The sequence below is a fragment of the Tripterygium wilfordii genome, chromosome 15 (genome assembly GCF_013401445.1).
Source record: "Tripterygium wilfordii isolate XIE 37 chromosome 15, ASM1340144v1, whole genome shotgun sequence".
Lineage (NCBI taxonomy): Eukaryota > Viridiplantae > Streptophyta > Magnoliopsida > Celastrales > Celastraceae > Tripterygium > Tripterygium wilfordii.
Window position 1 is genome coordinate 11,949,088 of NC_052246.1, and position 236,263 is coordinate 12,185,350.

The 236,263-nt window shown below is 37.0% G+C and overlaps 40 protein-coding genes, 2 long non-coding RNA genes, 3 other non-coding genes and 2 pseudogenes across 54 annotated transcripts; 30 read left to right on the forward strand and 17 right to left on the reverse strand.

Annotated features, from left to right (window-relative positions):
• The first annotated feature begins 1,342 nt into the window (after nucleotides 1-1,342).
• LOC120016537 (LRR receptor-like serine/threonine-protein kinase RPK2) lies at nucleotides 1,343-5,233 on the forward strand. The gene has a single exon (XM_038869361.1). The coding sequence runs from the start codon at nucleotides 1,545-1,547 to the stop codon at nucleotides 4,932-4,934; it is 3,390 nt and encodes a 1,129-aa protein (XP_038725289.1). The 5' UTR covers nucleotides 1,343-1,544; the 3' UTR covers nucleotides 4,935-5,233.
• Nucleotides 5,234-5,388: 155 nt separating this feature from the next.
• On the reverse strand, nucleotides 5,389-9,169 carry LOC120016538 (ninja-family protein AFP3-like). Its single transcript, XM_038869362.1, has 2 exons — nucleotides 8,220-9,169; nucleotides 5,389-6,173 (listed from the first exon to the last, which is right to left on the reverse strand). The coding sequence occupies exons 1-2, from the start codon at nucleotides 8,872-8,874 to the stop codon at nucleotides 5,761-5,763; spliced, it is 1,068 nt and encodes a 355-aa protein (XP_038725290.1). The 5' UTR covers nucleotides 8,875-9,169; the 3' UTR covers nucleotides 5,389-5,760.
• Nucleotides 9,170-12,373: 3,204 nt separating this feature from the next.
• On the reverse strand, nucleotides 12,374-20,563 carry LOC120015903 (nuclear transport factor 2-like). Of its 2 annotated transcripts, none has more exons than XM_038868402.1 (9): nucleotides 20,371-20,563; nucleotides 19,013-19,199; nucleotides 17,982-18,276; nucleotides 17,508-17,740; nucleotides 17,239-17,419; nucleotides 16,890-17,011; nucleotides 16,723-16,788; nucleotides 13,203-13,266; nucleotides 12,374-12,980 (listed from the first exon to the last, which is right to left on the reverse strand). In XM_038868402.1, exons 2-9 carry the CDS (start codon nucleotides 19,196-19,198, stop codon nucleotides 12,745-12,747), a joined length of 1,383 nt encoding a protein of 460 aa, XP_038724330.1. In that variant the 5' UTR covers nucleotide 19,199; nucleotides 20,371-20,563; the 3' UTR covers nucleotides 12,374-12,744. The 2 variants fall into 2 exon arrangements, with proteins under 2 accessions (XP_038724330.1, XP_038724331.1); XM_038868403.1 differs by having other exon boundaries at nucleotides 17,988-18,276; nucleotides 20,371-20,562.
• A 2,112-nt stretch (nucleotides 20,564-22,675) lies between these two features.
• On the forward strand, nucleotides 22,676-24,580 carry LOC120016217 (phenolic glucoside malonyltransferase 1-like). Its single transcript, XM_038868876.1, has one exon. The coding sequence runs from the start codon at nucleotides 22,863-22,865 to the stop codon at nucleotides 24,258-24,260; it is 1,398 nt and encodes a 465-aa protein (XP_038724804.1). The 5' UTR covers nucleotides 22,676-22,862; the 3' UTR covers nucleotides 24,261-24,580.
• Nucleotides 24,581-25,156: 576 nt separating this feature from the next.
• Nucleotides 25,157-27,369, forward strand: LOC120016584 (transcription initiation factor TFIID subunit 8-like). The gene is made up of 2 exons (XM_038869420.1): nucleotides 25,157-25,402; nucleotides 25,844-27,369. Exon 2 carries the CDS (start codon nucleotides 25,965-25,967, stop codon nucleotides 27,111-27,113), a length of 1,149 nt encoding a protein of 382 aa, XP_038725348.1. The 5' UTR covers nucleotides 25,157-25,402; nucleotides 25,844-25,964; the 3' UTR covers nucleotides 27,114-27,369.
• A 2,590-nt stretch (nucleotides 27,370-29,959) lies between these two features.
• On the reverse strand, nucleotides 29,960-34,961 carry LOC120016582 (protein LONGIFOLIA 1-like). The gene is made up of 5 exons (XM_038869419.1): nucleotides 34,139-34,961; nucleotides 33,673-33,725; nucleotides 31,626-33,581; nucleotides 31,399-31,546; nucleotides 29,960-30,926 (listed from the first exon to the last, which is right to left on the reverse strand). The coding sequence occupies exons 1-5, from the start codon at nucleotides 34,293-34,295 to the stop codon at nucleotides 30,148-30,150; spliced, it is 3,093 nt and encodes a 1,030-aa protein (XP_038725347.1). The 5' UTR covers nucleotides 34,296-34,961; the 3' UTR covers nucleotides 29,960-30,147.
• A 5,673-nt stretch (nucleotides 34,962-40,634) lies between these two features.
• On the forward strand, nucleotides 40,635-41,290 carry LOC119979907 (receptor-like protein kinase FERONIA). The gene is made up of 2 exons (XM_038822529.1): nucleotides 40,635-40,891; nucleotides 40,954-41,290. Exons 1-2 carry the CDS (start codon nucleotides 40,635-40,637, stop codon nucleotides 41,288-41,290), a joined length of 594 nt encoding a protein of 197 aa, XP_038678457.1.
• A 327-nt stretch (nucleotides 41,291-41,617) lies between these two features.
• Nucleotides 41,618-48,751, reverse strand: LOC119979900 (solute carrier family 25 member 44-like). Its single transcript, XM_038822522.1, has 6 exons — nucleotides 48,421-48,751; nucleotides 46,783-47,164; nucleotides 46,061-46,257; nucleotides 45,230-45,374; nucleotides 43,286-43,439; nucleotides 41,618-42,188 (listed from the first exon to the last, which is right to left on the reverse strand). The coding sequence occupies exons 1-6, from the start codon at nucleotides 48,477-48,479 to the stop codon at nucleotides 42,157-42,159; spliced, it is 969 nt and encodes a 322-aa protein (XP_038678450.1). The 5' UTR covers nucleotides 48,480-48,751; the 3' UTR covers nucleotides 41,618-42,156.
• A 744-nt stretch (nucleotides 48,752-49,495) lies between these two features.
• LOC119979898 (COBRA-like protein 2) lies at nucleotides 49,496-52,869 on the forward strand. Its single transcript, XM_038822520.1, has 6 exons — nucleotides 49,496-49,762; nucleotides 50,682-50,761; nucleotides 50,920-51,376; nucleotides 51,687-51,843; nucleotides 51,956-52,233; nucleotides 52,374-52,869. Exons 1-6 carry the CDS (start codon nucleotides 49,660-49,662, stop codon nucleotides 52,661-52,663), a joined length of 1,365 nt encoding a protein of 454 aa, XP_038678448.1. The 5' UTR covers nucleotides 49,496-49,659; the 3' UTR covers nucleotides 52,664-52,869.
• Nucleotides 52,870-53,069: 200 nt separating this feature from the next.
• On the reverse strand, nucleotides 53,070-55,811 carry LOC119979899 (COBRA-like protein 4). Its single transcript, XM_038822521.1, has 6 exons — nucleotides 54,975-55,811; nucleotides 54,804-54,883; nucleotides 54,246-54,702; nucleotides 53,992-54,139; nucleotides 53,613-53,890; nucleotides 53,070-53,524 (listed from the first exon to the last, which is right to left on the reverse strand). Exons 1-6 carry the CDS (start codon nucleotides 55,033-55,035, stop codon nucleotides 53,241-53,243), a joined length of 1,308 nt encoding a protein of 435 aa, XP_038678449.1. The 5' UTR covers nucleotides 55,036-55,811; the 3' UTR covers nucleotides 53,070-53,240.
• A 6-nt stretch (nucleotides 55,812-55,817) lies between these two features.
• On the forward strand, nucleotides 55,818-56,665 carry LOC119979901. Its single transcript, XM_038822523.1, has 3 exons — nucleotides 55,818-55,963; nucleotides 56,046-56,134; nucleotides 56,358-56,665. Exons 1-3 carry the CDS (start codon nucleotides 55,940-55,942, stop codon nucleotides 56,503-56,505), a joined length of 261 nt encoding a protein of 86 aa, XP_038678451.1. The 5' UTR covers nucleotides 55,818-55,939; the 3' UTR covers nucleotides 56,506-56,665.
• An 858-nt stretch (nucleotides 56,666-57,523) lies between these two features.
• Nucleotides 57,524-60,600, reverse strand: LOC120017232 (cytochrome P450 85A-like). The gene is made up of 9 exons (XM_038870391.1): nucleotides 60,295-60,600; nucleotides 59,867-60,188; nucleotides 59,629-59,778; nucleotides 59,295-59,540; nucleotides 59,104-59,190; nucleotides 58,922-59,000; nucleotides 58,352-58,458; nucleotides 58,136-58,260; nucleotides 57,524-58,033 (listed from the first exon to the last, which is right to left on the reverse strand). Exons 1-9 carry the CDS (start codon nucleotides 60,489-60,491, stop codon nucleotides 57,946-57,948), a joined length of 1,401 nt encoding a protein of 466 aa, XP_038726319.1. The 5' UTR covers nucleotides 60,492-60,600; the 3' UTR covers nucleotides 57,524-57,945.
• A 10,218-nt stretch (nucleotides 60,601-70,818) lies between these two features.
• On the reverse strand, nucleotides 70,819-72,784 carry LOC119979908 (PI-PLC X domain-containing protein At5g67130-like). The gene is made up of 8 exons (XM_038822530.1): nucleotides 72,707-72,784; nucleotides 72,503-72,625; nucleotides 72,252-72,371; nucleotides 72,056-72,154; nucleotides 71,652-71,955; nucleotides 71,335-71,558; nucleotides 71,145-71,231; nucleotides 70,819-70,942 (listed from the first exon to the last, which is right to left on the reverse strand). Exons 1-8 carry the CDS (start codon nucleotides 72,782-72,784, stop codon nucleotides 70,907-70,909), a joined length of 1,071 nt encoding a protein of 356 aa, XP_038678458.1. The 3' UTR covers nucleotides 70,819-70,906.
• A 1,544-nt stretch (nucleotides 72,785-74,328) lies between these two features.
• On the reverse strand, nucleotides 74,329-76,890 carry LOC120017136 (PI-PLC X domain-containing protein At5g67130-like). The gene is made up of 8 exons (XM_038870237.1): nucleotides 76,612-76,890; nucleotides 76,379-76,501; nucleotides 75,830-75,949; nucleotides 75,637-75,735; nucleotides 75,237-75,540; nucleotides 74,933-75,147; nucleotides 74,728-74,817; nucleotides 74,329-74,533 (listed from the first exon to the last, which is right to left on the reverse strand). Exons 1-8 carry the CDS (start codon nucleotides 76,687-76,689, stop codon nucleotides 74,498-74,500), a joined length of 1,065 nt encoding a protein of 354 aa, XP_038726165.1. The 5' UTR covers nucleotides 76,690-76,890; the 3' UTR covers nucleotides 74,329-74,497.
• Nucleotides 76,891-78,089: 1,199 nt separating this feature from the next.
• Nucleotides 78,090-81,574, reverse strand: LOC120017263 (PI-PLC X domain-containing protein At5g67130-like). Its single transcript, XM_038870428.1, has 8 exons — nucleotides 80,438-81,574; nucleotides 80,181-80,303; nucleotides 79,523-79,660; nucleotides 79,332-79,430; nucleotides 78,948-79,251; nucleotides 78,629-78,852; nucleotides 78,457-78,543; nucleotides 78,090-78,316 (listed from the first exon to the last, which is right to left on the reverse strand). The coding sequence occupies exons 1-8, from the start codon at nucleotides 80,513-80,515 to the stop codon at nucleotides 78,236-78,238; spliced, it is 1,134 nt and encodes a 377-aa protein (XP_038726356.1). The 5' UTR covers nucleotides 80,516-81,574; the 3' UTR covers nucleotides 78,090-78,235.
• Nucleotides 81,575-87,756: 6,182 nt separating this feature from the next.
• Nucleotides 87,757-90,756, forward strand: LOC120015866 (UDP-arabinopyranose mutase 1). The gene is made up of 4 exons (XM_038868354.1): nucleotides 87,757-88,182; nucleotides 89,603-89,853; nucleotides 89,945-90,113; nucleotides 90,234-90,756. Exons 1-4 carry the CDS (start codon nucleotides 87,838-87,840, stop codon nucleotides 90,567-90,569), a joined length of 1,101 nt encoding a protein of 366 aa, XP_038724282.1. The 5' UTR covers nucleotides 87,757-87,837; the 3' UTR covers nucleotides 90,570-90,756.
• Nucleotides 90,757-91,027: 271 nt separating this feature from the next.
• On the reverse strand, nucleotides 91,028-97,628 carry LOC119980105 (probable tRNA (guanine(26)-N(2))-dimethyltransferase 2). Its single transcript, XM_038822765.1, has 12 exons — nucleotides 97,391-97,628; nucleotides 96,508-96,810; nucleotides 96,286-96,373; nucleotides 95,998-96,119; nucleotides 95,559-95,698; nucleotides 95,405-95,477; nucleotides 94,206-94,294; nucleotides 93,962-94,067; nucleotides 93,131-93,343; nucleotides 92,281-92,475; nucleotides 91,915-91,992; nucleotides 91,028-91,791 (listed from the first exon to the last, which is right to left on the reverse strand). The coding sequence occupies exons 1-12, from the start codon at nucleotides 97,484-97,486 to the stop codon at nucleotides 91,555-91,557; spliced, it is 1,740 nt and encodes a 579-aa protein (XP_038678693.1). The 5' UTR covers nucleotides 97,487-97,628; the 3' UTR covers nucleotides 91,028-91,554.
• On the reverse strand, nucleotides 92,572-92,701 carry LOC119980178. Its single transcript, XR_005463815.1, has one exon. It is a non-coding gene; the product is annotated as a small nucleolar RNA snoR77 (small nucleolar RNA).
• An 822-nt stretch (nucleotides 97,629-98,450) lies between the features above and the next one.
• On the forward strand, nucleotides 98,451-101,895 carry LOC120016983 (protein LTV1 homolog). Of its 2 annotated transcripts, none has more exons than XM_038870006.1 (2): nucleotides 98,451-98,635; nucleotides 99,837-101,895. In XM_038870006.1, exon 2 carries the CDS (start codon nucleotides 99,995-99,997, stop codon nucleotides 101,627-101,629), a length of 1,635 nt encoding a protein of 544 aa, XP_038725934.1. In that variant the 5' UTR covers nucleotides 98,451-98,635; nucleotides 99,837-99,994; the 3' UTR covers nucleotides 101,630-101,895. The 2 variants fall into 2 exon arrangements, with proteins under 2 accessions (XP_038725934.1, XP_038725935.1); XM_038870007.1 differs by lacking the exon at nucleotides 98,451-98,635 and adding an exon at nucleotides 98,968-99,106.
• A 1,988-nt stretch (nucleotides 101,896-103,883) lies between these two features.
• LOC119980039 (scarecrow-like protein 3) lies at nucleotides 103,884-105,343 on the forward strand. The gene has a single exon (XM_038822686.1). The coding sequence runs from the start codon at nucleotides 104,016-104,018 to the stop codon at nucleotides 105,261-105,263; it is 1,248 nt and encodes a 415-aa protein (XP_038678614.1). The 5' UTR covers nucleotides 103,884-104,015; the 3' UTR covers nucleotides 105,264-105,343.
• Nucleotides 105,344-113,526: 8,183 nt separating this feature from the next.
• Nucleotides 113,527-118,144, forward strand: LOC119979910 (probable inactive protein kinase At3g63330). Its single transcript, XM_038822532.1, has 10 exons — nucleotides 113,527-113,690; nucleotides 115,990-116,064; nucleotides 116,299-116,366; nucleotides 116,479-116,530; nucleotides 116,702-116,785; nucleotides 116,955-117,098; nucleotides 117,486-117,552; nucleotides 117,653-117,735; nucleotides 117,820-117,873; nucleotides 117,960-118,144. Exons 1-10 carry the CDS (start codon nucleotides 113,527-113,529, stop codon nucleotides 118,024-118,026), a joined length of 858 nt encoding a protein of 285 aa, XP_038678460.1. The 3' UTR covers nucleotides 118,027-118,144.
• A 1,680-nt stretch (nucleotides 118,145-119,824) lies between these two features.
• LOC119979911 (probable protein phosphatase 2C 51) lies at nucleotides 119,825-123,751 on the forward strand. Its single transcript, XM_038822533.1, has 7 exons — nucleotides 119,825-120,124; nucleotides 121,257-121,554; nucleotides 122,022-122,190; nucleotides 122,349-122,430; nucleotides 122,519-122,654; nucleotides 122,746-122,992; nucleotides 123,196-123,751. The coding sequence occupies exons 2-7, from the start codon at nucleotides 121,263-121,265 to the stop codon at nucleotides 123,446-123,448; spliced, it is 1,179 nt and encodes a 392-aa protein (XP_038678461.1). The 5' UTR covers nucleotides 119,825-120,124; nucleotides 121,257-121,262; the 3' UTR covers nucleotides 123,449-123,751.
• A 650-nt stretch (nucleotides 123,752-124,401) lies between these two features.
• Nucleotides 124,402-128,331, forward strand: LOC120016059 (probable protein phosphatase 2C 51). 2 transcript variants are annotated; one of them, XM_038868640.1, is made up of 7 exons: nucleotides 124,414-124,595; nucleotides 125,003-125,247; nucleotides 126,035-126,331; nucleotides 126,824-127,074; nucleotides 127,174-127,315; nucleotides 127,430-127,676; nucleotides 127,949-128,331. In XM_038868640.1, exons 3-7 carry the CDS (start codon nucleotides 126,055-126,057, stop codon nucleotides 128,217-128,219), a joined length of 1,188 nt encoding a protein of 395 aa, XP_038724568.1. In that variant the 5' UTR covers nucleotides 124,414-124,595; nucleotides 125,003-125,247; nucleotides 126,035-126,054; the 3' UTR covers nucleotides 128,220-128,331. The 2 variants fall into 2 exon arrangements, with proteins under 2 accessions (XP_038724567.1, XP_038724568.1); XM_038868639.1 differs by lacking the exon at nucleotides 125,003-125,247 and having other exon boundaries at nucleotides 124,402-124,595.
• Nucleotides 128,332-129,542: 1,211 nt separating this feature from the next.
• LOC119979912 (MYB-like transcription factor EOBII) lies at nucleotides 129,543-130,683 on the forward strand. Its single transcript, XM_038822534.1, has 3 exons — nucleotides 129,543-129,681; nucleotides 129,979-130,108; nucleotides 130,219-130,683. Exons 1-3 carry the CDS (start codon nucleotides 129,543-129,545, stop codon nucleotides 130,667-130,669), a joined length of 720 nt encoding a protein of 239 aa, XP_038678462.1. The 3' UTR covers nucleotides 130,670-130,683.
• A 4,127-nt stretch (nucleotides 130,684-134,810) lies between these two features.
• LOC120016964 (agamous-like MADS-box protein MADS2) lies at nucleotides 134,811-138,739 on the forward strand. Its single transcript, XM_038869982.1, has 8 exons — nucleotides 134,811-135,260; nucleotides 136,332-136,410; nucleotides 136,729-136,790; nucleotides 136,897-136,996; nucleotides 137,603-137,644; nucleotides 137,759-137,800; nucleotides 138,031-138,170; nucleotides 138,386-138,739. The coding sequence occupies exons 1-8, from the start codon at nucleotides 135,076-135,078 to the stop codon at nucleotides 138,474-138,476; spliced, it is 741 nt and encodes a 246-aa protein (XP_038725910.1). The 5' UTR covers nucleotides 134,811-135,075; the 3' UTR covers nucleotides 138,477-138,739.
• Nucleotides 138,740-144,019: 5,280 nt separating this feature from the next.
• LOC120016962 (agamous-like MADS-box protein FUL-L) lies at nucleotides 144,020-148,490 on the forward strand. Of its 2 annotated transcripts, none has more exons than XM_038869977.1 (7): nucleotides 144,020-144,410; nucleotides 146,986-147,067; nucleotides 147,172-147,336; nucleotides 147,440-147,481; nucleotides 147,693-147,734; nucleotides 147,854-147,987; nucleotides 148,186-148,490. In XM_038869977.1, the coding sequence occupies exons 1-7, from the start codon at nucleotides 144,226-144,228 to the stop codon at nucleotides 148,304-148,306; spliced, it is 771 nt and encodes a 256-aa protein (XP_038725905.1). In that variant the 5' UTR covers nucleotides 144,020-144,225; the 3' UTR covers nucleotides 148,307-148,490. The 2 variants fall into 2 exon arrangements, with proteins under 2 accessions (XP_038725905.1, XP_038725906.1); XM_038869978.1 differs by having other exon boundaries at nucleotides 147,854-148,062; nucleotides 148,186-148,320.
• Nucleotides 148,474-152,985, reverse strand: LOC120016965 (annotated as a pseudogene).
• A 15-nt stretch (nucleotides 152,986-153,000) lies between these two features.
• LOC120016963 (uncharacterized protein YwbO) lies at nucleotides 153,001-156,060 on the forward strand. 2 transcript variants are annotated; one of them, XM_038869979.1, is made up of 8 exons: nucleotides 153,001-153,127; nucleotides 153,971-154,127; nucleotides 154,201-154,320; nucleotides 154,419-154,462; nucleotides 154,587-154,712; nucleotides 155,264-155,348; nucleotides 155,642-155,698; nucleotides 155,793-156,060. In XM_038869979.1, exons 1-8 carry the CDS (start codon nucleotides 153,048-153,050, stop codon nucleotides 155,868-155,870), a joined length of 747 nt encoding a protein of 248 aa, XP_038725907.1. In that variant the 5' UTR covers nucleotides 153,001-153,047; the 3' UTR covers nucleotides 155,871-156,060. The 2 variants fall into 2 exon arrangements, with proteins under 2 accessions (XP_038725907.1, XP_038725908.1); XM_038869980.1 differs by having other exon boundaries at nucleotides 153,002-153,127; nucleotides 153,964-154,127.
• Nucleotides 156,061-156,312: 252 nt separating this feature from the next.
• LOC120015943 (E3 ubiquitin-protein ligase At3g02290-like) lies at nucleotides 156,313-160,936 on the reverse strand. 2 transcript variants are annotated; one of them, XM_038868466.1, is made up of 5 exons: nucleotides 160,874-160,936; nucleotides 159,632-159,980; nucleotides 158,277-158,703; nucleotides 157,584-157,693; nucleotides 156,313-156,606 (listed from the first exon to the last, which is right to left on the reverse strand). In XM_038868466.1, the coding sequence occupies exons 2-5, from the start codon at nucleotides 159,749-159,751 to the stop codon at nucleotides 156,580-156,582; spliced, it is 684 nt and encodes a 227-aa protein (XP_038724394.1). In that variant the 5' UTR covers nucleotides 159,752-159,980; nucleotides 160,874-160,936; the 3' UTR covers nucleotides 156,313-156,579. The 2 variants fall into 2 exon arrangements, with proteins under 2 accessions (XP_038724394.1, XP_038724393.1); XM_038868465.1 differs by having other exon boundaries at nucleotides 160,691-160,920.
• Nucleotides 160,937-163,330: 2,394 nt separating this feature from the next.
• On the forward strand, nucleotides 163,331-168,268 carry LOC120016230. Of its 3 annotated transcripts, none has more exons than XR_005471934.1 (3): nucleotides 163,331-164,220; nucleotides 164,795-164,935; nucleotides 166,635-168,268. It is a non-coding gene; the product is annotated as an uncharacterized LOC120016230 (long non-coding RNA). The 3 variants fall into 3 exon arrangements; XR_005471933.1 differs by having other exon boundaries at nucleotides 164,855-164,935; XR_005471932.1 differs by lacking the exon at nucleotides 164,795-164,935.
• Nucleotides 168,269-171,051: 2,783 nt separating this feature from the next.
• On the forward strand, nucleotides 171,052-172,392 carry LOC120016478 (cytosolic sulfotransferase 5-like). The gene has a single exon (XM_038869270.1). It carries the CDS (start codon nucleotides 171,107-171,109, stop codon nucleotides 172,067-172,069), a length of 963 nt encoding a protein of 320 aa, XP_038725198.1. The 5' UTR covers nucleotides 171,052-171,106; the 3' UTR covers nucleotides 172,070-172,392.
• Nucleotides 172,393-174,782: 2,390 nt separating this feature from the next.
• Nucleotides 174,783-176,164, forward strand: LOC120017192 (cytosolic sulfotransferase 5-like). The gene has a single exon (XM_038870327.1). The coding sequence runs from the start codon at nucleotides 174,997-174,999 to the stop codon at nucleotides 175,948-175,950; it is 954 nt and encodes a 317-aa protein (XP_038726255.1). The 5' UTR covers nucleotides 174,783-174,996; the 3' UTR covers nucleotides 175,951-176,164.
• Nucleotides 175,231-179,629, forward strand: LOC120017190 (cytosolic sulfotransferase 5-like). The gene is made up of 3 exons (XM_038870324.1): nucleotides 175,231-175,360; nucleotides 177,851-177,994; nucleotides 178,171-179,629. Exon 3 carries the CDS (start codon nucleotides 178,344-178,346, stop codon nucleotides 179,304-179,306), a length of 963 nt encoding a protein of 320 aa, XP_038726252.1. The 5' UTR covers nucleotides 175,231-175,360; nucleotides 177,851-177,994; nucleotides 178,171-178,343; the 3' UTR covers nucleotides 179,307-179,629.
• Nucleotides 179,630-180,007: 378 nt separating this feature from the next.
• Nucleotides 180,008-181,309, forward strand: LOC120017191 (cytosolic sulfotransferase 5-like). The gene has a single exon (XM_038870325.1). It carries the CDS (start codon nucleotides 180,086-180,088, stop codon nucleotides 181,046-181,048), a length of 963 nt encoding a protein of 320 aa, XP_038726253.1. The 5' UTR covers nucleotides 180,008-180,085; the 3' UTR covers nucleotides 181,049-181,309.
• Nucleotides 181,310-186,280: 4,971 nt separating this feature from the next.
• Nucleotides 186,281-188,782, forward strand: LOC120016531 (cytosolic sulfotransferase 5-like). The gene is made up of 3 exons (XM_038869355.1): nucleotides 186,281-186,432; nucleotides 186,526-186,630; nucleotides 187,314-188,782. Exons 2-3 carry the CDS (start codon nucleotides 186,599-186,601, stop codon nucleotides 188,236-188,238), a joined length of 957 nt encoding a protein of 318 aa, XP_038725283.1. The 5' UTR covers nucleotides 186,281-186,432; nucleotides 186,526-186,598; the 3' UTR covers nucleotides 188,239-188,782.
• Nucleotides 188,783-189,364: 582 nt separating this feature from the next.
• LOC119980137 lies at nucleotides 189,365-191,059 on the reverse strand (annotated as a pseudogene).
• Nucleotides 191,060-191,531: 472 nt separating this feature from the next.
• Nucleotides 191,532-192,490, reverse strand: LOC120016374. The gene is made up of 2 exons (XR_005471968.1): nucleotides 192,330-192,490; nucleotides 191,532-192,242 (listed from the first exon to the last, which is right to left on the reverse strand). It is a non-coding gene; the product is annotated as an uncharacterized LOC120016374 (long non-coding RNA).
• On the forward strand, nucleotides 191,818-193,385 carry LOC120016373 (vegetative cell wall protein gp1-like). The gene is made up of 2 exons (XM_038869112.1): nucleotides 191,818-192,013; nucleotides 192,231-193,385. The coding sequence occupies exons 1-2, from the start codon at nucleotides 191,836-191,838 to the stop codon at nucleotides 193,178-193,180; spliced, it is 1,128 nt and encodes a 375-aa protein (XP_038725040.1). The 5' UTR covers nucleotides 191,818-191,835; the 3' UTR covers nucleotides 193,181-193,385.
• Nucleotides 193,386-193,902: 517 nt separating this feature from the next.
• LOC119980186 lies at nucleotides 193,903-193,988 on the forward strand. Its single transcript, XR_005463822.1, has one exon. It is a non-coding gene; the product is annotated as a small nucleolar RNA snoR114 (small nucleolar RNA).
• Nucleotides 193,989-194,186: 198 nt separating this feature from the next.
• LOC119980185 lies at nucleotides 194,187-194,269 on the forward strand. The gene has a single exon (XR_005463821.1). It is a non-coding gene; the product is annotated as a small nucleolar RNA snoR114 (small nucleolar RNA).
• Nucleotides 194,270-195,455: 1,186 nt separating this feature from the next.
• Nucleotides 195,456-199,077, forward strand: LOC120016114 (60S ribosomal protein L7a-2-like). The gene is made up of 7 exons (XM_038868726.1): nucleotides 195,456-195,565; nucleotides 196,631-196,678; nucleotides 197,116-197,317; nucleotides 197,494-197,663; nucleotides 198,032-198,160; nucleotides 198,308-198,400; nucleotides 198,732-199,077. Exons 1-7 carry the CDS (start codon nucleotides 195,563-195,565, stop codon nucleotides 198,861-198,863), a joined length of 777 nt encoding a protein of 258 aa, XP_038724654.1. The 5' UTR covers nucleotides 195,456-195,562; the 3' UTR covers nucleotides 198,864-199,077.
• A 232-nt stretch (nucleotides 199,078-199,309) lies between these two features.
• On the forward strand, nucleotides 199,310-202,204 carry LOC120016259. The gene is made up of 7 exons (XM_038868941.1): nucleotides 199,310-199,483; nucleotides 199,683-199,763; nucleotides 200,248-200,367; nucleotides 200,443-200,521; nucleotides 200,844-200,930; nucleotides 201,220-201,282; nucleotides 201,638-202,204. Exons 2-7 carry the CDS (start codon nucleotides 199,708-199,710, stop codon nucleotides 201,713-201,715), a joined length of 483 nt encoding a protein of 160 aa, XP_038724869.1. The 5' UTR covers nucleotides 199,310-199,483; nucleotides 199,683-199,707; the 3' UTR covers nucleotides 201,716-202,204.
• Nucleotides 202,205-202,538: 334 nt separating this feature from the next.
• Nucleotides 202,539-207,884, reverse strand: LOC119979965 (beta-galactosidase 3-like). The gene is made up of 19 exons (XM_038822594.1): nucleotides 207,714-207,884; nucleotides 207,525-207,620; nucleotides 207,313-207,425; nucleotides 207,157-207,223; nucleotides 206,900-206,992; nucleotides 206,556-206,699; nucleotides 206,263-206,351; nucleotides 206,053-206,158; nucleotides 205,856-205,943; nucleotides 205,433-205,551; nucleotides 205,182-205,346; nucleotides 204,853-205,031; nucleotides 204,580-204,689; nucleotides 204,395-204,504; nucleotides 204,169-204,279; nucleotides 203,968-204,081; nucleotides 203,681-203,883; nucleotides 203,259-203,595; nucleotides 202,539-203,164 (listed from the first exon to the last, which is right to left on the reverse strand). The coding sequence occupies exons 1-19, from the start codon at nucleotides 207,882-207,884 to the stop codon at nucleotides 203,015-203,017; spliced, it is 2,565 nt and encodes an 854-aa protein (XP_038678522.1). The 3' UTR covers nucleotides 202,539-203,014.
• Nucleotides 207,885-212,007: 4,123 nt separating this feature from the next.
• LOC120017033 lies at nucleotides 212,008-214,572 on the forward strand. Its single transcript, XM_038870074.1, has 3 exons — nucleotides 212,008-212,372; nucleotides 212,553-212,674; nucleotides 214,212-214,572. The coding sequence occupies exons 1-3, from the start codon at nucleotides 212,090-212,092 to the stop codon at nucleotides 214,374-214,376; spliced, it is 570 nt and encodes a 189-aa protein (XP_038726002.1). The 5' UTR covers nucleotides 212,008-212,089; the 3' UTR covers nucleotides 214,377-214,572.
• Nucleotides 214,573-215,570: 998 nt separating this feature from the next.
• On the forward strand, nucleotides 215,571-224,846 carry LOC120016795 (D-2-hydroxyglutarate dehydrogenase, mitochondrial). Of its 2 annotated transcripts, none has more exons than XM_038869714.1 (16): nucleotides 215,571-215,700; nucleotides 215,783-216,362; nucleotides 216,467-216,813; nucleotides 216,956-217,057; nucleotides 218,157-218,204; nucleotides 218,547-218,617; nucleotides 219,075-219,193; nucleotides 219,829-219,924; nucleotides 220,004-220,113; nucleotides 220,939-221,019; nucleotides 221,599-221,699; nucleotides 222,230-222,338; nucleotides 223,513-223,618; nucleotides 224,145-224,230; nucleotides 224,303-224,428; nucleotides 224,532-224,846. In XM_038869714.1, exons 2-16 carry the CDS (start codon nucleotides 216,254-216,256, stop codon nucleotides 224,616-224,618), a joined length of 1,698 nt encoding a protein of 565 aa, XP_038725642.1. In that variant the 5' UTR covers nucleotides 215,571-215,700; nucleotides 215,783-216,253; the 3' UTR covers nucleotides 224,619-224,846. The 2 variants fall into 2 exon arrangements, with proteins under 2 accessions (XP_038725642.1, XP_038725643.1); XM_038869715.1 differs by having other exon boundaries at nucleotides 215,575-215,700; nucleotides 216,470-216,813.
• A 1,556-nt stretch (nucleotides 224,847-226,402) lies between these two features.
• LOC120016796 (probable ubiquitin-conjugating enzyme E2 16) lies at nucleotides 226,403-229,634 on the forward strand. The gene is made up of 6 exons (XM_038869716.1): nucleotides 226,403-226,591; nucleotides 226,696-226,799; nucleotides 227,258-227,360; nucleotides 227,477-227,540; nucleotides 228,947-229,035; nucleotides 229,249-229,634. Exons 1-6 carry the CDS (start codon nucleotides 226,562-226,564, stop codon nucleotides 229,342-229,344), a joined length of 486 nt encoding a protein of 161 aa, XP_038725644.1. The 5' UTR covers nucleotides 226,403-226,561; the 3' UTR covers nucleotides 229,345-229,634.
• Nucleotides 229,635-229,754: 120 nt separating this feature from the next.
• On the reverse strand, nucleotides 229,755-233,412 carry LOC120016794 (alpha-glucosidase 2). Its single transcript, XM_038869712.1, has 2 exons — nucleotides 233,174-233,412; nucleotides 229,755-232,840 (listed from the first exon to the last, which is right to left on the reverse strand). The coding sequence occupies exons 1-2, from the start codon at nucleotides 233,395-233,397 to the stop codon at nucleotides 229,876-229,878; spliced, it is 3,189 nt and encodes a 1,062-aa protein (XP_038725640.1). The 5' UTR covers nucleotides 233,398-233,412; the 3' UTR covers nucleotides 229,755-229,875.
• Nucleotides 233,413-236,263: the final 2,851 nt, after the last annotated feature.

Sequence of the window (236,263 nt, forward strand, 5' to 3'; positions counted from 1 at the left end):
ATCTTGTAATGTTGCATAGATTTATGATTGAGATATTGATATAATTATTTTGTGAATATAAATGAGTCGTATTTGATTAGGTAAAACCGTAAAATAAATTTTTTTTAGGAGACTCTAATACAAGTGCTCTAGTCTAAAGGGAAATATACTTGGATCCCCTAATTCGACAAGCCTAGGAGGTATCACCCAATAGAGAAGATGAAGCAAAGTAAAAATTAGACAAAATGAATTGACCAAGTGTTATTCAAAATCAACAAATATATGAAAATTTTGACCATGAAAATGGTTGAAATCAGTCAACTTTTAACTATTAAACTTGTTCAAACTTGTAAGGCGACTTCTCTTCCAACTTTTTTCTTTGACTTCTCTCTAAAACTATCCGCCCTCTCGTCTTTCAAGTTTGGAGGGAAGAAATCGATACTCTCTTCCACCAACTCCTCTTCTCCCTAGTGTTTTTTTAGTACCTTTCTTTGGTTGTTTGTTTCACTAATATGCACAAATGGTGGGATTTTCCTCTGAATTTTCGTTTGAGAGATCACTTGATTTCAAGAACTGTGTATGATTGAAGATTCATTAGCACGTTCTGAATTTCAATATTCAAATTCAAGTATCGATATACATGATTTTAATGGATTTGGTTATAGATCTAGATCTAGATCCACTTCCAGATTTTCTTTTCTTAGAGGATTGCTCAAATTTCCAGACTACTTTGCTCATTTTTTTTATTTTTTTTTTTTATGTTTGTTTATTTAGTCTACTTAAGTATATCTCGACATCATTTGAAATCTTGTGTTTTGTCGCTGTAGTGAAGTTTCTGTGTGAAATTCTCAGACGTAATTCATCTTTATGGTGACTCTAGTGTCTATGGGCCTAATGAATACAATTAGGTCTTTGGCCTTTTTTAAAAAAAAAAAACTTGTAAAATTAAAAAATTAAAAAACTTGTAAATTGTAATGGACCATGTGGGCCCGCTCTAACTGGACCCCATGGGCCTCTCAAGCCTTTTAACTTTGGAAGAGAAAACACGAAAAAAGAGTTGGGCCCTCCTCGCCTTCTGGAAGGACACCCCATGTGGGCCCCCTTTAATCTTTCAAAACCACGAGTTCATTTTTGAGGAATCTTCCTAAGCTCAACCACCGTGGAGTCTATGTGACGGGGCTGATGGCATTTATTGACCGCACGTGGGACCCACTTTCCACCGGTGGGACCCTCTACCCGACTACGACAGGATTATAAAAATTGAAAAAAAAAACGTAACAAAACAAATGAAAATTAGAAAGGAAAGGAAAACAAAAGGAAAAGAGAAAAGAAAAGAAAAGAATTACGCGTATTCTACAAAATAACATTGTTTGAATCTTTTCCTCTGTTTTTCTCCACCATTTCTTGTTTTCTCTCTCACTACAAGGACCAAGAAATTAGGGTTAGGGTTTACAAACTGACAGTAAAAAACCCCCCTCTTTTTCTCGGTCTAGAAATCCAACGACAAGAGAAGGGGATTACGGCTTAGTTTTTACAGTTTCGGAGACCCTTCACGGGGTTTCGGAATGGGTTCTTCCTCTTCGGTGATCAAGTGGGGCACTTTTGTAAAGCTACTCTCTTTGTTTTGGCTTCTCTCGCTTACTCAAGACGGCATCTTTGTCATGGCCGACTCCGACAAATCCGTGCTGCTTCAGTTCAAGAACTCAGTCACTGACTCAGCTGGCCTGCTTTCGAGTTGGAATCAGATAATCCCAAATCACTGCTCTTGGGTCGGAGTTTCCTGCGACGCCAATTTTCGGGTCGTCTCACTCAACATTACGGGGAGCGGCAGTGGTAGAGGTAATACTGATCACAATGAGTACTCTTGCTCTGATCCTACTTCTTTTCCACTGTATGCACTTGGAATTAGGAGATACTGTTGGGGTAGTAAAGGAATTTTAGTGGGCAAGCTGTTGCCTGTGATCGGGAACTTAACAGAGCTCAGGGTGTTGTCGTTACCGTTTAACGGTTTCCATGGTGAGATTCCACGTGAAATTTGGGGCATGGAAAAGTTAGAAGTTTTTGATTTAGAGGGAAATTTTTTTAGTGGGTCGATACCGGTTTCATTTGTTGGGTTGCAAAAGCTGAGGTTTCTGAATTTGGGGTTCAACAAGATTGAGGGGGAGATACCAGGCTCGCTTTCTAATTTTGTCAATTTAGAGATCTTAAATTTGGCTGGTAATCGCCTCAATGGAACTGTTCCTGGCTTTGTTAATGGTTTCAAAAGGGTTTCTTTGTCATTTAATCATCTTGGTGGGTCACTGCCATCTGAGATCGGAGAGGGTTGTGGGAAGCTTGAGCACTTGGATTTGTCTGAGAATTTGCTGGTTGGTAGAATTCCCCGAAGTTTGGGGAATTGTAGGGACCTCCAGACGCTTTTGTTGTATTCGAATATGTTTGAAGAGGTTATTCCAATGGAACTTGGTATGCTTCAGAGGCTTCAAGTGCTGGATGTATCCAGAAATAGTCTTAGTGGGGCAGTACCCCGGGAGCTTGGAAATTGCTCTGAGTTGTCTATACTTGTGCTGTCGAATGCTCTTGACCTGTTTCTAAATGCTAATAGTTCAAAAGGAGGGGACTCAATGGCATCAAATGGTGATGATTTTAATTTTTTCCTAGGTGAACTTCCTTCTCAAATTACAAGTCTTCCGAAGCTTAGGATGTTGTGGGCACGAAGATCAACTCTTGAGGGAAGGTTACCAAGTGATTGGGGTATGTGTGACAACTTGGAGATGATCAATTTGGCTGATAATTTTTTTAAGGGTGAAATTCCTTATGGACTTAGTAAGTGCAAGAAGCTGCATTTTCTTGATATGAGCTCAAATAGGTTTACAGGGGCGCTGGATCCGCAACTTGCCGTGCCTTGCATGACTATGTTTGATGTTAGTGGAAATGCTTTGTCAGGTTCAATTCCTGGTTTTAACAATAGTCCTTGTCCACCTCTTCCTTCCTGGAACATGGATAGTCCATCATCTGCATATCTATACTTCTTCAACAAGAGAGCTGAGGTTCTAAGCTCTGTGACATTAACTCAAGGAGGTGGTGGCATTGCAGTTTTTCATGATTTTGGGGGCAACAACTTTACTGGTACTCTCCAGTCTGCACCAATTGCACCTGAAAGATTAGGAAAGCAAACTAGTTATGTTTTTCTCGCCGGAGAAAACAATCTGAGCGGACCATTTCCTGGGAGTTTGTTTGAGAAATGCGATGGACTCTATGCCATGATTGTTAATGTCAGTAACAACATAATGTCTGGCCAGATTCCAGTGGATATTGGTACAATGTGCAGGCCTCTCAAACTTTTAGATGCATCCAGGAATCAAATTAGTGGGCCAATTCCTCCAAGTTTTGGGGAGTTGTTATCTCTTACTGGTCTTAACTTGAGTTGGAACCCTTTGACAGGTCACATTCCGACTAGTCTTAGCCAATTAAGTGGTCTGAAGTTTCTTTCTTTGTCTGGTAATAGCCTGACTGGCTCCATCCCTTCCAGCTTGGGGCAGTTGCACTGGCTTGAATTTTTGGATCTCTCTTCAAACTCTCTTTCTGGTGAGATTCCTTTAGATCTTGTGCACTTGAGAAACCTGACTGTTCTTCTACTCAATGATAACAAGCTCTCTGGGCCAATTCCCTCCGGATTGGCAAATGTGACAGCACTTTCAGCCTTCAATGTGTCCTTCAATAACTTGTCTGGGCCGCTACCATCAAGTGATAATTTGATGAAGTGCAGTAGTGTTCTGGGAAATCCTTATCTGCACCCTTGCCACATGTTTTCCCTTGCAGTACCATCTACAGATCAACAGGGTAGGGCTGGTGAGTCACAAAGTTATGCTGCTTCACCACCAAGTCCAACCCGGGGAAGTGGGATTAATGGTTTTACTTCGATTGAGATAGCATCCATCGCCTCAGCATCAGCCATTGTTTCTGTTCTTTTTGCTTTAATTGTTCTGTTCTTCTACACGAGAAAGTGGAATCCCAAGTCCAGAGTTATGGGATCAACCAAAAAGGAAGTGATTATTTTTACAGATATAGGGGTTCCCTTGACCTTTGATGTTGTTGTACGTGCCACGGGGAGTTTTAATGCAAGCAACTGCATAGGAAATGGAGGTTTTGGTTCAACCTACAAGGCAGAGATCTCTCCTGGAGTCCTAGTGGCAATCAAGCGACTTTCAGTCGGAAGATTTCAGGGGGTTCTTCAATTTGATGCCGAAATCAGAACCCTTGGAAGCCTCCACCACTCAAATCTAGTTACTTTAATTGGTTATCATGCAAGTGAAACAGAGATGTTCCTCATATATAACTACCTGCCGGGTGGTAACTTGGAAAAATTCATCCAGGAACGGTCTACAAGGGCTGTGGATTGGAGGATACTTCACAAGATTGCTTTAGACATTGCCCTTGCACTTGCCTACTTGCATGATCAATGTGTGCCTCGTGTCCTCCACCGTGATGTGAAGCCTAGTAATATCCTGTTAGATGATGATTTCAATGCTTATTTATCTGACTTTGGTCTGGCCAGGCTGTTGGGAACTTCAGAAACCCATGCCACTACAGGTGTGGCTGGAACTTTTGGGTATGTTGCTCCTGAGTATGCAATGACTTGTCGTGTCTCTGATAAGGCTGATGTTTATAGTTATGGGGTGGTCCTTCTTGAATTGCTTTCCGACAAGAAAGCCGTAGATCCATCATTCTCGTCTTATGGGAATGGTTTCAACATTGTTCAATGGGCCCACATGCTATTGCGACAAGGGCAGGCCAAGGATTTTTTCAATGCAGGATTATGGGATGCAGGTCCCCATGACGATTTGGTAGAAGTTTTACACTTAGCAGTTGTGTGTACTGTTGACAATCTATCCACAAGGCCAGCAATGAAGCAGGTCATTCGACGGCTGAAGCAACTGCAACCCCCTTCATGTTAGTGACTTGTTAATGCTTTTGTTGATTAACATGTAAATTTAGAAGGTACAGCCCCATTTGTAATCTCTCTCTCTGAGTTGTTATTTTGGGGTAATACCCTTTAGGTAGAGTTCTAATCTGTTGTTACTCCCGCGTGTAAATTGTCATATTACTTTCCCCCCATTTTTCGATGATTTTAACCCGATTAGGAAGTGTATCTCAGAATCTGCAGAAGAATGCAGATATTTATCATTACCCACGTCCTATACTTGTATCTCATATGCATTTGTTGTTTAATAAAGCCTTTTAAGAGTGGAGATAATTCCCTTAGTAGTTAGTAGTGTCAAAAGTGCAGTATTTTATATGTGATGAATACAAGTTATTTCATAATAATATATGTTGGGATTCTGCATCATTCAAATAGAAAGTTCCTCAGTAGAACAGAACGGAGAAAAGTATAGTAGTATGCACAGGAAAGAATGAGAAATCCTGCCAAAATGGTTTATTCAGCCCAACAAGAAAGCAAGTGCAACCACTCTCCAATCCAAAATTAGTTTCCATTTGAAATCAATGGTTGATTACAAAACATCTCCAAGCCATTAACGATATAGCAATGAAAGCTTGGAGAAATATAAATTACTCTGGAAATAAGAAAAAGATGCCCCATTTGGAAGCATCTTGTTTGTTTTGTAAGCATTTCTCACCGTTTGGCAAGAGAGTTCATGCACCGAGTACAACACAAGTTCTTGGTTCACAAAAATTGAAAAAAGAACATCTCATCAACCTAGCCAATTTTCTTCCTTCTCTGGCCGGCAAGCGGGTTTTGAAGGCTTAACAAGAGAGTTCATATCACAAAAGGGAAGTGGGGTTGACAACTATGTGCTTGAGGGGGTTAGCGACATCACCACCACCAGCATGCTTTATGAACTCGGCCGGGGTGAGGAAGCTGCCATGGCAGACGCATACTATTCTCACCTCTTCACCTTTCCTATATCTGTAGAGAAACCCTTCGATCCTTTTTCCGTCGGGCCCATCTCCCTTTGTAGTCACACAGGGCATATCTTCCAACACATTCCTCGTCATGTCGTTAGTTCCCTCGTCACCAACTGTTGGTTTAGTAGGTTTAATCTCCGCCGAAACTGCGGAAAAGTTTCCTGACTTTTGTGTAGTTATTGATCCATTGGTGACTAATGGTTTCTTCTCGCACTCAGGCAAAGACTGGACACTAGCAGGGCTTCTGGCTTCTGTGCACTTATTCATCCCTGCACTTTAGTGGAGGGAGAAAATTGAGAGAAGTAAAGATATCATTATCCGCACACTGGCAATACAGAGGAGAGAAAAACATCTTGATGTAGCAGAACAACATCCCCCAAAAGGTATTAGCACAAGGCCCAGAGAAGTCAAAAACACAACTGAGAGTTTTTCTTTTTACTTTTAACTTGAAAAAGGGAATGTTTTAATGCAAGCATGGAAAGTGTTGGTCAGAACAAGTTGCAATTTCGAAGTATTACCTTCTTGTTAAAAAAAACTCCGAATAATTCTCTATGCATCATCTATCCATGCATGGAAACGACAAATAAAGATACGGAGAGGGGAATGGGAGGAAGAGAAAAATAACATAAATAGCAGATACTGTTTCCCAAAGGCCTAACTCTCCTAAATTCGGTAAACTACTGGCCAAGAGAAATTCAAATATACAAAACCATAACCACCATCTATGTTTCTTCTTCCCCATTTGAATCTTGATTCCAATCCATCAAAAACAAAATGTTGTCAGTCTACACTTCTGTAAACATACCGGTTCAAACATGCGTACTAATTTTGGCCATAATTAATGTGCACGGAAACTTTCAAAGTTTGAGGAATCTGTTTATGTTCTTGATTGACGACAAAATTCTGTTCATTCTATTCGAAGTTTTCAGATTGTGTTCATCTTGATCACAAGAAGATTTTATGTACCCTATGCTATAGAGATAGGTGGTTTGCTCTTTCAAATCAAGGACCGAAGATGTAGCTCACCAAAGAAAAAACATACCATTAGTAAATAGGGTACTTCAAATCCACATTAATCAAACCCAAACCTTGGCTACAAACAACACACAACACATTTTTTGAACAATTAACTCCTACAGAGATGGAGGAGTACAGTAACCTAATTACGGAAACATTTTTCGTAACCACTTCATATTTTGCCAGTTCAAATACAAAAGCTTGTGTTTAGAAAAATAAGGTGTAGCATCTGCAAGACATGAAGCAATAAAAATTTGAACAATTTTTTTCCAATAAAAGAGTTACTTAATTTCTGGACACCTATCTATGTAAAATAAAATGTGAAGTTCAAGTCCGTATACATTTAAGTTGCTCAATTAAGTTTGGGAGGAAGGGCAAAAGAGGAGGCTGTGGGCTTTTAGTTGTCGTCCACATACGAATGAGCAGTGGATGCATCCAGCCAGTACTTTGCTTCCATGACTACTTCTGTTCCACTGGTCAAACTACATTGGTTCATAAACTATATGGCTTTTTGGAGGATAACTATTGCAATGGTCATAAGCTACATTGGTTCATAAACTACATCCTACATGTTTCCGACCCTGCAGTGGATGAGAGGCTTGTGCACAGGTGGTGGTGTTTACTTTTACGTTAAGAAGACTGAAGACCATGTAACAAAGAAAACTCATCTATATTTTAGACCGACTTCACTACTGAAGATAAAGTCAATTACACATCAATTATCTGCAGCTTCTAATTCTATTTACAACGACCAACATGAGAAAATCACTCGTAAATCTCGGCAGTGCAATAGAGGTGAAAAAGACAAAAACAAAAATGGACAATGTATAAGATTTCTACCACTTCCGGACACACGTATGACTGAAGGCAAGCTCATTATAAGAAGGCTAGCATTCATGAAAGGCATGAAGTCCTGCCAGTAAAGCTAAGGAGCATTTACCACAGACCACGAGGTGAAAAGTGTGGTCATTGCAACAAACAGAGGGGGCAAGAGAGACGAAAAACCATCATCATCTTAATTAGGTGTGATTAGTGATTGACCCAAGAGGATGGCATTTCTACTCTTCTAACCTCATTTATTTCAGCGCAAAAAACAAATCTTGAACGAACCATCATCAATACACAAAACTACATTAGACTAGCAAACAGATAGACTAGTTAAAAGTTAAAACATCAACAATCAAGTAGAACTGTAGAAACAGAACATCATCTACTCTTCTAAACCAATCACATAAATAAACCCAGATCAAAAACCATCCTAAAATGAATATAAAAATTCGACTGAAAATGGTAATTACCTTGAGCCGGTAGGCTATCAAAATCTGAGATCCCAGAGGACCCACTCCCTCGTGATCCACCTGACCCCTGTGATAATGGTGCTGCTGGTGGTAAAAGCCCTCCTATGCAGGCACCACTCGAAGAACTATCTTTTTCTCCTTTCAATTCAAAACCATTACGCACTCTGGCACCAGAACCAAAGATTGAAGCACACAAAGCCTTGTCTTTCCAGCTCCTTTGCTTCTCTGATCTCTTCCGCTTAGCCTCCATTCTCCTCAGTGTCTGCATTTCCTTTCTCTTCCTCCAATCCTCCTCTGTCTCTGTAGGCAAAGAACAAGTCCTAACGAGATCACCACGACCCACAACAGGCATCACACGTCCACTACTACTTTCATTGTTAACAACAAAATCTGGGATGGAAGATGACCTGTTCAGCCTTTTTGCTCTTTTTGGGTCAACCCCAAAGCGACCATTTAATGAGAGGCCTAGGCTTAGCTCGATATCTTCATTATCTTCTTCTGCTTCATCTTCCTCCCCTTCCAAGTTCGGTTCTCGGAATTTGCGAGGAAATTGGCTTTCAGATATAAATCTGTGCAAGAGATCTCTGGAAAGATTGGACATTTGGATGGGCAAATGGTGAGAGTCACTTGTTTTTGATTCCTCAGCTTGTGCCATTGACAAAAAACGGAGGAGATTCCACAAAATACAGAAATACCCAGATGAGGGAAACTAATTTTAGGACTAAAGAATTCCAAAAAGGAATTCAAATGAGCGAGACAAAAAAGATATTGGAATCAAATCACGACTATGGATTGAAATCCCAAGAAGAACAAAGCAGAAATGCACTAAAAGTTCCTGCTTTTTCCATTGGTAACACCTTAATACAGCATCCAGAAAATTGAGAACATAATTGAAAGAGAATCATAAGAAAAAAAAAATGATGGACAGTGAGAGGAAAATAAATATAGGAAAAATATGTACTTCTTAGCCGCGAACGGCAAATGGGATTGTTCGGAGAGGACCTTATCGGAATGACGAAAATGCCCTGCAAGTACAGATAATGGGGAAGACGTAAGGGAGAGTTGACACGTGGAGGACATGAAGAGGACCTGGAACGAAGACACGTGGAGAGAAGTAGCAGATTCCAAGGAGACGCCAAACAAGCGTCTCCTTTGCTGTCTCTTTTACATTGGCTTCCAAAAGTACACGTGTCGTCCGATGAAATCGGGATTCTCTAACACAACCACGTGTCCCCTGGATTTCTGCCTCGTTAATCGTTATGCCGCGACGGACTGACTCGCTCTCTTCCAGTCTAATCTTCTCTTTCCATACTTTATTATTTTTGTGGATATGATCCTCTACAACCATTCTCAGTTTCTTCTCTTTCCAAACTTTAAAAATACGTATGATAAAAAATGATAATACTAAAAACTCCTAAAAGTTCCCTAAATCTATGTGACATTAAAATGACCATTAATAAAAAACACATATGTAGGACCCATTTTACATCCAACACTCCACATTAAATTGGAAACTTTTAAGGGTCATTTTTTGGGGGTCTCAAACATTAATCTATGATAAAATTATCAAATATAAACTAACGTTAGCTTCAAAAATATCAACGAAATAACGAGATTCAATAAGAATCCAACTCACGAACTTTTACAAAGAAATGCTCCATCCTAATCAAGTTGATTTCTATGCCATTGGGGATCTTAAATTATTGATTGCATGTATCTTAAACTTACTCTTAATTGCACTTATGAAATTCCTGCCTCCTCAGCTCCTATTTGGACTGTTAAGAATACATACAAAGGTTGTGTGTGTGTATTACTTGTAATATATGCAACATGCAAGTTGTTGAGAAAGAAATGAAAAACAAGTAATCTAGTTGTAACATAAATGGAGGGGGTCAGGGGTGGCACAAGTGGGCATGAGCTTATGCCGTCTAGGGAGACAGGATGGTGACAATGCAACACCAATACTATAGAATATATATATATATACCTCACATCAATTGTAACGTAATTTCCACAAATGTCTACGTGTCTTGCTCTTATTGGAACCAATTTGGATGAGATAATCGAAGGGGGATGGGGGCTTCAATTCCTATTTCCAATTTTATATGGATTTGAGGGCTCCGTAATTCCTGGAGTCTACAATTTATATCTAATGGTGAAGAAAAAGTTATACAAATTTTAAAAATAAAAAAATAAAAATGCGATATGATGTGATACATGTCTCAAACCATTGGATTTCAATTGTAGACTCTATAATTTGAAACTAATTGCGGAGCCCCCTAATCCATTTTATATCCAATTATCTCCAAATTATATTAAATCACAAATTAAAATGTGTGATCTAAAATTTTGGTGTTCATAATATGTTAGAATATAGTAGATTTTCAAAAAAAAAAATTAAACTATAAATCTCAAACCCTAAACACTAAAAATTAAGTCATAAAATTTTAATTTTAATCACTAATTTATAATTCTTAAACTCTAATTAGAGTTGTTCTCCCATTCTATGGAAAGGTGGCGAAAACACGTGGCGAGATTACCTAGGGATTCGGTTGAATGTTGAGATACTAATCAAAACGCATAATTGTGCCACTAGCACGCTTTGAATAAGGGCCCATTCTAGGCCCAACTTGCCTTTCATAATTGTTTTTATAATAAAAATATGATAATTGAATAAGAAACTTCTTCAAAGAAGAAACCTTTTTTTTTTGTGTATTTTTCACTCAACTGAAAGAGAGAGAATTGAAGAATCAATATCTGAGTATATATATATATATATAATTATTTATGATAAAATTTTATTCGTAAGAGTGTAATTTTAAATTGTATTTTTTAAAAAATAAGCATAAAATCTTCGATATCTGGATTTTCTTATTCTTTACGACTACATTAACATATTTTAAAATGTAAATGTGAAGACTCAAATTTGGGAACGGTATTATTTTAAAAAGGAACTCTAATAAATTAAACGACCTTTAACATGTCACAACAAAGAGCTAATGGAACTTATTATGTAAAAAAAGATTAAAAATAAAATAAATCTAGACTTAAATTATCAAATTCCAATTGTATTTACCTTTTTATAATAGAATTAATAACCAACCAAACCGAACCGAATCTTTTGACTTGAAATAAAGCAATACGATTATTTTCCTATCGCCAGGTCAACAGCCTACAAAAAAGTGCACTTTTTTAATCACATCGAACGGTTGAGAACGCATCAAGTCAAACTGGATCTCAAAGAGATATGGTGATAACGATGGGTGGAAGGAATCTCCGTGGAACACGCAAAAAAAAAAAAAATCAAAGCAGAGTGGGACCCATACCAGTGCCTTTTCGGAGTACTATTCTGTTCAATGATCCAGTTAACGCCACGTATATACGTACACGTGTCAGGTCCTTGTTCAGAGACACAGCTCATCAGCAAAGCAAAAGGCTATCAAGTGGGGATTTTAGACGTAGACGTGTCGTCAAATAAAGTTATACAAGACTGTCCTACGCATGCGTCGTGTCAGAATATTTATTATTCAATTATTTTAATCTATTTATATATATTTTTTAAAATCATCAAGTTGTTTTTTTTTAAACGTGATAAAATGTATTCAATAACCCAATAAAATAAGTAAGATAATTTGAGATCCAATAACACTCTCAACCTTCATAAAGACGAATTACATCTCACAATATAAAAATTACATCAAAAGAAAAGGACAAACATAGGACATCACCTGATGAGACCGTGCAAACTATACAAATTATTATCTGGATAAACCCGATTAAAACAGGGCAGCGCGTTTTGAATTGCTATGGATGTAAAAGAAAAAAGAAATCTTGTAAGCGCTCGAGTAGTTGGTCTGGCTCTGAACCTATGTCTAGCTCTAAACCCACGTGCTACTGGGACAGCTGCTCAGATCAGCTCATGAAACATACATATTATATTCGACGAGGAGATTCTATCCTTGAAAACGCTCTTAAATGGAACGTTAGCTTTAGCTGGTCGGGACGAAGAAGAAAGCACCGGGCATGAGTTTGTGATGTGATAATCAATAGACAGAGGTAGCATATTGTTCAAGAGAGTGAAATTGCAATCAAAATCTACCCAATATTTCAAAAAATTAAAGCACAAGTCTTCAAGGAAACATACAAAAAAATCATTAGGAGGTCGAAGATCACCTAAACAATCAATTAAGATCCCATTTGCATGCTAAAGGGCTGGCCTAATTAAATATATCATCCATCCTATTACTACTTTCAATGACACACTGTGCAATAACACCGAATGATTCCTAATAAGTTGGAGAGACCAGAAAAATCAGCAAACTTGAATGTACCCAAGTGAAAAATCCAGCCTACCAAAAATTCTATTAAAGATTTTTTTTTCTTTGTAAAAAAATACCCCCATCAAATATTGTTCCTGGACAGAATCCGAAAGTTTACTTCCTATGAATTTGACGAAGCAATTAATAATGTCAAGTTCTAAGCATTGACAAAAAAAAATGCCGCTGGGCAATCTAAATGCCATGTTTCATGTAGTAGTAGTATTCAGCTTCGGTGCACTCGATCGACCACTTCTTCCTCTCCCCTGATAACCTTCACCGCGACCACCTAAGCCCCTGCCTCGGCCAGAAAATTCGTTGCGGTTTCCAACCTCACTCCAGCCAAAACCGCGGGTAGAACCATAGATTCCACGTGCCCTGAAGCTGTCATTTCGAAACCCACCCCTTCCTGAAGGGAACCTACCTCTTCCACTACCACCACCACCTGCAAGAGTCACCAGCAGAAACAGCTTTGTGACTTTTGTATTAAGAATTCAAAATGAATTGAGACGAAATAATTTGTTGCAAGACGCATCAGTGAACCACTGTGTGCAAGTTGATCACAATCCTCTCTCCATCCAATTAACATTTTACATAGAATTCTTTTCTTTAAATTTAACTAAATGAAGAAGAAACAGGCCAAAATCAATCACAACTTTCAACGCACCTCGAGTGCGTGCTTTCTTTCTCTCCACAAAAGCTTGACGACCGCCGATGTTGATAGGGGAAGCCTGCAAGACAATAATGCTTTCAACACAGACACAAGGAAACCAAGTTCAAATAAGTGGACACCTAATACTTATAAGCATTCCGACAGACCAATTATGCTCATTAGAATAGCATAGCAGCTACAGCTCTAACGACAATCAGACAATGATATCTTGACAAACAAAATCTCTCAGGACTAATCGTAAAACAGCATTGCACAAATTTGCCCAGAACCGAAAATACTGAGAATCAAAATCAAAATTTCAGCAAAAAAACTACATGATTCTCACATTAATTGGGGAAGTGAATTTTTCCTAGACTTCAATTGGTTGGTCAGGTTAAATGAGGTACCTTTAAAAAATCATTAGGAGGTTGAAAAAGATAGAAAAGATAACTTGACCAACCAATCAAAATCCATTTGCATGCAAAAGAAAGAATACTCAACCATATTCCAACTGTAATTACAATATCAGTAGCAAATGATGAAATAAAAATGCAAACAAAAACAAAAGGCCTAAGAGCTGCTACTGACCGTCTCCAAAGCTCAACTGAAGACAATTTTGAGGTATTACTATCATTCAATGTTCACAAATTTTGTAAAGAAAGTACTCCACAATTCCCATAAAAAAAATATAAAAAAAAAAAAACTCACCTAGGAATTCCTTAAAACAAGAACAAAATAAGGAGGAGTACTAAACTACTAATTTAAAAAGGAGCCGATTCCTAACACTAATAGGTATAGGATTTTCAGCAAAGTGCACAATCTAAAGTATATAAGCAAACAAGAACGAAATAAAGAAGTAAACAAGTATTTCTGAAACCATAACTCTAAAAGCACATAATGAGAATAAGTTGTGCAATAACTAGTTACTGACCACAAATTTGGTGACACAGATTGACGAATATCATATAGAAAAAGCCCCTAATGGCAAACCTGTCTGTCCACATCATGTTTGGTTTTGAAGCAGAAACAACCAAAATTTGAAAATAATAGGGTATATCTAGACAAAAGGCAGGCTTACCTAAAGCAGCACACCGGGAATAATAATCCATAGGATTTTCAACACTGCTTTTTTTTATGTATGCATACAGCATATACAATGCAAGAGACTAAATGGCAGTTGGTTCAACAATTAAGGATCTGATGAAGGTTACAGAAGCATTCAAAGAAACAAAAGTGATGGCAACTAACTAAGGCATGTCTAGATTTCTGCAACACTGGAAGGCTTATAAAGCTGTGCCAGTGAAAAGATTATATTAGCTTATTCAATTTCGGCAGATATCCTAAAAGAAGCATCACAATAGAGATAGTATAAGGAGTAGGCTACCACTAGGCCAATAACTTTTTGCTTATCAATATGAGCGGGGACCCACACTAGTGACCTTTGCATTGAGACCCGGGTGCAGCAATAAATGAGCAAGGGCTGGCACAAGCATACCTCAATAGCAATGCGCCAATGCACTGCATCGGATCCCAGCTGTAGTGATAAATGAGCAAGGGCATGATTATAGGATTATGATAGATACTTGGAACATTGAGTCAAGTATAGGCAGATTAACTAAACTAGTTGACACCATGAGTAGACGTAAGGTTAACATAATGTTTCTACATGAGACTAAATGGGTGTGCAAAAAATCTTGAGATTGAAAACACAGGTTACAAATTATGGTACACTGGAACAAATAGAATTAGAAAGAGTTGGTATAGTGATAGATAACGAACTAAAAGATGTAGAGATTAAAAAAAACGGCGACAATATCTTAATGGCTAAATTGGTGCTAAGGAAGGAGATAATTAATGTCATAAGTGCTAACACCATGTATAGGTCAGCTATACGACCCACGACTATGTATGGGAGTGTTTGCTATTAAGAGACAACATATCCAAAAAAACGCAAGTAGGAGTAATGCGAATGTTTCGTTGGATAAGTGGCCATACGAGTGAAGAGAGGATAAGAAATTAGATTATTAGATTTAAGGTAGGAATAACACCAATAGAAGATAAATTGCGAAAAAATCGTTTAAGATGGTATGAGCATGTACAACATTAGAGATAGTGGTGCGGCGGTAACGAGAATCGAAGGAATTTGTATAGGAGATAGTAGGAAATGAAGAGGAAGACCTAAAAAGACATGAGCATTGATGAAAGTATGATCTCAAGAAAAAATGAATGGCGAAAACAAAATACACGTAGTGGATTCCCGTTGATTTTCTTTTAGACTCATCTAGTCCACCCCAAACTTTTGGGATAAAGGCTCATATGATGATGATGATAAGTTATACGGGAAATTCAAAACAATTAATAACAAGTGTAATGTATTAAGTTTCTTATGATACTTTGTTAAGTCAAATATGAATGAACGTTATAATTTTATCAACTTCCTTTCTGGAGTTCAAGTACCATTTAGGAGGAAAATCCTTGTTGGATTAGAAACGGAGTCCATGACTATAAACGTAAACACACATTTTTTTTTAAAATAATCAATTCTTAGTTGTGATGTCTAGAAGCTATGGTTTGATGCCTAAGCATCGGTCTTTCTATTATATTTCCATCTAATTCTTCAACAATGCAGGGCCTGATTTCTGCTATTTCAATTATTGTGTTTCAAAACCTGAGCCATTCAACTAACTTATCTCAACCCTAGCGGCCTAAATCCCCAATTTCCCCACATTCACACTCGGTTACCATATTCACATTCAACTAGCTAGGTTTTTTATTTTTTTTCCTCTCAAAAGAGCAATTGACCACCGCCGCTGACCTAATAGTTCTCAGACGAAAGAATATGATTTTTAGTTGAAGCAAGCTTGAACTAGCTCTACTTAAATGTCTTTCAGCCCAATAAAATTTGAAAAGAACCTAAGAGTGTGTTGACCATCCAACAATAGCATGCTGAACAGCTGCACAATGCAATACAAACTGAAATCTTCCTAACCAATCTATAATCGCTTGTTATCATGTATACCAAATATCTTTCACACATCATCCTGAAGCAAGCATGAAAAAAAAAAAGAAAAAGGAAAACAACTCTAATATGCACTGCAGCAGTATGAATCTGAAGAATAAGCCATGGAGTAGACCTCATCAAAGTACCGATAATCCAAATCATGGCAATGAAAATTCAAATTGGCTTGTAAACTTGCTCGAGACAAGCATAACTGAGTTTTATTTCCCTTATAGACAAGATTGGACCTACAAAATTAGCTGTCCAGACGGTACTCATCACGCGAATAAGCAAAAGTCATTAACTAAAAACAAAAAAGGCATGAATAATACGAAAATTTATCCCCCTCTGGCTTGAGGGCCAAGAAGAAAGAAAATTTGATGGTTTATTCAGTTTATTTGGAGAATGACTAGTAAGTCTGATGGCTGTTGAAGGATCATGGACAAAAATAAAGTGGCACATAAAGTCCTATTGCAAGGCAAAAGAAAATTGAATATGATGACATTGAAATTGTTAAACAAGAAGGCAGGAGCAAACCTGGATTGCATTACTCATGGAACTTAAAGAATGAAATTCAACAAATCCGAAACAGTATCCCTCCGTCTGAGAAAAAGAACATCACATATCAATAAAAACTCAATAGTTTTTTATCCAGTAAAAAAACTACTTGCAAAAATAATAATCACCAAATCTCAGAAGCAAACCTTATTATTTCTGACTTGGACACCTCCATCCTTGATTGGACCAAATTTCTTAAACTCTACCTCCATTTGAGCAACCGTCATATTTAAGGGCAAATTTCTTACATATATGGAGTGATCCTCAACTGTAAGCAGAATGTAACTAGAAAAGTAACCATCTTATACCCAGGTTAAAAAATAAAAACTGAAAAAGGACAGTGCAAATGTGTTGTGCACACAATGACTAGCAGTTCCAGTACATTGCTTTCACACAAGCATTGACGAGAAAAATCTGTAAATATAAAATGCCTTCAACATGTACATATAAGAAAGGAAAACCATAAGTGAATTGTATAAGAAATATGACCCATACCGTCCTCGTGAGCATTGCTACTTTCAGGATTATCAGACTCAATCGGGGCGGAAGGTTCAACTTCTGGAGCAGGTACTACGGGCACCACTGACTGGTTTTCTGCTTTCTTAGGAGCCACTTTAGCAGTATTAGTAGGAACATAAATTTTTGTTGTGCCCAAACCCCCTTTGGCTACTTTCACCTACAAAATTTTTTAAAAAAACTTCAGGAATGCTTCCCTTGAAAGTTAAAAGTACCTGAAACTGAAGAATAATCAGCTATGAACCCACAATTGAAGCATAAGATTTCTTCGGAGCATCCTCTTGAGCTGAAGCAGATTCAACAACCACAACAACGTCACTCCCATTTGAATCAGGTTGGGAGTCCACGACAGCCTCATCTTCAGTAGCTACTTGTATCTCATGCTCAGATGGGTCATAGGATTTCTCAGCAATATGTATATCTTCAAACACAATAGAAGTTGCTGGGTCTGGTGCAGGAGGATCAGGAACAGAGACAGGGTCTGCAAAAGATAAAGAAATGTGTAGTATAGTACTTGACGCAATATCCTGAAAAATAAAGAACATTTAAAGTGAAAGGAGCAGGATAATAATATTGTCTGCCAACAGAAAATAATAGAAAGACAAATACATTCATCATCACCATGATCATTGCCTTTGTTCCCACTTCCCAGCAATTTGGGGATAGCTACATGAATCTATAACAAAAAAACATTTTTGAAAGAATTAATGACTGGAAATTACCCGGACCTGAGATTGGGCGCAATGCATGAAAATTATCAGTGTGATTAACTGGTTGACTCTCCAAAGGTTCACTATCTTCTACATATCTAAAGACATCATTCAGGACAAAGAAACCATTGTCTTGTGGGGCAAGAAAAAAGGACTGCGCAAATTTCCGTCTCAAGTTATCCTTGCCAGTTAAGCATCCAGTTACAAGCACAGTCACACCTTCCATATAAGACTTCTGAGCATCAGCTGTTTTTATCTCTGCCTTGAAGTCCGTGTAATTCAAGGAAAGAATTTTCTCATTGATACCCTGTTGCAAGAATAATAACAGTTATCTCTTCACATCACATAAGAGGATTCCCCTATAAAATCTACAAAATATATGATTGTGTTCACATGTTGTAGGTCAGAGGAAGATATAATAATTCCCCCAAAATTAGAAGAAGAAAGCATTACAAGCATATACAAATTACATCTTTAGACACTACTTCCCCAAATTTCCTTTTGACAATAGATAAAACTGAGAAAAAGATAGACCCAAAGAGCAGAGACTTAAAATTATTGGTGATGGTATGATATTATTCTAAACCTCCATGTCGATTATATTTAAAGAATCATTGCACCGACCCCTGAATAATCCACCATGAAAGATTAGATAGATAAAAAGATGCTACAATCACACTGGATGCCTACATTTGAGATGCAACCTCCTAGGGATTGCTGCATCAGATTAATACAGATATCTTCAGCCCCTTAAGAGTTTTACAGGCAGCAAAAATCTATAGATCAACAGAAGAAGTTGACAATTTCTATGGAATACAGTAAATGACTACGGAAGCACTGTATGAGATTTTCATGGGAAGAATATCCATGCCATTCAAAATTGAGTATTTTGTGAACCAGCAAAAAATCTATAGTTGTTCAACAAGCCATTCTAAGTTCTAAGCAACACTGGATGCAGGGCGTTCTGCTGAAATTTTTAAGCCGAGTCAATGAAAAGAAATAGCATTAATAGCAACACTAAAAAGACTTTCCAAGATTCTTACTTGCATAGTTGTCACTGATGTCATTGCACCATGGGGATCCGGCCGGCTTACCACACTTGAATCCTGATAAAATTTGTAAACCAACCCTGGAGAGTGGTGAAGAATATGATAATACTGCTCAACAAAAGCATTCCCAACAACCTGGGCAGTTGGAGTAGCTTGTCTAGTTTCATTTTGCAAGGCCATTCTGCAAACAAATAAACGCACAAATTATTACTACAGCATAAATTGTCCATCCTTCAAAATGATTTAAAAGTTAAGATAGTTAATCTATGTAATCACTAGGTTATACCAGTAAGCGGGCAGGAATAAACAATCGACATGATCACACAACACATATTGGGTTAACATGTCAAACAAAATGATCAATAACAGCATGATTTCCAAGCACATAGATAAGAACAAGGCAAAGAGGTAGCAGACTATTAGTTCACATTTGCAAATTGTAATTCAAAGAGGACAATAAGCCACAATGCTACTGAGTTGGAAATAAAAATTTACTCTTCTTTAGGTATTACAGAATACCAAAAAAAAAGTGTAAGATTCAAAAAAGAAGCAAGACACCAACATGCCTAAAATACAATAACAAACTGCAATAAAATCAAGCCCAGAAGCTATATGAGACCCTCAAGATATTGGGTTCAAAATCTAGACAAAATTTCCAGCATCATAACCATCCTACTTATCCAGTCTACGAGACACAGACATCAAGAGTAGAAGAATTAGGGAGTGGGAGACACTGGCACAGGAAAGAAAAAATAACCAAAAAAAAGAGCTAAATGTTAAAAATAAACATATTGTCAGAAGAAACGAGAATGACAGCTAGGAGAATAAAATAACTCATACTAGAAAAGCCACAAAAGCACATATGACTTGATAGAAAGTATCAATACAACAGATATCCAAATAATTCACGGCTTCGTGAACTGATATAGCACAAATAAACCCAAATACTTGGCACCAGACATCAATGGAACTTGGATCTCCAAACCGATAGCACTACCTTTCTTGGATCCAAAGCACAAGCACCGAACCCTAAAATCACTTTGAACGCAAAACAATAACTTCCCTTCCAAAAATTAAAAGGAATTAGTGAACCACGCAAAATTCTAAGCAACATTAAAGACGCCAAAAAAATGCACCTAAAATACCCATCATAAACAAACCAAAAACGAAAAACCTACACATCATAATGCCTGATCAAGAAAACTAAAACCAAAAACAATCACTCAACCAACAAGCCTTAAAAAGAAACGAATAAACATTACGAAGGATACGATTACATAATCTGCAGGAATGGTCTTATTTGAAACATTAAAGTCCATATATGATCCAAAAAGACTGGAACTAGAAAGTACCTATGACGGGGAATGTCGCAGCTCGCGAGAGAGAAAGATTTCCTACGGTGAGATGGCACAGTGTGTGAACAGTGAAGGAGCGCTGTGTGAGAGAGGGAAACAGAGCAGGAGGAAGACGACGAAGAGTCAAGAGCACCAAAAGAGAGTCCGAAAGCTACCCGTGAACTGTGAGGGTATTCCGTATTCGTATTCGTTTCCGGGTCGTGTTAGGTACTTAGGTTCCTTTTCTGCAATTCCAAGGCTGGAATAATGTTATCCTATCGCGAGATAATCTTAAAATCCAACCCGGTTTAAAACATTCTCATGTTGCCGCGTCATTTCATATTATATATCTAATATAATATATAATATATTGGCACGTTTCAAAGTTTAATTTTATTATTTGTATAGTATAACAACTTAATTTATCATTCATCTTTATGTATGTCGTTATATAAATGTCAATATAAAAATTAATATATATTAAAAATACATTACATAACATTAATATTTTTAAAAATTTTAAGTGTAAACAAATAACGCGTGAAGCACGGGCATATGACTAGTTACTCCTTAAAAGTGGAAGACTTAACATGTAAACTCTATTATTTTGACATGTGTAGGTTTTAGTACCTAATTGTTTTACATGTATACTAAAATCAATTAAAAAATATAATTAAATATTACATATTACATAAGTTCAAGTTATAAAAAGAGTTATAATCTTAATTTAATTCAAATAAAAATTGCAGTGCACAAATTTTGATGATGATGTCTTTCCTTATTTATCTTACTTTTTCTAGTTTTAAATAATTAGAGTATTAAAATTTAATTTTTACAAATAGTTAGAATAATGTAATTAAAAAATATTTTTCAATATAACATTCACTAATAGAAAAATTATCCCATGCGCACAAAATTTACGCACTTAAAATACGGATAACTTTTTAAATGTGTATATGAGTGAAATAACAAGTGGGGTCCACTGTTTTGGGTTCTACATGTTTCAAATCAATGATGAAAACATATGTGCGTATTTTAAGTGCGCAAGTACCTCTTGCCCTAGTAGTAGATGTCTCTCATGCTAAAAGCAACTTGTAAAAAGAATTGATGTTATTAATAAATGAAAATGAAAGGGGTCCCTTTTTTCCACTCATTTGAAATATTTGGATTCACTTCACGAGCCATGGAAAAATACAAAAAATATATCCAATGGATCTCTTTTGATGATAAAAAAGAAGAAGAAGAGATTAGACGTTTGATTTTGAAGATGAACTAATTTCCTTAAAAAATGTCAAATACTCGTTTAAAATAATCTTAAAATTAGATGACACACATAATTACTCATTTAGAACTTATTTTAAAAAAATAATCTACAAGGTGTGACAAAATAAAATCAAATAAGGTTTCACATCATACCATATTTCAATCAAACAATTAAGATATTCAAACACAAATCTACATTAAGTTTGGAAAAAGATTGGCTTACATATGTTGTAGATACTAGCTAGTAGCTAGAGGTATTATTTGACAAATCTTGCCCTTTTGTTTCGCCTTTGGGACTCTTTTCTTCTCCTATGGACCTTTTTGTTGTGTGAAAAAAGTGATACCCAATAGGCCTATTTATTGAGGAGTCTTTGTTGTAAATCAATACCCCCATTATTGTCAATTATATTGTTTGATTTAGGTTGTTCGGTTACCGTATATACATCAGGCCCGCACGGCTTTGTTTCTCTTAAGCTCAGCTACGACTTTGTTTCTCTTAAGCTCAGCTACTAAGGGTCGAAGCCCAACTCACTTGGGCTTGGAAAAAAACCTAGTTAACAAGTTAAGGGTGAACTTTGTCCTTATAAAGAAGGTTACTTTACCAACATATTTCGATGCGGTGTTTTAACTATCTTCTTCTAGAAATAAGATTCCACAAAAAATACATACTTTGAAATTTTTGAAAGATTGAAGTTTGACTTAAAAACATACATGGGATATAATAGGATTGTTACAAGTAAAATTGGTTGTGATAGTAATAAACTATAGCAATTTTTTTTTTATACTATGCATGGTGATTAGGTATGATCAAAAGATAAGTATGAACAAATATTGATGTAGAAATTGTGTTAATCACTTAATACTATCAACTACATTTCCATATACAAGCCGAAAATTAATATTTACGCCTAATCATAAACACGTGATTACAAAAAACAAAAAACAAAAATGATAGGAATCTCAAATTTTTGAGTGTCCCAAATATGACGTATCCACAATGAATAGATTTATTATTTAAATGAGTCATTTGTATTTATTTAAATTGAAAATAAAATAAGGCATTTGGTATCCATATCATTGTTAATAAATGAACATATCTTCTGTCATTTTCCCTTTATTCTGGCAAAACAACGTGTCTCAGGTGTAAAAAAAAAAAAAAAAACCCCATTGATGCATAACACAACCATCATCCATTGAAGATAAGAAGATATCCCATCTATGAAGTGGTGGAGGTGTGTCCAATTGTAATGGCGTTATCTATGAAGCCAGTAAAAGTGGTGGAGGTGTGTCAAATTGCGCCCTCACGCGAGTCAGCCACCGAGTTAACCCTCCCACTCACTTACTTCGACCTAATTTGGCTCAAATTCCACCCAGGTGAGCGCATCTACTTCTATCAACTCAATGAGTCAACCCCCAATTTCTACCGAGTCATCCTTCCAGGACTCAAACACTCTCTTTCCCTCACTCTCCTCCACTTCCTCCCTCTCGCCGGCCGCCTCACGTGGCCCTCACATGCCCCCAAGCCCACCATCCTCTACAGCCCCGACGACACCGTTTCACTCACTGTAGCCGAATCGAAGGCCGACTTCAACTGTTTATCCAGCAATCAAATCCTTGAAACCGCCGAGCTGAGTCCGTACGTTCCCGAATTGGCCGTTTCGGACTCAACATCACCCGCAATGGCTATCCAAATAACATTGTTCCCTAATTCCGGCTACACTGTCGGCTACTCCATGAACCATGTCATCCTTGACGGCAAGAGCACAACCATGTTCATGAAATCTTGGGCGCTTATCTGCAAACAAAACCAATCACATCTACCCAAAGCACTAACACCGATTTTTGATCGGACGGTGATCGAAGATCCAGAGGGAATTGACATGGCGTACTTGAATCACTGGATAAAGATGACGAATGAGTTGAATCCAGAAGCAGATCCTCGCAGCCTCAAGCCAATTCTGGGCAAGTTATTCACAGAATCGAAACTAGTTCGCGCTACATTTCTGGTTACTCGTGAAGATATAAAGAAGCTCAGGAATCGGGTCTTTAGTGGAATTGACGAACCAAACTCTGTTCGGCTATCAAGTTTTGTGCTCACATATGCGTACACAATTGTTTGTATGGTCAGATCGAGAGTCGACGAGAGTGTTAACAAGGTTCGGATTTATTTAACATCCGATTGGAGGGTTCGATTGGGGGCGATACCAGCAAATTACTTCGGGAATTGTGTTTACAGTTACAATGCAGTGGTGGAAGCAAATGATGTTAAGAGTGAAAATGGGTTGATATTTTTGGTGAAGAAGCTTAGTGAGTTAATCAAGAAGGTTGACAATGGTAATCTTGAAGGAGCAAAAGAGTTGTTTGAAAAATTGGAGGCTGTAGATCCGGGAACATTCGATATCAGTGTTGCTGGGTCGCCGCTGTTTGAGCTCTATAAGGTGGATTTCGGTTGGGGAAGGCCTAAGAAGGTGGAGTTTATATCGATAGACGACAGAATTGGAGGCATGTCGGTGGAGAGGAGCATAGATGGAGGAATTGAGGTTGGGATGGTGTTGGAGAAGCATGAGATGGAGGTCTTTGATTCTCTGTTTGTTAATGGACTCAAAGATCTCTGGTTTGTTAATGGAAGCAAAGATCCTCTATGATGTTAAGCTTGTTTAGTGTTGATCCCGTCTTCTTAAGGGTTCTCTGGTAGTCTTGAAGCTTTTCGTTCCTTCTTCTTTAGTGTTGATGTTTCTTAGGCCTGGATTGTCTTTGACCAGCGTCCATCAACGTATGGGCCTGCTTGCATTGGGTCATCTTAGTTTGGGCCTCACTTATTCATTCATGAAAGTCGTTCTGGACTAACTTTCTCAAGGCCCAATCTTTGGCCTAACAACCCCTATGCATACATTAGATTTTTATGGATTCAAAATCAATTGTATTAATCAGTATTATTAAATACTAACAAGTGATCGTTCGATTGATAATTGATTGGGTTAAATATATATGTGTTAAATATTTGATTCCAATAAAAAATATATTTCTTAATCGTATTTTTTTAAAAAATCAATATTATTTAATTAATTGTTGTCTTTCGACTGCTCCCCGATCCTTACAATATGGACACAAAATTGGGGATTAGAATAAATACTTGGCAGATTAGCTTGTTCATGCTCCGTGAAATGGGACACAATATGGACAGAGAGAAGGAGCTTGAAAAAAGAGGACCGGAAAAGATTTTGAACCGTTAGATTTATTTTTCAAGATCCAACGGATCACATTTGAAACAGGACATTAGTCCGGTATACCGGACCTCCCCTCAATCCTACTTACTTGCACCCCTTATAATTTGGGGAAGTTATTCTTAGAAAAAATTAAATCCAATAATGCTGTCTAAACTAAGTAACCAATCATAATTCCTGGAGCACGTGTCAGTCGCCTGAGAGAGTTTCACGGGATCCTATCAATTAACGAGTAAATCTATCATTTCTTCCCTATTAAATACTCCATGTTTTATCTATAAGTAACGGCCCTTCGTTCTCACTTGTACTCGTCTTCCTCCCTATCTCTGTCTACGCCGCGTGATATCGTCATCCCCCCACTCTCTCTCTAGATTGCGAGGTTTATCTGGGGTTTAATTTATTTTAAAACCCTAATTAAACCCTAAATTGAATACCAGTACAATTAGATAAAGAATTCGCATCTGCTCTTCTTCCGTTTACGGGTTGGTTTGCTGATCGATTCTTACGCCTGGAGTTGAGCCTCGTAAATGCTCGAACTCATCTCGAAGCCCTAGAATTTACTGGTGAGAACTTGGAACACCCTTTTTTCGGTACTCCTCTTCAATTTGTTTGTTGACTGTTGTGCATTCAAATTGCTCCAAGTTAGGGTTCGCTCGGGATTTATTCTGTTTTTTCTTGTGATGTTATTCGATTTAAACTTGTTTTCGAAGCCATTTATGTCCTTCTCTTGAAGCTAATTGTTTTAGGGAACGGTGTTTTTCTCGCTCAACTGAGACTTTTTACACGTGCTACGAATTTGAAATCAATGGTGGATCACTTAGAAATAGAGAAAGGAAGAAAGGGAGATTGTATTATGTCCGGATGAATTGAGCTCATTTTTTCTTTTGCCTTTTGTTTTGAAGCTGCATTACAGTTTATCAGAAAGTCTATAATAATTATTGTCTTGGTTTCTTCTTGATTCATTTTATTTTCTTGTGTGGTTCTTCTACATTGTCCACCTGCAGGAAAGATGGTACTGAAAGAATGATAATTCACGGTTGAAAAATGAAAATTTCGAGGGTTTCTCTGAAGAGAATGGTGCTTTCGGCTAAGATCAATTGGGTGAAGTAATATGAGGTATTGAATATGAGCGATGGAGGTGGGGAGAGTCAAAGAGTTCATAAACAACCGCTTGCTAAGAGAAAATCAAGCAGCGGTGATGAATTTGCCCAAGCTCTTGCAAAAATTGCTGTAGCTCAAATATGCGAGAGTGGAGGTTTTCAAGCTTTTCAACAGTCTGCTCTTGAAACTCTATCTGACGTTGCAATCCGGTACATATATGACATTGGAAAGACTGCCCATTCCTATGCAAATTTAGCTGGTAGAACAGAAGGTAATGTTTTTGATGTTATTCGAGGGTTCGAAGACTCGTGTTTGCTACAAGGGTTTGCTGGTGCTTCAGATATTAATCATTCCCTTGCAAGTTCAGGCGTAGTTCGGGAAATTGTTCAGTATGTTGGTGATGCCGAAGACCTCCCTTTTGCATATTCTATCCCACTGTTCCCCATTATTAAAGAGCGAAAGCCAGCCCCTAGTTTCTTGCAAATTCAAGAGGAGCCCCCAGAGGCTTACATCCCAGATTGGCTTCCTGCATTGCCTGATCCTCAGACTTACCTTCAGTTACCCACAGAGAATGAAGGGGCAACTGATTTTTATGTGGAGAAGGTTGAACCTGTTGGGCATCCCAAAAAGATTGAGCGTCCTTTATTCAATTTCCAGCGGCAGTTTGCTAGCAATGGGGCAGAAGGACCTTCCTCTAATGACCACCCTGTTAATGGCGCTAGGGCCAAGCAAGTAGAAGAAAATAACCCATTTCTTGCTGAGCCTTTGTGGCCCGGGGAGAAGAAAGTTTCTGATGTCATTCCTCCAGCTAAGCTATCAAATGAAGCACCTGTTAAATATAATGTACCAGAAAGCCACCATGTGGATGACCATGTTTCAGTGTTGGGGACATTTGCTCCAGCTATAGAAGCGATGAAGACCAGGTTATCTGATACTGAGGTAGTGCCAGAAAAGCTTATTTTAAATCAGAGGCCAGCAGTGCAATTCAAAATTAAAGTTGGGAGAAAATCGGTAGTGACTGGGTTGGATATGATCCAGCAGAACACAAATGCAGATGATTATGCCCCATGGGCTGGAAAAGAGAACGGGAATGATGAGAAGAAGAAGAGGGTTGAGAAATTTCTGAAGGAATCCATGGAAATTTCCAAAGGAAATGACTCAGTTGTAAATTAGTTTTGTTTGATTAGAATTTGTATACTTCTGTAGGAAACCGGCTGCAGAAGCTGGTCCAAGGTCACTGAAATAGTCAGGGCATGAATTTATCTGCATATTGGTTCTATACAATGGAGACTTCAAATTGCAAGAGTGAAATGTTCCCACCTTGCAGTTCTTGAGGTATGTGATGTACGTCCATGTTGATAGCAGTTATACAACTGTTTGCGAATTCTTTTTAGTTAAATTTTTGTTTCCATTTATGATTTATACTGAATTTGCGTCTGAAGATTATACTGTGGCTCATTCTGAAATTTGCAATCCATACGTCTGTATGCTCTTTGTAACTGAGCTTTGATGCAGAAGGAATTAGCATTTATTTGATAAAGGAGGGGGTCATTTAGCTGTTAAAACTAAGCTCACTTAAAAGTAGAAGCTGAAGCTGAAAAGGCTCACCTAAGGAGAGGGTATTGAAGAAACATATCTTGATGAAGATAATTTGTGCATTTTTCTCGAATGGAAGGGCGAAAGCCATAAAAGCATAAAAAAAAACAGTTGTTTGTAACGTGATTGGATTATGGATTGTAAAGTAATAATCTTGGACAATTATCTGATTAACAAAACAGTTCAACAGGGGAATCCCTTCCATAACTTTTGTAGAAGATTTTGTGAACTAATGCATTAATTACTGAACCCCTTGTTGCAGTGGCTGCAATGAGGTCATAAAAAAGAACGGTTCTGAACAATTTGACAAACTCTCTCCCAATAGAAATAACATTGTCAAAATCAATGGAGATCACAATATGGGCATAACAGTCGAACCAGAATGGGATATGAGCATGATGTAATATGGAAATGGAACAGTAAAGGATGTGGTTCATTGACTGTTTTGCTGATACAAGTAGATTAGGGATGGGGATTTTTTCTGAGAATAAAGTGGTTATTAGAACTGTGGTTGGCTCCCTTCTCTTGTCCCTTTCCTATCGTGTTCGTCTCCCTCTTGGTCTCTCTCTCTAGTATTTACTGGCATCTTTTGTGATACCATCCTTGATGGTTGCATTCTTGCAACAGTTATGTATGTATCATTCTTGGTTGCTCCATTATGATCACTTATTTGATACCTTCCATTCGGAAAAAAGCTTTTTCGATGCCCTTTTCCTATTACTGAAATGGAGCTTTGAAAAGCCTGTGGAACATTGATTAATATAGTTTACATGTCCTAGATTGTTTCTTATTTAATTTTTTCTGCTCTCTTAAGTAATTCCTATAACTTGGGGTAATATGGGTTTAATGTATCAAACATAATTTCTCATGTGGTTTTCTTATCTGAAGATTCTTGTGGTTTTGTGATAGGTAAGCTAGTTTCTAAGTCTCGTCTCTGCCAAGTCCGCAAATTAGAAATTAAAAGAAATTTAAGTATTGCTAGAAGAAGATTTATAGCTTCCAGATTCAGTGATTTTGTCTGTTTTGAAATGGAACATGAACATGTTTTGCTAAGTTTAATAAAACTAACTGCATTTGTAACATTTTTTATGGGGGGGCTACTTTTTGATAACATTTGGTTTTTGCAATGAACTTTCTCATGTTGTATCATCACTCTTTTATTACAAGCTGTAGAAGCTAGAAATTGACCATGGTATCTAATGGTAGATAATTGATGCTGACTCGTGCAGGGTATACAAATATAAACACTGAATTTTTACTGTTAGATTTGAGAATCTATTATGTTATTTCATAAATTCTGAAATTTATGTCCTCATTGTCCTGTTATAGCTTCTTCACTCTTTAGTTATTTTATTTGGTGTACAGGTACAGTTCATACAACTTGAAAATCTGTATAATTATGTTGTCAAATATAACGTACGGAGGATTTTTATAATTATTTTGTATGTATATCTAACTTGTTACATTTAGCATGTATATCCTTTTTCTGATTGGAAGATTTTGCATGTATATCTGTCTACTTGTATTTTCTCTAGATTAGCTTTTTTAAGCACCTGGAACTTTGCAGCTGAGACTGTTGAATATGTTATGAAATCCTTTATCGGGACGAGTACAATTGGATTTGTGTGAAGGATTATTGATTGATTTGATTCTAACCTCTACGGATAATTTGGGTTTCTTTTCTTTAGATCTTTAACAATGTGAATTTTCACTTGAATTTTATTATCAAGATAAGATTTTTGTGTGTATTATATCAGTATTTATAGAGGGATACACACGAATTACTTTTTTTGACTGATTATTGATTCTAACCTTTAGCAGATTGATTTGGATTTGTTCTCTAGATAGTAGATTCTATAAGAACAAGAATTTTTATATAGGGCCAAGACTTTCAGGCATATTGTTTTTTCGGCAATTGTAACCTTGGCAAGTTAGTTTCTTTTGGTGCTACAAAAAAGGTGATGCAATATGAAACACCATTATCAAGCAACTCTGCTTTCATGTGTTAGTTTCGTTTAATTATTTGCATCTATGAAAAGTGTTGCACAGTTAATGGATATGTAAGGCAATGTTTGAGTATCTGCCTTATGTTAATCCGTGCGAAAGGATTCATAAGCAACTCTGCTTTCATGAGTTAGTTTCGTTTAATTATTTGCATGTGTATCTCACTTTGAAGCATAGCTGATGTGAAAAATGTTGCACAGTTAATGGATATGTAAGGCAATGTTTGAGTATCTGCCTTATGTTAATCCGTGCGAAAGGATTCATTGTGTGTATGACTGTGAAGTGAAAGATTTGCGTGTGTTAGGGTTTGTGCTTCTCTCTCCCTGCGTACATAAGGTTTTTTCATAAGTAAAGAACGAGCTGACTAGGTGAATTGCTTGGATGCTTAACTCACTTAGGGTACATGTAATGATAGATCATTCTGTTTATTTCTATGTACATTGATTGTAATGTTAGTATAAGCGTATAAGCACAGCATCTGGTAGAGAGCTACATATGGGGGATAAAGTTTAATCTCTGATCAGAAGTTCTTTCCCTAAAGTAAAATAGGCATAAAAATATACCATCGAGTATACAGCCAGGGATGGAGGTATAATTATCTAGAGCACTAAAAGAGCTGCCTACAATGCCCAGCTGGCCGCCCACATAGACTTGGTACTTCGCCATTAACAACTTCACTTATTAAATCCTTGAAGATCAACCGCTCAACATCCAGTACTAGCTCTGAAATTTCACTATGGCAAGCTGTCCAATTTTCTGGTTGATGCATAAATTCTGCCCATAAGATGCTTCTCAAGCTGTCATCCTCATCATCTAAATTGCAGCTCGATGAATTAGCATTTTGCCTATCTACCTCTAAACACAACTCTATCAGAAGCTGCTGCTGGCCTTGATATCTTTTGTCTCTCAGCTTATAAGGTGAAAGCCATTGCTTTGACGAATTTTCCAGTGCCAACTTGTTCACTAGAGTTTCTTTGACAACATCAAATAAAAGTTTTCTTTGTGCTTTGGCATTAGGAGCTGAATGAAAAATTCTTGTTCTTCTGTGTTCCAAGGCAAGGAACAAGTTGGGATTAATTAGGTTGCCTGATTGGTGGAGCTGCATAGTTGTAAGGGCAGATCCAGGATGATTGAGGAGACCTGATGCTGACAATATTTCCAAAATGTACCTGTGGTCTGGATGTGTGATGTTGTAGAGGGATGCTGTTTCATTGATGTTGGGTTCCTCATCACTGGATGTCAGCTTGAAGTTTCGAATCAAGCCCTTCAAGTTTTTTGCCTTTCGATGATCGAACTCATTGTTGTGACTGGATATTCTGCTGCTGGATGAGTGACTTACATGTATTGGACTCCACTCTATTTCCTCAGAATCTAGAACCTCATCATCTGTGTCAATATCTTCCTTTAGATTATTATACATACAAAAATGGCTGCAGTAATGATAACTGCAAAAACTCTCGCTTTCTCCCGAAGAACATGCTCTCTTAACTTTTTCTCTAAGGATATTAATTTTTTAGTTTAAATATTGTAAATTTATTTCTAGTTTTGAGATAAAATGCCTTAATATGGACTGCAAATAGTTCATATTTTTTTGACTAAAAGCTTGCATATTTTGTTTTCTTCTTTCTTTTTTTTTTGTGACTGGGATTAAACTAGTTCATCAGTTTGATGGTGAACACCAACTATTTTCAGGCAAGAGGAACTATTAATTCAACTACTTATGTATTTGAAAGTTGCTATGCAGTAACTTGGATCTTGATTGTTAGTATGTGCCACTTTTAATCTATGTTTATTTAGATTCAGAAATTCTTCAACACCATGACACTGATTATGCATCTAAAATATGCATGGTGCTTACCTTTAAAAGCATTTGATATCTTCTTAATTGGAGATGGCATATCATCATAGAATGTTGCGTCTAGAACAGAGATGGGACTTGGTTGTTCTGAGGAAGCAGCCGTGCGTTCAACTATTAAACTGTGTTCTACGGATTTTGCTCCTGGACCCTGATATACTTGGAAATGTTAAGAAAATAATCAAAGTAACTACTTGTTTCAATTGAAGAATAATTTGTAAAACACATACCTCTCCCCTCTGGCTATTCTTCTGAAGCATGAGACTATTTATCTTGTCAGATACATCAGTGCTTGAGACTTCTGTTTCAGCTTGTGAGGCAAAGCTATTGTTGCTCTCGGATTGCATTGAATTTGTGTCACTTTGCTGACTCAGGTCTCTAGCACAGCTACTGGTCTCACTCAGTTCACTCTCGCATGGCTGCAAATTGGGAGATCTTGGTCTGCGCTTTCTGTTCTGGGAGCCTGATTCTAGCAGTTGTCTATTGGACTGCGTTCTGCTCTTGTTCGAGTCCGGAGATGGAGTGATGGCATGAGATTGCTTTTCCCACTCAAGCTTCTTCTGTTGCATTCTCAGGCTTGTGGTTCCTGTCATCTTGCTTGAAACACTACTTACCCTAGTTATGGGGTGGGCCTCTTTTCTTACCGTTTTGGCACCACTGTTCTTGTCCATGGGACGTAGGGATCGGATGAACGGGTCCTTGAGATTGGTTCTTGGAGATAGGTCTCCAGCTGCGCGCATCTTAGCTGATTCCTTTCTGCTATCCACGGAGTCTCCTGTCCGAAGATCACAAAGGTTTGCTGAACAATTTTTGGGAGTCACTGAAGTAGTGGGATTACTGGATTTCTCAACTTGTTTTGCTGGTTTCATAATAACAACTGGGGATTTGGATCTCTTTGGTGAATTAGTCCCTCTGATTGTGGTGGAATTCAGGCTGTTGCTCCTCTGGCCTCTTGGATTTGGCGTTGAGCTCTCATCAGAACTGTTATTACTAGTTTGAGATTCAAAGTTCGGAGCCTGAACTTCTTTCCTGGATTCTAGCATCTTTCTATTCTTCTGCATTGCTTCTAGTATTTGTTTAAGAGCTCTAAGATCCTTTCCAGACTTCTTGAACTCAAGGTCTGCCAACTTTTTCGCTATTTCGCCATATACAGAAGGCAAGTTAGGGAATTTAGCTGGTGAGTCGCGACTCTTCAAAGCTGATGTTTGATAATCTCTGTTTCCATCTGGCTGCCTCCATGGCGCTGGTTCAATTGGAAACTTTGAGCTTGCAGGGTGTTTCTTGCTTGATTCAGCATTTCTAAATCTGGGGGAGACAGCTTCCATGTGAGAATTTCTGGGGGATCCAGATATTCGTTGTTGGTTGGTCTCATCATTTCTTCTTGATGATCTTGAAAAGGGATCATCCTCTCTTCGCCCGGTCCCTACTTGCTGATTCCCTGTCGCCATGGAATCTGGTAAAGCTTCTAATCCCATTAACTTGGCCACAACACTAGATGGTCGTTTGCCACTTCCTGGCTCGTACTGTTGGTTTAAGACCACAGTAGAGTAATCATTCACCCTCTGTAGCTCATGCAGAAGTTGATTCGACTTCGTGATGTTGTTGGAACGCCTCATGGAGCCTTCTCGACTGTCCAGTGATAGCCGATGGAGCTCTTGGAGCTTAATGGTTGATTTGAATTTATCTTGTGATTCCCTTTCATCGTAAGAGAATCGAGGAGCGAAATTGAATGAGCCATCCTTCCCTTCATTGGAATTCCATGGTGCTTGTCGAAGCTTGGGTAGAACTCGAAATGACTCATTGAGGCTAGAAGCACGATTAACAGACCCCTGAGTCTGCATAGGTCTTGGGGAATCGATGTATTTCAAGGTATGACCTCCACCTTCCCCTTTGTTTGAAGCTTTAACTGACAATCCACGGGCTTCTCTATAAATGGAGTCCTTGACAACATCTCGGAGATCAGTCAAGTGTGGCGTTGACTTTGAAGAAGCATTTTGTTGGTGCATTGGTGGTGGGGTTTTAGGGGGATTTGTTTCTTTGAAAGAAGATCGTTCTGGATGATGAGATGTTTTGGTGTAGTCTAGCGATGAATAACTTGATGAACAGGAAGATGTAGAGATGGAGGTTCTGGGCGATTCGGTAGAGTTTCTTTGGTTCTCACTCATGGCTTTCTTCTGATTTCTTCCCTGCGATCGTGAGACATATTAGCATTGAAAGGCTCTGCTGAACGCCACTGAATCTATAAGGTAATTAACAATGATAAAGTTTGAGTCTTACTGTAGCTCTTCCTGATGCATTGCCGGGCTCCTTATGGTGGTCGCCATTTTCACCTACAGAAACCTAAATGTTATCCATGGAACAGCGAAGGTATGTTTTTCCATGGTCAAACCTGTGATTCACATTACTCTAATATGCAGAAATATGTCATCGGAATCTTAGTTAATGTTATCCCAAGTTCTGTACAAACTTCACCAAAACTAAGAAATTTTTGGCAGCTAAACGAGTAACAGAGATTTGCAGGCATGTAGGCAAAAGACCATTCACTTCCATTGTCTAGTGTCTATGGTGGTTGCTGAAGCAGGTGAATCATAAGTTCATGCAATGCCCTGATAGGTGGGAAAGACATTCCTATGATAACTAACATTTGGAAGATCAAGGTAGCCTACACTGAGAATTTCTGCAAATGTAGCTCCACAGATTATTATTAGTGTAAAAACACATTAAAGTGATAAAGAAGAAATACCTGGTGGAAGCCTCTTGTGGTTTTGGCCGACAATTCGTCGGCCGCTGCTGAGAAAACTGTGGCGGTCAAAGAGCCGAAGGAATCCATTCATGCATCCAATCTGCTTCTGTAATTCTTTGTTTTCATCTGATAATGTGTATATGAACTTTGCAGACATCTTCACCAACACCAAATCTACTGCCCCAGAATGTGAGAACTTAAGCTTCTCAGTAGTGAGAACTGAAAGAATGTGCCTTTTGTGAAACTCTGTCTTCCTTCTTTCAGAGAGATCTTTTAACCACCCAAAAAGAAGATGAACAGTTGGGTTTCACAGAACAAGGTAGACACAGCAGTTAGCTAGAACCAAGAGAAGATGTTTTTTCTGGGTTTTCTCAAAGAACCAAGAAATGGTTTGTCTTTAGGCTGTGTCTAGGAAAGGCAACTAGCTAGAACCTGGAGATTATGTGTGAAGAGGTACATATATGGTGAAACCTTGCTCTGCCTAGAGACAATGAGAGAAAGCAGTGGCAACCCCATTTTTTTTTTATCATTTAAGTGAGAGAGAAGGCGCAATAATAATAAATAAAGGAAGTGGGGGAGAGATGATGTGAATGTGTGGGTCAGATGTGGGTGGTGGTGACTTTTCTCACACCTCCATGTGGACAAGATAATGTGGGTGGGTCTGTGGGTTTGGACCTCTCCACTCTCCAACCCCATTGAGCATGTGGAGTTTGTCAGAAAAATATACATATTGTAATTAACAAAGTGGATTTGTGTACTGTAAAGCCTGCTTTATTGTCTAAAGAACTAAAGCCCCTCTCTTCCAACCAATTCTTCCCTGTATTTTGTCTCCCATCTATCAGTCATGATAAGTATGTATCTTGACCGTTGAGTTATACATACAGGATTTAATATGTATTATTTGGAGTTCACGAATTCATTTATATTTTATTCGTTCAACTCAACAACCGGATAGCAACGGTTGAGATTTTTCTTATTTTTGCTCATCTGTGCCCGTCTAATCACCCTCCAGCTGATTCCCATATCTCTTTGACCTCACAATACAAGATTGCATATATATGCATACGTATTTTATATGTGTATATCTGTGTATGTATACATTTTCTCACTACAAAAGTTCATTTTGCTTAGCTCATAAAATTCTGTCATATGACAGAGTATTTACAGCTATTTATTTCTCGTACTGCCGATGTAGGAAGAAAAAGATCAGTGGATGACTTGACTTTAAATATTTTATATGAAATATTTATATATATATATATATATATATATATATATATATCTACTTCTAATTCTTTTTGTTTTATTTAATTTGATTTTTCAATTTTTAAATTACATTATGATCTGATTTATCATATTTTATTCACACCATAACCCGGATGGCACGTTCCAAAGACTAAAACTGAACAGACCACGTGCCGTCATGAATGTGGAAGGCAAAGCACGTGATCTGTATCCCTGTCATCCAATCAATTTATTGTATTAATAAATATTAAATGTTATTAGGTTGGATTTGAGTTTTGTGTTTTTAATATTAATTAATGGAACTGCAATTACAGCTAATTCAATTCACTACCATATCAAATTATCAATGCTTTTTGTTAAATCACCAATTCTTTCCATCATAAAAGAAAGTCTCTGCTTTTGCGCCACTAAAGTTTGGTCTGAGTGCGAAAACACCCCTATTCAAGAATTGTTGATTTGATGAAGCCAAAAAAAAAAGACGACGTTTGGAAGCATGAAATTACAGGACCACTCTGTTCTTCCTTTAGAAATTGAATATAACTCATGATTAACTGATCTATGCATTCATGACAGGAAAATCTTTTGGGGACTATAAATATGAACAGAACAGGACCACATCTCTACTTGAGCTACTATTCATTTTTGTCATGGCTTCAATGTTTTTATCTGTTTTTGTTGAGAGTGCTTAATTTTGTGAAAATAACAAATCAAAGTAAGTAAAAGTAAATATAGAAAGTTTGTATGTGATTCTACAAAAGAGATAACTCACTTAAGTGATAATCTAGTTGGTGAATTTCTCTAGGAGTAAATCGTATGGACTCGAGAGGTCTTGCGTTCGATTCCCACTAAGAACAATACCCTTGTGACTACACGTTACGTTTTAGTCCAATTTACCATTTCTTCATACGAGAAAATTTTTTTACGTGCAGACTTGACAGTTCGAGTTAAACAAATAGAATAATATATATATATATATGCTTATTCACTTATTAATTACTAGGTTAAGCTTCCATACAAACACTATAAAACAAGAAATTAAGAAATTCAACTTCTATCTATCTTGCATTTATGAACAAAATTGATTGGAATTTAGGGAGGGAGACCAAACCACGTGAAGAATGTGTAATTTGTAACCTTTATGGGAAACAAGTTTTCATTCCCAACTTAATAGTTGATAGTGTTGCTTCTCTAAATAATTCTACTTGTTCTTTCATTAAAGAAAAGTTTAATTAGCTAATACTATAACCATACATTTATTTCCATTACTCTAAAATGATCAAGTAACACACACACATACAAACACAAAAAATAGTACCTCCTAATCTCCTATTGCAGTCATCATTGAGTAGGCCGAACATGCACTAATTAAACCCAATATGTAATTATCTTCCTTTTACATAAACAATAATACAATGTGTTTGTATTGTATGGCCTATTTTCTTAGATTCCTAGGTTTATATATATGTATGTACGTATTGGTATTGTTAATCTCACATGCTTGTATTTATTATTTTTGGTAAGTATATGCGCAACAAAATTCATTAGCTGAAGATGAATCATTTCAATTAGGGATTTTGAATGTAACTTATCATGTCAACACCCTATAAACCCTTTTTAAGTTATTTAAGGTGACAAATAATTGACGGGTTAGTATGAGTTTATCTATGAGATTATGCACGTTTCGAAAAAAGAATCGATTTTTTTGAAAGTTTCTGGCTTTTGTGGTGGATCTCCACAATCCTTTTGGGAAAGTAAATAAGGTGTTGGAAACAGAAATATATAACAAGATATGACTAGTTAGACATGTAACAAGATATGACTAGCTACTTACATGCAAAGACCAAAATAAGAATGAAATGGATGTTTCACGAAGCTTGTCTAGTCCATGAATATATATATATATATGTCATTTCAAGACATATTTGATTGTGAAAACCACCTTATAGGAGAGAGATCCAGACAGTCACAGGTGCTAAAGTACTAATGTAATAAGTCTTTTTCTCTTACGTTAGAATTTGGTGCCCATACATATCTTATTTGGACCACCTTTCCACTCATATGTAACAATTTCACATTGGTTTTGTAAGGCACGTAGTCCAAAATGTCCTATATATGCAATTGCAATGAATCTTTGCTACAACACAGAACTACTCATGAGCTCAAGGATGTTTAAATCTTGAGTTGCAAGAGAGTTGCAATTTGAGAGAGATATTTTAATTATTGTTAACGCAATTGCTCAATCTGTAATAATTTGAATGGGCTTAAGAGTCAGAGTATATCAGAATGTTTGAGCGGGATGTTTTCGTCAAATGAGCCGCACCCTCGAGACTCTCAAATATCATTCCCAACCATTTGCTTCTAGATTTGCATTGTTGGCTAGATAGCAGCCATGCATGATTCTCCATATTAATGTTTTGGACTATCGTGGTGTGGCTTGTAATCTTCTCTTTTTTTTCGTTGTATTTGTTTGATAAAAAAGTACAATAATTAAGATTTTTCTGAACATAATTGAGTAGTACTATACATTAACTTGTATATATACACATGATAGTGATGATACATGATACCTATATATATATATAAATTGTGAATATTATCTCAAGTAACCATCAATGAGTAATTACATAGACACAAAAGGATATATAAAAAGGGGAGTTGATGGATGATGATAATGGAAATGGAGAGGATATATATGAGAAAAGGAACAAAAAAAAAAAATGATAGAAAGAGCACATGCATAAAGTGAAGGAAGCACATGAGGGATGATCATGCCCTTGGCCTTATGGACCAACTAAGCACCATGCATGCATATCTCCTCCATCAATTCCCTAAGTTAGGTTCCAATTATTGGGCACATGATGTGATGTCCCCCCCAACACCACTTATAATTCTTAATCATTTGACCTTAATTAGGAGTAATTTGAACAATTCATTCTCAAACTTTGCTTCCAATGAGAGATTAATTTATTACAATCAATAATTTAAAAGTTTAGGGCAATTGCTTTGCATATTCTGAGGAGTTTTCACAAAAGGACCTAGGAGATTGTGTGACCATTAAACAAGGGTTATTCCATGCAGACTTTATATTCAATATTGTGGGGGTATATATACATAAAGTCAAGATTCCATCCTATCCCTTTGTTCACATGAGAGGTACCTTTGGAACCTCTTGCAGATCTAGGCTTGGGGGGTAAGAATTCCAATCATTAATACCATAATAACTCTTTTTTTTTGTTTGCTAAATTGAGCAAAAACATTGTGACTTTTCATGTCTCAAGGATGGCTCAACACCCAAGTAACACACCTAGCTAAACAGACTGCATGAACATATATACATATATGATTTGAGAATCTTGATGAAATCAGTTTCACATGCATATGTGAATCAACTTTTGTGAATTTATTTTTAATTCAACCATAGATGCGTTGGGTTTCACACCAAATGTGAGTTCCAATTTTATTGTGTTTTATTATAATCATTGGATTTCGTATTCATAAAGTTAGTTCACATATAATAATTCGTGTATATATATATATTTCATTATATAGTTCATTAAAAAGGTCTATATATACACCCACACCCCTCATGCATTCCTCTTTGTGGGATATGGTTGTTAGATGTCCTTGTAGTGATAATTTGTATACCTAGAGAAGCAAGCAACAGTATTCACACAATATTGTCAATATCCACGATTGCAATGTTGAACTTTTTTTTTTAATAAATAATTTGATGAACGTACCAAGATTTTTGTGTTAGGTATGGTTATGGTATCATGGTATGGGCAAAATAGGGTTTATGATGATGAGTGATTTAGAGTTAAATGCAAAAAATCTCAGTTACAGAGGAGAAAATGATGATGAGAGAACATGGTATTGACGTGCTATAAAGTCATTGGATTGGTAGTGTAGATGCTGTCAGAAACTTTGTCAGCAGTTGCCATTATTGTTCCAAAGCCAAAGTTATGGTGCATGTACTAACAAAAAAGAAAAAGAGTAACTATATATACCGCAACCTTTTTTCCCGATAATGACACCATACGAGTTCGTCTTTTAATCATTCGATATGAGTTTAAACTTATACCGTCAAGTCGTACTCATAAGAATTTTTCACCTAATGACATGATAAGTTGGACCAAAATCCAATATCTAACCACGCGAATATTGCTCACAAAAATCACTTTTGCATCTTAATTACACAAGCAATCAAACTCTCTAGGTATATTTCAAACAATTGGAGCCCACTGGACTGGCCTTCTATCACTCTCATGATCATGTTTTGGTGGTACATTGAGCACTCTCAAGTCAAATCATGTTTGATAGCCTTGTACAAACAACATGCATCCTCTTTCAAATCCTTGATTACAAGGCTTTACCTTACTGTGATTTGGATATATATCAACCAATCAATTAAGGTTCCATGGGGTATGATCCTTCATTTTCACTTAATCGGCAACAATCGTGAGATTTCCTCTGTCATGGGTGTTAATGTCGAAAGTCGAACTTGAATCCCCTATTGATAAAGATTTAATCGCACCATAACCAATTCGGCTCTCCCTGAATGGTTATACCCTCAAATCTCAACAACAATTGTGAGATTTGCCTCTGTGGGAGTGTTAATGTAGAAAGTCGAACTTGAATCCCCAATTGAGAAAGATTTGACCATATCCTAACCAATTCAGCTCTCCCTGAATGGTTATATCCTCAAATCTCAACAACAATAGTAAGAATTGCCTCTATCGTGGGTGTTAATGTAGAAATTCAAACTCGAATTCCCTATTGATAAAGATTTAACCGTACCATAACCAATTCCGCTATCCCTGAATGGTTATATCCTCAAATCTTTAAATAAGGCAACGTTAATAATTTGTGCAATTACAGGAAATGTGGCTAAATATTCCTAAATTAAAATAAATTTGTTAGCAATTTATTTTCATGTGGGGCTGGGTTGTGATTTATGAGTGGTCGAGAGGCAGGCAAGCTGTCAGTGTGAGAGCCTATCATGTACGCAAGAGACACTGGACCCTACATTCAAGAGAAGAACAAGCATCATTGGCCTAGCATATGGGCCCGAAGTTCCTTGATGTCCACTTATTATTAGGCCCAAGGGGTTATAGACAATGAAATTTCAGTGATCGATCCTGGCCCAACCAGAAAATACCAGAAGATTTTTGGCAACAACAAATTCTGCATAACTAGATAACTGCTAAGGCTAAAAGACAACTGAAGTGGTTGATGTCAATGTGACTGTGTAATGAGAAATATCACCCAATTACTTTGCCAAATCCATCACCCAAATCTTGTATCACTCATCGGATTCTGCTATGACGAAAATGAGATGATTCTAGTCTATGAATACATGGACAATGTAACCCTCCTTGACCGTGTCTGCAACGCAAACATGGATCTACTCCAATGGAAGTTGAGGCTCAAAATCTGTATTGGTGTGGCCAGGGGATTGCACTATCTCCACACTGGAGTTAAGCAGGGAATTGTCAACCGTCGCGTGAAGTCATAGAACATTTTCTTTGACAAGAACTGGGAGCCTCATCTTGAAAACTTCGGAATCTCAGAGAAGGAGATTATACAAATGAAATGCGACCGAAGATCATGAAGCATGATCTGGACTATTTTGGTCCAGAGCATTATGTCAAGCATGCAGTTACAGAAAAATCAGATGTCTACTCATTCGGAGTTGTGCTATTTAAAGTATTGTGTTCTAAGAAAGCAATAGATGTCAACTTACAAGGAGGCCTTGGCGATCTAGCGAGATGGGCAGTCGAATGCATTCGAGATGAAACTCTCTTTGACATGATTGATCCATACTTGCTGGGAAAAATAGCTCCAAAGTGTCTGATGAAGTTTGTGGAGATTGCATTGAGTTGTATTCGACCACCGCGATATGAATAGCTTGCAATGGGTGAAGTAGAGGTGGTACTCAAAAACGCACTAGACCTGCAAGAAGAAGCAGAAGCGTCAGGAACAAAAGCCGATTATAACTACGAAGGCATATCATTTTCATGCTTACTTCAACCGTCACAGAGACTTCCCAACCATGCGTGTTTTAGGAGTTCCTGACATGACATTATTGTTTCTGAAATAATCAAATGTGGGATCAATATGCCAACATGTAATCATACGTCAAGAGATTAAGACGATCAATGACACCAAAAAATAATAAATCTACCCAGTCCTGCATCATACAGTAGGCCATCTCAGACACAAAGTACAGTTCTGTATCTAGAAAATATGTTCTTTGCATAGCAATCAGGATAAACTCTCAAGCAGAAAATACTCCAGTACAGATACAATGAACAGTATAGAAAATCAAAAGAAATTTGAATGGAAAATCAGAAAAACATAGAATATGAAAGTATTTACACCACAAACAAAATTTTGCTATTTCAGAGTACAGTTTGGCCAAGTGTAGGGGAAAATAGGTGCACTTGGGGCGCTTCTAACTGATTCAATTTTATCCTAAACAGAAAAAAGAATGTTCCATGCCAATATGCTCTTATTCTTAACCAGGTCCAATTAGCCCTCAATTATTAGTGTAATTCAAATGCAGCAATCAAAGCTTGGCTCCTAACTCCAGCAACGCAAATGATTGGGTAATGTCAATGTTGTCTTGAGTAAGAGATGCTAAAGAATCATTCTAAATTCTAACGCATATCTACTGCAACCACGTCTTCAAGGTAAGCTGAAATCCAGCCGGCTCCAGACCAAAATCTCTGACAATTCATGAAGCAAGAACCAGCATTTGTGGGGGAGTAGCATCACATCAACTCATCTTTAATGGACAAGCGCTCTGAATGGGGAAAACATTGTAGCGTTAGAATGATTGAAGGATTCAACACATCATCAGCTGATAATGCAATCAAGTACTTGGTAGATCATACAAACAATGGCCTCACAACATAATTCTACCATTCCAAGCTTCATATATAGGGATAATCTTTGTATAAAAGGAAAATCATATTCCACAAATGAATTTTGTAGTTTAATAGAATGAAGTGTCTATCTATAAATCCATATTATAGCATTTAGGGCAATTTTGTTGATATGATAGGACGCACTTACACGTCCCCCCATATTTAGGCAGATAAATCTGAAAGCTCCATTAGAGAGGAGATGAGAACTTCAAGGAATGGGAATTTTGAAGCGAGCCCTGATTCAATCTAGGAGCATCCCACTTCACAATTGAGTTCATATGACAACAGAGCACCTGAGTGCATCTAATTTTCCTAAATTCTAATGCCTAAGAACACAAGCTGCAGTTAAATTGAGTCAGTGTGCATGTACGAAATTTTTTGTTTTCAAGTTGACTTCATTCATCAATTGTTTAAAGAGACTGAGCCCATCAAACTTAAATCAGTGTATTAAAGTCCCAGGGGTCCATTTGAACAGAAACAACAAGAAACCATTTACCTTATTCAGTTTATACTGCACATGAATTTCAGGAAAAGCATTAGAAGCACTCTTTTTGAGCAATAATGCAACACAATCCAAAGATTAATGATTATCCAAAAGATGACACCGAAAAACAAAAGGAAAACAGTACATTACATAGGAAGTTGCAAATAAAAGACAGAAATACAGATCTTCCCTGAAGGCCATAATTTCATATTCACATCTCCCAAAGCAAGGATCTCCAAATCTAGATCAACTGAACAGCCATCCATGGCAGCTTAATGGTATTAACACCATAAGGAAATACACACACACACACATATTTGTATATAAAATAACAAATATGGTGAATCGCAATCCATCTTTTGAATGCAAAATGTGAGATCAGATAATAATTTGAAAAAATCCAAAGTACATCAAACTTCGTGTTCCATTTCTAGTAAATATAAATGAGACTCAGAAATGATGGAAAGTAGAGAAAAAAAAATTCCTTACTCAAATATTCATATGCTAGTATCATTGAGGTGCCCCATGCTGACATGCTGAAAAATCTTGGACCCAACCCTTTGTACAAACCTGTCCAACCATCATCTGCAATCAAGTTTTTAACAACTTGTCTTACAGAATGTCTCTTCTCATGTCCCATCACCTATAGCAGAGACGGTCAATTAATTACTACATAAAATACTAGAAAAAAGGGGTCGGTCAAATGAGGTGGTTCAAGCATACTAGCAAAAACTAGTATCTGTAAAAGAGAAACTTTTATACTAAAGACAACTTTCTAACTCTCATTATTGGAAGCAAGAGAAACAAGAAAAGGTCGCAATGAAAGGTAAAGAAACATCAACTATACAATTCATGAACATAAGATGAACGCCAATAAGCACCCCATTCCATAGGAAGGACTTAAAATTCAAGTATAAAGAGCCTAAAGGCACAAGAGAATGAAAATAAACAACAAAAACCTTAAAGATAAGGGAAATTTAATTGGTTAACTAAGGCTCATAGCCTTAAACATTGCATAGCTAATAGATTTCGCATTCTCTTAAAAATTTGTCCTCATAGTGGTCACAGGTTCAATTCTTGAAAACAATCCGTCCACATATTATGTGAGAGTAAGGTCTGCATACATAGTACATATTCCCAACCCCGCCTATTGCGGGAGCCATGTGCACGAGTGTTGTTTACCTATAAAAGGATTCATTAAAGGCTACATAAAAGATCCTAAAAGAATTCAAACATACAAAAAGAGAGAAAAAAATACATGACTAAACATAGAAAGCTAATAAAAGTTTTAGTAAATATCAAACTTCGTGTTCCATTTCTAGTAAATATAAATGAGACTCAGAAATGATGGAATGTAGAGAAAAAAATTCCTTACACAAATATTCATATGATAGTATCATTGAGGTGCCCCATGCTGACATGCTGAAAAATCTTGGATTGCCTATTTCCCCATTTATACACAAAAACAAGAGAGGAATTTGGATTACCTATTTCCCCATTTGTAGAAAAACAATATTCACAGGATATGGTTTACCATGGGATAACATTTTTCAGTTCAACCAACAATTGCTCCATTATTTTAAATATTTGTTGACTTATTCTTGGGCACAACATCAGCAAATTAAGTTATAGACATTGGCTGTCCTTTATCTTGAATTTTGGTACCTAACTACTATATGATATTATCGTTTCATTTGTTTCACTTATCTTCACTCCCCAAGAAAATCATGTTTTTACACCTTAAAATTCTTAGAAGTTATTATATAAAAAATGCAACTTCTAATATCATAGCTAAGAATGTAATTGAGTTCAACTAGCAAGCTCACAAAACAATGATCGATATATTCATATTCGAGCTCAATAATTATCAGCATACTTTCATACTCAAACTCAAATCAAGCTGAATCAGAATCCAACTAAATCGAGCCTTGAGCTCAAGCCTGTACATCTGGAAATCTAAAGCTCCTATAAAGGTAGCATTCTTTTGTTCGATACTGGTTTGGGGCAGAATTTTGACAGTGGATGACTTGCAAAAGAAAATCTTCCAATTGGCAAACAGACGATGTCCTTGTAATTCTTACAAGGAAACTATCAACCACCTACTGCTACGGGGGCTCTAATCTAAAAAAACATATGAATCTGGTTGGTATCAAGCCTTTAAAGCGTGATGAGGGCTCAATTCGACTGCAGCTGTACTCCAGATACAGAGTTACATGATGTACTTTTGTATTGTTACAGTTAATAGAGCAGAATAAAACTAGAATAGTGAATACATGAACTACCATTCCCACTATGAAGTACAGTACAGCAAGACCTTCTAACTAGAATGACTTGAAACCATAACACAGTAATTGAAGGAAAATTTCCAGCACTCGAAACGTTTGAACAGTAAAAGAAGAAGAAGCTACTTAAAGTCAATAACCTTTCAGTTACCTGTAAGCGAGTCTTAATCGTGTCCAAAGGGGTTGTTATGGAGGATGCCGTGGCGCCAGCAATAATTCCTCCAGTTGCTTGAACTAGCACTATTTTCCACTGGCTGGGAGGATGTTGCTCAAGGTCAGTGCCATGGCCCATAAGACTGCCAATAATCAGAGGGTGAGATTTACATCATGCAGAGAAAAAGATATGAGCAGTGTGCCACAGCATTTTTTTTTACCCTCATAACCTGAAACTTTACACCCAACCGCCTTCTATTATATACACAAAAAATAGAACGGCTGAGCCCTTCTTGCCATAGAACCAAGTATATACAAGTCAGGGCTCAATCACAACCTTGCATCAAAACTCCTAGGTCCCCTCTCCAAAACTAAGTTTTTTAAAAATCTGGAGTCTAGTAATATCTTGTGGAAACGATTAATGTTCCATTACAGTTGGCAATTCTCATTAAGGACATAGAACAGTCAGGAGAATATAAGGTTCAGTACCCTAAGGATGTTAATTCCTCAAGTTTTACCTGCAGATAGAAACTTCTCAACAAGGACATGGAACAGTCAAAGTCAAAAAGAGCATAAACTTCAGTAAGCTATGGATGGAATTATCAAATTTACTTCTAGACAGAAATTTGTCATGTAGGACATGGGACAGTCAAAAGAACATCAATTCCAGTATCTTACAGAAGTTAATTCCAATGATTATACCTGTAGACAGAAAGTCCAACTTAAAACGTGAAGTCAACAATTGCCTATCATAGAACAATCATTCACTTGGTAACTAAGAGCTCTAAATACATTGCGGCTTGACAAGAAACAATTAACTGTGTCTTACCGCCAGACAAGGGTTTGGCTTGAACCATAACTTGCCCACCATACAGCACTAGATGGGGAATAAGTCATAACAGATAGACCAAAGCCCCTGTATAATCCCCGGATGCCATCAGCCTTTATAATCTTACGAGCAACATCCAGACCTCCACTATACTTTGCATGGCCCGAGTATCCTTGCACCATTAGTTTTTGGCTAACCTGAGCAGTATTTATCGTAAAGATACATATTAAAATAAATTGGCATTAACAAATATTTGTTTCCAAATTGCATTGTTTGTGGAATTTGAATTCTGGTGAGCACAACTCATTCCAAAATTACTCTAGAGCTATTCACAACTTCACATATTTCAAGTCTAAAAGAATAAAGAACAACAAAACAAAAGCATTAACATAGAACTCTCGCACTTCATATATCATAGTCATCTAAGTTTTATGTATGAGAGCGTGTAGGTAGGAGTGAGTATTTTAAGAGAGAAAAAAAATGAAAAACAGGTTTTCACTAGAGGACAATAGCCGCCCCACATAACAGTAGTTTTTCACATCCTAAACTGCACTACTTTTTTCTCTTCCATTTAGATTTAACTCAGACACAGACATACCACAATCCAAAGCATGCCACACACATTCAAGCCCCAAAGACCCAATTTCTCAAATAGATGAAATACATCTGACCACCAGTTAGAGGAGTAATAGAATGCCTTTATGACAACGCAAGCCACATACCACGTCCACTGGAACAAATGCCGCTTGAGAAGATAATGATGCTACCATGCCAGCAATACCATTTGCTATGGCTGCCTCAGTTGTATCGGATAATTTGAACGGTTCAACCACCTTAAAAGCAGCCACTTTTGTAGTCTCTAAAGTAGTGAGAAAAATAGTTCTGGCAGGAATTACACCAGTAATGACTGTACCAAAGCCTCTATAGAGACCAGAAATCCCATCTGTTCTCAGTATGCCTCTAATAACAGAATATGCAGTTCGTTCAGCAGTGTCCTTTGAAGCAACCTGGAGCCTGGTTTTAACAACAGAGACTGGGTACAAAGCCGTTGTAAGGCCTGTAAAGATTCCGGCGCCCAAAGCATAGAACTTAGTTTTATCAAGCCTGCATATGCATGTTTTAATGAGCAGAAACTGAAAAGATGTTCAAAAAATCTGAGGAAGAAGAGCAAAAACTTGGACAACATTGGAGGATTTTTCTCTCTCTAGTCTCTACACGATAATAGCAGGAAAGACACAGAAATTAAAGAATAAGATGATGTCATATCTATGGAAGAACTAGATAAAGATTCTAGATAGGAAATATCAGAAAGTACCCAATTTAATGAATTTCTTTCCATACTCCATAGTGGTTCGCTTTAATGAATTACAGCCCAATGCCCATCAAAAAAAAAAATCCTTGGACAACTACTCTATTCTTGGATTTCTCTCCGCCCAGGAAAAGATGGGCTTCAAAAATTGCTTGTATCTGGTTTTTTTTGTTTTGAACCCATGGTACCACCACTATTACAATTGCATTATAGCTCACTACTTAAAAACTCAGAAAAATTAGTTTTCAAAATAAAATAAAAAAGGCAGAGAGAGAGAGTTTTTTCCTTCAACAATTAATAACTCAGACAATCACCAAAACCATGGGAGAATAAGAAGTTGTGCAATGAGGAGTCTCTTGAGACCTTTAACTGTGTTAGATATGATGGTAGTTGATACGTAACATAATACTATGTTTGATCCGCTGGAAAGAGTGTTCAAAATTTTGGGCAAGAAAACTTAAACTTACCAATGATATCAAAGCTCCAATTACTATAGTTGCAATGATGTATAGGGATTCTTCAACAACAGCCCAGTGTGAACCTTATCAGGGATTGTATATGTGTAATATAAAGCCTTCTACAGGACCCAATCTACAATGGAAACATTTTCCAATCCTAAAAATTTGTCTACACTCTCCAATCATCCTTATGCCAATCTACATCAAAACGGACCTCTAAAGGAATTCCAACAAATGCTAATCATAATCTCATCCTTTAAGAAACATCAGACGCCTTCATTTCCTCTCATTTTACTAATAAAAGCTAACTCAAACCATCAAACGAAATTGCCTAAAACAGTTTCTTTATACACTAATATTGGAAAATAGTATCACTGAAAATTTCAATTTAAATCCTTGGTTCCTCTTACATTTCTCCATTTTCTCACCAACCAAACAAAAAGCATACAATAAAACAGCACCCAAAAAAAAACCTAATCCACTCGATCAACACAAACAAGAACACCGAAAACAAAATTTCGCAATTTAAATTTCATTGAGAAACGAACTTAAAGAAAATAGAGCAACAAAAAAAAGTTATTTCCGATTGATACCTGTCCCAATCAATCCCGGCCACACCCAGTGATTGAATTCGGGAACTAGGCGCATCCATCACCACGGACTATGCTTTGAAAGACAGGCAGCGAGAAATACCAAAACTTGGAAACGACCGAGTCAAGATTCAAGAACGCATTTCCTTTCAGAAATCGATGAATATTCGAAGAGTTCTACGGACTCAAGCAGAAATGGGGAATGAAAACACTTTTCTTGCCCTCCGACTCTCGCGTTTCAGTTTACTTGGAGCGGAAACAATTCTCTGAAGCAAACAAATTGTCGTTTTATCGTTGCGTTGGAGTCGACGAAACTGGTCTGACCGCCGTTAGGTCATTTTTGGCGGCCAAATGAAATCATATGCAATGCAATTTACCATTTTATTTTATTTTATTTTTCTCAGTCAAACTGCGTGTACCAACTGGCAACTGCCAAGTGCCAAGAATGAGAAAGGTGGAGTATTTCTATTGATGGATTATGTCAAATAAGCGAGTTGGACAACCATGGACTAGGACGGGCCGAGCTTGGCGCAAACTCAACCTGGGTCAGATTGTTTCTATACATTGGACCAGACTTTGATCAGGTCTAGCTACAGTGGCTATTATTTCTCATTTGCTCTGGCTTTATATGTTGTTGGCAATTGCAATTGGATATGTTATAAAAATGTGAATCAAAGATTAAAAATAGTGAGAAATCCCTAGCAGAAACAGACCCAAATATGACAGTCGTGCCACAACCTCCCCCAGATCCAGTTTTAGACCAGGCACATACTGACATACATGATACATCAACTACAATTGTTTTCCTTATCTAGAAAAGAACAAATACCAATTCTCCTGTCATTTTCTAGCATCAACGCAACCAAGTGACCAACTGTCAAGCATCATCAGATGTAAACACATACTCAAGTTGAGCAAAATACACTATTTTTATAATCTTCCTTCTCTAGTGATCAATTGAAACAATTTAGGAAACGTCCCTTCTTTTGTGAGCCAATACGTGTTAATTGAATGGTGACAGTGGGGCTTTACACTCCCCTTTATAGGTTCTTGTGATTTGCATGCGATGAAAGCAAGCAAAGACGAAAGTTAGTTTCACCACTCACCACCACTGCGTCTTTTGCTTCTCTCTCTATGCCTCTCTCGAGTCTCGAGCCTTTTCCGACTGTTACAGACATTGAGGCTTGAACTAGCAAGAAGAAACGAAGGCCCTAAAAGTCGCAGGAAAACCTGCTTCGAGAAATGGGTTCTCTTCTCTTACCCATTATCAGATTCCTCTCCAAGTTCACATCTTTGGCCATTTTGATTCTGTTTCTGCTTTCTTGCACCAGCATTACTTCAACAGGTTTTTAGTCTCTCTTTTTTTCAGCCTATCTTTTCAGCTTTCTTATTTTGGAGATGTTTATTGCTTAATTTTTCTGTTAAGTAGTTCGGATGGTTGCAAGATTATAACTTTTTTTCCATTTACAATGCAGCGATTGAGTAATGTTGATAGTCTTTTCGTTTATTTGATAAATGAGGAGATGGGTACAGATAGATTGTCTTCAATTAGAAGCATTTATGTTGTTTTGGTGCTTACGTTAGTTGCTTTCATCGAATGGCATTAGCTTTAGCCCTCAACCTTGTATGTTTTTTTTTTTCTTGTTGCTAAAATGGGTTTTGGAATGCATTTTTTTTAAAGTTTAAAGTCGCATTCTTTTGTTTTCTGGATATTTACAAGATTAATAGAAGAAAAGCAAATTGGGTCTATTTAGTGGTGCATGATTGTGGGTTTTTCATATTAGATGGGTTGCAGTTATCTGGAAGCTCTTTTGTTAGCAGATTAATGCCTTATTGTCTTGCATTTTCTCTGGAACTTTTGATACTGGGTGAATTTCTGAGTGTGGCAATTGAAATGTACAGTGCAAGCAATCGTTAGGCTTTTTGGCATTCTTCTCTCTTAAGAGTGAATTATTGGGACAGCAAATTTTTTTCTCAATCGTGAGCAATGGACATGGTTGAATTTCTATAGGATGTGTCTTCAGTACAGCCTTTACCATTTGTGAATTCAACTGAATAGGTGAAAGGAATTTGTTCTTTTGAGTGATCTTATTGTTTCACCATCTTGTTAGCATATATCTCATGGATTCTCTGTGTATGAAACCCTTGGCATGGCTTGCTTAAACTTTACTAGTTGAAGGTTGTCAGGGATCACTCAGATCGCAGTTTCTTAGTACGTATTACTTGTTTCATTTTAATGCTGTTTCTGGTTGTTCATTTCTTAGAGGCCTATGATGCACTTGACCCGACTGGAAATATCACAATTAAATGGGATATTATTAGTTGGACTCCCGATGGTTATATGGTAAGTCCGTAAGTACCTGTGAACACTATTTTAATTTTTCAATCTTGATAAATTCGAACGAACTCTCAATGGTTATGTGCTCACAGTTTGTTTGCATTACTTCTTATGTGTTCTGTTTCACTCACTAAACAGTGTTTTTTGGCACTGTGAATTGATAGGCTACTGTTACAATTTACAACTTCCAGCAGTATCGCCATATTGAAGCACCAGGATGGCAGTTGGGATGGTCATGGGCAAAGAAGGAGGTAATATGGTACATGATGGGGGGCCAAACAACTGAGCAAGGAGATTGTTCGAAATTTAAAGGCAGCATTCCACATTGCTGTAAAAAGAACCCAACAGTTGTGGATTTAATGCCAGGAACTCCATACAACATGCAGAGTGCAAATTGCTGTAAAGGGGGAGTAATCAGTTCATGGGTGCAAGATCCAGCCAACGCATTAAGCTCCTTCCAGATCAGTGTTGGTTCAGCTGGAACCACTAACAAAACTGTCAGGTTGCCTGTAAACTTTACCCTGAAGGCACCGGGGCCTGGTTATAGTTGTGGTCCTGCAAAAATTGTCAGACCAAGTACATTCATCACTGCTGACAAAAGGAGAGTCACACAAGCATTGAGTAAGTTGGTTATGTGTTTGTGTTGTGTTGTTCAGTTAAACAGGTCGCATCATTAGTAAATCCCTGTCGTTTTTTATGATGTGTTTCGATATGACATATGCACTTGAAACAGTCACAAAAATGTCTTCCCTTGTTATGGTGTTTTTTTTTTTTTTGAGACCTTAGTTACATCATCATGAAAAGATTTAATTGTTAATTTTAATACGAAAATTATGAAAGGAGATATTGGTACAAGTCATATGAGCCATAGTTTAAATTTTACATTGTAGTGGTGGAGATGGTCTAATTAACCTTCTCTCACTTTTGGTAGTGACTTGGAATGCAACATGCACATATTCACAATTCCTGGCTCAGAAGACTCCTACTTGCTGTGTCTCACTTTCATCCTTCTACAATGACACAATTGTACCCTGCCCAACCTGTGCCTGTGGCTGCCAAAACACTTCTCAGTCAGGGACATGCGTGGAGTATGTGCTGTTGTGAAAACGTCATTACTCGTCTTCTAGTTTTTTGTTCCTTAGACTTAAATGTATATTATGTCAAATCTACAGTTTTCTAAATTGTTACTTTTTTTTTCAGTCCAATGGCACCCCATTTAGCATCAGCTGTTTCAAGTGCCGGGAAGAACAGTTTAGCACCTCTGGTTCAGTGCACAAACCATATGTGTCCTATTAGAGTTCACTGGCATGTTAAACTCAACTACAAGGAGTACTGGAGGGTTAAGGTCACAATCACAAACTTCAACTACAATATGAACTATACTCAGTGGAACTTGGTTGTCCAACACCCCAATTTTGACAATCTTACCCGGATTTTCAGCTTCAACTACATGTCATTAACTCCTTATGCAGTTATAAGTAAGTCGGATCTCTGAGTGTGTACGACTCTTGATTGCATTTATTGCATTTCTCCTTTAACACAAGTTTAATTATTATTATAGTTGGCTTTGAATGCTAGCAAAGGAAATGACATTTCTTCCCTCTGCTGTTTTAAACAGATGATACTGCCATGCTGTGGGGTGTTAAGTTCTACAATGATTTGCTCATGCAAGCTGGCCGTGCTGGTAATGTACAGTCGGAGCTACTTTTCAGAAAGGATCAATCAACTTTCACTTTCGAAAAGGGTTGGGCCTTCCCTAGAAGGATCTATTTCAATGGCGATAATTGTGTCATGCCACCTCCTGATTCCTATCCATGGTTGCCAAATGCCAGTTCCCGCCAGCTTATCTCCTCTCTCACCCACATCACAACTTTCCTTTCTGCACTATTATTGTACGGACTAGCTTAAGTTTAACACATTTTTGACCGGATAATTATGGGGAAACCCAGGAAGGCAAGTGAAAATGCACGTGTTTGCGAAACCATGTTAGTCATAGCGGTCTGAGGTATGCTTTTATGTGTCAAAACACACTAGTTTCCTTCAAACAAGTGGTAGGTTGGGTGACTTCTTTTCTATCTATATCGATATCAAAAATATGAATGCGGTTGTATCTATATTTAGAGGCATTGATAGATGACTTCAGCTTGCATTTAAATGTTTAGTGCTTATGATTTTGTGTTCCTGTTCTGAATTCTGTTTGTTAAATTTTTTTACTGCACTACTTGATTAGATCAAGATACGTGCCTTTAGTATCGTTATTGCTTGTAGGATCCCTGCATATTTTGGCAATAGAAGAAAGAAATACACCAATTCATTACATGACCATACAAGTGACTCTAAGCTCACTTTGGGTTTATCCAATATGTACCAATACAACAGTGTGCAAGGCTATTTTGTTTCTTTCAAAGAATATTGATCTGTCCTTGTGTTTTCCAGTTATCTCCGACAAATCTGTCTACAAAACTTCCAAGGCTCTTGCATTTTATCAGATTGTGAGCAATAGGAATAGCAGGGCACATATCAATGTAGAGAAGCTAAGTAGTGGGTGTCCATGTGCAGAGCTTGGTAGATATGGGTATGTTTCTGGTGGTGGTAGCATGCATTCATCACCATTAAAATAAACTTTCCTTGGAAAAGCCCATCCTTGCTTGAATGTGAAGGTATTCTGGTCCTTCTGTAGAAGCACCTCTGATTGTACACTTCCTAATGGTCCAGCTTCCATTAGCAGGTCATTATAGAATTTCATGCCATAGAACATTCCTGTATCATCTGCACATTCAGAGAAACAATTATGCTGGTGAGAACCAGTAACACCTGCAATCAAAGGAGAACAGTGAACGAATTTATGGGCACTTACTAATGGAACTGTAGGGAACCAGAGGCTTATAATCATAGCTGAAAACTTGTGTTACATTGTTTAGGTTCGGATGCTGGATAGCAAGAGTCCATTGTGAGTAGTTCATCCGGTAATTGAAGTTATTGATTGAAATCTTTGCACGCCAATACTCCTTGTAGTTAACCTTCACATGCCAGTGCACTCGAACGGGGCACATATGGTGTGTGCAGTGCAGTAATGGCGTGCCATCCTTTCGCGGAGTGTTTTTCCCCACCATGTTAAGGATTTTAGAGTCACTCCTGCATCAACACCGTGTATGGTGAGATTAGATTTACCTGTTTAGACTGATTCGGTTTTGTAAATAGTGAGATGTACATGAAAATCAAGTTTACTGGCTTACTGGACACATTTGTTCTTGTTCTCACAACCACAAGCACAGGAGGGACATGGAGTGATTGTCTCATTGTAGAAAGAAGAGAAAGAGACGCAGCAGCTCGGGTGTTTTCTAGCCATGAACTGTGAATAAGTGCAGGTAACATTCCATGTCACTGCATCAAATGTGATCATCAAGGGTTAATTGTCTTTCAATTAAGGATTAGTTTGACGTTGCTTATTTTTGACGTCTTTCTGCTTAATGAAAACAGGAGAACTTACTTAGGGCTTGAGTTTTCCGGCGGCGATCGGTAGTAAGGAAAGTAGTGGGAGGCACAACCTTTGCAGGGCCACAAGTGTACCCGAGTCCCGGACCGAGCAGAGTGACATTCTTGGGAAGTTTGACAGTCTTGTTTGATGTTCCTGCTGACCCAACACTAATCTGAAACTGTGAGACAGCTGCAGAAGGATCTTGACCCCATGATGCTACAACTCCACCTTTGCAGCAGTTTGTGAATTGCTGATTGTATGGGACGCCAGGGAGCAAGTCTACCACTGTTGGTGTTTTCTTGCAACAATGAGGTATGTTTCCTTTGAACTTGGAGCAGTCACCTTGTTCAGTAGCTTGTGCACCCACAATAGACCATATGACTTCTTTCTTAGCCCATGTCCAGCCTAAGGTCCAACCCGGGCTCATGATGTGCCGGTACATTTGGAAATTGTTCATTGTTACAGTAGCCTGGCAAAATAGAAGCGACACACACACACAAAATCATTACATACAAGGAAGAAGTTCTGTTCTGTGATTGTTTGAGATATGCTGATGATAAGAATACTCACTACATAACCATCTGCTGTCCAAGACATTACATCCCATTTGATTGTAATGTTTCCATTTGGATCCAATGGATCATATGCAGCTGCAGAACACAGAACAACAATGTCAAAAGAAGTCGAAAAACGCAGACAATTTAATCGACATATTACAGTTTAAGGTACAAAAATCCATACCTGCATATGAAATCAGTCCCAGAAACAAGAAAAGGATGATATAAACTCTCCTCTCTGCCATTGAATTCTTCCGAGTCGCAATGTCTTGAGCCTTAATGCAGTTGTTCTGCAGCTAAGAAGAAAAAGCCAAAGCTACTGCATATATGTTGTGGAGGATGGCTTACCTACTGGTTGTTAAGTAGTTTTTAGTTATTTCCATGTGTTTCTGTTTTCCAACTTCCCATAACTTGAAGCAATGGTTTGTTGGGAAGTATCTGGAGACTTGAAAGTTGTCTGAGTACAACATCCCACCAGTCTAGATAGTGTAAAAATTCCATCTTTTGAAGAGACAAGCAATAGGTGGCGCTGTCAAGGAAGAGTCAAGGCCAAGTAACACTGAAACAGTTTGTTTGCTTTCGACTTGAATGCTTCATAAACAAAATTTCTAGATTCACAGTGCTGGGCCTACACTATAAGAAGAAGAAGCCCACAATCATTTTGGGTTTGTTGCTTGGATGTGCAGGACTACATGACAACATGGGCTGCACTAGCCTGGCCCAATCCTTGCTATTGAGCTTGTTCTTTGTCTCCACAAAGGCCCAGCTCATCATGACTTAGATAGTTAGATTAGTGTAAAGGCGTGTGTTGGATTATGGATAAGGTATACAGAAATACTTCTTGGAACATTCCAAAGTCAAAATTGACTATCTTCTAGTCAAAGAAAACAAGAGGCTTTAGGCCCATGGTTTTGGCTCAAGTCAGTCAAGTCAAATGTTTTCCCTATTAACAGCCCACAGAAAATTTGTATAGGCCCAAGGATTGCGTTCCAATTTTACTTGAAACTTCCTAGACGACTATTCTAATCCTGTAACACTATATATAAACCATATACAATCAATCTTATACAGAAACCCACATTACATATAACCTTTACCTTCCATCAGAACAACCATCCTCTTCAATTCCAGCAAGTATCAGAACTTGAAATGGGCCGTTGGATTAAACCAGAGGTCAGGATTAGCAGATACGACCACTCCATTTTTATTTATTTATTGAAGAACATTTGAATAATCTCTTCTATGGTCTGTGCAGGTGTACCCATTAATAGCTGCAATGACATTTGTGAGTAGCATGTGTGTATTTCAGCTTACAAGGAACGTATTGCTTAACCCTGATGTCAGGTACATATTTAATATTTCTTTAAGGGTCGTCGACATTGATTCTTATGTCGATGAAAATGCGTCTACAATGTGATAGGAACTGGTCTTTGTTTATAGAACACTCGGTTGGGTTATACCAGACCGATGTGAGATTTTTAGTATCGAAATTAATTTCGCTATATTATATTTTATAAATTTTATGTTTTATGTTTATGTATGTATGTTTTTGCTTTATGGGGGACAGAATCAACAAAGCTCACCGCACCACAGCAGTGCTTGAGAACCATGAAGAAGGACACAAGTATAAAGAGCATAGTCTGCGCAGGTTCCTTCGAACCAGACCTCCTGAAGTCATGCCTTCAATCAATCACTTCTTCTCTCAACAAAAATAGAGACATCCATTCATTCTGTTTGAAAGCAGAACATCATCTTCTTTAATATAAACTGGATTTGTTTATGAACATACACACAAGTACAATTACAACATATGTTTGCTTGTTCTTTCTCTTGTAATTTACCTTTGACTATTAATAAAGCTTCCTTTGTCTTCTATGTTTCTATGGTTTTGGTGATTATATTTTTTTCATAAAAAGAAAATAAAGGAAAAGAGGCAAACGTTGAATATGGGCTAGCACTTTGGGCCGGGCCTGCCTAGACACTCACTAGAGCTGGCCCACTAGCCTCTATTCGGATAAAAAGCCCAAACAAAGATTTTCAAAAAAGCCCACAGAGTGATTATATTTTTTTTCATAAAAAGAAAATAAATGAAGAGAGGCAACCAAAAGATAACCTTGAACATGGGCTAGCACTTTGGGCCCGGCCAGCCTAGAAACCCACTAGAACTGGTCCACTATCCTCTATTCGGATAAAAAGGCCAGACAAAGATTTTCAAAAGCCCAACAGAGTGATTCAATTGTCCTCATAGGACGCTTAGCTTAGCTTAGCTTAGCTTTACAAATTGAAAAATGCTTTGAACTTACTTTTACATATTGAAAAATGCCCTCAATTTATTACCTTCATTTTTATCCTTAATTCTTAAGAACTTTGGAGTCCCTACATGTTTGTTTATAATCAATGGCCATCTCAAATGCCATATGGATTGAGGATAAAATAAGGATCATAAATTAAGGGTTTGTAGTATTGCTCTTACAAATTCATATTTGAAATTCGCATCATCATACTTTAATAATGAAAATAAATATATGAGCGAGGTGGGTGTGACACATATGCTATAGATCTAAATTTAAGTTTTATTTCAGTTAACTTCAAAGGAGCTGACTGGTTGACAAGTCGACGAGATTAACTCTTACAAAAAGCAAACGGTCATAGGTTCAACTCTCACATTCAACAAGTTTCTTTGGAGCCACCCTTAAGGACCAAAAGCTTGTAATTGCCTGGTGCGTATGGGACAAGAAAACTGACGTGCCCAAGGGTGGGTTTGCCTAGTGCATATGGGACAAGAAGACTCACATGCCCAAGGGTTTCTCATGTAAGACGGGATCCAATATAACCATGTCTTGCATGAGTTTCTTGTTAGAAGCGAAAAATAGTGTTCTAGTCTTATTATGTGTTACTCAAGTGGAATATTATGCACAAATGTTGCATACAGCCAGTCATGCTTTGTTGGTTTTGATAAAATTTGGCCCTAATGCTGTCTCATCCTACCAGAAAACCGAATAGTAAAGCCGAAACTGGAAAATTAAGGCTAAAGTACTGTCATTCACTAATCTAATCATATGTTAGAACATTATTGTACACTTCTCTCTTCCTATGACATTATCTCCCTATACTAATTCCCTCTGTACACAATACAAATAATAAATACATCAAAGTCAGTAAGCTGAGACCCTAATGTGCAGTCCATTTGGTGCTTCAACTCTCGGAAACTTCATTAGTTTATCACCCCCAACTTCTTCCCATCTGTGCAGACAAACAAACACACACATTAGCCATTAATTATTCCTCAAAAGAAAACCAAGTAAAGAAAGTGTATTGGGTTTTAGTTTTAAGTTAATAATATACCTGTATTGGGTTACAAAGTAATGAAGAAAAGTAGAGATTTCTGCTATCCCAAGTTCCTTTCCAGGGCACTGCCTTGTGCCCCCACCAAACAAGAAAAAGTAGTTCTGATACTCCAAACTCTTATCCTGCATTAATCAAAAAACTCGGTCCATCAATCAATCATGGACACTTAGTTACTTACAGCTAAAGAGGATTTATGGGTCACTAACTAATTACCATCCATCTCCATGGGTTGAAGGCTAATGGGTCTTGATACAAAAATGGATCATAGTTTATCTCTCTTGTGTAAACGTAGATTCTCCATCCTTTTGGAATCACAAATCCTGCCAAGAAAAAAACAAACAAAAAGAAATTATTTCTACATAATCCCATGATCAAGAAAAGAAAATCATAGATCAAAGTGGGTAAGTGACAACCTAGATTTCATGATTGGCTTCAAAAAAGTAAGAATAAAATCTGTGAAAAATCATTTCTAAGTTTCAACACAAATACCCAGTAAAACCCTTCTTTCTTTCTTTTTTTCCTTTTCTTCAAAAATCTTCCTTTCTTTTCAACAATGATTTTAAACAAAGATATGGGGATTCTGGCCTCTAGCTAAGCTGGCTGGATTGGTAGGTATGCCGTGTAAATCATGACAAGCATAAGGTCCACAGAATAAGATGATCTGTTGTTGCTTCACATTCTCTTTTTCTTAAGAAATAGTTGGCTAGGCAGCAGGCAGCTACAATATATCTTCTTGAGCCCCAAAACTAATCAAAAAAGTTAATATTGTTTATGACAACTCACCATTTATTTCCATATCATGAGTAGTTTTCCTAAAAACCCCATTAACAATTGTTGCTAATCTTGAAGTCTCAAAGATAACCTGCACATTTAAATCATGGTGTCAAAAGTATTGTACTGAACAACAATTACTAACACAAAAAAGTAGAAAAAGATAAGGTTGAAAGTTTGACATTAGTGCATACCGCACGAGTAAACTTCATTGATTTGAGGTCATTCAAGTCAATTGGATCTTCTGGCCTTTTCTTCTCTCTGATTCTCAAATGTTCTTTCTATTGACAAAATTAACATTAATATCAATAACCAATAAGCATCCAACACATTAAGTCCATAAATCCTGTACAAGTTTTTTAACTTTTTTTTTGTTTGTACTTACTCTTAATTCTTGAAGGACTGAGGGATGATCATGGAGATACTTGATTGCCATCATTGATGTAGTTGAAACAGTCTCATAACCAGAGTACAAAATTGTGATTATCTGATCAATAATCTCTTCATCAGTTAGTTTGTATTTGTTATCCTCATCTTTCATTAGCAGACCAAGCATGTCCGGGAGACTCTCTTTAGAGGCTCTTCTCTCTTCTATAAGTTGCCTTAACATATTCACAACATTTTTCCTTGCCTGTACAGCACAGTGAACTTTTGTCAAACACTTGATAAACATACCAGAATAACTCCATGAAAGATACGAAAAAACACTTGCAAATTACATGTAAAGCTCTTCTATAGTTAGACCCAGGAAGGTCAATAGGCAGTGAAAGTGTTCCCAAAACCAGCTTGAAGAATTCTGTCATAAATTCTTGAGCGATTGGCATGGATTCAATGCCAGCAATCTGCTTCAGTGATGAGAGTAAAGCCATCTGTACAAAACCAATGAGAGAACAAATTAGCACAACTTAAAGCATAGAAAAAAGGGAATCAAAACTGGGTTTTGGGTGTTTGACAGACCTCTTTGGTTTTATCTTGAATGTTAATGATTTTGTTATCCCAACTGCTGAGGTGGGTTCTCATGAAGTCATCAATTTTGGGCAAAAGCTGGTCTCTGATCATGGTGGGGCTAATGAGTGCAAGCAATGCCCCTCTCATGTACTTGTGAGTGGAGCCATGAACTGCTGCAATGTTGCATTTCCCCAAAATATCAAGCATGGATTTTGGGTACCCAGGAACCAGACCTTTTGATTCATTCATTAAAATGTATCTATTGAGATCTGGATCCATTGAAACCACTGTTGGACATCCCAATATATGGGTCTTGAAAAAACTCCCATACCTGCTATTTTAAGAAAACAAACATACACAACACAACCCAATTAAACATAACAAAAACAGAGAACCCCCAATATGGACAATGACTGAAATAAATATCAAAATCACACCTTGCTCTCTGGTTTTTAATGAAATTAGGGCCTTGTTTGAGAAACTCAGTAGTCTCTCCAAAGACAGGCCAACCCATAGTACCAGGAGGAAGACTTTTCTTCCTGTATTTGACTTCATTCCATCTCAACAAAGCAGAGCAGATACAGAGCATCATCAACACCAGACCACCAAGAACAACAATGCATACAACAGCCATTGATGATCTGGAAAAAAAGTTCCTTCCTTTCAAGCCCACTTCCACAAAAAAAAATACAGGGTAGTGGTTATGGGCTCACTCCAAAGTGAAGTCAGGCAGAAGTAGCTATATACATATATATAGGCCTCTAAACTACATAGTGAAAGGCACAGTAACAATACCATGCACCCAAGTAGGAAAGGGGACCCTACTCTAATAAACTCCACAAGTAATAAAAGGGTTGTTTTTTTTTCCTCTTTTAACTAAGCCAACCACTTGACCTCAACAAAGATTTGAAGCCTTTCAAATCTTCCTTGTTCAATAATGATTGAATAACACTCAACTACCAACCCCAACCCCAACCATTCAAGATTCTGGACACAAATACTTAACCTAATAACCCTATACACTATTAGGGATTTTCATTTATTATTAAAATTACCAAAGAGCCTTTGTCTTATATAATGGTAAAATATTAGGATTAGAGTAGCTATAGAGGCATGTGATGTGTGAAGTTATGGTGTTGACAAATAATGATGTGAATAGCATTTGGTATAGAAATTGGAATTGGGAAAACCTAATTGAGTTAATAAAAAAGGGTATGTGAGAGAGAGCACATGCAGACCACCCAATTGGATCTAAAAGAAAAGGTAATTCCAAGCCCCAGAGAGTACTTCACACGTTTGTCTAGTGTCAAGTGTCAACAAGTCTGGCTCTCATGGAATTACAATTCCCACTCCAACAGTGTCTCTCTTCTTGGTTACCATGTGAATAAGGAGAGAAAGAGAGAGAGAGAACAGATTTTCTGGTAATCTGGTTCCATCCTAACTATTCAAAAGTGGTTAGGGGGGCTTGAACTGATTTTATCCTGTAGTGTCTTGGAGTGTTTGTTTTTGTCATTGAATTGACACCAATCTCAATAAATTTACAAAATTAGATATATATTGACAAATACAACACCTATGAGAATGAAAATGTGCTTCAAGAGTTCGACTTCCTATTTTCTCTCAAATTATAACATGGTATTGGAGTATATGTTCGATCTCGAAGAAAAAAAAACTTCACCCGTTTAGATCATTTGTTGGGTCTTTCGGACCGACCTCATGTCTCCACCCTATAAAAACTACGACCAATCAATTAATAGCCGACCGTTCTATCACTTACTGAGAAACAACGAGAGCTTAGATCCCATATATTCAACTCCCATTCTCAATGTCTTTATGGACATACCACCTACAAGGTGAGGGCTGCCACAATGACCATAACCCGTGTAGTCTACTTGTTAGACCTTACACAATTGAGTCTTAAAGAACTGAAGAGTGTTAGAATGAAAATATCCTACAATCTCTTAGAAAGCAATGAGTGATATGGCTTATAAGTCAAGCCCAACACCTCAATACTTGAGGGCCCTTTTAATAAGAACAAAATCATGCGAGCCTTAAGCATAAAATGAATAATACCTCAAATTATTTGGGTCAAACTTCTATCCTAGCTCCTTCTTCTGCTTCTCCCTACTTTCTGCGAATTATAACTAACACCATCTCACAAAAAATAACAATTCAGAAACTGAAGTGAATATTTGTCCGGATTTGTGTTGCATGAGATTAAGATGAAAATGCTTGGTTTTATTCAAATCAAATCAAAAGAAAACTCTATATATATTACGTTATTTAATTACATTGAATTTGTTATTTTATTGTCTAATTACATTAACTTTTGTTATTACGTTGTCTTATTATATTGACTTTATTATTACGTTGTCTAATTATATGTTATGACTGGTTATGATTGAATTTGTTAGGGATACGTAACGCCCCCGAAATCAAAAAGTGACTTATGAGATTAAATTACTTTTCAACACACACCCTTTTGGACTAAGTGACTAGACCTTGAAAAATTTACTTGGGTGTATATATATATCTATATATATATATTTTTTTGTGAACACCGACATATACAAATTCTCACTTTATATCTGCGAAATTTACGGAGAATATGCAAAGATTGATAGAAAGATAGACTCATTGATTGATTGATTAAATCCTAATTTGCTCAATTATACTCGCACCAAACCCACCAAGACATGATTAGGACTACATTACATTACATTCCAAAACAAAGCTAGATATTGTTGGCATGATATATTAGACTAGATTGGATTTGCATAGCTAAATGTGAGAGGCGGCGTTGGTTTGGTTCGTACTTTAAATCAAATCCTCAAGATTAAGATTTAAGAGAAGTTGTTATGAGCTTTTATGGCAGCCATTAATGGTGTATATTTTACATAAATTTAGGGTGTAATTGTATAGTAGTACATATATATTGGTTTGTGTGATGATCCTTGGGACATCAAAAGGTGCAACTTGCAAAAAACTGAAACATCAAAGATCAAACTGGTCCTATTAGGGATACTACTTTACCATTAAAGTTTTTGTGGACTAGTTATGAAACTTAAATGTGCTCTTAATGAAAGTTCTGTAGCTACCACCATGTAGAGTCAAAAAGTAGGAACATAGAGCTTGTCTTTGCATTGTTAATTAATAGGAGCAAGTATCTCTTTTTTTGGTTTTCGGGCTTCGACAGTCTTGTAGATCTCAATTTTTTTATCACAACAATAACCTACCCCAAATAATGAGATAGACTCATATGATTTTACATGGATCATTTGGGATCTATAATTTTATATGAATTGTATGCGTTCAATTTATCATTTGCGATAAATGAGATAAAAAAAAGACGTTAGAATACGTAGGGTTTTCGTTTCTCTTTTGGATTCTATTATCCTTTTTTAGATTTTCCAACTACAAAAGGTCCAATTATCCCCATATATGTAAGAAAATATAAAATCAAGCTTAATTAATTAATATAGTTTTAATCAAGCTAAGCATGTCGGCTAGAGTATTGCCCTGCCCTACCCAGCTCACTTCACCCATATTTGAAATACCCTTGCATGGATGGGAGGTTAATGCTTATGGGAATTGATAGAATTCTTGTTTGAGACATTAAACACATAGATAGCTACAGTAATACACGTATTTAAGGTGTGAACTTTATGTCACTCATTGTACTTCCACAGATTTCAGCATTTGGTAGTGAGGGGTTGTTGCCTTGTTGAATCAAACATGTAATATATGTGTGTATATGCATACGCATACGCATAGGCGTAATACCACTTTTACACATCGAAAGATAGTCAGTGTTTAAATTTGTACACCATTGTTTAAAATGTTTCAATTTGATTACTCAACGATAAAAAATTTTCTCGAACAGATTTTCCTACTTTAGGGCTGTCAAACTGCATATGTGACAATCAATATTTGGACAGTCAACGTACCACATGTATAGTTTGATTGTCCCAAAGTGAGAAAATCTACTCGAGAGACCAAGTTGAAACAATTTTATCATTGGATGACCAAATTGAAACATTTTAAACAACAATGTGCAAATTGAAACACTGATTATCTTTCGATGTACAAAAATGATATTAACCCCATATGCATATGTATATATATATATATATGATATATATATATATATATATGCTTTGGGGTCCGTACGGTAGGTGTACAAGCTGATCATTCTCATCAACAATGTTATATATGTATGATGACGATTATGATAATGAGACAGGGCATTGTGTCTTGTAATTTCGATTTTTTTTCTTGCTCTACTCTCAATTTGTTTTTTTGACTTTTTATGTTGAATGTTGATGGGCTTCTTGTCATGACATGGCCATTAAAGTTAGATTGGATGGTGACTACAATAAAAGTGGATCCATTAGAGATCCTTAGAAAATGATTTGACATGCACAAAAAAATATGCAAAATCCCATTTATGTTGTTTTTTTATACTTTATAAATAACAGTACAAGAAATATTGGGTGGTCATCATTTTATATCCAATGCATTTGGGCTAAATATTATAAATCATGACACAATATATATTGTGTGTGTATATGTATATAAATTTGTTCAAAGGGATCTTTGGTTTGATGTGAAACTAATTTCAATATTCAAAAAGAAAGTTTGTCCAAGATGATTAGTAAAAATGTCATTCTTACATCTAACTTGCCCAAAAATTCCCGTGTTGACTTTTGACTATGGAAAAATATTATGGTCATCTGGATTAAATTATATATCCTGTCAATCAAAGTGAAAAGTGCACTAATAAGTTTATTACTTTTTAATTAAAAAGATAAATCAGAGTTAATTAATTAATTAACAAAAATTTAGATGATATTGGATGCAAACTCAAGAGCACTGGACACCCAAAACATCTGAATATTTCTTGTCATTTCATGGGAAAAATGACGTGATTTACACTTTTAAATATCATATATATTCTAAAAAAATAATTGAATTGCCGACAAAGAAGGGTTCCATATAATTCTAGCAAAAGAAAAAAAGAATTAATAATGTTCTAAAAAAAACAAAAACGAGAGATATGGATGTTTGTGATGAAAAGAGAATGAATGACATGATAGCAGTAACACGTTGGGTTCCACTGCAGAGCAAAGAAGATGTGCACGGAACTGCAAGTTTGGACACATATATACGTTTCAAGCTGATATATTATAGATTAATTATACATATATGTTGTGCTATTGTATATATGTATATGTATATCTGTATATATGTATGTATGTATAGAGAGAGTGTGGGAACCACATCGACTTGGAGATCTTAAGTTTGATTTTCATTGGAAACAACACTTTTTGTGGTCACGCATGAAGTTTTGATCCAATTTATCCTATCGTCAAATGAGAAACTTTATGCGTGTATGCCTGATGATGAATCACATGGACTCAGGAGGTTTTGAGTTTGATTTTCACTGCAAATAATATTTTTGTGGTTACACGTTGAACTTTGAAACAACTTATCTTCTTCTCAAATGAAAAAGTTTTACGTGTGTAAACCTGACGGTCAGAGTTAAAGTTGATAATCGAACATTGAAAAGACAAATTTATACGATATCGATCTTTGTGAATATTAAGGTGTGCCCACGCCCACACGAAGGCATGGAGCCACTTCTTTTTGGATTGATTTATAATGAATGAGATAATTAACTGTAAAGTTATGTTGTTGCACGAGGGCTTCTGTCTTGTACTTTTCTGCTGTTATTTTGTCACCATTAATTTTGGTACCTCTTCTTCTTTCTCTCACTATCCCCACCAGGCCACTACTACTATTATGATTATTTCCTTTTGTAATTATTGATCCTCTCTCTCTCTCTCTCTCTCTCCCCCTCCTAAAAACTCCCGTGTGCATGCACGTGCATGTCAGCTGTTCTTAGATAAGGTGGGGTGTTGACATCTGTGTTCTCCCTCAATTATATATCCTACACATAATAATACTTGTGTATGGATATAGAGAGAGGTGAGCAAGTTTCGAATCGGCTGAACAGAATCAAATCGAATTTTTAAGTTTGGCTCGGTCAGTGGCTTTCTTAGAAAAAATAGTTCGGTGGTTAATTAACGAAACATGATCCCTCATACAAAACAATCATCAATCTTTCTACCTCTCGCCTACATTCAATGAAATGTGCCATCATATGAATCTTGAACCAGTATCTATTCTTACTCTTGTCTTATCAATCACGCTAAGCCCTAATTCAAAACCTTAAAAGACATTAAAGTTATAGATCTGTCTGTATATACTATAATCCCACAGAACACATCATCTGCCGATGTGGTTGATCGAAGTGCATGGCATCCCTCCAATCTACCATGATATACATATATATAAGTTGATAATTTACTGAAACTAAGAATACACAATATCATCATCTTGTAAGAATACCAAGTATAAATCATGCATGATAACGCTTATGATTGACTGATTGACTGTCACAATCGACGATGATTAGGCGATGGTGATATATATATATATATATACACAATCCTATCCAAATTGTCAATTTTCTTACGTAAGTATAGGGTCATGTGTGAAAGCCTAATCCCTTGTCAAACATGCACACATGCACGAATGCATGCATGTGTGGTGACATTTGGCTTGGGCTACTAATGATCAATAATTATGGATGCTTGTCCTTTTAGAGATATCAATGCCATCTCTCTTCATCTATATCTATCAAATTACGTACACAAAGTTGATATATAGTTGTAAATATTAAGCCAAATTTCATAAATAGTAGTAGTCTCAATCCATCACCCTTACTCCAATAACTTCAAAACCAATCTAAATAAAGCTGCCGACTCTTCCAGGGTATAAAAAAAATTAAATTTTGAACGAAAATAAAAAGAAATAAATGGAGATATCTGATAATACAGTAATTGGATGGATATGTATATATATATATATATATAGTAAAGGAGGGATAGGAAGGAGTCTTCTTGGAAGACACAAACAGAGTAGCCAACTTCCAAAAGAAATTAAATATAAAAAAGAAAAGAAAAATGAAGAAGATTAAAGAATGTCAGTGTATGGTTTGTCTTGATATGCTTGACGTCTTATTCCCTCGGGGGGTGGGGGTGGTTCTGGGTACATGATTGACTGCACGTGTGGGTACTAGTGTCCACGTGCACACGTCATGATGTTGATTGATTTCTCCTCCTTCTCTTTCTCCATCCCTTCGATTAAATTTCCCAACTTCCCATTCCCCCCTAAGTTATTTATTTTCCAACTACGTGTTGTGGTAGCTCGTTGGATAAAACATCGAGACGACACCGTTTGAATCAATAATACAAAAGTGCGTTTTGTTTCATCTTGATGAATTAATGCAATGCATGCAGTAAAGCTCTGAATTGAAACAAAAATGGGATAAAGAGAGTTTTTGCAGAGGGGGGAATTCACGTGTGTTTGTCCATTGCTGTGCTCGATATCCAATGAACAACAGTAACTTAATCATCTCTTCTTTCTATCACCATTCACCATGACATGACATCACCGAATTAATATTATTTGATCCTCCTTTGTTCAAAGTGGAAAAACTGTGTCTCATTAATCACATCATGATTCCATCAAACCCACAATTGGAAATCGATTAATCACATCATGTTTCATCATGTTCCTTTCCATTATGTCCACAGTGAATGCTATTTGGAGTGTTTGAAATGAAGCTTTCTCCATAAATGGAGGTACTAAACCTCTACAATAGATGGAATTTGACTAATCAGAATTTGGAGAAAGTTTGCAGCTATTTCGTATTTGGAGTAGAGTATTGGTGGTTCAAGAGCCATCACTATCCCTGTGGATGCCTATTTCTGTTTCAAACTATTTAGTTTTCCACAAAATTCATTTTTTCTATATTTATGTTTGTCATGTAGGACTACTTACACCGCTATGTGGGATTGAAAAAACATGGGTTTAAGCATAGGTTTACTCTTAGTCTTACATTTTCGGCTCGTACTATGGTATATTTTGATTTAGTTAATGAAGTTTATATTGTGTATAAATATATTAAATTCATGTTTAATTACGTTCATTATGTCAGTAATTAGTGAATCAAGAGGTTATGAAGAATGTTGATCTTTTCTTTATGGAAAAGTTAATTAATTTAGAGGTTTACATTTCTCATTATGATGATACTAATTAAACATACTTTTCCATCTCCTTAGATGGGTCAACTATTAAAAAATCCCTAAAAGTGCAACCATCACACAAAGGGGGTGGATAAACAACCATTATAGTCTAAACTGTTAGAAAATCAATCTCACACACTATAAATTAATATTATATGTTTTGGAGCTGAGCCCATATGATTTTATTCTCTCGCCTATGGTGTTTAAGCCTATAAAAGGTCTTAGTTGTGTGAGAGGGAATTGATCGTTACTTATAAATCACTCAGTTGAATTATGTTAGTTCCATGTGGGATTTTTCGTCTCTTGACACAAACTCTCCTAGAAATTAATTCTCTCTGTATGAAAACCGACACACACATATCTATATATATGTACATATACACACACGTACATGTATAAATATACATACACACACATATATAAATATATAGGTATAAATATTGATATATATAAGTTGGAGATCGACTATGATGATTCAAGTGAATATATATACAAGACATCGCCACAAGTGAGTGCTTACATTTTGCAAAAAAAGAATCTTCCAACTTTTAGTTAGGCTCCACTGCATCTGCAAAAAACCCACCCCACCATGTGTATTAAGGTCCCATTTCAATTTGTTTTTGATACCTCCCCCCCCCCCCCCCCCCCCCCCCCCCACCCCAAGTGCTTGTCTTTGCTGTTGTTTCTTTCATTCTATCTTTTTTTTTTAAGCAAAATCTTCTTTCTTTCTATTTTTTTTCCCTTCTCACACACTCTAATGTAATGCCCACATCAGGTAGCACCTTACGTTAGAAAAAACAACTTAAGAGAGGATATATACAGTACCCCTCAAAGGCCAAAACCCATGTGATCTGGTGCCTTTGCTTGGCCACAATGACCATGTAATTCATAACCTCTCCCTCTCTTTCCCTTGTGAGTGGGCCTCTACACATTAATATTATTACTAGCAAACAACAACAACAACAATATATAGAAATTGATTGACAGTACTGATCACTCACTCCTCCCCCACCCCCCTCGTGGGTATATCGATCCTAATCGTCCTAATTGGTAGTAATGATTTAGGCCAACTCCATCATCAATGAAGTCTAAATGACAAGCTTTATTTTATGTGTACTATATATGTATATATTTGTATTCATGATATTCTTATGCACCAATAACATGCTGCCCATTATCCCTTGCAGGGATTGAGTAGCATCGAAGAATGCAATATTAGGTTAATCATATATACAGTTGTGATATGATTCATTGATTAAGAATGTGATTGTTAATTGGATGGATTCTATAATTTGTTTGCTTTGAAATACTTTGTGGATATCTTACGATAGCGAGCATGTGTTAGATACCCACCCACATGCCACACACACACCCACACACGCACAACATCACTATATATATATGTTTATGTGAGCAAGAATACTTATTAGTTCTTAATTAATTAGTGATTAATTATTGTTAGGGTTTGTATTTAGTCTTCAACGCTGCAGAGATCTGTGTTTGACTAGCTAGTAATAGATTTTATTAATGAATGCTCTAATTGGCTAGCTAGCTAGCTAGACTGTTGTCATCATTTTGACTATTTGACTTTTGTAATGGTTTTGCATGTGGTCAAAAAGCATTTTAACTCTTTTGTTAATTTCAATAACTATCTATATATGATTTGAAGTCTATGTTCTTCATACATGAATCCTAATTTAAGTAATACAACTACTGGTCAAACAAACCCATGAGAATGTACAGGATGTATAGGCGTTGGATATTTGGTTCCCAAGATTTGAAGAATAATAACCACGTATATGGATGTATACGTATATATATATACTTACATTGTATTTACATGCATGTTCACATATGTAACCCACTTTGTTATTTACGTCAAAAGTAAGTTTTGGTTGCAAATACTGAAGTAGTACGATGCACTATAAGACCACCCCAATAATTGATATTATTGTGCTTATAATATATATGAACCGAGGAATTCATATTAATATACACACACATATATATAATATATATGAACAGAGTTCGTACTTATCACTTATGTATGTATATATGCCCTACAGTTTAGTTTAGGCCCAATATGTCGGTGCATCACAACATAATACGTATATATAGAAAACAAAGTAACCCATTTTCAGGGCTTGATCGCTTTATAATGGAAGCACATTTATAATTATAATTTTAAAGTCTTTCGAATAATGATAATGGTGTGATGGCTATCTTTGTACATATTATATATATATATATATATATATATATATTCATGCATAATGGGTTGCATTAGTACCCCATCTCACATGCACCATGCCAATACTAAAATCTGCACTCAAATTATTAAACAAACTATTGGTTCTACAAAATCCAACTTCTTCAAACCTTAGGATTCCACTTTGAAATTCACACAAATTAATTTCTTTCAATTGTTTACAAGATCTGTGTGAAATGGATATGAACAAGAAAAAGACAAAATTGACCGTGGATTCATTGAAAACCATGAACTTGATTTGACTATTTTTAACTGCGTAATTAATCTGTTGTTTAAGCTATTGTTGGTTGTTCCACATGCACCGAAAGAATTTTTGTCAGAGTTAGAAATAAACAAACCTATTACCATGGGGGATGGGGCCTTGAGCATGCCATATAAGTTGAACCCATGGGCTTCACACTAAGGCAAGGCCCGGCCCATTAAGTCTGCTATGGGCTTAAAAGAAAGGCTTTTATGAACCAAAACCAGGATCAAATGAGCTTGTGGCCACGCTATGTCCAAGCCCAGCCCACTATTTAAATTGGTAATTCATTTTATTTATACTTCAATACAATTCAGTGATTCACCACATATACACTTTGGCTTCACAAGATTATTACACCAAGTACTAATTTCTGTAAGCTTTCATCACACAGCAGTGCAGGCTCCTGAAGTTGCTCCACACTGCAAGAATAAGAACAAAAAAATATGCATTTATATTTGTCAAAAACAAAAATAACCCTGTATCGGGCCTGGCCTTTTGTTGGGCTCGGAACAACTTAGAAGCACAAGATTGGACCCTTGCTGCTCAAGCCCATTTGTGTATATTGGATTTGAACCAGGCCCATGAAAAACTTGACAGAGCGACAGACATTTTGTAGCTTACCATACAAGCATGGATGTCATCACAACCACATAAGAGCTTCCCATTCAGGGTGTCTACTGCCTGAAATGCTCCTCCTCCTCCACTTTTCTGTATTCCAATGTCAAAAGCATTATATATATATATATAGATACACACACACACATGAGAAATACAGATAACAAGCTTACATTGCTATTACAATCATACATACCTTGTAGAAATCAACAGCAACAAAATTAGCCCATCGGTTGCCAGCAGCACCATAGCAAGTGCGAAGCATGTTAATAAGAGCTCCAGTGTTATCACCACAAGAGATTTGCTTAAATGGAACGGACCTGAAGAAATTCACCAACACTAATTTTTTAGTCATGTCATTAAGTGGAGACGATTCTCCTCTATTAAAGCATTTCCCTTCATCCATTCCTCCATTCCCATCTGCAAAACAACATTTTTACATGAATTGTGTACAAAAAATAAAAAATTTGCGCAAATGAAATCAAAACCATCAGCTGTCTGTCTTCGTCTTACACATATTTTCGACCATGTAGTTCCACTGATAAGCAATTCCTTCAGCGGCTTCCTTGTATTGCTTTGAAGTGAAAACAAGGAGCCTTTGGTTTTTAAGGAGCATGTCCCTAAATGATGGCCAATCATCACCATTTTTGGGCATGTTTGCTACTGGGAACCAGTATTTCATCAAACCAGCATCACTGAAGACTTTCGGCAATGCATTTGCAGTTTTAACATAGTCTTCCAAAATCAGTGTAACGATTTCAGCGGGATTTGTTGATAAGAAAGCTTCAAAGTCTTTCAGTGTGTCTATCAATGGTCGCTGACAATATATGCACACGTACGAGGTCGTTTCATTTTGTCAGAAAATTTTACAAAATACCCAGAAAAGCTTTGAATATTCACAGGGCAAATTTTCTTACAAACTTATTAGTGGCATCGCATTTCCCACCAGGTGCATGGCACAACCAGAGAGATCCATCGAATTCATATGTATCGAGCATGAAGCCTCGGACCCCATTCTGTTATAGGCCATGGCATGATTATATTAAATGAAAATTCTGATAATGTATGTGTAAGTAACCAGATCAGAAAGTGCTTAAACATATATAATCTTACATTTAGCTGGTCTGCGACACTATCTTCTTGGTTTGAAAATGTGAGCTTAATTCCTCCCTCAATAGCAAAAGCATTGTGTGTCATCAGAAATGCATATTTGTTGAAAGGCAGAGAATCATTCTGTCAAGAAAGCTTGAACAACTGAATCAATTCAACATTAAACATGACTCTTTTACATGACATCATCAAATAGTAGGCTAATCGATTTTGAGTGATAAAAACAGGGGAAACAGAGGAGAAAGAGAGGGTACCATCATCTTGAATAGATCTGTAGCGACTGATCTAACACATCTAGAACCTTCTGCCAGTGGTAGGCAAGCAGAACAATGGAGCCCAGCTTCACAATCTTCATCCTTGCCGCAACCGTCAAGTAACTTCACACAGCAAGGAGAATAACTTGTAGTAAAGCCCAAGAAACAAAACTTCAAACAAAAAAAATAATTAAAGATTGATACCCGGCACTGTCCATCAGAGCAAGCTAAGGCAACAGTGACAAGAACTGAAGCTAAGATTAGAAACCCATAAAGACCCATTTAGACACTGAAGAGAAGATTGGTTTTTGTTTGTGATGGAGGAGCGACACGGGATGGAGATATATGCCCAGAGAGACGTAATTGCATGGAAGAACAATGTGGATTCTCTCTGCTTTGGCTGAGAAAACAAAGGAAATTTCCCATGAAACAAAAGTAAACCCACACGAAGAAATAGATAGCGATGGCCGATGGGGATGTACAATACCATCTTTCTTCCATTTATACTAAAGCCTGATGCCTCCAAAAGCAACAAAACGAGAAGAAATTAAAAAAAAAGAAGAAGAAGTTTTTTCTTTTATTTTTCTTCTATTTATTACAATTAAAGGAAGTCTGGACAAGTGTAAGTATATGCGGGGCGTATCTAGGAAACTACACTATGCTATAGTCCTCAAAATACTATTGTTTTAATGTCAGCTCATTCCATTATCATTTTCTGATTCCGACCTTGGGTATATGTCTCTTAAAAGATTGAATACTAGTGGAAGGGCATGGTTAGTCAAATTCTCTGCTCCTTTAATCCTAGTTCTTGTTGTTTACATTAAGTCGATTGAATACTAATGAAAGAGCATGGCTAGTCGAATTATTCGCTCCTTTAATACTAGCTCTTGTTATTTACATTAAGTCGATTGAATACTAGTGAAAGAGCATGCCTAGTCGAATTCTTCGCTCCTTTAATACTAGTTTTTGTTGTTTACATTAAGTCGATTTTAAGTTTTAACAAAGTCAAGACAATTTTTTAGAGCTTTAAAAGGAGAAAGGAGCCAAATTTTGTGATGATGTCAATGAATAATGATGGAAAAGAAGAGAAAAAAAGGTTTGTTTTGAAATCTTTATAGCCACATAATCCAAAATTGTTGACACATTTCAAGAGCATAATCTTTTTTTTTTTTTTCATATTTCATAAACATTAAAGAACAACAAAATTTCAACAAAGTAAGTTCAAATATTTGATTGAAACTGTAACATTATATTATCAATATTATTATACATTATATTTGCTAATATTTTTTATGTTACTGTTTTTAATGTTACTGTTTGAAACAATAATGTCTCCCTACTGATCATGCCATTTTTGTGCTTGGCCTTCCAGTTGCTGATTCCCTCTCTCACCCACTCATTGCTAGTCAAAGTGAGTCTCGATGCTCTTGAATAGACAAGTAACACGATTAATGGTTTACTGGCTTTATTTAGCCACATACTCTGATCAGATTCATCCAAGTATGGTGCAAGAATCGCCCCACACCTTGCATGGTATGTGTTCAGCCAATCTCTCTCTCTTCAGGTGTTAATAGGTTCATGTGTTAAGTCCCACATTGATCTGTTAAAACTTAGAAGGAAATCATGTGGTTTATAAGCATGACCCATTTCACTTTTGGGCACAGTTTGGAAAAACAAAACACAAGTGATTTGCGCCCAAGGTGTGAACAATATCTCAAGTAAATTGGACCAAAACTTGCTCACCTCCTTCTACTTCTAACATCTTGTCAAACGGAGCCTGTAAGTTGAATCGCCATGGGCTTCACACTCAGGCCACGCTCGGCCCATTAAGCCTGTAATAGGTTCCAGTGTATTTTCATATACCAATGTCCATTATCATCAATTCCATCTTTATTATTTTACATATACTGGATTCCCTTCTGTTTTCCTTAACACAAGATGTACACCTTGGCTTCACGAGATTATTACACAAGTAGTAATTTCTGTAAGCTTTCATCACACAGCAGTGCAGGCTCCTGAAGTTGCTCCACACTGCAAGAACAAATAAATGCATTTATATTTGTCCAAAAAAGAAAATTCCCCTGAATTGGGCCTGCCCTTTTGTGGGGCTTGAACAACTTAGAAGCACAAGATTGGACCCTTGTTGCTCAAGCCCATTTGAGTATATTGGATTTGAACCAGGCCTATGAAAAACTTAACAGAGCCATAGACATTTTGTAGCTTACCATACAAGCATGGATGTCATCACAACCACATAAGAGCTTCCCATTCAGGGTGTCTACTGCCTGAAATGATCCTCCTCCTCCTCCACTTTTCTGTATTCCAGTATCAAAAGCATTAAAAAGATACAAGAATGTATAATTTTATACTATAAATATGAGAAATTCACTAACAAGCTTACATTACTATTACTATTACAGTCATATATACCTTGTAGAAATCAACAGCAACAAAATTAGCCCATCGGTTGCCGGCAGCACCATAGCAAGTGCGAAGCATGTTAATAAGCTCTCCATTATTATCACCGCATTGGTTTGGAAGAGACCTGAAGAAATTCACCAACACTAACTTTTTAGTCATGTCATTAAGTGGAGACGATTCTCCTCTATTAAAGCATTTCCCTTCAACCATTCCTTCAGACCCATCTGCAAAACAACATTTTACATGAATTCTGTACAAAAAATAAAATTGTTCTTTGCACAATGAAATCAAAACCATCAGCTAAGAGTCTTACACATATTTTCGACCATGTAGTTCCACTGATAAGCAATTCCTTCAGCCGATTCCTTATATTGCTTTGAAGTGAAAACAAGGAGCCTTTGGTTTCTAATGAGCATGTCCCTAACTGATGGCCAATCGTCACCATTTTTGGGCATGTTTGCTACTGGGAACCAGTATTTCATCAAACCAGCATCAATGAAGACTGTCGGCAATGCATTTGCTGTTTGAACATAGTCTTCTAAAATCAGTGTAACAATTTCACCGGGGTTTGCTGATAAAAAAGATTCGAAGTCTTTCAGTGTGTCCATCAATGGTCGCTGGCAATACATGCACATGAGGTCAATTTCTTTTGTCAGAAAATTTTATAAAATACCCAGAAAAGCTTTCAATAATCACAGGGAAAATTTTCTTACAAACTTATTAGTGGCATCGCATTTCCCACCAGGTGCATGGCACAACCATATAGATCCCTCGAATTCATATGTATCGAGCATGAAGCCTCGGACCCCATTCTGTTATAGGCCATGGCATGATTATATTAAAGAATATTCTGATAATGAAAGAGCAAGTAACCAGATCAGAATGTGCTTAAACATATAATCTTACATTTAGCTGGTCTGCGACACTATCTTCTTGGTTGAAAAATGTGAGCTTAAATCCTCCCTCAATAGCGAAAGAATTGTGTGTCGTCAAAAATGCATATTTGTTGAAAGCCAGAGTATCATTCTGTCAAGAAAGGTTGAACAACTGAATCAATTCATCATAAAACATCCCGACCACGTCGTAACAACAATAAAACAATACAACTTCAATTGAACAACTTATGATTAGGTCCCCAATCCTTGAAGTGCTAGTCCCATTCTGCGTTAGCTCCGATATCAAATTTTACCATGTGGGGTTCTATCAAAAACACTAACTAATCAAACATATTTATCAACTCACTCAATAAATCACTCAATATCACACATGGGATTAACACATAAGCTAAGTATACGAAATACATCATGTGAAATTTGGTGGTGGCTTCGTTAGAAACTGCCTAAGTCTTGTTAATTTGTTGATCAATTTCATGTCTCATACATGACATCATCAAATAGTAGACTAATCGATTTTGAGTGATAAAAACAGGGGAAACAGAGGAGAAAGAGAGGGTACCATCATCTTGAACTGATTTGTAGCGACTGATCTAACACATCTCCTACCTTCTGTCAGTGGTAGGCAAGTAGAACAATGGAGCCCAGCTTCACAATCTTCATCCTTGCCGCATTCGTCAAGAAACTTCACACAGCAAGAAGAATCACCATTAAAAAACTTGTAGTAAACCCCAAGAAATCAAAACTTCAAACCAAATTTTTTTTTTTGAGGTTTTGGAAATTAAGGATTCAAACCCGGCATTGTCCATCAGAGCAAGCTGAGGCAACAGTGACAAGAACTGAAGCTAAGATTAGAAACCCATAGAGACCCATTTAGACACTGAAGAGATTGATTTGTTTGTGATGGAGGAGCGACACAGGATGAGGATATATGCCCAGAGAGACGTAATAATTCCATGAAAGGACAATGTGGATTTTCTTTGCTTTGGCTGAGAAAACAAAGGAAACTTCCCATCAAACAAATCCCACACGAAGAAATGGATGGTGATTGATAAGGTCCCCTCCATACCACTGTATCATAAGCTCTGGAGAGTGCTGACCCAAACCCCCTAACAATCTAATAGGTCTAACCAATATTCATGGACGGCCCTACTAGCACGAGCCCATATAGTCTAACACGACTCTACAATCATTTGAGTTCATGGGCCTAACCAGTACATTTAGGCCCAATCCTGAAGTCCATTCTAAGGCCCATATATGACCTTTACATCATTGTTAAGTAATGTAACACACCTTGTCTAGCACTTGCTACTGATATCTTTTGAGTTATTTACTTTACTATTTTTACAATAACTCTTTCCTAAAGCATGAAATAGGTTTCAAAGTATCTTTACTGTAATGGCGCCTGCACAATGGTGTCACCATAGCGAGGGCGCTGGCATGTCCGAGCACCAATTCATGAACTAATTCTCCCGGTAAGGAAGTTTCAACCAATTTAGGTTACAACCGACATTCATGGATGCGACAGACACGGATCCCTAGGTATGACATTCTTTCATGTGAATATATATTCATTAATTGCCGCCCACAATTCTACCCATACTCCAGTCGACACCTGTCACAATCATTTTATATGTTTCTATATTCATATCCTACCTTTTTCCTGTCGACTCTGACACAGTTGAGAAACTTGACTTTCATACTTTTACATAATATCATCCTATCGGCTCAACCCTATCATATGAAAACTTATTGGATATGTTAAGAAGTGATATTTACACTCTCTACAAACACCACTGAACTCCTCATCTTTTTGATGTGGGAGTTCCTATTAGTGAAGGGAACGTACAATACTATTTTTCTTGGACTTATACTAATGCCCTCAAAAGCAATAAAACGATAAGAAATAAAAAAAAAACTATTTTTCTTCTATTTATTACAATTCAAGGTTGAAAATTACAGTTAGGTGACTTGGGTATTAGCTCACAAATGTATTGTTGTTGGGTCCGTGAAGAACTAATCTGTAAGGGCAAATTCGATATATTCATTAGAATTGGAACTCAGACTATATAATAGGTTGTTTGGAGTGTCAATTTTTGACGAAATTATTCATGTGTGAGCTGATGCTTTTGAATAGAATTGAACACTAGTGGAAGATGATGACTTGTAGCGTTCTTTAACTCTTTACTCCTAGTTCTTGTTGTTTTACATTAAAGTCGATTTTAACAAAGTTTCACAATTTTTAGACCTTTAAAAGGAGGGGCCAAATTTTACGATGAGGGCAATGAATAATGATAAGGACTAACCAATCTCAAGAGAGACACCCATTACACATGAAAACATAGCAATGAACCCTACAAGAAATAAAGTAATGTTTTTTATTTTCTTTCTCTGGTGCAGCGCTCCGGCAAATCCAATCTTATTCTTTTATGTTTACTGTTGAATTTGCTGTTGAATTTGACATGCTAAGAGCAGTGCAAGCTGCTGAAGATGATCCTTTCTGCAAGAAGAAAAATATTTATTTCCATACGTATATTAATATTGTCCAGAGAATCACTGCAATGGAATCAAACTGTAGTGTAGACTCTTGTGTCATGACCTTCTCTTGATCAATGTAACAAAGAATTAAGTGTAGCTTACCACACAGGCATGGACATCATTGCAACCACACAGCAGCTCCCCATTCATAGTGTCCACAGCCTGAAATGCTCCTCCACCTTCACTCTTCTGCACATCAATTTCAAAAATATCAAGAATGTGATTCACTACTTGAAAGGAAAATAAAAGAGCGTAGTAGGGTAGTCATATATACCTTGTAGTAATCAACAGCAACAAAATTAGCCCATCGGTTGCCCGCTGCGCCATAACAAGTGTTAAGCATATTAAGGAGATCTCCAGAGTTATCACCACAAGACAGCAGCTTCAATGGTTCAGACCTAAAGTAGTTTACCAACACCAATGATTTCGATTTGTCATCAAGTGCAGATGATTCTGCTCTGTTAGGACAACTTCCGGCATGCATTCCTCCATCCCCGTCTGCAAAAAAGTTCCATATTTCATAAACTTTAATTGTATGTGTATTTATGTGACACACAATGTCCGAGTGTAATGAAAATTTTATGTCTTCTTACACTGATTTTCTACCATGTAATTCCACTGGTAAGCAATTCCTTCACTGGCTTCCTTGGATTTCTTTGAAGTGAAAACAAGGAGCCTTTGGTTTTTGGCAACCATGTCGCTAACTAATGGCCAGTCTTCGCCATTTTTGGGCATACTTGCCACTGGAAACCAGTATTTCATCAGGCCAGCATCAGTGAAGACCTTTGTCAATCCATTTGGGGCTTCAACATAATCTTCTAAAATTATTGTGACAATTTCTGTAGGATTGGCTGACAAGAAAGCTTCGATTTCCTTCAGTGTATCTATAGCGGGTTCCTAACACCAGGCAAATATGTCAATTCCTTTCACAAGAAAAACCACAAAAAAAATATTTTCAGGGTTGCAAAATTACATACAAATGCAGTAAAGTCATAGCATTTCCCACCGAAAGAATGGCACAACCAAATATCTCCATGAAAATCATACGTATCAAGCATCAAGGCTCGTACTCCATTCTGTATCATGAGCAAAGTTAGTCTAAATAAGAACATATATATAGTGAATGTGGAATAACCTGCTAAGAATGTGCTTAAGCAGATAAACTTACATTTAGCTGTTGGGTGATATTATCTTGTTGATTGGTAAATGTGACTCGAGGGAATCCTGTATGAGACGGCTCTCCCTCAATAGCATAAGAATTGTGGGTTGTCAAAAATGCATATTTGTTGAAAGGCAGAGAATTGTTCTGTAACGAAGGATAAAAATTAAAATGATCAATTGTCGAACATGTCGTCCACAGTGTCTTTCAAGTTCAAAGCTCTGTGCAAAAAGTTAAAATTCCAAAGAAAAATTTGTAATACATCCAATTACTTAGGGCAGTTGTCAAGGTTAGGGCGCAGGAGGGAACGCCGGTATGCCATGCCCCAATCCACATGACAGTTACCCAGTGTGGTTTTCACAGGTAGGTTTCAAAACAAGAAACAAGCCCATCTCTATTCATAACAACATATGCTATCTCGTGACTTTATGGCCAGAAACTAAGTGAATCATACTAAAAGACATTATGATTTATCAAGTGAAATTCAGTTGTGACCTTCCTAGAAACTGCCAAAGTCATTTAAAAAGAAAAAAACAGCCAAAAGTAATATCAATTTGTTGAGCAATTTCAATTTCAATATATTGCTTCTTCATGATCACATATTACACTTCTTGATGCTGATACTGAGCGATAAAAAAAGTACAGAAAGAGAGAGAAAGACAGGTACCAGAAGCTTGAACTGATCTGTAATGGTTGATCTTATGCATCTAGAACCTGAAAATCCTTGTAGACATTCGGAACAATAGAGGCCAGCTTGACAATCTCCGTCGGTTGAGCAAATGTCCAGTAACTATTTAGACGCACATATACACACAAAAACAAAGTTCAATTATCATCACGGTTAAAATAATATCCAACAAATATATTATATATAGTTAGGTCTTAGAAGACCAAAACTGAAAATTTGAAATTGAACTGTTGAACCTTGCACTGTCCATCAGAGCAAGCTGAAGCAGCACTGAGAAGAACTGAAGCTAAAACCAGAAACCAAGAAAGACCCATGTAGATGGAGAAGAGTAAGATTCTGGTGGAGGAAGGTGATGTATGTATCTCTTAAAAATTCATATATACACCACCTTTATATTGCCTTTGGGTGTGTTCTGGATGGGAGTCAAGAAATTCACATACATCATCTTTATATTGGCTTGGGGTTGTGCTCAGGATTGGTATGAATCATACCATAAATATAGATTCCAGTTTTGGTTTGACATCGAAATGTATTCTGCAAGTCTTTAAATAATAAATGGTATAAATGGCACCATTCCATCAGTCCAAAAATGTCCTTTTTATCATATCCCCCGTTCATTGCTCTCCCAAACGGCTAAATAATGGAATGAAACCATAGCATTTAGTGAGATCTCCAGCCTTACAATTCTGAGTTGGTAATGTCCAAAAATGCCTTCTTGAATCTTATCAAAGACTTCGTAGGCTTCACTTAACCCACCCTACTCACTGCATAGTGCTGTCACAAATTTGCTTGTCCGATGATACACCCATCTCCCTCATCTCTTGCATAACAAGCATTGATCTCTTCCACATTCCTTTCCCTCTATAGAGACCAATAAACGAATGACTTTAGTTGAAGCCCCTTCTGCTTCATCCCATTAATTGTTGACCAAGGTCCATCATTGACATGGTAATCCAGAAGGATCCCATGTATATTTCTTGGTTTCTAGGAAAACCCAATTCATCCATTACCATTAACACCTTCACTGCAACCCCTACGAGGCATTTCTCCAAACACCCTCCAAGCAAAACATTGAAAAATATCAGGTTTGGCCAAAGCCCGTAAACCATCAATTCTTGGAATATGGTAGCGTCTACTCCTCTTTGGATCCTCAATTAGGCAAATGTAGGAGAGTGAGCAAGGACGAAACCCCATAGCCTCCATTGGGGCAATAAGAAATTAAGAGGCATTGCCTTGGCCATAACAACAATCTTGAATTGATTGGTTGTGAAAACTCCTCGTTCAGCTCTTGAACTTAAGGATATCAGTCGATATGACTTCCGATTAACTTCCATTTCAGAGCTCTGACATAGACGGCAGCATCTGGGACTATTCAGCCGGTAAGAGAAGGAAAGTAGGAAACAGAGCTTCCCCAAAGCGGACTAAGAAGGAAAGACCGAACTGGGCCCAATGGTTTGACCTGTCCTGTCTGGGCCAAGCCCAAAATTCGTATTGGACTACTAAAATCCATTATTAGGGGCTAAATGCATTTTTCCCAGTTTTGTTCGGCCCAAGCCCCATTTGAGCAACAGATTGTGGGTTTATGGGTTTAAATAAAGTTGATGAATGAATATGAAGGCATGTCCGCATGTGGCATGTGCAATGTTATGTAGATTGGCATAAACAAAGAGGATATTCATGGAGACCTTTTGCACGTCGATGTGTGCTGGAGAGACAGGCCTCCCACCTCCCCTAAGTCAGCTTTCACTAGCTAATAGAGAAGAGACCATTAACAATAATGCATGCATGATTGTCATTTATTTATTCTGACTAACTATAAAATAATATTATGAACTGTCATTTTGAAATATTCAATGAAAGCAACAATCCCAATAAGAGGAATTTTGCCTTCTGTTTCCAAATTCATGTCAGAGGCACAGCTAGTCATGTCCGAATTAGAGGCTAAACAACTATGCGGCGGGTGCTAATTTTGTAAGAGCAACTCCAGTGTTAAAAATTATATCAAGCACTTCAAAATCATTCTCTCTTTTCTACTCTCTCCTACGTGGCATAACTTAATTGGGTGAGTGGGTCCCACAATATACACTATTCATCAACATTTCATACTCATCTTCTTTATTTTCTCTCTCTTACTTTTTATCATCTCTATTACTTTTCATCATCTCTCTTACTTTTCATCACCTCTCTCTTCCTTTTTATCATCTCTTTCTTCATTTTCATCATCTCTCTTCACTATTCATCAACTATATACATACTTCATATTTCAAGTGTCATTTTTAACAACAACCTATATTTCAAGTGTCATTATCAAGAAAGTGTGTTTTCAAGTGTTCATTTTCTTCCATTGTAGAACTCCAACACTCTAAATTTTCTATAAAGTTCACTTTTCAATACTTGAAAATGTGTTATCAAGTGTCCATTGGACACGCTCTTAAGTGCAACTAAGCCAACAATGCCTTTGACTGACAAATTGATGGGGCCAATTTTGATAGATATAGGCTTCGCGAGGTCACATTTTCTCTATTTTTTAGAGGTTGTCGGTGGGTCTATCAACAATTTCTGGCCTTGTAGTATAGTATATATAATATATATATATATATATACAAGTATTGTTTTCAAGTGATTTCAACTTGTATAATTTGTCAAGTACGTTTGCACATACATGCTCCATTTTACATCGTTGACACTGACTTCAAAAGTGGAGTTAGCATGCTTCTAGTGCAAATGTGTTCATGTGAAATTTACATAAACTTTAGAGGAAATATATGTTTTTTTTTTGTTTCCTTAAGTACGTTATGGAGAATATTGAGAGAGAAAGAGACAAGAAGCGTGCATCCTGTTTTAATTAGAGCATACACAATGAGTGCTCTTTAAAATACTTGAAATCGTACTTTATTGATAAATTTAGTGTTATATATCTATAATAGACACATTTTGACACTTCAAAACATATGAAAAATTTGTAGCTACTCCATATTTGGAGTGTTTCTTGGTTCATGAATAGTGAAGAGAGATGATAAAAAGGAAGAGAGATGTGATCATTTTTGAACTCTTACCAAAGAGAGGGAAATAGTATAAATGGTAGATGTGTTTCAAATGTTTGTATTTTGGTTCTATTATAGGGTGGGCTCTCGATAATACGATGATCCACAAATATAAGAGCATGTTTGATGGATACTTGAAACATATTTTTCAAGTGTTCAAAAGTGAACTTTATGGAAAATTTAAAGTACTAGAGTTCTATAATGGATGAAAATGAACACTTGAAAACACAATTTCTTGATAATGACACTTGTTTTATAGGTGGTTGTGGAAAATGACACTTCAAATATGAAGTATGGATATAGTTAATGAATAGTGAAGAGAGAGATGATAAAAAAGAAGAGAGATATGATGAAAATGAAGATAGAGGTGATGAAAAGTAAAAGAGAGATGATAAAAAGTAAGAGAGAGATGATGGAAAGAAAAAGAGAGAAAATAGATAAATGAGTTTGAAGTGTTGGAAAGTATGAAGTATTGATGAATAATGTATATTATGGGACTCACTTATCTAATTAAATTATGCCACTCAGAATAGAGGAGAAGAGAGGGAATGATTTTGAAGTGCTTGATATTTCTTTTAGCATTGGAGTTGATCTAATCCCCAGAGTTGCTCTAAGAGCACTCCCAATGGCTTCCCCAATCTTATCTCTATCCCCATATATAGATAATATGCAAAAAAACCACTTCCCAATGGCTTCCCTATCTTCAATTGAATATCTAAATCATTATCTAAATTGTTTTTCACTCTTCAAACTTGAAGAAGCAAAAGACCGGTCCCTAAACGTTTTTTTACTCTCAAAATATTGTCTCTCTCCTGCCACATCAGCTGAGAACTTGCAGGGGTCAATTTCCATCTCTTGCAATCCTCTCTCTCGCGTTCCTCTGTCTCGCGCTCTTCTCTCTCGTGTTCGCTTTGTCTCCTCGATTCGCTCTCTCTCCTGCTCAGCCGTGCTCAATCGTGCCTTGCGTTTGGTCCCTGCCTCTGTCGCAGTTTGCGTGCTCAATCGTCCTCAATCCCTCAATCGTGCCTCGCGTTCACTCCCTGCAAACCCTAACTCATGTAAGTGCTTTTCTATATCTGTTATGAGCTTTCTTCCTTTTGATTCATGTATTGATCCTATGGATTGATCTGCTGTGGTTTCTATTCACTCACTGCAAACCCAAAAGTTTAGGCTAGTCACGATTAATTTTTTTGATTTCTATATATGCTGTTATATCTGCTGTATATGTTATGGATTGATCTGCCTCCATCATTGTATCTGTTGTTACATCCACTATATATATGCATCTGCGGTATTTGAAACTACTTCATTGATGTATCTGTCTATGGCAGATGGAATACGAGATCTAGGCAAGCCCTTCTTCCTTTGTTAAAGGCTATGTAGAATCCCTTTAGTTAGTCTATGTCAAAGTTTTCCTAAGACTTTTTCCGCGGGTATCCATATATCTTCCCCTTAAACTATATGCTTTCTACTTAGCCCTGCTTGTAATTTCTGACCTTGTACCTGCTTAGTAAATTTTCTTTCATACAGAAAAAAAATAAGAAGATGCATATATGTTCTGAATTGAGTTGGTGGCAGAACAATTTGAACAATATCAATGAAATCACTCACTCTTTTTTATTGGCGCCCATTGCATAATATGATTGGAGGCTCACTCTTTACTATGATGTCCTGGACTCTTTAGTTAAGTGGATGTATTGCCCTTTTTAATCAGTACAAAGACAATTTATTTGGAAGGTACATAAGTCGGTGTACCTCATTACTAGCAATTGTTTGGCAAGATATTTGTGTACATGTAACTTAGCATCATGGAAATGTAAATTTTCCATTTGCCTTGGAAACTTTTTGTCGTCTTAGTTAATCTAAGAAACAATTTCTGTTAAATTTTCTCTTTCTCCGCTTGGTATGAGCTAAGAACTCAATAATGGCCCAATAATGTGTTATTACCATTAGAGGATTCTGTTCATTTACAAGGGGTCGTTTCTACAGGGTCCTGACTAGTAGAGTTATGCCCCATTCCTTGTATATATGTCCAGATGTCATGCAAGTGTAACCGGGCAACCTATAGGAGTGACTATTTTCAATCTGTATTTTTTGTTTATGTTCAACAATTGATGAACAATTTCTATTGTCATATTCATCATCATAATGATACCAGAACTACAGTCTTCTCTGGCATTCTGGATGTAGTCATAGTTGTCCTGTGATTATTGTTCTTTGTTGGCATGTAGTCATAGCAATTGTTTGGCAAGAAATCAATGAGATCAATGATACCAGAATTTTTTTCTATTGATTTTAGAATGAGCATGCTTGTTATGGATGCCCCCATGGTTGATGTGAATAATAACAAGGTGAAGCCAAAGAAATCTGAGAATTATACGGTTCAAGAAGACCTTATTCTAATTGCGGCTTGGGAGCACACTAGTGAAGATGCAATTACCGGGACGGATCAAGCAAAGGAGCAATATTGGATTCGTGTTTGGCGTGAGTATTCTGAGAATGCAAAGTCATATCCTCCTCGTAGTGATAAGTCAATCGTGAATCGCTTTAGTGTTATTCGGACCAAGTGTTTGAAATTTTCTGGTATTGTTCAAAGTATTGAGAACGCACATCCTAGTGGCATGGGAGAGAAAGACAAGGTGTTTCCTCTTACTCTTTGATATTGTTTGTTGCAATTTGATAAGAGTAATTCATATTATTACGAAGATTTTTTTAAAAAAATCTTCGTAAAAAACTCTTGGAACAACTAGCCGTTGTGATTCAAATAATGTTTAGAAAAAAATTATAATTTTGAAATTTACAAGTTTTGATAATATAGAGACTTAATATAAGGAATCTGTTGGGTGCACAATATTGAAATTGATTCTCTATGCTGTAAAATGTCACTGTAGCACTGACAGGATAGGGATAGAGATAGGGAAACTGCTGCGAGTGCTCTAAGTAAACTGAAAAGCAAAAAATAAATGCCTAAATAATAAAATATAAATATAAATACTAAAGTACATGCTTTTAGTCCAAATCAATCACTCTTTCCACGCAAAGGCTTCTACTTACACGTGTCCCCGCAATTCACTCCACGGGAAAATCCCTCTGTACTATATTGTCTATAAATTATTGGATGTCCGTTTCCTTTATTTATGATCACTTAATTTTGCATTTATTTTTTAAAATATTTAATTTTCTGATGCATCACATTCACCGACACCCAAAAAAAAAACTCAAAGAATGAAATAAGAATTACTTGTAAATTAAATTATTGGATTTTCTGCTTACATTATAATAGAAGGCAATTACTACATGATAAGTTTATTATTTAGCCAAAAAGAATTATATATAATTGAGTGTTGTAGGTAATTTTGATGGTTTAAAAAATATTCCATTACCTTAATTACTTTTCCCAAATTGAACTATAGGTATTACAAGGACAGATTGACTTTCATGAGTATTAAATAAGAGTAATGTTATTGCCAAACTCAACAAAAAGTTAGATCAGGGATAGGTCTAGTGTTGAAAAATATTGGACCCAACTAGTGCACTAAAAAGTTTTTTAAAAAAATTCTGACAAAATTATAAATTTGTAATATTTAGTATGACGAATCACATCATATATATTTTTGTTCCAAAAAAAAAATCAAATTCATTGTGATCGAAAATTGAATGTTTTGAGTTTATATCAAACGGTATAGAATTGTCATGATTTTTCATGTTGAATTTGATTTTTTTTGAAACAAAAACATACTGTTGAATTTGTCATGCTAAAATTTTATCGAATTTACAAAAAAATTTTTGATGCAGCGGGCAGTTGGGAATACCTATCCCAGATCCACAAAAATTTACAAAAAGCTAGGAAGGAAAGGTATTTAATGCACTTATGCAAGAGTGATGTTATTGCCATTTAATTCAAAGTACTCTCCTCTCTCTCTTTTTTTAACCTAATTTTCTTTGAAGTCAATTGTGAAATTTTAATTAGAGAATAATAATTATTAGGATATGGGGTCTGCAATTTCCAAGCTCAATCCTCAATTTAATAAGAATTGTGCGACATCAACCACATTTTTCTATTTTCTCCACCAAATTTATTTGTCGCCATTAGATGAAAATAGTAAAGTTGGGAGGGTTCCTTGCTCCTGATTACCATCTTGCTTTAATTTTCATTGATGAACTCATTGATAACCTTCCAAAAATTGACTTCTCAATCAAGTTACAACCCAAAATACCCAATAGTGCCAAAAGTCATCAAATCCAACGGCTGTAACAATTTGATCAAATGTGTTTGGTATGCATTTGGATGCATGAAGTGGAGTCCTATTTGGATAAAGACTCAAAAACCCCTACCATCTCGCCAACTTAGCCGGCCTTTTGCGCTTTGAACGAGTCGTTGTCACCGGCAATGCCTTGGACACGAACGTATTTTCCTAACCCTCCACTCGTGCCGATCTCTTTGGGTTGGCACGTGCCACACCACATCTTTCAATATATATTTGTCTATCGCAGTCCCCTCCAATCAATCTCAAACTCTCTTCGTTGTCTGACTGAGAAACAAAATACTCGGCAATTTTTATTTTTTTCCTTCTCTCTGAAGCTCTCGATCGATGGCATTGGAGCCTGCAAACACTGCTGGGGTTCCGAGAACAGCGACTCCATTGTTGAAAGATGAGCTAGATATAGTGATTCCGACTATAAGGAACCTTGATTTTCTTGAGATGTGGAGGCCATTCTTTGAGCCATACCATCTGATTATTGTTCAAGACGGTGATCCGTCGAAGACAATCAAGGTTCCTGAGGGTTTTGATTACGAGCTGTATAATCGTAATGATATTAACAGGATTCTGGGTCCTAAGGCATCCTGCATTTCATTCAAGGATTCTGCTTGCCGTTGCTTTGGGTACATGGTGTCAAAGAAGAAGTATATCTTCACAATTGATGATGATTGCTTTGTAAGTTTTCTGATCTGTTGTATTTCTGCATCTGGGTTTTGTTTGTTGGGGTTAGATTTTGGATCTTTGTGTGTGTTCTGTTTTTGGCTTCATAGTCTGGTAGGTGATTTGGATCTTTTGATCTGTGGGTTCTCATGCTTGTTTACTTAAATTCTGGATTTATATGTTTTTGATGCGAATTTTTATGTTGTCTTTTGTTTTTTTTCTGCAATCTCTGTTACTCTGATGAACTGGATCTGAATAGTCTCTCAATTATGTCAAAGTCTATGCTATGTTAAAAATATAATATATAGCATAAAAATGGCTGAGTTTGACTGCTTAGTATAGAGATCTCTGAGGACTTGTGAACCTACAATTTGAATATACAGTTAGTAATCATGCTATGAAATACAAATCCTTTGAAATTCAGTTTTTTTTTTTTGGGTTTTCATGGGCTTTCACAGCGATAGATTTATACACATTGCCATGCAGATTTGAGTTTGTTGAACTCAATATGAAAATCCACTCAAATAAGTGTGTGTTTCTAACAATCTAAGGAAAATTGACTACATGTTGCCCGCTGATTATGACATTGGTGTTTGTGAATGGTTTCTATGTCTAGTTTGCACCATGGATTTTTGACATTATTAACTGTCATCTTATAGTTGAATGTTTCAGTTTGAGCTTATGAAAGTTGACTTTATATGAAAATGATTTCCCCATGAAAGCAACTTGGGCCAACTTCTCTCAAGCTAGTGTTTGGAAATGTACATTTTTGAATTTTCAAATAATTGATTGCAACATGAACACGGATGTGAAAATGGTTGAATGTCGTCATTCCTGCTAGTTGATAATTGAACAAATCTCCATTTGCTTTTTGGAGGGTAGAGTGGCTATTTGTGGGTCCGGTATTAAATTGACTTCAAAAAGTTGAGACCCATTCTCTATTTCTCTCTCAAATTTGTTAATGATTCTATTATTTCTGCATGGGAACAAGTGGATACAACTTTTAGGCCAGATTTCGTATGGTAGAAGCAAAGATAACTTGGCTGTAATTTATTGTTTAATCCAGTTATCTTCTATGTATTTTGGAATCTAGATCTAAGCTGTTCTCTAACAATTCAGGAATGATGGCCCCATTAACTTGTCCTGGGCTTAGGCAATTGCATTTTCCAGGCTTTTTTACATTATGCTAAGAATTGTTCATAGGGCTTGGTTTTATGTTGAATAAACTTTAGTTCTCATGGTAATCGTAATATCTAATAGATTTCCATGCTTACGTTTCTTTGTTTTTTTCTTTTGTAAATGTGTTTGCAAAGTATGATGGCTCATTTTTTAAGCTTCTATGCTCTTTCTGAGTGCTTAATGTATGAATGATGGAACCCAAGTAATAATGCCTTCTACTTGAACATAATTGTATGAAATTTCCATCGATTATTAGGTTGCCAAAGACCCTTCTGGTAAAGCAGTCAATGCACTCGAGCAGCACATCAAGAACCTTCTCTCCCCCTCCACTCCCTTCTTCTTCAACACTCTGTATGACCCTTTCCGTGAAGGTGCAGATTTTGTCCGTGGATACCCATTCAGTCTCCGAGAGGGTGTCCCTACTGCTGTTTCTCATGGCCTCTGGCTCAACATTCCTGATTATGATGCACCAACACAGCTTGTGAAACCTATGGAGAGGAACACAAGGTATGTGATTACTTTGTGACCCAAATCACTTGAGTCCAATGTCCAGTCTTTTATTTTTATAATCCTCATAACTACGCTCCCAATTTGTTAGGTTTGTGGATGCTGTCTTGACGATTCCAAAGGGCACCCTGTTCCCCATGTGTGGTATGAATTTGGCATTTGACCGTGAGCTTATCGGCGCAGCCATGTACTTTGGACTCATGGGTGACGGTCAGCCAATTGGACGCTACGATGATATGTGGGCAGGCTGGTGCATAAAGGTACATTACATCTAGACCTTTCATCTTTCGTCATTATTTCTCTTCATTATTTCTCATACATCATAGAATGACGAAGTTGCTAAATCTGTTCCTGTGTTTCTTTTTTCATGATTCGTTTAGGTGATCTGTGATCATTTGGGATTGGGAGTGAAGACTGGCCTCCCTTACATCTTCCACAGCAAAGCAAGCAACCCATTTGTGAACCTAAGGAAGGAGTACAAGGGAATCTTCTGGCAGGAAGAGATCATTCCCTTCTTCCAATCTGCTAGCCTACCAAAGGACTGCACTTCTGTACAGAAGTGCTATATTGAACTGTCCAAGCAGGTTAAGGAGAAGCTTGGAAAGGTAGATCCTTACTTTGACAAGCTGGCAGATGCCATGGTCACATGGATTGAAGCTTGGGACGAGCTTAACCCAGCTGGAGCTGGCGCCACAGTGACCAACGGCAAAGCCTAAGTATTGAGTACTGTCATTTTGCTTTGCTTTGCTTAGCTGCAGATGCAATTGTTTTTTCTATAGTTACTATTAAACCAAATTACTAGTTATTTAGTAATTTTGTATCTTTATTTATGACTGATTCATGATTCAGTTGATGCTTTATATTATGTGGATTATCGGTAATGTGAATTTTTTTATGTTAAAACTGCATGTCATGAGATTTAGAGATCAATAAACTATAGTAGTTTATTTAGTGCTGCTGAATCCCCCTCTATGTGTAGGGGTATGTTCGGTTATGATATTTCATAGTAGACAAGGGTATGGGGCTAAACTTGGGCCATCTGAGACAACGGGATAAGTCGGGTCAAAGCCTAACGCTTGGCCACAAGGATATTGTTTCTAGTGAGAAGAATTAAGTATTGCTATGTGGCAAGACAACAACATGAAGGCGTTGTTTTTGCTTTTACTCTAGGGAGTTACCTTGTCAAAAAATATTGATCACTATAACCATCACAACTACAGGTGCTTGTAATGGAAAACCAAGACAAAGAAAGATACAGAATTGTGGGGCTCTTGTACCTCCTCAGGCAGACATTTTTGACGGAGGATTTGAATTTTGAAAATGGTCCCGACTCATACAATTTGCAAAGCTGCATCTTTAAGTTTTCTTCGAACAAACCAGGAAAAAAACAAAAAAGGTCCACAAAGAAACCTGGGAAACTCTCTTAAGATTTGGTTGGTAGCTACTATCCTTTTCAATGTTATGAGCCGACAGAAATAAGAAAATGTCGCAGTCCATCGTGGGCCTTCTAACAACTGGCAGGCTTAAACTTTATGGCCGACATGCCAACCGACATTCAGCTTCATGTAGCTGGGCCCGGCATAAGAAATCTTCAAGAAAGGAAAACGTTGTTGCAGGTGCAAGGGATCGAACCGGGTTACTGGGGTGACAGAGGCAGGAACATTAGAAAAGGTAGATAATTTAAGGAATGAACTTGAAAAGTCATGAATCTGCAGTGAGATCCTCTGCCTTGGGACGTTTAGACTCGGGCTCTTCACTTTCTTTAATTTCAAGATGTCCATTCACTGCCTCCGAGCCTAAAAGAGATACGTGCTTGCTGGTAACTCGGCGACCTGCCCTAAGCTTTGGACCCCAATGTCTTTCAGGATTAGGAAGAAAGCGCACAACCTTCTTGGCTTGTGACTTGCTAAGAGATGCCACTGCCCGAGCGAAATTTGCCTGTTCATATGCGAAATGAAAAGATTGTGTATATGATTCTTTTGGGTGGCAGAGGGCAAGTGGGGGTGTTAAGGGAGTGTTTATGAGATTTAAAATGAAAAAAAAGTCTCCAAATTAACATACTTGAAGAACAGGCTCTCTGGAGAGTATTATGCTTCCTGGCTGATCAGATGACTGGGCTTTCACTGGATGGTTCTTGACCTACACAAGAAAGAAATATTTCAATCACTACTAAACAACTCGGACAACCTACCATCTCACAATACTTTAATGCTACGGAGAGGTTTGTGCGAGTGAATCTACAACATAACCAGTCGCTTTGAAAGTTTATATATTGTACTAAAAACCAAAATAAATTAAACATATTAAGCGAAAGACGGAAGATCAAAGAATGCTGTGGAGATTTATCATCCTACAGAATATGAAGGGATGGGGGTTGGGCTGGGCATATGAATTTCTTTTTAATATGACCACTGGAGAAAGTCTCACCCAGCAGCGCATTATATCCCATATAACATCCATGGGAGCATCTGATTTCAGACCTAATGGATTTGCATGAGTTCCAGAGATGCGGTATCCTGCATTGATAACTGCGGAGCGAAAGATTACTGCTGAGGGCGAAGTGCATTTCAGTGTTCCACAGAGATTGTGCAGACTCAAGAAGAGTGGAACATCAGGCAATTCCTGCCAAATCGAGAAAAGGAGTAAGAACCTTGAAAAGTAACCTGTTTTAACATAAAATTACAATTGATACATAAATATGTTTTTTAACAACAATAAGATATACTTGGGCTTACTAGACCAGTCAAATAAATCTATCTCTCAGCAAGTCCGAAGGCCCGAAGTAAATTCAATATATGAGCAGTTCAACACTACCTTTGCCCGATTAACTACTGCAAAGTGGCTGCCTGAATTACTACAAGAAAATCAAACATCTATATTCAACACTATATATACAGAGACACACACACGTATACTGGAAATAAATGATTTCAAAATGCATATTAGCCTTTTGCAGTAAAAGTCTGCTAAGGTTGAAGCAACGTCTTAGCAGATTATGGGTGAAAAGGCTGAGGCCAGTGTTGGGTGCTGCATTCATCTCTATGGCACGTTTACATCAGCCAAAGAGCCAAATTCCAGCCCCGATTCACTGATTTCTACTTCTATTCGATCTACCTAAAGCATATTATGCAATTATGCTTCCTCTGAAACCCTAGCTTTCCTAAATAGACGACGGCTAATTCAAAATTATGTTGTCGGGTAACACAAGACATGCCCATATGGTACAATTATATCATTCTTATAAAGACTAGAAAAAATCTTGGAAGAAAATAAATACCTCAGATACATTCGTCAATACAGAAGATATGCGATTATAAGCAGGATACCGGTCCTTAACAGATTTCACATCAGCTAGCATGCGAGTCACCCACTCTTCATCGTGGATAGGAGCAGACCATATAGGTCCACCCATGTTAAATTTTTTCCCACAGTCGCTGCACTCTTGAGGAACAACAGGACCAAACCCAGGAAGATGCCTCACGCTATTATTCTGACAAATGAAAACATTTGACGTCGAATTACAAGACCACTTAGTGCAAAAATAAAAGAATAAAGCTATTGACGTATAACAACACTCTGTGTATCAAAGATAAAAATGTGTTAGCTATGACCGAGGATCATTATGCACAGCTTCTCAGAAAAATATATTTCTCATTTTTTTTTGGAATGCAAGGAATTCTGCTAAATGTCCTCCTAGTTCTTAAACTATGCTTCAATCAAGCACATGATATTGAAAATTCCACTGCAAGAAATATCTCCTTCAAGTTCCACTAAGAACTCTCGAGTCAGAGAAGTATCAATAGTGTATTGAATATATAAGCAGGCCATGTCAGTGCCCTCCAGTCCCCTCGTCTTACCCACAATCACCACGTTTGTCTTCCATGATGTGCTATATTAGAAGTTCTCGGTTAAGATGAGAGCATCCTAGAACCAAAAATGTTTAAGAACCATGTCATTCAGCTTTAGTAAAGAACTCATTTCACGTGCATCTAGCGTATATTAACCTTAATCCAACTGACACCAACAATTCAGGGAGCAGTTTGATTGCATCACCTGTAAACGTATTAACATTGTGTAAGGACATGATATAGAAGATAAAGATACAGACCTTTGAGACTGTCCTCCCAAGAGGCTGAAGATGGAAGGAATCACAACCAATGCACTGATAAACATATGAGAGCTTCAGTGGTGTGTTCTTCATTGCACTGGCAGAACTGTAACAAATAATTTCAGGTTTCAGCCAACAAGATTATAATTGTTCCCAAATTGTAATAACTATGCCATTTGCTCAAAATCATGATTTTTTTCTGAATGCAAAACAGATTTATTATATTATGAAAAAGACAACTCACGTGTAGATGCGAACAAAAACCCGAACATAAAAGTCCATAGCGACAGATAGCACAGGAACAATATACCGCTTGTAGCGGTTAGCATGGCTCTGCACAAACAAAAATGGGCAATCACTTAAATTGAAGAATGACATTTACAATGTTTTTGTTGGGTACCCCAACATCCGGTGGACCATTTGGCTTAAATCGCAAGGGAGGAGGGGCGAGGGGCAATAATCTCTTTGAGATCAAATTCTCACCAGCAAAGAGTTATGTCATAGCACTTAGACTATGTTTGGTAAATCATTTAAAAAAAAAGGGAAGGGAACATACATTCCAACATTGACTTCAAGGGCAAGGGATAGAAATGAAAATTAGTTCTAAAATTTTATAACTGCAAATATAGGATCTTTACATACTCAAGCAAACAAACATCATTATCAAGAAGAAGCAATTTATAAAAAACAGAAAAAGAAAAAAGAAGCCAATTCTTAAGTACATTTTTCCCAGTAAAAACTTGAATTTTCTGAGGGGGAATCATGCAACAAAAGAGGATGAAATACTCTCAAGAACAAGAAAACCAACCTAGCACGTAAGGATCAGCAATTCAGCAGATACATTGATACAAAGAGGTGAGAATCTATATAACGTTTCAAGAAAAACACCTTTATCATAGGTGACAAGCAGTCGGTAAATCTTAATAATTGTTTGATATATGTGGCCTAGTGTACATTGAGCATAGCCAAAATCTCCAAAGCAAATTGTTGGGTTGTGAGATGCAAATTAGGGAAAATATAATAAGGATTAAGAATCGATCATGATGTCTAAGCATTTGACATTTAAAAATTCAGGACAAATCCACATTTTGAGAGGGAGGACAAATCCCCAATTTGAGAGGGTTATTTTGGCCCCTTCATCTTGAAAAACATGTGGCTATCATTAAAATCACAGGATGAATGAAGGGACGGCAATTTACTCTCTCAAGGCTTTCATTCGGTGCTTATTTGACACACAAAATTGAAGAAGAGCTTCCCGAGATCAGTACCCGAAAATATAAAAGAATACATAAGAGGAGTATCTTTAAATAGAAAAGGCACCTAAAATAAATTATTGCAAAGAGAAATATCATTTTTTAAAATTTTCTTCTACCCAAGAAACAACCATTGTGGGCCTGTGGCTTATGTAAAAGATGTCATATACAAAAATGGTAAAACACATACCTCAATGCTGGCAAGGAGGATCCTCAAAGCCATTTCATGGCAATACTTTCCTCTCAATGCGTAGGAACCATATCTAATTTTACAAGAAATTGATATATTAATATCAGGAATAAAAAACCACCATTTGAATCAGACGAAGGGCACTTAACCTTACTTGGAATAGCAAACCTCCCCATTACCCCCACACAGAACTGCCATATCAGTTGCTGTACACATCAGCAAGCCACCATCAACAACAGATTGGACGGCAGAGTCCAAGAACACAGAAGGAGAACCATAAGGATCAAGATCAACCTGAAACATAAATTAAATAATGTTACAAATAAAGCTATTGATATAATATATTCACAATACAAGAGAACCCGCAATCATTGAATGATGAAGAATTATGAAACAGCATGAGAGAGAAACATCTCCAGAAAATGAAAAGTATCCCTGATTGAAGGTAATAGAGAATGGATCTTGCTGTAACAAAGCCTCAATGATGCTTGTACGTTCATCTTGTTTTGTTAATGAATTGTACATGTATATTCAAGAAAACCTATTGTAGGCAGTTCTCAAGCTATTAAAAAAGATAAACAGCATATGCATACCACATCAAATTCTTTAGGGTGGGTCAGCATATATACACGAGCATCAGCAAGATGTGATTCAATCTTTGAAATTGCCACCGAACCATTGAACTTTATATTTCTCCTACATGCTTCAACTGAGGCTGCAAAAGGTACATAATGACATTGAAAATATGCAAAAACACGAAATACCAGAAATATACATATGTACTGGACTATCGGGCCTATTCGGCCCACATGATTTCAAATCGATGACATAAAGAGCTTCTAAAAAAATTTAGCATCTATAACAGTATATACTACTCGAACCTTTATCATTGTCCAAGGCTACAACTTGACCAATCCCATCCACTTCTCGAGCATATCTCAGTGCTCTTAACCCAGAAGCTGACAGCGCCTGAAAACCCAGAAGCAAAGAACTTTTGAACGTACTTTAGCAATAACAAAACATAATGAACAGAAGAGGTAAAAATAAAGATAAAAATAAGGACATGCTAGCTTATACATAATAACAGAATATCATGAGAAAACCTCAAGAACTCTTGGAGGCTTCAGTTCGGCACAAAATTTTGGCTCATCAGTCTTTTCTGGTTCTTTTGATACAGTACACTGTTCATCTCCAGACATCTCTCCAGGTACTTCCAATTCAGCAATAGACTGCTCACCATTCATGTGGGACTCATTCAATGCCTCTTCCATAACAGTTTTAGAAGCACCATTCTCATAATTCTTTGGGGTCGATTTTGCTCTTTTCAACGACATTGCCTCATGCTCCTGTTGGCGTTTGGGTATAAATGTCCTCAAGACAGCAATAGACAAATCTCGGTTGTTAACCTGAATGCGATAAAGTACAATGCTCAAGGTCCTCATTTCATAAAACAAAGATGAAATTTTATGGGCATGGATGCTAAGTTGCTAACTACACACTTATATGCAGTAATAAAATAATGCATCCACACATAGCTTCCATGAGGAGTAGATAAAATTTATCAGCCATATAATTGAGTGAAATGCATAAATTTAGGCATTTTGGATGGCATTAATGTCATCTACATTAACATTTTTAGTTCACCAACCGCACAACAGTTGTGCAGATAATAGGTAACAAAAGCAAAAGAATGCCCAAACCCATAGAAACAATTTTCTTATAACAGTTAAAAGGGATAAATTGAACACCATGATCTTGACCAGCAAAAATACTTCAATCTCTTTTCTTTTCTTTTCTTTTTTCCTTTGAACACTTTCTCAGTTTCCATAACAACCCTCCAACAAAATTCAAACCAACCCGTCAGAAAATTCCCAATTCAAATGACAAGTTCAGCATCGAACCCAATTGAAAACAAAAACACGTCAAAAATCCCACCCAAGTACAACCTCGTATTGCAAAATAACCGAAAAGAGACGATTTTCGTACCTGTGCTTTATTGAAGAACACTTCATTTTTGGCATGCATCAGAATCTCAGCCTCTCCTTCCTTGACAACGGTGAAATCATTGAGATCGATTGACATTGATACCGCTTTTACATACACCTGTAATTCTTTTTCGTCTTGCTTTATAGAAACTCCTGCTTTGCTGCGATACTCTTACTCTTTAGTGGCTTTAGATTTTGTGCTGCAATTAGTACATGGAAGTTACAAACTTTACTTCTTATAATATATATATATAAGAGAAAACCCTAATTTCGGTTAAGAATTTTAAAAAAAAATTACTTATTTGCTTCAAAAGTACTAATCGCATGAACCCTAATACTAAATAGTTTCTCAATTCTCACCCTGGTATATGTTAGATTTGATTAGGGGTAATAAAAAAACTGATTCGGTTAGATAACAATACATGTTTGAGAATGGGAGATAGTCTGATTGGTCATGTTGTCTGCCTAGTACTTTGAGCTTCAGGAGTTCTATTCTCATCACGGGGTTTGGTATTTGGGTAGTTTTTCATCCGTCATGGTGGCCTTCATGCCCCGAGTGTGTCTGGCAAGTGGGCCTTTCAAAAAAAAAAAACATGTTTAACAAATATTTACATGTCCGGATCAAAGTATTTAATTGATTAAATTTGAATTGGTTTAAATTCGGATAATCCAAATTAGGGTCCAAACCAGCAAAACGGACAAAATCTCTGTGTTTGTATCCGAACCTAGCTTTATACGGGACAAAAATTTTGTAGTTAGACACGTCACTTATTCAGTTATTCGAAACTTGATTTAGTTCAGGCTGGACAAATTTGGAGATCGAATTTGATGCCTTCTTTTTTTTTTTTTTTACTAAAATGTACCAGGAATAGAATAGGGTCAATTTGGGTGGGTAGACGTTAACAACTTATTATGGGCTGGATCTGAGGGCGTCGTAGAATCCATAAAGAAGGCCAATCTACAGACAGCCCTTGATCGAAATAACAACTTTGGGCTTAAGGCCTAAGACTCTTTAGGCCCAACAGTTTAATAAAATCATGAGAAGCCCACGTCGGCATCCACTCTACGAATTGCCCTAATTTTAGTTGTGCAACCGCAACGACCTCCGTCTCTCTCTACTCTCTAGTCTCTACTTATCGTGCCTTTGCGGGTGAACTTGAATCGAGCTGAAGAAAGAAGAGGGGGAGGACTTCGAAAGAAGAATCCCAGGCCTCGCTTGAATCGGGCAGCTCCTTCGCCTTTGCGGGTGAGCTCGTTTTTCTGCTCCCTTGTAGTTGTTGGACGCTGCGTCGGTGTTTGTCTGTGTTTTCTGTTTTCAGTTTGTGGTGTGTCTGCCTCTTTCTTTTGCTTGTTGATCCTTTGGATCATGCGTTTTTGGTCTGCTATGCTATATATGCCGTGCTCTGGTGTCTCTTTAGCTCTTTGTCGTTGCATTTTTTTTGTGGGGATAATTGTAGCATTTTGTATGGCGATGGGAAAATAGCTCTTTTGATTTTTATGAGAACAAAAATCATACAGAACATGTAGTTATGTACATTATTTTATGATTAAGCATAATCTGTTGAGCTGAGGCTAAGAATAGGGGAAATGATCTGCAAACAAACAGTTACTGTAGTCAATGACTGCTGCGGGATGGACTGGAGAACAAGAGTAGATATGGTGGTTTTGGAAACCACCATGTACTTGTTTTTCCTGCCAAACTTGCTTATTGTTTAAGGTTTGATTATTCTTTGCACTTATTTTGAGATTCCCTTATTGTTTTTGCATTATATTATTTATAATTATCCTTAAGTCTACAGAATACGTGAACAAATGATTTACGATTCCAATTTTACTGCCCCTTTCCAATTTTAGGTAAAATCTCGATTTTGACTACCTTGATGAGGAGCCACCTCAAATGTGTGAGGGGTTTTCCGTGCAAAGCACAAGATTTCCCTCATATCGAAAGAAAAACCATAATATTTTTGATGAATTTACTCCTATTTTTTATTTTTCATTTTACATTCAAATGATGTGATCGGAGTAATATAGGAATTATTGAGGGAATGATGATCATTTGTTTTGAAGTGAAAGATAAAAAATTATGGTGCTTTTGGTTCATTTTATGCATCAAAAGTTTGCATGTCATAACTCAATCTCTCATTCCAAAATCGAATGGTCATCATTTTCTCATTGATTTCAGAATTACCCTTGCCACATTATTTGATAGCGTGATAGACTGATAGTAATTTTGGCTCAATGTATATACATGCAACAGAATGCATCACCAGTCAAAGTGTTCCGCTCGTAACTTTTTGTCATAGACTCTTAACAGTTTATGATTCCTAATCATTTTATGTCCTTCTTTGTAGTCCTTTACCCCTTTAATCTTTAATTTTGTGTATACGAGGGTCATAATGCTGCTAGCTGTATGAAATTTATAAATTGACGAATCCTGGTGACTGCAGTTTCGATTGGGTGACCAGTGACAACCTTTCTGCAAGTGCTTGGGGCAGGCATAGGACAGAGCTTCAAAGCAGTCACCAACTCAGATAGATAGAAGCAAGTATTACACCACTACAATCATTTTCAACAACCTGATCATCTCCCAAAGTTTTAAACCAGTATGGGTAAAAAGAAGTTCTTTGACAAGAAGAAATCCGCCACCTTCCAACTACTCGCTCGTGACTCCTCCGATCCCTATTATGATAATACACCTGGTAGTGACCGAGTATTTGTTCGAGTTGACAACAACCCCTACTCTGCTGATACCTTTGATGAAAGCATGGAGAATTTATCTGGTGAGGAGAATCCTGATTCAAAATTTGCTGACGCACCTGATGATGCCAGTGATGATGAAGGTGGTCATGCTTTTGCCAGTTCGCTGCCCTCTAAAGGGAGCATTGGTGTGGAAGCAGTAGGCAAAGCAGCTCCTTTGCCAGAGCATATAAGAAGGGAGATTTTGGAGCTAGGATTTCCTGATGATGGCTATAATTACTTAACTCACTTGAGGGAGATTAAGAATACTGGTGGTGGCTCTATGTTTTATAATAATCCGAAGCCAAAGCTTGATCAGCTACCGGGGGATGTCAGGGCCTATGATGCATCAAGGGTGCTGGTTTCTGAAGCAAGGGATGATTCTGTTGAACAGTCTATTTACAGTGTAGCATCAAAGACAGTTGGTGTGAGGGTTAAGAAAGCAATTGACCCTGATGTGGCTGCATTGCTTGATGATAGTGACTTATCTCGATTTGGTTCTGATGTTGAGGATTTGGAAGAGGATTTTGTTATTCATGCAAACCTTACTGAAGGAGGGCTGGGAATAGTCGATGATAATAAGTTGGATTTGGTTGGGAAAAGTAGGATGGATGAAGTGATCAATGAATCTAGTGCCTCTGGACATCCTCAGAATGCATTGCACTCTGTTAGTGATGATGAAGTCAGGAATCGTGTTGTGGAAACTGCTCATGATTGTGCAGGTAAGGAAGCACGAGCTCGTCGTGTTCTAGATGAGCAATTTGATTTACTTGAACATCAAGAATATGGACTTGATGATGAAGATGACAATGGTTATGGAAACTACATAGATGAAGATGAATCTCTTGCAGACAAGCTCAAACATGCTCTAAATAAGCATAAAATCGATGACTTGGAACTTGAGGAGGGATATAAAGCTCCTGCAGATATATTACGTGGTAATCAGAGTCCAAAAGGCAAAAAGATGTTAGACTCTGCAGCTGTCCTTAGTCGTTGCGTAGAATATGCTGAAAAGTATCAGAATGGCGACGAAGATGAGCAGATGGAATTAGTGGAGGAAAGTAGTGATGAATCAGAACAGTGGGATTGTGAGAGTATTGTTTCCACATATTCAAATCTTGATAACCACCCTGGAAAAATTGAGGCTCCTGAAATGGCTAGAAAGAAGAAGTTAGCTCAAACTATCTCTGGAACCTTGAGTTCCTCCAATCATGTTATATCTCTCCGAGGAAAGGAGAAGCTCCCTGTTGAGTTTCTGCCTCAGACAAGAAAACACGGCACAGAAAAGGTGAAGGGCACTGGCAACCTAAAAGCTGAAGTGCACAGGAGGGAACGAGCCCAGGAATCAAAGGATGAGAAGAAAGAACGGAAGGCTGCTGTAAAGGAGGAAAGGCGTGAAGCACGGCGTACGAAGAAAGAAATGAAGGGGCTGTACCACTGTGAAGCACAGCGTGCTCAGAGAGTTGCTGCCTTCTCTGGACCATCTTCCATTCATTTAATGTAGAGGGCCGATGCTTGAGGGGTGAAAGCTGCATTTGCCTGAAGTAAACATGCGCAGTTCTGTATTGAAGAACAGGATTTTTGTTTCTATCATATTTTTATTTTGAATTTCTGAATTTGCTCTTTCATGGATTTTGTAGACAGTAATCCTTTTTTTCTTGTCAACTATTTTCCTCATGCTTGTATGCTCTTGAACAGAGTCAGATAATAACTTTCATCTAGAGTTTGTGACTGTTACAATCCTTCCTTTTGCCTGTACTGCAGTTTTGAGTTTCTGGACTACAATTATGACCTAATACCTGTCTTCAGTAAAGGTTGGAAAAAGCTCCTCGATTTAGTTTCTCTTCTTCCCGTTTGGGAAGTATCTGTAGACTGATATGTGAGTCGGAATGCATTTCTTGACTGCGTTTTTGAATTCCTGAACTGTGGGAGGATGCTTCAAAGTGAATACATGGCTGTACAATGATGATGTTCTGTTTTGTTGAATGATAGTTGTTCATACTTGTCCATTCCCGTTATGGTGGGTTCTCAAATGTAATTGTTACGCATGTAATGCTCATATAGTACATAGGATCACTAATTATATATGACTGTTCTAGAGATTGAATTTCATCATCCTAGAAGTTGGCATCCCATTAATCTCATCTGTTGAGTTGCATGCACAGTTGAGATAATAGGGATACTAATTGCTATCCAGCATCTCTGGAATAATTGCGATACTAACTGTTGTTGGGATAACTGGGATACTAACTCTTTATCACCAGCAGTCTAATTATTACTCAGCATCTCTGGAATAACTGAGATACTAAGATAGTAAACTCGATCACCAACAGTCCAATTGCTGCACAGCATCCCCAGAATAATTGGGATACTAACTACTGTTGGGATAACTGGGATATTAATTGTTGATCATCGGGATAACTGAAATACTAATTGTTGATCACTGATTATATATGACTAGAGATTGAATTATTTCATTAGTAATGATAGAGATCCCAACAGTTGATATATCAATTATCCCACTTACTGAGTTTTACTCATAACTTAGATAACTGAGATAGTAACTATTACTCAGCAGCAGCTGGGATACTAAGTGCTATCATCTTTTATCATTTTCGGAATTTCATTAAGACGAGTTTGTTTGTCTTCTAGTCTTTAGCTTCAATGGGGATGCAGTTTGACCAAATTAGGTGAAAATGTTGATTGATTTTATTTTCAGTTTTTCACGACTAACAGTAAAATTAGACCATGAACTTGATCAAAAAATATATTACATGGGACCAATAAATCAGTCACCGGCGCCCCACCATGGTACGGCGGTGACCTTACCTTTGCCTGCAAGTGGTTGGCCTTTTGTCGGTTCCTAATAAGGTTCAATCAAAGAGACAATCAGTAATGGTCCAGTAGGCGGGCGGCTTTTATGTAAAAACTGATTAGGACATATGATCTAACATAAGATTTTGCTTCTATTTACTTTGATATTCACAATGGAACTCTGTCTTTCTTTTAGGTCCATTGATCTGCATTTGGGACAGCTCACATTGACAAGGACCTTGTAACAATAAATTTGTTTCGTTCACACAAGGCTTGATTTTTTATATTGCATTGTTTGTGTTCTTCTGGGTAGCTTATGTGGAAAAGTAGGTCACAAAAAGTTGAAAAAATTATTTATGAAATCTACCACTTAGGTTGTTTGTTTTTTTAATCGATAATTTCTCAACTCACATGTCCATTGGACAACGATGTTAGCTCTAAACTCGTCCGTCAACTTAGCCCGTTCCACATTGGTGACAGTTTGGACCGGGCCGAAACTCCTGCGTGGAGAACCTCCCTTGGGCCAAAGGCTCCTACAACAAAAAAACGTTGAAACTGTTGGGCATGAAAGTTGAAATGACGACCTCTCGCATTCACTTAGGTGGCTTTGTTATTATATGCTAAAAACTATGTTCTTGGAACTTCTACCCTTTTTTTTTTCTCTCTCTCTCAAAAAGCAGGTTCATTGATGACAAAAAGATGTGAAACAAACAACCCCTAATGTCTAAATTAGACTTCAATGGCAGTGTTGTTTAATCCAAAGGCTTGATGTTAGTCTTCCTCTAGTTATATATAAAGAATTAAAATAGTGTATATTTTTGTCTTTGGAAATTAAACAGTTGTCAAAATAGTGAACCTCTTGGGGTAGCTACAATCCAATACAAGTCAATTTATATAAATTCTCTTAACAAACACACAATTGTTTGGAAACCCATTAACATACATCAACCTAAAAGCCATTCCTACTCACAAAGATGATTCCTTTATGCCCCTAAAAGAATCTCTCCTCATAACAACAACAACAAACAAGCCTCTTCAAAGTCTCAAACTTCCATGCCAAGACTACAGACTACATCATGACTACTTCATCAGGTACTCCATCGTTGTCTCTTGCATTATCATCCTCTTCCTCGGCTACTCCTCTTGAACCCCAAAAGCCTGAAGAGAGAGGATTACGCCTAATTCAACTCCTCCTAACATGTGCCAATCACACCTCCTCCGGCAACCTCCACCGTGCCGACGCCTGCCTCCGCCAGATATCAAAACTTGCCTCCATTTCCGGTGACTCCATGCAACGTTTGGCAGCCTATTTTGCCTCTGCCTTAGCTATCCGCCTCGTGAAGCGCTGGCCCGGCCTGTATAAGGCCCTCAACAAAACCCAAAAGCCTAGTTCCGAACTGGACCGGGCTCGGCCTCTTTTCGTGCAGGCCTTTCCGTATCTTAGCCTCGCATATGCCATAATGGGCCGAACCTTGCTTCAATGCATGATGGAGGAGCGTGTGATTCACATTGTGGATTTGGGCTTCGGCGACTCCAAACTGTGGGTCCCACTTCTCCGGAGCTTCGCTAATTCACTGGATGGGCCGCCCCATTTGAGAATCACTTGTGTTCATGAAAACAAGTCGGTTTTAGAGAAGTTGGGCCGTGGGCTTGTAAAGGAAGCGGAGAGGCTTCGCATCCCATTTCATTTCAGCCCAGTGAATGTTGGGCTTAGAGAGCTAACATTGGACCAGGTCCAGGTAAGATCAGGAGAAGCAATGGCTTTGATATCATTCAATCTTCATGTCTTATTGACTGAGGATGATAGAGTTGATGCACAATTTGGTCCCAAAAAGAACAACAATGGCATCAAAGATTGTAAGAAATTGAATGAGTTCTTATCGATGGTTCGATCAATGTCACCCAAAATCTTATTTCTAGTCGGAAAAGAAGCTGACCACAATTTGGGTCGATTAGTAGACCGGTTTATCGAGAGTTTGCATTATTACAGCGCAGTTTTTGACTCAATTGAGGTCACATTTGGTGGTAAGGCAAGTGAGGATAGATTTGTTGTAGAAGAAATGTTTGGTAGGGAGATTGAAAATATTGTTGCATGTGAAGGACTGGAAAGATTGGAGAGACATGAGAGATATGGGCGGTGGGCGGTTCGGTTCGGTCGAGCCGGGTTTAGGCCAGTTGGACTTTGGTACGGTTACATGGATGATGCTAAGAAAATGTTAGAGGCTTGTGGTAAGGAGGGTTATAAAATTACCAGTGAGAGACAAAGTTTGATGATTTGTTGGCATGATAGGCCTCTATATAGCGTCTCTGCATGGATTTGTTAGCTATATATTCTTCTATATGATTTAACAAAGACATTTATTTTTCGTGTTTATGAGTTCAATTTCATCCTAATTCGTATTAGAATTTTCAGCCCAAAACACATCAATAATATTGTTCGTTTTGAGTTGTCCGATTCCTGTGAATACTGAATACATTAGACCCGCATAACTTTATTTTCTCAAGAGGTCATCCATCCCAATAGTCTTCTCGCAGAAACACGCTTAACTACGGAGTTATTACAAGATGTTTTTGTTCAGGAAAACGTGTTGTTGACGGTTATGAACTCGAATCATTTATATACGTTAACATTCACAAGCAGAATACATGATTTGATTGTAACTATTGGAGTAACTTATGTGATTTAATTCATCCTTGATGCTTAAGGACTTATAGCTTCTTATGAGCACAAGAGAAGAAATGGTGGAAAATGTCCATGTCAAGATTATGAAGATGCAGAATGGACTCATCTCTCTGCCAAAGAATTGACAAGAGATCATCATCTAGACCGAGACGATGAGCAATTGTGAATAGAGAGCACAGGTGGCTTTGAAACTTTCAAACGTTATGATGTTCCTCGAGTTATTGGCCAATTAGCCGTATCTCGAGCCATTGGTGATTTAAGCAACAAACCGTAAGTTTCCTCTTCTCCATCTAGTAATAAATAGTCATTGTTAAATTTATCTATTGAATGGGGTTGCCTGTGGAATCAGATCAAAGTTCAGTAGGTTTGTTTACATAATTCTCAAAAATTATGTGTTTTTTTCCTTGAACACCAACTAAGAATCTAAGATAACTGGGATACCAATTGCGAGAATCTTTATCATTTTCGTTTCTTGAATTTCCCAAATTTATGTTCAACTGTTTTATGAGGCTCTTTATAATTAATCGTTCTTTGCATAAATTGTCAGGTACGGTGTGACAATGGAACCAGAAGTGACAGAATGGCAACCATTGGACCTTAATGACAAGTTTCTGGTGGTATCATCTGATGAGATATTTGAAAATGAACATTATTTTTACCCCATTATTTATTGAGTACACCATATTCTAAATAAACCTCAGTTAAAATTAAAACAATTATGAATTCACTCCATTTTCTTACTTTTCAAAATTTCGCAACCCAATTATGAGTTCACCTCAGCAAGACAATGAGAGTAAACGAAGACCTGGAGATTATGAAGCTTGATGTGCACCCAGATCTTCTTGACAGCTTCGGTACGGGAGGACTCCAGGGACCCCAGGAAATCACTGAGAGCTGGCAAGATTGGTGTCACCTTCAGGATGCCGATGGGCTTAGACAAAATTGCCCAAGAGTCGCGAGAATCACGAGAGATGATGGTTTTGCAGAAGACAGAGAGGTACTTTCCTATAGTTGATCAAGGTAGCTTTCCTTTACGAGTGAATAAGATCTTTGGCTTGACCATGTCACTATTCCGAGAATGGACTTTGTTATGAGTGATCTCTCTCTATCTTAAATCACTCATTTCTACCGGCTCCGGGTAACTTACTTTAGGAAGGAAAGCAAGTCCCATCAATTGAGCTGTTGATGGAATGAAAGGAATAAGGCTGCTCTTCAAACCTGAACTAGGTCCAGGTCTGGGAATCGGGCTAGGATCTGCTATAAGGTTTTTTGATGGTGGTGTGAGAATACCAGTCGAAAGGGAAAGGCGATGACTACGATGACTCTTTTTCCAAAGGTAGCTACTGAGTTTTTGGGCAAGGAAGAGAGGCTGCGATATGAAGTTTTTCAGGAGAGAGAGTCGAGTAGTGAAATTTTTGGGTTTGTGATTTCGCTGGAGATGGAGCTTTATTAGAGAAGATTATTCTAATTTTTCAAATTTCTTTTCATTTTTTGATGTTTTAACTAATAATTTTAAAATGACATGTTATCATTTTATTGGTTAGTGTCACGTCAATAATTATAAAAAAAAAACGAAAGTACATAGCATAAAGGTAATTGTTAAATGCACACAAGTTTTACTAAGTACACACATTGATTTGACAAGCAATTTTTCTTCTGTTTAGTGCAGGAGTGTTGCTATTTCAACCCCCTATTTTTACTATATATACCCCCTATTGAAAAGACAAGTATCTTGAAAATTGGATTAATTGTTTTGAAAGCACTTGAAAGCACGCAAGTTCTACAAAAGTCTGTCTGACAAGCCCACCATCTTATCTGAAAGGAATATATATATATTTCAAAAAAGAAATATGGATGGTAGAAATTGAGTGATATGTCATTGTGATTTGAAAAGAATGAGGTGTGAGAAGGAGACTTTGCTTTGACACTACCCACTACCTCCACAATGATGACTTTGCTTTGATCATGCCCCATGGTCCCCTTCGTCTTACTCGTTTTAATGACAAATGTCCACCAATCCCCTTGGATGAAGGGACCCTATGTGGTTAAATTTCGCCACCACCTCCCATAAGAGCTAATAATTTTATTCGTTGTCTTGTCATTTTAACTTTTTACATGTCAAATTGTCTGCAACACTGCTTGTTCGCCAAACTGATCCAATAAGCATTTTTTCTTCCAAATATAATGACATTGCCATGGCTTTTGAGGTGATTCATGTTACCATTTTTATCTTGGCATTGTAGTCCTCTAAAACTTTTCAAAATGATTAAGGGTTCTCTAGCCAAAATTTAAGTTTTCTTCGATCTTCTGGGTACACATCAAGGAATAGGCTATCGAACCAGTCGAGAGACTGGCCTTCATAGGTTATCATGGTCAGGAGATGGAAACATAAACATCGCATTACAACGAGAGAGGTCATATGCTAAGAGTTCAGGTTAGTCTGGCCAACCAACCAGGATGTTATGTGTCAATTTTCCTTTATTTTTTGTTCAAAGCTGTAATAAATTAAAGACCTAAATACTAGAAGACATGAAATGCCATGGATTATAAAAATAAAAAATAAATTGAAGAGAGAAACAACATAAAAAATGTTTACTCTATTTATATGTATATAACTTATCTCCAGTTGAATGAAATCTGGATTTTTTACTGGTTGATGAATAGATTGAAAACCAAATACTAATGTTGATGCCTCTTATCTACAGTTAAATTTTAAATTTATTACCTCATAATTTATTTAATTTTCTCACTAGCACCACCTTGCTTGGCATTAATTCCATTAATTTGTCATTTGTGAATTAAATATATTAAGAACAATTTTGAGTGACGAATTATTTGTTACTCAGAGTGTGTGTCCACTTCTCTGACTCTTTGATGCACTCCAGGCAGTGTGAAGAATCCATTGGATTTGTCAGAGGAAGAATGGAACCATGTCATCAAGACAAATTTAACAGGAACCTGGTTGGTGTCAAAATATGTCTGCAAACGTATGCGTGACGCAAATCAGGGAGGATCAATCATTAACATTTCCTCCATTGCCGGTATTGATCGAGGGTAGTTACCTGGAGCTGTTGCCTATGCTGCTTCCAAGGCTGGCCTGAACGCCATGACAAAGGTAATACTTAATAGCACCCGATTCTCTGTTTGAGTGAATTAAATATATTGAACATTCTATGGTTCTCTCGAGCAAAATTGCTATAATATAAGGAATTGTGAGTGATCATATGGATATTATTGTTTTTTGGGTATCATATTGTATTGTATCATATCGTCCATCACAATCTCTTTATGTGACAAAGAACTCAATTCAAAACTTAAAGAGACTTTTATGGGCATACCGCATAATTAATTTAATTTTTGAAAGTGGGAAATGAAGGTATGAGACTATTCCTTTCATCTTCCACATGAGCTCTTTTACCTATTCAAATGAAGAAGGAAAGGTGGAGAAAGCACGGAAAGGTGTTGTTAAATTGATTTGCCTGTTTTAATTTGCTTCTTACATTTATGAGCATAATAGTCACTTGATTTGATTTTCAGGATTATTGAGATCCAATCATAAGTTTTCCTCCCTTTCCAATATCCTAGCTAGTTGGTGTATTAAATTGAAGCCTCTAGGAAAACTTCACTAGTTTCATTTCCGTAAAGTCAACCATCTCTCCTATGGACCATTTGAAATTATGGGGTGAAAGAGCTAAGATTGTCAAGTGGTTCTAGTGATAAGGTAAATATATCAATTTTATTTTTTTGATAATTAGTTTGATTAATAGCATATATTAAAGTTAATTTATATTGTTGGCAGAATGATATTGATATAAATGAAATAAAACAAGAAGAAGAACCTGATATTGTAAACGAAGGTCAAGAAGACACTGAAGTGGATGTTACAAATGAATTTTTCACCGATATGGTACGCTAAAAACTTGAAAAATATATTTGAGTGATCTATTTTGTACATTTTGAAATTTAGTTTATCAAATTGAAACATTTTATTCCGTAATGTGCATATTAGAATAGGGACTATTTTTGGTGACCTTGTGTGATATGATACATACTAATATTAACTCATTAGTAAAATCCACCACAACACTTTGGATCAATTGAGTATATGGGAGCCTGTGAGCCATTAAGTTCTAGGATCATGTGGTACATATTAGAGTCAATGGGCCTGATCAAAAATATTTCTAGTTTAATTCTTAAATTTTAAAAATTTATCTAGCATTTATTATTATTATGTAAAAGCGTCTATATATATATATATAAACATTTAACAGTTTACTAAATAACTAAATTAATATATGCAATATTTTGTTAATTTCTAACAAAATTAATACATTCTCAGGTATTCAATTCGCGTCAATCGTTAATTGAATGAGTGCAGAATAATGGACGTAATTTGGGTTCTGTTATTGTTACGAAAAGGTCAGAGATTGGTGGGTTCGGGAGGAGACACAAATTATTGTTACAATGTGATCGTGGTGGATGTTACAAAAGTAAGAAAAACTCCACAAAGTTAACTGGCACAAAAAAACGAGATTGTCCATTCAGAGTGAAAGGGATGAAATTGAAGACAGATGATGATTGGATGGTAAGAGTAGTATGTGGAGTGCATAAACATTTCGCAGCATTATATATGGAGGGTCATTCATATGTCGGTAAGCTTTCTACGGCTGAAAATGAAATATTGGTAGATATGTCAAAGAATTTGGTGAAGCCACGAAACATCTTATACATGTTAAAGAACAAGGATCCGAACAACGTGTCCACCATTAAAACTATATATACAATGCACGCCAGAAGTTTCGAATCGCGAAGAAAGCTAGTAAATCCCAAATACAACAACTTATGTCATTCCTACACCAGTACGAGTACGTTTTCTTTAATCGAAGCAATGCTAAGACTAATGAGCTTGAAGAATTATTCTTTGCACATCCAGGTTCGATAGAACTATTGTGTGCATTCCCACATGTGTTATTGATGGATGCTACATATAAAACTAACAAGTTCAGGATGCCTCTATTTGAGATTGTGGGCGTGACTTCAACGAATATGACATTTTGTGTAGGATTTGTTTTCTTGCAATCAGAAAAGGAGGACAATTATACTTGGGCGCTGAATTGTTTGCGGTTAACAATGGATGAATCCACTTTTCCTAGCGTTATTGTCACTGATAGAGATTTGGCATTGATGAGGTCGTGTGCCAAAGTATTTCCCGAGTCGATGAAACTGCTTTGTAGATGGCACATCGACAGAGCTGTTATATCCCACTGTAAAAAATCATTTTGAGACAAGGAATCTTGGGATTCATTCTACTCCATGTGGCACTGATAGGTATGATAATACCTATTGTTTTTGGTAGAAATATCCCCCTCTTAAGCTTTCTTTTGATAAATAATGAGTGTATTTATGTGTTGATTTGTATTTTGATAGGTTGATTGCGGTTTGGATGAAAAGCGACGGAAAAAGGGCTGAATTGAAGAAAATGTCCACCGACCTTCGTGTGTTCAAATAGTCATAACTTTCTGTCACATTATTGGAATTGAGCGCAACAAAAGGCATTGGAAACTAGACATCTCAAGATTTCCGTACAATCTAAAATCATGCAAATCGGAGGTCATAAGGAGAAGTTATGATCATTTGAATCATGTGCCTAGGGGTAACGCGCCTAGGCGCACAAATTGTGCACGCCCAGGATCACTCCTGCACGCCCAGTCCAGAGAGTTGGACTTGAATTTTAAGTTGTGCACGCCTAGGATTGCGCCTAGGCGTGGTGCACCTAGGCGTGAAAACAACGCGCCTAGGCGTGAAAAGCAATTTTCTGGGGTGTTTTAAGTCGCGATTTGTCCGAGCTGCGGGGGACTTTAGACCTAGAACAGATTTCTGGAGAGCGAAAACAGAGGGGGAAGGTGATTCTTGGAGCTAGGAGGAGAGATTCTTCAACTCCACTTGGATCTACTCAACTCATTGGGTTTATTCATGCCTTTCTCATCTATTCTCTTGTGTTTTCCTCTCATTATTTGTAACTAAACCTCTTGTGCCAAGGCTAGGATGAAGCCTTGGGTTTGATGACTTTGTTTATGACTTGATTTACATACATATGAGTTGATTTGGGTATAAATCTTGTGTTTCTATGTTTGATTGCAATTTCTTCATGCTTGTGGTATTTGGCCAACACTTTAGGTTTTTGGATGAAATTGTTTGGAGAATTTGCTTAGACAATAATATGTCAAGTAGATTATGCTTCTTGAAACACTTGATTATGAATGTGTCTCCCTTTAATTAGGTGACAATTTGTATGAATCCTAATCTCCATAGAACTCCATGAATTCCTATGCATGTTTAGACCAATAAGATGGCTAGAATGTATTTAGTAATATCCGACCTAGACCAATAAGATGGCTAGTAATCGATTTTAGGGAGATTTGGCTTAGGTGCGCTAAAACCGACTTAGGTACGGATTCGTTATGCCAGAATTAGCAAATGTGTGTGTGAATTTGTGTCATCGTAAGTTATTTCCCAAGGGGGATTCCAAAGCCTTGGTGTTCATCTCATTTGCATTAGTTGCATCCATATTCTAAGAAAATACCAAAAATACTTTGCTCTTTACTTGTTTTAGTTTAATTACCAAACCAAACAATCTTGAGTTGAACTTTACTTTTGATTGCATTGTCCATATATACATACAAATATACATTTGGATTAAACATAACACCGTCCCTGTGGATTCGACCCTTGCTTATCATTGTGCTGTAGTCGCCGACTAGTACACTTGCTAGTAAGGTTAATTTAGACCCAACAGGCACACATTAATTGAATCAGAAACCGAGAATGCGTATGTGTACAATTTATCTGCTCTTGAGATGATTTTACAAAACTACTCCAAAGTCATGAATTATATTAAAGATGTATGGTCGACGTCATATAAGGAGATGTTCATATCCGCCTGGACAGACACCTACATGCATTTCGGCAACCTGACCACTAACAGAGCCGAGAGTCAGCATTCGAAGTTGAAACGATACTTGGGCACACCTCAATCAGACTTGGAGTTAGTAGTGTCGTCTATTCATCAGCTCATTCAAGGTCAGTTCACAACAATAAAAGCTAGTTTGGAGAAAATCAAAAATAATGTTCAACATCGATTCAAAATAAATCTATTCCGAGAATTGTGGGGGTTTGTCTCAGTGGATGCATTGAATCTGATTTGGTTGGAATTTGAACGGTCTAAAGTTGTTGGTGAAAACATATACTCTTGCGGATGTAAACTTCGTACGAGTAATGGACTGCTATGTGCACACGAGCTTGCAATATACACGAATGAAGATCGTCCTATACCACTTGCTTGTATTGATAAGTTTTGGAAAAAACTTGACTTATTGCCAAGTGTTTCACATGTCAATGATGATATCAACTGTAGTGTCGAGTTACAAATGTTCACAGAACAGTTTAAGCGTCAATAAAAGCCTGGTAAAGTCGGTCTACTAAGGAAGTTGAGGGAGATAATTAATCTATCAATAACTGCTCTTCTTCAACCAGTTGTTAAGACAAATATTCGTGGACACCCCTCCTCAAAGAAGAAAGTAGACAAATCAACTCGTTGTAATCAGTATGCATTCGATTTTGTTCAGCACGATTTGAATCATTCTCAGGATCCAGTTAGACATAATAGTTCATCAGCTCGCCCCTCCGCAAAGAAGAAAGTAGACAGATCTACTAGTGGTGATGCGTCTGCATTCGAGTTCATTCAGCAAGAAGATTTTTGTTATTCTCAGGAACCAGGCAGACACAGTTGTTCATCTATTTATAGCACTCCACCACTTCCTACGCAAAGGATTTCAAGATCGAGGTCAACTGCCCATGAGCATGTATATCTTAGTTAGTTCCCACCTATATTGCAACCTTACATTATGTTCGTAAAAGATGTAAAAGCTGATGGAAATTGTGGCTTTCGGGCTATTGCTGGATTACTTGGTTTTGGAGAGGATGCATGGATAAACGTCCGGCAAAACTTGATTGACGAGTTGAGAACATTTTGGGCAGAGTATGTTGAATTGTTTGGTGGTTATGATCGGTAGTTCATTAACCGAAACAAATTATCATTAGCAATTTGAAGAACAAGCTCATCAGTGCAGGATTAAAACATATAAATTTCTATTTGAATGAGCGTGTTCATTGGAACCATCTTTATTTTTGCTTCTCTGGTTTTCCTCTCTTGTGTTTTTATTATCTTATTTCCGAGTTTATAAAAACTAGACAATCCGGTGAGCTGGTGCTCTTGGCTATTGTACTCCCAGTATGTTCTCAAACCAGTTGTCTAGTTGTTCCTATGTCGAGTGCGTGTGGTGCGGTTTAGCAGGTAAGTAGGTCTGGTGCAGAAGGTAAAAGGACATTATCATGCTATGTTGCTAAGTGAAGCAACCGGCATGAAAAACAATGAAGTCGCCATCAATTGATTTTTAGGATGCAATTGGGCATCTGTTCTGGTCTACAAGAAAGATGGGCAAGGGGGTCTATTGAGCATGGGGAAGGTGTTAGGCACCCCACAACTCCCGAAAACGGTTACCTTCAAAAAAGTTTTCCTATTTGGCTCTACTTTGTTTTAAGGAATGATCGTATGTCCCAAATGTTTTAATGAGTTTTCCATATGCCCGAAAAATCATGTATTATCAAATGGGTGGAAATGTTCCATTGATGTTAGACCAAGATTTGACTTTAAAAATCTTATTTTTATGGGTTTTGATAAAAAAGAAGGAAAAAGGGTGCACGGGATCACTATGACCATTCTCGGCTTGGCCAAAAATGTTTGATAAAAAACTCCACTTGAAGTGATTTTTGGAAAAAAAAAAAGGGTGCACGGGATCACTATGGTCATTCCCGGCTTGGCCAAAAATGTTAAATAAAAGACTTCACTTGAAGTGGCTTTTGATAAAAGAGGTACATGGGATCACTACGGCCATTCCCCGCTTGGCCAGAAATATTTAACTTGGTATTGGATGAAAAAAAAATCCATATCGGAGTGGGTTTTGATGTTTTTGATGATTTGGAAAAAATGTTGTTTAGATAAGAACATTGGAATGGGTTTTGATGGTTTTGGAGAAGAGATTTTTGGGAACTTGGTTGATGCACCAAAAAGGCCCACAATCAATGAAAAAAAGATTCAATTCAAGCCTTACTCACAATTATGTTCTTCATGAGAAAAGAAAGAATCCATTTAAGGCCCATCGGGTCAAATATCTTTAAACCCCCTTTGGGTCCTTAAATAAGTTCTCCTAATCCCTAAAAAACATATTTGCTTTCCGGGTCCACGAAATCCAAATGTTTTGGATGAATGCCAATGGAACCCCAATATCTTGAAGGCTCCTTGGTATTTAAACAAAACATAAAGGTTCCATAAGTTAATCTTGGTGTGTTTATTAAGGTGAGACGGCTTGGATTAATTCTAATGACTAACGCGTTGCATTCATTTTCATTGTATTCAAACAATCCTAGCATACATCTAAGCATCATGGCGTAGTGTGAGAAATCAAAATCCTAAGCATGCATCCTAATGCAATCATCATTCACAAAAATCATTTCCTAATGTTTATATGCTTTTAGCATCCTAAAATATCATGTATGCATTTTCTATTTTACATCCACTATTTTTGTTACACTATTACAAGGGTTACACTTTACAATTATGCATGACAAATAATAAAATGTACAAAAACCCAATATCACCCGCGAGACCCATTGCTTCAATCCAGCCCAAATCCTTTAAGTATGCTCTCCAGCCCAAGTGGCTCATTCGACCCAAGCTCAACAAGTAAACACAAAAATGGGTCAAAATTGTGCTCAAATGCCATAGAAACTCAAATTAAATCCATATACATTATAAACACACATATACAAACACAAATATTCAAATACACATATACAAATATACAAAACGAGATGTATACATACAAACACAGCTATAGAATATATACATATACACATACACACACTGTATATATATATGCACGCTCACACTCATACACCGCATAGTTGATTGCATGGTTAGCAACAAGAAAATGGAAATTATTTATATGCTGGTTTGTAATTGGCAGTGTAGCAAGCAATTTAAATCTGAAGTAGTTACCAAATTAGATGAAATTCCAAACCTATTTTCATCTCAACCGCCCATATGGAGTGATACAAATCTTAATTCATGAAGCTGGAGACCAACTTCTCCCGCTTTACTGCTTTTAGGGTTCGAATATAAATTTGTAGTTGTGAAAGGTAGACTCTTAGTTAAAAGTCTAAATTATGACATTTAAGAACCTTCTTTTATATTTTCTTTGCTTGCTTGTATCTATTAAGATTTTCAACACGATTTCTTTTTCATGTAGGCGCCTTATTGACTTTGGTAGTGCCATTGATGATTTCAGCTTACGCAATTTGTATGGGTCGAATGGTCCATCCGAGTAAGTTCATTCTCCTGTACATTCAAACTTACATCCTTCTCCTGAAATTTTCTTAGTTGAGACAATTTGATCATCAAGTGTTGTTTACATATTTATTATTCAATCGACTTAAGTTAATCTTGACTGATGCTTGATCATCCCAATGAAATGGTTTGGTTCCCTAAGTTGTTTTTTTTTTTTTTTTTTTTTTGAGGTGTCAGTTCTTAGTCCTTTAAAATTTTCATATATTCGGAGAAATTTGTCCGGACTTGTCTCCCTTTTGGTATCTGCCTTTGTTCATCCTATTACTGATCAGACCGTATGTAAGTTACCGTATTTGGGCAGTTCATATGACAAGGTGATACATATGATTTCTTCTACTGCAATTAGGGTTGTTTGTATTTTTTGAGCTGGATATGCTCTATAATATCCTAGGTTCAATTGAATTGTTCTATATCATACATTCATGGATTTCGCTACGACTAGTGTAATAAACTTAAAAAATGAATTCTCATGATGTCAGTGGTCTTCCATGTTCTAATCGTCATATTTATTTTGTTCTTATTAAATTTTCCTTTTTCGTTTATTTCCTGTGGCCTGCAAACTGTTCCCTGGATTCTCATCTTTGCCGTTTCCCTTGTTTTTTTGTTTCTCTCAGTGCACAAGAAACTTACGCTTATGCTCCTCCAGAAGTTCTTGCAAATCCTAGCTGGTTTAAGGGACCGTCGCGCAGAGGAAAAAAGTACTTTACAGCTTCTTTACTCTTTTCTCAGCTACTGAAACTACATATTTTGAGATTATTGACCAGAAAGTCTCATTTTTATACTTAGTCATGCATTGATAAGGATATCTTTGGGAGTATTGATCAAGCTTCTAGATTGTTATCACCAATCAGTTTCTCTTTCTGATAGATACGATATGTGGAGTGTCGGTGCTATGATACTGGACATGGTTGTAGGAGGTCCCATTTTCCACTTGACTCCTTCCACAATGCATGACCTAGCATTTATTCAATTCCCTGACTTGGATCAATACGAGATTGAACTGCTGTATAAGTAAGTCCAAATTTCAAACCTTGGAAGTTTCAAAGGAAGATGTCTAATATTGATTGTGTCATGCATATGTTTTCATATGGGCTTCAAATGTATGTATTGTGTGCTATTTTTATGGAGTCATGGCCACATTCACACCATGCATATGGATATGTGCTCGGCATCTCTTAAAGTTTTACAAGTTGAGCACCGCGACCGCCAGGTTCTAAGTGTGGCAGACTCGATAACATTATCCTCTGATACTTTATGTTGAACCACACCAAATTTGACGCGTTTTCTTTTAAATCACTTTCCGGTAAGTTTATTTGAGATGGAAGTGAATTTATTCTGTTATTCTCTCATAGGAGTTCTAGGGTTAAAACTAGATTTCTTGTTCTCTAATATTTTCGGACTGGAGATATTTGAGTATCTGTGCATCCGGATGCCAGCAAAGGCACATAAGTTCATGAGGATGAAGGTATACTCTGTGTTACATTTTTGTTAATGCCTTAACAAAAAAAATTTGTTACATTTTGTATTTTTTTTTCCTGTGTGTATCTTGCTCTTACTTGTCTCAGGGAATTCGAGCACCACCTTCCATGAACTGCTCCAATGATTTATTCTCTGATGGAATTAGGAATTTAGATCCTCTTGGAATGGGGTTTGTGAAATTTTGGAATTTCTCATAATTAAATGGTTTGATTTGCAGAAATTACTGTTTCAAATAAAATATTGTAATTTGCAGGTTTACAGATGAGTTGGCATCAGACTTGGTTCGCCAACTGCTGAAGTGGGAGCCAGAAAGTTTTCAAGCAAATCCAACTTAATTATCAAATATTTTACCTTTTGTTTAAGGTGGTATAAACATATTACATCTGTATTGCAGGTTGATCGTCTAAACGTGGAGGAAGCTTTGGCACATCCCTATTTCAGGTCTCTCAATAGAATATAGGCAGTTTATAAATACACAATTTAATGAAACTGGTATTCTGTCATTTTTTGAGATGTATAGATAAAAGTTGAGATGATAGAGTTTTGTCATTTTTTTTAATGGTAGAAGTAAAAGCTCATCTACTTTGCAAAACGATTCGACTGAGCCCCTTATTTTTTTTTTCAAATCATTGAAGCCCCCTTTACTTTGAAGAATGGACTTGGTTAGCCCTTGTATCAAATTTCCATTAAAAAATGTTAGATTTGGCAGAAAAAAATGAGACGGCGTTTATTTTAAGAAAATATAAACTACATGTAATATGCGTAACCAGTACCTGATGAAACATTCCAAGCAAACGAGGGTTATCAAGAGACTCAGTCCCCTGTTTGGGCAGTATAGGGCCGTTTTCTTCAAGCCCTATTGATTGATGAGGTGAATCTGGGTTTCAATTGTTGGATCAGGTGAATATGGGTTTCAATTTTTGGATCCATGTTTCGAATCAGGAGAAAAGGAAGATAGAGAGCAATAATAGAGTGATTGAAAATTGATGAATATCTGAGATCTTTATGTGGATCCAAGAGAAACAACAAAATGGAGGAGAAAGAAGGTTAGGACTGTTCATATGGTTGTAGATTCTTGCTTGTGACCTGAGTTTTTGGGCAAAGAAGAGAGGCTACGATATGAAGTTTTTCAGGAGAGAGCCGAGTAAGAGACAGTAGTGAAATTTTTGGGTTTGTGATTTCGCTGGAGATGGAGCTTTACAGGAGAACATTATTCTAATTTTTCAAATCTCTACATGGCATAAATTTAATAATCACGTTAGCGTCGTTATACCGGAATGAGCAAGAGAGACTTGTTTAGCCCATTTTTCAAAGCATAAGGATTTAAATGATCTGAAAAAATGTAAGGGAGTTCAATCAAGCCTTTTTGTAAGTACGAAGCCAAAACACCTGTCCAGAAAGCAATTCATCAGAAATTTACATACAAACAAATTAGCAGAATCTAGGTTCTATTTGACATGCTCACCTCATGACAACAAGTGCATGAGGAGTCTCTCTCTTTTTTTGATAAGCAGCAAATTTATAAAGCAACCAAAAGTATACAAAAGGGCATCAATGAGGATGGCCTTAGCACAATAAAATGAAGTCTGATGATCTCCTGATCCCTTCTCTTGCAAGCAAGTCAGCTATCCCATTTCCTCCTCTTCGGATGTGATGATATGATAGATTACCAATCTGAAGCTTAGATAAGGCGATGACATTCGATAGTTGTGCAAGTTTCCATGGAGCTTCACACTGTTGTGCAGCCCACTTGAAAGCGTTCGAGAGAGTCAGTTTCAAGGATGAGTGAAGATGCATGCGGCATAGATACGAGAGAGTGAGTTGTAAGGCTTTGCTCAATGCCCTCAGTTCCGCCTCGTTTGGCTCGCAAATTCCGACATTGCAGGAGAACATACATCTCAAACTTCGAAGTTCATCTCTCCTACATTTCGTCTTAGTTTTCTGGATATGTGATTGATGTATGACAATATTAAATCTAGATGCAAATCATATTTTTCAAAGTAGCCGTGAGCCTGTGCAATAGGCATTGTTTGAGAATATTTGATTTGTACTACTACTACTATAAGTCGATATGTTTTTTTTTCCTTCCATGTGTTACAATATTTTTCCCGACCAAAACTTCTTTGGTTGGAATTTCAGTTTCCATCAGTTTAATTCCGCATCCACACGATCTGACGATCGGACTCACCCCACAAATTAAAGCGAAATGACTATATCACCGTTCGCGAAACATGTGTCAATTTTAAGGCGGATTTCCATTTCCATCCCACAAAAGGTGTTGACCTTCTCTTAAACTTGTGATTCGTGAAGAACTCTTCACTCTTCAGTCTTCCCCGCACATATCTCTCCCCCTTATGCACGACTTTGCCTATAGACTTCACTATGCCTTTGGACTTTGGGTGAAAGCGCGTGAATCCTGACGATTGAAGAAGTGTGATTTGTGAAGAACTCCGGCCGGCGATCGCAGTCGGTGGGCCTTTCCGCCTCTTTAGCCTCAGACTCCAATTCTCCAAGTCTGCCTTGCACTACAGATTACACCTCTACGGCTCTATTTCGTGGTATGTCTGGTAAATCAATTAATCAAATCATCTTCTTTTTTTTTTGTTTAAACTTTAAACCCATTAAATCTTTTCTTTGAATGATCGGATTTTTTTATAAGTTATGTGATTATGTGGATAATTTTTTGAACGACGCTGGACCTCGTGCTAGTATTACATATTTACATCATATTAGATCTGACAGCTTTGTATGAAATTTTTTCCTGTTCCTTTAGTTGATATTCTGTTATTTGAATAAGTTTAATGTTAAAGCCAAATTTGGTTTCAAATCTGGTTTTTTTTTTTATTACAGAATTAGGAATTATCCATGGTGGAGATGATGATGAATTCGCTATGGATGTTAGTACTGGGGACTTGAGCTACTTTCATAGCTATATGTTTGATTCTCAAATATTATGGTTCATTTGTTTTGGAACACGTTACTTGAACTTGTTTTAGCTATATTTATGTAATAAGTTCAAGTAACGTTTTTTTTTTTATTAACGTGGGTGTCCGGGCCAGCTTACGCGCACCTCGATTAATCCCACGGGCCCTGGAATTAAAGACCATGTAAGACCCCAGTGACCCTTTGCGGCGCTCGAACCTTGGACCTGTCAGTGTAACTGTCCCGGTCTTACCAGCTGAGCTACCCCTCAGGGTTAGTTCAAGTAACGTGTTGACTATATAAGATGTTGGCACTTGTTGTGGTTATTATATATTTTTTTTTAATTTATATTGAAACATGTCATTGAACAAGTTCTATGCGCGTTTTTATTTTTATTTTTATATTATGTTATTGATAATTATACTTAGTTAAATTTTACGATTTTTATGATCCCGAATTTACATCCCCTTCCCGATTATAGGTGAAATCTCGATTTTGAGTCGACTACCTTGTGAATTTTCAATGAAATATCGTGTTCAAACCTTTGCCTGCCAGTTTCCTCTTCCATGAACTGAAAAGAAGAATGTTGTATGATCAGAAAAAGCAATTTTTGTGCCATCTAATATGGCCACTTTGCATACAAGAGACTACAAGTAACACTATACATTTCTAGGCACATATATATGCATTACTATTGTCAATTAGGAATTAAGTTTTTAACTTGCTCTTTTGATTGCTGATCACTTTTTATTCTTTTGCTTGTTTCAGTTCTCAATGCCATCAAATATGGTAGAGGCTAAAGTCACACAAGTGATTTTATCTTTATTATTTGTATTATATGGATTATCATCTTCAACAACAAGATCAGTTTCAATATGTGCGGAGTATTACAATGAAGGCGGAGCAGCATTGGTTTTTCAAGCTCCAGAATGTGGATGGTATAAGTCATACCATGGAACTTCCCGAAATCATACGATGAAATGTCAGTCTGCTACCCTTCAAGGGCAAAGAGAGTACCAAGAGGATCGGGTTTTGTGTGATCTTGATGTAACAATTCCTTTCTCTGGTAAGTTTAGTATATTTTAATTGCTATAAATCACTTCTGTTTGTGAAATTTTTTCTAATGAATTAATTTTTGAGTGTATATATTAGCTTTTGTAATGATGTATTTATAAAGGAAATTCAGTGTTTGTAAAGACCTTGTAGAGTTATAGGCTTTATGAAATTAAGTGGTTTAAGCAGGTTAAGTGTTTCATGATCCACCGTTAAAAAATAGCTTATAAACTGAAATAAGACTCCTCTAGGTAGCTTTTTTTTGACAACTTATAAGCTGTTAGTTTTTTGGTTCATAAATTCTCATGCTTATAGGCTCTAACAAACGCACCTGAAATCATTGGGCGTTGAAGCTCGAGTGATCTTTGCTGCGTTTGGCTGAGGACTTTATCAAGTTTGCAGCTTAATTAGGAGGCATGGGTGTGCTTTTATTGTTATTTCGGTGTACTAAAAAGTAGATGAATTTTCACTCATGTGCAGACAAAAATGGGCTTAATCAAGTCAAGACAGTAGGAATTGCTGCAATTTTTGATGGTCATCTTGGGTCTGAAGCCAGCGAGATGGCTTCAAGTCTTCTCATCGATTTTTTTCGATTGCACGCACACTTTATCCATACAGATAATTTTGGAGTTAACAAGCACCTAGCAAGGTAAGAGCTTGTTCATCAATATATATATGTATTCAAGCTTGCATATGTTAATTTTCTTTTCTGCTATGCGACCAAACATTTTTAATTTTAAAATCTTAGTTATATTGATCTTTGCATCCTCTAGTTATTGTTAACATGTTGAGCAATAATGATCACAGTTCTGATCAGAAGCAAGCACTGTACATTTTGAAGGAAGCATTGGTGAGGACAATCCATGATATTGACTCTAAATTTACCGAAGTAAGTCCACTTGTGTTATTTTTCCTTAAAAGTTTTAATGTCTTTGTTGTCAGGCGTGGATTTGATTTTGAGTTGTTCATTATTACAGGAAGCTAAATTTGTCTCTGGATGTACTGCCACGGTTGTTCTTATTGTAGATGATCATATTTTGGTTGCTAATGTTGGCGACTCAAAAGCTTTTCTATGCTCTGAAAAGCCCATTACTCAACAGGAAGTTGAAGGAGGTGGAGACCTACTAAAAGTATTTTCACTAATTAATTCTAAGCATTTTTTTTTTAAACTAAATGATGTGTGTTGTATGCTTGAAATTTATAGGCTCCATATTGGAGTATGTGCACAAGAGAAAAAACGGTGAAAAACATCCACTTAGGGACTACGAAAATGGTAAATGGACTCATCTCTCGGCCAAAGAGTTAACAAGAGATCATCATCCAGTTCGGGATGATGAGCGATTGCGGATAGAAGGTGCAGGTGGATTTGTATCTTTTTGGTCAGGTGATGTTCCTCGGGTTAATGGCCAATTAGCTCTGTCTCGAGCCATTGGTGATTTACGCTTGAAACGGTGAGTTTCCTCTTCTTTATCTGCTAATCTCCAATTACCTTGTTCCGGATATGCATCTGGCTTTGCCTAAAAACTCCAGTATCATATGGAACACTGCTTTCCATAGTGCATTTGGCTTAGCGATTTGCTAAACGTATATGCTATTTAATTTCAGCTTTATGAGCATTCTTATGATTATTCATTGTTTGCACGAATTGTGTCAGGTATGGAGTGATATCGGAACCAGAAGTGACAGAATGGCAAGCCTTGAATGCAAGTGACAAGTTTCTGGTGGTATCATCAGATGGGATATTTGGAAGGCTTACTCCGCAGGATGTTTGTGATCTTATACCATATCCCTGTAGAAAAGGATTCAGGCTATTCACTTCATTTCATGACCCTGAATGTATAATAGAGACCGCGTTCGAGGAGGGTGGCTCTGATAACTTGTCAGTCATTTTGATAGAGAGAGATTAGTGCAGTGCAAATACATTAGGCGAGTGAAGAAGATAAGCCCAACTCGTTTAACAAAGGCTCTTAAAGAAGCTCACACTTTACAGGCGAGCTCAGCCCAATCTACAATTGTCTAACACTTTAGTTTAAACGATAACTGTTTCACAACGGCTCTTTAGTCAGATTTGCAGTGTCTCTATCCTGATTTCTTTGTGGTACATCTGTCAGGGTCTTCAACCGTCAACTTTCTTCTCAAAATCATCTATATATGCTCTGTAATATATCTAGTTTATTTATCTCAATGGAAGTCATCTCATCTTCTTCTTTAGTTTTTTCAGACGATAAACTTCCAGAGTGGATTTTTTCAGACGATAAACTTAAGCTACAAGTTCTGGACTTGTCACACAATGGGTTTTCTATTGTAATGGCTCATGCGATTGGGTGTTCAAGCAGCTTGTAGAGTTGTAGTTCTTGAATCTATCCAAGAACTCTGCTGGGTACCATTCCATCCACAGTGGTTGCCATTGCCGGCCGGTCGCTTCTGCTGTGTCTCTCTGCAGGTCTCGTCGCTGGAGAGTGGTTCCGTCGCTTGTGTTGTTTGATGGAGAACCAAGTTTGGGAGGAAATGGGTGAGAGAGACCTAGAACGATTTGGTCTTTGGGAGGTAAACTCAGGATATGCCACGTGTATACCTATATAAACTCAGGACCTCAAAATGACTATAATATCCTAAGGTTCATATCACAAAAGGCTACCCTTTTAAGGACGGAGAGATTACCAAGAGGATCGGATTTTATGCGATCTTGATGGCAAGCTTTAAATAATAATCGTCATATTTTCCATTTTTAATATTTGCTAAACAAGTAAATAGGCTACAACTAATGGGCTAACTATAATGGGCCTTAACAAATCAAACTTAAGAGACGGCCTAATAGGTCCAGCCCATTCAAAAACTATAACTGGCCTACCCTTTCTTCGTTCTCCTCCAACGAGGAGTAGGAGATCAAGGGATTGGATAAGCGAAAATTCTTGGTGAGCGAGCAACCAAAGAAGAGGAGAGGGAGATGGATCAGTTAACAGCGAGCCAGCTCGGTAGTCATGGGGTCGGGACTTTGAGTGCCACCATTGCTGCCCTGGGAATTAATGTTTTTATTTCAGTTCCCCAAAGAAGGTAAACCTTCCATTTCCTTTTGTCTGCCTGTTTCATACTCTTGACTATGAAATTGAAACTGAAACGTGTACAAATTAAGCATTACTGATGTCTTTGGCATCCACTATAACGTTAATTAGGGTTTCAGTGTTTGTGTGGATTTATTTGGTGCTCAAGTAAAATGTTAGAATTAACAAATTTGTAATTATTTACTTATTAAAAAAATAGTTATGTATTCATAATAAATCACAAAAAAAAAAGAAAAAAGAAAAAGAAGTGGTCTTCTAATATGAAACTGTGTCTTACATCTACAAGGATGTGGTTTAATTAGCATGAAACGTATATTGGGAGGGAATTTAAGAAGCCATTAATGGACAGAGGTAATACTTGAGTCTTCTACGTGACGCGACTTCACCTTTCAATTGCAGATAGCTTGAAACCCTAAAATTTGCATATGTATGTTCGCTTGTTGCTGCAACCGATTGCTTCGGGGAGTACAAAACGACTGAGGAACTGGTGATTTCGACTCGGTTCTTTGCTATTATCTGCTATTCGCTTGTTCTATTCTTTGCCGTCGTTTGTTCTAGTCTCTGCTGGACCTATTCTGTATTCTCTTCATTGGTTCTAGAGGTGTTCCTGTTCGTCGCTTGTTCTAGTCTGCTGGTCGACTCAGGTTCTGTATTCTATCTGCTATTCTTGTACCCTCTCGTGTTCTGTACTCTGTCTGCTAGTCTCTGCTGTTGTGTTCTTCGATTCAAGCTGTTGTGTTCTGTACCCTCTCTGCTGTTTTGTTCTATATTGAAAGGAGGAATGCCCACGATCAGTTCAAATAAGATGACACCGACAGTTCAAATCTTACGAACATGTGCCCCCACTACAGAGTACAGACATGCTCTGTCTTCAGCTATTTTTTTTTTTGTCAATTAATGGCTTTATGCCTTTATGTTTCACACTGGAGTGTTTAACTTTAATTTGTATTTGACTCTGTTAGTATTGAATTTGGTTTGGTATTGCATATGATGATTGCTTAATTTACTTTGAATTTGTTTTTGTGATGAAATATTTGTTCTGGTTGATAATTTGTCATTAATCTGTATGTGTTCGAGGTATTATTTTCATTTATATTGTGTTTTTACACACATATATATATGATATGTATTGCATATATATATATATATATATATATATATATATATATATATATATTAATTAAAAAAACTCAAAACGATTAATCCGCTTAATCTCTGACTAGTTCCCGATTAATCCAATTAATCCCTAGTTCTCGCGAACCGCCTAGCGGCCGACTAGCGATTTTTGCAACCATGATTATGATCAATTCGAAAAACCGATTTTTCAAGGATACTCTCCAATCACCCCTATTGATTAGTAATTAGATTTCATTCAACTTGTTCCTTTAATTGCTGATCAATTGTTACCCTATTCCTTGGTTGGAATTTCAGTTTCCAGTGGAGCATCAAATATGGCAGTCATCAAAGTCATACTAGTGATTTTTGCATTATTTCTACTATGTGCATTATTATCTTCCACAACAACATCGGTGTCATCATGCACAGCGTATTACAATGATGGTGGAGCAGCCGCGGTTTTTCAATCTCCAGAATGTGGATGGTCTATGTCATACTATGGAGTTTCCAAAAATCATACTATGAATTGTCAATCAGCTACCCTTCAAGGACGGAGAGATTACCAAGAGGATCGGATTTTATGCGATCTTGATGTAAAGATTCCTTTCTCTGGTGAGTTCAGTCTTTCTTTTGTGAAAATTTATATACTATACTTGTTTAGTTTTTATATATGATCTTTGATTTATTATATAGTAACAGCTTTAATATGTATAAAGACACAAAACATCACCAGTTATATATATGTAACTTATAAGTTTTAAACTGAAATCAACTTGTCCGAGTAGCTTTTTTGTGCTGCCTTATAAGTTTAGGCTGAAAAATTCTTGGGTTTATGACTTTTAAGCTCTACCAAACACACCCGTAATTATAGATCGTTTGAGCTCAAGTGATCGTAGTTGTGATTAGCTACAGATTTTTAGAAAGTTTGCATCTTGATTTGGAGGCTGTAGTAGTGTTCTACAAGCTGTTAAGTGGTAAGCTGCTATTTAACCAAGCTGCTTGTGGTTAGATGAGGACTTCGTATGATATTTACATCTCAATTAGGACTGGATTTGTAATGGTAATTTTCTATTGAAAGTGTAATGAAGTTTGACTTTAATGCAGCCAAAAATGGGCTTAATCAAGACATGACAGTAGGAATTGCTGCAATTTTTGATGGTCATGGTGGCTCTGAAGCAAGCGAGATGGCTTCAAGGCTTTTCATTGATTTCTTTCGATTGCATACGCATTTCATCCGTGAAGAAATTGTAGATAAGTTTGGCTATAGCCACAGTTCTGATCAAAAGCCAGCACTGGACATTTTGAAGGAAGCATTAGTGAGGACAATTCACGATATTGACTATAAAGTCACCAAAGTAAGTAAAATTGTGTGTTTTTTTAATCTTTCTATAAATGTCTCTAATATGTCTTTGCTGTGTGGCATGGATTTGACTTAGAATTGTTCATTATTACAGGAAGCTTCTAAATTCAATTTTGACTCTGGATCAACTGCAACGGTTGCTCTTCTGGTAGATGGTCAGGTTTTGGTTGCTGGTGTTGGTGACTCAAAGGCTCTTCTATGCTCAGAGAAACCAATAACTCAACAAGAAATTGAAGGTAATGGAGACTTAATAGTAGAATAATTTGTATTAATAACTCTGATTCCCAATTATATAATAATTAAGTATTTATTTAACTAAATGTTGATCAATTCATCCTTGCTGCTTAAAGACTATATAGCATCTTATGAGCACAAGAGAATAAATGGTGGAAAATGTCCACGTCGGGACTATGGAGATGCAGAATGGACTCATCTCTCGGCCAAAGAATTGACAAGAGATCATCATCCAGACCGAGACGATGAGCGATTGCGGATAGAGAGCGCAGGTGGATTTGTAACTTTCAGACGTTATGATGTTCCTCGAGTTATTGGCCAATTAGCTGTATCTCGAGCCATTGGTGATTTACGCTACAAACCGTGAGTTTCCTCTTCTTTATCTAGTAATAAATAGCCAATGTTAAATTTATTTCTTGAATGGATGGCCTGTGTAATCAGATCAAAGTTCAGCAGGTCTGTTTACATAATTCCCGCAAATTATGTGTGTTATTTTTTTCTTGAACATCAACTGAGATAACTGAGATACCAACTGCTGTGATTTTTATCATTTTCTTTTCTTGAATTTCCCAAATTTATATTAAACTGTTTTATAAGGTTCTCTATAATTATTCGTTCTTTGCATAAATTGTCAGGTACGGAGTGATAGCGGAACCAGAAGTGACAGAATGGCAACCATTGGACCTTAATGACAAGTTTCTGGTGGTATCATCTGATGGGATATTTGAAAGGCTTAATCCGCAGAATGTTTGCGATCTCTTACCAAATCCAAGTAGAAAAGCATTCAAGCTATTCTCTTCATGTCAAGACCCTGAATGTATATTAGAGATCGCTTTCGAAGAGGGTAGCTCTGATAACTTGTCAGTCATTGTGATTCCCATTGAAGCCTCCTCCCGTAGAAGTTAATATTGCAATTGTGGATGTGAAAAGGAGTGGAAGGAGAGACAGGAAGATTCTTTTGTGAATTATATGCATAAAATTTATTATTTATTATGATTGGTATGATTCTTTTGTGAATTATATTAGGAGCTTTTTTTGTTCTCCTTTCACATATAATGATTAATATTAATAGAAATTACTTGGGTAATTTCCTAATTTGTGAATCTCTCTGGGGTCAAACTATGTGGATTCTGGAGATTCTGAGTTCAATTTTTAGGAGGAACAATATCTTTGTAATCACACGCATGGTTAAGGGGGCAATAAATTAAAGGTTTGTAGCACCGCTCACAAGGAAAAACCTGTAAAGCATTTCCCTTCTTTTGACCAGGATGTCAAATCAAGCAATCTATTCTTAGTCTTCAATCTATTACAAGGTCTAGAACACTCTTAATCTTTCTATATACATATATATACACCTTTAAATAGTATCAAACAAATGGTTTATGTTACACATCATTACCTATATATAGTCACTTGGCACATAAAAAATTGTGCTAAACCAATTAAACAATGTCCTAACATTCCAAAAAATGCCACATATAGCTTGTGAGTCATCAGAGTAATCTCCTTTTGTATATTCAAATCCACCAATACCTAACCTAATTTACTAAATTTAGTATGCTAGAAGCTTCTTTACACTAATAAAACACAGCATGATTAAAACTAAACCATCTATAAAGCACGCTTTAGTTTAACGACTGTCGATGCCAACAAATGTTGCAATGCCATTGGCTCGGAAGCCGCTTTCGAGGAAACATCAACAACCCACTTAGGCTTAACTTTAAGCTAGATCGATTATGCTTTTGTTTAATCTCTAATTAACTAATGATTTAAGAATTAATTAGTGAATTTTGGAAGATGTAATATACGGAATCGCATTGTCGGACTACTGGAGCCTGACGACATGTATGGGGGCAGATGATTTTCTTAGCCGACCGAGCTCAATCATATATATTGGAAGATTAATGTCCAGCTGTTAACTAAGCAGCTTGTATTAACACTTGGGTGCAAATTATTGGATGGAAGTATGATCTCGATCTTGGACTCCTAGATTTAGTGCGAATGAGATCATCATATCTTAATTAATTTACTAGTCTAGTTTGATAGAAAGATGCGTTGATGGGATTGAGTCGATTGATTGAGGGGATATATAAGGGAAGCCCTACAATCATTTTGTGTCATAGAATTTGGAGACAAACAATATATATATATATATATATATATATATATATACAAATTACAGGGTTGAAGTGAAAGTAGTAACTCTATACTACTGTAGAAGGATCAATGATGAGATGGGGATCAATAGTTACTACTGATCAACAAGGGTGGAGGAAGGGTCCTTGGACTCCTGAAGAGGATAAATTGCTTAGTGAATATGTTAGATTGCATGGAGATGGAAGATGGAGTTCTGTTGCAAGATCCTCAGGTAAGTAATTAATCAAGCAAGTTATAGATCAGATTGAAACAATTTTTCTAAAAGTTCAAGCTCGAGCTAATAGAAATTGTAATAGAGCATCATGGGGTGGGAGATTCGAGCATGGATATCTCCAAATCGAGTATATACCTTAATCATTTCGGTTGAGGGGTTGTTGGCGTGAGTGTGAGCTTATTAAAAGTGGAATTTTATGTATCTCTAACGAGCTAGTTAGGCATATGGTATGTAAATAATCATGAATTAATGGCTTCACTAATCTTTTTTTTGTCTTAATCAAATTTTGATTAGGATTGAACAGGAGTGGCAAAAGCTGCAGATTAAGGTGGGTGAACTATCTAAGGCCAGGCCTTAAGAGAGGCCAAATAACACCTCAGGAGGAAGCTATCATTATTGAACTTCACGCCTTGTGGGGTAACAGGTACTCTCTCTCCCTCTCTCCCTCTATACTTACACACAAATATGTGTATTTAATTTAGAAAAAAGTTGAATCTCCCTTACACGTGTATTTATATTATATTGTATGTATAGGTGGTCAACCATTGCTAGATACTTGCCAGGGAGAACAGACAATGAGATAAAGAACTATTGGAGAACACATTACAAGAAGAGATCATCCCAAAAACAAGAAAAGAGAAAGGCTGATCATGATCATTCAAAACAAAAACAACAAGAAGAAGGTCGTGAAAGAATTGAACTAGCTAACAACACAGCCGCCGTTGATCATGATCATCTGGGTGATCAACAAGGAAGGCAAGATGATCAGACGGTCATGATGACATGCCCAACCATGGATCAGGATCAGTGGTTGCGTTTGTTGACTCAAGACAGTGTTGTTGGGTCCTGGTCAGATAATCCTGTGGTTGAGGAAGAGCTGTGGGGTGACCTGTGGAATATGGACGATCATGCAAGTAATTATATTAACTGCAACCGTACAGCTTTTCCAATGGGAGGAGATCCCAACACTACCTATAATATTTAGGCTACATTTATTAATTAAGATTATGAAGCGCTAACTTAAGTTTACTAGATATGCAGATGTACTTCTTATCTGATAATAATTTGCTGATTTCACATTAAATGAATAAAATTTGCCTATCATGTTGTGTGAAGACTAATTAAACATTTAGAAATCGATCATTGTGGCAAAACCCAACACGTGGAAACAAATGTATGGTTCTTAATGGGAATCGTATTTATGACCTCCCAAGTTCATATGGTTTGATCCCGAGAGATTCACCAAATAGGCTATCACCCATGTGATTTCTTTAATTAATCTACTTGCCAATCCAAAGAAAATTATATTCGGGCATGGTTAGATTTTGACTTGATCCATTAGTGGTATTATTAGGGTTTTCCCCAATTTTCCAATATATGTGTACCTAAATCCTAAATAAGTAATGGGCCTAACTAAACGCGCTTTGAGAATCATCAAACTTAAGTGCCACGCTTAAGGGTCCAGCCCATCACTTAGGTAATACGGCCCATTACTGATTCTTTCGCCTTCAAACGAGTCCAGGGATTCAGATTGGATAAGCTACTTAACGAAGCGACGAAAGAAGAGAAGATGGCGATGGAGCAGATAACAGCAAGCGAGATTGCAGGGTTTGGAGTGGGGACCTTTCTCATATGTGCCACCATTGCTGCGCCAAGAATTGATGGTAAACCTTCGATTCCTTTTTTGTGCGATTTCCGATTCTTTGTTGCTTTATCAGTTGTGAGCCGTGAATTGTATCGGGAAAGCGATTCAGAATGTGATTTAGTACATATATTTGACAGTATGAAACTCAATTTGAAACGGATAGAATTCGAAGTCTGTGGTTTGCTTGATATGTCAAATGAATGAATGACCATGTTATCTTGTCAAATTGTTGTGCATAATCATATGTATTAGGTTTCTGATGCATATGTGGAACAATTATGTCTTGGTGAACTTACTGCACCATGGCTTCTGCGAAGTTAACAAAAGCAGAAGCTTTTAGTCAGTGTAGCATAGCTTGGCTGGTTTGAAAAGGAAGAGATTTGAAAGCTTAATTAGGATTTAAACATTTTTCCAGTGTATTGGATTTGTTTGGTGCTTAAATTCTCCATGTTATGCCCCAGGAACAAGGGTAAATTATAGAAATGGAATTGGGGCAGAATTTTTTGCAATCTAAATGCTCTAATTTTAATTTGTTTAATGTGACATTTGAAACTGATCCGTTGCAAGTTTTGTAACTTGTTCAAGTACTATGAATTTTCTAAACATTGGTAGGCTCAATCTTTGAATTTCATGGCCATTATTTTTTATTCTTACCAGCATTTGTGATGTCGGCCCTGTTTTGGTTCATAATTCCCAGCCAAGGAAGGGAAAGCTTCTAGTTGTTGAATAATGAAAATAGAATTCTGGATTAGTTTCACTTGATGTCAAATATGCCTTTAAATGATATGCATACATGTGGTGATCTGAGGATGATCGCCTGCTCCAGATGTAAAGGATTTGGATCAGTCAAATCTGGCGGACCTGTGACATTTAACCTTATAGGTGACTTGTATCAATCCCTTGGTAGTGAATCAAAAATGAAACCTATTGCATGCACCAAATGCCAAGCTAGAGGTCATTTCTTTTGCACAGATTGTTCTCAAATACCATCAGTATGACTAGCTTCAATTTTAAAAGAAATGAAGTCCATCTCCCTCTAATGCTTTATTCCAAACATGATCAATCGATCTTAAATCTCCGTCTATAGTAATGAGTCTTATTATCATTGTGTTCTGGACCACCTGGACAAAGTAAAAAAAATAGGCTCCACAAACATTTGTGTAGAAAGAGAGGACCTGTAGAAGTAGCTTATGCTTCATTCTGCCGAATTGTTTATGCCGCGACATTACTTGGTGAGTTTTTTGGATGCTTGTACTTTTTGGCAGTGACTTGGTTTGGTCTTCTAAGCTTTTGTACAGAAAATATGAACCATATTAGTCTATTACTTTCTCCATTGTCATACACTCATACCATTAGTGCAGTTCACTATGACTTTCTCAGTATGGGTGCGTTCTTAGAAATAGAACAAAAGTTTCTTTCAATTGATTGAAGTTTATGCTCAAGCTGGCTTCATGAGTCATAGCTTTATCAAATAGTTCTTACATTGCTAATTCTCATATATGGGAGGTGGTTATCTTTTTGCAGTTCGTTGCTTAGGAGCGTTGGAAACTAGCATTGTAGAAATCTTTTTATTCCACTGGCATTGACATATCTGAAATTCCTAGACTTGAATGTTTTTTTTTTCTTTCAGATCGATGCATGTGCTAGGAGTAGTGGTGAATATCTAGTGCGTTTGAATGGTGGAAAGCACGCAATATGCCATTGTGTTTTCACTTTCTTTTTTTCTGTCATTATTGGTTTACTATATTTGGATCCACGACTCATGGTTAGGCTAAGTTACTTAAGAGATTACATGGCAGAGTGGATGGAGCAATGGTACTGCAACTGTTGCCATGTTCAATACATTTAAGCAACACAATGATGCATTTGCACTGTTGAGTGGCCGGCCCTTTCCATGGATGGAGTGTGGTCATACATGCATGTTGCCTTTATTGCTTTCTTAAAGATCCCAGCTGATGTTGATCCGCCAACCCCAACTTCCTGGTATTTGCTCCTAGTACTCGTAAGTCGTATGTGGAGGTTGGGAGAGACCTTGCATGGCCAACTTAATGATGGAAATAAAGCAGAAGAAACAGTGTGTATTTGGTGTATTTCAGAATATATATAGGGCTGTTAAAAATTAAATCGAATAACCGAATCGATCGTTGGATTTTATTTGCATTTTTTTAATGAACCGACTGAAAGAATCGACCATACCATAAAACCGAAATAATTCACAATGATCATGATTTTGATTTTTCTTTTTCTTTTGCCGATGATAATGTAACCATATAAATTAGAAAAAAAAAAAAAGAGATACCAATCATGATTTTCTAATATCTGGAAGTCAAATCAACATAATTAACCTGGCAAATTTAAGCATTTATACATGGCAGGACATAAATAAAAGCACGCTAGGTAGAAACGGAGGCATCAGCATTCAGCACGCGAAGAGATTCATTTGAACGTGTGTGCTGTCGCTGTCTAATCTTGACACGCGTGCATTGAGGGCAGGTCACGGTAGTGTACGGTAGCATAAAGATCCTTCACTCAATCCTCTGCGTCACCTGGCACTGTTTATTGCAGCAAATCAGAACTCGACACGTTAATCTGTCTCTGCTGTTCTTTCGACACATGACAGACAGTACATGGAAAATTGGAACTAAATCTAATTTTTTGACAGTCATTGGAAAGGAAAACAGTGATTAACGTAGTAGAACATACGACCTCCTTTTGGATTAAAAGGTGTTAACACACCGACACGTGTTTAACTTGTGGTCAAATACAAAATGACTAGATTTTCATTTTTGTCTAATGTATTAAAGACACTAATTAACATTTCTCATAGGAATTTATACAAAAACCTCTTGAATTTTCAATTCAGACTCACTCCCTTATTATAAAAAATCATGTTATACTGATGGTTGAAACAAAAAGATATGTGACAATTATTATTTATCATATTTTATAAATTTTTTACTTTGTTTCAATATTGATTACCCATTGTGACTTATTAATTAAAAGTATATATATATATAGGTTAAAAACTTTTATAAAGGAACCATTGAAGTCTATTACATTGTGGAAAACGGCATCGTAAGAGATAAATATCAGACGATTCCAGAGATATGTTTATATGGAGAGGGAAAAAAAAAACGAAAAACAATTTAGCATGAAAGCGAACTTAGACCAGTAAGGACTGGACACGTGTAGATCCATTTTAAGGTTGGTGACGACGTTCTGGAACTTGGAACTGGAAATAAAATGATACCAAAATATTAAAAACGACAAAACCCCATCCCTCACTCTCTTTGTTTACACGTCCGTCACACCTCCCAAACCCACCACGATGGTGTCCAACACGCGCCACACTTTGCTTTGAGCATCAATATGATAAAAGAGTAAAAAGCAGGGAAAGCAGTGGAAAACAGAGGAGTTTATATGAAACTGGAAAGAAGCACCAACCCTAGCTTGGTTTCATTTCTAGTGCAGAATTGGGTAAAACAAAAGAAACTAAGCAAATACATTATACATTTCAAAAAGCTTTTATCTTTTCTATATTTTCTGTCTTTCTTTCCTTCTTTCTTTAATCTCCATCTCTTCCTCTAGGGTTTCAAGTTTCCAACTTTCTCTTGTTTTTCACAAATTTGGTTACACTTGAGTTCTGACCCACCAGAGAGAAGATCAATACATATACTTTTTCAGATTTAGAAATATAGATATTAATTGAAGGGTAAGGGTTTGTGTGTGGGATTTAGGGGAAAATTATGGGGAGAGGGAGAGTTGAGCTGAAGAGGATAGAGAACAAGATAAACAGACAGGTGACGTTTGCAAAGAGGAGGAATGGGTTGTTGAAGAAAGCATATGAGTTGTCTGTGCTTTGTGATGCTGAGGTGGCACTCATCGTCTTCTCCAACCGTGGCAAGCTCTATGAGTTCTGCAGCACATCTAAGTATATATAGATGTTCATCTCTCTCTCTCTCTCAAAAGATGTTTGATCTCTTGTTTCTCTCTCTCTTTCTCTCTCTCTTGCTTCTTTTCTTCCCTAAATTAATGATGATTTTTAATATATGGTGTACTTTTGATTAGATCTTGTATATTTTTGTTAAGATCTGCATCAGACTTATTATGGGATTTTGGATTTTGTGTGTTTGCTTTGATTGATAAATTTCTCTTTTGTTTGGTTTTAATTTATTAAAGATCAGATTAGTAATATAATTGTTTGTTTCATGGAGAATTTTTTGATAAATTGACTACAATTAATTACTGATCTTTGTTTCTCTTTTTCTTTTATCTAGAATCTCCATTTTGAAAATAATTACATAAAATTATTTATAATTTCTTTTTGAGCTAAATTATTGAATTAGCTCTAACATTCAACCATCTGTACGTTTTCCGTGAAATTAAAATTTCTTCTTCGGACAGAAGGTTCCATCTTCTTAATTGTTATAATTTGTTCTGACTGGTGACACAATTTCAATGAAGCTGTTATGAATATGAATAATTAATAAAATCTGCACGCCCTTTTGATTCATTTAATTATTTGTATTGATTCATACTTGAAACAATATTATAATGAATATATAAATTGTAATACTTTATATTTAAATTATAAAAGTATTGTTTCTCTCATGCATCTATAGCTAGGTCATGGTGTTTAAGAATTCTAAGACTGAAATAAAGAAAACCAACTATGCTGAGGAAAAATGTTAAAATGTAAAAACCCTAATTGTAAAAACCAAATACATATATATAAGTGTTTGTTAGTTCTTTCTATTTTTTCTTATCTTTTTATTTTTTTTGCCTTTTTGAATTGCATCTAAATATTGTTTTCTTTGTTTAATTAGAAAAGCAAGAACTTATAACTATTGTCCCTTGGTTGAAATAAATATCTAGTAATTGAATTATAAACTCAGCAATTGAATTTATTGCCCTAATAAAGGTTGCATGTCTTTAATTCTTTAATCTCTACCATATAATACGACCTGTTACGTCAATGTTTTGTGTGGCCTCATCACCTCAGCATGCTCAAGACCCTGGAAAGGTACCAAAAATGCAGCTATGGTGCAGTGGAAATCAACAAACCATCCAAAGAGCTTGAGGTAGCTTCATTACTCTCTCTCTCTATCCATATCCTCATCAGTACTGTCTCTCTCTCTCTCTCTCTCTCTCTCTCTCTCTATATATATATATATATATATATATATATATATCCTCTTCAGTAGTGTTTATGTTAATTTTTAATATATGACTGCATATATTTTATATATATATTTATATATGTGTGTCATTGCGGTGCTTGTGTGCTGTAAATTTTGAAATTCTCGTGTTGGATTGTCCGTATTTCCTACGTTTTTATCTAGACCTTGTTTTTTTTTGGTACCCTTGACACTTTGTTATTGTGTTGTAACAACGTACAGAACAGTTACCGGGAATATATGAAGCTGAAAGCAAAATATGAGTCCCTTCAAAGAACTCAGAGGTATATCATATATATATATATATACACACACACGTTTCATGTTTCATGTTTCGTGTTTCGTGTTCAATTTTTGTATTAAACAAGTTTTCTCGGCAATTAATTGTAGAAACCTTGTTGGGGAGGACTTAGGCCCTCTGAATTCAAAGGAGCTGGAGCAGCTTGAACGTCAATTAGATTCTTCCTTGAAGCAAGTTCGCTCCACTAAGGTAATAATCTATCAATCAAACAGAACCTATATATATATATATATATATATATTTAATCATATAAAGTGTATGTACTTGTCATCTTCAAAGGACATAGACAACTCGATAGTTATACTTATATATGTTTGGATTCACATGATCAATGTTCAAGTGCTATATGGGGATTTTGAAGATCACATTTGCCCCTGGTCAATTTAACATATATATAATTAGCTATATGTTTTGCTTATTAGAGGTACTCAATTAGTTTTAATACATATGTTTATATCTTATTGGTTGGATTAACTTATTAGAGTTAAAGTGGATGACAAGAATTAATTGGTAATTTTTTGATATTCATATGGAATGACTAATCAATTCATTATGCATAAATATCCTTCCTAAACTCGGACCATCAGACCCACATGCACAAAAATTCATCACCCGATGACAGGGTAAATTGAACCCAGGCCTAACGCGTGTTCAGCCTGTTTTGTTTATGCATGAAACAATTTCGAAGTTTCAATTACTTTTGTATTGATTTATGAGTGTTTCCACCTTCTAGATAGCTAATTGTTTTTGGATAAAGAACCCTAACAATTTTGGTGTAAATTAATTTCCTTGCAGACCCAATATATGCTGGATCAGCTTTCTGACCTTCAAAATAAGGTATCTTCTACACATTACCTTACAATATATATATATATATATATATTAATACTTCATTATATATTCTTAGGGACTAACATGCAGATAATTACTACTTAATTGTTTGAATAAAAGGAACATATGCTCATGGAGTCTAACAGAGCCTTAACAATGAAGGTACCAATCATTTACCTCTAGAATTGGTTCAATCTCAATCTCCTATTCTACCAAACTTAATTTGTATGCCAAACATGCAAGAATCAAATTAAATGTTTCATTAATCAAGCCAAATCGAAGGTCGATTAAGCAAGCTAAATCAAACTCAACCTTAATTAGTAATCAAATTAATGTCTTTTTTCCTAAACCATTTTGAGATTGTGTGCCATTAATATTCTTGTTTGACACAGCTGGATGAAATCAGTGCTAGAAACCATCATCTTCGACCATCGTGGGACGGTGGTCATGACCAAAACATGTATGCTCACCAGAATGCTCAGACTCAGGGGTTCTTCCAGCCTATAGACTGCGATCCCACACTGCAGATAGGGTAATCTTTGACTCCTTTTTCTGAAGGTTTTTGGTTTCTCTCTATGATTATATGTTTCGAGGGGTGTCCTTGGGGTGGAGCGACATAGGCCGCTGCTCATAAGGGCCCCATATTTTTGAAAAAATATCAGTTCTTAGAGTTCGCCTAGGACCCCCGAAGACTTGGGTACGTAGGCCATTATATGTTTCTCAATTATACATTTTGCGATTCCGCAGGTACAATCCTGTGGGTTCAGAGCAGATGAGTGCATCAACTACTACTCAAGCTCAACAGGTTAATGGGTTTATTCCTGGATGGATGCTCTAAGCTTTGGAAGCTATAATGGATGGTCGGTCCATAAGCCTGCTTATGCATGGTTTCTCCCTTCTTCTTTATTATTTTGGCAAAATATGTAAATTGTTTCAAGAGGCGCAATATGTGGAACTCATATTTATCATCATAAAGACAAAGCCTAGCATTGACTGAATTTTATAAGACTACTGTGGAATTGCCTGCCATGGAACATGTAAGAATTTTTATAATATTTTATATTTTGGACAACTACTTACAAGAATTTGGTTATTCCCCTATCTTGATTTGGACTACTTTTCTTTTTGGTCCCTCTCTTGATGTACATTTGTTTGGTGCATGAGAATTAATGGCTTGTAGTAACTAATCTTTATTATGGGATTCAATCTAAAATAGAATGTACGTTGATGACTGTTTAATGTTCATGAAATTCATGTTTGTGGAATCTTTGCTTTGATATGTGAAGATAAAGGGTATGTTAGTTATATTTATCTTAGCCAAAAGGCTGAGAAAGGTATGCGTCTCATATATATAGTTCAGTTTACCATTTTAAATAACTATTCAACTTAATCTCTTTTTAACTTTCCGATGTGGGATTTTGTATTATTAAGTCTAGTTTTACATAAACATACCAATATGGGTTTCCTAGGTATAATATAGAAATTTGGGGAAAACGTGGGCTCTATAAGCCCATAAGAGTCTATGCCCAATTAGCCCAGGCCAGTGCTTTAATTTTAAGCCCAATGGGCTAGGCTTACACTAACACGACAACTTTCTTTCCCCTTTTTTATACAGGCAAAAAAGCCCCTATGGGACAACTACCTATCTCTCAAGTAAAATCAGATAGGCGGATACCCCACCCCAACCCACTCCGGTAGAAATCGAACCTAGGGCTAGGTTGGCTAGAAGACAAACAAGGTGCTCTGCCACTGGAAAAAGCTCGGTCTCATGCTAGTTATGATAAGATTACTGATAATTAGCAGAAAATTATGATAATCAAGTCTAGACGTACAGAGTACAGACAAGGTGAGACACAGTGGCCAATGCGCAGCTCAAGGAAAACCAGTTTGGGCGGGGGCCTAATTCAAAGAAGCTCAGTTGTCCTTACAAGTAGGCCATGTTGGGCTGGGCTGGGCTTGGGCCTACTTAGCTCCTTATCTATATTTTGCAGATTTGATTGAATGAATGAATGAATGATCATCAATCATCATCATAGTCAGGTATTGGTCTGTGTATATTGTCACTACTCCTTTGTATGTGTCTGTGTCTGGTTACTCTGCTACAATTAGGACAGTGTTATTTGGATCTTTTCTGCAGTGTGTTTTTTAACACCACATACTGGCCCCACATTTATGCGCGCAGCCACGAGCGCACACACAAGTTTAATGGATAACGAGTTAACCACACCATACAAATTTGTCATTTGTACATTAGATATAGATCTAAACTCGGGTCGTTAATCCTGCGGGTACAAAGATTTTTCCATGATATTATAAGTTTGACAAAAACTCAACGTGTGACCACAAATATATTATTTACACATAAGCATATCGAGTAATTCATTCTCTATTAATGGTGGAAAGAGCTGTACCCTCTTTTTTTTTTTACCCTTATTCACCTTATAGCCCTCACATATATAGTAAGGGACTTTAATTTATTATTACTTGTATATATTATTTACCCTTTGAGGGAGACAAATGGACTATAGATACCCTAAGCCTAAAGCCGCCTTCTTATTATTATTATTATTACTGATTTGGCTGAGCCAATTTGAGTTTTTTTTGTTAAAATGAAATCTTTCTTGTTTGGAGCAATTTTTATTACCATAAGAAAGGACAACTAGCTAGGTTACCACCCATGCATAGTGTATTTGATGAAGCAGCACCTAATTAATTAATATAAGGTCCACTTCTTTACCAAAAATAAAATATTTTGCACAACTAATTCGAAAACAATATTGGTGAGAAGTCTACTTGTACCCCTTTTTATATGAAATTCCCCCTAGCATTCCACTTTTTGGTAACAGATAATGACATCATACAATATCATTTGAACATTCGATATGAGTTTAAACTCAGATCTTTAGACCCTCGGGCACATAGCTTTTCACCTAATGACATAGTAAGTTAATCCAAAAACCCAACAAGTGGCCATAAAAGTATTGCTCTCAATATGAATTGAACTCATGAACTTCCGATAACTTTCCAATATATACGGAAACACAAAATGTAGAATAGGTGTCTAACTATTTTAATGAAAACGCAAAAGCTTTAAAATGGTACAATTGTATAGGTAACTAGCTAGGTACGTATTGCAGTACTTTTTGAAAACAAACTACATATGGAATTATTTATTTATTTATTTTTGGAAAAGTGGGTGACCAATAATATATTCCAAAACCCAACTGAAGGGAAACAGAACTGGAGGCCATAGCAGGCACTCGTGCCACCAAATTGGTGGAATAACAAATGGTTGATAGATGTTTCTGATCTTGGTATATTATCTATTAACATTTCTTTTTATGAATTAAATAAAATAACATATGTGCCTATAACCTCCCAAATAAAATTATTAATGACAAAGTGACAATAATATGTACTAGTAAAATGCTGAGAGAATCTTCCTCATTTTAAAAAAATATATTATTTTGTAAAAGAAATATCCTCCTTACTTTCACATCACTTAATTGGTGGTAGGGAATCCTGCTTTAATTTAGTGTTGAAGATTAAAGCGTTTCTTTATATAGATATCCTTCGTACAATTATTTGTGTAATTTTTTAATACTTTTTTTAAATTATTAGTGTAATTAATCCATATATGAATATGAGCAATATAGTCGATCACCCGTGGAATAGTCTGGGTGGCAGGGGCAAATCGTGATATGAGTGAGTTAGACTTACGTACTTGGATTCAATTCCATGATTGTGATTATATTCATGACTGAATAGAAATATGTATTGGGCATACTATTGTCTCCAGAATTTATCATGCAGGAGGGTTCTGGGGTGAGTCCACTCTTCGATGGGTCTTTATCATGAAAAAAGAAAAGAGAAAAAAGAATATGAACATATATATAATATATACTTATGCCTCTTGGATACGAAAGGATCCCTTTAAAGAGAGTACAAAGCAGGAAGAATAATATAAGTTCTCACAATACCTCTTCAATCGTTAAATTAATTAGTCTCTTAGAGATTGCTCAAAGAACAAAAAAGCTAAAATATTAATAAACTTTATAATGAGGAAAAAAAAAAGTTTTCGGCAAGGAATTGCTCAAATTTATGTGTCCTATAGATTTAATAATTCAATTAGGGTTATTGGATCTAAGCTGTTGGTCCTATTAGTTACAATGGCAAATGAAACCCTTTTTGACTGGCACAGTGTGATGGGATCAGAGTTTTGAACGTTCAACGTATTTTCAAGAAGTATGTCCTCCAGGAAATCAATTAGTGTCAAATACACTATTTTCGATGAAAAATGTCATATTTTCCTCGCTAAACTCAAAATTATCTACATTCTTTTGAATAATTAATTTTGAAATTTCTGACTAGCTAGCTAGATTGATTATGTATATATAATGGTCCCCAATGTTATTAAGATATTTGGAAGGGTATGTACGAGGTGATTAATTATCTATTATAGTCTAATGTGCTACTAGTTGTTCACTATGGTCCCCAGGAGTATTTGATTTTAGGAGAAGAAAGGTAAATATATATATAGAGGAATTATCACATAAAAGTCTAAAGTAAAGGTATATATATAGATTGGTCATTAAGGATAATCCCAGTAACCAACTTGGATATTGTTTTATTAATCCTAATTAATCAAAGAATGGACCACAAAAACATAATCTTTATTTATATAATTATAAGTTCAAACAACCCTACAGTTGAAAATTAAAGTAGAATATGAATCGAAAACCTAAATCTGATCAAATGCATGCCGAACCCTAAACATCATTGTCTTATATATATAGATGGATTCGATTAGCTTGAAAGCTTTCAAGCATGCACATTTTTTAATGCATTTTAAATAATCTATAAAAAAAATTAATTGTTATGGAAAAAATGTTTATATGTCCTTATATATGGTTAAGATAATTAATATTATAATTTAGACATTTATATATTGCAATGCCAAAAAGAAAAAAATATTTTCCTTTTAATAATCTATAAAAAAAAACTATGTATATATATAGTAATGCTATTGCTTGGGTGATAACATACAAATTTTTTTTTTTAAAACAGGGGTTTGGGGAGGGGGTATGATTCGAAGTTCGAATGCACCACCTAATGGGTGGGTGATCCCTTACATGCAACGTGATTGTCGTTCAATTTACAGTTGGAACCAAAGTGAATATAGAAAGAAAAAAAAATACATAGTAAAGTTATTAGAGATAAACTAATTGTCTTGCTTTGTTTAAGTTCTGCAATGAGGAATGGATTTTGGTGTTCCTCTCGAGTTAGGGTTGTTAATTTATGAATTTAATTGATAGATACACGACCTTCATATCTGTGAGTTGTGGACTTTGTACAAAATTAGCATAAGTTGTAAATTTTGAATACTCCATCCCACTCTTCCTATTTTTTTTTGTAAATTACATAGTTTTAATGTCAAAGTTGAACTTGAATATTAGAGTCAGAAGAATTCATCATCAGCCAACTCGACTACCCTACACCTTCTTCCAGCAGTAAGATAACGTTATTTTGTAGATATCCACCATATCTTATCACACTCCTATTCTATTAGTATTATGTGCTAATTTCCTCTCACTTGGGTAAATCAAGGTGATTTTATTTTGCCCTAATAGGGGCAAAAAAGAAAAAAAAAGTTGAAGCACAAAATAGAAGGAATTAGAGCAATCAAAATGATTGCTTTTTAATAGTCCATGGATGGTGTTTGTTAGTTTGTTTAATGACCATGTAAAAAAAAAGTTTTCAATGGTGTAAATTTAGTGTCCTTATTTTATTGGGTCAAGCATGAATGCATAAGATATGGTTGGCCCCTATATTGGCTCCAAATATGAACCCCTCTTAAACCACACTCACAACTACACTAAAAATCAATATTGAACCCACTATATTACATCAAAAATCACGTCCGTAAATTTACACTATTATATTAACACATATAACGTTTTATTCTCATTTCCAACCATCTCAACAAAATACTGTCACCCATTATATTTTATTGTCCCCAATAACATTCAACCATTTGTATTTGCTCTCAGCGTCATCAAGCGCCGTCACCATGACAACACGACACAATACAATACATACAAAGAAAGGCAAAGACAAAACATGAGTCGCTAGCTATCTCTATCTATCAATCGCTGAAAAGACCACGTACGGACTGTCTCCCTCTCTAACCAAAATCTGTGGCTCAGATTTAGACAGTAACGATCGTGCACCCCTCTAACCAATCATAGCTCGACAGCACATTTCCCCCAAAATACCACTCCTGTTTCCCAATACCACCCCCCCAAAACAAGAAAACCAAATTCCGTATAAACACGGACTTGCTCTCTAGTGTCTCCCATTTCTTTTTATTCCCATACACACACACACACACATTATCTTTTCTTGTTCCATATCCACAAAATACACAAAAGTAGAAACCTACCCACTATTCTATATATCCATAACACACTCATTTAGGGGAAAAAGGGGGAAATTTTCTCTTCTGGGTATGGTTTGTTTTCTTTGAAAACTTAATTTAATGGACGCCGAATCTAGGGTTTATTGAGGGTTGTTGATTGTGGTGAAGAATGGGGAGAGGTAGGGTTCAGCTGAGGCGGATCGAGAACAAGATTAATAGGCAAGTGACTTTCTCCAAGAGGAGGACTGGTTTGCTGAAGAAAGCTCATGAGATCTCTGTCTTGTGTGATGCTGATGTTGCCTTGATTGTCTTCTCCAACAAAGGGAAGCTCTTTGAGTTCTCTTCAGATTCAAGGTTCTTTCTTTCTTTCTTTAATTTATACTTGACCTTCCTAGCTAGCTAATTCAGTACTTCAATCATCTCTTTTTAATTAGTAACTGTTTTATTGCATGTTATATATTATAATTTCATTTGTTCATGTGATTTTAATTTTTCTCATGAGGTTATATGGATCCAAATATATATATATATATATATATATATATATATATATATATATATATATATATTCTTCATGATTTTCCTATATGGACTCCAATGCATTACAATTTTTTATTTTTATTTTTATTTTTCCTTTACTCAAATATTGTCTTCATTTTGATGTATACTATGTATTTCTTGTTTGTTTATTTTCTTTGTATAACAACAGTTTTCTTTCCTCAATTTTGTAGCTTAGGCTATATATATATATGCATGTATGTATAAATGATATCTTTTTTTGTTTGTTCTGTGCCTAAGTGCCTTTCTTTTTTTATATTGTTACTTCTATTTGTGGTTTCATTTCAGCAGGCTTTCTATTCTAGCCTCTAGGTTTGTAGAAGTGAAAGTTCATTATATATATATACATATACATATATATGTATATAAGAAGAAGATGATAAATTAGTACTTTTGAAGTCAGGATAAGAAGATATATTTCCTCTCTGTCGAAGTCCTATGCACCTTTAATTCAAATCCACACACCATGTCCATGCAACTGTAATAGTACTAGTTTTCAACTTTCATCACCAACTTATGTATTCAGTGAAAAACATAGTACACAGAAGTAGCAGTGTTTCGTTGCTTTTTTGATGGGGTGTGCGAAACGTGTCTTAGCCAGATTGAACCACCTCAACACAAGTCAAGTCTCCTTGAGCTCTGTGTCCATGGGGCTTGGTGTACGTAAGAAACCTAGGATACGTAGTCCCTAGGAGGAAATCTATGCGGTTCAAGAATTTAATAACTTCTATCTCTATCTTGGAAAATAGATTAATTTCTCAGTTATTAGATTTAGAGTCAATCTTTAGATATCACTGAAAGATTTTTCTGCTCTTTAGTGTGTGTGTGTGTGTCTATATATATATATATATATATATGTTAGCTGTTTGGAGAATTTCTTTTCATTGTCAATTTTTTTTTTTCTTTAAGAATGATGGGTTTCAAATCCTGCATTTAAGGGACATGATTTATGACAAAAGAGACAACCATTGAACCAATTTTACTATGTTCTAGTGGTGTTTGTTGTAAATCCACACCCCATACACACTAATAATATTATCCGCTTTGAGTTGTCCGGTTCCCATAGATACATCGGGTTGGCACGACGTTATTTCTCCTTAGGCCCAACTCACTCAAGCCTAGAAAAATGTCTTGTTGTAATGTTAGGGGTGGGTTTGTCCTAAAAAATAAGGAATCAATCCCTACATATTTCGATGTGGGATACTTATAGTATTTCTTGAGTTAAACTTGTATGTTTGAATCAAAAAGTAGAGAACTCGCACTTAGGTGATAGTCTAGTGGTGAATTTGTACGGGGTCAAATCGTATGAATTGGAGAAATCCTCAATTTAATTCTCACAAAGAGCAATACTCTTATGGTCATGCGTGTTGTGCTTTGACCCAACTTACCCTGTGGTCAGATGAGAAATTACTCTGCGTGGGCGCTACGTACATATGAGTTTAGGCCCATATCAACGTTTAAAGGGCAAATTTGTGTGGTTTAAAAAAAAAAAGTAGAGATAAAACTTGTTATAGCTAGATAAATATAAGAAGTTTTTATTTGCTCTTTTGACATCATGATTTCCAAGATTAATAAGTAATAATCCAAGGTAATGGGGAGACCAATCATATTGTCTAAATTTCTTCCATTTGATCTTGTTGTATGCATGTCGCGAAAGACAAATAAATTAATAATTTTGAGTATAAGATCAATGATATTATTAATTGTTGAAGTCCTAAAGACCAGTGAACTTCAAAATGTGTATTAACTCACTGTGCTTGGTGGTCATTCTCAATATAGATTAGGAGCCCTCCAATTCTTACCAATAGAGTGTAGTTGTAATTGTTGATATATATAGTCTTCCAGTGGCTAATTGATTAGCCTGCAGGTTTCCTTGGTTAGATGATATATATTACTAACCACTTGGATGATAGTATAACGGTGAATCTCTCTAGGCCAAATCATATGGAGTCGGAAGATCTTGACTACTGTGAACAATACGCTTGTGGCTACGTATGTGCAAGGCCTGACAATTCAAGTTAGATCTAAATCGGATGTCCAAAAGACATACTTGCATAATGCCATTCTTGGATATAAAAAAAAAATTACGGTAGCAAATTATACTCGCACACATTTCATGTTTTCTTTTTCTTCAATAGAGTATATGGTTGTAGAATATTGGAAATGCTAACAAATTAAAGTTGAGCATGCATATATAATTAGCTAGGATCCATGCAATGATTAATTTGTTTCTTTTGATATTCATTCTTCTGTGGCATATGTTCTTTGATCAATGCGATCATCTTCATTGATGTTATTAAAGACTTGGAATATGTGTGTGTGTATATATATATATGTATGTATATGATTGCTTGTTCTTAATTTGAATCAGCATGGAAAATATCCTAGAAAAATATGAGCGATATTCGTACTCAGAACAGCATTTCAGGACTGGAGGTGCTTCTGAACCACAGGTAATTAACCTTAATTAATTATACTTTCTTGTTTAATTTACCTCCAAGTGATCAACTAATTATGTGATTAAACAATATTGTTTATTTTTTTAAAAAAAATTAAGGATATCTGGCCTGCTGAGTATCCCAAGCTCATGAGTAGGCTTGAAGTCTTGCAAAGAAACATAAGGCACTTCACTGGGCAAGAGCTTGATCCCTTGAGCTTCAGAGAGCTCCAACGTTTGGAGCACCAGATTGATACTGCCCTTAAGCGTGTTCGAGTAAGGAAGGTGAGCTTGATTACTTAATTTGCTTATATATATATATTCTGAAGCTGCAGCATTGTACTTAGTTAATTCATTATGTGTGACAACTTTGGCATTGATTTTGCAGAACCAACTCATGCATAATTCTGTCTCAGAGCTGCAGAAAAAGGTCAGATTTTTTTTATTTTATAATATTTCAATTCCTGAAAACAATCTCACTACATTACGTGGAGAAAACATCTTTGTACATCTTGTCTATATCCGACTCCGCTCATGTCTACTGGGGGATCATTGTGCGAGAGTTGTTTACCTGTGGAATTTTATTTTTTTGGGTGTTTTTTCTGCTACCTGAAACTCTAGCTCTGTAACCTCTGTTACAGCAAAAGGCACTGCAGGAGCAGAACAGCTTGCTAGCAAAGAAGGTAAATGAAAATCCCAAGTTTGATTCCAATTACTCCTCATGACATAGAACACATTGCATCACTTTGATCGTCTATCAGCATCTAACACTACCAATCTTTTTTTGGGATACAAAATATAGCTCCAGGAGAAGGAGAAGGAGAAGACACTGAATGAGCATGCACAGCGGGGGCAGCAAAACCTTGCCCAAAACTCGTCGGCCTTTATCCTGCCGCCGCCACCACCACAACTGCCGTTTCCTGCTTTAACCATTGGGTATCCGCTCTATCCTTCTCTTACAATATAAAAGAGTGAAGCCAGAACATAATGACTCCACAACAGAAGTTGAAGGTCACATTTCATCGAACACCTGATAAGCTTGGAAGTTTGCATCACATAAAACATTTTGTGCTCTATTTAGGACTCCCTAAGATTGGCAAATTGACTAACACACGTAACTTAAAAATGTTGCAGTCGCACTTTCCAGGACGGAGGAGTCGGTGAATATACCAGAGCTCATCAAACTCAACCTTCAAGTTCCAGTACCCTCATGCCACCATGGATGATTCGTCATGTGAACGGATTAGAGGACTAAACCTCCGTTTCCACCACTTGACTAGTTATTTGAGCTCTTGAAATATTGAAGTAAACAGATATCATTTGATGTAACTACTGCAAAATCACTACTCTATTGGTTTAACTGTGCCTGCATAAAATGTAATTGATGTATATATGAATCACTGCAGAATCTCTCTCTACAAATTTTTATTCGATTCCAACCATCGATCGAGTTTATATTTATAAATATCAAGGGGACAGTAATACAAGTTCATCATAAGCAGATGGTTTTTCATTCAGAATTCTGGCTATTTTGGGAAATTTATACAAGGGTTGCCCTTCATCCTCTAAATGACTAAGTGAATAGGTATTAAGCCTTAAATCAAAGTCATATAGAGGGTGTAATCAAAGAGGTAATAAAAGGGACCTCAAGGAAGTACACCTATTGAACTGCTTTAGCAGTTACTTACAGAGACATTTCATCTTCAGTTCTTTCCAGTGGAAAGGAGATTATGGATTTAGGGAATTAGGGCTTCTTGAATGGGCTTAAACAATGGGAAATCTATTTGGGCTGATTTATAGATATACATATGTGTATATATATACAGGCCCGAGAGCCTACGGGCCGGCCTTCTCCAAGCTCGGGCTTGGCCCTAAATATCAAAGGAGCCTCCCATTAGGCCCGAGCTCGGCCCCTTTTTCTTACGGGCTGAGCTCGGGCCGAGCCTACACAGGGCCGCCCGTGAGCTGCCCGCGGGCGGCCCGGCCCATTTTCAACCCTACTTTCCACCATTGTCATCATCATCTTCATCATCAAAGCCTCCGCCATTGAGCAGATGCTCCCTGCAAAACGTTAATCGCTGTAGCATCTTGGATATAGAACAATATGATAGGGTACAATTTGAGACAAAACAGCTTGATAACGTCTTCAGAAAATATTGGGAGAGAATAATCTTTGTGTTCAAATAGCCATCTATCAAAAATATATACAAAAAAGTCACAGTTTTAAGAATCGCTAAATGGAATTTCTCCTGTACCGATTTGAGTTGGGTTTAATGATGACGGAAACCTGTACTAGTTGGCTTTTCTAATTAACTATATGTTTTCAGGGCTATTAGATAGATTCGTAATGCACAAGGTATTATGGGGCAATGGCTTCCTTCAAGAAATTTATGCCACCCATGTTCTCACTAATAGCCTACACTAGTGATGATAATTGATAACATATAAGCGCAAAAAGGAATGAGACAACACATTTTCTCAAAATTCAGAAGGTAAGAACAGTAACAGTTTGGATAAGAACTTTATCTGCCATATAAGAGATGAATACCTCAGTCTTTCACAAAGGTGTGCTAAAGCATCTGACCCGTTCCTGTTGCAACATCTTCAATGGTAGAAGCATTCAAAAGCGTAACGCTATCAGCAAGCCTAAACTCACACAACTCTTTCAAGGAACATGCATCAGTGAGCACTGCTGAATGCCCACCACCAGCTGCTAGTTTTCGCACTTCCCCAACACACCTGGAACATTATCTTTCAATCAAACTCCAGAAATATATTATTCCACGTACACTAACTTTTTAAATGGCCTCACTCCACCATAGCAATCAATCGGTGATGGATACCAAGCATATGTAGATTTCTCATTAGCTGCCTGTTCGTAATTGTTGTAACCCCATCCTTGTATTCTTCATTTCTTCCATCCCTTAAACAAATAAGGGTGTGAGAATGTCCACAAGCAACAAGTTCAACACCAGTTGGGACAACCAAAACAGGAATATTTCTAAGATATAATTCAGATTTATTAGGTATGCAAGAAAAGATTCCAAACTGGGGGCCAAGGCCCAACTGCCCGGCTTGACTGCCACCCCAACTCCAAGCGTAAAGAGCTCCCTTTCGAGTCACAGCGCATGTGTGCACACCACCACAAGCAACATCCTTAATGAATATTCCATCAAGAGCCACCACTCGCCTAGGTACTAACTCTTTATTGCCATACTGAAGGGAACAATGCCCTAGTTGACACAAAGTCCCTAGACCCCATGTAAAGCTGTGAGGTCCAAAGAGAACAATCATCAGTGAAAGAAATAATATGTAGATATACTTACAATAATAGTCATTATCATGAAAAAAAAAGATTATATCTTATCATACTATTCTATTGTCAGCAAATCATCACAGAAGCCAGTATAAAATCTCAATTCAAACCTTCATATTTAAATATTGACTAACACATGACATCCAATGCTTAGGCTCATATAAAGGTGCCACTCTGTATTGGGGCAAAGATATGGTTATCTGCAAGTTTTTGCATTGAACAAGGACTATTGCATGTTCAATACCAAACTCTGTGTGTGAATTTTCCCCAGCCAAACGAGATAAAAAATACAGCAATTTTATGCAAAGACAACAAAGATCACAGAGCCTAAGCAGAAACCAAACCAAGAACCATAGATATCAACTCCAGAATGAGACCAGTGTGCAATTCCATTAATCAATTAACAACAGGAACACCAGTGTGGATGACATCCTTGTATGTAGCTCATATGTGCTTTAAAGTAAAAATTGACAACACGCATCATAAGAGTTGGTACTAGCAACCATCAATAATGAATAAAATACTACTACTTCACCATAACCAGAAAGAACCATAGAAGTAACTGAGAACAATAACGTAACTGGCAAATGCATGTACAAATGGCATGAATAACTTCATAAAAAAAATGAAGCTAATAACTCAAATGTGGAAAATAAACTTATATTTATCATGGAACAACCAAACTAAGAGGAAAAAGACTTGCATATCAAAATGATCCCATTTCCATCGCGTTCTGTCCCCTGACTAGAGGCAAGGTCCCAAATGACGAATTCCTAACCTTCAAACAGAATGCCTTGTGTCATGCAGATAACCACAATTCGCTAGTTTAAATGCAGAAATTATCTCCATGACGTCCTTCAGATAACTTACACCTCGCCTTTTTCGGATATGGCAGCTGAGTGGTATTCCCCGCATGACACCTTCACAATCTTCACAAGCTCAGGAGCTTCATCAAGAAATTTTGAGTAAGAATTTATTACACAAGCCCCCTGTAGACCTTGACAAGTAACACCTCTCCCAAGTTGATCATATTCATTGTGGCCTAGATCACAAAGCAGCAATCAAAATACTAATTAATAGGCAACAAGAAACAAGAATGAATAGTTAAGTTTCATATAGTTTTTTTAATGCAAGTGAAGTTTTCATATAGTTAACATAATATATGCTGAATCAATGGCACATAACTACCAGAATTAGTAGAACAATAACAGGCACACAAAAAAAATCAACAGTGCAGTACACAAAAAGCTGTGGTTCAAAATAACCTACCCCAAGCTTGTAGTAAGCCATCCTCTGATAAAGCCACCACATGAGCCGCCCCACAAGAAACTTGGCAGATAATGTGTAACAAGTGAACGTTGGGTTTCACTAAATGATTTAAAATGAGAGTGAAGCGATCAACGTCACTAATAATAAATGTGATTCTCCAGACTGAAGGTACAACATACATCAATAAACTCAATACACCCCGGCAAGATGACTTCCTTCAATTGAAGTGGAGATTTGTGACTAAGATTAGAATTGAAGAAATAATAAAATAGCTGCAATTAGTATGATATTATTACATTACAAGCTACAACATAATTGTTATTCATATTGAAAAAAGAGGATATAGGTAGCACTTGCAATTGAAATCAATTTACTGATTCTACTCTGAGTGGACTCATGGAGTAATAGATTGCACATCTCGGGCAAACATAATCTGAAAAACGGACAAAGTTGCAAAATCCTCACCAAGCAAATGATAAGATCTTTGCAAAAGAGTTAGAAAGCTTCCTGGCCTAATAAGCTTCAGCCTGATATATCTTTTGCAGTGGAAAGCGGAAAATGGAAAAAAAAGGTGAAATATTAGCACAACATTTACTACAACTCAGACTCTTTGAAAATACAATTTATGGATCTTCATGAGTTGGTAAAGAATAAGAAAGCCATATCGGGAAGAATGGACAAATGCAATGAAAACACCCCCTTGGTATTTTTCCTCACAAAATTTCATTCATTCACAGGAGACAAAAAATGACCGGATAGATCAAAATTTCTCTCAATATTTGTTTATTTACGAGGTTGAAACGGAGATATCAAATTTCCAGTTACAATAATTAATTTTTGAACAATGGAGGCGACAACCTAAGATATCAGATAATGTCTATATCGCAACTGAGAAAAAAAAAAAGGGAAAGGGAAATCAGAGTAAGAATTCAAATTTCCGGTAAATGACCCCAGCATTAGTATCACAAACACTTATGTTCCGACAAATAATTTTGACTTGAATTCAATTCGAACTGTTTGGTTAAAATCCTCGTCTGCCAAACATAGAATCCGGAAATCGAATTCAAAAAATAGAAAGATTCATTGGTCGGAGATATGTTAAGCCTACCGCCAACGTGCCTCGGGAGATGCGAATGGAAGCAAATTAATCCAAGAAAGCAACCACGTACCTGAATTGGAGGAGCAAGTGGGAATCGAATTCTCCAGAGAATTTTTGTCTTGCCGCTTGAAGCAGTTTCCTGGAACCTTGGAGTCGGACGGGTCGGGTTACCACTTACCAGAACCAAAATAACTGACCCCCAAAACCGAAACGTCAAAGGACTCTGAAGTCTGAACCACACACCGTTTACTTTGAAAACTGGTGTGAAAAAAAAAAAAAAAAAAGTTCTTTATAGAGTCTCCAATATAATCCATGTCGTACCGAGTCTCTCTGGCTACGCGTTTTTTGGCTCTTCAGAAAGTCCCCACCTTCCTACCTACCTGTAATCCCCGGTGAGTTTCTCTTCATCTCGTATTTCCTTGCATATTACTGCCCTTTCATTATGGTAGTGGGCAAGCTCTTGGTTTTTTCTTTTTTCGTTGCTTCAATTTGTTTCGGAAAGATATACGTCTGGTATATCTTTTTATTTGTCATTTCTTAATCTCACTGTTAGATGATTTTTTTATCAAGCACTGCAATTTCATCTAGGAACTTATTTCAAAAGGGGGATTTTTCCATGAATCGACATCTTAGGGGTATGAGGGGCCATGTGGATTTAAGGGTTTATGTCGATTTCCTGAGCCTAGCTTGAATCCAGTTTCATCTAATATGCAAACTTGCCACTTTGGGTGACGAGTAGGAATAAGAACGATTGAAATGGTAATGTTAAAAGCCTTGATTTGCATATTTTAATCTATGGGAGGGCTTCTTGCCGTCTGGTCCAAATTTACAACCAACATGAACGATCAGGGAGAAAGAAATGGGTAGAAAAATGAGGGGCTGGTCACTTGGTAAATCAGAAAGAAAAAAAAAAGGCTTTTCTGAGTCATATGGGTTGATTCGATGACACCCTCAATTGATTAAGAGGACACATTTGCAGCTATCCGTAGTTCATCTGATAAACCTTAGATTAGCTCCTCATTTTTTATGTGATCATCATCATGAAGCCCTTGTCCCAAACAGTTTGCGTTTGGCTACATTAATCCACAGAAGAAATAAGTTGAATACACTAAGTGGTTCTCTTTCACTCGTTTTTATGTGATAAAACGTACAAAAATAAGTTATTTCTCTTTATAACATTTTTTGATTCATTGAATCTGAACATGACCATAGTCTACTTGTCCAAAAGATTTCAGACACATAAGACCCATGGCACATTCAGGGATTAATGACACTGGAAAGAAGCTTATTCGGATTGATATCTCTTCGGACACTGTATGTCCATGGTGCTTTGTGGGCAAAAGAAATTTGGACAAAGCAATAGCTGCTTCTAAGGATCGATTTGACTTCGAGGTCCTCTCTCTCCCTCCCCTCCCCTCCCCTCTCTCCTTTTCCTGCTCTTATGTTCTTTGAATCTAATATGCAGATAAGCTGGCATCCATTTTTTCTCAATCCTTCTGCCCCTAAAGAAGGTATTAACAAGCTAGAGTTCTATAGGTCAAAGTTTGGATCTGAAGTGGAAGGGATCATGGCTCGGATGACAGAGGTCCATACTGTTTTCCGATCTATCTACATGCTTGTCATGTATTGTATTACCTTCCTTTTGGCTTTTATAAGTCAAAGCAACAACTTTGATAATTACAGGTGTTTAGGGGTCTCGGCCTAGAATACAACATTTCTGGACTCACGTAAGCTTCAAGAACTTTGAAATTAAATTTATTTGTCGACCACATGATACAAGAGGAAAAAACCTCTAAAGCAGCTATTTTTATGAAAATATTAAATCACCCATCTTGTTCTGAATTTGTACAGAGGAAATACGCTAGACAGCCACAGGCTTATATATTTTGCTGGTCAAAAAGGTCTTGAGAAGCAACAGAATCTTGTGGAAGAGTTGTTCCTTGGTTACTTCACGCAGGCAAAATACATTGGAGATCGGTAAGGGTGGATCTCAACTGACTTCCTCTTGACGCTCATATATTTCATCCATATTTGATGCTACATTTTTGGTTATTGACTTATTTCTCATGTAAATTTTTATCTATCGTTATGTTCCTTCAATAAATGAGTTTGCCAACATTTTCATGGAATTGCTAGATTTTTTTCCTCCCACGGACTTCAGCTTGGTAGCTCGCCTGATTTTGATGAAGCACTTGATTGTGGGTCTCTTGTTTTACAACTTGACTGCTTACATGTTATGTCTAATATTCAAAATTGAAGCTCTGTGTCTAACCATATTCACCCAAGATCACTTTTAGATTTAGAGGTTTCCTGGACAGTTCAAAGGATATTGTGGCTGACCATTTACTTGATGTGTTCTTAATGCAAAATTTGGTCAGTGTATTGTATGTCTAACCAGGGTAATATGTTCCCCGGGGTGTAAAAAAGTAATGATAACATAATCACTTCTCATTGAGGTGTCTAATGAGTAACAATGGAGTAGGGTAGGACCGATAATTAGGTTTCATCTTTTCTCCCCAAAAATGCAGGGAATTTCTTCTGGAATCTGCTAATAAGGTTGGGATAGAAGGCGCAGCAGAATATCTTGAAGATCCCAATAATGGAGTCAAGGAGGTCTGTTCTTCTTAACTTATTTATGCTCCTCTTGCTGGGAAAAAAACATGGAAGAGAATAGAAAATTGCTTTGAAATGGACTGAAGTTGAATTCTTGATATGATGTTTTAAATATTCAAGTGTTTCCTCAATATAATACTTCCATTTCTTATACAAGAAGAAGATTTCAAATCTCTCTTTCGCTGTGCCCTTTTAACTAGCGATTATAGTTGAAATTCTATGTGGATCATTTCATTTACATTCCTTTGATCTTTTCTATTGTATTGAACATCCTGTCTATGATTCCTCGAAAGGTCAACGAAGAGCTCGACAAGTACTCAGGTCACATTTCAGGAGTGCCGTATTTTTTGGTAGGCCATGAGATATCAATTGTTCGAACTTAAAAATTGCATTTGGTTTCATGCACCGGTCCATTCATCGTAAGTGTCCTTTTTTTCCCTGCAGATCAATCAGAAGCACCAGCTGAGCGGTGGCCAACCGCCCGAGGTGTTCCTAAGAGCTTTTGAAGTGGCAACCAAGTGATGGTACCTTGCTCCCAAAATCATCTAGCTTTTTAGTTCTATCAGAAGGTGACTGACCTATGCAAATAAATGAGGGTGCTTGTTGGATGTGTGCATCTTTCCCCCTGTACTGCATTGTGTTATGATGTATGTGCTGTACATGCATACCTTACTCCCTAAATAAAAATGGCTGCTTTGTTGTAACTTTTCAATGAATGTACTTGCCATTTGATTTGATCCAAGAAATTAGCATATGATCATAAATCTCAAAGGTGGTATCTGTTGGGGCAAAAAACGGTGGACGTCTATAGGTGACGTATGTTAGGCGCCAATGGTCGATGTATGTGCTGGCGCCTAACGTTAAGACTAGTTGATACTTGGGCACAAGCTATCTGCTGAAATGCAATTTCAGCAGATTAAACAGAGTGACAAAAGAAGGAAAAGATGAGATAACCGCGACACGGTCAGTATCAAGCTGCTTTTCATCCCATTCACACCTTCTAGGAATAACACATTGACGCAACCATAGCCAGATTTTGATAACTTAGCAAGAAAATGGCATTTTGAAGAGTACATTCAAATTGGCATTCATAACAATTTCATATTTACCATTGATGACAAAACACTTCGTAACCTTCAATATTTACAAAGTACTCTATACACATCTTCTTTAATTTCTTTCTCCTCTTGTTGTGTCGGCTTCATCCACGACAGAAAACCTTCAAGGAAGCTCAAGTCGTTTCATCGAATACCATCACCTAAAGACCATGTCATAAGCATGTAAGTGATGTAAGTGAGCAAAAATTATCCAACAAAAAACGACGCACATCATTGACAATTTCCGAAAGCATATCACCACAAACTGTCAAATAGTAACATGCAAAATTGGAATGTATATAACTTGAATCTTCCCAGATGACAAGAAAAGTAACTAAGATATAACATGTACAGTGCAAGCTTCATTATTTCTCAGAGAGAATGCCCTAAAAATACCAAGCCAAACAGGCCACAATTCCCACATGCAGCCATCAAGCCTCTCACTTAAATGAAGCCACCCAGAGTATCGAGAATTGAAGGAAGAGATTATCAACTACCTCTACATACTAACATCCTTCATGCCCCAATTTTTACAAAATTGGTGAAATTAGAACTAAAAACCTGCCCCCACCCACTCCCAGCCTATTCTACTGCCTAGTCAATCATTTGAAGAAGAAATCTTCTGCAGTTTTTAGCTCATGAATGTCTCATATCTCCAATGAAATTGTAAACCCTAAGTTTCAGATGCACCAGCTAACAAATATAGCCTTTAAAGTCATTGACATCAAGTTAAAAATTCACTTCACCCATACATGCAGAAAAAAAGCAAACATAGACAAAAGATTCAACTGTTCTGCTGCTCATTTTAATTCATTCTTTTCATTTCTCATAAATTGCACGATGTGAAAAACAGGCAGTTGCAAACAATCCGGCCCATGCAATGAGAGAATACTATTTTTAGGGGGGAAAGGAAGACTACACTTGTTTACTGACTGTAAAATGAACACCAACACAACAGAGAACAAAAAATCATACATATACATTGATCAATAAACAAGTCGCATTCTCACTCCGCTTTAATAGAGCCAACTTCTTTAGCCTTTTATTGATGATATAAGCCAGAATAAAATCTAGCAGACAAGCAATTATGAAGCAAGCATACACAGAATTAAAACAATTACAGAAAAAATAATATTACCTTTCCACAGACTGGGCAACTGTCACTTCTCTCCATCCACTCGTAAATACAACCAAGGTGGAAGTGGTGAGAGCATTTTGTCATTATTTTAGGGTTCTCTAGAGAATATTCTGCATGTGGAGAGAGAAACTAATGTTAAGTCAATTCATAATTTTAAGCATGCACTGCAAAAAAGTATATTACATTATTATGCACCACCAGATATCATTTGACAGCAATAAGCACCACACAGCCATAGACCGCAGTTTTAACTTCCCAAGTTGGGTTACAAGTCTCCTAACCTAAGCAGGTGCCCTTTGTCATCAACACTAACTCTCTGTTTTTTGAATGGTTAAAGTTACATTAAAGCACAAGGGGGTGCAACCCAGAGAGCTACAAGGAGGCTGGGAAACGAATTCCTATAATTGTTTCTCACGTTCTAACTAAAATAGTTAAAAGAATGAAATATCCCTATCAGAGAATGCACATATCCGAGAAAAGATGGGTCAAAATCAATTCATGGCTATTCGAGTTATCAAACTAAAGAACAAATTAGGCAGAGATAATTGATCCTGTAAGAGTTTTTTTTTTCCTTGCTTAAGTTGAAGCCAAAAACACGCGTTAGTTTTGGCACATGTCAAGATATTTTCAACCAGTCAAATATTTCAGAAAAACCACTTAAAGCTATATTTGGGGAGGAAAAAAACAAAATACCTTCAAGACAAGTTGGACAGACATCCTCCTCTTCTGATGATGAATAAATATACCCATTTCCAACTGTTGATTTTGCTGATGAGAACTTCAGTGAGGATCTAGAAAGCTGTTCCTTGGATCCTTCTTCACAAGTGGAATCATTCCATTTGTCTCCTGCACTGAAAGATTCCGAATCCACATCATTACCACTTCTTAAAGGCTCTGATTCCGCATGTGAATGACTTGTACCCTTTTCCCGTCTAGAAACCAAACCATCACGAGGCAACCGGAAATATCTGGGGTCGACGTCATAAGGCAAGGGCCTTGGAGGAGAGCGGTACATGTCAGAGAGGGAGTTGTCCAGTGATGCACTAGAAGTCATAGATGTATTCCCCTGAAGGGAAGAAGGGAGGGAATGCACTTCCCCTCTTCGAAACAAAATGGTGTACTGCATAACAGGGCAACCAAAACGAAGAAGAAAATAGTTAAATCTGTGTCAGAGATAATACTTGAACTCAAAGGACATACAAAAAAAACAACTAAATATAAATAATACGACATTCATTTGAACATCCAAATTTAATGCATAGAAAAGAAAGATGATCTCTTTTCCCAGCTGGCGTCCAATGTGGAAAACCAGTCTTGCTCATGTGGTATAGGAAGGTCTTCAATAGCAGTTTGACCAACCACGAAAGCAAGGACTGAAAGCTTTTATTGCCTAACAAAAGCATCCCTTATGGCATAATGAAAGATGCTAACACTATTCTAGTTTTCTTCAAATGGTTCCAGGATATAAATTAACTAATTTTCGACCCGTATATACTACGTCAAAAATGATCCATAGCCAATATAATCCCTGATCTACAAAACAAGACCAACATAGCCCCAAGCTTGAGAATAAAGTATATCTAACAATCTGCATGCACAAATGAGCTACCCTAGATTAGGGAGTCCAAAAATAAATCCCATAAATAAGGTGAGAACTCAATCCCACAAAGCCATTACACTCCCAGATTTCATCGAAGGATCTGCAAAAAGAAGTCATATACTAACTGCAACTCCTATGCTTAGTCACTCAAAATTCTGAATACGATGTCATTTTGGAACTTCCAAATAGAAGAGCATACTACTAGGGGGAGAAAAATAGCACCATCCTTGAGCAACATCACCATCATCAGCTAATTGCAATACCATATAATCATATACAATATTGCGGATAAAAGGTTGGTTAAAGGCCAACTCTTCTCTCCCACAAAAAATATTATGCACAATCCCAACTTGTCACTATAAGTGTTATTGCATTTCAGGTAAAAGTTAAATTTCAGATCAAAACCAAAATAACCCAACAAAAACAACTTGGAAACTATGAGACTTACCATGCTTAGAAAATTCTGAACAAAACATCTGAGACACATACAGTTCCTGTAGACTGGACTGCTTGGATTCATGTACTCCTCAATATCCTCAAAATGCAAACAGCAACAAACAGAACCCATGATGCTACTTCAATGTCTTTCTTTCAATTAAAAGTCTATCCACAGAAATTCTTTAATCTCACCAGCAACACTGCCCTGCTTTGATCATATGCATCAAGAAAAATATTTCTCTTGAACCAATAAAGGATTACCACAAAAGACAATGAGAAAGGTAGCTAGGCTCGCAGAAGTCCAACTCCACGAACCAGTACCATCCCTCTTTTATTTCGTGCGGGTATTATTCTCTCACCTGTCAAACACAACATGCAAACAAAAAATGACAACAATTGAACACAAAAATGTTGAACGAAGCCGTCATCGGATCAAATTAGCAACCCTTTTTGTGTAATGAATTAACGCCCACTCATTAAGCAACAAAAGCTAATCAAATGCAATGGAATAACACACCCATAAACATCCATTTGGACAGGCATTCATAAACATTCAATTGAAAAGAAAGTTGCCTTAACTAAAGTATTAGATAGAGCTGCAACACCAGTTATCCATTCAAGATTATCTGATCAAAAGATGAGAGAAAATAATTAACAAAATGATACCAAAGCAAGGTTATTTAATCCAAAATTTGCTGCTTCTTATCATGGAAGTCACACACCACCCCCCCCCCCCCAAACCCCAAAGTCAGTTCCTTCATCATTAGGGGAAAGTGAGGGGTCGTTCCTTTTAATGGAAAGGAAACAAGATATAACAACCAAAGGCGAAATCATCTGAGAAAAAGAGATTACCATAAATCATCAGCTTTTAAAAAATCTAAAAACCTATTAAAACTAAATCCGACGAAAATAGAAGCAATCAACACAGGCATCGATCATCAAAACAAAAAAAACCCATTTGCAATTATCATGTATCAGAGAAAGAGAATCGATCAGCGGCCTACATAAAAGTTCATATAATTGAACAAGAACAACGAGAAAAGAAAAAGATAGAAGAATATGTGGTTACCTGGAGAGTGCTGAGAAAAAGTGGAGAAAGAGAAAGAAAGAGATAGGTAAACGATGGAATTTGATTGATATGAGCAGGTGGAGAGAGAGAAGGACAAAGAACCTAAAGAGAAGCTCGAAATCCGGTTGTTTGGAAAATCGGATTGAAAATAATTTCGACGAGAAAAGCGACGCCGATGCATACCCGGTATAGAAGCTGCCCCGTCCTAGTCTTGTCTGCTCTTTTGGCTTTGTTGGTGGGTGAAGGAATCAATTGCACTAAATTATAAAAAGTCAAAAAAAAAAAACAAACAAACAATCTCTTTTCTTTTTCTATAAACATAACTTTATTAACCAACGAGAAATTAATTCGGTTGATAATTGACTGACTTAGACATATATATTGGTTGCTGTGAGTGGTTCGGCGCTCTCATCCCTTAAATGAGATCAGGGGTTCAATCCCCGCTCATATATGAAGTACCCTGTTGGCCAGCACTTTACACCTTAGTGGGCCTCCCAGGTGCGAGCGGGGATTAGTCTGGGTGTGGTACGGGCTTAAAGGTGCCTCCCACAGTTGGGGCCCTCCCAGGACACCTCGTGCTCTAAGCCAAAAAAGAAAAAAAACAAATGTTGGTATTTAAAAAAAAATAGTAATGCTAGCTAGCCAATATAGTGGTAGCTTAAGTCTTTTAAATGAAATTTTAATACGTTAATTCATAACTAAAACAATCAATTCTAGACTGTACTTTAAAAAACAATAGAATCTATATTAAAACAATAAATTTTGGACAATGAATTGTGGGATAAAAGAGTAAAAATAAAATTATTCCATTGATTAAATCAATTGAATAAACTTATTGGGCTCTCATGAACTACCAAACTGATGGGCTACATGTCATTTTTCAAAAAGAAAAAACCATAACTTTATTACTTATTAGTAGTAGTATGCCTTCAATGTATAAGGATACCAGCTTCAAAGTTGAAACTAATGCACTTATTTTATTTTCATTGTCAATGGAGCATTAAAAAAAAATTGTGAAACATCAATAGCCTTAAAAGGTGAATTTTCAAAAGCCATTGAGTTGATATATGGTTACTTATTTCAAAGTTACAAACCCTCCAATTAACAGATTCAAATTTTACTTAATCATGTTAAATCACTTTGAACTATAGTCGAATGAGCTATTGTAGCTTGAGTTCAATTACATATGTTTATCTCCTCTTCCTTTCTTTTTATCATAACCACTTCCCTTTGAATGTAGACTTTGTTTTTATTTTTTTTAATCTCAACCACTATCCTTTGAATGTGTTCATGCCTCCGTAGAGGATTAGACTATGGGAGAACGTATGATCTTCAAAAACAGGCCAACGCCATCATTTATATATAGGTTTATCTTAAAAGCTTTGGAATGGCTCATCTATGCCAGATTGCGTTAACACATTAGAGCATCTCCAATGTTAGTAATAAAATCAATAATCAAATAATCTAAACATCATTAGATTGTTGTTACAATACTGAGTACTCTAATATTTCATTTATTTTTTCAATAAAATTACCTACTCTAACCCGTAAATACATGAATAATCATTTTTCAAACTGGTTTAAATTAGTCCATTTAAATTAACCCATTATATGTAACTGATTTTCAATATGAAAAATAATCAGTCAAAAATTAAATAGGAACCTCCAAAATCTATCAAATATCTTCAATCAAACTTTTTTGCCCACTCAAACTTTCATTTTGTATCTCCACTTTCTCTCTATTTCAGGATTAGATTTTGCATCGGGATTATCATTTCTTTTGTTATCCTATTTTGTTACTTGGTTTAAGGCCCATGATTTTGTGGTTCCGATGCATATTCTTCCCTTGGAGATGTAGATGCACAGTGTGAAACATAAGAGCAACCACAACAATGATTGCAATTTGTTAGGGCATAGACATCAAAAAGTGATATTTTAATGGGTCAACAAAATTTTTTATGTTACAACAATGTCAATATGTTAGCTTAATTTTGGTGTGGCATAGATGTGGGCATGACAAATGTCATGTCCATATATTTATTCTCAAGTGGGCCCCATAGCACACACTCATATTTTTACACAAATCAATATCGGACCCTATCTCTATTATACAAAAATCAATACAATAAATTTATACTATTTATTATAATATCAATATATTTTATTGACCCAATCATATCAACAAAATACATTTCTCAATACAATCACATTAATAAAACATAAATTTTCGCGCAAATGAGCCATTGGTTGAGTGGCAATGACTTTATATGTCCCTGACTGAGGTCATGGATTCTAGTCTCACCTCCTTCGAATAGCCCCTACGTGGGCTTGATTTGTGCCTCCTGTGTGGGGCCTGTTGACACCTGTACTTTCATAAGTTTGATCTGATAGTGTATGGGTTCTAGTCTCACCTCCTTCGAATAGCCCCTACGTGGGCTTGATTTGTACCTCCTGTATGGGGCCTGTTGACACTTGTATTTTCATAAGTTTGATCTGATAGTGTGTCGTACATTGTGTTTGTACTTGTACTCAAAAAAAAAAAAACACATAAATTCTCGCACATTATCCATTTCGCATAAAAAAAAAAAATCATCATTATCATTGCAGTTGCTCTAAACTACATTTTTACAGCGACTGCAGTCTCAAAAAGAGTTGAGAACTGTGAAAGATTGAATTCTTGTCCTGTTGTACCTTGTATGTATCGGTATGGTGTTTGCATACATTTCTTAACAATCAATCAAGGATCAACAAGAGCGGGACCTCCATTTCTGAATCACTGTTCGTTGAGGCATCTTCCTTCTTGTCGTGGCCCTCTCTACATACAATTCCACGACTATCTTTTCCAGATTGGTGTTTCACAATTCAATCTACATTTCTACACAATTAAAGTTCGAGGAGCTCGATTTTAATGAACTAGGGTGTTGGGTTTGAATTCATAGAATTTGGCGATGTTTGATTCAAAACCCTACTATGGTCTATGGTAATTGAGTAGTTCGTAAAGTTGTTCTTGGCAATTGGAAAATCCTAAGCGTCTCTTTACGGTGCAGAGCAGCTCGTTGAGATCTTCCACAGTAGCGCAACCTGAGGACACTGTCATGGCTCCAAAAGGAAATGGGATACATGCCCTCGGGTTAAATCAGCGGCGACGCGCCGAGCTAATCGCAGTTGCAGTCATTCGATGCACTACGAGAATATGATTCCCGTTTGCAATTCGCTGATAAGGAGAATAAAATCGGAGAAGACTATGGAGAATATTCGTAGGAACATAATGGTTCATGTTGGTGACGGTTGGCTAATTTGGAAGAGGCTAGAATTAAGGGGAGGAGGAAGGAGAGGACAGCAGGGGAGAGCTCGAGTGCAGCGGGGAGCAGGGAGGCTGCATTGCAGGAGAGGTAGATTGCGGCAAGAGAAGTGGAGAGGTCGAGGAACATTGTGAGAAGGCAGAAGAAGGAATTGAGGGCCAGAATGTTGGAGGTTTTCAGGGAGGAATCAGAGAGAAAGCGGATGCTTGACGAGCGCATGAATTACAGGTTTGGGTTTCGACATATTATGCGAAGTATATTGCAGTTGCATCTTAATTAGGCAAATCCTATATTTGAGCCCTGGTGTATTTCTCATGAGCAATACTACATAACCCATCTTACTCTCAATCCATGTGACATGTGCGATCATTTTTTATTACAAACACACATGTCTGGTCTCCTTAACATCCAACACTTACAAACGGATTGGGGTAAATTGGGGGTCTCAAACATTTTTCATTTCTCATTGTATGTGTGTTCCGGGTTAGCAGAAAAAGCTTTAAATTTGCTGAATAGGATATGTTGCATCAATATGACCTAGGGTTCTTTTAGTTTTTGAACCTTTGATTTCCAGTTTTCCACAAAACATCAGAGAGCTCACATTTAAGTGGTGTTTGTAGAAAAAGAAAGGTGATAGAACTGTTATTATTCTCACAAGATTGTAATATATGCCTTATTCATGATGCATACTTAAGCAGCTGATGTTAGAGGCATATGATCAGCAGTGTGATGAAGCTGCAAAAATGTTGTTAATATCGTTACCTTGTCAATTTTACTCATGCTTAGTATATATCTATCACAGCATGCTGGACTAGTAATTATTGTTTGAATATGGCTGCTGAGCAAGAAAAACTTGTTTCAGAGAAATGGTTGCCTGAACTTAATGCTGCAGTTTTTGAATGCTCGAAAGTGCTTGGAAGATTGCCACTATGTTGGGGGTTTGGTAAGAAACTATCTCAGCTGATTGTTTCATCATCTGCCCGTAGACCACCTATAATCCTGTTCGCATTGCTGAGATATATTCCTCTTTCAAACTGCTCTTTTTTTTATGTCCATTGTCTTTGTAAGCGGCAATGCTAGGAGCCCAACTCTAACTAGTCCAACTCAACCCTAGTCTATGTGGCAAGATGATTAGGTAAATCTAAAAACGAAAGGTTTTCAAATCATAAATGAATGTGTAAATTTGAAAATTAACAGTTTTTAAAGCGTTACATGGTTTTTAAAGCATACTTAGTAGACTGAAATCCATTTTTTTAACTAAAATTCATTGTTTATGTCTTATGAATTTCATTGATTTAAATAAATAGAATAGCTTTATTTCATTAATTTAAATAAGTAGAGTGACTAAATCCGCTAATTTAAATTAGTGTAATGACTAAATCTTTTGATTTAAATCACTGGAATTACGTAATCCATTGTTTTAAATCATTGGAATAATTAAAATACATTGTTTAAAGTTCAAGAATCAATTTCAGAAAATTTAAATTCAATAACTAATCTTAGCACAACAAGTGGTTCTATTGACTTAAGTGGAATCCCTCAATCAATTGAAAAAAGGCAATCTATAAGACGAGACAAAAAAAGAATGACAAGAAATTTACAAAAGAAACCATACAATCAGAAGAAATTAATCCACCTCAAAACCCACCAAATTTACAAAGATCTTTATATAAAATCAATGGAATGACATATTAAATCAATGGAATAACTATTCCGACCATCTAAGGGTTGGAATATGTAGAGTTCGTCAAGGCAATTCCAACAGCGGTGGTGGTTCACACAGGGGTAGTGTACAGTGGTCGAATAGAGCTCCAAAAATTTCAATTGACCGCAACTTCAATGCGAGATTCCGACAAAGTAGGTGGCTGTAGGAGGCAAACGAAGGTTAGGGCAAATGCAATAAGAAGCAATTTACTGGGCCAACATTTTTGTTGGCCCGGTCCCACCTCTATTACACAAAAAGTCAAGTCAAACACGTATTCTAATACAGCCACATCAGCAAAACACAAATTTCTATACACTTTTTCTTCCCACACACTTTCTCTTTCCACCCAACCCAACAACATTCCATTCCTCCATATTATCCACAACAAAACTACACCAAAACATTAAATATCAATACATCCACATCAGCAAAACACTTATCCCAATACAGCCACATAAGCAAAACACATTTTACAATACAGCCACATCAGCAAAAGACAACATATTTGTTGGCCCAATACCACTTCACCATTGCATTTGCCCTTAGGGATGAGTCATGGTGCTCTGAAGCTTCAATTTGGTGGGTCGACGGCAATGGTCGAATAGTCGACCCGGGGTTCCGACAATGAGAGGAAGAGAGAGGATGTGATGAGAGTGGAGGGTAAATATTATGTGAAATTTTTGAAATTCAAAATTTATCCGCCTAAGATGTTGACATGGTCATGTCATATAGGCGCCACATGGACTTGAGATAGCTTGAGCTACGAAGTGGTTGGGCTCTTTAACATTTTTGCTTTGCAAGTGATAATGTGGAATTGACAGCATAAAATAAAGTTATGAACTTTATTAATTGTGTTTTTTTGTTGATTGTTGTGTCTGCCATTACAGCACGGACTTTGTTTGTAATAAACGTGGAACTTTTTGAAATTGTGACGCAGCTTGATGATTGGTGGGAGCAACCTGCATCTACAGTTGTTGAGTGGATTATAGTCGATGGTCAGAATGTTGTTGTATGGATCAATCATGTCATGAAAAAACTTCTGGCATTCTACAATAAAAAGCTCTAGGCAAATAGGATCTTGAGCACTTGGTGCGTGTTGGAACACACCACCCACAAAGTTCCACATGGAAAAGAAATGTCATTGTTTAGTGGTTTATAATAAGTGTGTAGAACTCAAGCTCACAATTCATGACTTTTGAGAAAAAAAGGACCCTACCCGCTTGTGTTGTGAGTTCAGTTTAGGACTATTAACGTGGGCTCCCCAAGGTGCGTCTTGTTATTGCCATATTCTGCCTTTAACTTTTGCCATATATATGTATATCATGATGATTTCTTCTCAGATCTCATTCCAGCAAGGTTGTGATGGAACCATCAAAATTACCACCTCTTTGTATTTCAATTGATGAGCTTCCTTTGGAGAGGGGCTGGGGAGGAAGAGAGTATTGCCTGTTTGAAGGCTTTTGGTATGAAAAAGTTTTCCTTGAATCTATATTCGCAACAAGATCACATTTTGAGGCTCGCGATGATGATGTGATTATAGCTTCTTCAGTGAAGACAGGAACTACTTGGCTCTTGGCGCTAACATGGTCCATTATGAACCCCTAATCTGATGACAATCATGATGCTTTGGTCAAAACCAATCCGCATGTGCTCATTCCATCTTTGGAATTCAGAGTTTTCCACGAAAAAAATTATGCAGATATTGTTGATGATCTCTCAGGTATGTCCTCTACAAGACTATTCTGTACCCATGTCCCATATATGATGTTATCAAATTCTAGTAAGGAATCTGGTTGCAAGATCGTGTATATTACTCGAGACCCTAAAGATGTTTTTGTGTCATTGTGGCACTTCTGTAATGCAAACGCACTTATGAAACAGCCAGTTACTTTAGATGAAGCCTTCGACAATGACTGCAAAGGGATTCATCCATATGGTCCTTTCCATGACCATGTTTTGAGTTATTGGAATGAGAGTTTGAAGAGGCCTGAGAAGATACTTTTCTTGAAGATGAAGCCTTCGACAATTACTGCAAAGGGATTCATCCATATGGTCCTTTCCATGACCATGTTTTGAGTTATTGGAATGAGAGTTTGAAGAGGCCTGAGAAGATACTTCTCTTGAAGTATGAAGAGAGACCCCAGAAGTCAAGTCCAAAAACTGGCTTCTTTTCTCGGAAGGCCTATTGTTGTGGAGGAAGAGATTGACAAGATAATATGGAGGTGTAGCTTGGATAGGCTAAAGAATTTGGAGGTGAACCAGAATGAGAATGCAATCATTGGGTCTAGGTCTGGGATTAGCATTATATACAAATCATTTTTGAGGCTTGGATCAACTGGGGATTGGAAGAATTACTTATCAGTGGAAATGAAAGAACAACTTGGCAGCATTACCCACATGAAGTTCCAGGGCTCTGGTTTGGACATTGAAATCTCTTGAATGAGTCTCATTTGTTTGTACATTTGGTGCTGCGCCTTGTATTTGGTATTATGTATTGCAAACAAGGCAATGGTAAGAAATAAATATGGTTTATTTTGTTCACTTTTTCATAAAGTAAAATCTTCATTGCAAGAGAGAAAACTACAGCATTTCCTCACAAGCATATCATCGAACGGTTGGTGTGCATCTCGTAAACGGGAGAGTTTACATCTCTGACATCAGCCATATCAAATCCCAAATTGATCGCGATTATGTAAAATAAACGCAGTTTACAAAACTGACCGTAGACAGCTTGACATTCAGCTTCACAGATCACAACAGAGTGACCCAAGAGAAATTCCTAAAGTCCCTATGTTTGGTACATCCTTTACCCAAGGAATGGTAATGATCATTATAACGGTATGAGCCAAAAACCATATCCATACAAATCTATTCAACAAAGGCTACGGCCTATGCTCAACAAGACCCATAAGAGTCTTCAGCCAATGAATGAAGACCTAGTTGTAGCAAAATAACAAGATGAGTTAGATACAATCACCAAAGTCATCAATGTCGCCAATCACGTGCAATCAAGAGGAATTGGGCAAATGGCGCAAATCATGATGAAATTGTCTCAGCAACCATGGTCAATGATGGCGCAAATAATGGACATTGATTGTGACATCTCCTATTATTAATTAATTATTACTTTAGTGAGGAATTCTCACAGGTTTAATGTAAAGGTGTAAAATAATGGTATATATTTACATAATGGTATATGTTTACATTATTGATTTGAAATATGTGGGGCTCAAAGCAGTGGACCCCACTTGTCATCTCATTCATCCACACCATTAAAAAATAACTCTTACATTAAACCCTTATGTGAGAATATCTCTTAGTTTAGTATTTGATTCCTATGATAATAGCCTTATGTCAAGGCTACGGTTTACGTAGTATTCAATGACTTTCCTAGTTCGAAGTGAATAGGACTTGGGAGACTTTGGCTATAAACCGAGATTTCTATCTCATACCGAGAATTTTCTCTTAATCCGACCAACCTTGTTCTTAATTCTGTTAAGATCAAGGTTTTCATCAGTGAAGCCCAACACGCCCATGAGACTTGAGTAGTATACAACAAGGCTCATGAAAGCTTCAATCGACAACTAGACTCATGAAAGCCTTATTCAAGCTCAACAAGAACCACGAAAGTCTTATTCAAGCTCATGGGCCCACAAAGGCTGTGGTCAATCTCAATAGGGTTACGGTATGTACTGTCTACTCTACAAAGGCTCAAAACCCACGGCCCAGTCAAAGCCCAAGGCTTTGCCAGCTCAGATATCACGTGACCCAAACTCTATAAATACATGAGGTCCTCACTCTCATTAAAGGATTCAACTACTTTGAGGTATCTTATTCTCCCTCTTTCTTTAAAAACCTTTCACTTATCTCATTTCAAATTCCCTCTCCGTCAATTGACTTGATCGTCGGAGCTTTCCCAACCGACACCACACTGACAATCCAAAGTTTGATTGGTTTCAGAAGCTTGGTAATGGAACTGAGCTACAACTACCAGTCTTGGGTGAAAAATTTTAAAAATGTGTTTTCAGTGAGAATAATTTTAAATTTCAAAATTTATCGCTATCAGAGATGAGATTTGCTATGGTGAGTTAATTTAAATGAACTTTTTGAAATAGGTTTAAAAAATGATTACTGATTTGGTTACGTGAGTTGGAATTGGTGATTTGTGATAAATCAAATGAGGTATCAAAGTGCTGTAACACTAAATGAGTATTTCATTACTCATTTTAGTTACTTTCATTAGAAATGCTCTAAACATAATCAATCATGGTTTGTGAAATATGAAAGAGTCCTCAAATAAAAATACCAAAAAACAAATCTTTACGATTGCTTGCTGAATCACAAATGAAATAATAATAAAGATACAAAGCAACCTCATATTATTTCTTTAACACCTTTAAAAAAGGAAGGCGGGCTACATCACGTTGATACGCTGCATGTTGTGATTTGGTCCACTAGAATGTGTATCACGTGCTGTTGTGATTTGGTGCTCTAGAATGTGTTTTCCGTTCATGAATCTCTCGGGCAAATCGTATAGATTCGGGAGGTTTTGTATTTGATTCACAGGGGAGTAATAATTTTACCTTTATGGTCACGCACTAGATTTCGAACTAATTTATCGTGTCGATAGATGAAAAACTTTTTATCCGTGTGACCACATGCTGGATTTTGACCAACTAATTCTGTCGATAGGTGAACTTCTGTGTGCACCAACTTCACATATCGTTGCCAAAAAAACAATGTGCTTCCCGCATCTGGTTGCGTTGCATTCCACGTGTGTTTCGTATGCTATATTTTACCAATTGAGTTGAAGAATGATTTGTCTTTGCCTATTTGAAGTGGAGGGTACGGTATTTACTCGACCCTGGCGTGCACCAGGGTTCAATTGTTGGACCATAGGATCATTAGCATTTTTCTTCAAAATATGGATTGAATCAAACACCCAATCGATTGAGGTCAGTGGGTAACCGAATCGTTTTTTGAGTTTGCGCTTGATTTCGGTGAACAACAGTTTCAGATTGTTGAAAATCTGCCACATACTGAAACTAGTAGCGATGTGAAGCACATCCGGTGTTTGTTGTATTGCTAGACATAGTTAATTTTGGAGAGAAAATAATCAGCTTTGAAATTATAGTGCTTGATCATGGTTTTGCGTTTTGAGATGCTTGTGGATGGAATAGTGAACCCACAATATCTTTAGATAATCAATCAAAGATCTTCCACATCCAAATGATTGATATTAGGTAGATTTTTAATATAGTTTTTTATGCGTCTATCATTCCAGGTCACCAAGGAACTTGAAGGTGAATTATTTACATTCAAGCACTAAGGGACAAACATGATTACATCGTTATAAATTGTCCAAGGGGTAAGCCATAGCCATCTTGCTCTTTACCTCTCTGAATTGTGATGGAAACCTCAAAAAATGCACAAACATGTTCTTCTACCATATTTGATGGCCTTCCTATGGAGATGGGTTTGGGAGGTAGAGAGTTGTACCAGTGGAAAGACTTCTGGTATACAAATCTATATCTTCCGCAATGTCTAGCTGCGAGATCATACTTCCAAGCTCATGAAGATGATGTGATTATAGCTTCTTCAATGAAGACTGGGACTACCTGGCTCAAGGCTCTTATATGGTGCATCATGCACTGCAAGCCTCAACACGATGACAATAACAACGATGATGACGCTTTGGTAAAAAACAATCCCCATCTCCTTATGCCAGTGCTAGAATTAAAATTTTTTGGAGAATATCCGAAAGCTGATATCTCAGGTATGCCATCTCCTAGACTATTGCAAACCCATGTACCATACATGATGTTATCAGATTCTGTCAAGGAATCTAACTGCAAAATTGTGTATATCACTAGAGATCCTAAGGATGTATTTGTGTCATTGTGGCACTTCTACAATGCAAATCATGCAAAACCAGAACAAGGGCCGGATCCTTTAGATGAAGCCTTTGACAAGTATTGCAAAGGTATTCATCCAATTGGTCCTTTCCATGATCATGTTCTGAGTTATTGGAAGGAGAGTTTAAAGAGGCCTGGGAAGATACTTTTCTTGAAATATGAAGAGCTGAAGAGAGACCCCAAAGGTCAGTTGCAGAAATTGGCTTCTTTTCTAGGAAGGCCTATTGCTGAGGAGGATGTGATTGACAATATATTATGGAGGTGCAGCTTGGAAAGGCTAAAGAATTTGGAAGTGAACCAAAATGGGTCGTTGGTTGGGTGTACCTATAAATCATTTTTCAGGCTGGGCTCAGTTGGGGACTGGAAGAACTACTTATCAAAGGAGATGAAAGATCGTCTTGACAACATTACCCGGATGAAGTTTGAGTCCTCTGGTTTAGATCTTGAAATTTCTTGAGCCTGAAATTGAAATGATTTGTGTATTTTGATGTAATTTCTTTGAATTACTATGAGGAAGAATTGTGTGCTGTTTCTTTTTCGGTCGTCAATGTTGCTGGATTTGGTTTGCTGAGTCATAGAATTGTCAATTGTGATCATGCAACATAATTGTAGGAAAAGTTTACAATCCCCTTATCTATTTGGCATCCACCACCACCAGAATGTCCCTCACCTTAAGTCTGACATCGGGTTAAATTGTGTGGGCCGGGTGTTATTTATTGAAACTGTTTTGTGATTCAGTTTCTATTGATATGGATGAAATCTGAGTCTTCTTTGGATTGATCTTTAAATATCTCAAGCCACACATTTTACTGTTTTCTTCTGCCCCGGCCTGTCTCAACCCGATCAACACTCGCACAGAACGCTTTGATGCTTGAATGGCTAAGAAGTCGTCATGGAGCTAATTCCAAGGGAATTGAAAGAAAACTATTACTTACTACTTTGGACATTTAAATTACATTTGTGTCCGATTACACGTGTCACCAGTCTCGGTGGTGCCGCGACGCGAGACAACCAGTCCAGTAGTGGGCTAATTTTTCCTAAATGGGCTGGACCAAACTACTACGAGCATTCTCCCCCAATGGGTGGTACTTTCACTAATGGGCTAAATCTAACGAACGACTCCGCCGGAAACGAAAACTCTTATTTGGTGTGATTGAGAGAGCGGCTTTGCGCTTGATCTGTGAGTTAGGTTAATGACAACGGTGTTTCAGATGGGGGGAGAACTGGGGATTCTTTGGTGTCTTGATACTGCTTTTTCAGCTTGTTCTTGTGATTGCAGTCAGCGCGTTAGAGTTGGATTTTCTGTGGAGCATACGTTGAAGCGGGGTTAGATGGCACTTGCTACGTTGTGAAGCACATAAGGTGTTTGCTTTATTGGCTGACAGAGTTAATTCTAAAGAGGAAACACTCAGGTTCGATATCCGTTACGATCAGCGAGTCTTCTTTCATTTCTGGTTTTTTACAGTGCTTGATCATGCTTTTGAGGTGTTTGTGGATTTCATGAATGGTTGAGAGCTTGAGATGATGGAATAGTGAAACCAACACCGTTTACGAAAACTACTTGCATGTATTATGCACAGTCCGGCTCTTATTCTTTGTTACTCTCTAACCACGGACGCGCTGACAAATAAAAAAATCCAGGAAAGATCTTCCATATCAAATAATAGTTGTTATGTGGAAGATTTTTCGCATGGTTGTTTATGTGTATTTATCATTTTAGGTCACTACTAAAAGGTACATTTCACAATTGAAGCACCACTTTCTGAATTGGAATTGAAAAGATTAATCATTCACCATGATCCCTGGGCACTTTACATCAAATATATAGATGTTATCCAGTTGACGGATTCCCAATCGGTACTACAAATATCGATGACTCAAACAAACTCCTCAAATTTGCAAATAGTAGGTGACATAATCAAATATATTGCTTCCTGTAATGGCTCAGTTGGTGCTGACAACAACTGATTCACAATGCATAAACTTTCATTTATAATGCAATCTCAAATCCTGATAAAAGAAGTAGTAAACACAATCAATCAGGTGGTGTGGTTTTGGAAATATGAAGATGTAAACCAGAACCCTCAAATTTGATCCTTATACATCACTTATACATCACGTTGATATGCTGACGTGATTTGGTGCTCTAGAATGTGCTTCTGACATCTGGTTGCATTCCACTTGTGTTTCCTATGCTATGTGTTACTACTATAAGATACTAATTAAGTTGAAGAATGATTTGTCTTTGTGTATTTGAAGTAAATAAGAAACTACATACCAACCATCCTCAGTTGAGATGGTGTGGTATTTACTCGTCCCTGGCATGCACCAGGGTTCGATTGTTGGACCATCATTCTAAATATGGACTGACTCAAACACCCAATTAATTGAGCCCAGTGGGTCGTTTTTTGAGTTTGCTTTTGATTTCTGTGAAAAACAGTTTCAGATTGTGGAAATTCTTTGGTTTTATACAGCTTTTGGAGTCTCTATAGTGATTGTTGTCAGCTAGTTTGATTTTGGTTTTCTCTACATGCTGAAACTAGTAGCGATGTGAAGCACATCCGGTGTTTGCTCTAGTTCCAGACAGAGTTAATTTTACAGAGAACAATCAGCTTTGAAATTTGCATTAACTGTGGTTCAATATAGTGCTTGATCATTGTTTTGCGCTTTGAGATGTTTCTGGATTTCCTAGAAAAAAAATGAAATGATGGAATAGTGAACCAACACAATCTTTTTAGAAAATCAATCAAAGATCTTCCGCATCTAATAATGCTTGATATTAGGGAGATTTTTTAGATAGTTTTTTTATGCGTATCTATCATTCCAGGTCACCAAGGAACTAGAAGGTGAATTATTTACGTTCCAGCAATAACTCCTCGCATTTTTTAATTTGTTCTTGATTCTCTCACTGGAACCTTAAATGTATTGTTTATGTAGGTAATGGAGTGGTTGGCTGGGGATGGCATGGTACTTGGACCCGCTCGTTTAATCTAAAGGATCTATTGCTGGGTAGATCTTGCCAGCTAGGCCTCTATAGTATAGTGTGATTGTTTTGCAATGCTATATATGGTGTGATCTGCAGTGTGAGTTATTTTCCTTCAAAGAGATTTTTGTTTTTAAAGTACCACGTGAATGCATTTATCATGCCACGTCACGAGGAGACTACAAGACGAATTCACAATATCAATCAACTTTGTCAAGATACAAATATTGAATTCATTATTTGACTTCAACGCAACACACTTTGCTGCTGAATTATTAGACATTTTTTTTTGTGAGTAGACTATTAGACATATATTGTATATGTTTTATCATTTGGTGATGGTAGTAACTGGTGGGGAAGCCATAACCTCTTTCTGCTCTCATTGTAATTGAGTACCTGTGATGGAAAACTTAAACTCACCAAAGACTTCTTCTTCTTCTAGTTTATTTGATGAGCTACCAAAGGAGAGATGCTGGGGAGGCAGAGAGTTCTACAACTGGGAAGGATTTTGGTACCGAAGTGACTTCCTTTCAGCTGCCATATCTACAAGGTCATACTTCAAAGCACGTGATGATGATGTCATTTTAGCTTCCTCTGTGAAAACAGGCACTACCTGGCTGAAGGCTTTGATACCATCCATCATGCACCGCAAGCAAGATAATAACAACGATGATAGTGATCCTTTGATCAAGAACCATCCAAATTCACTTGTGCCATCTTTTGAACTTCAAATCTTCAGAGAAAATCCGAAAGCTGATCTCTCAGGTATGCCTTCTCCCAGACTATTCAGAACCCATATGCCATATATGATGTTACCGGATTCTGTCAAGGAATCTGGTTGCAGAATTGTGTATATTACTAGAGAACCTAAGGATGCATTTGTTTCATTGTGGCACTTCATTACTGCAAACACAAGACCAGAACAAGGTCTGTGCACTTTAGATGAAGCCTTTGAGAATTACTGTGAAGGGATTCATGCATTCGGTCCTTTCCATGATCATGTTTTGAGTTATTGGAAGGAGAGTTTAAAGAGCCCTGAGAAGATACTTTTCTTGAAATATGAAGAGCTGAAGAGAGACCCCAAATGTCAAGTTCAAAAACTGGCATCTTTTCTTGGAAGGCCTTTTGTTGATGAGGAAGAGATTGATAAGATAATATGGAGGTGTAGCTTTGAGAGGCTTAAGAATTTGGAAGTGAACAAAAACGGGACAGACCCTAATGCTGGGTTTTCCTATAAATCATATTTTAGGAAAGGTTCTGTTGGGGATTGGAAGAATTTTTTGTCTGAAGAGATGAAAGAACGCCTTGATAACATTACCCAGATGAAGTTAGAGGGCTCTGGTTTGAATCTGTAAATTTCTTGAGCCACACCAAGTTTGTGTTTAAGGTTTGCTGCAAGTAAGGCTGTCTCTTGATGTTGTGAACCCTTGTATGACGTAAAACTGTTCAAGGTTCCACATGTGAATAATTGCTTTCCATGCACCATTAATGTAGAATTAATCTGCACTTAGAAATATTTGATATGCAACAGACAATGTGTTTAGTAATCAGTGAAAGATTCCTATGATCTGACATCTGTTACCATTACATTTAAGGGTCTGGTAATGAGCCTTCATATTCTTGGGTCCAAATTCTGGTTCTTCCAGCTTGGAACTTTTTATATGCAGCACACTCTCTCGAGGCCGATAGTAACAACACAATGGATAAGAACAAAAAAATAACACCAAAAATTTTAGCGTGAAAAACCTTCAAAGAGGTAAAAATCACGGGACCCTTAAACAATTTAAAAACTTAAACTATATTAATTGTCACTATTCTTCTCAAATTCACTCTGTCTGAAGTTTTTTTTTTTCCTCCTCTCAAAAATTCATTGTTTTGGGGCTCTCATTTTTCTATCTCACACCACAACACCTCTCACACAGCTATTTAGCTCTCGCTCTCATCCAACACTCGTATATAAGAACATCCATATTTAAGTTAGTCATGTCATCGTCAGTTGGTCAATATCATTTGTACCGGCGATGCAGAGGCCACGGCAAAAGAGAAACCTGTTTATTGAAAAACTTATGCCTTTATTTTTTTGATAGGCATGAAAAACTTATGCTTGCCGACAGTTCTTGTTGGATATGCTTGTCGACAGTTACTGTACTACTGCAAATGGAAGTTAATGTCAATAACTCTTTGGAAAAGGAATTGCACTATTGAATGGATTAGGTGTGGTGTTGTCTAGGTTCTCTAGACAAAGTTTTTGTCAACATGTCTTTCCCATTATTGTCGGTGTAGATCTTCTTGATTTGTAGCAGTTTATTCTTAGCAGTTTATTCTCCAACACATCATGTATTCAATGAGACCTTAAATGCATTATTCATGTATTCATGAGTACATCATGTATTCATGTAGCAATTATTAAATGCATTAGGTGTGGTGTTGTCAATATGTTTTTGGCCTTAAATGAAAAGTTGGGTTCTTGTTGAGATGAATTGCACTCTGGATATCGCAATAAATAATATAGTTCTCCTCATTCTAACACAACTCTTGTAGAAACTTTTTCATCCACAAGACCTCTTCGCAACCTTCAATAATTGTGATGTGTTATACTACTTTGTGGTGGATAAGGCTACACACCTTTGTAACCGTGATTGTCATGAAACTACTCCTCCTGAAAATGTAATAGGTACCCATATACGGACTTTCTTGAATCTATATCACCATCTTATATGCATCTAGGAAAACTCTCAGGTGAGGGATTCCTCTCTGAGATACATGAGTATCCATTTAACCACTGATCAATGTTCCTTTTCAAGATTTGAAAGGAAACGAGTCACAACACCAACTACATGGACAGTGTCTGGTAGTGTATATACCATGACGTACATCAAACTACCAACCACCGATGCATAATGCATGTCATTAATTTCTGTATTTTTTTTGTGATCACTTGAGGAACACTGCTCCACAATAAGCTTAAAGTGGCTCGAAAGTGGGGAACTAACAAATTTAGCTTTTACCATGTTAAATCTTCCAATAAACTTTTTTTATTTACTGGTCTTGAGATAACCAAATTTTGCAATTCATTGGGTTACTTGAGTTGGAGTTGATGACTTTTGGGAAATAAAATGAGGTATCAAAGTATGCTAATGAGATGAGTGTTTTGATTACTCATTTTTGTTACTTGGGTTGGAGATGCTCTAAGTCCTCCCAATTTTATTTTTTTTTTTGTTCTTTCTTCGAGACTTCAATTATTGTTTATGGCAGGAGTTATCACGACATTATCAGACTCACTATTTGTAGTGATTAAAAAGTCACACCATGTTGGCCGAACACTGCCTTTATCTTGAAAATAAAGATGGTCATTGATCTTGACGGTCATGGTTCGACCGCAGACACTCCAATGCTCAAGTAAGTCTTCATGATTATCATCAGCCAAATAATCACATATTAAAACTTAAACTTTACCTCGAGATGCCTCTCTTTCTTCATATAATGAAGGAATTCACGAACTGACATCTGTGATGTCCTCCATTAATGTTTTTCCCCACACAATTTATTTTTTCGGTTGTTGATAATGTTTGCAGGTGATGGAGTGGTTGGCTAGGTAGATCATGGCAGCTAGTCCTCTATATATAGTACTATAGTAGTAGCATCTAAATGTCAGAAAGTAGTGATATGCGGGACAAACATCGTTATAAGTTGTCCAAGGGGTAAGGCATAGCCATAGTCATCTTGCTCTTCACCTATCTGAATTGTGATGGAAACCTCAAAAAATGCACAAACATGTTCTTCTACCATATTTGATGTCCTACCTGTGGAGATGGGTTTGGGAGGTAGACAGTTGTACCAGTGGGAAGACTTCTGGTATACAAATCTATATCTTCCGCAATGTCTAGCTGCGAGATCATACTTCCAAGCTCATGAAGATGATGTGATTATAGCTTCTTCAATGAAGACTGGGACTACCTGGCTCAAGGCTCTTATATGGTGCATCATGCACTGCAAGCCTCAACACGATGACAATAACAACGATGATGACGCTTTGGTAAAAAACAATCCCCATCTCCTTATGCCAGTGCTAGAATTAAAATTTTTTGGAGAATATCCGAAAGCTGATATCTCAGGTATGCCATCTCCTAGACTATTGCAAACCCATGTACCATACATGATGTTATCAGATTCTGTCAAGGAATCTAACTGCAAAATTGTGTATATCACTAGAGATCCTAAGGATGTATTTGTGTCATTGTGGCACTTCTACAATGCAAATCATGCAAAACCAGAACAAGGGCCGGATCCTTTAGATGAAGCCTTTGACAAGTATTGCAAAGGTATTCATCCAATTGGTCCTTTCCATGATCATGTTCTGAGTTATTGGAAGGAGAGTTTAAAGAGGCCTGGGAAGATACTTTTCTTGAAATATGAAGAGCTGAAGAGAGACCCCAAAGGTCAGTTGCAGAAATTGGCTTCTTTTCTAGGAAGGCCTATTGCTGAGGAGGATGTGATTGACAATATATTATGGAGGTGCAGCTTGGAAAGGCTAAAGAATTTGGAAGTGAACCAAAATGGGTCGTTGGTTGGGTGTACCTATAAATCATTTTTCAGGCTGGGCTCAGTTGGGGACTGGAAGAACTACTTATCAAAGGAGATGAAAGATCGTCTTGACAACATTACCCGGATGAAGTTTGAGTCCTCTGGTTTAGATCTTGAAATTTCTTGAGCCTGAAATTGAAATGATTTGTGTATTTTGATGTAATTTCTTTGAATTACTATGAGGAAGAATTGTGTGCTGTTTCTTTTTCGGTCGTCAATGTTGCTGGATTTGGTTTGCTGAGTCATAGAATTGTCAATTGTGATCATGCAACATAATTGTAGGAAAAGTTTACAATCCCCTTATCTATTTGGCATCCACCACCACCAGAATGTCCCTCACCTTAAGTCTGACATCGGGTTAAATTGTGTGGGCCGGGTGTTATTTATTGAAACTGTTTTGTGATTCAGTTTCTATTGATATGGATGAAATCTGAGTCTTCTTTGGATTGATCTTTAAATATCTCAAGCCACACATTTTACTGTTTTCTTCTGCCCCGGCCTGTCTCAACCCGATCAACACTCGCACAGAACGCTTTGATGCTTGAATGGCTAAGAAGTCGTCATGGAGCTAATTCCAAGGGAGATTTTTTAGATAGTTTTTTTATGCGTATCTATCATTCCAGGTCACCAAGGAACAAGAAGGTGAATTATTTACGTTCCAGCAATAACTCCTCGCATTTTTTAATTTGTTCTTTATTCTCTCACTGGAACCTTAAATGTATTGTTTATGTAGGTAATATTTGACTTCCAACGCAACTTATCAACATTTTGCTGCTGAATTATTGCACTTTTTTTTGTGAGTAAACTATTAGACATATATTCTATATGTTTTATCATTTGGTGATGGTAGTAACTGGTGGGGAAGCCATAACCTCTTTCTGCTCTCATTGTAATTGAGTACCTGTGATGGAAAACTTAAACTCACCAAAAACTTCTTCTTCTTCTTCTGGCTTATTTGATGAGCTACCAAAGGAGAGATGCTGGGGAGGCAGAGAGTTCTACAACTGGGAAGGATTTTGGTACCGAAGTGACTTCCTTTCAGCTGCCATATCTACAAGGTCATACTTCAAAGCACGTGATGATGATGTCATTTTAGCTTCCTCTGTGAAAACAGGCACTACCTGGCTGAAGGCTTTGATACCATCCATCATGCACCGCAAGCAAGATCATAACAACGATGATAATGATAGTGATCCTTTGATCAAGAACCATCCAAATTCACTTGTGCCATCTTTTGAACTTCAAATCTTCAGAGAAAATCCGAAAGCTGATCTCTCAGGTATGCCTTCTCCCAGACTATTCAGAACCCATATGCCATATATGATGTTACCGGATTCTGTCAAGGAATCTGGTTGCAGAATTGTGTATATTACTAGAGAACCTAAGGATGTATTTGTTTCGTTGTGGCACTTCATTACTGCAAACACAAGACCAGAACAAGGTCTGTGCACTTTAGATGAAGCCTTTGAGAATTACTGTGAAGGGATTCATGGATTCGGTCCTTTCCATGATCATGTTTTGAGTTATTGGAAGGAGAGTTTAAAGAGGCCTGAGAAGATACTTTTCTTGAAATATGAAGAGCTGAAGAGAGACCCCAAATGTCAAGTTCAAAAACTGGCATCTTTTCTTGGAAGGCCTTTTGTTGATGAGGAAGAGATTGATAAGATAATATGGCGGTGTAGCTTTGAGAGGCTTAAGAATTTGGAAGTGAACAGAAACGGGACAGACCCTAATGCTGGGTTTTCCTATAAATCATATTTTAGGAAAGGTTCTGTTGGGGATTGGAAGAATTTTTTGTCTGAAGAGATGAAAGAACGCCTTGATAACATTACCCAGATGAAGTTAGAGGGCTCTGGTTTGAATCTGTAAATTTCTTGAGCCACACCAAGTTTGTGTTTAAGGTTTGTTGCAAGTAAGGCTGTCTCTTGATGTTGTGAACCCTTGTTTCAGACGTAATACTGTTCAAGGTTCCATGAGTGAATAATTGCTTTCCATGCACCATTAATGTAGAAGTAATCTGCGCTTATCTTTTTTTCCCATTAATCAGGGAAAGATTCCTATCATCTGTTACCATTACATTTAAGGTTCTGGTAATGGGCCTTCACATTCTTGGGTCCAAATTCTGGTTCTTCCAGCTTGGAACTTTTTATATGCAGCACACTCTCTCAAGGCCTATAGTAACAACACAATGGATAAGAACAAAAAAACCGGAGCACTATATATCCCAGCAAAATATATCCTAAATATATCCCAGTCTATGTGGCATAGACAGACATGGAAAGTTTGATGATTTGTTAATTTTTGGAGACAAAAATACCCTCATTCTTTGGTCTAATTTCTTTTCCTATATATACTGATATCATATATGATGACATCACATATTTTACTTTTTATTTTCTTAAAAGAAAATTTAAAACTATTTATCTCTCAAAATGCATGTTAGATTTTAAAAAAAATTACATGTGAGGAATCAATATGTAATCCTCTTTAAAACAAGATCCATAGTCGACATGTTTTATTGAGACGTTTTTAATTACATTGTTTTTGACAACAATGTAATAATAATATGGAATGTTGAAAACAATGTAATAACAATTTGGCCAACTCAAGAACAATGTAATAACAATATGTAATACTCAAAAAAAAAATGAGATTACATTATTTTTCAAAAAATAATAAAATTTATTAAAGGATTGAAATTAGATCGTAAAATGTGAAATTTAGAATAAGTTCACATTCCAGAAGAGCACAAATCATTCTGTTTCTATATTTTTCCTGAAATTACATTGTTTTAAAATTATATTGTTTGTAAAAACAATGTAATTGCATGTATAGCATGATAAATTTCATTGTTTATTCTGAAAACATTGAAATTTGATAATTTAACATATATATTATTGACAAACAACTAGAATTGATCAATTATATTTCGTAATCCATTTTGTGTCATGTGTTATTTTTGTATTTACATTGTTTTTAAAAATAATTTAACAACGATATGCAATACTTAAAAACAACGTAATAACCATTTGCAACTATAAAAGGACCCCAAAATTCTTAATCCATTTACAATTTCTATCCTCCATTTACACCAAACAAATCAACAAAAAAAATGAATTAAAAGACAATAATGAGTACGTGAGGTTCAACATAGAGGAAACACCCACTCCACCGAGTACCTTCGAACCTAATATTTTCAATCAAACGAAAAGTGACCCTAATTAATCCACCAAATTTTTTTTCTGTAGAGGAAACACAAAATCCATATCTAATCAGTGAAAGCAAGCTTTTCAACATTAAAATTTAAAACACATTGAAAGTATAATCAGGCAGAGCTTGACAGAGAATAAAACCCTCGAAATGCAGCCCCAAAGCCAAAGTAAGATTCTATGTACATATAGTCAATCCAAATTCGAAGAACCCGTTAAGAAGAAATAGTTATATCACATGCCCAGAAGCTCAGACGAAGGAGAAGCTAATTTGAGCTAATTTTCTTTGACAAAAGTCTCTGGTCTGTAAGTGGTGGTTGGCGTTCACGGTGGCTGACGAAATTCCCTTGACAAAAATATTTGTGCCGATGTCGCTTGCAGCGTCCGGAGAAGACGAAGAGAGATGAGAGATAAAGGTTGCAGGGAGAGAGTTGATTTAAAAAAATATATCCAACTTAGCAATCCCAATCAGTTTGCCACATAGATTGGGAAGCTGCTGGGATGTAAAATTACTGGGATATTTAATTTACACTTTTCGAACAAAGAGAGGAGAGAGAAAATGGAAGGTAGAAGAAAGAGAAAGTGATAGGCAGTGTTTAAATAGGAGTAAAATGCTGATGTAGATTAATGATGTGACATATCACATGGGATTGGGAAGAATTGAAACCAATTTCATTGGGCTATTTAACAGGATTGTACTCACACAATACAATAATGGTATCTTTAATTTGTGAATTAATCTCTCACAAATTAATTGTCACTATTCTTCTCAAATTCACTATCTCTGAATTCTTCTCTCTTCTTCTCTAAAAAATTCACTGTTTTGAGGCTCTAATTTTTCTGTCACACACCACAACACCTCTCGCTCTCGCTCTCGACACTAGTATATATATACATCCATATTTAAATTAGTCATGTCATTGTCAGTTGGTGAATATCGTTTGTAGCAGTGATGCAGAGGGCCCGGCAAAAGAGAAACGTGTTTATTGAAAAACTTATGCTTGCCGACAGTACTTGTTGGATATGCTTGCCGACAGTTATTGTACCACTGCAAATGCAAGTTAATGGCAACACTTTTGGAAAAGAAATTCCACTATTGAATGTATTAAGTGTGGCTCTGTGAACATGTTTGACCCATTATCGTCGGTGTAGATCTTCTTGATTTGTAGCAGTTTATTCTCCAACAGATCATGTATTCAATGATACCTAATGTCAGTATGTTTCGGCTTTAAATGAAAAGTTGGGTTCCTGTTGAGATGAATTGCACTCTGAATATCGCAATAAATAATATAGTTCTCCTAATTCTAACACAACTCTTGTAGAAACTTTTTCATCCACAAGACCTCTTTGCAACCTTCAATAATTGTGATGTGTTATACTACTTTGTGGTGGATAAGGCTACACACCTTTGTAACCGTGATTGTCATGAAACTACTCCTCCTGAAAATGTAACTGGTACCCATATGTGGACTTTCTTGAATCTATATCACCATCTTATATGCATATGGAAAAACTCTCAGGTGAGGGATCCCTCAATTTAAATGGGGTCCATGTGTGAATAGTGTTAAAGAGGCCTGAGAAGATACTTTTCTTGAAATATGAAGAGCTGAAGAGAGACCCCAAAGGTCAGTTGCAGAAATTGGCTTCTTTTCTAGGAAGGCCTATTGCTGAGGAGGATGTGATTGACAATATATTATGGAGGTGCAGCTTGGAAAGGCTAAAGAATTTGGAAGTGAACCAAAATGGGTCGTTTTATGGTTATACATATAAATCATTTTTCAGGCTGGGTTCAGTTGGGGACTGGAAGAACTATTTATCTAGGGAGATGAAAGACCGTCTTGATAACATTACCCGGATGAAGTTTGAGTCATCTGGTTTAGATCTTGAAATTTCTTGAGCCTAAAATTGAAATGTGTGTGTATTTTGATGTTTCTTTGAATTGTGTGTATTAGACTTGTCTTTTGTGAGAAAACTATTTAGACTTATATTCTATATATGTTGTATCATTTGGTAATGGTAGTAACTGGTGGGGAAGCCTTAACCTCTTTCTGCTCTCATTGTAAATTTGTAATGGAGTACCTGTGATGGAAAGCTTAAACTTACCAAAAACAACTTCTTCTTCTTCTTCTAGCTTATTTAGCAAATGTATTTGTCTTGTATTAGAGCATCCACATCAGATTACCTAAACATGAGTCTGTCTGTAAAATTTAGAGATTTTGTCAAAATAGAGCTCTGCATCAGATTACCTAGAGGTTCCCTATTTTACAGAATATGAACAGTAGTTCCCTACATCTAGAGAACCACTATTCACTTCCCTAAACATAAAATAATATTTTTTACTACTTTATTTTCTCCTCTCTCCTCTCTCCTCATTTTTTCCCTCCTCTCTCTCCTCACTCCTTTCTTTCTCTCTCATCTCTTTCTCTCTCCTCTCCTCACATTTTGATTCCTTTCTCTCTCCTCACTTTTTCTCTCTCTCTTCTTTCTCTCTCCTCACTCTCTCTCTCTCTCCTCACTCCTTTCTTTCTCTCTCCTCTTTCTCTCCTCACTTTTTCTCTCTCTTCTTTCTCTCTCCTCAATTTTTTTCTCTAATTTTTAATAACATTAATTTATTATTTTAATTAATATATTGTTTTAAATGTAATTAATTTATTATTTTAAATAGAAGTAGTTTATATGAATAGAATAAATAAAGGAAAGAGAAATAAATATTATTTTAATGCAATAGAGAATATGATAGATAATCTGATGCAGTGTTGATTGGATAGGGAATCTGTAAAATAGGGGAAAGTGACATTTTGTCTGTATTTTAGGGAATCTGTTAAGAGAAACTGATGCAGATGCTCTTATACAAGGTACTAGTCTAGGTGGAGCCCATGACAACCCATCCAGTAGTGGGCTAATTTTTCCGAAATGGGCTGGACCAAAGAGCTAAGCAATTACGGGCATTCTCTTCTAATGGGCCGTATTTTCTTTAATAGGCTAAATCTAACAACCAATTGAGGCCCGTCGGAAACGAAAACTCTTATTTGGTGTGTAAGTGAGTAAGCGGCTTCGCGCTTGATCTGAGTTAAGGTTAATAAACAACGGTGTTTCAGATGGGGGGAGAAAGGTGATAGAACTGTTATTATTCTCATAAGATTGTAATATATGCTTTATTCATGGTGCATACATAAGCAGCTGATGTTAGAGGCATATGATCAGCTGTGTGATGACTGATGAAGCTGCAAAAATGTCGTTAATATCGTTACCTTGACACTTTTACGCATGCTTAGTGTGTGTGCATATATATATATATATATAACAGCATGCAGGACTACTGATTATTGTTTGAATATGGCTGCTGAGCAAGCAAAACTTGTTTCAGAGAAATGGTTGCCTGAACTTAATACCGCAGTTTTGAATGCTCGAAAGTGCTTGGAAGATTGGAAATATGTTGGGGGTTTGGTAATAAACTATCTCAGCTCATTGCTTCATCATCTACCCGTAGACCACCTGTAATCCTGTTCTCATTGCTGAGATATATTCCTCTTTCAAACTGCTATTTTCTATCTGTCCCACTGCATGTCTGTTGTCTTTGCAAGCCGCAATGCTAAGCAGCCCAGCTTTTAGTGGCCCAACTCAATCCAAATCTATGTGTCAAGATGACTAGGCAAATTTGAAAAGGAACGATTTTCAAAAGCATAAATGATTGTGCAAATTTGAAAATGAAAAGTTTTCAAAGCGTTACACGTAAGTAGTTGGTTGAAATTCATTGTTTTTTAAATTAAAATCCATTATTTCTGTCTTATGTATTCCATTGATTTAAATCAATGGATGGAGCGACTAAATCCACTGATTTAAATTAGTAAATGGCTGAAGTCATTGTTTTAAGTTCACGAATCAATCTCATAAAAGCTCCCTCTTCCACAAGCCCCTTTAAACTCTATGCCACAACTGCGTATCCACCAGCAGCTACTGCATATCCAACCCCATCTCCTTATTCTGCATACCCATCAGCCGCATATCCACCACCTCCACAAGCCTCGCCGTATTACCCTCCAGGTAATTATGCTTAGTATATGGCAATCTTCTTGCTGCTAAATGTTGTAATATTTCATGTATCATAAAACATTGAAGTTGTTCTGTGTCAAACAGGTCCTTTTCCTGGTCTTCATTTCCACCCACGGTACTGAGGGAGAGAGTGAGAGTCCAGTATGCATAAGTGAAGATGCAAACATTTGGATCCACCGTAGTTGTCATGTACAGCAACGCTCACCGTAGCTTTTTGTATTTATAATATATCATTCACGATATTCACGCCATCGGCATGATCGTATAAAAATTATAAAGAACACATCATTCAGGGTGGCGTGTAGTGTTAGATTGAGAAATAATTTTATGCTAATGTTATATTGGGACATAATTTGTATCAGAGTGTTAATATGGGAAAAAAAATACTCTAAAATAAAGCTATGAACTTTATTAATTGTGTTTTTTGTTGATTGATGTGTCTGCCATTATAGCGGACTTTGTTTGTTTTTGAAGTTGTGATGCAACTTTATGAGTGGTGGGAGCAACCTGCATCTACTGTTGTTGAGTGGATTGCAGATGAAGTTAGAGGGCTTTGGTTTTTTTGAATCTCTAAATTTCTTATATTCAACAAGCCTGTAACTACACATGGCTTGTCTCCTTACCTTGACAGCTGTAGTGAAAGGACTAAGTCTGCAAATTCGGTGACAGTTACACCACTGTCACCTTCTCCATCGTGGTGCTCCCGCTCACTCTCTTAGATACTTGTTCTTCTCTGTCTTTTGCCACACTCTACAAAACTGTCTAAATCTTTGCAATTAAAGTCATGCTATAACCTTTTTCTGCTCTCATTGTAATCGATTACCTGTGATGGAAAACTTAAACTCACCAAAAACATCTTCTTCTTCTTCTAGCTTATTTGATGAGCTACCAAAGGAGAGATGCTGGGGAGGTAGAGAGTTCTACAACTGGGAAGGATTTTGGTACCGAAGTGACTTCCTTTCAGCTGCCATATCTACAAGGTCATATTTTAAAGCACGTGATGATGATGTCATTTTAGCTTCCTCTATGAAGACAGGCACTACCTGGCTAAAGGCTTTGATACCATCCATCATGCACCGCAAGCAAGATCATAACGATGCTGTTGCTGATGATGATAGTGATCCTTTGATCAAAAACCATCCAAATTCACTTATGCCATCTTTTGAAGTTCAAATCTTCAAAGAAAATCCGAAAGCTGATCTCTCAGGTATGCCTTCTCCCAGACTATTCAGAACCCATGTGCCATATATGATGTTACCGGATTCTGTCAAGGAATCTGGTTGCAGAATTGTGTACATTACTAGAGACCCCAAGGATGCATTTGTTTCATTGTGGCACTTCATTAATGCAAACGCGAGACCAGAACAAGGTGTGTGCGCTTTAGATGAATCCTTTGAGAGTTACTGCGAAGGGATTCATCACTTCGGACCTTTCCATGATCATGTTTTGAGTTATTGGAAGGAGAGTTTAAAGAGGCCTGAGAAGATACTTTTCTTGAAATATGAAGAGCTGAAGAGAGACCCCAAATGTCAAGTTCAAAAACTGGCTTCTTTTCTTGGAAGGCCTTTTGTTGATGAGGAAGAGATCGACAAGATAATATGGAGGTGTAGCTTGGAAAGGCTTAAGAATTTGGAAGTGAACAAAAATGGGACAGACCCTAATACTGGGATTTTCTATAAATCATATTTTAGGAAAGGCTCTGTTGGGGATTGGAAGAATTTTTTGTCTGAAGAGATGAAAGAACGCCTTGATAACATTACCCGGATGAAGTTAGAAGGCTCTGGTTTGGATCTTTAAGTTTCTTGAGCCACACAAAGTTTGTGTTTAAGGTTTGCTGCAAGTAATGCTGTCTCATGATGGTTTGAACCCTTCGTATAACATAATATTGTTCAAGGTTCCATAACCCTCCTCCATCTCTCCCTCCCTCCTCCTCCTTCATACCACCTTCATTTGTGTTTTTTTCTTTGTTTATATTTTTCAATAATGGTTGGGTGTACCTCCCCACTAATCTGAGGATTTTATCTTCAGATATGGTGGATTTGCCAACTGATTTGAGGGTTTTGTCTTCAAATTTGGTAGTTTGTGGTGGCGGTGACGTCTATCTTATGGTAACTTTGATCAAGCTTATGAAGGATCTATCTTAAGGTTGCAGCACATGCTCCTTTCTTTGGCGAGATTTTAAGGCAGATGTTTCAAGGCCCCAGTCTGCCTCTCAAAAAGAGTTTTATCTCTTTGTTAGTCTGTTTGTGGCATCTGTTATGTTCTTGGGCCTTTCCTTTCTTCTTGATTTAAGAGTTTGTTTTTATTAATATGTTTCAAGAGGAGTATCCTCACTTATGAATGGTGTAACTTGTGTTTTGATTGCTTAATACAAGTTTCTTTTCTTAAAAAAAATATTTAACAAAAAAAAAAACTATATCCAAACTGAAGTAGCATAATTCTTTTCCAAATTTACCCAAATGAGCTTTGATGCTTGAATAGCAAAGAAGAAGTGATGGAGCTAAGAGTAGGGGTGTAAAAAATCAAATCAAACTGTCTATGAAACATCGATATAGGTGTGGGGATGCGGGATATGTTGATTCGTCTTTTTCTCTCAAAATTAGGATAGTGGGGATGCGACTAATATAATATTTAATGTGTGTGTGTGTATGTATGGGTTATTTCATCTCTTGGCACGAATATGGTCCATTATGAACCCCAAATCTGATTACAATCATGATGCTTTGGTCAAAAACAATCCACACGCGCTCATTCATCTTTGGAACTTAAAGTTTTCCGCGAAAAAAATTATCCAGATATTGTTGAAGATCTCTCAGGTATGTCCTCTCCAAGACTATTCGATACCCATATTATTCGATACCCATATCCCGTATATGATGTTATCAAACTCTAGTAAGGAATCTGGTTGCAAGATTGTGTATATTACTAGAGACCTAAGGATGCATTTGCTTCATTGTGGCACTTCATTACTGCAAACACACAAGACCAGAACAAGGTCTATGCACTTTAGATGAATCCTTTGAGAATTACCGTGAAGGGATTCATGCATTCGGTCCTTCCCATGATCATGTTTTGAGTTATTGGAAGGAGAGTTTAAAGAAGATAATATGGAGGTGGTGTAGCAAAAAATGGGACAGACCCTAATGCTGGGTTTTCCTATAAATCATATTTTAGGACTGGTTCTGCTGGGGATTGGAAGAATTTTTTGTCTGAAGAGATGAAAGAACGCCTTGATAACATTATCCGGATGAAGTTAGAGGGCTTTGTGTTTAAGGTTTGCTGCAAGTAAGGCTGTCTCTTGATGTTCTGAACCCTTGCATGACATAATACAGTTCAAGGTTCCATAAGTGAACAATTGCTTGTCATGCTTCCAATAATAGTGTGTAGAAGAAGTAGAGACTACCAACTAGATGCCAGATGCCATACATGAATCATGAAAATACTCATCTGTGATTGTATCTATATGTTTTATAGTCTCTGCATTCAAGTAATTCTTGTGATCCCCAACCTCTCCTTGTCTGAAAAAGGAATTTTATGGCATAGCCATCCATGGTGAAGCCTCAGAGGACTTGTTCACCTCATAGTTTCTGAGTCTCCCAAAGCTACAATTCCTCACAATCTCTGCCACCACCTCTTCATCCCCATCACCGTTAAATGGGCATCCCAGGAACTCTGCAACTCTCCTCACATGAGTCTTGGGATCACTCTTCAGTTCCTCATAAGTCATAAAGAAAACCTTATTGGGTCTCTCCAAGCTCTCTTTCTTGTATCCCAACACATGATCAAAGTAAGGTCCATAAGGGACAACCCCATTACAGAACTTGTTCACAGCCATCTCTAGAGGCCATGAACCCTCCTGATTCAACACATTGACAAACCTCCACAGTGATACAAGTGTGTCCTTGGGGTTTCTGGCAATGTAAACAATCCGACAGTCCGACAAATTCACGGTCTTAGACAAGTGTTGGTAAGGAATATGAGTAGCAAAAATCCTGGTGGAATTAGAGCTAGCAGTAGCAGCAAAGCTATCAAGAGAAGAAGGATTATCCGGTCCATATAACTGGATTTCTAATGTGGGAACAAGCAAGTGAGGATGGTTTGTGAGCAAGGATTGCCTTGAAGAGCGATTGATGATTGAATATAAGAGGGCTTTGAGCCAAGTTGTGCCTGATTTAGGAAATGAAGCCAAGATTACATCTGTTGAGAGTGGGTTTAATTGGGTGAGAACATGTTGGGTTCCTCGCAGATTTGAGGGCACATACCAAAAGCCATTCCATTGGACTAATTGTTTGTCTCTGCACAATGCTTCTGTTGGTAAAATTGAATCGCAATCCATGCTTGAGGTTGGTACTCTTTGTTTACTCTTTTTATGGGCATAAGCACCATGAACCGACCTTTTATGGGCTTAAGTACCATAACTGACGGTTCAGAAGAACAAAGTCGTCCAATCTTAAACTCAAAATAGGCAATATTGGTTTTTTAGTGTTTCGGGTGTATTTTCTAACATCATATGTATTTCATGTATTGACATTTAACCATAAAAAAAGTGCAGAATGTGATATTCACGAAAAGCACTATCAAATTATTTTCAGTTTGCCCGTGAAGATGTTAGAACGACTGGGTACAGATTTCCACACCCGTGACATTGAGACCTCCAGAATCTGCCAAAAGGAAATTAGGACTTTTTAGAGCTTCTCCTAGAATCCTGACAGCAAATTCAATGAAATCAAAGTGTCAATTCCTACTAGATTTTGATGCACTCATAGGAGATAAACATGGAGCCTGTATTTTGTCCTGTACATATATAATTAACATGCATAAAATAGTGTATTGGGAATAAGTGTATTACACACACACTTACTGTGTAAAAAAACTAAAAACACACAAAAGACATGGGTCTGTGGAGGGCCTGGAATTTGGTTTAAATGGTTAGAGAGTGGCAGAAACAGTCAAGAGTTCTTTTGCAATGGTCAATGTCTCTTGGACACATGAAATTTGTGGCTGCTCTGTGCATCTCGTGAGCCAACAGGGACCCAACTATAAACAATTATCATCCAACTCAAGCTAAACAAAGTAACAAACTCAATGAATGACAGTCAAATACAACAATTACCTTCTTTTAAGCTGTTCTGATTATAGAAACAAAAGGGAATACACCCACATTCAGTCATTCACTGCTACTGGTTTGCAGTTCACTGGTTTTTTTTTTGCATGACTCATGACTGGAATAAATAGGCCTAGTGGGTCAGGCTATTAAAACTAACCTTTTCCTTGAATCAGCAAGAAAAAGAAAGAAAAGTAATAGAAGAGAATATTTACAGGATAAATATATACTTGGGCATTTCATATAAAAAGCCCGTCCTATAGTTCATCATCCTCACAGTTCTTAGACAAATGAGAGGTTTCGGAATGATGTCTTGGTTTTTCATAGTGTTATTTCTTAGTTTCACATTCAATAGTCCTGTAGAGGCCAAACATGGGAGGAAGCTTGTACCTGCAGTTGTTGTTGGCGCTGTTTACTGTGACACATGTTTCCAAGAGGATTTCTCGAAGTCTAGCCACTTCATTCCAGGTAATTCACTTCAACAACTTGCTTGATGATTTAATTCTTTATGCTAAGAAGGTTTGAACCTCTGCACAATCGTTGCTTCATTACAAGATACGAGTCACAGGTCCAAACCATGGAAACAGCCTCTTCACAATGTCATTCTTGTGCACTAAGATGTAAATTGCTTTTGAGACTGTGTTGTGTGTGTGCATCTAATGTTTCGCATGGTCTTTGTATGCAGGAGCATCTGTTGCTGTGGAATGCAGAGATGGGAACTCAAGACCGAGTTTCCGTAGAGAAGTTACAACAGATAAGCATGGAGAGTTCAGAGTTCATCTACCTTTCTCAGTTGCAAAACATGGCAGGAAAATCATTGCATGTTCTGTAAAATTAATTAAAAGCAGCGAACCAAATTGTGCGGTGGCTTCAATGGCAGCATCTTCCTCACTTCATTTGAAATCAAGAAAGGAAGGAACTCATATTTTCTCAGCAGGTTTTTTCACCTTCAGGCCTCAAAAACAACCAAACCTATGCAGCCAAGAACCAAGTCTCCAAAATTCCAGGAAACTTAATTCCCAAAAAACATCATTTCCTCCAATCAGTGATCCAACTTTTCCACCTCCACTTGAAGACCCTACGACGCCTGATCTTCCTCCGTTGGGCCAAACCCATCTACCACCTCTCCCTCTAATTCCCAAACTACCACCATTGCCAGAACTCCCTCCTTTCCCACCTCTTCCAGGACTGTCTAAGCAGCCACCAATGCCTGGAAATGCTGCAGAGACAAAACCTGGTGATGATAAGCTAACAAACCCTGAGTTTTTCTTTCCAACTCCACCACTATTTCCACCGAACCCTTTTCAGCCACCACCAATTCTGCCCCCAAATCCATTCCAGCTGCCACCGCTTCTTCCTCCACTCCCGTTCCAGCCACCACCGCTAATTCCATTTCCACCTAACCCTCTTCAGCCTCCACCAGCTCCTCCGATTCCATTGCCTCCTAACCCTTTTCAGCCTCCTTCAGCTCCTCTTATCCCATTGCTTCCAATTCCTGGCCTGACACCGCCACCACCACCACCACCACCACCACCTGCCTTCCCATTCCCTCTCCCTCCGTTCCCGCCATTCCCATTCCCTCCTCCTGGCCCTGGGATCCCCCCTGCTTCTTCTTCAAAGACATCTTCTCCTTGAATGGAACACAATCTGGTTACACATGTACAATGCTCCAATAATTGCTACCATTGAGAGGGACATAAACATGAGATTATTGTAGTTCAAATAAGTATCCAAACATTTGTTGATATGTTATCAATGTAAATTAGAGTTTTAGTGAAATCAAATGAGTATCCTTGGTAAAACTCTCTAATCTATATTTGGTGTTCACTCTCCAATTTCTCAGGATACAACCTCCTAACTCCTAGCCTGTTAAATACCTTCTATTCAACAAAATAATACTAGAAGAAAACTAAGCAGAATAAAGACCAAAACATCTTCTTGTGTAAGCACTGATGATGCTCTATGAGTAGCACAAGAAGAAAACTAAGCAGAACAATCAAATTCAGTTCAGGAAAAAAAACTCAGGGAATGCATGCATTCATCGACGCTTTTGGACAATAACCTGGCATCTGTAGTAATTTAGAATCATACCTCATCACCGCCGTAGACGGAAGTCCTCTTATCAAAATCGTCCATCCACATCCTCCATTGGCAAGCCTTCAAACCCTCGGTAGACGAAGATCCAGGTATCGGCATCGCCTTCCGCGTGTGGCAAGCCCTCGGTAGTTTTCAGTTTACACTAGTAAATTCTAGCAATCTGTCAGCAAGGCACCAGTGGATACCAGTGGATTAGTGGTAGACCATTAAATTGCCCACTGTGTGGGCTCGGTGCGACTCCCAACTGGAGCGTTCAATGAGAGCAGTGATGAAAATTGCGCTACTAGTGTGGCAGAGGGTCTGCCACGACCGTCTGATATTGGACGAAACATGCGCCGCTGAGCTCTCTTGTTTTTTGTTTTTTTCAATAACACATTGGGATATCTTTATTACATTAACCTATATTTCGCATGCCCTCGATAGTTTACAGTTTACTAAAGTAAATTCGAGCAACCAATCAGCAAGGCACCAGTGGTCTAGTGGTAAAACAGTTTCTGTTGCAAGTGGTTAGGCCCGGGTACGAACCCCATCTGGTGCATTTCGTGAGCAGTGACGATAATTGCGCTTGTGTGATGGAGGGGTCTGTCACGACCGTCTGATTTCGGACGAATCAGCGCAGCTGAGCTCTCAATGTTTTTTTGTCAAAACCACCAATATTGCCTACACCTTCCTTATGTACTTGCCCCCATTCTTTCTACACACCTCCAGCCATCACTAAATAACTGGGGATTTTTGTAGCTTGACCTAAAGAACATGTACTCAGCCATCAATGAAACTAAGAACTTTGAGATATTCAGGGAATTTTCAAGCAAGGAAATTAATAACAACTTCAAGAATAATCAAAAAGAGTCACATCCAAATGGAAAAGGAGGGGATGTGTTGCACTCATTGCAAAAGAAATAACCACAACACTGATAAATGCTTCAAAGTTGTGTGGATATCCACAAAAAAGAAACAACAATAATGGAAGAAACCATGTAATTAACCAAGTGAGCGGTACATAGTGGGGGAGTGCAGGACAAGAAGAAGTGGATCTAACTACCACCCAATATGAGCAAATCATAGCTTTTCTGAAAAGCAAGGTGACACACAGAGGCTGGAAATTCAGTTCAAGGTGAACACTATGCAGCAGCCATAACAGGAACAAACTGAACCCTAATTTACAAAAACTATGCTAAAGGGATTGTGGATAGTGGTGCATCATAGGGGTGTAAACGATAACAAAAAATTTCAATTTTCTTGACATGAAAATAATCGAATATTTGGTCGATATCGGTAGTTATTTTGGTTAGTTCTTTGTAATTTTTTTTTGAAAATAACTGACTAATCAATCGATTTGATGGCCAATTCGATTTTTACTTTTTTTAACACCCTTAGTGCATCAGATCTTTACTTCATGCATATCATGCCATACAAAATTCATGTGTGAATTTGCCTAATGGACAAAAAAACTTAGGATTACATATATAAGAAGCATAAAACTCACTGCTACAACCGATCAAAACACATTCATGATTTTTAGGAAAAAATTATTAGTACAGGAAACGTCGGGCACCCTTATATATTTCGGTGGACAACGATTAAATTTTATGAAACGTTTAGATTAGATTAATCAATGAATATGGATCGACCTCACTGGGCCTAGCCCATGGACTTTTGGGCCATGCTAATTGATCTGAACCTGGCCACCTCTTTTGTAGGATGGTTTCGCATACAAAACTGCAAAATGAAGATGTTATAGGAATAAATATAAATATAGGTACTTATATGCAAAATCGTAATTCAGGGTTTAGGGCAAACGTGGAGCACTGAAATGTCCTTGTAGGCGTAACAGCGTAAGTATTTTGTGCAGTAGAATCAAACCCTCAGAGCAGCTGCCGCTTCTCGTCTTCCTCGCGCTTTCGACATCACTTCGCAGACATGGTTCTCTTCTCTCTCTCTTTCTATCTCTATAGGTTTTGCATGTATCAACTGTCTATGAATGTCGATTTTGAATTTTGAAACCTAGTTAGTCGATCTGTTATTTGCTCTAGATTTAGCTTTGTGGAGTTGAAAAGGAAATCGATTAGCTCTTCTAGATAGTTTAATAATTTATTTTTTTTGTTTTAGTTGCAATCTTATGTTACAAATCACGGGAGTAGATGTAGTGCTTGATGCAATTACTTTTGTAATTGACAAGTAATTGGCGCAGTTTGCTTCGTAAATGTGGGAAGAAAAATTAGTAAGTCATAGCCGTTTGTAGTATCTTCAATGATGATTAGATTTTTTTTTGTCCACATTTCTTTCTGCTAATGTTTTTGGTAGTGCCTTTTAGATCGCTTGTGGATGTGAATGGTCTTCAATAACAGCAAAATGCTTTAAAAAGTCATCTACCACCGCATGGTCAATGGGTTGACTGTGGTGTTTTAGAGAATCGACTAGTTGCCAAGAGTGATCAGCACTCATGTTTGCACGCAAGCCACGAATTACTTAGCAAAACCAGTCGTGTTTACATGTCCCCAATGTTACTGCATTTGCAAGCTTAGGAAATGGTTTAAAATGATTTCAGAAAGGAGAAAGTTTACTCAGGCTTACCCAAACCTACCTTGTTGATTGAATGACTTGTAGCCTGTTAGTTGGGAAAGCTAGGATGTCCTCCAAGAGGAATTTCAATCATTTGCATCTTGCGGTTCAGTGGACTTCTTTTGCTATACCTTATACACTTCTTTTGCTATACCTTATACCTTACCCTCGTCCAGACGAAGGTTTTGAAAATAGCCATGTGGAAATACTCGTAAAAGATAACAGTGCAACTTTGTGCAGATCTCGCAGTGAATTATGTTTTTTAATAAAAAGCAAGCTGCCTTTGAGGTTATGATAATTTTAAATGATTTGATGCTAGGACTCATATATCATTTTATCTATCATCTATTCATCTGTAGCAGTGACTAGTTTGACTGAAATATGTTACCTTTTTTCTTAGATTAGTTGTTTTCCTGTATCTTGCAGGCTCCCAAAAGAGGTGGAAAGGCCCCAGTAGCAGCAAAAAAGAAAACTGTAAGTGAATCATGTATTCCAATCTGTCTTCATGCCAGAATAAACTTTGTGAGCAAATTTATGATGGGGATTCATTGTTCATAGTACAAACCTATTTGGGGTATGCAAGTTAATACACCAAATGTACTTTCGCCTGTAATTTATTGGCTAATGTATGTTTTCTCTGTAAAATTTTGGTTTTATTTTCTCTGATGGAACAAAATTTTGTGGTTCCCATTTTGAATTTTCATGAATAGATCTAGCTGATTACTATTCCCTTTAGTTTATCTATTCATTAATCTTAGTAGCTTGTACTCCTCCCCGAACCTAGAAAAGAAAGCTTTGGGAAAAAATGTTTGCAGAGAGGCTATCCCAGTTTGGGTACATAAATTGTATATCATGTTGGTTTGCTTTTGCTATTGTAAGTTTCTTAGTGCATGAAGAATTGGGTATTGCAGGAAAAGATAGTGAACCCTTTGTTTGAGAAGCGAACAAAGCAATTCGGAATTGGTGGTGCTCTACCACCAAAGAAGGATTTGACTAGATTTGTCAAGTGGCCACATGTTGTTCGTATTCAGAGGAAAAGGAGGATTTTGAAGCAAAGATTGAAGGTTCCACCTGCCATCAACCAGTTCACAAAAGCACTGGATAAGAACCTTGGTAAGACTTTAGACTGTCCTATTGCTGGCCAAATAAAACCATTGGTCTCAAAAAAAAAGAAAGGAAAGTTTGTTTTAAATGAGTGATTTTTTTTAAAGATTATGAGCCATATGGGTCTCAATTTAATTTTTTTCTGTTGTTTAAATGTCCCACTTTTATTGTGTTTCTTGTCACAGCTACAAATCTTTTCAAGTTGTTGCTCAAATATAGACCCGAGGACAAGGCTGCTAAGAGGGAAAGACTTCTTAAAAAAGCACAAGCTGAAGCTGAGGGGAAGAGTGTGGAATCTAAGAAACCTATTGTTGTTAAATATGGCCTTAATCATGTTACCTATCTCATTGAGCAGGTATCAATAACAGTTTTTCCAGAGAAACGTCATTACTTGTCTGGTGCATCTAAATAGTGTATGACTTGGGCTTATCTTTTCTAGTTTGGTTTGTTTATGTGGACATATTATATTGAACAATGTTGATGAAAAGTATATTTTGGCTGCTCAATGTCATCTTTCAACTACTTTATTTGAGTTGCAATCATTTAACTCCCAGCTGTGCTTTAATGCAGTTCTCTGTTGATCATTTTGTAAAATTTTATATATATATATATGGTTTTACCATGTGTAACTTTTGCAGGCTGAACATTTGTCGGGTTGTGTTACTTAGTTCTTTAATTGGTCATACTGTTATTTCTAATGGGAGTTCAATATGTTGTATGCAGAACAAAGCCCAGTTGGTACTTATTGCACATGATGTTGATCCGATTGAGCTTGTTGTTTGGTTGCCTGCCTTGTGCCGGAAAATGGAGGTCCCTTATGCAATTGTGAAGGGCAAGTCAAGGCTTGGAACGGTGATTTTTCTGCTCGACTTCTGTCTAAACTAAAACAAGTGATTTTCTTGTTAATTTTGTTTCTGTTTCCTTTTTGAGCAAAGTTATTTTGGTTTACTTGACTACCTTCTTAGTTCTTACTGATGCGTGATTTGTGGTCCTAATCAGATTGTGCACAAGAAAACAGCTGCAGTTCTGTGCCTTACATCAGTGAAGAATGAAGATAAGATGGAATTTAGCAGGATTGTAGAGGCAGTCAAGGTAATGCTTCTGAATGGTGGGATCAAATTTAATGGTGCGGACTACCCAGTCCCACCAATGCTTAATACCTATATGATATGGTTATGAATTCTTCCAAGTGACTACTACTATAATATCGTCTTGCATTTCATACTCACGTGATGCCATCAGTCTAGGAATTTTTCCCAACAAAGGGAATGGAATGATGTCATGTGCTTCTTTGTTTTAATTTGTGGAAATGATTCTTTTACCTAAACGAGGATAATTCTTTGGCACTGACATTATCAGTTATATGTGTCAGTATTTTCTTTGTAAATGCCTCATACTAATTCTATTAATCTTATACTCACAGGCCAACTTCAACGACAAGTATGATGAGCACCGCAAGAAATGGGGAGGTGGCATCATGGGTTCCAAATCTCAGGCCAAGATGAAGGCAAAGGAGAGAGTATTAGCCAAGGAGGCTGCACAAAGAATGACCTGATTTGATAACCAAGAACTGCTGGGAAGAAGTGATAAATTAATTGGAACGAGCTACACAGGGTTTTTATTTTTCTATTGCGTATTTATATTTTGGTTTGTTGTCATTGTGGACAAGTTTGGTATCGATTAGTAGCCGAATTTTTGTGATGCTGGTTTTGTTATTGAGGTTATTGTCTAATTACACAAATAGACTTTTGAGTACCCTGTACAATGCTAGCTCTGTCCTCTTTGATCTTCATACAATCTCATACTTAATAATTGTTTGGAAAACAGATCACGGGTAATTCGAGTGACACTCATATATGATATCCCCAAGCAAAAATGAGTAGACATTTGCTATAATAATTAAGTAAAATATGTGGAAAATTATATGACACGTATAATAAAGGACAAACAACAAAAACCCTAAGTGACTCTCGGTCAACATACAAAAGAAACCCTTAAATCTCTACCCGTGACCCGCCAAGGTGATTCGTGACCTTGCGGCGTTGAAACTTCAGTGCGTCGCGTCGAGGGAAGGATCAAAGCCCAACTCTCTCTCCTTCATCTTCTTGTGCCGCAATCCGCGAGATCGTGTTTTGGCTTCGTGGAAGCCCCAGCAGTTCCAGATCACCTAATCAGGTAAGCTTTTTGTGTTTTCAAAGAGGAACTCCTCTGTCAATATTGTTGATACCTGAGCTGCTTTTGCACGAAAGAAAGTAGTGGATTGACTTTGCTTATTCGACTAATAAGATGGGATGTGGTAAGTATAACCTATCTCTGTCATTGGTCATGGAAATGAAATTAATCAGCATCCATTTCATTCTTCCTTTTATCACAGGCTGGTCGAGAATTTTCTGTATCAAATGGAGGAACAATCTTTTCTGGATAGAATGATCAGCAATCTTCGTGCGTCATGCAAGTATGAGAACCATTTCCTTCTGTTAATGGGAATCTCTTATATGCCTTCTTTTATCATGTTGATATAGCAGTTTGTTTATCGTCCATTATCATTCTATCAAAAGCTTATTATCTTGAGGTTTCATATCAGGATGAGTGAGGACTTATTTGCACGGTTCAATTCTGCATCTTTTATTGGTTCCACATGACACCAGCCCTTGAAATTTACCGGAATGGATGATCTTAACTTTTGTTTTGTGCTATTCTAAAGTGTTTAATGTTTGGACTTGATGCAATTTCAATATGTTTAAAGAGAAACAATCTGTTTATTTTGTAATATTACTGAATTAAAATGTACTGAAGCTGGAACGTTACTTAGAGGTGATTGCAGCCATCTTAGAGAGGAGGAGAGTTTCTGTGACCACAAATTGCGCCATATTTGACCAAATTGTCCCTTTTAGTGATAGAAGGATTTTGATCTCTTATGCTGCAGTTGTCATTGACAGGTATTATACAGGGTATCCAAAAGATTTAGGTCCTTCAAGGGTGATTCCTTTTACTTCAGAGCGTGAATTTATGCAGCTTCTTCATGAAGGTTACCCTGTGGTTGTTGCTTTTACCATCAGGTGACTACAAGTGGAAAACTCCTCTTCCTTCGTATTCTGTTAATTATTGGTTAACTTTTCATTTCTATTGTACAGATGTAATCTTACAAAACATCTTGACAAAGTAATTGAGGAAGCTGCTGCTGAATGTTACCCACATGTGAAATTTATGCGTGTAAGTGCTTCAAGTGGATGATTATTCATACATTGAAATGAACCATGTGGTTTTTCATTCACTGAAACTTACAATTTCATTGTATTTTTCTTCAGAAATAAATATGAAACAATCATCATATTCAGCAACTAAATAATGATCGTTATTGCTTTTTTTTTCTTCTTCTTTTTTTCTTTCTGAAATGTACTTTCCCCTCTCCCTCTTCTGACTACTAGCTTGTTTTCCTACCACACAATTCACGGAACTTCCTAGACATTTGTATAAGAATCCTTCAGCTTATTTTAGCATCACTGATGTTTGGTCTGGTCCTGTTTTCTTCAAGGTGGAGTGTCCAAAATATCCAGGATTCTGTCTGACACGACAGAAAAAGGAATATCCATTTATTGAAGTATTTCATACGCCGGAACAAGTAATAAGTCAACATATTTACATTTTCTTATTCTTCGCATCTTGCATAATTCTGCTGGCACTGTTAATTGGTTTTAGTAAATCCAATTTCTAAAGAGGATGCTGTAAAATTACCCTCAAATTTTATATTTCAGGAATTTTCTAATGATTTTGTTGTTGAAAAACTTGAATCTATGAAACATAAGTTTCCAAGTACGATTACTATTTAGCTGTGCAAATATTTTTTGCATTGTTGAGTTATGTTGGGTCTGTTGAAGCAGTCAGTGAAATGAGCAATTTTTATGGTGCAGGCAGCTAATCAAGGCAGGGTCGTTGATCCAAATGTTACAAAATACTCTGTGAAGGTTCTACCAGTGAGTTATAGAGCTTGTATATATTTGATAAAATTTAACTGCCAACTGTTTTACCTAGTCTAAGATTATATAATGCTACTCACGGCAAGTCTTTTTTTGTTAAAAATGAATCTTATCTGATGATAGGCATGTGACTTGTTTTTTGATCTATCCCGTCAATTATACTAATTTGTTCTATTTCAGTGGCTTTTTAAACGTGTTTTTACATGGCTGTCTGTAGTTTCAAAGATTTGAATTTTATAGTCAAGCAGTTGGACAAATGAGAATTTAGATATCATAAGCATTAGATATTGCTTTAACTTTCTTTACACTTTCTCCTCATCTTGCTCGTCTCTTCTCATGCGTATTTTTTCAGTTCAACTACGACTTGAGCGCATATGGCTTTAGGGAGTTCTTCAAGCGCCATGGAATACAGTCATCAGAACCCAAGTAAAGAAGGACAAATTAGTACTGTGCTTGTTTTTGCGATGCAGATGATATAGGTCCGTTGTCATAGACATGCTTCTTAAACTACGTAAGTTTCCAGTAAACTTTTTTCTTGGGCAGCAACTTACTCAACGGGAAGAGTAGGGAGTTAATTGCTTTGTCTCTGTGATTGGAGGAAAGTGATCAATGGGGAGAAATAGCTTTCTTCAAGTGATGCAAAGATTGATTGAAAGGCATGAATAGGTTGTCTACTTTTGTGCTTCTGCAGTTGGTACTACTGCTATTCGTTAAGTAGCTTTAGGTGGAAACTTTGATGGTCTTTTGCTACTTGTTTTTGGCTCTTGTTGATCTTTGTATAAACAATGGCATATTCAGTTCCCATTTCAGGCTCTCTTCAACTTGGCAAAAAAATTTCTTTTTGTCCATCTTCTTATACAGAACATTCTTGTTATTGAGTAGGATTTGCCACAGAATAACACAAAAGTACTGTAAAGTATTTGTGGGTGAAGTATTTGTGGGCTTCTTAACAGTTTCATGCATTTGACATGAGTTCCACTTAAGTTCATCCAAAAATGAAAAAAAGCTCAAATTCCTACTAGAACATAAAATGGAACTTCTCTGAACTTGGGGTTTTACGGTGCATGAGATTGAGAGTTTAAACCAACCAATTTGAATTTTTTTGGGAAATTTTAGTTTCACGGGTTTGTCCCACTTCTAAGTCTCTACCCATAGGGATTTTGGCTCAATCTTACATATTATCAACGTGATATGAGTTGTTCTCAACTTTTCGAATGGTGAAGGGCATGTTGGGCTGAGTGGTTCCTCGGCACAAAAAAAAAACATATAAAATAGAATTTCATTATTTTCCATCAAGAACTGCACATAACAAAATGGTCACACCAGGATCCTCTCCCAACATGAACATGATTAGGGTTTTAAATTTACCCCCATTGATAGCAAAGCTTCCACACCCAGTTCCCAAATCAGGTTAAAAGGCTAGGGATTGGGTTTCAGATCAATCCCAGGGTCCAGAATTGTAGGCCCCCAGGAACTCACAAACTCAACCTAGCTAACAACTACTATTTCACATAACTTCACTAACCAACTTAAATTAATCACCGACTGCCTAAAGCACCAAACATTCTGGGCCGCAGAGTCTCACCATTTGAGAGGTCTACTGCATCATTCAACCTATCCAATAAGAAAAGATTTCCTTGTATTCTTTGGTATTCTTTCTTCCTTGCAGGCATGTATAGTTAAATCACTAGAGGCAACATTGCTTCAAGTGTCCCTCCTTGGTCTCTGATTATCCCCTCCAATTGGGTTGCACTGTTGTAGAAACTGTTGGCGCACAAACGGCTTCAACTGTCAACCGTTTCAATACTTTTGGACACGGGTCTTGCCCAAAGTTAGCATTGGATATTGTGACTGCACAGAGCTGCTTCCCGATACATTTCTGAGATGCGTAAACCACGACAAGGTAAGAGAAAAGCAAGAAGATATACAGTTTTGTGGATTGAAGAAACAAGACAGTTAAGTGTCATTGGCACCTTCTCCATAGTAGCATATGAGGTAGGAGCGTGGCACGGTCCTTGCTGGTAGCTCCCACAGGTTCCCAATGGAGTTCCAAAGCTTGCAAATTTAATGGAAGAAATGGACTGGCCTGGACTACATCGCAGGTGAACCTTGGGGCTGTGGAACTCTTCTGGTTTTCCATAGCTTTCAATTTGCCAATTCTTGATAGTTGGGTGGTACTCAGAGACTTCAGCACAAACACTGGAAACTGATCTCTTCACAAGAGAAATCCCAGAAGGATTCCCTCCAAGTTCCTCAAAAATTACCAAGAGGTTTTGCGTCGGCTTCAGCCATGTCCGAGGCACGTGATACCTGAAAAATAATAGGCAGAGACTTAATATATATATTCAATTGGGCTTCTTATGCCATTTCATGGCAACTTTAAAAGTTCTTTTACCATCTCTGAGTTGGCTGGCCACAGCCCAGTTGACACTTTGTAGGTCTAAATGTCCCTGCATAACTGCACCCATTGCAATCACCTTTGGCATATGCAGTCCAATACCTCCCAATGCTCTGTCCATTAATCCATATTTGTCCTTTTCCCATACCCTCCATGTCCAAAGCCAATGGCTCATCTCCTTCAGGGGCATTGAAATATGTCTGCAAACAATGGAAAAAACAAGTTAGAAGTTTCAGAACAAATGGCTTACTGTAGAGATGCATTCATTTTACTTCATCGCATACTTTATGCCAAGTCAGCGGCTGCGGTCTCTGAGCAACTAATGAAGCTTGCATCCATTCAACCGAGGAGGTACTAGTCGGAGAGAGAAGATTCATGGCCTCGCCTCTTAGCCCAACCTGTTCAAAGGAGACATGGGTTTCGGTTGGAAAAATTCTTTGAACAAGAATTCTAACAATGAGAAATACAGAGGTCAGATCCACAACCTGGTATGTCCATTTCTGCCAGGACAAGTCCCATTTTCCCTGGTCAAGTCCATGCAGCGCAACAGGACCAAGGATACCCGTGTTCCATGTTTCATAGTGTCCTCCAACATTCTTCAATGCCAACAAAAAGAAACGTTTGATTAGCTAAATAGGTATAATCTCTAGTAAGCCCAAACGTCTACAAGAGAACGAAATTAAACACTAAACAAGGAGAATGAATATTAACTGGCAATCCAACAGCAACACTCAGCAGTGCAATTTTGTTTGTTCCAGCATGCATGTTAACCTTGTCAGTGTATGTAAATCTCCTATTCTCCCTTGTACCAAAGGCAGAACCTGAAGTAGTTTGCATCGGTGTTCGTTAGTCATAGCCTAAGAAGGGAATCAATCAATAGAGATTAGCCTAAGTACCTGAAAGCTGTCCATTAATAAAGACATGCACAGCATGTCCACTTGATTGAACAATTAGAGTTGGGAGTTCTCCTCCGCGCAGGAAGGATTCAGAGGAACCAATATCAACACTGGGAAAACATGTGAAACAAACACAATTAAATACCAATCTTTTCTAATTTGAAGTTCTATTTTGAATATAATGCAAGCATGGGTTTGAACTATGTTGCAATCAAGAATAACGAATGAGATCTATAAGAGGCTGAAAAGGCCATAGTAGACTTAAGGACTCACCTGGTTATATACCACAAGTAATCAGTAGCATCCCTAGTGACATTAATTTGCTCCAAGAGACCTTCAGCAATGAATGTTGAACTGTCATCCACAGAAGAAATATCTTCGTCATAACTCTCCCATGAGGACATCTGAGCGTTTGTTGACAACATTTGCATTTGTGATGTTTGAACTCCAACCTAGAGAAAAGTAACAAAAGATTTTCTATACTTTCAGTCTCTAAACCGTGTATCGCTACAAAAATGTAGATGCAGAAAGTTTCAGCTCAATGGTTAAAAAGTAAAACCATACATTTGCGCTTGTGATGGATTCAATTTTCAGTACTTTACCTTTGCGGTATTAAACACCACATTTCTGCAATCAGGAAGGATGCTGATGGACCAAGGAGGTAAGTTATAGTGCATGTTATTGAACAGCACTCTAGCAGCAGATTTTGTATCATAATTTGAGAGAAAAGCTGCACAATCTCCTGATTCTGCTGTGAATACATGAGCCTGAAAAGGTCTCAAAAGTCAGCAAACGTTGGTAAATGACAGAATTCGCTCAAATAACAAGAGAATTCGAGAATTGAATATCAAACCTGTTGGAAATTCCCCGTTGAAGTTACAACAGGATCGGCAGAAACTAGAGCTTTCTCACACATCTTAACGGATCTATGAAGCTCCTTCAGATGTCCATATTTAGGTTGTCTGATCAAACCTGTTACAGATGTTTGGCGAAAGAAGTCAATTAAATCTCTCAAACCAGCTGTGTGGCATGCTAAAATGAATCAATTGAAGACAAAAATACCAAACACACAAAGCTGCACATAACAGCCTCAACCTCAAATTTTACTTTCCTTTCCAAAAGTCCATTTTACAGTGAATAACACACCAACAGCGCTCCTGAGAAACCGAATGATATCAATGCATATATGTGTTTGGTGTCCACTGATATCAGACCACCACATGCATCGTTTATGCCTTATGTTTTCATTTGAAAGACTATAGCATCAAGTTCTCACCATATTCATCTAAAGGGGCATCATAATCATAGCTGGTAGTTATGAAAGGCCCTCCTGCTGAACGTCCAAAATTGGTTCCTCCATGATACTGTTTGAAAAACACATAGAATCTCAGTTTCACAAGAAGATATTCAATTCTAAATTCAATGTCTTCAAGACAATTGCGTCAGGAAATAAAACAGAGAAGAAAACCATACCATGTAGTAGTTAACAAAGGAACCTCCCTTCTGAATAAATCGGGCAACCGCAAAAGCCAAATCCTCAACCGGTCGCTGATGAGTTGGGCCACCAAACTCATTAAACCTTCAATTTTTTTATCAAGAAAAGGGGAAATTAGGCGTAACTTCATATTGTTGTACATTTGTAAATTCAATGTGGCAATGTGCAATTGCATGAAATATATGTACCAGCCACTCCAAGTTTCTGTCCAAATAGTGGGCTTGTAGGGTTTGTTGGGAGAGAATGCATCGCAGTAAAAACCGTTGCATGTGTTTATCTGTCAACAGTACCCGAAATTCAGAAGTAAAGCCTAAGTAAATTAACTTTTCCACCACTAGCTGTTCCAAATATCTATTGTGTTATAAATCTCTTCAACAATTCATACGAACTGAGTGACTATAAGTAGAATAATTTACCCCAAAAAAGCCATATTAAATGAGACCCAAATCTACATTTTTATATTAAATGTGAGATTACTTACCACGGGATCTGGGGCATCGTCTTCTTTGCACATCACCCAGGGAACTCCAGTTCCAGTTTTAATGGCCATATTCGCAGCCCATGTCATATAATTATATCCAGCAGCTCCGAGTAACTTACTCTGTGTTCCATACTCGTTCTCAATCTACAAAACCCAACCAGAAAATTTTCAGACTTTTCAGAATTAGATCTCTCCTCATTTTGCGCACACACACACACATATATATAAACAATAAATATTGTTTATCTGACTGCATTGTCTTCACACATCATAAAAATTTTGAAAGTTTAATTTGCAGCATAAAATAGGCACATATTTAAAGGACCTATTGATCTACTATATACCTGCGAGAGTATAATGGGGCCACCCTGGGACTCAAACAAATTATGACTCTTCATCATTCCAACAATCTTCTCAGTGAACCCTTGCATTGCCCTCTGCAAGACAATAAAAAGATCCTCATTACATTCATGCTACAAGGTACAACACCAAGAGCTCATGCATATTCAGCTAAATCTATTAGAAAATGTTCAAAGCAAGGAAAACCCAGAAAGACTAATTAAAGAGAAAATGAACAGACAATTAAGTAAAAAAATGAGACCTTAAAGGGTTCATTGTCTGTCCTGAAGCTGATTCCTGGGACATACTTCAGCCAAACTGGAAACCCTCTGCATGTGAAACATATACAAAAGTGTTAGGAAAAAAATGGTCTTTGAGAACCCAAATCAAACAGATAGAGGGCGTGGTTGAGGTGTACCCAAAATTCCATTCTGCACAAACATAAGGTCCAATGCGGAGATGGGCATAAAGTCCTGCTTTCTGTACTGTCTTTATAAATCTCACCAGATCATATCTTCCTTCAAAATTGTACTGAAATCCACACAAACCACAATGCCAAAAAAGATAAACAATGGAGTCAAAGGATCAAAAAGAACATAAACATGAGTAAAAATAGGAGAAGTAAAGTACATTGCCCTGTGAAGGCTCATGAACATTCCAGAAAACATAGGTTTCAATCACATCCAAGCCCCCATCTTTTGCTTTCTGTATCAGATCTTCCCACATCTGCAAACGCCACAAAAAAATTCGTCAAATAAATCCCAAAAAAAAAAACTTTAAGAGACAAAACAGAGAAACGTGGAAGCTTAGTGTATGTACTTCAGGGGTGCTTCTTGGGTAGTGAATAGAACCAGAGAAGAGGATTCTCCTTTGGCCATTGATGACAATCGCCTTCCTGTCATAGCTCACATTGCCCTGGCTCAGCTGTGAACCCCAAAACAACACCAAACACAGCACTCTCAACAATCCGGTCACTGAGTGAGTTCCCATCTGGTTTTCTCCTTCGCTTCCACTCTTAAGCTTTCTCCACGCCGAAATTTCTTCTTTGGGCAGAGAAAATGAGAATGAAGATAATCGTGCTCTAATTACACTCTTTGGGGGTCCATTACTTCTTCACAGATTTAAGATTCTGAGCAGAGCAATAGATGCATATATAAGGCAATGGGCGAACAGCTTTCACTCACTCACTGCCACAACTGTATCCCTGCGTGGGCCCTGAGCAACTGCACAATTAAAACTAAAACAATAAGCCTGAAAAAAGGGGAATAGAACAGTAAATCTAATACACTTTACACCTTAGCTTGTTCAATGGGAGAGATTAGTAAAGTGAAATACAGGGCAGGGTTGAGTTGTGATTAAGGGGTTGACCAAGGGTATTAATGGGAATGAATGGTAAGAAAGAAGCCAAACAAAATGCCCTATATTTGCTGCTTTTGTCATGGGGACATTTTTGAGAATGACAAGTGAAGGTCCACATGGAAGAGGGAGAGGAAGAGAGAGATAGAGAGAGATTCTTCCATGTGAACGAAGGAAGGCCATTCTCACTCAATCAAGCTTTGTTGTCTGAAAATGTTTGATGGGTTTAGATCCATCTCTTATCTCCAGGTCTCCAACGTCTCAAATCTCAACCACTAGTTGTCCTGTCCTTCAAGCTTACAATTGCAAAACAGAGGACTCTGTATAACAAATACTTAATCGTGCATGAATAAACACAATAATCTATAATTCATTCACATAATCCAAAGAGAAGATTTCTTTGAGATCTAAATATGGGTGTTGGAACATGTAATTAATCACTGTTTTCACAGAATCTTCATAAGAGCAGAGGAGATGAAGGAAGCTTCTGAGAGACAGATTTAATAGCAGAACTGAAGCATTGAATGTTGCTCAGATTAGAAGACCTGGCTAACGAAATCTGAGAGGACTGCACCACTCAAATCTTGCCACTTAAGCAGCCCACTCAAACCAACAAGACAATAGTTTTGGGTTTATCGGTTCCTGTAATACATTATACCCTTCATTGAGTTGTTTCCCTTAATGATACTTAACCTCAGAAATAATGTCTTGTTGTTGATGGTGAGAGGTGGGTTTATCCTTATAAATCAGGCAAAAATATATTTTTCATCCCTTAATTATGGGGTGAGTTTCATTTTTGTCTCTAAGTTTTTTTTTCTCCCATTTACGTCCCTCAATTATTTAAAAGTATCATTTTCTTCTTTTCAAGTGAGATTGAAGTTGAGAAAAAACCTGATCTGAATAACAATATGATGTCACATAAGATTTTTCTATGACTGGATTTATTCGAGAGATAAACATGATATTTTCCCATTGTTAAGGGATGAAAAAAGGGAAAAAAAAATTAAAGGATGAAAATGAAACCCCACAAATAATAGGAGGATGAAAAATACTCTTTTACCTATAAATCAAAGGGATCCTCACATCTTTTCAAATGCTTTATTAGCGCTTAATTAAGTCCTCGTGTTAGACATGGATTGGTTAGATGGAACTTTCTGTAACATTAATTATGATCCACATGCACATGGCTTGTTTATTAGATTAGTGGAACGAAGATTCTTTGTGCGTGTCGTTTGTCGTCTCGTTTCGTTTAATCATGATTTTATGTTTTCTAATTTTTTATAATAAGATAAAGTGGAAGGGGGAACCCTAAGACAGTGGGTCCTACAAAATTCAAGGTTTATTTATTATTAACCTAATAAACTGAATTAGAGTCAGATTATATGTTAATAAAATGCCTTAATGGGGAACATCTTGATTACGTCATTATTTAATGCCAAAAAAGAAAACTCAAATGCATGAGATCATGAAAGCTACACAAGAGAGAGAGAGAGATGGGACACGGGAAGCGAGGTGCTGCTTGACAGTGGGACCCTCGACTAAAATTGCGTCGGTGCCACGTGCTCTACATGATTGCTCCTTTAGAGTATCACACACCTCCCTTAATTAAACTGACCGTTTAATTAGACCGTTTAACTCCATCATCATTGATTCATTTCTACATCGCTGGTGGCTGGGGGACCCTCTCTAGAATCTAGATTTCAATTACCGTTAACGTCGGTGGTAACGACGTCGGTGGTAAGGTGTACTGGCAGTACGGAAAGAAGCCCATCGAAGGCTGTCTTTGTTGGATGCCACTCCAGTATGGGTTCTGGGGGCGCTGTAGTTTTTACTACAGTAGCCCACGTTGTAGCAAATTTGAGCCAAAAAAATTTTATTTATTTTTTAAAAATTATATATGTGTAGTATTCAGTTGAACGAATTCAACGATATATTTTTTTGTTGAAAATAAAATCAAATTTATTAGGAAAAAGACATAGAAAGTTTTAAGTTTATATCCAACGGTTTAGAATTATTATATCTTGTTTATGTTGAATTTGATTTTTGTTTCGGATAAATAATATATCGTTAGATTCGTATAAACAATCAAAATACAAATATAATTTTTTTGAAATTTTTAAAAAATGTACTCAATGCTATAACACAATTACAGTTGGGGTTGTTGTAAAAAAACTACAGCAGCCCCCAATAACTCCTCTTATGTGCCGCCTCGTGGTCATATTTGGGAGCGTTTGACTTGTTTGTGACAATTTTCCAAGAAAGTCATATTAATGTGTTTATATTTGTAAAAAATAAAAAAAAATAATAGTCACATTTGATTATCAATATTTGAGACCAAAAGTAATAGGGATCCAAGTAAAAAATCTCAGTTATCCCAATAATGAATGTGTCACTCACTGATTCAATCACCTATTTTTTGGGCCCCCTACACTTACATCAATCAAGGGACAAAATTCATTATTGAGATGATTGAAATATTTTTTACTGAGATCCTTAACATTTTTGATTTGAGACTCTCATTTGTGAAAAGTAGGAGGAGAAACTTATGGACTAGCATATAGTTGTAGAGATAAGCTCTATTTAGGAGTTTTTAATATTGAAGCGTATGCGCTAACGTAATTAGTAATCCCTAGTGTATTTAAGCCGTTTGGTGAAAATACCAAACTAGCGAATAAGCTAATGTAATCGTTCCACCAACCATAATTATAGGGTAGTGGATTTAGTATTGTTATATCCTACGTAGGTGTTGTGTATATGAAGCAATAGGATAGTCCCAACTCATGGGTGGTAGATGTCAATTAATAGATGATTATGATACGAAAAAATATATTTTGTGGTTTTAGTATACTATTTCATATCATACATTATAAGGTTGATGTGGTGTACGTGAATCAATGAGATGAAATCATTGAAAATAACCATTTGGCATAGTTAAAGACACTGAGTATTGTCTATGTATCATGGCTTTGCAACGGCAATGAAGAACAAAAAAAGGGTTTAACCAAGTAAGTATTCTCTTAACACAATGATGAATAATCACATGAGGACCTAAGGAAAGCTAAAAGCATAATGGAGAGGTAACGGTAATTAACGACCTAGATGAAACTATTTTTTTTTTTAATTTTTGAGAAAGAAAAATAAAACCAAAGATTCAGTACCCTGCTTATAGCTAGCTAGGGACAATTACTGTGATTCCTTCAGTCACAAGTGACAACTCTATAATATTCATTGTGACCTTTTGGAATAGAGAATCATTATCCATCAAACCCAAGTGAGTTGGGCTTTGAACCATGGGGTTCGGCCCTTAGTAGCTAAGTTTGAGAGAAACAAAGTCATGTGAACCTGATATATCCACAGGAATCAGACAATCTAAAACGGACAATATAGTTAAAATGTATAGGAGTGTGAATTTATAACAGAATAGAATGTTGCCACCTTTTATTTTGGGTTCTCATAGCATATAGATCTCACATTTTTGTGTATAGAGGGGTGAAATTGAAGCAAGAAACAATCATAGTCATTGCATGATTCTTCTCTTCTGACTCTACAGTTCTTTTCCTTTAGGCTTCAGTCCTTTTGGCCCATTTCAAGTTTGTCTCTCCCAATAATGGGCTTAAAGATTGGGCAAATGTAAGCCTATAACTGCTAGCCCATAAAAATGGCCCATAACTGCTGAAAGGATCAAAGGACTGCATACCTTGGGCTCCTAAATGGCCCATTACTAAGGCCCAAACTCTTTCGTTCGCGCATCACAAGGGGAACTGGGGAAGCCGTCGTCTTCCTTGAGATCTCTCCCAAGCTATCTAACGTACGAAATCCTTCACTTTGAATATCTCCCAATGGGATTTGGAGCACTGCGAAGCTTCATTCGACCTCTCTCAAGAACCCTAATATCTCGCGCTTCGACTCGCATTGCGTCGGCTTCATCTTCGTTGGGCGGCTCCCCATCTCCAAAACCCCAGCTTCGCTTTCCTCTCGGTTTCTTGCTTCACCGCCCATCTCCATGGACTCAGTTCGCCAACCATTTGCACGGATTGACGAGCAGCTTGACGGACACTCGATTCCCAAAGCGAAGACCCGTTGACAAACCCCGTCGGAAAAGGGCCGCCTTGAGACCCCCAGGTTCCATAACTATATCACTGATTAACTACTTCTTGTTCTATTAAATGCCCCAGTGAAAGTTGGGATTTGGCAACTGATGGGGGAAGTTTTTGAATAGCAGGATGTTTTGTGCAGTCGTTGGCTAGAAATTTTGTGCCAATTTGTGAGTGACTGGGAATGCTAATTGGGTTAACTTCGCAGGGCCATATGCTTGGGTGAAATATGTTCCGGGGGAGCCAATCCTCCCTAACAACCCTAACGAAGGAAGTGTGAAGAGAAGGAATGAGAAGAAGCGCATGAGGCAGCGCCGCGAATTTATAAAGGTGATATTTTTACTTTCTAAGTAAGAACTCTTGTTACTTAATTGTCACCGGATTGTAGCTTGATCATGAAGTTTCGAGTCTTTGTTTTGTGCATTTGGTTCCAGCATGGTCTACTTTGGTTTTGCTATTGCAGGAGCTAGTTGTTAATGAAATGGAAATATTTTTGTTTTATTCTGTTAAACTATATTTATATTGCTTGGGTTATCATCAGTTTTATGTGTGATAAAGGTAGATAACTGGAGAAACATGAGATAAGGTTATGGGAGGTAATTCATGATTGGGTTAGATTGTCTAGTGGTAACAGAAATGAATATGGATTATTAACCATGTTGGGCCATGATTCCAATGAGTTTCCTGCAGCTAGTTCAAAGGACTTCTATACGTATATGGATAGAAACCGTCGAGTTGCTTGTTCAATCATGAAGTTACGCCAATATGATATCTCTTTGTGCTGGTTTCCATAGTTCTAAGTGGAAGTTGGATTTAATCTATGTGATACTTAAATGATCGGAGTGTTGACAATTGATTACCAGGAAGCAGTAAAAATGATATAGGTTCTTTCTCAGTGATTTCTGGCACTTTAAGTAAGGTTAATATAATTGATCACTCAAATGGTTTGAGAGTTTAAAATTCACTGTCAAGAAGCTGTGGTGTTGATATGTAATCTCTTATCAACTATTTCTGGTAAATCTTTTGCTACGCATATATGATCTTTTTAGTTGTTGGATTTCCTCATTCAAGCTTCGCTTCTCTTTTTTTTTCTCCCATCATTTCTTTTGGATCTGTACTTTCTGTCCGTTCACCTCATAGATGGCTTCCTCAAAACTGGGTTAAGAAGCTCCTATTGTTTAATTTTACCTTTATTCATGTCCCAGACGACATGATGAACATGCTTGTTGCTCACATTTCTCTTTTCATGTATTGAAATTATTGCTTTCAGTCATGTTAATTCTGGAAATAAATTGGGAACGACTCAAAATTCTCTTGGTCATTGGTGGTATTAATTCAGTCTAAAATAAACCACTTCGAGATTATGACCTCAATCTACGACTTCTACATTTGAAGGGGATAAATATAGCTTTAGCTATTGCCTTTGACAAAAGATCTATGGTCTAGAATGTGAATTTTTTTTGATTGTCTCACCTATCTCAATTTGCTATAGTTAGTATAAATAATATCTTGTTCATGCAACATGTTACGTGATCATTTGCTACCTATTTAGTTAAATAAGAATTTGAGTTGATATTGCTGGAGGGGAGAAAAACCCTGATTAACTTAATGAATTGTTACACAAGCGGCCTTGAAAACATCTCTTCCTTTCTGAAACATAGTGTTTTCTCGTGTTCTTGTGCAAATATTCAGATTAGGAAGCTCTGGTGAATACCCTCATCTTTGGTCTATGCCATGTACACCCTGAGCCATTTGTCAGGCTCAATTGCCTGTCTCGTGATAATGCACACTAATCCCTTGGTTCTATTTGTTTTCCGTTATATGGATGCTCGTGCTTTAACGTATGCTTCATTTTAAATGTGTTCAGGTAGAGGCAAAAAAGAGGAAAGCTCAATTGCAAGAAGCTAACAGGAAGAAGAGAAACAAGAGGGTAGAACGTAAAATGGCTGCAGTTGCAAGGGATAGAGCATGGGCCGAGAGACTGGCTGAGCTGCAGTTGCTCGAGGAAGAGAAGAAGAGAACGATGGCATAGTTTGTTCTGCCTGGCCCCACATTTGCAGATGATAATGCTTGCCTGTACTTTTGGTCTGTGATAATCTGAACTTTAAACTTGTTTCCCATAAGATCAGTGTATGGTTTTCCTGCTAATATGTTGGACAAGAGAGCCACTATTTGTTTCAGAACAATTCGACAAAGGACCTTTCTTTTTCTTTCTTGCAAATCTAAAATTCAAGTCTGAAGTTGACATAGGAGTCATTGTACCAGAAGAGATGAGAGAGGTCCCAGCCGCGCAACCCCCTGCAACACCTGGATCCACCAACCTCAATGTCTTTGAAAGCAGCAATAAAGCTGTTAATACTCACATATGATTGTCTGTTTTCAAACCGCCATGACTCCAAAACCACCCAAACTAGTGTTGCTGTTGAATCATCAACAAAATTGTATTAGATATATGGAGGACTTGAACCTATATGCAATTGCAATAAAATTTCAAGGACAGAAAGGACCCAAAGACCCTTCCAAGCAATATATAGAAGATGGTGACACCAGAACTAAAAACACTACTAGATAGAGTAGTTCCTACTTTTGTTAGAGAAACCCCCTCATGGATCTGTCTGCCTGTAATTTGTGCTATCAGAGTACATTTGACGAGTTTATGTTATCTTGTATAGTATTTGACAGTGATGGGCAATTTCCTCTTCATCTTCACTGTAGGGTAGTAAACAAGCTTCAATAAAAAGTATTTCAGCAATGCAGAGTTCTTCCTATATATATGTAGTTAGATCCCATAATATATAGATTAACCCATCAATGTACGAGTCAAGTAGATGATGACCAGTTAAAATTGGAGTGCTCCGGGAGTATTGTTCCAAACCATACTGCCTCGTCAGCACTAGGATGGGTATGGGTATGGGTGTGAAGAATCCGAAATACAACAAAACGCTCCGTTTCGTAAGCCATTTAACTAAAGGCCCAAAACCACGTCCTAGTATGAGACTCGGGAACAAGAAGTGGGTCTTTAACTTTGAAGCCAGCCCAGCCCAGAACTTTCCGAGTCGAACCCACCATTTAATCGGCACGTACTAATTTCCTTTATCAGTAAATGCTACGTGGCAGTATTTGATTAGTTTCCCTATGTTATAACTTATAACGGTAAAAAAAGTTTCCCTACTTTTCTTTGGAATGAATGCCAAATCCTAATAGGATGCGGAATGGTTCGTGCTATAAAGTAACCGACTCTTCCTCTTCTCATTATTGTTAAAGCTGAAGCCACAAATTCTAGCCTGACGGCCTGACGAGAGAAGAAGAATGGTTGTACCAAATAGGAAAAAGCTCTCATCCTCCTCACCGGACCGGTAGGTTTTACACAAATTTCAATTGTTAACTTTGTTGCTCATCTGATACGGTTGATTCCGTGTGTATTTTTTGGTATTTCAGAGATTTTGGTTTTGATTTTCGTGCGATTTTGATGCTGGGAGTCTAGCTTGGTAGAATTATTTGTTCATTCTATAAAAGGCGCGTGGCTTTTCGATTGATAGTTGATACTCGTTTTGAGTATGAAACTGATTCTCTATAGTCCGAAACGACTGATTCAAGTTTCCATGGATGATTTGTTTGATTCCTCTTTAATGCTCATTCACTGTGGATCAATATGATACGAGCTCCGAGCTCGCTCGTTCGGGTGATGACTGATGAACCACATTGGGCGGAGAATATGAAATAGTGATACGCGAAACGCTCCGTTTCGTAAGGCTCGTAACTTTAAAACCCAGCCCACATGTTTGGACTTGAGCCCACCCATTGAACTATCGGCCCGAAGCATTAAGGCCTTCTTTGTTCTATTACGGTTACGATAAATACCGAACACCGGAATTTCGACGGCTCTCTCCGACGTGACAGAAGACGACGATGGAGAAGTGGAGAACTACTTGTCGTATCCTCCGATACTCGTCGAGGTCATTCTTTAATTTTCGATCAAACTCTAACTATGAGAAGTGTGCGTACCACTCTTATTCAGGTAACCCGATCGGAAGCTGCTTGAATTGTATCATGTTCTAAGGACATTCTCCAGGAGGAGAGATTGCTATAATTTCAAATTTTCTCTTTCAAATCTTTTTAAAGCAGGTCTTGAGCATCGATGTGATGGAATCTACGAAGAATTCAAGCCGTATTTCATGCGTCAAAAGCAAACTGTACATTCCTGTCTCAGTTCCTTAAATTCCACGGAAATAGGTTTTAAACAGGCTTCCGTGATGCAATACAGAAGTTTCGGTTCAGTTTCTACGAACATTCAGAGAAATTCATTATTTGCAAATTTGAATTCGGATGATATAAGTTACTTTAAGGAGATATTAGGCGAGAAGAATGTCATTCAGGACGAAGAAAGGCTGCTTAGTGCCAACACTGATTGGATGCATAAATACGCAGGCTCGAGTAGGTTGATGCTTCAACCTAGGACCACCGATGAGGTTAGTTTCTTTATTTTTGCTTTTCTTGGAATTATTATTATTTGCAACTCAGCCTTTTCCTTTGTTATTACGAGTTCTCTTGGGATGTTTTCTTTATAACTCAAGATTCTAACAAACGTATTTGCATTCATTTGCTTGGCAGGTATCCCAGATTCTCCAATATTGTAATTCCAGGTGCTTGGCCGTTGTTCCTCAAGGTGGAAATACTGGTCTTGTTGGTGGAAGTGTGCCTGTTTTTGATGAGGTGATTTTCCTCAATTATAAACATAATGCAACACTATTATTGTGGAAGAAATTTGGGACCAATTGTGTTAGCTTAGACCATATATTATTTCCAGAATTGTGCGTTATATGTCTTTATGTCATCTTGTTGCCTTGTTCTCCATGCTCGAAAGAATGATGAGCTAATTGGATAGCGTGTTTGCACATATTCCCTTTTGCAAGAACATTACTTAGGTCAAATGCAAGCACTGAACTCGTTGCTGACCATTTCAAGAGAATGAAGTGGAAGTTAATTGTTCTTGATAGTTGTTGCTTCAAGATTAAGAGTAAGTGACATTGTTGAGTAGAGGCACTTACAGAAAAGAGTGTTAAAAGAGGAACAGTATATATGCAGTCGAAAGATTTTGACAATACTTTTGAATGGCTGAAATCACAGCTAGAGGTCATTGTTATTTGCCATAGATTATGGTTGAAGGCAAAAAAAATTTATGTATACCCTCTAGATTGTTCATGATGAATTGGTGCCTGGTCAATGAGAAGCCATACCATTAGTATAAGGTCTAAAGATCATTTGATCTCATGAACCAAGACTAATGTTAACGTTAATTCAGGCATCAATGCAGTTATCCCTGCGGTGTTGTTTGGATTCGGCTAAACTTGAAACTTGGCTTATTCTTGAGTTTTTTTATGAGTGTAGCTGAATAGTTTAAATTTTCTTCAGCTCAATTGGCCGACTAAATTTGTACATTTTGCAATTGACGCACTCGGTCCCACCACAACATTCTTGTCAACCTATCCCGTATGTGTGATCTAAAACATAATATTCACTGATATTGTATATTCAACACACACAGTCACACATGCTCTGGGTCTCAGGGTGTAGTAAACATTACCCAAATGCAGCACTGGGCCTTAGCTTTGAGTTTGATCCATCTGACATAGTTCATACTATTCGAAATAATGATTGTTGGATGTCTACATGCATTGGATGTATGTTTTTAGCTTTTGGTATATGAATTCGCAAATCACAACCTTTATGTCTAGAAGAACGTACTTTAAATGATTGAAATATCTTATTCATGATATACTTTGTGATGAATTTTTGATAATATTTTCTGTAGGTGATTATCAATATGGGCTTGATGAATAACATCATAGCATTTGACCAGGTGACATTTTGCTCTTCATCTTTAACTTGTTGAGAGATATGGCCGGCCTTTTGATTTAGCTACATAAATATTTTAGAGGCTTCTATGCTAGTTTAGATTTTTGCCATGGACCCACATCTCGTCAGTGTTGCATTTTCAATTTTTTGAACTCTACTAGCACGCTGTATAGGTCACCACATTTTCTTGCTTTTATTCTATGCCAATTGCTACTTTAATTGTGACAACCTTATGCCAAAATCTAACATCTACGTATCTTGTTTGTTGGTCTAATATGCCTCCAGTTGATTAAGCATTTTTAATTTCACATATCCTATGAAGTCATCATCTCTTGCTGTGGTACAGGTCAATGGTATACTGGTATGTGAAGCAGGATGCATATTGGAAAATCTGGGTTCCTTTCTCGATAATGAAGGGTGATTTTCTTATAAGCCATCTTTTTTCGTTTTTCAGAAGACCTTAAAACAAGACTGTATGTCATAGAGAACAACTAGATTGTAATTAGTGCTATTTCTTTTGACAGAGAGATAATAGTGGTTACTGCTTAATGTCATCACAAACCATTGTTGTTAAATTTATGACATATTTTTTTTTTGAGCAAATTACTTTAGTAATGATTATGTCTCATTTTCTTGGAGGTTGGCCTCAGTCCATGAGGAATTTTAAATGATATCATCACTCTTCATCAAATCTCAGTAGTTTGTAATCACGAGTTTTCTTCATCAATTTTAGTTGTGGGGCAGTTCCTCCACTTTCCTAGTATTAATATGTTATAGGACTTTATCTTTTGCTGAAGTCTCTCTATCTTATTTTTCTTACTTTTATTGACTTTTTTTTTGAAATTGCACCCAAATAAATTATGTTTCCATTCAGATTTATTATGCCACTGGACTTAGGTGCAAAAGGAAGCTGCCAAATTGGTGGAAATGTTTCAACAAATGCTGGTGGTTTGCGCCTTGTTCGTTATGGTTCACTCCATGGGAGCGTACTTGGTGAGAATTGTTGTTTTCTATTGAACTTCATTGTTTGTTTGAGCATATAATCGTATTCTTTGGTTCTGTAATTTATGCAAGTTTGCTCTAAACACAATTTTCATACATAAGGCAAATGTATTACAATAAGGGAAGCAAGAGGATGCCACCCATGTATGCTAGTTCACCTGTGGGAACGTGATTTAATAAGATCTGAAAAATCATGATCATGAAAGCAAAAGGTAAGAAGATACCCCCATTTATCGTTGAGAAACATAAATGAAGACTCCTCTCCTTTAAGAGCTAATTTTATATTTCTCCTCCTTATCAGCCAAAAAAGGTTAGAGGGTAAAAGAAATCTATGTTTCTGTCTCTGCACAAGAATACATACCTCTCCTACATGATAACAAAAGATAATCATCACATCCATGTTTAGTTTATTTCAGCTCTCCACTCCTTACCCATTCATTATTATGTCCAGCAACCGGACGAAGTAAATTTACACTGTTGTATTGAGCAATGCTTACTTTTTCTACTGCTTTTGTTTTTTGTTTTTGGGATGTCCAGTGTTTCTATTGCATGACAAGCACCGCTCTGTGTTTTGATATTTGCTTAAATGTTATGTTGCTTGATGACTGGGTTGGTGTATCTTACAGGCCTTGAGGCTGTCCTAGCTAATGGGACTGTGCTTGACATGCTGGGGACTTTACGTAAAGATAATACCGGCTATGACTTAAAGCATTTGTTCATAGGTATGTGCCACAAAAATAATACTATAATTGTATATCAGCAGACAATGCGCTTCATGTGCTTCTGCTGTTTCTGGAGTAGGAAGTGAAGGATCACTCGGAATTGTGACCAAAGTATCTATTCTTACCCCTCCAAAGCTATCGTCAGTAAATGTAGCTTTCCTTGCATGCCAAGATTATTTAAGCTGCCAGGTATGATTAGTTTTCTGATTTTATCCATCTAAAAATCTTACTCTAGTATCTTTTTTTTTTCTAGGCTGAGAATGTTCTTGTGGCAGTGATTCAAGATTTCATGTTTAATTAGGTTAGTTTATAAACTGGATTGTTTGTTCTTACATATGGATTGCTTCTCTAGCTGAGAAGCTTTTTTTTCTTTACGTGACCTTATTATTTTGGAAGTTATTGTCGCGTTTTTCTCCATAATTAGTAATCACGTTTGGGTGACTTACATTCTCATGTTTGGCTTTTGCCTTACCCTTCTACTATTTAAATTAACTAGCATGGTATAGTGCTTTGGTTGGGTTAATGGATAGTATCCAGGTATTTTAAGGTCCAACAACAAGAAAAATGGGAAAATTTTAAACATCTCTGATTTTGAAGCGTAAGCCTATGGATTCTTCCATCCTTCAGACAAGGCTACAGTAGGTCTATTCAACTTTAATTTGTTCCTGACCATCTCATGAGTCGTGAAATTTCTTTTTATTCTGGTTTCCCTTCTGTTTTGGATTATATTTCTCATCATCACTATACTTTTTTTTTCCTTTCTTTTTAAAGCCCTCTTGTTGGATTTGCTTTGATTCTTCTCTTGGCCATCATACTCAGAATCTATTATAAGTCTATGTGGTTGTCTAATTGCAACCTATGGTGCCTAATGCTGCTTTATTGCTTGCATCTTGAGGTCGAATACAAATCATATTAGAATTTTATAGTGTATCTTGCAGTTTTCATCTTTAATATATTGGCTTTTAGTAGGTGACAATATCTTTTTGTTTTCCTAATGTTTGATCTGCTTATCAGAAACTTCTAACAGAAGCAAAGAGGAAAGTTGGAGAGATTCTATCCGCATTTGAATTTTTGGATATTGAGGCGATGGATTTGGTACGCATTCCTGCATAAACAATTTGATTTTGTTTGTTTGCCACGCGAGTCAGCTATTGTGATGATGAGACTTTGAGCTAAAAACATTTTTTGATTGTTCTATGCTACAGGTTTCTGTAATAGCACGTCACATTGAATGCTGATACAAATGAGCTTATAACTCAAAACTTTTATTGCTGTAGCAATCCCTTGGCTTTCAGAAAAAATTATCGAATGAGAATAACTGAATCTTTCAACATTAGCTCAGGATCTTTCAATGGCTCTTGTTAAAGTCAGTATCCCTTCAGAAATCTGGGGAGAACCCGAGATTATGGTTTACATGGACCACAGACACTTGTTTGAGAATTTTCATCAACCTTTTGTTTTTATAGATTAATTGTCGACTTTAGAAACAATAAGCTTTTGCAGTGTTTTGCTTTTACTTCATGAACTTTGTTTTGATTGACTGCATTTGAAAATCTCTCTTGTAGAAGTCATCTTGCAGGATTTACTTACTTTATTTGAAGGGAAACTTATGGCATTTTTTATTCTGTTATCTATTTCCTTTCTGGATTCTTCTAACTGTAATTTGCACGGCAGGTTTTACATCAGTTAGAGGGTGTCAGGAATCCACTACCTCCCTTATTGCACAAGTTTTATGTTCTGATTGAGACAACAGGCAGTGATGAATCTAATGACAAGTAATGTCCTTCCAAATTTGTCATTCTGTATTTGCCTATTTGGTAGTCCCTCTTTCCCTTTTCATTAGATTGCCTATGGTCATAATAATATATATATGGAATACAGAGGTTCAGGTCCATATTTGGATTTCATCTTTTTTGCTCTTAGTATTTGTTTGTTGCCTGAGCTATGCACACCGAGTCTTAATAAATCTTTAGTGCTACCTTAATATGGTTCCTCAAAAATGTAATGCTCATGTGGTATGGTTGTTGTTGTGATTTAAGGCTTGATGACTTGAGTTGATCATCTCACCTTGAAAATATAAGTTCCTTACCTCAACTTTTCAAATTTTTGTAAGTTTCTCCTTTGACCTTATTTTTGATATTTCATCAAGGATTTTATGGATACCAAATCACGTCCTTGGTTTGTGTCACGTGCTGTGATTTACATAACTTGATGCGAGGATAATACTTTTCATGATTGATTTCCGTCATGATGGGTGAAGCATTTTTATTTCTAAAATTGTATCGGTATAAATGGATTCCACCAGGGAGAAACTAGAGGCCTTCCTACTCCGTTCAATGGAAGCTGGTTTAATTTCTGATGGTGTTATTGCACAAGACATTAATCAAGCATCAGCTTTCTGGCGTATACGTGAGGTTCCTATTTCAACTCCATTTTTTCCCTAAATGAAATACTTTGTGTATTATTACTCGAGGGATAGCTCTTGCGGTTTGGTATTTCGTTTGACGAATGACAAAAATAGCATTTACCTCATGGTAGTGGTATTGTTATCTCAATACTAATGTCGCCTCCTTGTGTTGGCAGAGTTGTGATTAGAAGTTTCAATTTCTTTCATTAACTGCAATAATAATCCTTGCCCAAGATTATTGTCAGCTTCTTGTCTCGCTCCTCATCATTCTACCTTGTTGAGTGCAGTGTGCATTTTATCTATTAAGAGATAAACAGTAATATGCTATTGCTGTCTTTTTTTCCTCGTTCTTGTCGCTATGAACTTGTAATAGTGGGAAACCTTCCGAGACTCTGCACTATTCTTGCAACTTGCCAGAAAGCATGTTTAATTATGGTTCCATACGAGTGCAGTAAAGATGATGCCTTACACAGTTACACTATGCTAGAGATGTTAATGACGTGGGTAGGGTAGAGCCATTAGTTTTTATAGCTTAGCAGATGGCTCCTCTCCGTTTGCTCTAGTTTCCTGTGGGTGAAGAGAATGCTAGATTTGACTTTTCAGTTCTCTTGCAAGTTTCTGGTTTGAGTGTAGACATCTTTTTCTTTGTTTGGTTCTCTCTTGTGGAGGGCTTCTGTACTAGGGCACCCCCTCTGTAGCTGTTTATGTGATAAGCATATTACTCATAAAAATTACATAGAATATAAATTCCTTTAACCTGTCCCATCACCTGTAGTTCATGTAGTTGGGATGGTAGATTTAACTACCACCACTTGATTATTTGGACTTCTATGCTTACAAAATAATGAGATCTCCTTAACTTTTTGAGTTAAAGACTGAAGTCATTGATTCATGCATCCTCTAGCTTATTGAAAATTTTCCTTGTCTCCTTTTTCACATACTTTGACTCAGATGCGTATGCTGAAATTTTCACATTAGAAACGATGCTAAAAGCTTGAATGACAAGAACGATGTGTGACTGTGGGGGATTAAAAACACTACTTTGATGATGTATTCATATTATTTGTTTACCGATTGTTGTCACCAACATCAACTCTTAGATTGGAAACTACCCAAGTGGCTGGAATTTTTTCGATCTCTTTTAAATAGTGCCTTGAAGTGAATCTTTTATATGGCTGTAGGGCTTACCAGAAGCCTTGATGAAAGCTGGGGCTGTGTACAAGTATGATCTGTCATTACCTGTTGAAAAGATGTACAATCTTGTAGAGGAAATGCGAAAAAGACTCGGTAAGCAAAAATTACCGGTTCTACCAACTAAAGAATGAAGAATTATTTGGTTAAAATGTTTATTTTTCAGGTAGAACTTAAATACCTTCCCATCTATTTTGCTATGTGTTTTTGGTTGTCTATATCAGCCATTTTCATACTATTTCAGTTGGAAGATTTTTTCCGGCCTGGTATATATGCTACACAAGTTTCACAATGATAACACTTGCAACATTTATTCAATCCAGAAATACCTTGGCTTCTATCTTCATGATTTTGAATAGCTTTTTAAAAATTATACTGCTGTGCATATTGTAAATAGAATTACTTAGTCGTTATTTTTTGTTTGCTTATTTTGTTTTGGTATATTGGAAATTCTGCAAGTCTTACTGCCTGAGAGACAACATTGAATTATAATGACATGGATGCCTTTAATTCTTACGAAAAAGATGAAGCAGGTGGTTAGTATTGTCATGGCTTGCATGCCACTCAAGGGGAATCCATATTTTTGAAAATCCACTTTTTATTCTCCTTATCGTACTTTCAGGTGACTCAGCTAGAGTAGTGGGATATGGGCATCTTGGAGATGGCAATTTGCATCTTAATGTGTCAACTAAAGAATATGATGATAAGGTGGGTCTTCTCTTTCCACTAAAAAAAGTTAAAAACAATATTTTGAGTATTAACAAAATTTTGCTTTTTCAGATTTTTGCACAAATTGAGCCATATGTCTACGAATGGACATCAAAGCACCGCGGAAGTATCAGTGCAGAGCATGGCCTGGGATTGATGAAAGCCAACAAAATCTACTACAGCAAAACACCCGAAACTGTGTGTTTGCTTTACTTATATGAGTATTGTTTCTTCTTTCTTTTTGGGTTGCGAATGTACAATTTATTAAATTTATTTAAATCTTCTGGCATATTTTGGACAGGTGCAATTGATGGCCTCGATCAAAAAGTTGCTCGACCCCAATGGAATTATTAACCCATATAAGGTTCTCCCACAATCCCCCAATTAATTAAGCAACTAAGATAAGTCCTATGAAGAACAAGTGAGACGTAAATAAGCAAGGTGCAGATGTATCTTATTTTATGGATTTTGAAACGGCTGCCTGCATATAAATATGGTTTAGGTTCTCTCAAGAACTGAATGTTTTATGGGTCATTAAAAAATTTGAGCTGAACTGAGTTGAGAAAGTTTGTGGTGGACAATATTACTATGGACCCATTTGGAAATTTGAGGACTCTGTTCTTCCTTCTTGAACCCCCAGTTGGGTGGTCAACTGGTAATCGGTCCTAGCTTTCCTAGTTTCACGCACATGGAAACATACTTATATTTATATGTGTTATTCTACATGCTGCATTGTCTTCTTTTTTCTTTTTTTCATTTCCTGATATGTATTTTGGTTCTTCATTCATTTATTAGGATATTTATAGTTGATTTCATACACTTGTATTTTAGTTGGGACTTTATCTTTATAATCTTTCTTAATTTTTTGTCAAATGGATCGAGAATTCGTTTGCCTTTTGGTAAATTATGCCTTTGTCCGGGCAATTATAGAAAAGGACAATGATGCTTCTTATGACTGGATAATCCGTGGCGCTTTCTCTCTTCTTTTTCAAGGTAGTGTGGCGGTATATTAAATAAGATTTTGAGCAGGATCTGAAAGAATATCTTTTTGTGGCTTGAAAGACTCGAGAGTCATTTTAGTCTTTGTACAATGTTCATAGCTTGAAGATTCGTCGAAATGGGCGAATTGCCGGTAGGCATCTCCATTAACAAAAGGTTGGAATATGCTAATCCTCAGCTTATAGGCTTATACAATGAATTTAATATGCTAATCCTCACCTTATGCAATGAATTTGTTGAGGTGATTTCAAAAGAGAGAAAAGTCGTTGCTTTTTATTTATGCAATGTTGGTTTTCTAAAGTGCCTGTCCCCTCTTGCAATCTTGGACTGATTATTCCTTCCAAGTTTGAATAATTATGAAGTGATCCATCGATATAATTGGATCACAATAGAAATAGAGATTTTTATGTACAACATTGTTATAATTTGAAGGAATTGAGGGTGAGAAGTAGGAGGTGAGAATCATTTGGCTCAATTCATTTGTGATATCATCCATGTTCTGAGCGTAAGGTTTGGGTGGTTTTGTCCTTCAAGTCAAGTGTTTGACATTGAATTTACGTGTATAAACTATATCGTTGGCTTATAATTAATCGTGCGATTTTTTTAAGCTTGAAATATTCGCTCTTCTACAGTTTACTGATTCAGTGGTCTCAAACTCTCACTGACGATGAAAATGGACAATTAGAGCTTCTGTCGTGAGTGGAGTTCCACCTAAAAAGTAATATGCATGCTAGATAGCGAGTATCAATGGTAATGACTAATGGGTGCTGCTGTCAATTCGAATTCACTTCAAACCAATCAGTGTACTGGGAGTGAAGTTTACTTGTTTTGTTTTTTCTACAAGTAAGGTAGGTAGCTTGTTGAAATATTGTTATTTTATTTATTTTATTGGGAAATTAATTAAATGATAATTTAATTACTGTTTCTAGCCATTATAAACCAATCAGTGTTACACGTTCAGATATTATCAAACATCATGAATAGATTATTATCTTTGATATATCTAAAACAACTTGTTTTTAATTTAAAAAGAAATTTTTAACCGAAAAAATAAATTTAAGAAACTATTTTCTACCTAAGAAGATGGGGCATCGTTAAAGGGGATGCCTTGTCAACGACATCTTCCGATTCCGAAACGGGGAAAAATATAAAGAAATAAAATAAATTAAGCATAAAAAAGAGATAGAAGGGGATATGGTGGGGAACACAAAGGAGGTTACCCTCATAAACCGTCGCTCGCTGGGTTCTCTTTGTCCCTTTCCTCGAAGCTCCAATTCACAATCTCTCTCTTAACTCTGCTACTCTGCGTCATTGTTGAGAGACCAGAACATCATGACCAGCTCCTCCACCAACGCTCGCAAGGTTTAACCTAACTTCTTCACATACACAATTTTACACGTCTGTCTGTTAAGGTTTTATGGTTTTGTGATTTTTGTTGATGGTGGAGAGACAATCTGTGATTGCAGACGCTGAGTAAGATCGCTTGCAATCGGTTACAGAAGGAGCTGCTGGAGTGGCAGGTCAACGCTCCCTCCGGTTTCAAACACAAAGTCACCGATAATCTTCAAAGGTTTTATCTTCTCTTTCTTTGGAAATCTTCTTCAGTGCGCCTGCCTAGGACAGAGGATAGGAATCTTGACCTCGATTGAATGGAGTAGAGGCGGTTGCCTGTGCTTTGGCCTTCTCAAAATTTATTACTTTTTTCTGTTAGTATTTTGAGGATTCTCATGTTTTGTGTGCTCCCTCCGGTTTCAAACACAGTCGCCGATAATCTTCAAAGGTTTTGTCTTCTCTTTCTTTGAAAATCGTCTTCAGTGCTCTTTGTGTGCGCCTTCTTAGGATAGGAACCTTTTCCTCGATTGAATGGAGTAGAGGCGGTTGCCTGTGCTTCCTCCTTCCTAAAAAATGTTACTTTGTTAGTATTTTGGGGATTCTCATGTTTTGTGTGCTAGATGGTGTTTGCTTTTGTGCAATTTTTTCTTATAATTTCTTTTGGGGGTTGGGGTTGTTCGGATTTTTGATGTGAAGATGGGTCATTGAAGTAAATGGAGCATCAGGAACGCTTTACGCTGGTGAAACCTATCAACTTCAGGTTGATTTTCCTGAGCATTACCCTATGGAAGCCCCTCAGGTTTGCTCAACTCCTTACTCTTGATTTTGTTTTCTGCAGACAGAATTCGTAGTTTGACACATTTTGTTATAGTTGTCATGATGGTCTCTTCTTATTTTGATGGTGATTTTTAACAGGTTATATTTCTTCATCCTGCCCCGCTGCATCCTCATATATATAGCAACGGCCATATATGTTTAGGTAATGGTTTGCGGTTGCTTTGAGTTTTTTTATCATCCCTTGTAAATGTATTCCTATTCTTGCAGTTTTATTTCGGGCTTTTGCAGTGTATGCACATTTAGGGTATACCATCCTTGACTTTTGAATCCATGCTGTGTTTTTGGTTGAAAAAATTGTATTATATTTATTTGTTGCTTTCTTCCCTCACAAGTTACTTGTTTGTTTGTACTTTGTTGGTCCTCCTTTCCTTTTTCTGTGATGACTTTGAAAGTAATAGTCTTTCTGTTATCATTGATATTGTACGTTGCAGGTCTATAGATGTTTTGACTGTTTTTTCACTTTCAATATCAAAATTTAAAGCATTCTAATTCACTCAACATGCAAGAGGTCAAACTCACGTCTGCCGTTGGTAAAGGTCATTTGGTTGTATTGAAACATGCGATGATAATGAGGGGTGAAAAGAAATCTTAGCTTAATTTTTTTTTTGTTGCCTTCTAGTGATTTGTATCAAACTCTATGGAGGTTTAGTTGGGTTCTATGTTTTAACATGACTGGAACTCCAAGAACACAGAGGCAGTCTTGGTTTTTTCTTTTCTTCTGCACAGGATTGGGTAATGTATCATAGGGTATTTAATTTTGCTCGTATTGATATGACATAGAAAAGTGAAACATCTTTTCCCCTGTTGTTGCTTTGGTGTACCATTTCAAACTTGTATTGCTAACTTTGAATTTCTCTTGTATCTCCCTGGAGATTGGAAAGTAAACTCTCCAAGATCACGTGTTACGAGTAACGAGTAAAAAATAATTTTAAGGAATTCATTAATGGAAGAGCATCTTCTTTTTGAATTGCAATAAAATTTTCTGGCCTCTCTCTTTGCTGCATCTTGTCCCAAAATGGTGATTTCTGGGAAGGGGTTTGTCTACTTACCTTGTGAATTATACAAGAAATGCACATGTACCGAGTTCTTATATCACTTGTGATTCTTAATGAGTATTTTTTTATGGATGGCGAGAATCATGGATTTGCATCTGCATTTGCCTTGAAAGTATATTTACGGTCACATTTTTGCTTCCATTTGTATAGGCACTTGAACAATTACCACATAACATGATGTGCATGTTAGAACAACAAACTGAATGTACTACTTGCAACACACCAGTTGTGCTCACATGCACATTACACAAACTCTGCATTCTAAAAAATAAAAGATGCACAACTTCATCCTGCAAACTTTCGATCTCCTACCTTGTGCTCATTTTGGAACCAAGAGATAGGTTGTTTTTCCTGAATGGTTTTGGACCAGTGTATTATAGGAGTGTTTATACGTGTTACTATTCATATTCTTAGCCTGGTATGATTGCCTAAGTCAAATATGCTGGTAATTATCCTTGCAGCAAGACTGACATCGAAGTTTTTGTCTGTCTAGATATTCTATATGATTCATGGTCTCCCGCCATGACTGTCAGTTCAATCTGTATGAGCATTCTCTCAATGCTATCAAGCTCGCCTGCGAAGGTTTGAACTCAATTTTCTCCACGGCATACTTCTCATCATGTTTATTCTGGGAATTGAATATTTTTGTAAAAATGAGGATTTGCAGTCCTTGTTTTATGGATCGAAACTATGAGATTTTAATCTCATGGTTTGAGCACTTGATAATTGATATCATGTTTTCCTTCTATTATGCATATAAGACATTTAGTTTGATGGATTTGAATCTGTTTGCAGCAACGTCCTGAAGACAATGATCGTTATGTAAAGAATTGCCGAAATGGAAGATCTCCAAAGGAAACGAGATGGTGGTTCCACGATGATAAAGTGTAACCACCGTATATATTTCAGTCATTTGGTATAATAATCAAAGTAGATGACTTCCTTTGAAGTAGATGAACATGAAAATGCAAACATAAGAGAGATGCATTCGACAACCGCAACTTTGGTCTGAATGCATTATGACTCCTGGAATGGCAAGGGCTGTCATCTGTAAAGGAAGATAGATAATTTGTGTTTTAAGTTGTGTGAGGAACAAACTCGGTTCTTTATGTTTAATCGCTCAAGTCTAGGTTTTTAGTACCGTGCCACCACATGAATTAAGCCTTTTTTTTGTCATTTTATCTGACCAATTGTGTGGATGTTGTGTTTCTGGTTTTACTTGCCAAGTATTTTGACGTGCTCAGGTAAGTACACTAATGGATAAACCAACATAATTTTCTCTCTGGTACTTGATCACTCTGTTTTTTGCAACATGGATATCATAGGGCACATGGTACAAATCTTTACATACCATCTTATTTCTTATAGATGCAACAGAAACGCACACAAATGGAACAAAAGTGGGATTGCTACACCAACTAATTATGCTATGGCTCTGACCTCGTACTCGTGTGATATTCTAAGAGGTGATTCCTTTGACACAGGTCTATTCTCAGACCACAGTTCCAGGTTTACTGTCCCAGTTCCCCAGTGGATCAGACACTTGCCTACCTCAGTAACATTAAATCGATTGACCAGTGCCAAACCAAGACATTTATCAATGAGCATCCATTCACCATTAGGAAGAAGATCCCCTTCATAAAACTGCTCTCCGGATTCAGGCCAAACTTCATGCTTGGACCCGTCGATTGAGTTGAATGAGATGTAGGTTTCTGTGGGATGCAGAAGGGCGAACATTGGATGTACTCTCAAGCAAACGAGCCTTGAAAATCCACCAGAACCGGCACCAACCTTGCGTGCTATAATGCAAGAGTTTATCTGAAAAACCTTTGGATTGTCTTTAGGAATAGATATTTGTCGTGCAAGCACCAATCCACCGCCAATATCACCTTCTAACGAAAGAGATTCCTCCTCTCCTGCATGCTCAAGGTCTCTCTCTATTACATTGTACTGCTCAGTACATCCAGCAGACCTGTACTCAGTACCACTGAACTCTTCATACCCATCCACCTCAACCCTGCTGTGCAGCCATTGTGTTCCCGAAGGAAGATGCATCATGGAAATAATCCTGCCCCCAATCCAAGGAACCACTTTGAGAGCCCATTCACCACTTTTCAGTTCAATGGGAGATCTTGAAAGCTGTCCTCCCTTGTGTCCGGAAACATCTTCCACTTCAGGGATTTGCTTAGCACTTTCCAGGCGTGCGTGGTATAGCTTCTCACTCATGGATACCAATTTGGACACTTCATCTTCTGCAGGCATCAATATTTGTAAGACCTCTCCATCCATGCCCCATGCATCAAGCAGAGCACCTTCACCAAGCAAAATTTGCACATGCAGTCGACGTTTTGGTCTCTCCCATAATCCTTCAGTTTTCAAAACCCTAACGGTAATCACTGAAGCTTGAAGTTCAGCGATGTAGTGTGTCAAGAGATAACCACCGTTGGTGAATTCATATCCGTCACCATCATCTTCAAAAAGAATGCCATTAGCTTTCCCATATTCATCTAAAGCCACAAGAAGTGTTAAGTCATCTGATAGATTAGCTTCACCTGTATGCTGATGGGAAGGACCCAAAGGAACTATTGATCCACCTTTCAAATATAAAGTCGGTAGATCTGGATGTGAATCATTAAAATCAAATCTTAACCAAATCCCTTGGGGCAACACATGATTCAGTTCATCAATTCTCTTGTCAGGAGTAGTACTCGCACAGACTAAAACTGGACCCAATAAAAATGAATTCTCAACAGTCCTCAAGCTAGGATCTTTTGGATCAGCAAAAAATGTTGGTGTTGCCACAGGAATACTCGTTGTATAAGCCAAGTAAAAGAGAGTGTAGATGTGGGGCATAAGCCGGTACCGCCTCTTCAGTGCCAGGCGGCAAACTTCTTCGCACTCTTCCCCAAAAGACCACGGTTCATGGTCAATGGTGCCTGATTCAGAATGGCCTCGGCAGAATGGAAACATAGCGCCAACGGCGAACCATCTACCGAAGAGCTTGGGGGTTGCATTTCCAGCAAAACCACCAATATCGGGCCCTGCCAATGACTGACCGCTGAGCCCCAACTGAATTACCATTGAAATAGACATATGGAGGTGCTCCCAGTTTGAAAGATTATCTCCTGTCCAAGTCGCAGCATACCTCTGGCTACCAATAAACCCAGCTCTAGTAAGAACAAAAGGACGTTTATTTGCATTGGCTAATTTCATGCCTTCATAGGTAGATCTTGCCATAAGCGTGCCATAAGCATTATGATAGTGCGAGTGATTCTGACAACCTCCCAGTTCATCATCACCGTGATGAATATTACTTTCAGGCATTGTTTTTGTAACACTCTTAAAGACAGCCGGCTCATTCATATCATTCCATATACCATCAACACCATTGGAGACGAAATCTTCGACTAAATTGGCCCACCAAGAACGAACCTTTGCTTGTGTGTAATCAGGAAAAACACAAGGCCCAGGCCACACCTCTCCAACAAATGGCCGTCCATCTGCTTGCTGAATCCAGACATCGTTTTTAGAACCACTATCATAGACGGAAAAACCCTCCTCATATTTGATACCGGGGTCGAGCATCCAGATCGCTTTGAAGCCATTTTGGTGCAGATCTCTAACCAAAGATTTTGGATCTGGAAAACGTTCCTTGTCAAAAGTGAAACAACGGAAACCTTCCATGTAATCAATATCCATCCACAGGACATCACAAGGAATACTCTTCTCCCGAAATATTCTAGCAATCTCACGAACTCTCTTCTCAGAATCATAGCTCCAACGGCACTGGTGATAGCCTAGTGACCACTTTGGGGGCATAAAAATAGTTCCAATTGCATCAGATAAACATTTAAGAACGGCAGCAGGTGTATCAAATGGACCGAATGTAATTATTGGATAAGACGATGGAGCAATGAACTGAATTTTTGACTCATTCCTTAGATCAATCTCACATCGTCTCGTTGTGTCCGCAAGAACCCCCAATGATTCCCCATTTGGAAGAACCGCTAGCACCCATGGGTGTGACTGATACAAGGATGTAGTTCCAGGACCATAACCCCATGCATCGGTGTTCCACGTGAAAACCCTCTTACCTGAACGCTCCAGTTGTCCACTAACTTCTCCAGTCCCATAAAAGGAGGTACCAGCCGGAAGCTCTAGTTTGACAATCTGCTGGCCCATAAGACATTCAAAAATAGGGGTATATGAAGGGACTTCATGGCCCGTAATTGGTGTGTCCCTGTCCTTGCTATTTTTGAAGGAAAGACTTGGAAATGCAGCTAATCTATCCTCTGCAGAGCAATCAAACCGGAACACTCCATTCTTCAGAATAGGCTGATAAATCATATTCCCGGACACAGCATCTTCACTGACCGCCATGGCTTCCCTGTCAATCATTTTGTGTATAACAACCAATCCATAATATTATCCAAGTCAAGAATCCCCAATTCCCCATAATCCTTAATAGTCATTCCACACACACACAATCATAGTCAAATAGCTTTTTTTTGACAAAAAATCAATTGAGGAAAAAGAAAACACTAAGCCCGGCAAATGCTAAGGTCGAACTTCTTATTGGACTATACTACAAGCCGCTCAATCCTTCAAACACACACACACAAATCGACATAAAGAGGTGTAAAATCGCTGGAAATCGAATCGGAAAACGAAGAATCAGAATTGAAAGAGTATATTAAGTTACCGATTCGAGAAATCTTACTTGCTCATGAATGGAGCCAGACGAATTGTGTGACACGCAGACTGCACAGCCTTCTTGCAACGCTTATTTCCGAATGGAAGACGAAGAGGAGATGAGGAGCAAAAGCGATCGAGAATATAAAAAGATCTTCTTGGGAAGAAGAAGAATATGCGTCTCGATTGCTTCGTTCTTAAGCGCAACTGCGAATAAAGCAGTGACTTTGACTGCAATGCTGTGTCAGCCATTCTTCATTTGATTCTCTTTCCTTTCTTTCTTTCTGCCTCTCTCGTAAATAGATCGCAATAGGGCCGTTAATGGGCTGGGCCCGCATTACATTTGTCATTTAGCCCAGTCCAATCATTCAAGCCCGAGTATATTGTTTGTACTTTCACTACTCCGTACAGCAAAAGAGGACCCAACTGCTGGAAGTATTCCATAAATTGCGAGCCGGGCCCACTGCCATAATGCAATTTTGGTGTGGCCCATTACTTTAAAATTTTGGGCCACTCCACTATTTCTGATTTTATATGTAATCTTCATTTGCCCTCTTTATCCCAACAGAATAAAATTAGGGTTTAATCATGTCAAAAAACAAATTGAGTCCGTTCACCTTGGTAGCTGTAAAATAGGTAAAATGTTTTTTACTTCCATGATTGAATGTGGAGGAAGATTGATGAGAATCCCACATCAAAAGATGGTGGATTTGGAGTATAACTTATAAAAAGAGACAAACCTCTTATTGTCAACCTGAGTTTTCAATAAAATTTATGCCCAAACTTATGATGCTAGACTTGAACCCCATCCCGTGTGGCATGGGATGGGTATTCATCAAAGATGCGGCACGCACACGCACACGCACACGCACTCTTGTCCTGTTCATGGGTCCCTACGAGGTTTAGGGGTTTGAATATCGCATTTTTAATAACTGACAACGACACCATAGAGTTTGTCATTTGAACGTTCGATATGAGTCTAAATTAACTTGGATCATTAAGCCCATGCATACAGAAATTTCTCATCACCTGATGACATGATAAGTTCGACATGATAAGTTTCCCATTAAAACTATAAAGTTTTTGGATTTTATGTCATTTACATGTATTCACAAATTAGGGAAAAATTCATTTATCTTCTCCATCAAGAGGATTCTTTCTTCTTCTTCTTTTTTTTTTCTCTTCTCATAATTATATGTGTGGGATCCGGGGAAGGATCGGTGCACAAACAAATATTTCTTTTTTTAGAAATATGTAAGATATAAGTGATTTCAATCGTTGGATTTTAAGTTCATTGTAAAAAGTTCGATTTTACGGTTCATATTTTCATCCATGAGTGTGTGCAAATTACTAAAGAATCAAGTAATCTCAACCAATTTCTAGATCTTATTAAACTTGGAAGATTAACACAATCCCTACACATGGATATATACACAGATTGGGAAATTAAATGATCCAAATATTTTGAGAAGAAGCTTTGGTGTACGTAATAATAGAATTCAGCCACAAAGTTATAATGTCTTTCTAGAGAATTAATATTTTATTTATTTATTTATTTATTTAATTTTACCATGTATTGATTAATTAAACTTTTCCTGTTGCTGATCAAATTATTACTGCTTAGTGAGATTGTGTTTGTGCCCATTGAATTTGTGAATGATGTGATTTACTATGCAAATTTAGTGCTTAAAATATAACGATGTCAATGTCATATTTTTGTCACCATGAAAGTTTACCAACAGACAATAAATTAAATACAGTATAATATAATTATGACTATGCACAATAATAAGGAAACAAAACATAGGTTATCATCAAAAAGTTAAGTATATACTTGACCTAACCCAAAAGATAGGGCCTATATTTGGATTGAAACTCCAATTAATTAAATGTTTTTTTTTTAGGGGAAATAAGATTTCATTAAAGAAAGAGACAGATTACACTGGTATGGTGGTCCGAGTGCCTATAAATGACCTCCATGTCTTTTCCTCGTTTGATGAGTACTTGAATATATATTTCGTCGTTAGACCTTTCAAAAAAAAAAAGAAAGGGGACGGATTACAATCCACTTCATAGAGTGGTCTAATTGATTAGGGAACATATATCTTGCAAAAAGATGCATTTTGTGGGAGACAACCGGCCCATATATAGCAGCTAAGGCATCAGCTATCATATTGCCTTCTCTTAAAGCATGAGCTATCAAGCAAGATCTCTGGTCAATAATAAGATGGATATCCTCAAGCAAGTGGCCATATGTCTGCAGAGAAGGCAAAGGGTTTTGGAGGCCTAGGACAATCTCCATTGAATCCCCTTCGATATTATTGAAGCATGGAACTTTCGTATTTTTCCAAGGGTACCCATTAACCCTTTTCATAATCACTTGAGTGATAGTTTAATGGTGAATCTCTCTACGAGTGAATCGTATGGATTCGAAAGGTCATGTGTTCGATTTTCACTGGAAGCAATACTCTTGTGGTCATGCTCTGAGCTTTGTCTCAATTTACCCTATCATCATGTGAGAAATTTCATTGCATGCAGACCTGCCAGTCCGAATGTATGCTCATATTGAATGTTCAAATAACAAACTTGTACAGTATCGTACCTTGGTTAAAAGAATAAAAAATCCTTTTCATATTCTTGATAACCAAAAGAAAATAAGTATAATTAATTTTCAACTTAATGCTTGATATATTTGCAGGCCCAATAAAAAATTTGAGAATAACTTGGGGAAGTAATTACTAGTTACCTCTTTTAGGGTCATGTAAATGTAATAACCCAAGTGTCACTATCATTTATTTATGATATGCAATATCAATGCATCATAAATATACCTGTACTGTTAATAAATAATATACATTTATATAAAAATATCAAAAAATTACTATGATTTTGTAGATGTGTCACATATAAATATTTCCTATAATATATATTTACACACACATCGAAAATGACTTATAACCCTAACATTTTCGTCTATAACCGACTATTACAGTATTACGTTATTTAATTACATTGAATTTCGTTATTAAATTGTCTAATTATACTGACTTTCATTATTAAGATGTCTAATTAAATGTTATGACAAATTATGATTGAATTTGTTAGGGATACGTAGCGC

What these genes read in the sequence shown, in the direction of transcription:
- LOC120016962 (XM_038869977.1), top strand. Translation starts at nt 144,226, where the DNA reads ATGGGGAGAGGTAGGGTTCAGCTGAGGCGGATCGAGAACAAGATTAAT. An exon ending in GAGTTCTCTTCAGATTCAAG is followed by an intron (nt 144,411 to 146,985) that starts GTTCTTTCTTTC and finishes AATTTGAATCAG; the next exon opens with CATGGAAAATATCCTAGAAA. An exon ending in AGCGTGTTCGAGTAAGGAAG is followed by an intron (nt 147,337 to 147,439) that starts GTGAGCTTGATT and finishes TTGATTTTGCAG; the next exon opens with AACCAACTCATGCATAATTC.
- LOC120016217 (XM_038868876.1), top strand. Translation starts at nt 22,863, where the DNA reads ATGGCGTTATCTATGAAGCCAGTAAAAGTGGTGGAGGTGTGTCAAATT.
- LOC120015943 (XM_038868466.1), bottom strand. Translation starts at nt 159,751, where the DNA reads ATGGGTTCTGTTTGTTGCTGTTTGCATTTTGAGGATATTGAGGAGTAC. An exon ending in TTCAGAATTTTCTAAGCATG is followed by an intron (nt 158,704 to 159,631) that starts GTAAGTCTCATA and finishes CCTGTTATGCAG; the next exon opens with TACACCATTTTGTTTCGAAG. An exon ending in CTGTCCAACTTGTCTTGAAG is followed by an intron (nt 157,694 to 158,276) that starts GTATTTTGTTTT and finishes CTCCACATGCAG; the next exon opens with AATATTCTCTAGAGAACCCT.
- LOC119980105 (XM_038822765.1), bottom strand. Translation starts at nt 97,486, where the DNA reads ATGTCAATCGATCTCAATGATTTCACCGTTGTCAAGGAAGGAGAGGCT. An exon ending in TATTGACGAATGTATCTGAG is followed by an intron (nt 92,476 to 93,130) that starts GTATTTATTTTC and finishes TCGATTTGGCAG; the next exon opens with GAATTGCCTGATGTTCCACT. An exon ending in GGGATATAATGCGCTGCTGG is followed by an intron (nt 91,993 to 92,280) that starts GTGAGACTTTCT and finishes TTTCTTGTGTAG; the next exon opens with GTCAAGAACCATCCAGTGAA.
- LOC120016582 (XM_038869419.1), bottom strand. Translation starts at nt 34,295, where the DNA reads ATGTCTGCAAAGTTCATATACACATTATCAGATGAAAACAAAGAATTA. An exon ending in CCACAAGAGGCTTCCACCAG is followed by an intron (nt 33,726 to 34,138) that starts GTATTTCTTCTT and finishes AGGTTTCTGTAG; the next exon opens with GTGAAAATGGCGACCACCAT. An exon ending in ATGCATCAGGAAGAGCTACA is followed by an intron (nt 33,582 to 33,672) that starts GTAAGACTCAAA and finishes TCACGATCGCAG; the next exon opens with GGAAGAAATCAGAAGAAAGC.
- LOC119979901 (XM_038822523.1), top strand. Translation starts at nt 55,940, where the DNA reads ATGGGCCGTTGGATTAAACCAGAG. An exon ending in GCCGTTGGATTAAACCAGAG is followed by an intron (nt 55,964 to 56,045) that starts GTCAGGATTAGC and finishes TGGTCTGTGCAG; the next exon opens with GTGTACCCATTAATAGCTGC. An exon ending in TTGCTTAACCCTGATGTCAG is followed by an intron (nt 56,135 to 56,357) that starts GTACATATTTAA and finishes TATGGGGGACAG; the next exon opens with AATCAACAAAGCTCACCGCA.
- LOC119979899 (XM_038822521.1), bottom strand. Translation starts at nt 55,035, where the DNA reads ATGGCAGAGAGGAGAGTTTATATCATCCTTTTCTTGTTTCTGGGACTG. An exon ending in GGACAGCAGATGGTTATGTA is followed by an intron (nt 54,703 to 54,803) that starts GTGAGTATTCTT and finishes CTATTTTGCCAG; the next exon opens with GCTACTGTAACAATGAACAA. An exon ending in GGTTCCCTACAGTTCCATTA is followed by an intron (nt 53,525 to 53,612) that starts GTAAGTGCCCAT and finishes CTGAATGTGCAG; the next exon opens with ATGATACAGGAATGTTCTAT.
- LOC120016537 (XM_038869361.1), top strand. Translation starts at nt 1,545, where the DNA reads ATGGGTTCTTCCTCTTCGGTGATCAAGTGGGGCACTTTTGTAAAGCTA.
- LOC120017191 (XM_038870325.1), top strand. Translation starts at nt 180,086, where the DNA reads ATGGAAAACTTAAACTCACCAAAAACTTCTTCTTCTTCTTCTGGCTTA.
- LOC120016059 (XM_038868639.1), top strand. Translation starts at nt 124,568, where the DNA reads ATGTTTTTATTTCAGTTCCCCAAAGAAG. An exon ending in ATTTCAGTTCCCCAAAGAAG is followed by an intron (nt 124,596 to 126,034) that starts GTAAACCTTCCA and finishes TTGGAATTTCAG; the next exon opens with TTTCCAGTGGAGCATCAAAT. An exon ending in GGTGATTTACGCTACAAACC is followed by an intron (nt 127,677 to 127,948) that starts GTGAGTTTCCTC and finishes ATAAATTGTCAG; the next exon opens with GTACGGAGTGATAGCGGAAC.
- LOC119979900 (XM_038822522.1), bottom strand. Translation starts at nt 48,479, where the DNA reads ATGGATGCGCCTAGTTCCCGAATTCAATCACTGGGTGTGGCCGGGATT. An exon ending in GCCGGGATTGATTGGGACAG is followed by an intron (nt 47,165 to 48,420) that starts GTATCAATCGGA and finishes ATGCATATGCAG; the next exon opens with GCTTGATAAAACTAAGTTCT. An exon ending in CATTTGTTCCAGTGGACGTG is followed by an intron (nt 46,258 to 46,782) that starts GTATGTGGCTTG and finishes AATACTGCTCAG; the next exon opens with GTTAGCCAAAAACTAATGGT.
- LOC120016963 (XM_038869979.1), top strand. Translation starts at nt 153,048, where the DNA reads ATGTCGTACCGAGTCTCTCTGGCTACGCGTTTTTTGGCTCTTCAGAAA. An exon ending in TCATGGCTCGGATGACAGAG is followed by an intron (nt 154,321 to 154,418) that starts GTCCATACTGTT and finishes TGATAATTACAG; the next exon opens with GTGTTTAGGGGTCTCGGCCT. An exon ending in TACAACATTTCTGGACTCAC is followed by an intron (nt 154,463 to 154,586) that starts GTAAGCTTCAAG and finishes GAATTTGTACAG; the next exon opens with AGGAAATACGCTAGACAGCC.
- LOC120016983 (XM_038870006.1), top strand. Translation starts at nt 99,995, where the DNA reads ATGGGTAAAAAGAAGTTCTTTGACAAGAAGAAATCCGCCACCTTCCAA.
- LOC119979907 (XM_038822529.1), top strand. Translation starts at nt 40,635, where the DNA reads ATGAGAAATATCACCCAATTACTTTGCCAAATCCATCACCCAAATCTT. An exon ending in ATTGTCAACCGTCGCGTGAA is followed by an intron (nt 40,892 to 40,953) that starts GTCATAGAACAT and finishes TCGGAATCTCAG; the next exon opens with AGAAGGAGATTATACAAATG.
- LOC119979910 (XM_038822532.1), top strand. Translation starts at nt 113,527, where the DNA reads ATGTTCGTAAAAGATGTAAAAGCTGATGGAAATTGTGGCTTTCGGGCT. An exon ending in TTGTTTGGTGGTTATGATCG is followed by an intron (nt 113,691 to 115,989) that starts GTAGTTCATTAA and finishes TTTTTCATGTAG; the next exon opens with GCGCCTTATTGACTTTGGTA. An exon ending in TGGATTTCGCTACGACTAGT is followed by an intron (nt 116,531 to 116,701) that starts GTAATAAACTTA and finishes TGTTTCTCTCAG; the next exon opens with TGCACAAGAAACTTACGCTT.
- LOC120017192 (XM_038870327.1), top strand. Translation starts at nt 174,997, where the DNA reads ATGGAAAACTTAAACTCACCAAAGACTTCTTCTTCTTCTAGTTTATTT.
- LOC119979898 (XM_038822520.1), top strand. Translation starts at nt 49,660, where the DNA reads ATGGGTTCTCTTCTCTTACCCATTATCAGATTCCTCTCCAAGTTCACA. An exon ending in CACCAGCATTACTTCAACAG is followed by an intron (nt 49,763 to 50,681) that starts GTTTTTAGTCTC and finishes TTCATTTCTTAG; the next exon opens with AGGCCTATGATGCACTTGAC. An exon ending in CAGTCAGGGACATGCGTGGA is followed by an intron (nt 51,844 to 51,955) that starts GTATGTGCTGTT and finishes TTTTTTTTTCAG; the next exon opens with TCCAATGGCACCCCATTTAG.
- LOC119979908 (XM_038822530.1), bottom strand. Translation starts at nt 72,784, where the DNA reads ATGGGTCTTTATGGGTTTCTAATCTTAGCTTCAGTTCTTGTCACTGTT. An exon ending in GTGTCGCAGACCAGCTAAAT is followed by an intron (nt 72,155 to 72,251) that starts GTAAGATTATAT and finishes GGCCTATAACAG; the next exon opens with AATGGGGTCCGAGGCTTCAT. An exon ending in CTACATGGTCGAAAATATGT is followed by an intron (nt 71,559 to 71,651) that starts GTAAGACGAAGA and finishes GTTGTTTTGCAG; the next exon opens with ATGGGAATGGAGGAATGGAT.
- LOC120016373 (XM_038869112.1), top strand. Translation starts at nt 191,836, where the DNA reads ATGAGAGGTTTCGGAATGATGTCTTGGTTTTTCATAGTGTTATTTCTT. An exon ending in GTCTAGCCACTTCATTCCAG is followed by an intron (nt 192,014 to 192,230) that starts GTAATTCACTTC and finishes CTTTGTATGCAG; the next exon opens with GAGCATCTGTTGCTGTGGAA.
- LOC120017033 (XM_038870074.1), top strand. Translation starts at nt 212,090, where the DNA reads ATGGGATTTGGAGCACTGCGAAGCTTCATTCGACCTCTCTCAAGAACC. An exon ending in GGCCGCCTTGAGACCCCCAG is followed by an intron (nt 212,373 to 212,552) that starts GTTCCATAACTA and finishes TTAACTTCGCAG; the next exon opens with GGCCATATGCTTGGGTGAAA. An exon ending in AGCGCCGCGAATTTATAAAG is followed by an intron (nt 212,675 to 214,211) that starts GTGATATTTTTA and finishes AAATGTGTTCAG; the next exon opens with GTAGAGGCAAAAAAGAGGAA.
- LOC120016531 (XM_038869355.1), top strand. Translation starts at nt 186,599, where the DNA reads ATGCAAACATTTGGATCCACCGTAGTTGTCAT. An exon ending in GGATCCACCGTAGTTGTCAT is followed by an intron (nt 186,631 to 187,313) that starts GTACAGCAACGC and finishes TTCTTCTTCTAG; the next exon opens with CTTATTTGATGAGCTACCAA.
- LOC120016794 (XM_038869712.1), bottom strand. Translation starts at nt 233,397, where the DNA reads ATGGCTGACACAGCATTGCAGTCAAAGTCACTGCTTTATTCGCAGTTG. An exon ending in CTGGCTCCATTCATGAGCAA is followed by an intron (nt 232,841 to 233,173) that starts GTAAGATTTCTC and finishes AATGATTGACAG; the next exon opens with GGAAGCCATGGCGGTCAGTG.
- LOC119979911 (XM_038822533.1), top strand. Translation starts at nt 121,263, where the DNA reads ATGCCATCAAATATGGTAGAGGCTAAAGTCACACAAGTGATTTTATCT. An exon ending in TGTAACAATTCCTTTCTCTG is followed by an intron (nt 121,555 to 122,021) that starts GTAAGTTTAGTA and finishes ACTCATGTGCAG; the next exon opens with ACAAAAATGGGCTTAATCAA. An exon ending in TTGACTCTAAATTTACCGAA is followed by an intron (nt 122,431 to 122,518) that starts GTAAGTCCACTT and finishes TCATTATTACAG; the next exon opens with GAAGCTAAATTTGTCTCTGG.
- LOC120016259 (XM_038868941.1), top strand. Translation starts at nt 199,708, where the DNA reads ATGGAGGAACAATCTTTTCTGGATAGAATGATCAGCAATCTTCGTGCG. An exon ending in AATCTTCGTGCGTCATGCAA is followed by an intron (nt 199,764 to 200,247) that starts GTATGAGAACCA and finishes TGTCATTGACAG; the next exon opens with GTATTATACAGGGTATCCAA. An exon ending in TATTTCATACGCCGGAACAA is followed by an intron (nt 200,931 to 201,219) that starts GTAATAAGTCAA and finishes TTTATGGTGCAG; the next exon opens with GCAGCTAATCAAGGCAGGGT.
- LOC120016584 (XM_038869420.1), top strand. Translation starts at nt 25,965, where the DNA reads ATGAGCGATGGAGGTGGGGAGAGTCAAAGAGTTCATAAACAACCGCTT.
- LOC120016114 (XM_038868726.1), top strand. An exon ending in AGCACTGGATAAGAACCTTG is followed by an intron (nt 197,318 to 197,493) that starts GTAAGACTTTAG and finishes TTCTTGTCACAG; the next exon opens with CTACAAATCTTTTCAAGTTG. An exon ending in TTACCTATCTCATTGAGCAG is followed by an intron (nt 197,664 to 198,031) that starts GTATCAATAACA and finishes TGTTGTATGCAG; the next exon opens with AACAAAGCCCAGTTGGTACT.
- LOC120016795 (XM_038869714.1), top strand. Translation starts at nt 216,254, where the DNA reads ATGGAGAAGTGGAGAACTACTTGTCGTATCCTCCGATACTCGTCGAGG. An exon ending in GTGTGCCTGTTTTTGATGAG is followed by an intron (nt 217,058 to 218,156) that starts GTGATTTTCCTC and finishes TATTTTCTGTAG; the next exon opens with GTGATTATCAATATGGGCTT. An exon ending in ACAGCAAAACACCCGAAACT is followed by an intron (nt 224,429 to 224,531) that starts GTGTGTTTGCTT and finishes TATTTTGGACAG; the next exon opens with GTGCAATTGATGGCCTCGAT.
- LOC120016478 (XM_038869270.1), top strand. Translation starts at nt 171,107, where the DNA reads ATGGAAACCTCAAAAAATGCACAAACATGTTCTTCTACCATATTTGAT.
- LOC119980039 (XM_038822686.1), top strand. Translation starts at nt 104,016, where the DNA reads ATGACTACTTCATCAGGTACTCCATCGTTGTCTCTTGCATTATCATCC.
- LOC120015866 (XM_038868354.1), top strand. Translation starts at nt 87,838, where the DNA reads ATGGCATTGGAGCCTGCAAACACTGCTGGGGTTCCGAGAACAGCGACT. An exon ending in CAATTGATGATGATTGCTTT is followed by an intron (nt 88,183 to 89,602) that starts GTAAGTTTTCTG and finishes ATCGATTATTAG; the next exon opens with GTTGCCAAAGACCCTTCTGG. An exon ending in CCTATGGAGAGGAACACAAG is followed by an intron (nt 89,854 to 89,944) that starts GTATGTGATTAC and finishes CCAATTTGTTAG; the next exon opens with GTTTGTGGATGCTGTCTTGA.
- LOC120016538 (XM_038869362.1), bottom strand. Translation starts at nt 8,874, where the DNA reads ATGGCACAAGCTGAGGAATCAAAAACAAGTGACTCTCACCATTTGCCC. An exon ending in TGATAGCCTACCGGCTCAAG is followed by an intron (nt 6,174 to 8,219) that starts GTAATTACCATT and finishes ACTAAAGTGCAG; the next exon opens with GGATGAATAAGTGCACAGAA.
- LOC120017136 (XM_038870237.1), bottom strand. Translation starts at nt 76,689, where the DNA reads ATGGGTCTCTATGGGTTTCTAATCTTAGCTTCAGTTCTTGTCACTGTT. An exon ending in GCTCTGATGGACAATGCCGG is followed by an intron (nt 76,502 to 76,611) that starts GTTTGAATCCTT and finishes TGCTGTGTGAAG; the next exon opens with TTTCTTGACGAATGCGGCAA. An exon ending in GCGATGCCACTAATAAGTTT is followed by an intron (nt 75,541 to 75,636) that starts GTAAGAAAATTT and finishes ATGTATTGCCAG; the next exon opens with CGACCATTGATGGACACACT.
- LOC120017232 (XM_038870391.1), bottom strand. Translation starts at nt 60,491, where the DNA reads ATGGCTGTTGTATGCATTGTTGTTCTTGGTGGTCTGGTGTTGATGATG. An exon ending in CAATGAAGTTTACTCGTGCG is followed by an intron (nt 59,001 to 59,103) that starts GTATGCACTAAT and finishes TTAAATGTGCAG; the next exon opens with GTTATCTTTGAGACTTCAAG. An exon ending in TACTTTGTAACCCAATACAG is followed by an intron (nt 58,034 to 58,135) that starts GTATATTATTAA and finishes TTGTCTGCACAG; the next exon opens with ATGGGAAGAAGTTGGGGGTG.
- LOC120017263 (XM_038870428.1), bottom strand. Translation starts at nt 80,515, where the DNA reads ATGGGTCTTTCTTGGTTTCTGGTTTTAGCTTCAGTTCTTCTCAGTGCT. An exon ending in GCTCTGATGGACAGTGCAAG is followed by an intron (nt 80,304 to 80,437) that starts GTTCAACAGTTC and finishes GCGTCTAAATAG; the next exon opens with TTACTGGACATTTGCTCAAC. An exon ending in GCTATGACTTTACTGCATTT is followed by an intron (nt 79,252 to 79,331) that starts GTATGTAATTTT and finishes GCCTGGTGTTAG; the next exon opens with GAACCCGCTATAGATACACT.
- LOC120016964 (XM_038869982.1), top strand. Translation starts at nt 135,076, where the DNA reads ATGGGGAGAGGGAGAGTTGAGCTGAAGAGGATAGAGAACAAGATAAAC. An exon ending in AACCATCCAAAGAGCTTGAG is followed by an intron (nt 136,411 to 136,728) that starts GTAGCTTCATTA and finishes AACAACGTACAG; the next exon opens with AACAGTTACCGGGAATATAT. An exon ending in ACAGAGCCTTAACAATGAAG is followed by an intron (nt 137,801 to 138,030) that starts GTACCAATCATT and finishes TGTTTGACACAG; the next exon opens with CTGGATGAAATCAGTGCTAG.
- LOC120017190 (XM_038870324.1), top strand. Translation starts at nt 178,344, where the DNA reads ATGGAAACCTCAAAAAATGCACAAACATGTTCTTCTACCATATTTGAT.
- LOC119979912 (XM_038822534.1), top strand. Translation starts at nt 129,543, where the DNA reads ATGAGATGGGGATCAATAGTTACTACTGATCAACAAGGGTGGAGGAAG. An exon ending in TTCTGTTGCAAGATCCTCAG is followed by an intron (nt 129,682 to 129,978) that starts GTAAGTAATTAA and finishes AATTTTGATTAG; the next exon opens with GATTGAACAGGAGTGGCAAA. An exon ending in CACGCCTTGTGGGGTAACAG is followed by an intron (nt 130,109 to 130,218) that starts GTACTCTCTCTC and finishes TTGTATGTATAG; the next exon opens with GTGGTCAACCATTGCTAGAT.
- LOC119979965 (XM_038822594.1), bottom strand. Translation starts at nt 207,884, where the DNA reads ATGGGAACTCACTCAGTGACCGGATTGTTGAGAGTGCTGTGTTTGGTG. An exon ending in TGCCCCTTTAGATGAATATG is followed by an intron (nt 205,552 to 205,855) that starts GTGAGAACTTGA and finishes CATCTGTAACAG; the next exon opens with GTTTGATCAGACAACCTAAA. An exon ending in AGCCGCTGACTTGGCATAAA is followed by an intron (nt 203,884 to 203,967) that starts GTATGCGATGAA and finishes CATTGTTTGCAG; the next exon opens with ACATATTTCAATGCCCCTGA.
- LOC120016796 (XM_038869716.1), top strand. Translation starts at nt 226,562, where the DNA reads ATGACCAGCTCCTCCACCAACGCTCGCAAG. An exon ending in CCTCCACCAACGCTCGCAAG is followed by an intron (nt 226,592 to 226,695) that starts GTTTAACCTAAC and finishes CTGTGATTGCAG; the next exon opens with ACGCTGAGTAAGATCGCTTG. An exon ending in CAACGGCCATATATGTTTAG is followed by an intron (nt 227,541 to 228,946) that starts GTAATGGTTTGC and finishes TTGTCTGTCTAG; the next exon opens with ATATTCTATATGATTCATGG.
- LOC120015903 (XM_038868402.1), bottom strand. Translation starts at nt 19,198, where the DNA reads ATGGCCTTGCAAAATGAAACTAGACAAGCTACTCCAACTGCCCAGGTT. An exon ending in CATCAGTGACAACTATGCAA is followed by an intron (nt 18,277 to 19,012) that starts GTAAGAATCTTG and finishes TTCTTGCAACAG; the next exon opens with GGTATCAATGAGAAAATTCT. An exon ending in AGAAATCTTATGCTTCAATT is followed by an intron (nt 17,420 to 17,507) that starts GTGGGTTCATAG and finishes AAAATTTTGTAG; the next exon opens with GTGAAAGTAGCCAAAGGGGG.